At 43.6% G+C, this 288,358-nt stretch overlaps 1 protein-coding gene across 6 annotated transcripts; it reads left to right on the forward strand.

Moving 5' to 3' along the window:
* Positions 1 to 21,204: 21,204 nt before the first annotated feature.
* On the forward strand, positions 21,205 to 135,092 carry AFF4 (ALF transcription elongation factor 4). 6 transcript variants are annotated; one of them, XM_088444123.1, is made up of 22 exons: positions 21,205 to 21,489; positions 55,836 to 55,923; positions 83,594 to 83,720; positions 86,079 to 86,840; positions 88,322 to 88,366; positions 91,589 to 91,675; positions 92,148 to 92,184; positions 95,084 to 95,132; positions 97,622 to 97,676; positions 99,364 to 99,419; positions 103,686 to 103,869; positions 111,211 to 112,122; positions 120,482 to 120,564; positions 121,383 to 121,617; positions 122,794 to 122,879; positions 123,467 to 123,587; positions 124,254 to 124,390; positions 125,688 to 125,759; positions 126,701 to 126,794; positions 127,143 to 127,186; positions 127,445 to 127,665; positions 127,781 to 135,092. In XM_088444123.1, exons 3-22 carry the CDS (start codon positions 83,598 to 83,600, stop codon positions 127,906 to 127,908), a joined length of 3,531 nt encoding a protein of 1,176 aa, XP_088300249.1. In that variant the 5' UTR covers positions 21,205 to 21,489; positions 55,836 to 55,923; positions 83,594 to 83,597; the 3' UTR covers positions 127,909 to 135,092. The 6 variants fall into 6 exon arrangements, with proteins under 6 accessions (XP_088300249.1, XP_088300253.1, XP_088300251.1 ...); XM_088444127.1 differs by having other exon boundaries at positions 123,467 to 123,530; XM_088444125.1 differs by having other exon boundaries at positions 103,686 to 103,848.
* The last annotated feature ends 153,266 nt before the right edge of the window (positions 135,093 to 288,358 follow it).

Raw genomic sequence — 288,358 nt, forward strand, 5'->3', positions numbered from 1 at the left:
TCATCTCCAGTTCTCATTCCAAACTGCTGTTTAATAAAGACATTCCATTCTTGTTCTCATCTTTGGGCCCATGATCCTCTGCAGCTCTTCTACCTCCTCATAGCAAAACATGAGGAAGTCCTGGCTCAAGCGACCCAGGTTTATTCACACCTCGCAAGTGTCCTCTTCAGCCTCCCACTCCTGTTCCAGCCCAAACCAACCCTCAGGCATGACAGTTTGTACTGGCCAATGGATCCAGACGAGACTCAGGGGTCTATTTACTAAGCAGTGTTAGGAGACAGAGGGCCTGATTCAGAGCCGCTCGTAAGCGGCCGCTCGTTCGCTCTGAGTGATGTTCGCACAACTGCGCATGCGTATGGGTCTTAATGCGCATGCGCAAACCAGTCATTGCAGTCGGAAATCGTGCGCTCGCAAAACAGCGAGGGGCTGCTAATTTGATTGACAGAATGTACCATTTGTGGGTGGTAACAGGGGAAGGTGCTTGAAAACGGAGGAGTGGAGATCCGAATGCAGGCGTGCCAAATGGTCAAAAGGGCGCTTAATGGGAGTGCATAATTAGTAAAGGAGCGTCATCGACCACGTCACTGGTTGTCTTTTAGCCTGAACTGCTCGCAGTGATAGCGGTAAGAAAAACCTACCACAAGCACTGCAAGCAGTTCAGATGCCTTTCGATGTACCCGATTAATCTAATAAATACCGGAGATGATGTGTGTTGCGAACGGCAAAGGGGCGTCTTTACAAAATAGCGAGTGCATTTTTCGTTCGCTCGCTCAGACATAGAGGCGTCAACAAACCGCAAAGAGCGAGCGCTCAATTTAAATAGCTGGCCCCTTTTTTGGAACGACCGTCCGCAAATAGCGTCTGGCCCTGAATCAGGCCCTTAGGCCCTGATTCAGAGCCGGATGCTCTTTGTGAGCGCTCGCTCTGAATCTGGGCGGCCTGGTTTTTTTTTTTTGGCTGGCTTCCAGGCCGCTCGCTAATCTGTGGGTGACCACCCACAGCTTTTGAGAGCGGGCAGGTGATGGTCGCGACCATCGGGCTTGCAATGATACCCTTATGGTAGGGTCTCATTCCCGCAAGCCCCAGTGAGCTTCCAGCTCTAATAGAGCAGGAAGCTCACTACTGACACTAGTGCCCTACTGACATCTACTGCTCACTACTGACAGTAGATGTCAGTAGGGCCGCCCTCAAACGGCAGGCATTCCTTCAGGAACGCCTCCATTTGACCAGCCACCCCCCCTCCCCGCCTACAAAATGGGGCGAGCTGTCTATCAACTTCGACAGCCGCCCCATTTGTAGCGAGCCCTGGAGCGAGTGAGTTTCTCACTCGATCCGTGGATTGTGCACGTGCGCAGTGCCCCACCATCGATCCGCTTGCGAGCGGGTCTGAATTAGGCGCAGAGTGAAATGTTATAAGAAAGTGATAAGGTGCCAATCAGCTCCCAACTGCCATCTCACAGGCTGTGTTTGAAAAATGACAGTTGGGAGCTGATTGGCTGGCACCTCATCACTTTCTTATCACCTGTCACTCTCCTCACACTGCTTAGTAAATAGACCCCTCAGGCACAAGCTGCTGGGTTTACACCTGGTGGTAAATTTACTAACATGGGAGTTCTATTTAAGAAGTGATGTTGCCCTTAGCAACCAATCTGATTCTACTTCTCATTTATCTAGCACCTTCTAGAAGATAATACCTGGAATCTGATTGGTTGCTATGGGCAACATCACTTCTTAATAGAACTCCCATCTTAATAAATTTACCCCCTGATCTTGTTACTCGCCTAGAACACCAAGAGGCAACGCAGGGTCAGATGGTACAGTTCTTCCATGAACTGACTTACCTGCAAAATTTGATGGGAACCCCAAAAATTCTAAATCAATGTGAAATACAGTTTGAGCTCCACCCCAGAAATTTTCCTATAGACCATAGCCATGTGGAATATATCATCTCCCTATTATCTGGATCTGTCATAGACTGGGTTTCACACTAATGTGAAAGATTGGATCCCATCCTATCATCTTACAAGGAATTTGTCACGGTATTACGCAGAATCTTCGATGAGCCTGGGAGAGTGTCATCTGCATCTTCATACCTTCTACGCAGTTTCAAATACTGGCATCAGAACTCTCTTGGAATAATGGAGCATTCTTTGCAGCGTTCTGGAACGGCTTATCTGACAAAATTAAAGATGTTCTTGTTACTCGTGATCTCGTGGACAAGTTAGAGGATTTGATCTCCTTGTGCACAAAGGTGGAACGTGCTATTGAGAGAGGGAGATTCATTCATCCTAAACCTCGAGCGACACTCTTACCTCAGTCAGTTTCTCCTCCCAAAGAGAAATCGATGCAAATCAACCATTCTTGCCCATCACAGGAGGAATGCAGAAGGCGACAGCCTGAGAATCTCTGTCTATACTGTGCTGCTTCTTCTCATCAGCTCAACAATTGTCCCAAGTATCCGGGAAACTCCAGATCCTAACTTGGCAAGAAGAGGCTAAGTTAGGAGTAGGTCTGTTAGGATCCACGGGTTGCTGATCATCTTGGTGGCAGGTCCCAGCCATAGTTGCGACTGGGACACTGCATCATGTCCTGTCCTTGTTCCGGCTGTTGCAGGCAGCTGGAATTCCTGTCTTGTCTGTGTAGTGCTCATAGCCTATTATTCCTGCCTATTTGTGTGCAGATCTCAAGTGCTCACTAATTAATCATCTGTCTCTGTGCAGAGCTCAGGTGCACACTAGCCTGTGAATAGAAAAAACTCTCTGCAGGAAATGGCTCTGATTGGACCCTGCATCTTTTAAGTTACAGCTAGCCCTGCACTCAGTTCTGGTTATTCTGTCTGACTACCAGTGTATGTTGCTCTGTTCACAGTTACCTGAGTTCTTACCTATGGTATCCTGATCCTGTCAGTATTCAGCCCTGCTGTATTATTACCACAGTCCTGTCTAGTTAAGTCAGTCTGCATTCAGCTAATGTTACCTGCAGTATTCTCCACTTAGCTGCCTCCAGTTTGTGTTCCTGACGCGTAAGAGTACATCTGTCCTGCAAGGCCGCATCTAGCCAAGTCAGTTTATTCCCAGTTATTCTGCCAGCAGTGTTCTCCACCTTGCTGCCTCCAATTTGTGTCTCTGCCATGTCTGAGTACTCCTGTCTGCCGTCTGGTTCCTGCATTATGGTCTGCTAGGCCTTGAACTGTGTTAGTATGATCACAACCCAGTAGCCGCACCTCAGCTGTTTCAGTCGCATCACGGCGACTAGGCCGCATCCTAGCCAAGTCCACCCCGGCTATCATAGCCGCATCTCGGCTCCCAGGCCGCATCCTTGCCAAGTACATCTCAGCTCACAAAGCTACACCTTGGCCACTGGGCAGCATCTTGCCAAGTACATTTCAGCTCACAAAGCTGCACCTCAGCCACTGGGCCACATCTTATCAAGTACATCTCGGCTCACAAAGCTGCACCTCAGCCACTAGGCCGCATCATGCCAAGTACATCCCTCAGCTCTCAAAGCTGCAACTTGGTCCTCAAAGCCGCATGAGTTGGTTCCAGTCGCACACAGCCCTAAAGGCCGCTCTGTTTGTTCCTGTCTCATCTCGGCCCTTAAGGCCACATCGGTGTGTTCCAGTCACACATTGCCCACAATGCCGAAACCTTGGCCCTCAAGGTCGCATCGATGTATCCCAGTAGCACATTGGTCGTCAATGCCACTCCATTTGTTCAAGTCTCATAGTCTGCTACCATCTCGGCTCATTAGTCGCACCTTGGCCTGCTAGGCCGCACCTTGAACTGTGTCTATACTACTGCCAGTGTTCTTGCCTCATCATTGCATCTTGTCTGTGTCTTGTTTGTCCAGTCCTTCTTCGTATCTTGCCTTTCTTGTCTTTGTCTGTACCTTGCCAGTCCTGTCTTGTCTAGTCCAGTCTGAAATCCTGCAATACCACAGTACCGGGCTCTCCTGCCTAGCCGCTTTTTATTATTGTCCAGCCACTCCTTGTCTGGTGTCCTAGCTGCACCGTAGTCCCTAGACATTTTTGAGACCCATCATCTGTCTCTGCTAGTGTACCCTGTTAGTGTCACTTTCTGCAGCTACACTCCAGGTATATCCCCGTAGTGAAAGGACTGCCACATCATTACCTTGTCTAGTCCTCGGTCAGCAGTCCTGTGGTCTCATCTCCGTGTGAGAATCGTAACAAGTTCATTTCTCTCCAAAGAAAACTGATTACATTCTCACAGTGTCTCTTCAAGTGACACTTCAACCAAGTTTCTGCGCTGTTGGATGCAGGCGCAGCTGGAAACTTTGTCACATATGAATTGGTCCAGCGATGGGCATTACCAACAGAGAGTCTGCTTCATCCTATCTACCTCACAGCGGTTGATGGAAGCCGCATCCAGCTCTGCAGTACTGTCTTATCCAGATACTCCTCCTCCTCCTCCTTATCAAGAATTCACTGATGTTTTTAGTAAAGCTGGTGATGATATTCGTCCTCCTCACCATGAAAGCGATTGTCCAATTGAATTAATCCCTGGAAAATCTCCTCCCAGAGGGCGAACGTATCCGCTATCGCTCCCAGAGGCCATGACGGACTATATCCAAGAAAATTTGGAAAAAGGGTTCATGCACCCTTCCACCTCTGCCGCTGGTGCGGGCTTCTTTTTTGTCAAAATAAATTATGGAGGTCTGCGCCCCTGCATTCACTACAGGGGACTGAATGACATCACCATTAAAAACAGCTTGTCAGGTTTGGATTATTTTTTGAACCCGGGGTGGATGCAGGAGAAGAAACTGGAACGGGTTTGCAATATTGAAATGCAGCAGGTTTAATAGGAGTATTATAATTCATGAAACGGTGATAGATATATAAACTGGCAGAAATAAACAAGTCCAAGTGATGTGTGGCTGAAAACAAATGTCTGGCAGGAAAACAAAGTCCAATTAATGAGGCTGGAAACAAGTGTCAGGCAGAAAAAACTAAGGGCCTGATTCAGAGGCGCTCGCAAAAAGCGAGGGGTCGGTCTGAATCAGGACGGGCGCCGTTTTTTTGTTGTTGCGGCCTCCTGGCTGCTCGCATAGCTGTGGGTGATAGGCTGCTGAGAGTACACACAAGATGCTCCAACCTGATTGGCCCATTCAGGTCACATGCCACAAACCAAGATGGAGGTGCCCAGCAATCCCCAGCGTGCCAACGCAGTCAGTCTCACCTGTCACCACATGGCCTGTACCTTTCAGACATCCACGCGCACCTCGCGCCAACCTCCAGACACCAGCACCCCCACCGGTAGAACCACGCCAAAGCACCCGCACAGGCAGGGACCGCGTCACGCTTGGTACAACAACTCTGGTCGTGACACAGCTATCCTCTCCCTCTGATCACAGAGCTTTTTGACCGAGTCAAAAAAGCCACCATCTTCACCAAATTGGACTTGAGAGGAGCATATAATGTCATATGACTTCGGGAAGGAGATAAGTGGAAGACCGCATTTAACACCCACGACAGTCACTACGAGTACTTTGTTATGCCCTTCGGTCTCAGCATGCTCCCACAGTATTCCAGCACTATGTCAATTAGATCTTTTACGATCTGTTGTACAAACATGTTGTCTATCTTGACGATATTCTCATATTCGCCAATGATCTGGAAGAACTTTGCTGGCGAGTAAAGGAGGTTCTAACACGTCTTCGTTCCAATCGTCTCTACTGCAAATTGGAGAAGTGTGTCTTCGAGGTCAAGTCTATTCCCTTCCTGGGATAGATCATTTCAGGTTCTGATCTCAAAATGGATCCAGAAAAGCTCCATGCAATTCAGGAATGGCTGCTTCCTAATACTCTCAGGACTGTTCAGCGCTTCAGCCTAGGGTTTGCAAACTACTACGCAAATTCCTAAAGAACTTTTCCACCAACATTGCACCTATTACCCTTCTCACCCGGAAATCCTGATGGTCAGAGGAAGCAAAGGAAGCCTTCCGCAAAATCAAATAGAAGTTAATTTAAGATCCTGTTCTTCATCAACCTAATGTCACACAGCCATTCATCTTGTAAGTTGATGCTTCTTCCATAGGAGTTGGAGCTGTGCTCTTTCAACATGCTCCTGTTGGTCTTCTCCACCCCTGTGGATTTTTCTTCAGAAAATTCACTCTATTGGATATCAAGAGCTGATCACTATAAAATTAGCCTTGGAGGAGAGGGGCTATATTTTGGAAGGAGCTGTGCATCCATTTCCATTCTCACAGACCACAAAAACCTCTTATATCTTTAGTCAGCCCATTGTCTGAATCCGATACACACCAGATGGACTCTCTTCTTCTCACGGATTAATGTAAAATTGTCTTTTCATCAAGGGGTCTAGAACTGAAAAGCTGATGCCCTCTCCACTCCATGGAGCAAGAAAATAAGACTACATCTGCTGAGAAGCATCTCATCATTGATCCAGTAGCTTTCTCTGCAGTTGGAGTAGAATCCTCACCACCTTTTGGGAAAACTCTTGTCAAGCCTGCATTACGCAAGAAACTTCTGCATTGGGCTCATGCTTCCCGCTTCTCAGGTCATGCAGGCATACAAAAGATCTTTGAGTTAAGTTCCAGGTTTTATTGGTAGCCCTCTCTCAGAAAAGTAGTCCAAGACTTTATTGCCTCTTGTAGCAAGTGCGCCCAGCATAATGGACCTCATTCAGAGTTAGTTGCTGCGGCCGCACGGTCGTACACCACCGATGTTCGCTAAACTGCACATGCGTAAAGTTCGCAATGCGCGTGCGCAAACTAGCCACTACGATCAGAAATTTCTCTCTCCTTGAACACAGCCAGGTCGGTAGTTTGAGTGACAGAATGAGGCATTTGTGGGTGGTAACAGGGGAAAGAGCTTGAAAACGGGGGAGTGGAGATCCGAACGCAGGCGTGCCTAATTATTCGAACGGCGTTTTATGGGAGTGCATACGGTTTATGGGAGTGCATAATTAACAAAGTAGTGTCATGGCACATGTGACATGGGAGGTTTTTACACTGACATGATCGTATAGCTTAAGAGAGGGTATGGTCAACCTTAAGCTCTACGACCAGTTCCGATGGTTCCCGATGGTCTCGATTAATCCTTATATGCCCAGAGATGACGTGCAATGCGTACGAGAAGGGGGCGTATTTTTTTGAATTCCGACCGCTTCCTCCCCTTGGTCGGCCATCTAGCGATCCGAACTTAGGGACGCAACTTGCGAGGGAATCATTTGAATATCCGGCCCCTTTTCCTGTACGACCGTGCGGCCGCTTTGACTGACTCTGAATGAGGTCCAATGTGCCTCGACAGTCTCCAGCTGGGCAGTTACTTCCTCTCTCTGTTCCACATCAACCGTGGTCACATCTGTCGATGGACTTCATTACCGACCTCCCGGTTTCAAACAAGTTTAACACCATCTGGGTGGTAGTTGGCCAGTTCACCAAGATGGCTCATTTTATACCCCTCACCAGTCTTCCGTCAGCTCTCAAGTTGGCTCCATTATTCATAGAAATAATGGAGCCAATCATCCTCAACGAGGGAGTGCAGTTTGTCATCAAATTTTGCTATTCCTTGTGTTCTTTACTTCAAGTCAAGCTCAATTTCTTCACTGCCTACCACCCCCAGGTCTAATGGCCAGACGGAAAGAGTCAACCAAGATCTGGAGTTTTTTCTTTGTTTATACGTATCCTCCTTTCAGGACAACTGGGCTGAACTGCTTCCTTGGGCGGAATTTTGTTCATCTGGTTCCATACCCTTTTATGTCACTTATGGCCTCCACCCTCGAGTTCCTGAGTTTCCTGCCTCACAGGTTCCAGCTACTGACTGAATATTGCGGCATTTCTCCAAGATTTGGAAAGAGATCTGCTTCTCCCTTAGGAATGTTTTTAAGCGGTACAAGAAGTTTGCTGACAGGAAGAGGAGAGCAGTTCCCAGTCTCAAGGAAGGTGATCGAGTTTGGCAGTATACACAAAATCTGCGGTTAAGAGTTCCATCCATGAAATTTTCACCCCACTACATTGGGCCATTCGCCATTGAGCATGTAATCAACCCAGTTTTATTCATACTCAAGTTACCTCCCTTTCTGAGGATACCAAATTTCTTTATTGAAACCACTCATACTCAACTGGTTTCATTTTGCACTTCCAAAGTCCAGTCTCATCGTGGAGTTGAGTACTAAGTGGCAAAGATTCTGGACTCTCAAATCCAGTATGGATGTCTCCAACACTTAATCGACTGGAAATGCTACTGCCCAGAAGAACATTCCTGGACTTTTGTCTGTGGCATCCATGCTCCTCAGTCGATCCGAGCGTTCCAAACCAAGGGCCTGATTCAGAGGCGGACGCTATTTGCGGACGGTCGTTCCAAAAAAGGGGCCGGCTATTTAAATTGAGCGTTCGCTCTTTGCGGTTTGTTGACGCCTCTATGTCTGAGTGAGCGACCGAAAAATGTGCTTGCTATTTTGTGAAGACGCCCCTTTTCCGTTCGCATCACACGTCATCTCTGGTATTTATTTGATTAATCGGGTACATCGAAAGGCATCTGAACTGCTCGCAGTGCTTGTGGTAGGTTTATCCTATCGCTATCACTGCGAGCAGTTCAGGCTAAAAGACAACCAAGTGACGTGGTCGATGACGCACCTTCCCGTTATCACCCACAAACTGTACATTCTGTCAATCAAATTAGCAGCCCCTCGCTATTTAGCGAGCGCACAATTTCCGACCGCAATGACTGGTTGGCACATGCGCATACGACCCATACGCATGCACAGTTGTGTGAACATCGCTCATAGCGAACGAGCAGCCGCTTACGAGCGGGTCTGAATCAGACCCCAAGTTTCCACAAAACCCTAAGAGGTGTCCTGGGGCCACTCGTCAAGGGGGAGATGCTGTGACACTCTGGACAATTAAAACCACTTTCTTACCACTCCGTTGCCTGTCCAGGATAGCACAGAGGTCCGCTCATGCTGCACATCATTCCCAGCTGGTGCTGAGGTCTGTCTGTGCTGCTCCTGCCCCGTACGCTCAGTATCCTGTTACTGAGCATGGAGATGGCTCTCTGCAGCCTCTTGCTCACAGCGTGTCTTCCCAGCATGATTGCACACAGGCTGCATGCCAGAGCTCCCTCCTAAACAACAGTATGGGCACAGCCATGTTGGACTCTGTCACCTGACGCTCTTCCTCCATTCAGAGTGCTGCTCCCAGACCAGCTGATCGCAGCATCCAATCGCTGGGGATTGTCCCCTATAAATTCCATTTCCAGACTGGCCTCTGTTCCCAGTACAATGTTGTTTCTTGCTGAAGTTACAGCTCAGTGCCGTGCAGCAGTCTTGATGGCTGGTATGCCTTGGCTTGCTGTGGCCTGTGGGCCATAGGACAAGATGCAGCCTTTGGGCTGTGCAGCAGCTTTGAGGGCTGGTATGACTTGGCTAGATGCTGCAGATGAAGGACTAGTGCCACAGAAGAGACACAGGCATTGGTACGCAGGATTGCACCCTCTCTCCCACTACCTGTTCCCAACATGCCCACCTCTTCAACCATACTATCTCACCACATTAGTGGTCACTAAATTGCTCTCTGTATTGTGAAGGCTGTCTCTTGGATGCTCCCTATTGTATATCAGTCTCTTGGATGATCCCTGTATTATATATAGCATTCTCCGGGATGCTCCCTGTATTATATATTAGCCTCTGGGTTGTTCCATGTATTGAATATAGGTCCTTAATACACCTGTTGCTGTTGTCACTCCATATAATATTATAGGAGACCAGCAGTCAGTGACTGACAGTGAGAAATTAGCAGCCGAGTGCTGTCACTGTGACTCTATGGTAGGGGCATTACTATGTGGCTGTTAAGCCAAGAGTGTGACTCTTGAGGGTATTAGTCCCGAAACAGCCTTGAGGGCTGGTATGTCTTGGCTAGATGTGGGCGTGAAGCAGCTTTGAGAGCTGATATGCCTTGGCTTGATGGGCCTGTGGGCCTTAAGACACGATACGGCCTTTGGGCCATGCAGCAGCCTTGAGGGCTGGTATGCCTTGGCTAGTTGTGGCCTGTGGGCCGTAGGACAAGATGCGGCCTTTGGGCCGGGCAGCAGCCTTGAGGGCTGGTATGCCTTGGCTAGCTGTGGTCTGCTGGCCTTAGGACAAGATGCAGCCTTTGGGCCATGCAGCAGCCTTGAGGGCTGGTATGACTTGGCTAGATGCGGCAGATGAAGGAGTAGTGCCATAGAATGGACACAGGTGTTGGTACGCAGGATTGCATAGTTTGGACGCTGTAGTGCGGCCTGTGCCGCCAGGTTGACACAAGCAGCTGACACTGGATTGCGGCCTGTGCCGCCAGGTTGACACAAGCAGCTGACACTGGAGTGCGGCCTGTGCCACCGAGTTGACACAAACAGCTGATGCTGGAGTGTGGCCTATGCCGCCGGTTTGCCACAAGCAGCTGTTGCTGGAGTGCGGCCTGTGCCACTGGGTTGACACAAGCAACGTATGCTAGAGTGCAGCCTGTGCCTCTGGGTTGACACAAGCAGCATACGCAGGACTGTGCACTCTTGGTGACACAGAGTGCTGTCCATGCCACCTGGATGACAAGAACGGCAGAGGACAGGTATGCGGACCGTGCCGCCTAGATGACATAAACGGCAGGTAGATGGTATGCGAACTGTGTCGCCTGGATGACACAAATGGCAGTATAACAATTTTGACAGGAGACCTGGAGCTCGACTGAATAACAGGAGACAATGCCAGAACCGGAAACACGAAAACGCTATCACCGGTATCAGAGCAGCTTTTGCACTAGCAGTAAATAGCCACAGTAGCCAGTCAAGATCAGGCCAAGGATGATGAACAGCTGGTAGGAGTTCAGCGAACGATCGACCCAAGTTTGCCTCGTCCTGCGTTCGCAGCTTGTGACAGTAGCACCCCTTGACGAGGGGTTAAGGAATCCCTAGACCCTGGTTTGCCAGGAAGGTTCTCAAAAAATCTTTTCAGGGTAGGAGCATGCAAAGACCTTTGCGGCACCCAGGAACGCTCATCTGGCCCATATCCCTTCCAGTGGACAAGAAACTGCAGACATCCTCGAGAAATTCTGGAGTCAAGGATCTTCTCCACCACAAACTCCTGGCACCCCTGGACGAGCACTGGTGGAGGCCCGACTGAACACCTAGGAGTTAATCTATAGGAAAAAAACACCAGTTTCAGGAGGGAACAATGAAAAGTATTATTGATCCTAAGGGTACTTAGTAATTTCAGCCGAAAAGGTTACAGGATTGACTTGTGCAATGATTCAAAACGGGCCAATGAATTTAGGGCCCAGCTTTTATGACCTTTGGCGTTGATTTGTGTTCCTGGAGGACAGCAAGACCAAGTCTCCCACTTTGAAAGTACAGGGCCTAAGATGCTTGTCAGCCCACACCTTGGACTGACCAGGTGCTTGAAGGAGAGAATGGTGCACCTTCCTCCAGACTGACCGTAACCTTGAAACGAAAGATGATGGAGTTCTGGTTGTTGAGGATTCAAAGCAATTACTCCTAGGGTACTTCCCAAAATTACAGTAAAAAAGAGAGACGCAGAATGGCAGGACTTGTTATATGCAAATTCTGCAAAGGGCAGAAGTGGAACCCAGTCATCTTGATTCTTCGAAATGAAACAGCGGAAGTACTGTTCTAGGGACTGATTGGCCTGCTCCGTCTGACCGTTGGACTGTGGATAATATCCCGAGGATAACCTCACATTGATACCCAGATCAGCACAGATACATCTCCAAAACCGGGCAACACATTGCACCCACGATCCGAGGTGATGTCTGATGGAAGCCCATGAAGTCTGAAGACATGCTGTAAAAATAGTGCTGACAATTCTTTAGCAGATGGTAACTTGACAAGGGGAACAAATGCACCATTTTGGAGAACCGGTCCATGATGGTCTAGATGACAGAACAACGGGAAGACACAGGGAGGTCAATGACAAAGTCCATCACAATATGGGCCCATGGCTTAGAGGGTGTAGGCAGAGGACACAGCAGACCTGAAGGAGTAGTCTGGAGAGTCTTATTTCTAGAACAGACATCACACGCCAAAACAAACTCACAAGTGTCTCGAGACATGGACTGCCACCAAACAGAATGAGACAGAAGTTCCATAGTTCTAGAAATGCCTGCATGACCCATCGCCTTAGAAGAGTGAAAATCCTTCAACACAGCTTTGCGAAGTCTCTCAGGGACAAAGAGCACACCTGACTGCTTTTCAAAATGGGCTTCGACAAGCCCTGAAAGAATCTGTCTGGGTCCTGGTCACAGCAAAATGGATCCTGGAAGCCGGAATGATGGTCTCTTCTGAGGCCCTTGGAAGATGACTGATGGAGAAGCTTCGAGACAGGGCATTCGCCTTTATATTCTTAGACTCAGGTCGAAATGAAATCACATAATTGAACCGGGTGAAGAATAGGGCCAAGCAAGCCTGCCTCGCATTCAACCTCTTGGCTGTTTCAATTTAGGCCACATTTTTGTGATCCGCGAGAACCGTCACTACATGGTTATACCCCTCTAACCAATGCCTCCAGTCCTCGAAGGCCCATTTAATAGCTAAAAGCTCCCGGTTGCCAACGTCATAGTTCTGAATCGAATTTCCGTGAAAAGAAAGCACACAGATGAAGCTTGCAATCTTTGACGTCCTTCTGCGAAAGGATAGTGCCCACTCCAATCTCATATGCGTCCACCTTGACGATGAATTGGGATGCTAGAGGACAGAAGCAGACATAAAAGCCGCCTTCAGAGTGTTAAAGGCTTGAATGGCCCCAGATGACCAATTAGCGATCTCAGCTCCCTTTTTTGGTAAATCCACGATGGGTGAGACTATGGAGGAGATAGACTTAACAAACCTGCGATAATAATTCACAAAACCCAAAAACCGCTGCATGGCCTTCAGCGTGGTGGGTTGTTCCCAGTCCAAGATGGCCTTTACCTTGCCAGGATCCATGGAGAAACCTTGCGAATAACTAATGTAGCCCAAGAATGAGACTTCCACATCAAATTCACATTTCTCCAGTTTGGCATATAAGTTGTTATCCAGTAATATTTGCAAGATATGCCTCACAAGTCTACGATGTTCTTCCACAGACTTAGAATAGATGAGGATGTCATCTAAATAGACCACTGCAAAGACTCCCAAGAAATCCCTTAACACCTCATTAATTAAATCTTGAAAGACGGCTGTGGCGTTGGAGAGGCCAAATGGCATAACAAGATATTCAAAATGTCCCGAATGGGTGTTAAATGCTGTCTTCCACTCATCCCCCTCTCTTATGTGAATGAGGTAATATGCACCTCTGAGATCAATTTTCGAAAAGATGGAAGCCTCACGCAGTTGGTCCAATACGAAGATGAGTGGCAAGGGATACGCATTCTTGACTGTGATCTTATTCAGTCGATGGAAGTCAATGCAGGGTCAAAGGGATGCATACTTCTTCTGGAAAAAGAAAAAACGCGCTCCTACTGGGGATTTAGAGGGACGAATGAATCTCTTATCCGGAGCCTCTTGAATATATTCCTGCATAGCTTTATCCTCCGGAATGGACAATGCATATACTATACCCTTGGGGAGCCTGGCACCTGGTAACAAATCGATGGCGCAGTCGAAAGCACGGTGAGGCGGCAGAATATCAGCACTTTTCTTGGAGAAAATCTCAGCTAGGTCACGATAAGGAGCAGGAATTGATGAGGACTTGGATGAGATGGCAGCAGCAAGACAATCAGGTCGGGACAGACACTGGGAGAAGCAAGTAAACCCCCACTCCAAAATTTCACCGGTTTGCCACTAGATCACGGGGTTATGTTTTTTCAACCACGGTAACCCTAAAATGACTGGAGACTGAAGAAAGAGGAACAACAATTATTCCCGATGCAGAGCTCCAATGGACAGTTGCAATGGAGGAGTTCAGAAGACAACTGGGAGTTTGGAAAGACTTGTCCCATCCAGACCGATAACCAACACAGGAGTGGATAAAGGCACAGGATTCAAACACAAGGTCTTAGAAAAGGACATGTCCATAAAATTATCTGCAGCTCCACTATCGACAAATGCAGGAATGGAGAATTGAGCAAGTTAATCACTGTGGTAAAAAGGACAGAATTTTCCGGGGAGATGGATGCAAGGCCTAGATGTACCTCCCCTTGTTCATCTAGACCTTGCCTTTTCCAGACTTTACAGGACAAAGCTGGGCTACATGCCCTTTACCACCACAGCAAAGGGCACAGACCCAATGAACGTCTCCTACGTTTCTCTTCAGCTGGAAGATGAAATTCTCCCATTTGCATCGGCTCTTCAGGCTCAGACGAAGCCATCCATAACAGAGATCGTGGAGTTGCTGGTCGATTCGAATAGCCAAATTCATGAGATCGTCCAAAGAACTCGGAGAAGGGTACTGGACTAGAATATCATTTATTTGCTCTGACAATCTCCAACAAAACTGGCTTTGTAAGGCCAGGTCATTCTAGCCAGCATTGACAGAACTCAGTAGAATAGTCCTCGGCCATTCTGTTTTCCTGTTTCAAAGACCTAAGACTCACCTCTGCCATAGCCGCTTTATCTGGGTCATCGTAGAGTAGGCCCAATGTGGCAAAAAATTAGTACAGTCTGAAGTGACATGTTAGTGGAGGGCAGACCGAAGGCCCAGGTCTGTGGGTCTCCCTGTAATAAAGAAATAATTATTCCCACTTGTTGGGCCTCAGAGCCCGAGGACCTGGGTCGGAGCCTAAAGTAGAGCTTGCAGCTCTATTTGAAATTTAAAAAATCTTTACGGTACCCCGAGAACCGATCAGGCAGATTCAACTTTGGTTCTAAAATAGCAGGGGCAGAAGCACTTCGAGTTTCCTCAACCCGAAGGGAAAGTTCTTGTACTTTCTGCGTCAGAACCTGGATCTGTGCGGCCAGAATCTGAACGGGATTCTGAGCATGCTCCATAATTGAGGATCACAAGAATACCCTCAGTAATATATGTCTTTTGGGCTGGTGATAATGTTAAGCCATGGGTGTGACTCTTGAGGGTATTAGTCCTGCAACAGCCTTGATGGCTGGTATGTCTTGGTTAGATGCGGCCATGAAGCAGCTTTGAGAGCTGATATGCCTTGGCTTGATGGGCCTGTGGGCCGTAAGACACGATGCAGCCTTTGGGCCATGCAGCAGCCTTGGGGGCTGGTATGCCTGTGGCCTGTAGGACAAGATGCGGCCTTTGGGCCGTGTAGCAGCCTTGAGGGCTGGTATGCCTTGGCTATCTGTGGCCTGTGGGCCGTAGGACAAGATGCTGTTAGAGACTGTGTTTGTTGTGCACCCGGGGTGGTAACAGGAGTAGACACCAGAACAGGTTTAAACTGAAAGGTGGCTTGTTTAATGTGAATGTTGGTAGACATGAACAATAAGATAAACTAATGTCCAGTAATAAACAAACTAATATAAGTGGCAAGAAGGAAGTGGCAAGAAGGAACTGAAGTGAGTGGGAATAAACAAATGTCCAGATCAATGACAGAGATGAATGATGTGAATCCAGATAGACTGTAAGAGTGAAGTGAATATCCTGGTATGCTGAATAGTGGCTGTGAGGGATATCCAGAAATGCTGTGATGATGGCTGAAAGGGAAATCCGGTAATGCTGTGATGATGGCTGAAAGGAGAATCTGTTAATGCTGTGTTGATGGCTGAAAGGAGAATCCGGTAATGCTGTGATGATGGCTGCGCAGGAATGGGTTAACTGAGGAGCCAGGTTCAGACAGGAGTGGGTCTGGTGGAAGTTGCAGGGCTGATCCCAGTGGAGTGCGAGGCAAGGCAGAGCAGTGCAGGCTATGCAGGGAGCCGGAGGCTGACAAGGAGCTAGGGCAAGCACCGGAGCACAAGTCTAAGGTTCAGGAGCGCAGAGAACTCTCTCTCACAGCTGACGCTGTGAACACGTTGCACTGGCAACTACAGGGCATTCCAAACAACCTTAAGTACCCAGTAATGGAACGTGATAGGCCAGAGAGAGCAGGTGACCCACAGAAGATTGGCCTGCTATGTCACATGGCCAAAGACAACATGCTCAGACACGGAGACGCCACTAGACTTACCCTTGCCAGTACGGCCCAACGCTGGCTGACCTATGCATACATGCAATGCCAGTCTCCACATGCCAGCACCCCCGCCATAAGGACTGTGCCACAGTGCCCTCACTGGTAAGGACCGCAAACCTCCACACCGTGAAACCCTGGTCATGACAGATGCGACCTTTGGGCTGTGCAGAAGCCTTGAGGGCTGGTAAGCCTTGGCTAGCTGTGGCCTGTGGGCCATAGGACAAGATGTGGCCTTCGGGCCATGCAGCAGCCTTGAGTATTGGTATGCCTTGGCTAGCTGTGGCCTGTGGGCCATAGGAAAAGCTGCAACCTTTGGGCCGTGCAGCAGCCTTGAGGGCTGGTATGACTTGGCTAGATGCGGCAGATGAAGGACTAGTGCCACAGAAGAGACACAGGCGTTGGTATGCAGGATTGCGTACTTTGGATGCTGTAGTGCGGCCTGTGCCGCCGGGTTGACACAAGCAGTTGGAGTGCGGCCTATGCCATCAGGTTGACACAAGCAGCGTACGCCAGAGTGCAGCGTGTGCCGCCGGGTTGACACAAGCAGCGTACGCAGGACTGCACTCTTGGTGACACAGAGTGCTGTCCATGCCACCTGGATGACAAGAACGGCAGAGGACAGGTATGTGGACAGTGCCGCCTAGATGACACAAACGGCAGGTAGGTGGTGAGCGAACTGTGCTGCCTAGATGACACGAACGACAGTATAACAATATTGACAGAAGCCTTGGAGCTCGACTGTATAACAGGAGACAATGCCAGAACCGGGAACGAAAACTCTATCACCGGCATCAGAGCAGCCTTCACACTAGCAGGAAATAGCCACAGGAGCCAATCCACATCAGGCCAGGGATGATGAACAGCTAGAAGGAGTTAAGTGAACGATCGCCCCAAGTTCGCCTCATCCTGTGTTCGCAACGAGGTGGCTTGTGACAGTGGCATAATCTGTAAGGGCCATTACTGTGTGTAATAATGTGTAAGGGGCACTACTGTGTGGCATTATGTGTAAGGGGCATTACTGTGTGGCATAATATGTAAGGGGCATTACTGTGTGGCATAGTGTGTGTAAGGGGCTCTACTGTGGATTAATGTATAAGGGGCACTACTGTGTGGCATAATGTGTAAGGGACATTACTATGTGGCATGATGTGTAAGGGGAACTACTGTATGACAGTGTGTATAAAGGGCACTAATGTGTGGCATAATGTGTAAGGGGCACTAATGTGTGGCATAATGTGTAAGGGGAGCTACTGTGTGGCATAGTGTGTATAAGGGGCACTTCTGTATGGCATAATGGATATAAGGGGCTCTACTGCGCAGTATAATGTGAATAAGGGGCACTACTGTGCATTGTAATGTAAATAAAGTTGCACTACAGAATGGCATAATTTAAATATCATGGGGCCACACCCCTTCCCCACAAGAGTATGCTCATTTTTTGGGTGAGCACTGTCCCTACTTAAAATATGGGGGGAGGACAGACCCTGCAACATGAGACGTTCCATTAGGTAGAAAATGCTCTGCTCCTAAACTTCCTTCTTAATTTCTGACACTAGGGAAGAAAAAAATTTTTTTTTTCTTGCCAAGGAATGAAGATCGGTTTGAGAGTACTCACAGGTCCTATTTTTGCTATAGCTAAATTGGCTCCAGTTTTCAAATTAATGAAAAATTATAAAGTTCAGTTATTTTCTCCATTTGAAGTACCTTACTAGTCTAGGCCTGCTTTACTTAACAGAATCGACTTAGTTTTACTTTTTTAACAATCACCCTCTTTCAACAATAACAAGAATTTGTTTTATTTGTGATAACATAGCTGGTAGTCACGTTTGAGACACATAACACAATCAAACTATGCTGGGAGGAGTCGCGGCAGTACAGTGTTGAGCCTGCTGGGACATCCTCAGACCACAGCCATGCTTCCTCCCAGCATACAGAGAGGAGCAATGGAGAGGACTGAGTGACACAGTTAGCACACCTCCTGTTTCTTTGCTCGGCCCTCTCTCTGACCCACCACAACCAATTTCCCACCGTTTGGGCTTGTTTTGTTCAGTACATCCTCGGCTTTTGTTGGCAGTTAGCACTGAATGTGTGAAACAAAATGTTTTCGCCGTAAAAAGTTTTCTCGGAGACGGTGTACTAATATCCCTGATGTTTTTTGTTATATTTGTGGCAAATATAGTGTTGCAAAAGAAAGAAAAAAATATAACTGTATTCATAAAACAAGCGTATCAGGCTTATTTTGGACGTCACATGAGCCAGGAAGACAAGATTTGGGTGCCTCACAAAGTTTGTAAAACCTGCGTGGAATTGCTCCGCAATTGGGCTAAAGGTGATCGAAAAGGACTTCATTTTGGCATACCTATGATGTCGTGCGAGCCAAAAGATCACTTGAGTGCTGTAAATGTGAAGGGTGTGAATCGATTTAAGAAACGCAAATGGGAATACCCAAGTATGAATTCTGCAAAACAACCGATACCACATAGTGAAGATTTACCTGTACCATCATTCAGTTCTTTGTGCGAAGTTGAATGTGATGATGTGGAAATGTTAATTTCATCCAGTGCAAGTGACAACACAGTTGAAAGTGAGTTTGAAGAAAGTTCCTGTACTTCAAACAAATGTTCTCAAAAAGAACTAAACGATTTAATTTGTGACTTGAATTTATCGAAAAAAGAAGCTGAGCTTTTAGCATCCAGACTTCAAGAAAAGCACTGTCTTGAGCCGGATGTTACTATAACGTTGTATCTAAATAGAGAGCAGACCATACTGCCGTTCTTTAGCCAAGATAACAATCTTGTGTATTGCACCAATATTCCGGAACTTCTCCAGATGATGGGCGTACCAGAATATCGAGCAGAAGACTGGCGGCTCTTTTTGGATAGTTCTAAAAGGAGCTTAAAATGCAAATTAAAATGGGAATAAATTTGTGTCGATTCCTATCGGTCATTCAACAAAACTAAAAAAAAACAGTATGAAAATATCAAGTTAGTCTGAGAAAAAATTGCTTGATCTCAGCACCAGTGGTCTGTTTGTGTCGATTTAAAAATGGTAAACTTTCTTCTTGGGCAGCAAAGTGGATATACTAAGTATCCTTGTCACATATGCTTATGTGATAGTCGTGCAAAATAAAAGCACTGGCAGCAAACCGTATGGCCTCCAAGAGAAGTTATAGCTGTAGGAGAAGCCAACATCATTCATGAGCCATTAATTGACAGGAAAAAAATCATACTGCCGCCTCTCCATATCAAACTAGGTTTAATTAAACACTTTGTAAAAGCATTGGACAAGTCAGGCGATTGTTTCACATATATTTGTTGAACATTTCCATTTCTTAGCATTGAAAAATTAAAGGCAGGAATTTTTGATGGCCCACAGATACAGAAACTGCAGAAGGATCCAAATGTTACCACATCTAGCTGGCCACACATCTAACGATTATCTGTCCAACCAGCCAACTAGTTGATTGGTTGGAATGAAAATCTGGTACCGTATGGGAGTAAATGATGATCAGCAATTTGCTCCTAAATGCCAGAAAACAGATGAAAATGGTTGTCAGACAAGTTTGTTAAATGTTTGATCTAAACAATTTGTTCAAACAACAGTTTTTGTCCATTTTCTGGCGTTTGGGAGCAAATTGCTCATTGTCATTTGCTTTCATACCTTACCAGATTGTCATTTGCTTTCATACATTACCAGATTTTCATTCCAACCAATCAACTAGTTGGCTGGTTGGACAGATAATCTTTAGATATGTGGCCAGCTGAAACCGAATCTGAAGCATGGCTGAGTTATGTGTCTGTCATTCAAAATTTTTAAGGCAACCACAAGGCAGACAACTGTCATGAATTAGTCGAGAAAGTAGCTTACCCTCCAACATGTCCCCTTCCATCCAGTACAAAATGCTCTGCTCCTCGGCTTCCCACCTAAGTAATGATTGCAGACACCTGTGTTAAGCTTGTTAATAGATGAGGCAGGTGTATCACCACAGGTGGCTGCATTCATCAATTAAGAGAGAAATCCAGGAGCAGAGCTTTTTGTACCGGATGGAAGGGGTCATGTTGGAGGGTCTGAAGTAGGTGCCAACATGAGTATTAAAGTACATTTTTTGTGCAGCCATTTAGATCACTTCCCATCCAATCTAGGAGATTTAAGCGAAGAACAGGGTAAACGGTTCCACCAGGTTATTCAGGTAATGGAAGATGTCAAGGAAGGTGGGATCATCATATGATGGACGATTACTATTGGAGTCTGCAGAGGGACTGCCCGCAACAAGAATACAAAAGAAAATCCTGCAAAAACACGGTTCTCATAGTTTCCTAACACTTATGTATGTAATTATCCTGTGTCTTTTTATAACATTTAACAAATCAAATTTAATCAGAATTAAAAATATATATTTTTTAATTATATTTAACATTGTTTAATTTCATTTTTCATAAATATTAAAGACATATGCATATCTCAAAAACTATCAGGAGTTTAATCGAAATCGACTGCTAAAGCCCTGGCAACAGATTGACTGTTCCCCAGTTTGATTGCAGTCACCTGTGTTGAAACACGGTTCTCATCAATGAACTAGTTCAACACAGCTGACGGCAATCGTAAATTAGGTGGGAAGTCCAGGAGTAGAGTATTTTGTACCTGATGGAAGGGGTCATGTTGGAGGGTAGGGGGGGAGGGCAACTATGCTCTTTCCAGCACAGAGCAGGCCACCAAAATGTCTAGTTCCAGATCTGATTGAATGGTACAATAGATGAGCACCAACATTTCATAAGCATGTCATACCTCTTCTTTCCGCTAGGTGGAGAAAACCTCAATAGTTATTTTACAAGTAATTCTAAGCAAACAATAGATAAAATATCCGTTTTATCCTCTATACACAAATAACATTAAAGTATGCCAAATTATTGTCTAAAAATCGCTAAGGCAGCAAAGACTGACACCAACAAAATGACCTCCCGGTCTGCTGCAGGCGACGCTTTGTGGGCAGCCCTGCTCTATGGTGTGTGTGTGTGGCGCGTGGCAGGGCGCATGCGTTATTTCTGCACCGCCGAAGCCGCGAGTCGGTCCCCGCCCAGAATTGAGGGAAAGAGGCCCCGCCCGCGGTGCGTCACGTGACTGGAGGGGAGCCCCTCCCAACGGTCTCTGAGAGAGACACCGAAACCGGGAGACGCCGGAGAGGAAGACTGAGACACCGGGCAGATCCGGAGCTGGCGCCGCATCACGTAGCGGGCAGCGAGCATAACACAGCAGCGAGGAGAGACATGGGCATAACGCGAGGGGCACCCGGAGCTCGGTGTAGCCGCTGAGACGATAGACGCTGGGCTAATCCCCCGTACACACGGTGGGGGGAGGAGGTGACGGAGTCTCTGCTGTGGCAGCGCCCGGGCCGGAGGCCTCACAGAAGGTGGAGCTAGAGGTAAGAACACAGGATGGGTCTGTCCCGGTCACTGCGCCATCATCACCCCCCACCCCCACCTTACCAGTGTCTGTGACGGAGTGCAAGCTCCGCGGGCCAGCCATACTCCTCCCCCTTGTCTGCTGGTGACCCGATCACCCCACAGCAAGAGGTCACCCTCTGCCTCCACCTCCCTGTCAGCAGGGACAGGGGGTTTCCTTGTGTAAGAGGAGCTGAGCTATCATAGTGCTCATCAGCGGCTGTAGTCTTATATCTCCTTTATGGTACTGATTCTGTGTCATTGTGCTTTTAGTCATTTCTGGCCTAGGACAATGTCTGCTAGTCAGCACTGCAAGAGGTTGTGCAGCAGCTGCTGGGTGCACTTTTTATGGGGTAAAATCAATTAGGAGCGATGGGGGTGAGTTGCCATTGCAATAGCGTAGAAACACCGGCGATAGCATCGGTACTTGCAGCTAATTCTCGTCCCCTATGGTGTGGCAAACAGAATTCCACAGGGTCAATCCAATTAGATGTGAAGGGGACAAATTGCTGTTGGAATGGCATAGAGACGCTGGCAACAGCACAGCAATCTGCCCCCCCTCATGGCTCGTTCTGATTGTGGACTCGCACGGTTTTGCATGCAGAAATGTGCGAGTATGCATGTAAGTGTGGTTGCGAGGAACTCTCTTCTAATTGGATCCAACCTCACGAATCCGCGAACTGTCTAAATGCTGCTATAGCTTCATTTACTCGCTGGCATGACATAGATGTGGTTAATTGCATTGAGCCCTATGTGGTCAATCCAGTTATCTGTGATTTGCTCAGAGGCACGAGTAAGTACAGCTATATGCCGCACTTAGGGTGCCGCTGGATTTGTGGTTATTTGTTTGCAGGCCTATAAGGTGTGTACAAAAATCTGACTTTGGTGTGAAATAGGGGTGCGAGGGGAGAGTTCCAGTGCTGTTGGCTGGCGTTTACACACCATTGCAATTGAAACTTGCCCCTGCATGAGACGAAAGATAATTGGATTGATCCCCTATGTATTGTTGGCCTATAGTCTATTGTGGAGAATTCAAATAAAAGTGACGTGCATCGTGGCGATTTCCAGCTGTGCACTTATTGGCCATTTACGGTAGTGCCAACATCAAAAGTTTTTCACCAGCGGGTGCCATGTGATGTTCCAGAATGACACGTCATGTCCCTCGTTTTGAATTCCCCCTATTAAGTCTGTAAGCCAGGCCTTCTTATTTTGTCACTCTGGGGGAGGGCAATTCAGTTCAAAGAGATGTGCCATTTCGGAATCTCACTCAGGGCATTGCTAGTTTTCCCCTTGCACAGGAAAACTTGTGATGTTGGCATTATCGTAAATTACTGATATATGCGTAGGTCGCAATTGATACGATGCACAGTTGCACATTGCTTTGAATTGAATCTCCCACTCTGGAGTCAATCTAATTATTTGCAAGTTTCTTGCGCCCGTCAATAATTGCGTCTGTGTGCCGTACTTACGTACCGTAAGTACGTCACACAGACGCAATTATTGACGGGCGCATACATAGCAATCTGGACTCGTACATTGCTGTTCGCAGCAACATAAGGATGCGAGCAAAAATGTGTATGTTCGGGGTCAGATTGGTCCGCAATGGGGGGTGAATTGCTGTGCCGTTGCAGAAGTTTTATGCCGTTCCAACAGCAATTTGCCCCTTTTGCACCTAAGTGGATTGACCCCTTTATGTTTACTAATTAAATCTATTCTTGCTCTTTAAAAGGGTTAATTGAGTTGTGAATACAGTGTTGTTTGGCATGAAAACAGTTAATCTGCAGTTGATGGGATTTCCAGTGAGTGGATTGCCCCATCAGGATATGTAATGTGTACACCTCCCCCAGACCCTATTTATAACAGTCTGGGCATTGGCATGAAATGTGTGTCAGGCCTGAGGGGGAGGTAGAAGACACTCTTGCTTATGACCATGGCTGGCTGTCCCTTAGTAGTTATTTGGCTGTGATTTGATAGTTAAACCTATTTTCCTGATGCCAGTAACATGGTTTGTGGGTGGAAGTCTGTGTGTGGAGACATGTATAAGTATTACATTCTTCCCCCATTTCTACTCCTCTTATAACTGTAAGCTCTGCTGATGTCACTGTATCAATTAAAGCAATGTCTACATGTGTAGATAGATAATATATAGATATGCATTCGTTTGTCGTGCAAATTCTCCTTTTCCTCATCTGGTTTTCAAGCCATTTTCTATTGTGATGAAATGGTAACACAGAGGCTGAAGATATAGATTAGATATCCCTTTCCATTATCAATTCAGTATTTATATCACTCTTGAGCTGGACCACCTTCTGTAACTTGTGTTTGTATGTCTGGATAGTCCGGGAACAACATAGCAGTGTATTTCTGCCCTCCAATGTGTGTTGTGATGATCAGGGCTAAATCTCCAGTAATTGACGTCAGGGCTTTGTTCCTTCACTTCAGGCCAGTGAGCATGTCTGTGGCATCACTGATGGGGGATGCTATAATGGAGACACTGTAGTGTAAGTAGTGCTTTCACACACATTTCCCTTTTCTGAGTGTTACACTGTACATTAGTCTCTCATACAAATGTTTTCTACTTGTCATTTTAAAAGTAGCTAATTCATGTCAGTATACTGTCACCAATAATAGGCACATTTATTAATATATGTTATTATGCCCTAGGAAATAATTTTTAACATGTCATTTTTTGGCATTGGTGACTTTCTGTAACAATGTTTGGTTTCCTAATAGGGACTGTGCAAAGGGTGTTTTATCCAAATTTCTTATAAATGGGATCCTTTAACATTTGAAGGGCTGCTGTTTTGTTAGGCCCTCTAGCAAGTCCCTGTTAATTTCCCACACAGTGTTGGCTTTTTTCATTCACTTAAGGGGAGTTTTTTTTTTTTTTTTTTTATGTCTTCTCCACATTTGCCTGTTTACAGTTGTGTGTTCTGGTCATGTGTTTGTTACATGGTGGTTTTTAATTCAATTACAAGCAATACTAGCGGTGTGGAGCTGGAAACACTAGTAACGGCTGCATTTCGTATCCGCAACATCACTCGTTATTTATAGCTCACATAGGGGTGTGCAGGAAAAGGATCGATGTTGGCCTAGCATAATTTCCGATTAATGTGCGCAGACCTCACATCATTACAATTTGAATTTTTTATTTAATTTTAAGTGCCTGCATTAATGTCAAATATGTACAAAAACTGCAGACATAATGTAGCGCTTTTGTGTTTGTGTAATGAAATTAGTCATTTTTAGCCTTTAAGGTGTCACTACTGTCATTCCACCTTTACCAAAGTCTAGGTTGCATGTCCCATATGAAAAATTTAAGTTAATATAGATAATGTATATACTCCAAAATATGCAGGCCTGTACACTTATATTTGTGCGAAGAAGACTTAATTTTCCTTCTTTGGCGTGATAAATACCATGGCCGCAGCATGCTGGAATTTGATTTTGCCCCTTTAAATAAATAAAAACCTACGCAACCTTTTGCAGATTTATGGATCTTGCTTGAAATTGACACTGTTAAGAGTAAATATGCAGGTTAAGAGCACCCTGTTCATTAATTGCAACATGGTTTTGCTTCATTTATGCATTTTTTTAAGGGGATGTCCTGTCAATCCTTTGTACATGTGTCCTTTTTGTAGTTTAGAATCTTTTTTTTTTTTAATTTAAAATTGAAAAGTACAAACAGGTGTAACATTAATTTTCTGTGACTCCACGCATGCCACTCAGACCTCTCCACGTGTCCCCGCTTACTAGGTAATCTATTTACACAAATTAAATAATTCATTTAAATACATTTTATTGATAGGTGGAAAAAAATCACTTGAGGGAATAGAGCAAGTTACTGTACGTTACCAGGTGAGGATGGACTGCTGTGCAAGATTCTTGCAGTGACACAATTACACTCTGCCCTCAGTGATTCCTAATTGTTGAAACATTAATTTGCCTGTTTGCAAGCGTAGCGGTTGTTTTCCAAGAATATAATCCTATTTAGTCTTTAACATATCAAATTGAATTGGAGTCTAGGGGATTTCCATTGTAAGGGGAGAACCTGTGCAACAGTTGCAAAGGGAAGAGGGTAAATGCATTGAAAAAGCCGGAATTCCATAGTAAGTGTATTAGAAAAGCCGGAAATCATATTACATGTATTAGAAAAGCCGAAAATCACATACCTCCCAACTGTCCCGAATTTAGCGGGACAGTCCCGTTTTTATGGGACTGTCCTGCTGTCCCACCCGTGGGCCGCAGTGTCCAGCAGGGGGGGGAAGTTGGGGGAAGCATACAAAGCTGCATAGCAGAGCAGCGAATATGCAACGTGTATTCACAGTACGGGGGCTAAGCCCGGGGGCACGCCCCTTAGCGATGTAGACGTAGCTAGACCACACCCCTTTATGTATAGGCCACGCCCCCTTTCGGGAGCGCACGCCTTCGGCGCGCAGATGTCCCGACTGATCAAATGTTGGGAGGTATGAAATCATATTACATGTATTGAAAAAGTCGGAAATCCATAGTAAATGTATTAGAAAAGTTGGAAATCCATAGTAAGTGTATTAGAAAAGCCGGATATTCATAGTAAATGTATTAGAAAAGACAGAAATCATAGTAAATTTATTAGAAAAGCTGGAAATCATATTACATGTATTGAAAAAGCCGGAAATCCATAGTAAATATATTAGAACAGTCAGAAATCATGTAAAATGTATTGAAAAAGCTGGAAATCATAGTAAATGTATTAGAAAAGCTGGAAATCATAAAAAAAAGATCATATTGAAAAAGCCGTAAATCCATAGTAAATGCATTGAAAAAGACGGCAATCATGTAAAGTGTAACTTGGTAAATCTAACAGCAAGGGATTACCCATATATACCTATCAGGGCTTTTGCTGCTGTTGGAAATGTGGGGACCCCTCCTTCCTACATTGGGGTGATACTTGGTATTCTCTAACATCCCCCGAAAACAGGTGTTTCAGGGAATGTCGCATATATTTAATTATTAATGGGCTCCTAATTGACACTCACAAAGAACAATAGCAAAATCAGAATCCAAGGAGAATGGTCAGAGGAGCCAGCCAAAGTCACCACCAGGAATCCATCTATTTAGTAAATTATTGGGTCGTGAGTTTGCATTGTAACATGTTTTACCATATATTTGCCTATATTTAAAAAAAAAAAAAAAAAAGATTGTAGGTGTAATAACTCAAAACTTTGGCCTCTGTTTATTAAAAACATAAAAAAAACCAAAGCTGAATAGGCTACATGACCATCACTTTTACTATACATTTACTATGTTTTGGCTTTTTTTTGTGAATCTACTGTACTGTAGATCTGGGTGTTTCGTGTGAATTCAGTGTCTACATGGAAAAGTGTGTGTGAATCTGGCTTTGGTGTGGATTTTTCAATACATTTACTATTTCCTGCCTTTTCAAAATGTATTTATTATGATTTCCAGCTTTTTCAATACACTTAGGGGTGCAGAGAGGGGGCGGGTACTAATTACCTGGGTCTGGGCTTGTTGGATGGGCTCGGCGGGGGCCTGGGTCTAACACGCCACCCTTCCTTCTTACCTGTCAGCAGCTCAGCACACACTGCTGTGTGCTGGGCTGCAGTGGGAGACTGCTGCTGACACTGTGGAGGGGAGTGATCACAACGATCGGGCCCCCACTGGATGTGCACTGGGTTGAGGGGCTCACAACCATACAAATAGTTTATATATTTATTTTATTCCAAGGGAGTTTGGCTATGCCTCCCGCGATTAGGCCAAGCCCCCTCATCAGTAATGGAGCTTGGGCTGGCTCTTAACGGCCCTAAATACACTTTACATGATTTCCGGCTTTTCCAATATACTTAATATGATTTCCGTCTTTTCCAATACACTTAATATGATTTCCGGCTTTTCCAATACATTTACTATGATTTCCGGCTTTTTCAATGCAGTTACTATGTGTCCGGCTTTTACCCACACCCGTTGCAAAGTCTGCTCTATATTTAAAAGCATATAGGGGCCTATGTATCAAGCTGTTTGTTACATAAAATTATTGTAATAATTTTTTGTATTGTGTACTAATGTATTATGTACTAATAGCACAATGCAGGAGATTTCACGGAAATCTCCGGCAAAACATTAACAGATCGTAGTCCCCATTATTATCAATGGGGACTACGATCTGACCCCTATGTACTGAACTCCAAAAATCAAAGCTTTTCGGAGTTTAGCAGCGGTATGGTGTAAACTACTGTTAGCCTATGGAGGCCCCAGGGGCAGGAGTGAGATCTTTTGATCTCTCTCGCAGCCCCCGGTCGGTTCCGGAAGCTGACACTGTGCACACGCACAGTGTCCCCTTCCCCCGAAGAGGTCTTTCACTTCTGTGAAAGACTTCTCTAATTTGCTGGGGATATAGATTGCAGGGACAGCGGTAACCGCAACCGCTGTCCCTGCAATTTTCCCTTTGTATATAGCGGGGAATGAAAATATCCCCTGCAAGTTGGATACATAATCGCGGCACTGCCGCAATTATTAGGCACCTTTTGACAACAAGATTGTGTTGCTTTTTTTTTTTTTTTTTTTAAGGTTTTAGTACATCTGCCAGAATATATACGAGATAGCTTGTGCTCTTCATTGGGATACAATTTTCCTTATGAACCAGAGATCCTATAATAAAGCCTTTGGAAACAGGATGCCAAACTTGACATTTCTATGGGGAAGCAAAGATGACTATTGCTTGTGTGCAGCTAGTTACCAGTTGTGCATCCTACATTCTGTTACCATTTTACAGTGTGTGGTGGGTGACTGGTTCAATGTGTTCTTTTTGGTATGGATCAATTTATATTTTAGCTTTGTTATTCCTCTTATCAAGTCTGTTCAACCCTAATAACAATTCATTGCACTTGTAAACACTTTCTAACGTTTGAGAATTGAAATAATTTCATGACACCATACTGTATATCTAATGTAATGCATATTATCTCTTGGCTGAATTAGTCAAGATCTGCTTTTTCTTGCCCATTCATTTTGAAATGTTCCTAGCTTACTTTATGCAGCTAGTGTAAAGTAAACCCTGTTTATTATGTGTTCTAGTATGTATCTGTCTACAGTATATGTTATGCAACAATGAATTCTCTGCACTCCAGGCATAAATACACCCTGACGGTGTGATTAAACACTTAAAAATGTGGATCTTCCAGTGCTGGGAAATTTCCATTGCTTGGCAGTAGACAGTGTTTTTCTGTAGCATTTGGGCGTACAGGTTTACTTATTTGCGTTTTTTGAATTTATTATGCATTGGTCAGCAACAAATAACATTTTATTTCTTGTGAAAATGTGAATGTTTTCACATATGTCCTGGAATATACACCAATCAGCCATAACATTAAGACCACAGACAGAAGTGAACAACATTGATTAACTAATTACATTGGCACCTGTCACAGGGTGGGATATATTAGGCAGTAAGTGAATAGTCAGTTGATGTGTTGAAAGCAGGAAAAATGGGCAAGCATAAGGATCTGTGTGGCTTGGTAAGGGGCAAATTGTGTTGTCTGTGGGGGCGATTCAATTAAAGCGAATTTAATAGCGCTGGGAGCGAGCTCCCGGAGCTATTCAATTCAGTGTGCTGTTTGGGCAGGCTAAGGATTTTTTCTCGCACCCCCCTGGGGATACGAGGAGAAATCCGACCAAAGTACCGGGCGCGCAGCTGTTTTTCTGCTTAACGCGATGCTAACAGCCGCGCGCTCGGCACTTTGGTCAGAGAATGCCGGTTAACGCGCCGTAACACCCTTGATAAGGCGCGATAACCGGCATTCTCCGACCACACAGCGCACTGAATTGAACAAGCTCCCGGCGTTATTCAATTCGCATTGAATTGAATCGCTCCCTATGTCAGAGCATCTCCATAATGGCAGATCTTGTGGGGTGTTACCGGTATGCAGTAATTAGTAACCTCAAAAGTGGCCCAAGGAGGACAACCGGTGGACTGGCAAGGTGGTCATGGGCATCCAAGGCTCACTGAATGCATGTGGGGAGCAGAGGTTAGTCCGTCTGATCCAATCCCACCGAGTTAGTGGAGTGCAAATTGCTGAGAAAAATGAATGCTGGCTGTGATAGGTGTTGGAGACACAGTGCATTTCAGCTTGTTGCGTATGGGGCTGAAAAGCCGCAGACCAGTCAGCGTGCCTATGCTGACCCCTGTCCACCGCCGAAAGCACCTACAATGGGCACTTTACCTGAGGAAGAGATGGCACCCAGTATTCACTATGGGAATAAGGCATACTAGCGGAGGCAGTGAAATGCTCTGGGCAATGTTCTCGTGAGAACTGGACCATGGAAGAAGGTGGCCTGGTCTGATGAATCACGTGGATGGCATAGTGCATGTGCGTCCTTTACCTGTGGGAAGAGATGCACAAGGATGTATTATGGGCAGAAGGCAAGCCGACAGAGGCAGTTTGATTCTCTCTGCAATGATCTGCTTGGAAACCTTGGGTCCTGGCATTCATGTGGATGATACTATAACATGTACCATCTACCTAAACATTGTTGCAGACCAAGTACACCCCTTTATGGGAAAGGTATTCAATGTTGGCAGTGGCCTCTTTCAGCAGGATAATGCACCCTTCCACACTGTAGAAAATTGTTCAGGGATGGTTTGAGGGACGTGACAAAGGGCACGATTGTATTCAACGCGATGTAAATAGCGCCCGGAGATAGCTCCCGTCGCTATTCAATTCATCGCGATGTTAGGTCGGGGAAGGCTCGTTCTCGCACCTTAAACAGGGTGTTTAGGCGCGATAACGGGCATTCCCCCACCTAACTTCCTTGCGCGAGGCTGTTTTGCAGGCACGAAGGGCAGAAAACAGCCTCGCACCGGGACTTTTGTCAGATTTCTTCTCTCATCCCCCGAGGGGTGAGAGAAGAAATCAATTAGTCGGACTTGGCAGCGCGGTGTATTGAATAGCTCCGGGAGCTCACTCCCGGCGCTCTTTACATCGCATTGAATAGAATCGTGCCCAAAGAGTTTAAGGTGTTGACTTGGCCTTCAAATTCCCCAGATCTCAATCTGTTGGAGCTTCTGTGCTATGTGTTGGAAAAACAAGGCCAAGTCATTGAAGCACCATCTCGCAACTTACAGGACTTAATGTATCTTCTGCTAACATTTTGGTGCCAGATACCGAAAGACACCTTCAGAAGCATTATGGAGTCCATGCTTCGACAGATCAGAGCTGTTTTGGCGGCAAGAGGGGGTCTTACACAATATTAGGCAGGTCGTTTCATGTTATGCTTGAAACGACCTGCGTAGTCCTGAGGTAGTGAGCATAAATGTGCAAAAAGTATGGCCTTTGGGTGCCAAAATTACACTTTTCGCTTCTCGCCCATTAGCTTAAACAGGTTTAGTCTTTTTGTGCGGCTAAACCTGGCACTTTTGTGTGCAACAAGAGTGATAATTAATGGTCCAAAACAATTGAATTGTTACATCAGGCGCCCATTAATTATCGCTGCTAAAATAACAGTTGAACCGCCCCGAAAGTGTTGAACAGAATTAATTTGCCAGTTTTGTGATACCCTATCTAGAATATATTGCTGCATGGGTGGCGCGTAGGTTATTAAAATTGATTGAATAGTGGATAACCCAATATTTTATACACTTGGAAAAACAAAAACATTTCTTCAGGGTAATAGTTTATTCATATTTTGATATTTCTGCTTTATAGCTATTTTTTCTACCAACACCTCACTGAATGCATGCTGCAAGCTCCACTCTAGTGCCATTGTTCTGCTGAAATAGATCTTCACAACATTCCTTTAGAATGAGTTGTTTGCATTTGAATGCTTTTAAATAATGCATGTTGTTTGACACTTGCTCTGTCACGTGAAAATGTTACTCTTATAATATCTTAATTTATCCAAATACTCCTTGGCAGCAATTGTGTAATTGAAAAATGTTGAGCCCTGCAAATGTTTGTAGGGGTTTGGATAAGTACATTGGCAGACACCTCCATCATATCTAACAATGGGGGCAATTTAATTCAGCTCGAGTTTGGGAGCGTGAATTAGTGACTTAAATATCGCACACATCAACTAATTTTCATAAAGCTTGCTTCTGTAATTCAGCTGTAAATGGACATTTCTTGGAACTGAGGCAATATTATACCTTTATTCTACAATGTGCGACCAGAGAAGTGGATGAAAAAGTGGGGAATTCACCCTGAAGCTCCCAAAAGTGCCACATAACAGAACATACCAATACTAGAAGGTGGTTAGGTGCCTTAAGCAAAGTATTGGAGTTGTCAAGTGGTTGATTTTTACTTTTACTAATGGTGGAAAAATAGTAGGCAACAAGTGTTTTTCAGCAAATGAAAGTCTGTACAGGCATTCTACAGGTACAGAAAATTATATTTAATGTCCTTTTTCATGTTTTAAGACAAGTTTGCAAAATGTTGGGAAAACCTTTTAACTCAACTGTTCAAAAGCACTTCCCCATAAATGCAACAACCACAGTTTATTTGATTTATTCCGTTATTTATATAACGCACACATTCTGCAGTGCTTTACAGCGGCTAACACCTGACCCTGCCCCGCTATACTTCCGTTCAGGATGCCGGCTGTCCGTATTCCGGCGTCAGGATTTAGCCGTCTGTTTAGTCCTGGGTCAGGATTTCGACAGTGTACGTCAGCAACGTAACTACATCCCGAAACCCACATACCCATCTCACATCATTTACCTAATTTTTGAGCATTTTAGAGAAATTCACCTGAGACATGTCATGCTAGTAGTGGCCATATTGTGCTACGTATCGTGGTTTCTGCCCTGACAATTTTAGCTTAAGAAAAAAAAAGGAAAGACTTTCCCCACTTTTTCCCCATGCTCAGGGGCCCACTTATCATTGTATATTTCAGGTTTAATCCCAGAAAACCACAAATATTAAGTTTCCCCCGGATGTATGAAGGAGGGACTGCAGCAGTGATCCCGCCATTCCCGCTGGCAGCCGCATCCCCCATAGGTTTCTAGGCCGGATGTGATGCTGCCAAATTTACCAACATCCGGAATGCGATGCATTCCGGATATAGTACCCCGCAGTGGCGTTAGCCACTGTAGCCTATGAGCCACACCGCGTACAATTAGTCGGCGATGGGCTCCGCGCAGTGGCGACCATGCATGTGCAGTCAGCGTGACTGTGCATGCGCAGCAGCCCCGGCAGCTCTCCGCCGGATGATGCATCCGGCTGCTTTGATCGCATATTGCAAATGCGATCATGGGTGGTAATGTCATGCCCAGATCGCATTGTAATAGCGATCATTAATAAATGAGGGCGTAAGTGAGGTGCGAGGGAGAAAAAATGCGATTTTACTGTGAAACTTGCCCAGAATTTGGAACTAAGGGCAGGATTGTGCATATATAACTTTTGCTGGGATGTAGCTCCTAGGTTAAGTCCCCAGGGCTATTCAATTGCCCCGAGCCACGGGCAAAATCTGCCCTAACTATTGCTTTGGGGCTAATCATAGGGTTACGTGTGCGAAAACAGCCTCATGCCCAGCACTTATTCCGGGAAATGCAGTTTACAGCAACAAAGCCCAGGGCATTAGCCGCAATAAAATGCTTCACCTACTTAAGTGCCCGGCGCAGTGCAGTCTGTTGAAATGCTCTGGGCACTTAACCCGTTGGCTACATCCCTGCGAAGAGATTTGAATTTCCTGCTATATAGGAACTACGTTTTCTTCTACTTTACAAAGAGGTCACCTAAAGAGCCAGAGAAAAGTAGCTTGTGGAGTGCTTTCAGCTGTATAAGTGAAATGTCCAATTGTTAGCAGATTCCTGATCCGTGTAATCTATTGTAGAAACTGTTAAACTTTCACAGAGAATGAAGCTCCACTTTGGGCGTTTTGTGTCTTGTTGAAATTAAATTGCTCTAAAGAAAGCTACTTTAAAATTGGCTTCTATATCCAAAATTATCATATTAATTGATGATATGAAGGGGGTGAGTCAACTATATGCAATAGATGTGGGGTGACTTGCACATGCGCTTAAAGATCAGTGGTCCTTGTTATCTTGGAGCAGCTAGGGTTGGAGGTAAGCAACCTCCCAGAGGGATACAAATCTAGTAGTAATGACCCGAGCGCTAACCTTAAAAGTAATGGTAATAGGTGTGTGTGTGTGTGTAAGTGTAAGCTGGATACACACCTAACAGATATACAGTATTTGCAGATATATCTGCAGATGATGGTTATTCATACACACTGCGTCCTCCTCTGCAAGTGGATGGGCGGGTGGCTGACAGCTCCGTACACACAGCACGATGCTCCAATATATCTGCAGATATAATGGGCATCAGCTGTGCAGCACAGCTGACATATGTCTGTGAACGTCCTCATTCAGACATATCACTGGTACACTGGCCGACGCGCACAAAATATATACTGGCCGATCAATTGATCGGCCAATATATCTGCCAATGTGTACCCAGCATAAGACTGTAATTACCAGGTGTCTCAGGTAAAAACAACCAAAAGAACCATAACATTGTTACAAATCACCAATAATTTGTTGAGGTAAAATTAGCCCAATGTATTAAACAGCAGTAGGTAATGGGTTGACAATAAAAAATTAATGAGGAATATTAGATGGGGGCTGGAACCAAATCGGCAGAAAGTGGTAATACAGGTATAGAGGACAGACTAATCTACAACTGCACATGGGATGGCAGTGAGCGAAGGTGCACAGACAAGGACGGAATAGTGTGAATGCTGGTGCTCAAGGGAAAGAGTGCTAGCGGTGTTACTAGACGGAGTAAAGAGGTCATTATAATATTATATGCAGCTCAACTTTGTAATTGCTCTGGTTTCAGTTGGACTTGAGTAAAGTTTATAGCTCGCCTCGTAGAGGGTGTTTACTGCCCCATCCAAATCTCCATGCACAAAGTTGTAGGTCTCTGAACTACTTTTTCAAAAGTAGGCAAGTAAGTGCAATTTAGAGTAACGTGCAGTATGTATTGTTCATCTGTAGAATGTTTTTGGTTTGCAACGCTCATTACGTTTTTATGAAAACCAGATATACATAGTCTAATAGACTACGTTCTTCTGCTGAAACGGGACATAAACATTTTCTGTTTGTGTAGTTTGTGCAGAAGCCCAACCCTTATCTTAAATTTCTCTTCCCATTGTCAGAGCCATATAGGGCTACAGTTGGCAATCTTGTAATCTGCAGTGATAAAAACATAAATGTTCTGTTTTCTTAGTACTAGTACTTTAGTGAATCATCCATTTTGAGAAGATCCTCATCTTGTAATTTTAATGTCTCATATTCACCATAAAGTGACTACTGTATAGCTTCCATATTGATATGTAGGGCGGTATTCAATTGTTGCTCCCCTGTACGCGCCTGACAGGAGCTATTCAATTGTTTCTCCTGTCGGGTGCGATCAGCTGATGGCACACCATTTCAGCTCGCAGCCCCAAGGGGGTGCGAGCTGAAATGGGTGAAAAGAGACTTGTTTGGACACCCAAACATCACTTTTCGTGTTCGCGCCTAGCACTTTGGTCGGGGGTAGCTGTTTTAATCAGCTAAACCCGACCACTTTGGGCGCGATCAGCGCAAAAAACAGCAACAATTGAATAGCGCCCCGCGATCTCCCTTCACTTTAGACGGGGTATCGGGCGCGCTATAACTATTGAATACCGCCCGTACTGTCAGTAAGTTCTGGGTTGCACTGTGTTAATAAAACAAGAAAATTAGAGACCTATCTTTTTCTCTTACCTGTATATTTTGCACCCAGTGACTGCCAGTATATGTGATGTAGCTTGTCCTACTACTATTGGAAATGGTAGTTCACAATACTCTGGGGTTCATATGGGACAGCTGTGAACTTTTTTTTCTGCCTCTTATAATGCAGGCCATAATGTTGTTGGTAAATGTGGTCTGAATATAACTGCAGATTACTGCAATTGGTCTGTGTGTGTACAGTACCTTCATGTTGGAAGTGATCAAATATTCTCCTCCAATGTGGTCACCTATGTGTGTGGCCTCAAGTGGATATTAACACTGTGTTGATGGATTGTATGTGGCCATAATAAGAGCCTGGATTTCTCTGATCTCACAAGCTAAAATGTCATACTCAGACTGTGTCCCCTGTTGTAATTTTTAAACAGACAATTTAGCAACTGTTAACCCGCGTACACACTTGCTGTTATATTGAACGATATATCAGCGAAAGTAACCTTAAGTTACTATTGCTTAATATTGCTTTTGCTGTCTAACTACAGGTACGAGCGGGCCCGTAATGTCCCGCATGCTGGTATTTGTGGTTCATCCAAGTACCAGCATGTGGGGGAGGCTTGCTGGGACCTGCAGTTCCACAGCAAAAGACAATATTTTCAACACTTTCAAATGCACTACACTACATAATCAACCTGGTGGCCGGGCTATCCCCGCCAATCAGCCTAGCCCTGGGGCACCCTGGAGAAGCTGGCCAGCCCTTTATTTGGAGGGGTCCCCAGGGATCCCTGGCCTGGGCTGACTAGCAGTCAGGGTTAATGCTTCGGCTGGGGGACCCGGTGAAAGGGCTCCCCTGGCTGTGGCAATAGCCCCCGCTAGAAAAAGTCCGGTTCCAGATAATACAGGGGGACCCTACTCCTTTTATCCCTCTGTATTTCCAGAACCAGTTTTTGTTTGTTTATTTGCAGTCAAATAAATATATACATTCATGTTTATTTGACTGCAATAAAACCATCTGTTTATTTATCTTATTACTATTAGAACTACACATCTTATCGAGGCATCACAAACAAACATACGTCTTAAAAGATTATAAATTTAAACCCCTATCCCCCCTTCCTTTCCCTGTGTTCGCCCTTCAAGACAAACCCATTTACTTTTGGCTTATTAAGTTGCTCGCATAAAGCTCCGCTTTGTGGGCAGTTCAGTTGTCTGAGCGAATTAGGTCCCATGTAAAGTGGATTGGGAGCTAATTCAATTGTTTGTGGGTGTGAGTAGAAATCCGCAAGTGCTGCCCAAAGCAATTGAATTTGCTTCCGGCCACTTTAGATGGGAGCTAATTGGGGGGAATTTCATTGTTTTTACCATTTTTGATTTTTGTTTTTGTTGCTCCGTTCTGGCACAATAGCTGCCATCGCTGGCATTTCTGCTCACACCCCCCTGAGTGGCTAATCTCGTCTAATGTCCTAGTTAGGGTGCCCAAACAGGACTTTTCACACATTTCTGCTAACTACCTCAGGAGGGTACGAGCGGAAATGCCGGTGCTTCATTGGGCACCCATCACTGACAACAGCCGGCGCAAAAAATTTCATTTCCCCCAAAGAATCCAATTCATAGAGAAGATTTGCTTATCCAAATACTGAAAATGTAACACCTGTAACATAGATTCTTATAGTGTTAAGTGCCCCAGTCCAATTGAGTTCACTTATACAATATCTATACTTTTTGATATAAATAGTAACCTAAATTAGGAAAACTTCCACAAATAAATACCCATTTATACCCCTTTCACACTGCCAGCAATAACCCAGGTTATTTCACATGAACATGCAGCAACCCGGGTCACTGTGCGGTGTGAAAGGACCCAGTTGAAATAACCCCGCTCGAGCATGTCAACCCGGGTGACGAGCAGGGTTGTACACGGGTACAACCTGGCTCCATGGTGCAGTGTGAGGTAACCCCGGTTGATGCAACCCGGTACTCTTACACAGCATTGGAAGAGCTGGCACTTGGATATGATTTCATGACCAAACGCTGGCTCGGCACGTGATGGGGGTGATGTCATCGACTTGGAAACAAGCCGGGACTGGCCGCCAGTCTGAAAGGGGTCTCAGCCGGGTCGCACCCGGGGATGGACCCGTGTACGACCCAGCTTTGCAGTGTGAAAGGGGTATTAATGTATTATATAGCACTACTTCTTAACACCAATCAACATTCACATTTTAATGATTCTCTCCTCATTTTCTTTGTATGGTTTAGCCACATTTTAACTATCTTTTTTTGAAGCAGCGTTTTTTATTTTTCCGGGCATTGACGACTACTTTTGCTTTCTTTTGCTTGAATTTAGCTCTTCTGTATAAGCCTATGCGACCTTCAATGATCTGAACACAAGTGAATCCATAACTATGAAACATGTTCAAAAACTGCAGGGCCTAAATGTAGTATACATCTGGCGGTGATATATGTACTGTATATTTCTAAAAAGGGAAAAGTTGTCATTTTTTGGTAAAATAAGTAATTTAATGTGTGATCTAGTGTGAACTGGCGCCGCTGCGGGAATTCATGCGAGTGTTGACTTATTTTTAAAGCGGCAATCATTTTAATGATTTCCCGTAGCGGCGCCAGCCTGCACCCTATTACATGAGCTTCTTTACTAATTATAGAAAATGCAAAGGTTTTCAGTTCCAGTGCTAAACTTGTTGGCTTTTGGTTATTGGTCCTTAATGTGGTCCCAGATCCCACCGCTTAGGCAGCACTAAGGATTACTATCAAACTGGTGACACACGGGCCCTGAGAGGTTGTGTTCTGACAGCATTTTCCAACAAACCCAGTAATAACTTTTGATTGAATCTTCAACTTTAATCATATTTGTTTTAGGGCTACACATACTGCAGTATTATTGGGTTATTTACCTGAAAATCAGTTAAAATTATAATTGTTTGGAATGAGATGGTTCCCCTGCTGAGAAGAGGCTTGCACCTTTTAAATTAGGAATTTAATAGGAATCCCTCCTCTAGTCCTGTTTCTTTCTCTTTCATCCACTAGGGGACACTGGAGGTTGCTTACGCTGGGTATAGAGGCGTGGATAACTGGAGCTGGCACTTTAAATAATTTAGAATTGTGAAGCTCCTCCTCCTCTATGCCCCATCAGCCCTCCAGTTTAGAAAATGTGCCTCATGGAGCTGGTCACAGTTTGCTGTGCTCCAGCAGTACATTGAATTTTATTTTTATATAGGTTTATTTTTTTCTACATCTTTTACACTGTATTAGGTACCCTTCGCCACCTCTCTAAAGGTGGGGTCCGGGTACCTGGCGCCCTGTTTATTAGAAAAACAGGAAGGAGTGCACAGTGCTTATGCTAAAAGCACTGGCAGCTCCTTATCGCCACAGCACAACTCCAACAAGAAGTGGTGTGCTGCAGCTGTGAGAGCCTCCGGGGAGCGCAGTGAGTATGCTGCGCATTCCCCGCTCCCCCCCCCCCGCGACACCCGGTGTGTACATAGCGCTGCTGGTGCCCCGCTCCCTGCTCCACCCCCCCGCGACGCCCGGCCTCCCAGCGTGTACATAGTGCTGCTGGTGTGCTGCTTCATTCTGTTCCTCAGTCCCTGCTCGCGGCTAATGGAGAGGGACAGAGACATAGTGGGGCTTTCAGTAGGCTCCTCCGTTAGATGGGGGCAGCCATTTTCTATAGCAGGCTTGATGAAGGGGGCGGAGCCAAAACCGCAGGCTCTGTCACTCCACACTAAGCGGCACAGAGCTGTTACAAACAGCGTGTCTGCCATTTGTTGTGCTAACTGCCGGTATTCTCTCCTGAGGCAGAGTGCAGCTGCTAGACTACAAAACCTTTGCAAAGTGCTGTAGTGTGCAGCACATATAAGAAGCATAGCCCAATAGCTCAATGGGCTAATGCTCCATAACACAGTGTACATGTCCTGGGTTCAGATCCCAGTGAAGTATCTTATAACTGATTCTCCTGACTACATCCCTGGTACAGAAATCACTGGGGTGTAAGTGCAGGGAATCAAATCTTTGGGAAGAGAGTGGCGTGTACCTCCTCCTCTGTGTCCCAAACCAGCCTTCTGGTTTCAGTTCTGTCTCAGTTCTGATTCTAATATATGTACAGTATACTGTGACATTGATACACACAGTCACTCAAAAGGGACAAACCGAACAAAGTCTTTAAAGATGTTTGTCTATTTGAAGAGTAATACCAAACAAACCAAGCCGCAGCCACTGGCTCCACGCTATGTAATGCTGGTATAGCAATGAATCCATCTAAGGCTATTACTGACTCACCTGCCCCCCCCATGGGCCGCTGACATGATAGGAATTATGACAGACTTGATGTCAGAGTTAGCCAACCTCCATGGGTGGCTGGGTTAACGAAGTCTCTAGACACCCTGGTACACGTTATGGGTGCAGCGGTATCTGCACCCTCCACTTCCTACTAAAGCGTACGCTAACGACTTCTCCAGCGGAACAGTCGGACTAAGTATTCCTCAAAACAGAGGATACCGTAGAGTTGGACTGTACCCCTCAAGAGTTAGAGTCTGCCTCCCCCGGGGTGGAGTCTCTAATTTTGGTGGTCAGAAATATCCCTAATTACCTGCGGATATTATTCCTGCATCCCAGGAGTGTGAAATATTTTGTGAACATTCAAGGCGCTCGGCTGTTTCTCCATTCTCAAAATCAGCAGCAGCTCTCAGTAGTTTGGAGATGCGTCTGTCTCCCGTTTCTCTTAAGAAAAAGGCACTTCCAGTACCGGGAACTAATGTACTAAACCTACCCTTGTTACTGCCTGTGTTAACAAGGCTCTGCTTTGCTGGGCTGACTAGTTGATTACAGCTGGACTCGGGTATTTCCAGAGCAGCATTACGTCTTCTGGCAGAACACATCCGTGAGTCTGCAAATTACCTGGGAGAAGTTTCTAAGGCTATTAGTCAGATCAGTGCTCGCATATCTGCATCTGCTATTTCGGGTGCCTGGAATTTTTGCCTGGAATTGGACAAGTGGTGCAGGGGAGGGGTAAGTCTTCTTTCCTCCCGTCTACTACTCCAGCTCCCAGAAGATCTTACACTGGAGGATGCCCACACACTGTTGCACGTCGACAGGAGCCTAAGCCAGCTGAGAAACAGGTGACATGATGGTCTTCCGTCCCACCCCCGGGTGTCCTGCGGTGGGAGCCCAATTGCAAAAAAAAAAAAGTATGGAACCAGACCTCTTCAGAACCGTGGAGTCGCAGTCTCATTTGCCTGGGGTCCCGAATAATCTTCGAAGTCCCCCCTCCACTTCGGTTCTTCACTACAAGTCTGCCAATACCTGCAAACAAGGCCAGGGTTCTACAAGAGGCTATCCAGTCTATAATAGTATTATTTGTGATAGTTCTGGTTCCAGAACATCAACAAGGTATGGGATTTTATTCAAACCTGTTTGTAGTACCCAAACCAGATAGTTCGGTCAAGCCCATCTTAAGCCTGAAGTCCTTAAACCTGTATTTGAAGGTGTATCGTTTCAAAATGGAACCTCTGCTGTCTGTCAATGCGAGCTTGGAACCAGGGGAGTTCTTATCCCTGGATATCAATAATAATAATCGCCATGTTCCCATTTGGAAACCGCATCTAGCCTTCCTGTGTTTGCCATATTGCAAGACCACTATCAGTTTCGGGCACTGCCGTTCGGGCGACTCCCCGTTTTTTCACCAAACTCGTGTTAGTCATGATTGCTCGCCTTCGGTCATCTGGAAGTGAACATAATCCCTTATTTAGATGACCTGTTACTCAAGGCTCCATCTGTACCCCTTCTCTCAAGTCATGCCTTACTGTCATATCAAACTCTAATCCAACACGGTTGGAGAATTAACCTCAAGAAACATCCTGTTTCGGAGCATGCTCCTTGACACGGCTTCACAGAAGGTTTTTTCTTTCGATAGACAAAGTCCGGGTTATACGGTTGTTAGTTCAGCTGGTCCTCAGATCAAACAAGGTGTACCTGCTTGGGGAAGATGGTAGCTGCTTGCAAGGCACTACAGTTCGGATCAGCAACCTGCAATCGCAGGGGTCAGGGTCTCATCTGTTTCTACATTGTCAGATCCGTCTGAACCCAGTTTCCAAAGTGGCCCTCCTCTGGTGGACACAATCCAACAAGCGGGTAGCGGGCCAAAGATTCGGAGTGTGGGACTGGATCATTGTAACAACGGATGCCAGCCTTCGAGGATGGGGAGCAGTAGTCCTCGATTATGACTTTCAGAGTCGATGGTCCCCTCTAGAACAGAAGTGGCCCATAAATGTGTTGGAACTCAGAGCGATTTACAATGCTCTGATAGAAGCAACAGAGTTTCTAAAGTCTTGTCCGGTAAGAGTTCAGTCCGACAACGCGACGACCCTTCACTTACATCAACCGCCAAGGCGGGACTCGAAGTTGCATGGCCATGCGAGAAGTAACTCCCTTTCTCTGGTGGGCCGAGAACCAGTCGGTAATCCTGTCGGCAGTATTCATCCCGGGTGTGGACAAATCGGTAGCAGATTACCTAAATCGCCAGGATATCCATCCTGGGGTATAGCAGCTTCATCCAGAAGTGTTAAACGCAATGATACGTCGATGGGGGTGTCCTCAGGTGGACTGCATGGTGTCACGATTGAATCATCATTTCCCAGTACACGTGTCAAGCACTCGGAATCTGCAGACAAAGGCAGTAGACACACTGACGTTTCCGTGGATCTACGACTTCGTTTATCTTTTTCCTCCGATTCCACTTCTTCCTCGTCTTCTAAAAAGGATAAAACACAAGTCGGCCTCTGTCATTCTCGTGGCTCCTAACTGGCCTTAGAGAAGTTGGTTCTAGGACCTTCGGTCCCTATTTGTAGATGACCCGTGACCCCTTCCTCTGCGCCTGGATCTTCAGCAGGGTCCTTGTGTCCACCCCATCTTAGCGCAACTGCGTTAACGAGGTGGTTCTTGAAATAGATATGTTAAGACGCAGGGGCATCCCAGACTTGGTTATTCCCATCATGCAGCGCGCCAGGAAGCCTGTTTCGGCTGCACATTATGATAGCATATGGTTTTCTTATCTCTAGGTGTTCCAGTCTGGGTCTTCCGTCTAGGACTTTTACGTTGTCCCGGTTTTTGTTTTTTCTTCAGACGGGACTGGATTCTGGCCTTCGCCTTAGAACATAAGGGGGCAGGTTTCTGCTCTTCCCAATTTCTTTCAACGGAATTGTCCCTCATTCCTGAGGTGCAGACGTTCCTTCAGGGGGTCTTGCGTGTACAGTCTCCTTTTTTGTACCTCTGATCGCTCCCTGGGACTTAAAAACTTAGTGCTTCTGTTTTTTCAGTCACCCATGTTTGAACCTTTGGAAGAGGTTGATATTAAGTACTTGTCTTGGAAGACTGTCATCCTCCTGGCTCTAGCCTCGGCTCGTAGAGTTTCTGTACTAGGTGCTTTGTCCTAGAAGCCATCTTACTTTGGGTTTTCATGCTGTTTGAGTGGAACTCAGGGCGATAGCAGTCTTCCTTCCCAAGGTCGTGTCTGTTTTCCATATCAATCAGCCTATTGCGGTACCGTCATTGGTGGAGGACTCTGGTGATTCTTCCACCTTGGAAGTGGTTAGGGCTCTCCGCATCTATGTTGCCAGGACAGCGTCCCTCCAGAAGTCGGAGTCGTTTTTTGTCCTCTATGATGTTGGTCGGAGGGGTTGGCCAGCGTCTCAGCAGACTCTGGCACGTTCAATTTAGGTTCTTGTGGTTTTAATCTTCAGGGATCCACCTTTTTCAGTGGATCAAATATTTTACAAAAAGCACATTCTGATCATAGTGGATTTCACAGTTTGGTTTGAGATGCTGTTTATTAATAGAAAGCACAGTTGTGGAATTGAGAGCCAGCTGAATTACTGGGTCCCAGAGGACCCAGTGTTTCTGATCAGTCGAAGAACATTAACGCAAAATTAAAATATACAGCCTATTGATAGTCATTTTACCATTTGATCTTAAGCTAGGTACTCATTTGTACAATCGTACTTTCAGTGCAATTTTACTTTAAATGACACATTCGGAAGTTCCATTCAAAGTGCCGATTTGCCAATAATCGGGTGATCGGCCTCATTTATTGTATAGTGCATATGAACGATCGTTTCATTGATTGTAATTGTTAGAAACCATCCGCAAACCCATTCCTTCGATTATCTAATTTGTCAGTCAAGACTGAAAATCTGTGCCTCAATTTCCCGATATCTAGTGTGCTTTCGCAATAATCTGCCGATATTCCCTATGTTCTTCTGTTGCTGTAATTTTTTTCCCATCCTATGTCGTCCTTGTAGGTGGACATATGCAAAATCAGTGTGGTGTGGCTGAAAATCTGTAGCTTCTAATAAAATGCATAATGTGTAGCACAGATATTGGGGCTTTCGATTTGCAGAAAAATCGCCCTGTTTGTTATCCCAATTAAACGTATCGGACAGTGTGCCTATGTCTAATATATCTTCTGAAAAGCCAAAGGGAGGAATTCAATTGTTTTTTTGGGTGTCTTAAGTAATGGGCGTCTAAGGCTGCTGGAGGAATATTGGCAGAAGCATCGGACACAACTGTCAAAAGTGCGTACACACTTCACTTTTCGTCCAATATTGTACCATTGAATCTGATAAATTAAACATGCACATAAAACCTGATCTTCAGATGCGACCTGTAGTCTTCTGATAAAACATGATCGACGGTGCGTACACTTTCTTAAAATATCGCATGAACAGGTAGGAAATCGAAAGAACGGCCCGATGATTGTATAGGTGTGTTCTAGCTTTACTGTCAGTTCAGGCCATATGGCATCTGGCAACAATTTATTTTCTCTGTATGAATATTTAGTGGTGGTTCTTTCACTGAGGCATCAATTGCCACGGTTTGTAATGGCAGTGTGCTGTGTTTCTTGTTGTGCCAGCTAATCTCTCTTTGGGGAAAAAACACATTCTATACAGTATGTTGCTGACGCTATCTAATAGATTGGTGTATTGTGCAATAATACATGGTGTTTCACTCGCTATTGGTCCCAAAGTTTTGCTTATAACTTTTAAAGTAATTGACGTAATTTTGTGAATTTTGAAACTGGCATACCTTGGTCTATGAGAAACATGAGGAAGTCATAGCAAGTGTTGAACTTGTTTGCCATTCGCATTCAGACCAGCTGTCCATGCATGTGCAAAGTGAAGGCCAGCTGTTCACCCCCTAGTCAACAGCGCAGTTCAAAATTCAAATAGGAGGACCACACGAACTGCCAGTGAGAATGCCAGCTCTGGCGCAGCCACTGCTAGTCAGTAGGTATTCCTGCTTCTGACAGTGGTGTTTTGTACTGTGGCATCCACATTGATCGTGTCTGTGTGTTATTTGCCAATATGAACCAGTACCAGCTCAGTTTTCCAGTACGTCTGGACAATAAATACGTATTGTTCAGCTGTGTACTGGTTCATATTGGTGCGTAACACAGACACGAGGTGGGGCCTGTGCCCGTCACACGCACAGACACGAGGTGGGGCCTGTGCCCGTCACATGCACAGACACGAGGTGGGGCCTGTGCCAAATTTCACAAAATGACGTAAATTGCCTGAAGTTATAAGAAAAACTTTGGGGCCAATAGTGAGTGAATCACCCTGTAGTAGTATTAACTATCCTATATAGCATTGATGTAACAACTAGGTACGTACACACTGGGCAATTAAAGTGGACGACTTAACGATATAGTTATCGTTCAGTCGTCCACATTAGCGTCCATTTATAACACCAAAACGATGAACGGTAACGATGATGTGCGTTCCCGCGGGTCGTTCGTTATTATCGTTCATCGGGTAAACATGCAGGCCAACCTGACGATATTGTCAGGTTGCTGCATGTTCGGGAATGGGGGAGAGAGCCCGGCGCTGAACGATATAGTTAATGATACGTTCAGCGGGTGTGCTCAATGTCATGAACGACATTGAGCACACCCTGCCGGGGACGCACTAGACGATATTGCTCAGGGAGCATATCGTGTAGTGTGTACGCTCCTTAAGTGAGTACAATTGTTATACAGTGATTGTCATAAACAGGTTCCTCCATTTTGAAACTAGTAGAATTTTTCTATTGTATTGCACTGTGTAGAAAATATTTTTCCAAATGATTGCTAAAGGGACTTATATTATATAATATGAGATATTTGTAAATATTAAAGGCTTCTGGCTACAAGGAGCAGTTGAAGAGCTAATTAGAAACACTGCCATTGCGCTTATGGACCGCACGGATGGTGTATTGGGTTAGCATTACTGCCTCACAGCACTAAGGTTGATTCCCACCTAACTATGTAGAGTTTGTATATTCTCCCTGTGTTTACTGGGTGAATGATCAAAAAGATTAGACTATAGAGTTTCTGCGATGGTGCAAGTAAGTCTGCTCACCTTTTGTCTGCACTTCCTCATAATACCTTAATCCTCCCCTGCAGAGTTCTGATGTCAAGTTTAATATGGGGTTAATACTCTTAGTGTATAGGTTGGGGTAGTGGACTCCTTTCATAGGATATGTGACATCATTGGGATGTCAGCATGTCCTCAGGTGCAACCTTGCCCAGAGAGGTCAGAAAATGGCAGAGCAGCCAAAGAGATGGCTAACGAGTTTTTTTCACAGCAATCATAGGCATAACATAAAAACAGTGTATATATTAATTATACATATACATCGCTTTGTGCTACTCACGATTCAAGACTTTTTTTAAATCCATACTTTAATGGAAACTTTTTTTTTTTTCCCTTCTATGTTGTGACCTACACCATTCTTGTGAGTCCTGTTCCAGGCGGCTAGGATTGTTAAAAGGATTTTCTTTGCTCTCTTGCTGTAAAGAATGAGCGTTTGGATACAATGCAAACTTTAAAAAAAAATTATAATAAAGTTTTTCTTTTTTAATCATCCTGTCTGCTGATTTCTAGTTAATAATGTTTAATTAAATGTTCCTTTTGAAAGGAGGGGTTATTCCATAGCGATTGCAGAGTTGAGAAGTCAGTATTGCTGTTAGCTTTGAGACGGTGAGATGCAGCCAGAGCTCCATCCTGTCTGCTGAAGGAAACACAGGAATGTTTGTGGCTTGTTCCAGGCAGACTGCCCAGCACTGGCTGTGGTGGGCTTCCTTCCAACATTAACTGGATTCCTGCACCCTGCTTTATTTTCATAGCTAGCAGCAGTCCTGCTATATGAGTAAATGTCATTGTTAAACTGTCTAACGTGTATACTTTCTGGGCTAAATTTCCTGCAATGTTAGGAATGAACTAATTTTGCCCATATATATATTTTTTATTAAATGGGAGGAGTTATGCTTGTTAGTGAATGCAGTTTTTTTTTTTTTTTTTTGCAGTTGCATGATATCCATTCTAGATATGCACAGCCTGCCAAGATAACTACCGATACCCAACAAATCATGACACTAATGAGTATATTAATGCACCTAGTAACCCCACTACTCATAATGATCATATTGTATGTATTCACAATACAACATTAGTTATGCAAACTTCAGTAACAAATTTGTGTATAGGGTGCAGCAAATTACTGGTATATATTCTTGTGATGGTGATAGCAACCATCTTGCTTACTAAGCTGATGCACAGACTTTTGACAGCCATTTCATAATCTCTGTAATACCTTCTATCTGTGCTGCCATATGGATTCTTCACAGAAACCTTCAGCATAGGCCTCAAATGACCCAGACCATCCTGCTTGAGACGTTACATTGACTTTAATTCTGAATTCATTTTAATGTGAAATACCTGTATTATATCAATTTCATTAAGCCCATGTTAACTGAAGCAAATAGTCAGTGCTAAGTTATGGACTCAATGTCAAATGCAATGTTAGGTAGTGAGGGGCGGTTGCTGAATTTTAGGCAGTAATTGCAGGTTCCTAGCAATTACAGTGTCTTAGTCACTAGGCCACTAATATGTGTTAGATATTATCTTCCACTCGTTCACGAGAAATAAAAATGTTAAAATCAATAAATCATTTCGCGTGCCGGATGCTGAGGCAATCTTCTACATCCCATATCAAATATTCTGTCTTATTTCTAGTAATATGTTCCCCTGAGTTTCAGGGGCATTACTGGATTTTGAGTAAGTCTGTTTTTTTAATTTCATTTAGATACCTACTGAAGGTGTTTTTTAAAGAACTGTAACTACGCTGCACATGGATGAGTTTATTTCTAGAATATTTATGTCGCCTCTTTGGTTACATGCTTGGACGGGCACTACATACTTGTAAGAAAAATTGCCAAATGCACTTAACATAATTTTTTCTTTTAATACCAACAAAAGTCGCAGGATGTTTAGATTAGTTTCATTATTGCTTATGGTATCCAAGATGACTCTACAATGTTATGGGAACAGAACCCCTCACCTTCTGTATGGACAGAGCACAGCGATGCCTTAATTGGGTGCCTAGCTGTGCACTAGCTCTAGAGTTGTAAGATGATTGTGTCCCTGGGCACAGCATCAGAAACGCACTTTGTACAGTGTTTCGCATACTGAAATCTTTACCTAGCAGCTAATCCCTCCTAATCCTGACATTTGTTTCATAAGATCTGTTTAACAGCTTGTCAAACACAGATCTGTTGCTTCACTCACAGCAGATGTAGGTCTTTAAGCCTACTCTTAATGAGTTAAAATGATTTGTTTCAGGGATCTTGTTCATATGTCTCCCAGATAAAAATGTTTGGTATCTTTAAATGTTTGTCGTTTATACAAAATAATTTGCTATCAATTCACTTGTGCAACAATCTCTGCAAAATATAATAATTATTCAGCAGTTCTTTTCAACCACATGTCTTTATTGGTTACACCAGAGGAGTTTTACTGTGTGCAGCTGTTGGCCCAACCACACAGATGTGTTGGAATAGAGTGCAGCTAGCTACACACAAGTCCATGTAATCTTTTAGTCATCCGATTCAAATCTGAAATTAAAATGTTTGTGTATTTATAACAAAGGGAAAGGTGTTATCAACTCCACTCAATTACATCTGTCTGTAGGTGACATATGACAGGTGACCCAATATTGAAGCATCTCTAATGCTGCCCATCCACTAGGCGATTAAACCCATAGATGGAGCGATAACGACGGTCGGTAACATCGCTTGGTAATCGCCCGCAACTCGGGCAGTAAAAGGTTAAAAACGACCAGCGATGCGCCCGCCCGCTGGTAATTTTTAACATTATCCTTGTCCGAACATGAAGGTCAACCTGACAACCGCCGTCAAGTTGCCATGTTCGGGGATGATTGATCTGCCTACACTGAACGTTCAGTGTATGCAGTTCACCCCGCGGGAGACGATGGCGTCGTGATTGCTATATTCTCTCAATATGCTCTTTTTTTTTTTTTTTTGTATGGTAGTTAAACAGGCATGGAAGAGCTCATTGGCTACATCTGAAATCAGTATGTTAATGTGAAGTGAAACTAAATCCCAATAAAATCACCCCACATGCATAATAATTATATTGGAACTTATTATAAAGACAGAAGTTGCTGTACTGATCACATTGCTGTATTCGCCTAATTTCAGGACATGCACAGTAAATCAATCAACACACAAGGTTTCTAGGCTATTCCTTTTTTCTACTTCAGGGTCCATAGGGGGTCCACAGGGTTGACCTTGGGGTATAGGTTGGGAACCAAATCCGGGCACCACGCAGTTAAAGCTTTTAGCTCCCAGGATGCACTTGGGTCCACTCTCCCTATAACCCCACCCCCCAGCCAGAGGCACCTCAGTTTAAGTTGGTGCCCGGCCGGAGTCGGGTCACCGTTACTGCAGGGGGGCTGCTTAGCAGCCCCTAAGCTTAAAAGAGTTTTATTTTATTATTTTTTACTACTCTTCAGAGCGGCAGCATCAGACTGTCCAATGGACGTCTAAGCTGCCGCTCCTACACCCCGCCGGCGCTGCGACGCCAGTACAGATCTGGGGATCGCAGCGGGACCCCAGAGTCTGTACTAGCCGGGCTCTGGAGGAATCCCTGGGCTGCTGCCGGATCGACGGGGACAGGTAAGTCGCGTGGTCACCGCTTGCGGTGATCCACGTGTGAATATGCAGCCTTATGCCTCCGGTCTCTGGGGACAGACCGGAGGCGCTAGCGGTGGCGGCGGGCTCCCCCTCCATGGAGGCATACCCCGCGTGTCCACTAGCCCACCAGGGATTATAGCGGCAGCGGGAGCCGGCATCCCGGGGGGTTAATTGCTAGCCAGGGGAGGAAGCCTTCCCTGTCTAGCGGCTCCTCCCCTCAGCTCAGCGCGCCTTTCAATAATACAGTCTGGCGTCGCTGAGCTGCTTCCTCCGCGAGCCACGCTTCTTCTGAGGTCTCCAGTGGCCATTTTCTCTCTGTGGTGCTGCAGAACTCTTAGGATGTCAGTGAGCCTAGTCCCCCTGCGTACCTGGCCATTTGGGTGAGTGTACACAGCGCTATAGCCTTCCCAGACACTGAATCTGGGCAGTTGAATGTAGCGACATTGTGCAGTATATTATATGTCATGCAAATGTATGTATATATATATATATGTCTGCATTGTATGTGACTTTTGCTAGTGCTGACTGTCTGCTTTTTCTCTCACCTGTCAGTGTATATCTATCCCTTTTCTTTATCTGCCCTAATACAGGTGTACCTGGGGTGGTTCTGAGACCTCACATATATATATTTGTTAATATCTGTGAGGTTTGTCACATACTGTTGCGTGTTGCACGTTGCCATATTTTAGATGGAACTGTGAGTTGCATACGCTGATAATGGGTCCCTGCAGCTAATCTTAGCGTCAGTCAGGACCGGTATGGCGCTGCTTAATATTTCCGTCAAGATAGTCAGATATATCTGACCAGGAGATTGCACACGATACTGCACCCATTATTGCGATCCTGCAAGTCATAGCCTGCAGGAATTAGTGCGGAGGATTTTAACTCAGAAAGGTTTATGTATGCGGCACCATCTGGTGCGGGGCCCCTTGCACGACCCCCTTAAAGGGCGGTTGATTTCTCAGGATCCTCTCCTTTGAGGATCGCCGGGCGGGCCCCATTGTCGTCACTCGCTTGGAGTTACTTCACCATACTGCCCTTTTGAACTCGGGGTATCTCGCAATTTCTTGCAATTTACCCCTGTGCAACAGACTGTCGCTCCCCGCCGGGGTTTTTCACAGTACATGAATTACCTCCGATACCACATCGGTCTGTCATTCCCCTTGCAGGGATTACCACAACGGCCACCCTGGTGGATGTTGTTTTATAGAAATACTAATTGGCGTGATATATGCCCTGTGGTTACTGACCAGTGGCTCTGCCGTGAACTGGATGGTATATTCGGCTCTTTCCCTCTCGCATGGGGGGAGCCGATTTCAAGTATTATTATCCCTGCTTTGGGGCTGGTAGCCAGGTTCATTCTGGATATAGAGAATGTCGATCCTGCACCTGTATTGTACATCTCCCGTTTTCTGCCCAGCGGGTGGATCTCATAGCGGGAGTCTGGCTGTCGCCAGATACGAGGAGTCACAAAGGCCTCCTGTTTCCCATTCCCTGAGGGTCCTCACAAGTAATGGAAATCCCCTTCTGGGATGGATTTGTATGTTAATCATCGGGTTACAGGCATTAATACGCCTCCCATCCCGGCCTGGACGGATTTTACGGATCCGTAGGTGGTAACTTTGCCTGAAATCAATGTACTCGTTTTCAGGGCCTGTTGCCCGTCCTACCATGGCCATCGCATGGTGATGCTTTTGTGACGTTTTTCCCCTCCAACACGTCCTGAGGTTCAAATATCTTTTGCCGCTCACATAAAATATGCAGTGGTCATATGTGGGATTACCTCATGGGATGCCGGTCTTCTAACTTTCAGGGTTTCGGCGGCGTCTGTATCCGCCGCAGTACCCTATGGCTGCGTTATGGGAAAGCAGAGGTGCACACTCCTTCCATGGGGAAGATCTTGTTTGGTCCTGACCTTGACAAGATCGTTGCATCATTGGCAGTATCACTAATGGGGAGATACCGTCTTTAGCTACTCCCACTACATTCGGACTAACTCTGTTAAGTCTTTTTGTCCTCAGGGTCAGCCTAAAGGCCTGTTTTTTCCTAGGCTGTCGGCCTCCATGGGGGCCACCATATCCAGTACCGAGCAGTCCTGGACTTCCGGACGACCCTGTTTCTACACCTGAGGATATACCCTCAGCCTGACGGGACAGGTCTACATCTGGGGAATTTCCAGAGTGAGGTACTGATTCTCAACGGCCTCTCATTGCTCAGGCAGCCTCCTCACAGGCATTGTTACACGGGCCCTTCTTCAGACCTGATCAGGGCCTTACAATCCCAGAAAGCTATACAGTCTTTGTGGTAAGCAGAGCTATTTCGGCCAACCTCACTATCTCAGTGAGGGACTGGTTGTTCTACTTTCTTTCTGGGGCGGTGACCGACTGGTCCTAATTTGCCTATACTCTGTCTCAAATCCCTGAATCAGATTCCAACGGTGCCTGGACTCAGGTGGAATCGTCCATGCTCCATCATCCGACGTTTGGAACCTGGGGATTTTAGGGTATATCTGAGTATTCAGGATACGTACCTACGGGTACGTACAGAGCCATCTCATCAGCAGGGGTTCAGGTTTGCTGTGCCACAGCAACACTTGTAAGTTTCGGGCTCTGCCTTTTGGGACTGTCCTCAACTCCACCGGGGTTTACCAGCCTTATGGATTTTCTGACAGTTCACCTGTTCAGGGTATCCGAATGCTCCTTTCTCTGGACGGTCTCCTGCTTTTAGCAGGATCACCAAGGTACTTTACCGCCAGGTCAGGATAACCGTGGCTTCTTCTCGGCACAGATAATTAGTCAACGGAGAAAAAGTCCTCCCTACATCCCTCACAGGGTTTTCTTCATCTGGGAGCACTGCTGGATTCTCAGACTCTGAGAATTTTTCTGGCGTAAGACAAGATCTCCACTCTTCAACTTGGAGTGTGCGGATATCTACGCATTCGACATATGTCATTACTCTTTGTGATGCGCGGTCTACCAGAGTGTCTACCTTTTGGTAGGGTGGAATGTGCTCAGTTCCATTCCAGACCTTGCCATAATTGACTCCCCTCCAGATGGATCGAGTTTTTCCCATCGGATCGATGTTCGAACGATGATACTTTCTCCAGAGGCGAGTTGGTCTCTGTCCGGGTGGCTATGGCCATCTCGTCCAGGGTGTTCTTTGCTACAGACAGTGTCTGGTCCGCATTCGTTTCGGGGCAGTTGGACGTCTGTCGTTTCTGTCCGGCCACTTAACTTGTTGATACTTTAGGCTGTCTTGGACCTTCACTCTGGCCTAACCCATATGTCACGGTAAACCTGAATAGGTTCAGTCCGACAGTGTCACAACAGTGACTTCCATCTAGGCAACACTGGTAGTTGGGTGGCAATGTCAGGTATGTCATCCATTCTGGCATAGTCCAAGGGTCTTCTCCTGGCCAACTCTGCAGTGTATTCCCGGAGCTCTCCATTGGGAAGCGGGCTTCCTCAGCTGTTGCGACGTGCATCCCGGGGACTAGTCTCTTCTCCAAGAGAGGTTTCAACTCCTGGTGAGCAGAGGGGGCCTCCCTGAGGGGATTGATCCTCATGGCCTTCTGACTTGATCACACATTACCGGTGTTACAGTCCAGCTCCAGGAGTACTGAAGCTACCTTCAGTGACTCTTTGTCAGTGAAGTGGTCCTTCCACTTTGTGTACCTGTATCCTCCGGTCTCCCTTCTTCCTCGAGGTCTTCGGAAGTTTAATTCGAGACGGAGGGGCTTTCCTTCTGGGGGCTCCAGTTTGTCCCAGACATCACTGGTACTGAGATTTTCGGAGTCTCCTCATCGATACTCCGTTCCTACTGCTTCACTATCTGGACCTGTTGTCTCAGGGTCCTTGTTTTTCCCTGGACCTGGATCGTTTGTCTTTGACTGCGCCCCTACTGTGGTCCTAGGGCTTCCCTGGCTCTGTCTTCATTGAGATGTTTAGAGCAGATAGGCCAGACTTTGCTGGGATCTGCCACGGACTGTGGCACACATAATTCTTATGGTATCGTACCTGTCGATACGATCCTCCGGTGTCCAGGATTTTCAGATTTTCTGGCATTCCTTCCGGCTGGCTTGGGTTTCACCCTTGGCCTGGCCTTCCTGACAGTGCGGATCTCTACACTGTCGGTATGGTTAAGATATGGAATTGCTCCGCTCTGGTATCCAGTTCATCCTTTGGAGTGTTTTCTGGATTATGCCTCCACTTGTCCTCCCTAGGGACTCCTGGGGAGTTAGTAGTGGTTCTTTGTTCCGTCCGGGGACAGTCAATGGAACTGCTGGTTGTGATAGCCATTACATGGTCTATTGTTTAAGCTCTCTCTCTCTCAGGGTGTTTAAATCAACCAGGAGAGTGTCTGAATTGGGAGCGTTCTCATGTGGCTCCCTCTTCTGGAGGACATCATGTCAGGGTGTGAGTTGCTCTCGCCCTGTATTTCTTCTTAGAGTGGTTTTTAGGTTCCATATTATTCTGGAACTTATGGTACGGCCATTCAGTCCCCAGTCTTCTCGGCTGTTGTGGCCTCATTGACTGTGGTCCGGCCTCTTTGGATTTATATGATCCGTTCAAGTTCCTTATGGTAATCGGACTCCTTATTGGTGGTCTGCGGTTTCTGGTTTTCACAGGAAACGATGGCCGGCCTATAATGAAATGTTGGCTGGATGGCCTCGTATGTCTTCCTCAGGGGCCTACCCATAGGTAGGCATTTCTGTCGTTGAGGCTTGTTTTTTCTCGGGTCATGTAACCCTCGTGGGCGGCTCGTTGTGGCGCCTCGGCTGTTTTGCCTTACTAGGTGTCCACGTGGTCTTCTGTCCAAACCTTTTTTTAAGGTTCTAGGCATTGGTTTCCTTTGCCTCTCAGGATGCTTCCTTTTTGGCGACGGATTCTCCTCTCAGCACAGGAGCGTCCCCACCCTTGGTTGAACTGCTTTGGGACATCCCCAAGGTCAACCCTGTGGACCCCCTATGGACCCTGAAGTAGAAAACAAGAGATATGGTAAGAACTTACCTTTGTTATCTCTGTTTCTACGAAGTCCATAGGGTCCACAGGGCGCCCGCCCTGACGCACCTGGCTTCATATGGGCTGTGTTACTGGTCACCGGTTTCCCGTCTCCTTTTCTGTGAGTATGGTTCTAGAGTGTTCCAGTTTTCTCTCTCTTTTTCTCTCCTCCTCCGGCCTTTCGCTACTTACAAACTGAGGTGCCTCTGGCTGGGGGGTGGGGTTATAGGGAGAGTGGACCCAAGTGCATCCTGGGAGCTAAAAGCTTTAACTGCGTGGTGCCCGGATTTGGTTCCCAACCTATACCCCAAGGTCAACCCTGTGGACCCTATGGACTTCGTAGAAACAGAGATAACAAAGGTAAGTTCTTACCATATCTCTTGTTTTTGTAAACTTTTTAATAGTACAGAGGTTCCCAAACGCGGTCCTCAAGGCTCCCCAACAGTTTCAGGTTTTAGAGATATCCATGTTTGTGTATAGGCGGTTGAATCTAATTGACTGAGGTATAAATTAAGTCACCTGTGGTCAAGCATGGATATCCTTGAAACCTGGGCTGTTAGGGTGCCTTGAGGACCGAGTTTGGGAACCTCTGTAATAGTCTGACTGGTCATTTATCACCCTCACACACCAGTTCTATCTTTAACAATGCATTTTTTATGTTGTGTTTTATTTTTTTAAAGGATAAGCAATTTGTATTATCCCTCTGTACATAATAGACCCAGGGGCATCTGTTTTGTGAGCATAATGCTTTTCCTATATTTTATTTTTGGTCAGATGCATTCTCTAAGGTAGGGGAGGCACTTTAATATATAACATCGGCCACTTGGATCTTCCTGTTTTAAGGTGGGAAAAAAAAATACATAAAGGTGGGCATTAACATTTCAATAACAAAAAGATCCATGGGTGTTAGTATTTATGCCCATGCTGCACATGCACACACATTTCTAGCATGGATGCCAAGTATACAGTATTACACTGCTTTGCTGAGATCCACAGGCTTATATATTCCTGATACATGTCCGTTTGCTCTTTGTATTTATACAGCGCTTTAGTTTTCATCAAACTTGCTTGTTGTGTACCACAGTTCTGCTCACTTCTATCTTTGATTAGTTGTCCTCTTATGAAATATGAACTTTATTGTTCTAGCTCTAGTTGCAATGAATAGTGGCAGGTCATAGCATAATACCTAACGGTAATTGTCACCATCACTGGTAACCAGTTTCATTGCAAAGGTCTGGAAGGAGGGAAATGGAATCATATTTCCCGGTTCTGTTTGTTTTTTGTCGTTATTTTTTTCATTGTGCTTTATGTACTCCAAGTGACAGCATAATTACTGTTTTGGACCACGAGGTCAGTCTATGGAACAAAGCATATCTGACTCTATGGGACTATGGTGTTGCTACATATGCTATTTGTATTTTGCAGCCATGGCAAAATGGAACTGTCCATTCTAGATATAACCTTATATTATACATATTATTGATGAGTATTCCTGTAGTTAACTCATCAGGTTGTTATATTTACAGTGCAGTTTACCTATGTAAGCTAATATTTAAAATGTTATTTTTCCCTTTCTTCTATTAGGTGCAAGTGCAGGAAGGCCAAACTCTCAGAAGCATGTTTGAAGCGCAGGCATTCATTCTGCACACAATCGGAGTGGTGGTGATAAGTGGTATGATATTTCCTATAATTATATGTAAAGCTTTGTATAAACTATTGTAGAGTAGTAATGTATAACGTCGGGGAACTACCCTGTTTCTTCTAATAGTTCTGGACAATATTTGGATTAAAGCTATGTTTACTAGTCAATGGGCTCAATTCAATTCAACGCGAACTGAATAGCGCCACGGAGCAGCTACCAGAGCTATTCAATTCAGCACGCTGTTATGTCGTTTAGTCGCAAGAGCCAGCATACTCTGACTTAAGTACCTGACGCTCTAAGGGCAGAAAACTGCATTGCGCCAGCAGTTTTGTCAGATTTCTTCTTGCACCACTCCTGGGGTACGAGAAGAAATCCTACAGTCTGATTTAACAGCACGCTGAATTAAATAGCTCCAGGAGCTCCTTCCCGGCGCTTTTCAATTCGCGTTGAATTGAGCCCATTGTCCCCTGGGTGGTGGAAGGTTATTGGCAATGTAAATGTCTGAGGGGGGCACGCCTCTTTGCAAATAAATCACTGCTGAATTTATTCTTTAAACCTATAGATGTGTGAACATGTAGATGTGCTAATAAGGTATTCGTAGGGCTGTATCCAATTAGCAGCACTAAAGTAGCACTGCTAATTGATCGCGGCGGGACTATACTATTAGCCCCAAAGTGCCGTCCGATTCTGGCACTTATCATGGATATTTATCGGGACCTGATGTCCCGAAAGACTACACGATAAGTGCAGTTTTTTCACCCCAAAAAAGGTGAAGCCACATAGGGTCTGCGATAAGCTTGCAGACCTATGTGTTTTCGTGAGAGATATTCAATTTTGTTCGAAATAATAGGACAGGGTGAAAAAAAATCATTGTTGAAAAACGTGGATAACCGGCTAACCAATCACGGGGATCAATTAGCGCCCGAGCAATGTTTGGGGCTAATTGGATACCGCCCTTAGACTTTATTACAACATTTTTAACATTAATTACTGGTTTTCAAACATGCCACATTTAAAAGGAATGTAGTTTTGGTAAAGTTCCTGTGACTTGTCACAAAGGAAATCCCAAACCGGGAGAGGACAGGCAACTACCAAATATATCTTGCTAGCTGATTGCAGTCCTGAAAAAAATGGTGGATCGGGTGATAAAAAAAATAACTGCTGTGTATACATCCAGGGGGGAGGAATTAAATAGTTTTTTGTGTGCCTGTTAGTAATGGGCAACCGACGGAGTAATTCAATTGTTGCTCCGATTGCGCACGAGTACTGCGGGCGCCCAGATTTCTGCTTGCTGTCATCTGATGTGGTGAGCGAACTGCTGTTTGGTCGCTCTGACCAGGACTTTACATGAGTTTAGCCGCTTTATGCGGCTAAATCTGGTACATTTGGGTGCGATAATTAACGACCCTCTCCCCTGATCGGAGCAGTAATTGAATTGCTCCATCAGGTACCAATTACTCATTGGCGTGCAAAAGACCATTCAATACCCCCAAAAGTATGAGACACTGTAGCAATGAATTGGTGGGGAATTCCTTCAAATTAAGCATGAGTACTGAGGGCGCTGACATTTATACTCATTGTCTCCTGAGCTGGCGTGCAGAAATGTATGAGAAGACAGTGTTGTGGGTGCCCATAGGGCGGTTTGGGCACCCTAACTAGAACTTGACATGAGTTTGGCCGCTTTATGTGGCTAAACCCGGTGCTTTTGTGTGTGACCAGCACGATAATTAATGGGCGCCCAAAACAATTGAATTGCTCCATCGTGCGCCTATAAATTACAGCCACCCCCTACGTGACTGTACCAAACATCCTACGTGACTGTACCAAACAAAATTCTAAAAGAGAAACGCTCCTATACATCCACAATTGTCTTTATTTAGAAAGTTGAAGATCATATGTGGCTGTATTTGGTAACTTGGCAAATATGTATGATCAAATTGTGTGATAGGGACAAAACCGTTTTTGTCTATCTCTTTCCCTTAGACACATGCATAAATTTGAATCCATTTGTTTAGTGTCAGTAGTATCTTGTTCATTGTTATCTTTTTTCCTTGTTTGTGTGGCCAGCAGTAATTTGTGTATGCAAAATAATTGATTGACAAGGACTGTCCGAGTCATTTGACCGAAAAAATATATATATATATGTGTGTGTGTGTGTGTTCCAAAGATGGGTAGCACTCCCTCAATATCAGGTATCTGCGCCGGGTGCCCTCCTTAGTAACCCGATGATACGGGTACAATGTGTAATATTATCCTGATGACCAGGGAATAAAGCATCCTCGAAGCGTTGATCATAACAGCAGTGAGTGGAGTCTCTTACTGACCGGAGTGCCGCCTATCTACAGGATATAGATATATTAGATATATATATATCTATCTATCGATCGATCTATATATATCTCTCTATATCACACATATATATATATCTCTCTATATCACACATAGACCTATATCTCTCTATATCACACATATGTATCTATATATCACACATATAATATATATATCTCTATATAACACACATATATGTATATCTATCCATCTATATATCACACATATATCTATCTATATATCACACATATATATGCGCCGGCATCTATTCACAGAGAAGGGAGAGCTTGGGGGCAGCCCGACATGTCCGTAAGTGCTGGGCAAGCCTCCGAGAGTCTTTAAGATGCGCCCCTTTTCTCGTGGCCACTCCCATATATATATGTGTGTGTGTGTGTGTGTGTGTGTGTGTATGTATGAGAGAATCAACAATAGTAACATATTTAAAGGAAGACCTCCAAGTAAGTTTGCTTCTTAACCTTTTCAAAAAATGTTTAGATGTATGCCTATTTATGATCAGCAAACTTTTAGCCATGTTCCATAAACAAAAGGATGATGATATTTCTGTAGACTAGGAGTACTGCATGAAACCGTACAACTGAAGCTTAAGTGGTTCCAAAATATAAAGGCTAAACATCAGAAAGGCCACAATGGGGTCAATTCAATTACATAATAAGGATTTTAACCATCACTCTATTAATAGTTGTAGTCCTTTCTCTTTCCTGCAGCTCATTGTTTTAAAATTGGCATTCACAGTGTAGAAAGGAGACTGTGCTGCTTAACATGTAAGTTTCCAGCAAAGTGTACATGGTTTAATTTACATGACCAACTCTTGTAACTACAATGATTATTATTTATTTATTACCAGTTATTTATATAGCGCACACAAATTCTGCACTCTATATTCCCTACCACATGCACACTATGGTCAATTTTGTGGGGATTCAATTAACCTACTGTACCAGTATATTTTTGGAGTGTGGGAGGAAACCGGAGTACCCGGAGGAAACCCACGCAAGCACAAGGAGAATATACAAACTCCACACAGTTAGGGCCGTAGTGGGAATCTAACCCATGACCTCAGTGCTGTGAGGCAGTAATACTAACCATTACACCGTCTGTGCTGTCCACTATTGTCCTGGAAGGGTAGGGGAGGATGCAGAAGAAAATCACTAGGTTGGTAGGTTGACTGTCAATTTTGGTTGACGATTAGTGTATGGTTTCAAGTGACCAGTAACTGAGACATGTCCCCTTTAAATTAGTTACGTGAATTTGTTTAGTATGTTATGGGTTAATGGGTTTGCATTAGCATATGACCATTGCTTCCTGCTCAGCTAGGATGAGCAAGCAAACATTGTATGGATTAGGGCTTGGTTTAGCATATAACTCTGCTTAGTCATCTACAAATTACAGAAACAAATAAGGAGTTTTTTTCTTTTCCTTTTTCTAACTAAGTCAATATAATATGTCTACAAGATATCATAAATGTAATTTTTCTGAGAACTATTTGCTAACACATTTCTATTTTAATTCAGGAGTATCAAATTGCACTTCCTTTCTGTAAGTGGCAAACTAAATCTTAGACCATCAAAAAAATCTTGACGCAAAGTGTAAACAAGACCACTTTATTTTTTTTTCCTGTAAACCTCAATTATATTAGCAAAACCTAGGTTTTACCAGACCAATTTAGGACGTTATGTAATAGCCAGCAAGATTCAGGCACACTTGTATCTCTTATGTACTTGTATATTTAACAACTCCTTTAAACCATAAATATATAAGCGATGCGTTCTAATGCCATTTAAGTTCAGATGTCTTCATGTTTGTGTTCATTAGGAAAACCTTTATAAGGAACTAGCAGTTGCCCGAAATGAAATCTCTTCTGCCAACATTGTTTTTATTTGAGCTGTTCTAGTTGTCTTGCTTTGCATAGGGGCCCTGTGTCAGGAGTGGCCCATGTGACCAGCAGCGCTATACAGACTGGTGGCAGCAGCGCCTTCACCCACCACTCACACCAAGGTCACTGTGTGCCCTGTGCACAGACTGCTATGTATCCTATCCTAGTCAAGTGACTGCGGGCCTATAGTCCCTCTCCCCCCCCACCCCTTACCGGCCACGTGCATGGTGCCACATCTATCTGTTGCGTTGATGATGTCAATACACTTTGTTTTTGCTATTGCTCAGCTTTAATTTGATGGATTGAGATGAAACAAAGTGCAGGTTTTTCCTAGGAGTTTCCACCACAAAATGATGCAGTTTTCATGAAAATAGGTTCAGCAGCAGTTGTGCTATTTGGAACAGACAGTCACAACGTTCTTATAATAATAGTATAGATACTGTACCCACAGCCATCATTTACTATGGATATTAGAATTTACTTTGGATTTTGATTACTTGTACGAAAGCACACTGCCTCCAGCCATTTGTATTTATTAATCAATGAACGGCTCAATTACATCGAATATCTTAATAAATTATAAGGGAGACTGTACCACCTACTGTATCTACTCACAATGCACTGCTGAAGTGTGGTGATCTCACTGCACAATCGCTTCTGGAGTGTGGCTTGGTGGCAGTGGATGTGTGTGATGATTTTGATGTTTGGCCTAGTCCCAAACAGGCTAAAAGTAGCCAAAGGCAAAGGTTGTAATAACCTGCGCAAAAATATAGGATAAAACTATGTCTATTGTCCTCAAAGGTTCTAGTCCGTTTATGCCTCTTTACCCAAGCAAAGGCGTGACTGGAAGCAGGGACATGGATACAACACAAATCCTAAGTTTTCTTCTCAAATTGGAGGACAGACCAAAGCTATAACGTGATCATTTGTATCCGAACAAAGAAACTAGCTTCCTTAGTCCTATCAGGCAGCTAACCCGGTCACAGCCACTCCTGATTAGATGGAGTGTCTACAACCAAACGTTTATTTATTTTTTCATTTTTTTCTTGCTCTGGCTTCTAATTTGTTTGATTTTGTGTATATGCGAAACTACGACTGATGAGTTCATTTCTAAAATAGTCCTTGTAAGTCTGCTCCCAGAGGATGAGTCCCTGCCTGGCAAACTATTTTCTTTGCCTTTATGTTTAACTTATTGACTTCCACCATAAAGCTAATTTGGTTCACTCTTAAGGCTACAGAGTCATAGAAAGGTAGATAATAAGCATTGTGACTCAAAATAAATTAAATGAGAACAGTAGTGCCCCTGTTCTATGCACTCATGCGACACCTGCTTCTTCCTTTAGCAATTTCAGTGGTGAGCAGTTCCTGAAAATAATTAATATTTTTTAAAGGTATTACACTTTATTTTTGCTGTATCTATGTATATTATAGTAGAACTAAAATTATGGGTATCTGCGGCTGGGCACGTTGTTTCACTGATAGCAATTGTTTGTTTTCTTTCTTGGTTGCACCTCAATAATAGTCGGCCATATTTACAGTGTGCATTACTCCGGCAGACTGGCTCCAGAGAAGTAGGACGTTCCTCACAGCAACCGTGTCTTATTTGTTACTTTAGTTAATTGAAGATAATGTTGTGTTAAATAAAATTGATGCCAGGCTTTGATTAACATCCTGTTTCCATGAACACAGGAAGTTAGTGTGCTGTGGTGGACAATGTAAGGTTAGGTAACCATTACTCTATATTGCAGTATTTCATGACAGACTTTGTCAGGGTGCCTCCAGCTATACAAGCCATTTGTCACAGGGCCTATTTATCTGAGTCTTCCCTGCAAAACGTTTGATTCAATAAAAACATATTTAAGAGACCCTTTTCAAGTAAGTGATATGCTGCTCTGTGCTCATTTAGCTGCAACCAGTAATAAAAGGTCATGTCACGGGCTAGTGCTTCAACATAATGCAGACTTCTCATCTGACTCAAGCAGCACGGAAGTGTTTTACAGGGAACCTATTCCTTTTAGTACCCAATTCAGATTTCACCAGCAGAATCTTACATTTTCGGTTAATTCTAAAGTTGAAAAATAAACACACTGTACACTTTCTTTATCTCTGTTTTGTGTGCATCCAACATTGGATTGCTAGCATTTGTATGTTATGCTGCACTCTTCTAAAACCACACTCGCTAGTTTGATCAGCGATAAACACTTTAGGGAGAAACTGGCTTGGTGACCACAAGTTGCCACTTGCCAAAATCTTTTTACAGATCATCAAGCAGCCAAATTCTGTAGTCATTCGTTTTGTGACTCTGCTTTGGATTTCAGGAGAAGTTTGTTGACCCCTGTCCTTAAAACTTCTGGGAAACTTTGACCATGTCGGGGATGTGGTAGGCTTGCAAGATTGTCACTTACTTTTTACTGTGGATATCTCAAATAAAAGTTGTGTTTTAAATTATGCAAGATTTCTGTGGTGTGCCAATAGGCAGATGTGGCCTTACTTAGCTCTGTTCTCAGCGCAACACATTTTCACTAGAGTGGCGCCAGATCTCGTGCTAAGGTTTCACGAGTGTGCAATACTTTCACACTGCCATCACTACTGTACTATACTTAACATAGCACTTTCAATTGCTCAAAATTTGCACATATATTTGCGTATTAGGGGAAATGTAGCAGGTTAGTAAAAAGGTGGCAAAGACTAATCAACATTGCTGTCTATACAGAAGACTGACAATGCGGCTAGAAGTGGAAGTTTTTGCCATGTATGTGATTGCTGTCTATCCATAAAACTAACAATGCTATGTAATTTAGCTTTTTGCTACTTTCTCATTTTTTGGGCTAATTTTGTGCAATTACAAGTGCTATCTTCTTGCGTATTATATATAGAGGAACAGCCTATAAATAAGATGGAGCATCAGTATCTAATACTGTGGTGAGAAACAGATGGGTCTTTTGCTGCATAGTAAGGACACGTCTGTAATGTAATTTTTCTCCCACTGGCTCTGATGGTAATGGCAAAATATTACATTGTCCCGTGAAGTTTAATTTTCCACTTGCAATTTAGGTTGGAATGGTAGAAATATGGTATGTCTTTCATATTGTCGAATTTCATGCAATAAACTTAAGAAAAAGGATACCAGAATAATTTAGTTAAGGAGCAACTAAAGCCATTATTTAACATTAATACATCCCAGTAATTCTGATATAAATTGAGTTGTCTGATTTGCGTAGCCCAAAATGGGCAGCATATTAAAGTGGCAGACCATCATAAACTAGTAGCTAACAAATTTGGGCATGATTGGGTGGCTCAGGGCTATGGATTACTTATACCCCTTTCAGACATCTCGAGAGTCCCGGGAATTTGGCCTGCCTCAGCCAAATTCCCGGGTAGCCGAGTATGTCTGCCCCTTCAATCGACCAGGGTTTGTCTCGGGAAATTACCCTGCTCATGTCTGAATGGTGCTACCTGGGAATTTACTACTCCCAGGCTGCACCAAGCAGCTTTTACGACGCTCTGTGCTTCTGCTCATTGCAATGAGTTGGCAGCGCAGAGCGTCTTACCACCCCCCGATCCGGTGGCTGTGGCACTGACAACCGAATCAGCGACAATGGCCGGGTCCTCACACCAGCGCTGGAGACCACCGATGGTTGACCACCAGGGCAGATAGGAGTTATTTTATTAACTATTTTAATAGAGTCTGCACTTTGATTGGACGGCTGCCCTCTGCATGACATCATCAGCGGCAGCTGGAGAGGGGATAGGTTAGGAAGAGCAGAGGAGAGGCAGGTAATATTTAAAACTAAAAAAAACCTGCTTATGTCTAAAAGGGGTCTACCTGGGAATTTCCCGGGTAGACACACTAGTGTGAAAGGGGGGTTTCGACCAAATACCCGGGAATTTTCACAGGAGAAATTCTCGGGTCTGAGCAGGAAATTTCCTGGGTCGTATGTCTGAAAGGTATTAGTCACTTTTTATGGCTCATTTATACATACCCACTAGGTGAAAGGGTGAATATGAACTTGCACATTAGACACTTCATTGATGCATTTTTAACGTGGCTTTTCTGGATTGGTAGTTCTAACCAGGCAGTGATTTAGTAGCTAAAATAACTGCTGCCTTAAGCTAAAAGAAATATCTGCAGATGGTTGTTCATACACACTGAGCAACCATAATCTGTCATGTGGCTGGGGGTCACGTCGCACCCCCCCACTCCGCAGCCTCTGCTGCAAAGGTTAGGGTGGTCGTTCAGACATATACGCTTGTACACACTGGCCGAAGGGTACACAATATATTGGCTGATCAATTGATCAGCCAATATATCTGCCAGTGAGTACCCAGCTTTAGCTTTTAGATCATCTGGTTGGGGTCTGAAAAATGTGAGTGGAGCTTCAGCTGTATGGTGTGAACTATGTGTGTTGGGGGAGGTTAATATTTTTACCCCAGAGTTGCATTGTACTGTGAACTTAGCACTGAACAATGATATTATGCTTAATATCTAAACATAATGCGGTCTAATCATTGTTTTTCATTTTCTAAACATAACTAATCTACACTAGTCTCCAGAGCATTTGCTTGTTTTCTTTGTGACACATTATTGTACTGATAAAAGTGAGATTTCCATTTGTGAATCTGTCTTCTGTATCACCATGACATTGGTAAACGTATAGCCTCACATTCTGCTGTACTCATGATAGCATGCAGTAAGATAGGCTAATGGAATTTTTTTTTATTTTTGTTTGGATTGTTTTTTTGTTTTTTTTTATAATGTTGTCAGATAAAAGACCCTACAAAATGGTCAGGAGGAATTGCTGAAAGATGTTGATGCAGTAGTGCTTTTAATTGTCACAAGAGGACTCTACTAGACTGATTTTGTTTACCAGTGTCTTTCAGCAAACACAAACACTTTAGTAGTGTCCTTTTTATAAGCCTGGCAGCATTTGGTCACTTCTCAACTCATCACTCTCAGGAAGGTGGTACAGGATCTTTCTACATACAAAATAAAAACTTGCAATATTTTAAGCTCTGGTCAGGTCCTCCTAAATGCGCCATGAAATTGATGATATTAGATGTCATTTACTTTTAATGCAGAAAATGGAAGAATTTGACCACATGCAAAAACAATCTGCAAATGTCAGGAGTATTGCTTAGCCTGTCTTTTTTTACATAGTAATGCGCCAAGCAGTGTATCATTTGTGTGATTAAGTAGATTGTTTAGTATGGATTACAACAATTTAGTGGGTAAGTAACAATTTGCCCCACTGCAACGAAGGACTGTTCCACCAGATTGTAAAACAGAAGGCAGAGGAAGTTGTGTTGAATTGTAGCAGAACACTCTGTGTTGTGTGTGACTGATACTAAACCGTGCAAGACTGCTTTAGATTTGGGATTCTAAGTAGGATACACTATATTTAATTCTTTCTTTTTTTTTTTAAGTATGTACTGGTCCTCTATATGCCTGAGCTAGCAACCCCAGTCCTAGCTTCCAATGCATGTTTCGTTACCCAATGATAACAGCTATGAGGCAGCACATGGTTTTGCTATCCTTCTGGTGTAGGGAATTTACCATTTGCTTGTGCTCTACTTCTAGGTTCGTGTTTATGGTGTAAAAAATAAATATATATATATATATATATATCTGTGGAACACCAGGGTGCTGCAACAGTTTTCTGATATTGTTTTGCTACTTTGTCCAGTGTCATCTAGTGGCCAAATTATCATTTCAGTTCAAGATGTTCCTCAAACTTTGACAAGATTTAAGATCATTAGCATCTGTTACTTATATAGCGCTAGCATATTCCTAAATGTTTGTTGTATTTTCCCTTTTTATACAGCTTAGTACCATTCCGATCCCAAAAGGCCGCCTCTCGTTTTCTCCAGTAAGCTTGACAACAGGAACAAAGTAAAAATTGCTTCCCTGAAGATAATTATTCTCTCAAATATCTTTACTTTTGGCAAGCTTCTGCAAAGTGTAATGGTGCTCTGAGGGCCATTCCATGTCCCTGGCAGAAATTTTAAACTTTTCTTAGTAAATCTGTGCAGCCCCAACGACTTAAGGGGCCATTCATCTGCAACTAATATTAAAGTTGTTGGACAATCTCGATTCCTCGATCCCAACCTAAAAATGGTAGGAATTGGTGAGTCAGGGATTTTTTACATGCTGCATTTCTAATGCTCCAGTGAATCGCAGATCATCGATGGGTCGGATAGGCAAAACGCTGAATCAGGGCTGTAGATGTATAGACCTGCATATGACAGAATCATGTCAACTCCTACTCCCAGTTTTAAGAATGATCAGTGCTGATGTTGATTTAACCTCATGCAAGAAAGAATAATACCATCATAAATTGTATGAAAATTTATTTTGCTGTCAGAATATCAGATTTCAGAAAATATCCAATAGAGTAATGTAACATGCCACAAAAATCTGTAGCGGAAAGCAAATATATTGTACAGTAAATGGAATGGATATGGAGGGAGATGCTATTAAAAAAATGCTTCATTAACTGAAAATTTGTCACTCAATAAATTAGACCCATTGCCTACAAACTCCAATTTTATTAGCGACTTTTAAAGTGCTATATTTATTAAAGGCTAAACCCATTGTGTTGGGTTGAAATATCTAGAAGAGTCATTCCATGCCAAATCATCACAAGAAAAGTAACTTTTCAATCCGACCATCTCAGAGTTTCATGAAATTTTGTAGGATGATAAACGCCGTAAAGTAACTTTCATATAAAATTTTAGCCCTCAGTGATAGTGTTCATGCAACAGGATTGCAAACATGACAAAAAAATGTAAAATTTATGATTGCAAGATCAACTAAAACGAATCACAACTTTGCTTCTAATTCAGGCTTGCCTACCCTCCCGATTTGCTCGGGAGCCTCCCGAATATCAGGTGCTGCTCCCGACCCCCCCCCCCCCCCCCCGGAAAGGTAGGCCAGCCTTCCCGGAAGGAGGGAGCAGGAGGTCTTGTTTTGAGGCTAAGAGACCATAGTTTTCGTAAAAAAATGTTTTATTTAAATATTACTTTTACATTTCAAGGTCAAATTATGTGGCCTTTTGACCTTGAATATCAAAGTGTTACTTTATGTACAAAAACATAAGTTATATAATCTCTTTGGTATGTTTCATTTTGGGAAGCCTTTGGGATCAGGGGTAAAAAATAAAAAAAGTACGACAGTTGGAACCCTTCTTGCACTAACCATGCAACTGGCAAGTTCAGACTTGCCTTGTAGTGTGTCTTTCTGTGTTCTAGGCATAGTCATCGGTGGTTTGCTATCAGTGATAACCAGCGATGCTGAGCCATCGATGGTTTGCACCACTCGATGGCCACCGCTGCCGGGAGTCTTGCAAGCCACAGGCTAATCAAAAAACAGGACGGGGCTTAGGTGGCGGGGCTAAGCTTTGTGTTATGAGCAGAAAAAAAACATTGAGTTAAAGAATTGTCTCTCTGTCATCGATGGCAAAACCATCAAATATTGGTAATAAACCATCGATATTTGTAAACTATTGATTGTCGATGGTCATCCTTACGGCATTCTTCTCTGTCTGGCTGTAGCTTCTACTTTGAGAACTAGTGATATAAGGGACTAAGGGCCTGATTCAGACCCACTCGCGAGCGGCTGTCCGCTCGCAAGTGGGTCGATGTTCTGCACTGAGCATGCGCACGACGGAGGGAGCTCCGTCGTGCGCATGCGCCAGACGCGACGAGTGAAGGAAAGTCCTTCGCTCGTTGTGTCTGATCAAAGGGGGCGTGCTGTCGATGTTGATTGACAGCACGCCCCCTTTGGTAGGCGTGCCTCCCTGACGGGGGCGCCTCCCGTCAGAAGCCGGCCCACTGACATCACTAGTGATGTCAGTGGGAGTGATTTTGGCTCTGATAGAGCCAAAATCACTCCGGAGCTTGCGGTTGAAAACCTCAACCGCAGGCTCCGGCTCGCAGTTTCGATGGTCGCGATGGTCAAGACCATCGCAGCCATCAAACTGCACGCTCGTATAGCCTGTGGGTGGTCACCCACAGCTATACGAGCGTCCAGGAGGACGCTCCATTTTCATGGAGGGCGGCCCTCATTCAGAGCGTGCGCTCTGCTCAGAGCGTACGGCTCTGAATGAGGGCCTAAGACAGTTTACCTAATACAGTGTCAGTGAATAGTGGTGGTTTTATCAAGAGCGTGACAAATGGATAAAAAGTACATTAATATGAAATAGGTTGCAGCAGAGTCTTAAAGGACACAGCAGCAGTAGAAAACCATTAGCAGGCACAGGTTCCTCAGCTGGAATATTGAATATATCCTTTTTCATAATTTTTTCAATAGTTTTCTTCTTTCATTCTTTTCCTCTTGATAGGTGATGCTCCCACACTGCTTAAACTTTCATTTAATGACTGCAAAGCTGATTCATCGATGGTTTACCATCAATATAAATCCACCGATGGCCATCCCTAGAACACAGAGAGACACTACAAGACAAGTCTGAACTTGCCAGTTGCATGGTTAGTCCGAGAAGGGTGTAACTGCCGTACTTAATACTTTTTTTTTTTTTTTTTTATCCTGTTCCCAAAATTAAACTTATAACAAAGAGAGATTGTATTTAAGTGTATAACATACTTTATGTACAAAATTGGTTTCCAACTGTGCGCCGTGGCAGCCTGGGGTGCTTCGTGGACACATGCAGGGGTGCCTCAGGTTGAGCGCAAACCTGTCCACCACCACATAACTGAACCGAAGGATGACCGGTAAGCACAATTTACTCCACTACATTTTTTTATTTTTTTTTTAATCTTTTAATAACAAACTTTAAATTTGATGTGAAAACAATGCTGTTACTCTCTAGGGCGCCGTGATTCATTAAAGTTTGGCAACCACTGGTAAAGGTGATTTTCAGGAATAGCATATATTTTGATTGTTGAAAGCTATGTAAAGTGTATAAATTCTTTAAATTCTAAAGCAAGCTTTAGTTTTGTTTAATTTTGCTGTTGAGGCTCATTTCACTGCTGTAAAGTGTTCTCTCTGGACACTTTTTGTGTTGATCACATTACAACATCAAGGTCAGTAACGTGTTTATTCAGCATCCACACAAGTTAAAGGTTTTTTTTTTCCCCCAGAAGACTTTGAATTTTGAGAAAACGCTCTGTTTGCGTATACTTCATAGCACAGCAAAGAAAATGTATCTAATACCCCTTTTACACCGACTGAAATATCCCGGGTTGATGCACGTGAACGGGCATAACCCCGGGATTTTAGTCTGTGTAAACGGATCAACCCGGGTCCAGTGACCCGGGGATCCGACCCTGCTTGATTGTAGGGTTGAGCACGGGTTGTTCCCGTGTCACCTTGCAATGTAGACGGCCCAGCTCACGATGACCTGGGTCGCGCCGCGTGATTGACTGGCTTCAGTGGCGCTTGGAGATGACATCATCTCCAAGCGGCCACTGCAGGCAGCGCCAGCACGAAGCAGCGCACCCCACCTGCTCTCCCTGCCTCCGGACCGCTGCAGGATAAGGTAAGTAGGTCGCGGAGGGGGAGGGAGGGGAAAAAGCGCTGGTCACCTTCGCCAGACAGCCGTCAAAGTGCTGACCCGGGTCAGGTGTGAATGGTGCCGACTCGGGCATAGCCCGGGTCAGCGCCGTAGTGAAAAAGGGGTTGTCCCGGGTCTGATCCGGGTTGGAAACGTGTTCCAAATCCCGGGTCCGACCCGGGGACTTTGGTGTAAAAGGGGTATTAAATGGGTAAAAAATTAATTCCTGAGATTGTGACCAGTAAATGTAAAACTACGTAACATTAACAGGTTATGAGGGGTATTCAATATGAAAGGTTAACTTACCTGGCGAAGTTAACGTTTCATATCGGAGTTTTTTTCTGCGTAAAGGTATGGTGCGCGCTCCCGCTTATCCCTGTATTCAATATAAAATTAACGAAAACGGGAAACTCCGAAGTTGGATTTGCGTAAAGTTACGATTTTTTCCTTAAAATAATTGTAAGACCCCCCCTAAAGTTATAAAAACATGGGGGATCACTATGGGTACCCCTGTTTTAGCCTTTAATTGTAAGTCAGGGTTTTAAATAGCCGCAGCAGGTGTTTTTTTTCCGACATTGAAGAAGTGATGCAGAAGAGCACTTAGGTTATTTTTTTCGTTTTTTTAAGTGGTCCCATCAAATTTGGGGTACATGAAAATGGGTACTAGCATATTTTTAAGTCCCTAAAGTAAGTTTTTAAAAAATTCTGCAGTTGTGCACCTGCCGCTATAATTCTATTCTAGAAAACATCTGCCGCATACTTGCAGAATAGCCCTGAACCTATTTCCCTATTGTTAAACAATTTTTTCCCTTCTTTTTTTTTGCACCCCAATTTTTAAATTAATATTTTGGGGTGTCCCTATTTTTTTTTAAAACTTTTTTTGACCCAGTTCTTTTTTAAATGTCATTCCCAGGGGTGCAGGCTATTTTTTTTTTAAGCCTGCACCCCTAAACCCTAATTCTGCACTTTTTTTCGACACCTATTCAATGGTGAAAACTTATCCCCGTTTTTTAGCAAAGACTTTTCAAAACTGCATTAAGTCTTTGAATTTGAATACGGTGTGAAGGGCAATGGACACAAGGCCAGACTATCATTGGTGCTGCTCAAGAACAAAAAGGTGAATGTCCTAGATCTCTGAACTCAATCCAATTAAGAATCTGGGGCACTATTTAAAAATAACGGTGCATAAGTCTCATCCAACTAACCTGAACAACGTGACACAAATCTGCCTGGAAGAATAGGCCAAAATTACCCCTGAACAGTGTATGAAGCTGGTACATGAATACCCCTAATGTAACATTTCAGTAGGAATTTTCAAAGCCCTCTATATTTGCTTAGTGTTAACCTATAAGTAACAACTACCTATTTAGTTTTTTGTGTGACTATAAAATTTTTTTAATACTTCCAAATAAATACACTACATGCTCTATAATAGTATTTGGCAATTTTCACAGTTTGTATTGTGAAAATATAGTAGGTAATATAATTATATTGTTAGATATGGTTTTGATAGAAAAAAGTCTTAATAGTGCCTTAAACAGTTCTGCATTTTATTTAGAGATGGTTAAAAATGAATTTCATGTAACCCTTTCCCACTACTAATTTATTTATGTGTTAAGGAAATAGTATAAGTTAATGGATAGTGCACAGTGAATGATGTATCAATAGCATTGAATGTCAAGTGGATAAACAATTCTTAGTGAATAGCACATTTTAATTCTACTTTAACGGTTTATCTATGTATTCATATGTATGTGTAACAAATTTATATAGACAAAGTAAATTTCTTGGCTAAGGGAATACTTTATCAAATACAAGATACACCGATCAGGCATAACACTAATACCAGTGACAGGTGAAGTGACAACTGTATCTGCAAAGGGGTGGGATATATTGGGCATAAATTGAACAGTCCGTTCTTGAAGTTGATGTGTTGGAAGCAGGAAAAATGGGCAAATGTCAGGTTTAGGCACTACAGTTGGGTTAGGCACCACTGGGGGGAGGTTAGGGTTAGGCACCAAGGGAGGACGGTTAGGTTTAGGCACTAACGGGGAGGGTTAGGGTGTAAGAAAGGAGGGTTAGTATACTTACCCAGCCCCTGGTGGGATACCGAGCTTTTGGGATGCTGCATTTTGACAATAGGCATCCCGATTGCCAGTATTTCATACCCAACTCGTGTAACCTACCCACACCCAGTGTAAGAGGTCCCCATTTTTGCACACTCTCCTCCCCTAGTGACCGATGTCATTATTAAAACTAATTCAAAATCGCTCCATACCCAATATTTCTTTAATTGGTGCATTACACCTCCTTCTCCATTCCCAGTGCCAATAGAGGCCCCATCACGCCTGTCTCCGGATACACACATTCATATAGGGAACTTACTTCTCTCCAACATGCAGCGGGTGTTGGTCAGAGATCAGCCAAATAGTGCTGGGAGAGGGGGGAGACACTCTTCCCCCCCCCCCCCCCCCACCTTCTTGCCATTTGGTCCCCCGATGCATATGCTCCAGTGTACCGCTCGCGTGCCATTTTGGGACGCAATTCCGGTAGTAGCGATGGCAGTCACAGCCGAAACATCACTGCCTAAGGGGTCAGGGGACACAGCAGGATGGCACGGTCGCATGGGATGCGACAGTGTTGGCTAAATTCCAACAGGCTGAGATTGCATTCTATGTGACCATGCCAGTTAAGTGGTTAATGTAAATGTAAAACTGTCTCATTACAGTTGTCTCAGTAATTTTCCATGTAAGTGATTGAGTATCTAAATGTTTCACTGATTCAATTTCCTGTAGTGGTGTTGATCTATCTGGCCTGTCCGTGGCCTGTACAAATAGAATTTACTTTAAACTGTACAAAGAAAGCAAAATAAGAGATTAACAAGTTCATGTTAAATCTTTTGCATAAGTTAATTGCTGAATCCCGCTGGATGATATTGCTGTACACATTCAGCACATCTCACTGATGTTAAGGCTAATTGGTTGCACTGCATACGAGATTCTCCCCTATTAACAAACAACTTGTAAAAGAATTCTCTTGAAGAACAATTACTGTGATATACTTTGCACTTTACGAAATATGTGCTATAGGTTTCCGGATGCACAAAAAGTATAGTTATAAACCCTGGGCCGAATTCAGTGCGATGAATAGCCTCGGGTGGGAGCTCCCGCAGCTGTTCAATACACCACGCTGTTTGGGTGCTAAAGGATTTTTTTCTCGCACCCCCCGAAGATGCGAGGAGAAATCCGACAAAAGTGCCAGGCGCACAGCTGTTTGCTGGCTTAGCGCAGCACTAACAGCCGCGCGCCAGGCACTTTAAGTTGCGAGAACCGGCATTCTCTGACTTAACCAATTCCCGACAAGGCAAACAGCGCGGTGTATTGAGTAACTGCGGGAGCCTCCTCCCGCTGCTATTCATCGCACTAAGTTGAATACGGCCCATAGTGAACATTACATTTTTCTTCAGGGTCCATAGGGATCCACAGGGATACCATGGGGATAATGTGGTTGGAGTGATCCAGGCACTAAACAGTTAAACTTTCAGGTCCCAGGATGCCTCATGGTCCTTCTCCACATATACCCGGCCACAGGCATTCAGTTGTTCATTTGGTGTGGCAGGATCAAGACGCACCTTTGTAATGGGACTGCTCAGGCAGTCCCATGCTTTTATTTTATGTTTTTTATTTTATTTGTTTTTGAGATGGCAGTCTGAATTAAGCCGCATGCACTCTGTGCGACTCAGTCTACCTCCGCCGGGCCACAACACCGGTAACGTCTCTGGTGATTTCGGCGGGTCATGGCAGAGCTTGCTAGCAGCGATGCTGGGGCCAGACTGCAGCCGGGTGCACGAAGATATTAGGTAAGGCGATTCCTCGCATACGGGGAATCGCGTGTGGCAGTACTTCTGGCGCTGGAGACTCACCGGAAGCCGCTGCAGTGAAAGCCTGGGGCCGTCCGCTCCCTCACTAGACCACCGAGGCCTTATTGTCTGATGCCTGGGATCACTGCCATGAGGCCAGCGTACCTGGCCGGTTGATGCAGCTTAGGGGAGGTAGGCTCTCCCTCGGCAGATCCATCAAAGGTTTTCCAGCGTCTTGGTCACTCCTCCTACACTCCTCGTGCATATCACACTCCATTATCAGTGATCTGCTGAATCGGTTTGGTCTCAGGAGGTTTTGGGTCAATCTCCCTGTATACCTCTCCCCAGGGTCAAGTATATAGTGCTCTATATCCTACCAAGCATCGCGTTTGAGTAGTTGATACAGGGTCTGTGGCAACTTAATTATATATGCATTGTATGTGACTGCTAGCTGCTGTGTTGATACTGCCTTTTATTCTCTGTCAGTTATAACTATCACTGTTTATTATCCTCATCCCTCTGTTACAGGTGTGTGGGGGTATTCATTGGTACTTCACATTTACTTGGGTGTCCTCCTTGTCTCAGGTGATGACGCAGCTAGTGGATCGTTTGGCTACTCCCACACTGCCCACTCAAGTCAGAGTATGGCTCAGTCGGCTGATGAGAACAGACTGGTAGTCACTCAGGCGCCTAAGCGGAGGTTTTATTTTTATTAGTCTGCTCAGCATATAGATTCGGACGCATCATCGGAAGAATCCGATGATGCGCCGGATACTTCTCCAGGATCTAGCTCGAGAGAGGAGGACCGTTCTTCTACAGTGGATGTTCCTTCCTTGGTGAGGGCGGTTAGATCAATCCTAAATATACAGGATAATGAACCAGCTCCTAGAAAGAAAGCTCCAGTGTTTAAACACCAGAAGGTAAAAGCTGAGTTTCCTAAATCTGAGCAGCTCACTGAATTTATGGAAGAGGCATGGAGTAACCCTGATAAACGTTCCATGTTACGAAAAGATTAGCATCTTTTGTACAGTGCATCCGGAAAGTATTCAAAACGCATCACTTTTTCCACATTTTGTTATGTTACAGCCTTATTCCAAAATGGAATAAATTCATTTTTGTCCTCAAAATTTTACACACAATACCCCATAATGACAACGTGTAAAAAGTTTTTTTGCAAATTTAATTAAAAAAAGCAAACTAAGAAATCACATGTACATAAGTATTCACAACCTTTGCTCAATACTTTGTTGATGCACCTTTGGCAGCAATTACAGCCTCAAGTCTGTTTGAATATGATGCCACAAGCTTGGCACTTTCACCCATTCCTCTTTGCAGCACCTCTCCAACTCCATCTGGTTGGATGGGAAGTGTCGGTGCACAACCATTTTCAGATCTCTACAGAGATATTCAATTGGATTCAAGTCTGGGCTCTGGCTGGGCCACTCAAGGACATTCAGAGTTGTCCTGAAGCCACTACTTTGATATCTTGGCTGTGTGCTTAGGGTCGTTGTCCTGCTGAAAGATGAACCGTCGCCCCAGTCTGAGGTCAAGAGCGTTCTGGAGCAGGTTTTCATCCAGGATGTTCTGTACATTGCTGCATTCATCTTTCCCTCTATCCTGACTAGTCTCCCAGTTCCTGTTGCTGAAAAAGATCCCCACAGCATTATGCCACCACCATGCTTCACTGTAGGGATGGTATTGGCCTGGTGATGAGCAGTGCCTGGTTTGCTCCAAACATAACACTTGGCATTCACGCCAAAGAGTTCAATCTTTGTCTCATCATGGTCTGAGAGTCTTTCAGGTGCATTTTGGCAAACTCCAGGTGGGCTGCCATGTGCTTTTTACTAAGGAGTGGCTTCCATCTGGCCACTCTACCATACAGGCCTGATTGGTGGATTGCTGCAGAGATGGTTGTCCTTCTGGAAGGTTCTCCTCTCTCCACAGAGGAATGCTGTAGCTGTGACAGAGTGACCATCGGGTACTTGGTCACCTCCCTGACTAGGGCCCTTCTCCCCCGATTGCTCAGTTTAGAAGGCCGGCCAACTCTAGGAAGAGTCCTGGTGTTTCCGAACTTTTACAGATTATGGAGGCCACTGTGCTCATTGGGACCTTCAAAGTTGCAGATATTTTTCTGTACCCTTCCCCAGATTTGTGCACCGAGACAATTCCTTGGACTTCATGCTTGGTTTGTGCTCTGACATGCACTGTCAAGTGTGGGACCTTATATAACAGGTGTATGCCTTTCAAAATCATGTCCAATCAACTGAATTTACCACAGCTTAATTGATCAGTGGAGACAGGATGCACCTGAGCTCAATTTTGAGCTTCATGGCAAAGGTTGTGAATACTTATGTACATGTGCTCTCTTAGTGTTTTTTTTTTTTTTTTTTTTATTAAATTTGCAAAACACTCAACTTTTTACATGTTGTCATTATGGGTGTTTGTGTGTAGAATTTTGAGGACAAAAATGAATTTATTCCATTTTGGAATAAGGCTGTAACATAAAATGTGGAAAAAGTGAAGTGTTGTGAATACTTTACAGATGCACTGTATCCTTTTCCAGCTACTGAATTTACTAAGTGGGAAATCCTTCCTACTGTGGATGCTCATGTGACACATTTAGTCAGGAATGCTACGTTGCCTATTCCATCAGCATATTCTCTTAAAGATCCTACAGATAGGAAAATGTAAAAATGTCTTTTAAAGCAGTATTTTCATCATCTGGAGCTGTTACTCGACCAACTATGGCTGGGGCTTGGGTAGGCAAGGCTGTTGAAGAATGGACGGAGGCATTGGAAGATACTCTACCAAATGCTACCAGAGAACAGCTGACTAATATCTCCCACATATGGCAAGCGGCCTTCTATTTGGAAGAAGCTGCAATAGATTCTGGGCTTCTAAAGCATCGGTAGCTTTGGTTGTTGCTCTTAGGGCCCTTTGGTTAAGGTCCTGGAAAGCAGATACAGGGTCAAAGAAGGCTCTGGAATCCTTACCTTTTTTGGGATTATACTTTTTGGAGCAAAGTTAGATAAGATAACAGCTACTCTGGCAGCTTAAAAATATGCAGGTCTGCCATCAACAGCTACGTTGAAGGCTAGGCAGTTTACTTTTTGGTCCTTTCATCCTCAGGGGACGAGCAATAGGACAGTCTTCCTCTAGGCTGTCTAGTTCTCGCAGGGCAACCAAGTAACAAACTAAAAGGTCCTGGCCGACTAGATGTCCAGCTTCTAAGCTGGGCAACAAACCCTCTGCCTGATGGGGCGGGCCTCCTCCTGGGGGATCCCGGGTGGGAGGCCGACTTCTTCAGTTTTTGGACTACTGGCATCAAACAACAACAGACGCCTGGGTCCGATAAGTGGTTTCTCAGGGATATGCCTTCACTTTCCGGAGGCATCCTTCCCAGAAGTTTTTCTTTGCACAACTCTCTCATCAGATTCTGTCAAGGCCTTCGCCCTCCAGGAGACGATTTATGCCCTGCTGCAGGTCAGGGTGATAAGCCTGGTTCCTGTGGGTCAACAAGGAAGGGGTTATTATTCCAATCTATTTTTGGTTCAGAAATGGAATGGGTCTCATCGCCCTATTCTAAATCTGAAAACCCTTAACTGCATCCGTGTACCAATTTCAGGCACTGCCCTTTGGTCTATCAACGGCTCTTTTGGTCTTAACCAAAACAATGGTGGTTATGACGGCCTACCTCAGGCATCAGGGAATCAAAATACTACCGTATCTGGACGATCTTCTGATATTGGCACAGTCTCCAGCTGTTCTACAACACCATCTCGAACTGACCTTGGCCTGTCTACAGACGCACGGCTGGATCCTCAATTGGAAGAAATTCTCTTTCTCCAACACAGAGGATGGTACATCTGGGGGCATTTCTGGATTCTTAGGCACAAAGGGTGTTCCTGCCAGAGGACAAGATTGCGGCCCTATCATTGCGAATTTGCAAAATGCTACGCAATCGAAGGGTATCCATTCTATCAGCGATGCAGATCCTGGGGTCAATGGTATCCACCTTTGACATGGTGGCATATGCTTGATTCTACTCCAGGTCTCTGCTAAAATTGATTCTCCCCCACTGGAATGGACAGTATCATCTAATCAAGTCCTAGAGGATCCTTCTCACGGAGGTTTGTCTCTTGTGGTGGCTCCAAAAGGATCCTCTAGACAAAGGGCGCCCATTCTGGTTTCCAAATTGGGTGCTTCTCACCACGGATGCCAGTCTTCGCAGATGGGGGGGCAGTAAGAGGTCGTCACACTTTTCAGGGAAGATGGACAAATCGGGAAAGTCATCTGCCCATAAACAGTCTGGATCTTCGAGCAGTATATAAAGCACTCCTCATGGCACAGGACCTGCTTCAGGGCAGGCTGGTCCAGATACAGTCCGACAACGCGACCACAGTAGCCTCAATCATCTCAATTATCAAGGAGGCATGCAAAGTCACGCAGCCATGAGGGAAGTGACAAACATTCTGATCTGGGCAGAACGTTATCTTCCAACTATCTCGGCAATATTCATCCTGGGAGTCTTCAACTGGGAAATGGACTTCCTAAGTCGTCAGGGCATACATGCCGGAGAGTTGGCTCTCCACCTGGGTTTTTTTTCAACTCCTAGTGAACAAATGGGGCCTACCTGACATAGACCTCATGGAATCAGGTCACAACCAAAAGTTCCCCAGGTACGGGTCCAGGACCAAAGACCCCTTAGCCGCCTTAGTTGACCCACTGGCAGTAAGAGAGGACTTCAAACTGGCCTGTCTCTTTCCTCTGATTTCCCTTCTCCCAAGTGTCTTCTGGAAATTCAAGCAGGAAGGCGTAACTGTAATACTAGTGGCTCCTGCGTGGCCCAGATGTCATTGGTTCACCGACATTTGGAATCTATCCATAGACACTCCGTTTCCTCTTCCTCTATGGCCGGATCTGTTAGCGCAGGATCCCTGCCTACATCCGGACTTACCCCGTCTGTCTTTGATGGCGTGACTCTTGAGTCTTCCATCTTTAGAGCCAAAGGTTTCTCCAACTGTGTGATTCAAACGATGCTTAGGGCACGAAAACCTTCCTCTGCTCGCATCTATTACAGAGTTTTGCAGTCTTTTGGCACTCTTTGGCCACAAAGTATGGCCCTAAGGTTTTTAGGATTTCCTGGGTACTTTCTTTTCTCCAGGCTGGCTTAGACCTTGGTCTCCGCCTGGCCACCCTGAGATTCCGGGTTTCTACACTGTCAGTCTGGTTCCAGAGAAAGATTGCTTCTTTGCCGGATGTTAGTTTTCTTTCAGGGGGTTCTCTGAGTTCAGCCACCCATATGTCTTTGTTTCTCAAAGGGCTACAAGCTCCTCCTTTTGAACCTCTGGACTGATTTGAAATGATTGACAGCAAAGACACTTTTTCTCCTCGCTAATTCTTCTGCATGCAGTGTCTCTGATTAAGCAACGCTTTCTTGTCGCTCCCCATTTTTGTTTGTTTTTTTTTCCCCAGGATAGAGCTGTTCTCCGTACAGGGGAGGGTTACCTTCCTAAGGTAGTGTCCCATTTTCATGTGAATGAAAAGATTGTGGTTCCAGCTTTTCAGTCTTCAGACCTTTCTGTAGGTTTGCCTCCCTGGATGTGGTTCATGCTCTCCATATATATGTGGAGCGTACAAACTCTGTTAGAAAATCAGATGCTCTTTTTGTGCTATATGGTTTTCACAAACGAGGATGGCCAGCTAACAAACCGACTCTGGCTCGATGGTTACGCATGACTATCAAGTGTACACGCAAGCTGATCTCCCTGTCTCAAACACGGTGACGGCACATTCTACTCTGTCTGTGGGGCCATCGTGGGTGTTTAGTCGTGGTGCCTTTGCTGAACAATTGTGCAAGGCAGCCATGTAGTCTTCTGTCCACACTTTTCTTAGGTTTTATACCTTTGGTACTTTTGCCTCTCGGGATGCTTCCTTTGGGCGACGAGTTCTCCTTTCTGCTGAGGAGCGTCCCCCACCCTTAGGGGAACTGCTTTAGGACATCCCCTGGGTATCCCTGTGGATCTCTATGGACCCTGAAGAAGAAACGGAGTTATGGTAGACTCTGTTATTGATAACTTTTTCTTCGAGGTCCATAGGGTCCACAGAGCACCCATGCTGACGCACCTGGTTGCACTGGGCAATTTTTCTTTCGGTCACGGATTCCCTCATTTCTGTGAGTATTTTTGGTGTATGATTGTTCTTCCTTCTCCTCTTTCCTTCTCCTGCCTGGGCTTGTTTACAGAACTGAATGCCTTTGGCCGAGGGCGGGGTATATATGGAGGATGACCATGAGGCATCCTGGGAGCTGAAGCTTAACTGTTTGGTGCCTGGTTCACTCCAACCACATTATTCCCATGGTATCCCTGTGGACCCTATGGACCTCGAAGAAAGTGTTATCAATGGTAAGTCTACCATAACTCATATTTTTTAAAGTATTCGTCAGAGGAGTCTGTGCAAAGTTGCATGTGCTCAAACCACTTGGTGATCCAGCTGGACCAGTTCTGGTGGCTCAAAATGAATCCCACACATTTTGTGCTTGATTTGTGGATGCACAATGAAGTCGCAGGGGGCCATGCTCCTGGATGTGGTCATGGGTCAGAAAACCTACCACTTTTGGGTAGGTGCTATGACGTGATGGAGAAAGGCACCACGAGCGCAAATTCTTAGATGACGCCTGGAAATGGCTACCAGCAATGGTTGGTGTACCAGTCCCCAGTGACTATGCGCTGCTGCATGAGTGGTACAATGTCTAAATGACCAATCTTGGCCACAAAAACATCCACCATCTGCTTGGCTCTAGCTGGCTCTTGTCGGAACTTCTGTTGTGGTACACCTCCAGCTGGGGTGCACTGGGCCGACTGTTTGTTTGGTCTTGGGGTCGAAGCTGTAGATACAGGATTCACCGCCACTGATGATCTCCCAGACAGAGTTTGAGCGGCCATAATCGAAAATGGCCAGCATGTTGTGGCTCCAATTAACCCAGGCCTCCTACTCTCGAGTCAGCTGATGGGGCACCCAGCATGCAGAAACCTTGCTCAGGCCAAGCTTTTTGTGGAGTATAGAGCAAATGGTTCCCGATGAGAGGCCTAGCTCCTCTAACTGGGCCACAGTCATTCTGGCGTCCACCTCAACTATGGCCCATGGCAGCAATGTTTTCCTCAGTGATGGTGGAAACAGATCGGCTGTAGTGCTCTTCGTCTTCCAGGGTCCTCCTCCCACACTCAAAATTCTGCAAACCCGTGAAACAGTGGTTCGGGACTGTGCCTCCTCCCCAGAAGCAGCTTGCAGTCGGTCAAAACTCTCCTGCTGTCGCATTTGTGAAGGAAGTGAACAAGCTGACTTCTTTGCTGTGAAGTGCTGCTTAAATCTATACGGTTTTGTACCCTGAAACTTCACAAGCATTTTACAGTTCACAACCAGATAGTCAGTCAGTCAGTCAGTCAGATTTTGTCTACCTATGCACTGCACATCCAGAAACTTATTGCACAACCCTCGTATACTACCAGCTGAACACACATGCACAGTAGATGCTATGTTGTCGTCCCCCACCAACTTACTTTCTTTTCAGAGAAGGGGGTGATTCCAATGTACTGAATAAAGTAAAATATATGCTACGATATAAATGTGATTGCCCAACATAATTTTCTACTGGTAAACAACATATGTAATAAGTATTGTGCAGCAGGTGGGTAATTCCTGTGCAAGTGGAAAGTGAAAATGTAGCTTTCTGATCTGTAGTGATTATATGATGGACAGAAGATTAGGTCTAAAGTTGTGTGTGAAGTTGGATTGATTAATTTTTTAGAACAATTTTGTGGAGTCTGGATTGCTTTTTGTAGATGGTTTTGTGTTTGTGACGAGATTTATACAAATCATTGTATTTAATTTAAACTTAACTGGATTCTACAGAAAGTTGTCACATACCTTTTTGTAATTGTGTATTGTACACATTGGATTAAATCTAGTTTTATGCGTTATGAAAGAACAGGATATTTAAGTAGATCTATTATACTACCTAAGATCTGTTTAAACTGATTACATTTCCATATACATTATTCAGTTCTAATTATACATCAAATGATACTAAAAACAGTTCATTTCTAGAGTGTATTTTTGTAGGGGCTTTATCTCTAAAATGCTTTGATTCATAGTACTGTTAATGTATTCGTGGGTATTGTGGGCATTAAAATTTAAACTGGTTTTAGAGCCAGGGTCTGCAGTGTAACATCACTTTAGTGATGTCATTTGTTTTCAGTGAACTGATGGGCTGCATTTTCATGACAATTAGTGCCTAAATCATTGCATACTTAGGGGGGAATTCAATTAGGTGCGCAAGGCGAATTCATGGAAAATTCACATTGCAAATTATATTTGCAATTCAATTCCAAACTTGCATTTCTTTTTCAGAGTAAATTTGCATGTTTTTGTTCGCACCCCCCTGAGCAGGTGAAAAGGTAGGGAAAATCTTTATTTTAAGATGAAAATGTCAGGACTTGCTTCAGAACCCCTTGGACACCCCTCTAATGTCTAATTAGGCATTTGGAAGTTTTCAATTCGCTTAATTGGACCAATAAGTAATTTTTGGGATGACAAATACCCCAAAATAAGTTTTTTTTTTTTTTTAGCTAAATAATGCACCCCAAATTTAATGTGTTTATTTCAATGAAAAAAATAATTGCTTTTTATAACTTTTTTTTGTTACATTTTTTTAAAGTCTAATTTCAGATTAGTCCAAAAGCATATTTTTTTTCTACTTATTTTTTTTTCATTTTCCGTTTAATTCTTTTGTAATTAAATGAAATTCTACAGCTTTTTACATTATTTTACTTTTTATAAAAAAAAAAAAAAATCACATCAGCCATTTGTCACCTTTTTAAAGCGTACAGTACTTTCCTTATGCCCACTTAGTCTTCTATATGAATCTGTTAACAAAGTTGTAACTTTTTTGGGGTCCAGGAAGGTCTCCCCACTTATGCTATTTTCCCTTTTTTTTAATTTTTGGACAAATTTCACAGTTTCACTGCGAGTAGTGCGAACTGTCATTTCTAATTGAATTGTACATACCTCGGGTGACGCGCATGAAGGTGAAGTATGGGAGTTTGATGCCTATTACAAACTCGCACCTAATTGAATTCCCCGTTAATATCTGCTGGTAACAGCTACACTTAAACTTTAGCTGAAAATGGCAAGACAGAACAACATGCACACAAATCGCTTACTCCATTACACTCTACGGCATATGTAGTAATAATCTGACACTATATTGACCTATATATATATATATATTTTTTTTTTTTTTAATCATTTTCTACTCGTATAATATTATGGCCCCAAAGTACAGATACTTATTTACTATTTTTTGTGCTGGATTTTTCAGTCTGTCATTATTATAGTGTAATCAGGGTATATTTGTCCATTGTACTTTTTAACTGAAAATATAGTTTTGCTGTAAAATTAATGTGAGCTTGCTTGTCACCCCAGTTAGAAGGCTGGCTAAATGTAAGCATCACTGCATAGTCTTACAGCTTACTATTATTTCTGTGACTGTACTTCTTTTCCAACCATAGCAACATTCCTAAACAAGTGCACATTTATCTAGGATACTGTCAATACATAACCTCGTTTCTAGACTTACAACCTTTCTGTGCACGCTCACACCTATACGTTGTTAATGCACTATTCAACCACTAATGCCGGAAAAGCGAGTTGAAATTAGAAACAATGGGTTGTTATGGGCTCATTCTCACCGTTTGCATTCTCAACTTTTTATGTTGCTCTTCTTATTTTGGAGTGAGTCACAACCGATTGTTCAGAAATTGATTGTACTGAGAAGAGCGCATGAAAAGTGGGCTCACTATAATGCATTCTAGGCACACGTTTGTTTATCCATCCTCCCAGAGCATGTGTGAAGGAACCCTCATCATTACATTCTACCTATTTTCTTTGTATATTTAGGCTACAGCATGTGAATGGGGTTCTGCTACACTTTTGGCAAAATGAAACCTTTAAGTTCACATTCTGAAGTAGTTTGTAATTGCAGAGCTAATGGGCTAGCTATCTGGTGACATTAGTTTTTACTTTGAGATTGTTTCTCTCCTTCTGTTTTAGCAATATGAACCGTGAAGAACGGAACGTGCTGCGTATGAAAGAAAGGGAAAGGCGAAATCAAGAAATCCAGCAGGGCGAAGAGGCCTTTCCATCTACCTCTCCTCTCTTTGCTGAACCTTATAAAGTTGTAAGTGTGTTAAATATAAAATATTTTTGGCTCATAGGCGGAAATTTTTCAGCTGGATTACATCAATATTCCTATATCTTTTATACAGTTCTCGATATCCGTTACAAATGGTCACTGTAGACACAAATGGCCCTGTCTCTGTACACAAATGTGCATGTTTTATTGCACTCAAAGTTGTACTTGACAGCTCCTGCTACAATGAAGTTTCATGACTAATAGGGCAGGGTTTCATCAGGGTTGTTTTGTCATTTTAGTATTGAAGCACACGTGTTGTACAGCACGTTTCATGTCCTGACTTGGCGGCAGGTAGTCTGTGTACATAATGCATCAGTGAAATTCCAGTCCCTCCAAATTTAATTGCTTCCGGATTGATGAAGAGGTTCACAAACGTCATATATTTTTTTGGGTTATTTATCTTGATTTGAGGAAGCTTTTTTTTTTTTTTTTGCCAATTATTTTATACCTGTATTTTAGACAGTTTTATTGAATTGTCTTATTTGTTGTGTGTTAAAAATAGACCATTTTGTTGTCTTCATGGCTGCTTCTCTGAATCTTTGATGTGATTGTCCAGGTTTGTTTAGGTTACTAAAATGTTCTTATGATGTGTCTCAATTGTTTTTCATATATAAGCATTATGCTCACTAGAAAAACTGTTGTCTTTAGAATTAAGTAAGCATGGAATTATTTAGAAATATTTCTTTAACATGCATTTAATATAGAAATTATGGGCATTTATGTTAAGAGTGTAGCCTAGAGATCTAAAGGAACAGATGTGGAGGTTTATGTATTAGCTTGCGACTTTCAGCCGCTGAGGGAACTCCTGCGAGTCTTCCTGTAGTTTTAAAGTGGCAATCAATTTAAAGGTAAAACCAGCTTGGTTTTGCCTTTTTAAAATGATAGCCACTTTAAAAATAAGAGATGACTCGCAGGAGTTCCAGCAGCAGCTGGAAGTGGCAAGCTATATTACATAAGCCCGTAGTCTGTCTTGGCTAAGTACAGTTTATTTCTTCCTTTCTGAAGATTCTCTTCTGAACTGTTCTCTCCCTCCTCTTTGATTTGAAAACACCACATGACAAGAAGATAAGTGTTATATACGCCATCTTATGATATTTTATTTTAATGGCCTCCTTGTATGAAGACATTTTTTTTAAATTTATTTATTACTGCATAATATCTGTTTTTGCAGGAAAGAAAAAAAAGTTTATTTTTTTGAAATATGTTAATACTTAAGGACACACAATATATTTTGTAATATACATTAATGTTTCTGGGTATCTTGCTATACATTTTCCATCTTTGTTAATGCAAACAGACTGGGAACAGGGATTAAACTAATCCTTGTCTAAGTAGTAACCTGAAACTACTGTCTGTTAGAGACTCCATCTAACTGCTATCTTTCTGTGGTGTTTGTTTTGTTGTATAACAGCCGTCCTTCAATAAATGGACTGATATAGAATTTAGTGTAGGTTGAATATGTTGCTTTTACATAAGTTTTCAAGTTCCTTGCTTTTAAGTAGTAACAATATCTATTATAGTAATGATTTAAATTCTGTCTCCACAATTGTGCATTAGAGACGGGATTAAGTTTCTTGTCACTGGCTGCTAGAACACAGATGGCCCCTCTCCCCAATACTCGGTCACTAGCAGTGTGTCTCCCCAATCCAAGACCTGTCACCTGCATGCGCAGCCCCCTCTAAAAACCCTCCTTGGCACAGCCCTGTATTGCTGCAGTGGCCAAGCCACCTCCCCCTGTCCTCAATTCCACCTGCCTTGTAATTTTTCCCCTCAACCCCAGCCCGCCTCTTTTCTGATGTCGGTCGGTCATGTAATGCACCACCACCCTCCCACAGATGAGGCACAGCAGGAGTAATGGGTGACATTCCACACCAAGTCAAGCTTGGGCAGAATAAATGGCAGGGCTTGCAGAGTTTAATTCTGTGAAGTAAAGCACAGTCGGCTTTGTTGTCTATATGGGGATAGTAAGGGACAGGAGGACAAAGACAGCAACAGGGGAAAGGGAGAGAACAGATAGAGGAGTGGAGGTGGACAGACCGGATAAGAGAAGACTTGGATGATGGGTGATACAAATGGGAGGGAGGAAAGAGGAAATAAAGACGGTATGAATAGGGGCAGATGGGAAGTATAGGGAGAGACAAGAGGGGGAAGAATAGGGTGAGACAGCAGGATTGGGGGAGAGAGATGGATAGGTGGGGGAAGACTGAGAGAAAACCCTGCATAATTATTAGCAAGCCTGCAAATAATTTAGAATTGTTTCAATATTATTATTTAATTGTGTAAACATTTTTGTAGTGAAGCCAAAAATTCTGATGTATTTGTTTTGTCTTTTGTCTATTTTAGACAAGTAAGGAAGATAAATTATCAAACCGAATCCAGAGCATGCTTGGAAACTACGATGAAATGAAGGATATGATAAGTGACCGCCCTTCGCCAATTGGCATTCCCAAGCACGCTGTTCCTCCACCACCTCCTGATGATAAATCTGGACAGGGTTTCTTTGGTGATCAGAGACATAGTAATTCTCACCAGAGCAGTAAATGGACTCCTGTTGGGCCTGCACCCAGCACTTCTTCTCAGTCCCAGAAACGTTCCTCATCTGGTACACAAGGAGGGCACAGCAGAAGCAGCAGTGGCAACAGCAGCAGTCAAAGGCATGATAGGGAGTCCTACAGTAGTAGCCGTAAAAAGGGTCAACACGGGTCAGAACACTCCAAATCTCGTTCTATTAGCCCAGCAAAGCAGTCTGCGTTAAGTTCTAGCCATTCCCGTTCCCATGGGAATGATCATCACAGCAAGGATCGTCCACGCTCCAAATCTCCAAGGGACCCAGATGCTAACTGGGACTCACCTTCTCGAGCACCTTCATTTTCAAGTGGACAACACTCTTCACAAGCATTTCCCCCGTCTCTGATGTCCAAGTCTAGTTCAATGCTGCAAAAACCTACAGCTTATGTACGACCTATGGATGGGCCAGAGTCAATGGAACCAAAGCTGTCCACTGAACACTACAGCAGTCAGTCTCAAGGCAATAGCATGAGTGAGCTGAAATCAAATAACAAAGCAAATTTAACGAAGTTAAAAATGCCTTCCCAGCCTTTGGATGTAAGTTATTACTGCCTGCCTGTCGTGTCTTCTGAAATAAGTGTTTTTTTAATTTATTTTTTTAGTCTTTTTCTTACGCCTTACTAGGACAACCCCCAATTTACCATATATACTTGTCCCTCCATGAATCTGCATTGCTCATCCTTAAAAGGGTTGTTCCAATCGATTTACGTACATTTTAAACGCTTCTTTCCCAAGTAAACAATGGCATATATAACAAAATTATTGCCTAGTGTATCCGAAAACCATCTTTGTCCTTATTCAAAGGTTACAACATTTCATTCCCTTAAAACCTGTTTTCTTATCACTTTATTTTGATGGTATTGCCCTTATTAGAGTATTTTGAATGTAAGCACTGAGCTGAGTTTTGGGAAGAGCTATATATTTGTAAAGAAATATTGAAATACCTTCCATACAACAGTGTAAGGAAACAGTGGTTTTGTTCACTTAAAGCTTAATCCTAAATGTTGGCTGTATCTTCATTATAACCAAGCTGTAATATTGGCTGGGTCTTTGTAAAAAGCTCTCAATAGTACTGGACGTGACAACGTTAAACCTAATCATAGCAATGTCCAAGTACAACCAAATTTTAGTAGTGGAGTTAAAATGAGACCTAGCTAGCCCTGTATCTTGTGTTGATATGAGACTTGGAGAAGTAGCTTCCGTCAACATGAGGCCTAGCTGGCGCTGTAACTTGCGTCACCATAAGACTTTGTGAAATAGCTTGCATTGTCATGATACCTAGAGAGTTCTGTAGCTTGGGTGGACATGAGACCCATCCAGCACAGAGTGTTTGTGTTAGCTTGAGACCTAGACAGCGCTGTAGCTTTCAGCAACATGAGACTTGGGAAAGTAGCTCGCATTGACATGAGACCCTGCCAGTTCTGTAGCTTGGGTGGACATGAGACCCATCCAGCACAGTGTTTGTATTAGCTTGTGACCTAGACAGCGCCGTAGCTTTCAGCAACATGGGACCTGGTGACGTAGCGTGTGTCGACATGAGACCTTGTCAGTTATGTTGTTTGGGCCAACATGAGACATAGCCAGCTCTGTATCTTGCAACAACATTAGACTTATTGAAGTAGCTTGCATTGACATGAGACCAGTGTTGTAGCTTGGGTTGACATGAGGACTAGTCAGTTCTGTAGCTTGCTTCAAACGCGCTCTACCTTGGGTTGGCATGAGAAGTAGCTTGCGATTACATTGTTTTAGTAGTCATTATATTTTGCCATGCCTTCTATGCAATGGAAAAGCTTTGCAATATAGGCTTAATCACCTCTAAAGGCAATTTACTTTTTCATTGTCCATAGATTGCCGTACACTGATTCTAGTTTGAAAATAAATCCATTGATTAGTAGAAACCTTTGAAACGTAAACAGCACCATAAAGTCAAAATATTGAGTATAATGTCTTTACAATCCGCAAAGGCATGCAATTCTGTAATGTTTATATCACAAGTTGTTGTCCATTTATTATTTCAGGCTTCTGCATCTGGTGATGTGAGCTGCGTGGATGAAATTCTTAAAGTAAGTAATCATTACAAAGCAAGATGATGATGATGATGCAATATTTCCAATGCATAAACGTTTTACCCATTACTTAAAGATTTGGTGAAAGGTGAATTGACATTACATAAAGAATGTCTTCTTGCTTGCAGGCTAAAGATAGTATTTCGAAATGTGTATATTTGTAGCACTATCTCCTTAGGCTCCCTATCGATCATAGGCCCTGATTCAGACCCACTCGCGAGCGGCTGTCCGCTCGCAAGTGGGTCGATGTTCTGCACTGAGCATGCGCACGACGGAGGGAGCTCCGTCGTGCGCATGCGCCAGACGCGGCGAGCGAAGGAAAGTCCTTCGCTCGTTGTGTCTGATCAAAGGGGGCGTGCTGTCGATGTTGATTGACAGCACGCCCCCTTTGGTGGGCGTGCCGGGCGCGTGCCTCCCTGACGGGGGCGTTCCCAAGGAAACGCCTCCCGTCAGAAGCCGGCCCACTGACATCACTAGTGATGTCAGTGGGAGTGATTTTGGCTCTGATAGAGCCAAAATCACTCCGACTGACATCACTAGTGATATCAGTGGGAGTGATTTTGGCTCTGATAGAGCCAAAATCACTCCGGGCCTTGCGGTTGAAAACCTCAACCGCAGGCTCCGGCTCGCAGTTTCGATGGTCACGACCATCGCGGCCATCAAACTGCACGCTCGTATAGGCTGTGGGTGGTGACCCACAGCTATAAGAGTGTCCAGGAGGACGCTCCATTTTTAGGGAGGGCGGCCCTCATTCAGAGCGTGCGCTCTGCTCAGAGCGTACGGCTCTGAATGAGGGCCATAGTTTCTTACATGTCCATGAAACTTTACTAAACCTATGGTTTATGTAAGGGAGCTTCAAATGACATTTAGAAAAATTGCATAAGTCGCACCGGCTCCCTGACTGATGGCATGGGGTTTATGATTTAGTATGATCAGTTGCCAGCATTTTCACAGCGAGGAGTCAGTGGGGTCTGGCAATATGCTGTTTTAAAAGGAAGAAAAATCAGTTGAGTTCCTACCTCCCGAGCAGTTAGAAGAATTGCTCTGCAAGGCATTGACCACAACCCCTATGTCATTTTCATTTTACTTGCAGGTTACAGACCCTTTTTTTCTTATTGTAGGGGAACACAAATATATGGGATATTTCATCTAGAGTGGATTCCTCTATAGCGCAATTATCTAAGGCCACAGTTATACCTTTTCTGAATGTCACAGCTTTTAAGAATACTGTGGAATGAAGACATTACAGACCATTCTTAAATCTAATTGTGTAGCAGTTGTTGCTTCATTGATACAGAATTTAACCTCGGCTTGGATTAACAAGGTAGTGGAAAAGTATTTAGAGAAACTTTTGGAAGCATTACAGTCAGAAGTCTAGGTTGAATTAATGACCGTGGCGGAACACATCCAGGAGATGTATAAATGTTTGGTTGACAAATCTCTGGATACTAGTCCATTTGGGGCTAGGATTTAATCTTCATTGTTCTCCGCTCGCCAAGCTCAAGGCTTAAGGGATGGATGCAGCCTGAAAAAATATGGATTCTTTTGCCTTTTTAAGCCAACTTCTGATTCGTTCCTGATTTGGATCAGGTTGTTAGCCAGTCAAAGCCTAGTAAATTTGCTAAAGCACAGAAGACTCTGCTTCAGTCCTTTTGCATTATTTCTATTGAAAGATTTTTGGTTGATCTCAAAGGCCACGCACTCAGGCAAGCAGTCTGCATGATGGGCATTCTGTCTACCCCACAGGTTCTCAAATTCGGTCCTCAGGACCCCAAACAGTGCATGTTTTCCAGGTCTCCTCACATATCACAAGTGAAATAATTAGCTCCATCTGTGGATCTTTTAAAATGTGTCAGTGAGTAATGAATACACCTGTGCACCTGCTGGGTGACTTGCAAAACATGAACTGTGTGGGGTCCTGAGGACCGAGTTTGAGAGAACCACTGGCCTACCCTATAATGTCTGCTGACTGAGCCTGTCTGCTTCTATATAGGTATAAGTTAATTTCCACTTCAATTTCCTGTTTGAGGGGCATTATGGATTTAGGGATACATCCATGATCTCCACAGAGCACCGCCTCAGTGTTTTTGCACTATCCGGTTTCCTGTGAAACGGGTAACGTTCCAGGCAATGCGACTAGCAGTTCACAGTTGGTGTGATTTATCTCTGTACCAGTAGAACACAGGTTTCTGAACTTGTTTTGGTTCAAATACCAAAAAAGTTCTTTAAGCGCTTTTTGAGACGCTCAACACACCTATTCGTGTGCACAGGCTCATAGAAAAGTCTTTAAGATCCATCGTCAGTGACCTGTAATGGGAAAATTACATGGTGTCCATGGATGGCAAGAATGATTACCTGCATGCTTCATTCCAAGTTCACCAATGCCTTCTCAGATTTGCGAGTCAGTGCCCACCATTGTCAATTACATGTTCTGTTTTTTTGTGGTGACTGCTCAATGAGTGTTCACAAAAATGATACCAGTCGTGGCTGCTCTTTTGAAGTCCAGAGGAGTGATGACCATCTTTCCCACTGGATGTTCTCTTGATCAAAGCAGAGTCTCAGACTTTGCATTGGCACACCGCCAGGAGATGGTCACAGGCACTAGTCACACAGTTTAACTATTATTATTTTTACGTTCCAGAAATCCAATCTGTTACCTATTCCGAGGCTAGTCTTTCAGTGTCTGCTGTTTGTCATTTGACAGCAGAGGGTGAATCTTCCACAGGATGGAATAGCCTCTTTACGCAGAATTAGGTGTCTGGTGACAATTAGACAGATGTCCACTCATTTCTGTGTGAGTGTCCTTGGAAAGATGGTCTCCACATTGAAAGCTCTGCATTTTGCACCCTTCCAGTCAAGAGTTTTTAAAAACAAATCTCAAAATGGGAAAAGTGGAGCAATAACTTGACCAGACAAACACATTGGTCTGCATCCAAGAACAAAATGTTCTAGCAATACTGCCTGTGTTCATACCAGGGATCGACAACTGGAAGGCCAATTACCGTAGCCCACTTGTTCTAAGGAATTGCATTTAAATGCATTCACACATGGAGATAATTCATTTCTTTGAGTAAACACACAACACATGGGCTTCTTGACAATAATTCACATGAGCAGTGCATGTCCAACTTTCTCCTGTCCATGTATTCATGCGTGCTGTATTAAGACGACAGTGTATGGAATCTAACTTTCATTATAGTGTATGATTTTCATTTACAGGAAATGACCCACTCATGGCCTCCCCCTCTGACTGCTATTCACACCCCTTGCAAAACTGAGCCCTCAAAATTTCCATTCCCAACAAAGGTTGGTTTCACTTTATTCCTTTTGCTTCAATGTTTTATAAATGTTTTATTTAACTTAGTATTGTCAGTCTAAAAAGTGTAAAGTAAGTTTCTCCCCCCCCCCCCCCATTATTTACACAGTATAATTTTTTCCCCCAAAATTACTGGAGAGGTGACAGATGTACTGTGAAATTATATGCACGATAATGGGAAATACCTCTGTTCCTCTAGTCTTGAGGGGGGTGATTGATGGATTTGATATAAAAAATGGTGAATAGTGATATTGTCCATTGCATTTGTGCTTTGTGGTCTTAGTGGATAAATTGGACAGTTTTGTTTAGATTTATATGCTATGGTGCAGACACTTTTTTTTTTTTTATAATTATTTAACTGATTTAAAACGCAAACATTTCTTTTGTATTTTATTTCACAAACTTTTGTATTGTAAATTACTAGTGCTATTGTGTAATTCCTTTTAAATTTTTTGTTTTAAGGAATCGCAACAGTCAAACTTTTCCACTGCTGATCAAAGTGAGTATTTTCATTCCTCTAAAGCTTCAAACGTTTCTGTGTTTCCTTATTTTAATTTGTAGTATAGCCGTGTGACTATAAGAGAGAAACTTTATCCCTTAGTGTCCATAAAGTCCGCAGTAACCTCAAAACTCATGCTTTTGGCCAATGTGTTTTAAATACAGTGTAGCAGTTGCACTTGGCTAGCACTGATGTGGCATGATGGTCATGTATGCAGTGGAGGGTGAAACTTCTAGTGTCGTTACGATCCATTGAATATAAAGTCTGGTGAGCTGCATAGTGCAACAGACATTTCTCTTAGATACAGAAACAGCAGCTGTACACAGTGAGCTGTATTTCACTTTTTGGAAATAGAAATTTTAAGTTGGGTACACATTAGACGATGGATTAATTTAAAGATTCGCGCTATTGACTAGTTCCTCTTGCTGCTGAGCACCGGGAAGGTATCCCAACCATCCTAAACTTAGTATAAAAATTGTGATATGGTGTCCACGCTCTGAGGTCCTATTTTGTCGTTGTAAAGTGGTAATCTGTGGTCTATATTATAGGTATATCTGATATGGTGTCTAATTCTATGTCAATTTACTGTGAATTGTTTCTTAATTTTTTGTGCCAAAGTTCTGGTGCGAACATTCTGTAGGGTGGGTGTTCTTATAACCTCGGTCCTGGTGACAGATGCTGGTTTGCAAAAACTTTAGGTGGTTATATTCATCTGAATCTTGTATTGGAATTATATTGGGTAATACTTAATTAGGTCCCTGGTGGGCATAAACTTGGTGATGATGTATCTTCCCCTCTCCAACTGGTATCTGCATCGGAAAACTGTCACTCCACCTCAAGGATTCACATAAACAAACCACAGTATCAGGTGCTGATGGACACTATTGTGCAGAAGGTGGGTAAACATGTGCGACTTACCCAGGTCTCGACGCCATCCTGCTGGTTCGCCAGGTGCACTTTCTCTGTGTGGTTGCTGTGTGTGGGTGTGAGGGGCAGGGGACACAAGGTCCAATGATGAGCTAACAGAACACTATGTACGTGTAAGGGTACAAATACTTTTAAAGCTCTGCCCACATGCCTTGCTGCGGCAATTTGTGGTGCTAGAGAAGGCTAAAAATAAGCAATGCAATTACAGAGCATACATACAATATAGTCTGGAGATAAAGATTAAAAGTCAGTCATACAAGTGATGGTGCTGACCCTACGCGTTTCATCCCATGTGGGGACTTTTTCAAGGGTAGGTGAAGTGGTGACCCAGGACTGGGGTTTGAATACCTTGTGTAATGGGTCCATAAAGTCGCCGGTCCGTTACTTCCGGTTTTCCGGTGTGTCTGAGCGCCCCGCGTCATCCGCTAGAGCACGCTCTGCCCTACTATATTTCAGATATCTCGCTGTGTTTGAGATGTCACGCGCATGCTCTGATATCAGTATATCAATATAATTCCAATACAAGATTCAGATGAATATAACTGCCTAAAGTTTTTGCAAACCAGCATCCGTCACCAGGACCGAGGTTATAAGAACACAAACCCTTCAGCTGGTTCGCACCAGGACTTTGGCACAAAATTAAGAAACAATTCACAGTAAATTGACATAGAATTAGACACCATATCAGATACACCTATAATATAGACCACAGATTACCACTTTACAACGATAAATAGGACCTCAGAGCGCGGACACCATATCACAATTTTCACACATTAGCCGATATATAGGCAATATGTCGTCTGATCCGCCGTATCGGGCCGACACATAATCAGCCAGTGTGTATGCACTACACTACTAATGACCAAGCGCGCTTCCGTTTAGTCGTAAGTCGCATTGTCAGGTCTGCCCTACATGCAGCTCAATCTGATAATGCGATTGACGACCTCATGCAGCGGGATGCGGCTGGTGCCAACATATCCGACAGTTGGGCACCGGATCGTTTAATGTGTACTGGCTGCCTAATATGATGGCCCGTCGGTGATGCCGTCGTAATGCTGGGGTACACACATTGTTAAAACATTGTGTTTTAAAGGGGATATACTGATAAATGTATACTCTTCAACGGTTGACATTAATTGAGAGTCGTGACTCTCAGGGGCTATTGTGCCATAAGGACTTTAGTGCCGAATCCTGGTACCATCCTGAGGTGGGTCCAATGCAACACACTGAATGGTTACACTTGTGCGCATTCAGCTTGGCAGTGTTTTTACAGAAGAGCTGATGGGAACAGATTAGTGCTTCTGAAGTGCTACACACGCCTCCATGGGACATGACATGACTGTGTTGCGAGCATGCTCCAAAACTGTCCAGAATAATACCAATGTTGGATGTTTCATATACACCCACATTATGTCAAAAATAACATTTATATGGAGATGACAAAGAAATAAGTGGAAACTATTCTTCTCCACTGTATTCTAAGATTGCCTATCTTTTTATTTATAGCCTACATTTTTTCTTCAATACTATTTTACAAGATCTGATTGTCTGTCTGTTGTTTGGGATACAGTAAGGTCATTCTGTGTGTGCCACCCATAGCCTAGCTAATTTATCTTGTCAATATAAGTTGTTCTTATTTTAAATCCATTACTCTATTAAACCACACTGGGAATAATGTTTTGCTTAGACCAAAACTGGAACAGAAATCCATTAAAGTGTCCCTTAATTCACAGAAAAATATTACCACTGCTTTTTTGTTAATCCAATTGTTTTAGAGTGTATACAGATCTAGCCTTTGCTTTTCAACATCTTCTGTCAGTGTAGGGGGCACTTACCATCTCGCTTACATTTCTTAACTATTTGGGAAATATATCTGCCTAGCATACAGATCTGCTGTTCTAACACTTATGTTTATATCTTTTTTTGTTTTTTGGATATGGTTAATGTGTACTTTATTTAAAATTCACAGAAAGATACAGTACATCAACAAAAGCTTCCAATGGTCATCCAGCTAAAGCGTAAGTATAGTCTTCTTTTGAAAGACTAAAACCCACTATATATGCTTATACAGACTTACTGTTCTATTGAGCACGGATACAGATGTGTCCTCATACATCTAGCCTTAATACGTCCTGTTGCGCCAGACGCCTGCCACAAGTTAGCTGCAACGAGTGATGTAGCATCTTTCACGTCTTTTGTTCGAATTTGCATTATGCCGCATACACACTACACTGCGAGGATGACTGCATCGGCAAGTGTATATACAAACACACCGCCGATGGCGGCGAATTACGGCAGTGGGGGGGTTGGGGGGGGGGGCAGAGAGAACGGGGCCATGCTGCATGGCGTTGCTCATGATATCCCCAGATTGGGACTGGGGTTACTGTTAACGACCCACGCATCGTTCGTCGTTCAGTTCATACACACCGGACAATTTGAACTGTATATTGTTGAATTATATCGTAATGTTTCCTCAAAATTGTCTAGTGTGTATGCTTCAGACGCAATGCGATGTAACAAAACCGCTTCAGAAGATGGCACTGATTAATTTGATAGGCAACACTTGTATACCTGTGTGCGACTGAGCCTGAATCTGTACAATGGTACTTGGTGCGGTGCTGCATTGTAGCACTTCATATACAGATTCAGGCTTGGTTGCAGACAGATATACACGTGTCCCAAATCAAATTAATCAGTGCAGTCTTATGAAGCAGTTTTGATGCGTTGCAACTAAGACGCACATTCAGGCGAAAGACACTGCACAAGCCGTGTCACACGAGACTTGATGCACCAAGAAGGGTTGTTTGGTGACTGCGTCAATATGTATGACACCACATCTGTAAGCCAGCCGCCATTTTATATTTGCACTATTGGTAAATGTGCCATTACTGTGGGAGTAATATCCTTAAAAGTTGTGCGAATGGGGAGAATGTCTTGTGTAGGACAAGTTCTAAATTGTAAACTATTGGCGTGTGTGTTAAATTCTCATGGATTATATTAAGGAGTATAAATAGATCACAGGGAGTTTTACTAATGCCATAAGTTGGCAACAACCTTTTATCCTGAACGAACACTTGTCATCCTGTACATTCGTAGTGGATATCTTTTGTGTTTAACTATTTTGAAGCAGTCATTTTGCCAAATAATAAAATGTAACTTGCCAGCTCTGTTAACTGTCAAAGCCCGCACTGTACTAGCACAAATTAAGGAAACTCCAACTTTTGGACTGCTTTTTCAACCCTCAGAATATCAAAATAACATATTTTACTTATGCTGGGCGTACACAGTAACAGGCCTGGTCAACCTATGACTCTCCAGCTGTTGTGAAACTACTAGTCCCAGCATGCCCTGTCACAGTTTTGCTATTAGGGAATGTTAAAACTGTGGCTGGGCATGCTGGGGCTTATAGTTTCACAATAGCTGGAGAGCCACAGGTTGGCCAGGCCTGCATTATACTATTATCTGTCCGATTAGCCTAATATTGGCTGATCACCCAGATAATTGTGCATGACCCATCTGAAAAGATCAGTCGGATTGTCCAGCATATCCGCCCAATGCGAGATATTGACGCTACAAGTCGGCCACATTGGGCAGTGTATGCGCTGCCGCTACTGACCAATGGACATTTCCCTTGTTCCATTACAGGGGAAAAAAGGGGAAATGTCTCCTCCCCAGGGACGTGGAAGCCAGGGATATCGTGGCCAAACGCTGTGACATATTTCACAGTATATAGCCACAGTATCTGTAGGATGTCAGGCTGCCAGATAGTCTGTCACACATTTTATCTGTCAATGTTTGTCCAGCATTAGTGGTGTTGCTAATTACAATATAAAAAAGTAATTTTTGTTCTTCAGGGTCCATAGGGATATTATGGTTGGAGAGATCCAGGCACCAAACAGTTAAAGCTTCAGTTCCCAGGATGCCTTGGTCCTCCTCCATATATACCCCGCCCCTAGCCATAGGCCTTCAGTTGTTCGTTTGGTGCGGCAGGGTCAAAACGCACCTTTATAACGGGACTGCTCAGGCAGTCCTAAGCTTTTATTTTATTATGTTTTTGGGTTGGCAGTACTAAGCGTCTGAATTAAGATGCATGTACTGCGATGCCATCTACCTCCGCCAGGTCGCAACACCAGTAACTGAACTGGTTATTTCAGCGACTGAGCTTACTAGTAGCAATGCTTCGACCCGGACTGCAATTGGATGCACAGAGATGTCTGGTAAGGCGGTTCCTCGCTTACGGGGAATCGCGCATGGCAGTCCTTGCTTAGGAGTTTGAGATTTTGATCAATGCCTAATTTCTATGCAGTGTAGGACTGGTCAGAACGGTAATTTATTGGACTTTAGTCACATTAACATTTATTGCAATATATGGAACTAACATCCCCTGTTTTTAATATATATATATATATGTGAGTGTGTGTGTATTTGTGTAGACAAAGAGCATTAAAGGGCTGTTGCTGATTTAAGTCTTTGCCAGTGACATTATTAACTTAGTTCTGTTTTGCAGTAATTTAAAGGAAGACTTGATGATAACCACCAGTGAAGAAAGTGATCTAGATCAGGTACATTTAACAAGAGTGATAGATTTATTTAAATTTGTTTCCTACAATTTATTGTGCTGGATTTAAAACCTTACAAGCCTAATATCAGCAAAAATGTGCTTTGTGGGTGTACATTTAGGGGTCAGTGTAATAGCCTGCAAGTTGCAGGCGATTAAACCACTAGAAAGTTGCAATAATCTTGAAGGCAGATTTGGTTTTACCTTTTTAAATGATTGCCGCTTTAAATATAGCAGCTATATCACCGAAAACACATGGGTGCCTGTGAGTTGCAGGCCATTTACCCCATACTGTAAATAGCAGTAGACTGACAAAGTACCTGGGCCTTGTAGTAACAGAAATAGACAGCTGCAGTTCCCATCTTACCATGCATAGCTTTCATTGATTAATCTATGCCCATTAATGTGCTTGATGCACTTTCACTGATTCAAAGCACTTAATGATATGCTACAGTTTGTGTGTAATTATCGCTCCTGCTATTAAACTGTTCTATGTGACTGTTGGAACATTATGTCAATAACTAGCAACCTTTGACTTCCCACCCCTCCACAAATAATGCTTCTACATACTGCTTTGAGAAGCCCTGCTGGGCAGTCTATTTCTGTATGGGAAGTGAGAACCCATGGTCAGATGTCCTACCTCACCTACACTGTACTTTCCCTAGCTATGGTCTACTGCAGTGGTTCTCAAACTCTGTCCTCAGGACCCCACACAGTTCACGTTTTCCAGGTCACCCAGCAGGTGCACAGGTGTACTCATTACTCACTGACACATTTTGAAAGATCCACAGGTGCAGCTAATTATTTCACTTGCGATTCTGGGAGGAGACCTGGAAAACATGCACTGTTTGGGGTTTTGAGGACAGAGTGTGAGAATCTGTGGTCTACCGTGATCAACTTCCTGCCATTTCCTCATGGATGTCCCAGTGTTACCTAAAGTTCGATATGTCTGAAATAGCGCTTAGAATATTTCTTCAATCCAGACTGACCAGCTCCCCGGAAATCTCCCTTGGTCAACAACACCACAATCTCCTCAGTCGCACAGCACTTCACTATTAAAATATGTCTAGACTATATCTTCAACTCTTTATTCACCCATCATCTCCTGCCTGAACCCCCGCATCATGCTTTTTGGCATTTCCCTCAATCATCTGTCCCCAATTTAATATGTTCTAAGTACTGTGGCAGGACTATTCATCTTCTCTTGCTGTTCATTATCCACCACACCCCTCTACAAATCCCTTCACTGGCTTCCCATATACATCAAAATCCAATTCAGATTGCTCACCCTTTAACCACAAAGCCACCAATAACATCACTCCTCAAACATCGTGTCAAATTGTAAATAATTTTCCTTCAAGCCTTAACCTCTATTTAATTTCTGGTACTTTTGTAATTGTAGTGCTGGAGGTGGTCTGTTTTGTTTAACACTACTTTTACCTTTACTGGTAAAAATTATTTTTTAACCACACTACTGACTGTGTGAACCAGGTAGTTGTGCACGCACCATCTAGCCAATTTACCGACTGAACACTGAACTATTGGCGAAGAGAGCTCTTCAAGCCTCTTCTAAATTATTCTCAGCATTATTTTATTTCTAAAAGTCAGAAATAATGATTGTTTGCTACAGTAATTTCTATATTGACCTGATTCAATTGTTTGAGATATTTGCATATCACCTAAAAATGTAGCGTCTTGTTTTCCTACAGGACTGTGATAAAACCGTACCAACCAACACACCAGGAAGGTAGGTTTATATAACATTTATAATAACGAGTGTTTTTTTTATCATGCATAATTGCTTTGATATATCTACAGTATGTGTGTTCTTGACTGGTTTTAAGTCTACTGCTAGCTTGTGGTTGAAATTAAGTACTTACGAATGTTATCTTTGATAAATCTGCAGGCAACCTCATACAATGTTTTTGCAAAGAACCTAGTCAGAGCTTTAACCTTTGATATTGGTTAGCTTTTCTTAGAAGAATATTGTTAACCATGCTGTATGTTAGTCATAGGACACTAAAAAATGTGCATGTTGTCATCTGGGGATAAGAAATTCTGATTCTGGGCGCCCCTCACAAGAGGGTGTAGTATCGAAGAAACCAGGTATTGAGGATTGCTTTGAAGAGGACTGTACTAGATGGAATGTGATGATTTAGTGTGGGCAGTGTGGCATGCATTACACATCCAGGACAGCAAGGAATCAGCTGATCATTTGCTCTGTGAAATTCCACGCAGATCACTAAACTTTTACTTTTCTCAAAGGTAACATTGATAAGGGGTATATTTACTAAAATGGGAGCTTTTAGAAATGGAGATGTTGCCCATAGCATCCAATCAGATTCTACTTAACATTTAAATAGCACCTTCTAGGAGATAATAGCTAGAATCTGGTTGCTATGGGCAACTTCTCCACTACTAAAAACTCACTTTAGTAAATATACCCCAAAATGCTAAAATCCATCCAAGGTGGACGCCCCTATAGTGCGACTGTCTAGGCAACTACTATTCTGATCCCAAATGCTGCTGCTCTTCAGTAAAGTAAGGACAGGAAAATTGAGACCATTCTTAAATCTATTTATATAGCAGCAGGTGCCACTCTTTCTCCTGCTTCACCTTGGGTCACCAAGCCTGCGGAAAAGTGATCCGGAGCAAGTCTTGGAAGCTTTACATTCAGGGTGCTAGGTCTGAATAAGTGGATGAACATATTTTTGGAATGTGGCTCTGGATGCTGGTCCTACTGGGGTTAGAATTTAGCTAGAAAACTTGGGAGATGGATTCAGAATCTACAACAACCAATGGAGTCATTGCAGTTTTCATGTGGTTATTTTTTCGGCACGGAGCTGACTTAGATCATTAGTCAAACATAGGATGGGAAAACGGCTGGTAATTTTTTTTTTTTTTGCTGGAGTAGGTTCTTTATATACAAATGTGTCCTCAATACGCCACGTGATGCAAGATGCCTGGCACGAGAGAGCCAGGTCCTGTGCGACTCTACTTGTGCCAAGCCTCTTTTTCGCCCGATTGTGTTTCTTAGTTGCAACGCAATGCGACAAAATTACTGTACGGAGACAGCACTGACACTTGTATATTGTGTGCGACTATCTGTACGATGCAAAGCATCATAGTACTTCATATACAAATTCAGACTCGCACAGAGATATACAAGTGTTGTTTATGAAATTAATCAGTGCAGGCAAAACAAGCTGGTTTTGTTGCGTTGTGACTTTAGCCGCACAATCGGACAAAATATCAGCAAGTTGAGTCATATGGGACCTGGCGCGCCAAGAAGGGCTGTTTGCGCAAATGCAGCAATAGTGTATGAGGACACATCTGTAGGTCCCTTTCCCTTTTTTATATCTATAAGGTTGGCCTATGCCTCTCACGGAGGGCAGCACAGAGATGAATAGGCCAGGACTCCAAAGAAACCTGCTGCTAAGCCCTAAGAAAATGTATCATGTAGACAGGCTACCAGGCAGCGGCTTCTCTACTAGTGGTTCATTTGCACTTGAGAGGAGTGTTATCGATAGAGCATATATCATTGGTCTGCTCAGAGTCCCACTCAGTCATTGATGTCTGCATTAATTTGGTATTCATGGACGTCAAGACATCCATGTATAACATTTTGTATTGTGCAAATCTAGAAAGTCACATAACAGCAGAGTGTGTCCCTTTCACAAACCAGATAAACTCCTTTAGTCTATAGTAATGTACTCTTCTGTATGAAAGTACTGGGGAAGTCTGAGCTTGCCATTCAGAGTGGTGCAGTTTGCACAGTTCTTTTTGTTGGTGCTTCAAATTAAACTTATTTTCAATTAGGAAAATCACACTTTGATCTGTCCAGACCGCTAATCTCCAAACATGTGTAGGCTTCTCCTCTTGTGGACAGCAACAAGGCTATCTGTTTGCCATGTGGATTGGACGATTGTGATTATGGATGTCAGTCTTCTGAGCTCAGCGACTGCTGCTCTTCATTGATGGTTGCAAGTTCTTTGGTGCACATTGGAAACCAAGGCCCGTGTTCAATTTGAGTGGACCCGCAATACTTTTCCGCCTCCCAGACTTTTCACCTACATCGCGTGTTTTACAGGCAGAAAAGTATCGCACGTGTGCCCGCATATCTCCGCATTCAATTTGAAAGTACGCGAAAACGGGACCCGGCGAAACTTAAACAAGCGGAAAGTCATGTCATACCCGTGAACTTTGTTCCCCAATGATTTTTTTTTTTGCCCCATAATGAAAGTGATTTTTTTGGGGTGTTAAGTGGTTTAAAAAAATAAAAATAAAATTTGAAGCAGTTTACCTTTGGGGGACTGTCTGAAGGCTGCACGGGGGTTCCCGCAACGTTGCACCCCAAAGCCCCCATTCTGCATTTTTTTTCGCCAGCTATTCATAGTCGAAACTTTTCCGCCCATTACATTGCATTGACTTTCCGCCTAGGCGGAAAGTCTTTCAAATTGAATACGGCGGTACTTTTCCGCCTGGCAAAATGACGTCAACGGCTAAACTTTTATGCAGATTCCGGCTTTTCGCCTCAAATTGAATACGGGCCCAAGCTTGAGATCAGTGTCATAGAATTGAGGGTATTGCTAAAAGCTCCCTTGAAATGGAAGATAACAGCAGGCTCATGTGCTGGGCATAACGAAATGTTCTCATGATCCTGTCCGATTTCATGCTAGTTGCGGAAAACTGGCTGAATATCTCAGCAATTATGTTCTACACCTTAGTCTTTCATCTGTACATTGCAAGCAAATTGTGGAATATGGGTTCAGCTAAACATCAACATGATGGTCTTTCTGTTACCCAAGGACCAGGGACCCAAAGGTGTGCCTTGTTTGTCCCATGGGATTTCTACTTAATTTATCTGTTTCCTTTAGTGGCAATGCTCCCACAAATTCTCAAACGTAAAAAAAAACAAAAATGGTTAGAGCACTTTATATAGTAATAAACTGACAAAGGCGGACGTCGTACACAGACATTCTGAAGATGTGGTGGGATCCGTTTTGGTGTCTTCCTCTGAGCAAGACTGTATTAACACAGCTTTTAACAGTGTGGCAGTTGAATAAATGCTTCTCAGGCAGAGTGATCAGAACGATGCTCTGAGCTAGAAGCCTGCAAGGAATTGTTATAGGGACTAAAAGGCTAAAAGATGTTTCTTTGTAGAAGAGGATGTTTCCTTCTATTTTTTTTCCAGTTATGGGGCAAATGCAGGATATCCAGGGAGGTGTTTTCGATTACTTGTACTACCTGTCCTGTTGTCTTCATCTCAGAATGGTAGCAATAGATGAATCTACATTCCTTGTAGCTGAATGGAAATGCCTGCTCCTCACTGTTCCATTGTAACAATCTGTGTTCTCGATTGAGCAGCAGGTGCTTAATACACTCTGCACTTTTTCCACTGCTACCCACAGCAGGCGGGGCAGGAATCGGTGTACAACAGCGCATCTCAACCGGATGCTGCTGGGGAACCTGATCTGCACGCCTTTCAGGAGCGGTTTTCTTCATTTTGAAGTTAAAACCTCAGCTATCATGAAACCAGTGTTGAGCTGCTAATTATGCATTAGGAAATCAAAAATAGGTTTCCATACTCTGCCCAGGCACAATCATTTTCTTGGCATCTATTCTGCAGTGTACCTATTTTTGACATAGTTAGAGGGGAACTTTGCATTATGTATATGTGGCAGCCATAGACATTTCATGAACCATTCTTGAGACCACTTTTTAATATGGGAAATAGTTTAATGGTAATAATTTTATAAGCTATTCTCATTAGCATGACTACATTAGCATTACAATGATTATCCAAGACTAAATGGTTTAAAACTTTTGGTAACCTTATTTGAGATACTGTATACTTTTCTTTTGTTTTTTTGTGTTTAAATGTACACTGTAAAATAGTGCAGTTTTATTATTGCAATAAGCAGAAATGTTTCCCTTATCTTTGTACTGGCTTATTTTCAAAAACATCCCGGTTATAAGGATCTTACCATTATATATCTTCTCACTCCATCAGTAATTCTGAGCCATCACAACCTAACAGTGAAGGAGCTGAGAATTCCAGGGATGATTCCAGCAGCCACAGTGGGTCAGAGAGCAGCTCTGGATCGGATTCTGAAAGTGAGAGCAGCTCCAGTGACAGTGAGGCAAACGAGCCATCACGCTGTGCCTCTCCTGAGGTAATATTGCAGTCTGAAAAGGTGTGCTAAATGTCTGTGCTTTTAATATTAGCAATTGTTTAATATAATACACTTCTAGTACAGTGTATGACTTAAATGGTCAGGGTCCCATTGCAGTGGTTTTAACCCATTCAGTGCTAAGGACAATTCATTAGCCTTGGCATAAACCTCAAAAGTGCAGAGGACGAGTCATCAGCACTGCAAGGGTAGGAGGCGAGGACGAGAAGAAACATACTTCTCCCCCACCACTAGTTACTGTCGCTGATCGCCAAGGAAGGGGACCTGCAGACCTGTTATCTTCTGACTGGGACTCCTCCTCCTCCTCCTGTGTAGGCTAATCAGTCTCAGCCTTCTCCCTATCCACTCACTGCCTCCACCTGTCTCCCTCCATTTAAAACACTTAGGGGGTAATTAATTGACCACGATAATTTCTCTTTCATCCACTAGGAGACACTGGAGGTGCTTACGCTGGGGTATAGAGGCGTGGATAGCTGGAGCCGGCACTTTTACATTTAGAATTGTGGAGCTCCTCCCCCTCTATGCCCCACCAGCCCTCAGTTTAGAAAATGTGCCTACGGAGCTGGTCACAACCTGCTGTGCTCCAGCAAGTCACTTATTTTATTTATTTTATTTAACATATTTATTTTTGTTTTATTATTTATAACATCTTTTACATTGTTATTGAGGTACCCTTCGCCACTTCTCTAAAGGTGATGTCCAGGTACCTGGCGACCTGTTAACCTCCTGGGTTAATATGGAAGGAGTGTGCAGTGTTTAAACTAAAAGCTACTGACCGCTCCTTAACGCCAGCACACACAGCACAGACTGCCTCCAGGAAGAAGCTGTGAGGAGAGTGCTGTTAATACAGAGGAGCCGTCCAAAGGGGAGCGCAGTGAGTATGATCACATGCACTTTCCCCGACTCCTGCCCCGCTGCCAGCGCTGACTTCAGAGAGCGCGATAAGCGCTGCTAAATGATTAATGCTTCTCCTCGCTGATGAGCGTGACTAGCGGCTCCTTCTCAGCGGGGCTAGCGCAGGGGGGAGGTGATAACAGCGTGGTGGCCATTTTACAGTCCCTCGGACTTGAGAAGAAAGGGGGCGAAGCTTAATAGCGCGGGCTCCCTGGTCTAATTATCTCAGCAGTGGCTGTTAGAGCAGCTTGGAGCCGCGTTTTTACCTGTTGTTTACCAGCATCTCTCCACCACAGGTAGTGTGCAGGCACATGTTGAAGGCTGATTCTCCTGTCTACATCCCTGGCAAGAGGCTGTAAGTAACACTGTCAGTGCAGGGAATCTAATCTGTGGGAGGGGGTACCTCTACCTCTGTGTCCCTACCAGCCTTCTGTTTTATTTCTCATCACTGCTGTGTGTCTGGGTTACTGTTGTTTATCCATGTCAAACAAAACAAAAAGCGTCTCAAAAGATGTTTGTCTGTTCTAAGTGTAACAACAAACTATCTAAGCTGCATGCCACTGGGTCAACGTTATGTGAAGCTTGTATAACAATTGATCCACCGATGGCTATTCCTGACTCAGTTGCTCCGCCGTGGGCCGCTGACATTGTAGGAGTTATGTCAGACTTAACGTCAGAGTTAGCTGAGGCACGCAAGTCTCAACCTCCCTGGGTGGCGGGGCTAACTAAGTCTCTAGACACTTTGGTACAGGTTATGGGCACAGCGGCATCCGCACCCTCCACTTCCTACCAGAGACCGAAGCGTATTCTGACGGCTGTTCTCCAGTCAGAGGAGTCGGAGGAAGAATTCCTTACTATGGATACCGAAGAAGGGGAATTGGAGGTTGCGTTACAGAACGACCACCCTCAGGAGTTAGAGTCCACCTCTCCCGGGGTGGAATCTTTAATTTTGGCGGTCAGAAAGACTCTGAATGTACCTGAGGATATAATTCCTCCATCACAGGAGTTTGAATTATTTAACGAACAACCGAAGAGCTCTGCAGTTTTTCCGTTCTCGCAGCAACAGCTCTCGGTAGCTTGGAAACAGCCGGATAAGAGGTTCCAGATTCCGCGCCGGTTTTCATCTAGTTACCCTTTTCCTTCATCCATGATGGAGAAGTGGGAAAACCCTCCTCCAGTAGATGCATCTGTCTCTCAAAGAAAACAGCACTCCCAGTACTGGGAGCTACAGTACTAAAAGATCCGTCGGATCGTAAGTTGGAGACAACGTTAAGATCTATTTATACAGCAGCGGGTGCTCAACTCAGGCCCACACTTGTTACCGCTTAGGTCAACAAGGCGGTGGTTTCCTGGGCCGATCAATTGATTACAGGATTGGACTCAGGTAATTCCAAAGCAGAGTTACGTCTACTAGCAGACCACATCCGTGAATCTGCAGTTTACATGGGAGAAGCTTCAAAGGATATCAGTCAGATTAGTGCTCGCATATCTGCTTCGGCGATTTCGTCCCGCAGAGCCCTCTGGCTACGCGCTTGGCAAGCTGACGCAGAATCCAAGCGTGCGGTGGAAAGTCTACCATTCACTGGCGACATGCTGTTCGGGCCGGAATTAGACAAATGGATATCCCAAGCCACAGGGGGTAAATCTTCTTTCCTCCCGTCAGCTGCATCGGCTCCCAGAACAAATTACATGGGAACTTTGTTTAATTCCTTTCGGGCGACACATTCCTTTCATGGTAGGACCAGAGGTGCGCCCACGCAACCAAGATGTGGCAGAGGTAGGGGTCGTCCACACATGGTTGCTCGTAGACCAGAGCCTAAACCAGCTGAGAAACAAGTGGCATGACGGTCTTCCGTCCCACCTGGGACCATCTGCAGTGGGAGGCCGCCTGCAAAGATTTCAACGAGTTTGGAACCAGACTTCCATAGAACCATGGATCCGAAGACTAATTACCCTGGGGTACCGAAACCTCCCCCCCACCTCGCTTCTTCACTACAAGTCTGCCAATACAGGCAGAAAGAGCCAAGGTTCTACAGGAGGCTATCCAGTCTCTAGTAGTATCTTCTGTGATAGTTCCAGTTCCGGAACTTCAACGAGGTATGGGGCTTTACTCAAACCTGTTTGTAGTACCCAAGCCGGATGGCTCGGTCAGGCCCATCTTAAACCTAAAGTCCTTGAACCGGTATTTGAAGATGTATCGTTTCAAGATGGAGTCTCTAAAGTCAGTAATAGCGAGCTTGGAACCAGGGGAGTTCCTATTATCCCTGGATATCAAGGACGCATATCTCCATGTTCCCATTTGGAAACCACACCAGGCCTTTATGCGTTTCGCCATTTTGAGGGATCATTATCAATTTCGGGCATTGCCGTTTGCGTTATCCTCGGCTCCCCGCATCTTCACCAAACTCATGTCAGTCATGATCGCTCTCCTTCGGTCATCAGGAGTGAACATAATACCTTATTTGGACGATCTGTTACTCAAGGCTCCATCGGTGCCTCTTCTATCAGATCATGCCTTACTGACATATCACATTCTAATCCAACATGGTTGGATAATCAACTTCAAGAAGTCGAATTTCAGTCCGTCCTAGAAACTTATTTCTTGGCATGATATTGGATACGAAATCTCAGAGGATTTTTCTTCCAACAGACAAGGCCAAGGATATCCGACTGTTAGTTCAGCTGGTCCTCAAAACAAAGACTGTGTCAATGCTTCTTTGTCTTCGTCTCTTGGGGAAAATGGTAGCTGCTTTCGAGGCACTACAGTTCGGCCGGTTCCACTCCAGGGTGTTTCAGCTGGACCTGTTAGCACAGGGGTCAGGGTCTCATCTGTTCCTACATCGACAGATTTGTCTGAGCCCGGTTAGCAGAGTAGCCCTTCTTTGGTGGACACAATCCAGCAATCTGTTAGAGGGAAAACGGTTCGGCATGTGGGACTGGATTATCATAACCACGGATGCCAGCCTTCGAGGATGGGGCGCAGTAGTCCTCGATTATCACTTTTAGGGTCGATGGCCCCCTCCAGAACAGAAGTGGCCCATAAATGTGTTTGAACTCAGAGCGATTTACAATGCTCTGTTAGAGGCAACAGAGTTGCTAAAGGCTCGTCCGGTAAGAGTTCAGTCCGACAATGCGACGGCTGTCGCTTACATCAACCGCCAAGGAGGGACTCTGAGTCGCATGGCTATGCGAGAGGTAACTCGGATCCTCCAGTGGGCCGAGAATCAGTCGATAATCCTGTCAGCGGTATTCATTCCGGGTGTGGACAACTGGGAAGCAGATTACCTAAGTCGACAGGATGTCCATCTCAGGGAATGGAAGCTTCATCCAGACGTGTTCAACGCGCTGATACGTCGATGGGGATGTCCTCAGATGGATCTCATGGCGTCACGATTGAATTGTCAGCTTCCAGTATACGTGTCAAGAACCCGATATCCGCAGGCGGAAGCAGTAGACGCTCTGACAAGTCCGTGGACCTACGACTTTGTTTACCTTTTCCCTCCGATTCCACTTCTTCCTCGTCTTCTAAAAAGAATAAAACAGGAGTCGGCCTCGGTAATTCTCGTGGCCCCGAACTGGCCTCGGAGAAGTTGGTTCTCGGACCTTCGGTCCCTACTATCAGACGATCCGTGGCCCCTTCCTCTGCGCCCGGATCTTCTACAGCAAGGCCCTTTCATACACCCCAACTTAGCGCAGCTACGTTTAACGGGGTGGCTCTTGAAACCGATATCCTAAGACGTAAGGGTATCCCAGACGCGGTTATTCCCACCATGCGCCAGTTTCGGCTGCGCATTATCATCGCATCTGGCGTGCTTATATCTCATGGTGTTCCAGTCGGGATCTTCCGTCTAGGACCTTTCGCTTATCCCGGTTTCTGCTTTTCCTTCAGACGGGTCTGGATTCTGGACTTCGTCTGGGAACCTTAAAGGTGCAGGTTTCTGCCCTTACCATTTTCTTTCAAAGGAAATTGGCCCTCATTCCTGAGGTGCAGACGTTTCTTCAAGGGGTCTTGCGCGTGCAACCTCCTTTTGTACATCCAATTGATCCTTGGGATCTTAATCTAGTTCTTCTGTTCCTTCAGTCGGCCATGTTTGAACCTTTGGAGGAGGTTGATCTTAAGTACCTATCTTGGAAGACGGTCATCCTCCTGGCTCTCGCTTCGGCTCGTAGGGTTTTGGAATTGCGGGCTCTTTCCTATTACTCTGTTTTTATAGCACAAAGAATTCCACTGTTTTGGGTGAAAACACAGAGGATCCGCGATAAATTCCCGGATCCATGTGTTCTCGCGATTGCGGCCGTGAAAAAACGGCACTTATCAGGGGGTTTTGCTTCACCTGCCTACGGGATGGTGCCGGCATCCTGTCAGCAGCCCAGCACATGCTGCTGTGTGCTGGGCTGCAGTGGGACGTGGGAGACTGCTGCAGAGCAGCAGTCTCTTCTCCTCTGGGGGGGTGTGATCACACTGATCGCAGCCCCCCTGGATCTGCCCCTGGCTGAGGGACTAATTGAGTTAGGCTTGGGAATCAATTAGCATTCTGTAACCTACTGCGCCTAATTGAATTCCCTCCTTAGTACACTTACCAAAGACAAACAGAAACTACACTATCACTACACTACCACTACTTACTCTACACACACACAGACACAAACACTGACAAGACCTTAAATTAAACAGACTTTAAAGCCAAAAAAAGACTCCAAACTCACAGAATAGGACAATTAGACCAGACAACTTTCACCATTCAATACGACTGTCACCTACCCAAATAATCTGCTTTCTCCTGCCAACATCTTGCTTCCCTCACCAACACCCTCTCTCCATCTTACAGTGCATGTGACATGTTTTAGCCAATAGGGATGCATTTGTATAATGTAGTCGATTTTGAAAAAATTTTTTTTTAGCATCTATTGAAGTGTGAATTCACCAGATTTAGAACTTTAAATAGAAATCACATCACCAGTGATTTCATAATAGCACCACAAACGATTCTTAGTAAATATATTATTTTGAATAGAGACACAGGTGTCGATTTTGATTTTAGTCTATTTTAAACGAATTCCAAAATCAACTTTTAGTAAATTTACCCCTTAAGGCTCATACACTCTTAACGATATGCTCCATGGGTGATATCCTTAACTGTTTCCCCTGCACTGCCAGGATCAATGTCGTTAACGATATCGTTCAGTGACGGCACTCTCCCTCATCCTTGAGCTTGCAGAACCTGACGATATCGTCAGGTTGCCCTGCAAGTACGGGCAATGGAAGACATTGTTAACGATCCGCGGGAGCGCGCATCGTTAATATCTTGCATACACACTGGACGATATTGAACGAGATGAACGATATTGTTATTGTTCATATAGTCCAATCTATCACCTAGTGTGTATGCGGCTTTAGTGTCTAATAAATATATAATCAAATGACAATTAATAGTCCTGATAGCAGTACTGCCTGTTTTTCACTTAATACAGATGTGTCCACATACATCTAGCTTCCTTGTGCGTTAAACAGCCCTTCTAGTTGCGCCATGCAGTGCAGAAACTTGATAACATTGAGCGTCTATTCGTCCGACTTTTCCCATAAAATGCATCTTATTCGCAAAGTGATGCAAATAGAACACACAAGTAGCTTCAGCTGATTAAAATATGTGGTATGCCTATATTCTGTGTGCTACTGACGGTGTATCTGCATGCAAAATGCTACGTTACAGTGTCACAGCTGCTGCATTTTAAGGGAAAAAGTCACACGAAAAGACGCTCGGCACTACCGAGTGGCACGGCATTCTTGCATTATGTGTAACCCGACTTGTAGCGCACAGGATATAGATGAATGTGGACACATCCGTAAGTCACTAAAACTAGTGTAAGGGTTCACCAGAATAAAAAGCATCTGTAATAGTTAAGATTTCCTTGGCAGAGTGTAACATAGTTATTTATTTTTTCTTTAGACTTCCTGTAATGTCCTTTAATAATGTCTAAACTGGAAAGGCTGGTTGCACAACATTTGTTTTTAACACATTGTATTTTTCTTTTCAAGTGAAATTTTTTTTTGTCATGAATTAATTCAAATAAGGGGATACCTCTTGTTGTTTTGTGCTTCCTGACTGATTTGCATCTGCCCATGAAACCTTTTTGAATGGATTAGGCTGAGCAGCGATTTACACAATGCAATTTGACTAAGACCTTCTGTCAGCTACTACAGTACTTAGTTATAATTTAGCATTTTTTTATTTTTTTTTTACATTTGGTAAATGGCAAAAAGTCTTGTGAAGCTAACTTATAACAAACTTTTTGTATAGTAAATTCCTTTGCAGATTGGTATATTGAGGATACTTTGTGTGTAATTTTCTTAGTTATAATGTTGTCTGTTGGTGTTACTTTGCCGTTTCTTTCCCAGAGTGCTTTATCTCTATCTGTTAAACTTTTGCTTTATTTTCTATTTCTTTTAAGCCTGATCCTCCACCATCAAATAAGTGGCAATTGGATAATTGGTTGAATAAAGTGAATCCACACAAAGTATCTCCTGCGTCTTCAGTAGAGAGCAATATTCCGTCATCACAAGGTTACAAAAAGGAAGTTCAAGAGCAAGGAACAGGATCTAGCTATACGGAACCAAGTGGGCCAAAGGAGTCCAATAATTCTACCCCAGTCAGAGACTCCAAAGCGGCACAAAAAGGCTCTGAGGGGAGCCGTGGGAGGCAGAAGTCTCCAGCTCAGAGTGAGAGTACAGCTCAGAGAAGAAATGTTGGAAAAAAACAACCAAAAAAACCTGAGAAGGCAGCTGTAGAGGCACCAAGGAGAGAATTAAAAATCGAAAGTGTAACAACAGCAGAAACCACAACCAATCTGCCTGTTAATAGACATAAGGCGGCTACAAAAGGCTCCAGGAAGCCCAGTATAAAAAAAGAGCCTAAGTCGTCTCCTCGGCCAGCAGCAGAAAGGAAAAAGTTCAAGCCTTCAAATAAACCATCTCAGAAATCCAAGGAGTTTATTGAAACTGATACCTCATCCTCTGACTCTGATGAAATTGAGAGCCTCCCTCCTTCATCCCAAACCCCTAAGTATTCTGAGAGCAATAGGACTCCTCCAGCCAAACCCTCTGTTGAGGAGGATGATAGCTTTTTTCGGCAACGATTGTTCTCTCCTATGGAAGAGAAAGAGCTGCTTTCACCCCTAAGTGAGCCTGAGGACAGATACCCCCTTATTGTAAAAATCGACTTGAGCCTGTTATCACGGATACCTGGGAGGCCTTTTAAGGAGACTGAACCACTGAAGGTTGAAAAGAGCGCACCAGAGAAACATCCAAAAGAAACACAGAAACAGACTGAAAAGTCTTCCAACAAGGGAAAGAGGAAGCACAAGGTTAGTGGTGGTTAGACTGGACTGTACAATTTATATACAAAGTGTTGTGGATTATATTCCAAGCAAGGCCATATTGTGTGGAGGTAATGTTCTTAGTGGGTTTCATTCCACATTCCTGTCACACACTGATAGAGAGCTTAAGTGGCTTCTAACGAAGTGACCCCTAGTGTGTGTTGTAGGGAATGTAGATTATAAGGACCACTGATGTAAATAAATAAATAGCCTCTGTAAAGTGTATTATAATATGTTGGTGCAAATAGCTAGTAATAAGTATAATAACTATTGTAATAGTTAACTAGTTACTAAAATTCACACATCTGAGCAGCATGATTGGTCTAGTGGTTAGCATTACTGCCTCACAGCATAGAGGTCTCAATTCCCACCAAGGCTCAATCTGTGTGGAGTTTGTAAGCACTCTGCGTGTTTGCATGAGTCTTCTCTGGGTACTTTGGTTTCCTCTCACAATCCAAAAACAGACTGGTAGATTAGGTTCTGACAAAAAAAGTGACCATAGTGTGTGTGTGCCCTTGTGATGGGAGAATATAGATTGTAAGCAGGGACTGATATTATCTGTAAAGTGCTGCGTAATAGATGTACATTCTATAAATAACTGGGAATCAAAAATATATAACTGTAATCGCAGTGAGTAAAAAAAAAAAAGTGTGGTTCCCAGGGCCCCATCACTTGTAAGGTTTGGAGTTGGAAGCTATGCCAATATTCACGCAAATGTTTTTCAGCAGCTCATGCCAGTAGCTAAATAGCTGCACTGCAGCTGCTGATTTGACCGCCAAATATTGGAGAGGGAGACGTGGCAGCTCATATCAGCATGCTAGTATAAAATGCAAAGTAGGCATAGAAAATATGGTTCGAAGGCGCTCTAATTTTGTATCTATAAATAAAACGTACGAGTACATAAGCAATGATCCTTAATTTGGGGGAAACCACCACATTGACCTGTCTTCTTATAATGATGTTAGGAAAGTTCCTTTTTTTACTTGTCTTATTTAGACTGCTTTTCTCTCCATGATATACAGCCATACAAAGGAAACAAAAAAAGCAACAATATGTAGTATTTCCTACACATAAAGTTTCATGAACTCCCCAAAACAGTGACACTATCTAGGTCGTCAATGTACCCTTAAGGGGCCTAGACACTAGACGATATTATGCACGACAGATCATGCATAATATGTGTAAATCGTGAGTGTCCACTTACGATTAGGATGCCGAAGCGCCTACCCGCTGGTCGTCGGTCGTATCTTCAGATCTTACCTACAGCAGGTAAGATCTGGCAATCTCGTACACGATCCACGGCATATCGTTCAGTGTTTATGCCTGAACAATATATTGTTCCGATCCGTACGATGCCGACGTCACCAGATGCATGCACGGATCAGTGAGATCTGTCGATGCATCGTGTTAATTTTTAATTTTTTATTAAAAAGTGTCAAAATAAACCAATATATGCACTTAAAGCACAACCAGCCCCAGGGTTTTTAACCACTTAACTGACTAATTCTTTTTCCCAAAACCGCTCCAAAATTGTCGGTTTCTTTTATGATTGAATTAGGTCACGAACATAATTTTAAACTTATCCATCACTATTTTATTTGAAAAAAATATTTTTTAAAACACAGTAAAACATAAAAATAGCAATTTTTATGTTATACAGTAGTGATGGCCATGGATGGCTGTAGCATCGATGGTTCAACCATCGTTAGAAGCCATCAATTGTTTTGCGATTGGTCGAGGAGATCTGTGTAGACCACAACTGTCGATGTTCCCTAAACATCGATTGAGGGTTACCATCGATGGCACAACATTGATGGCCACCAGCAATGGCAAACCACTTGTTTTCGGCCAGACCATCGATGGTTTGTAAACCATCGATGGTCGGTTGCCTTCCCTAATCAGAGGCTCTGCGATATCCATCGATCGATATATCTATGTTCGATATAGATAGATATATATCTATCTATGTTGAACATATATATCTATCTATCTATATTGAACATATATATATCGATATCGAACATATATATATATATATATATATATATATATATATATATATCTGCTGCTTACACACACACGTGTGTGTGTGTGTATATGTGTATATGTATGTATATATATATATATGTATATAAAAAATGTGTATATACACACACATTATATAACATATATGTATGTATTATATATACACACACACATTATATAACATGTATGTAAAGCCCACTCTGGTATGGTCGTATCTGATACGACCGTGCCAGGCAAGTGGTTAACAGCCAGTACTGATTGTGAAAATACAGGGGACAAAAGACCTAGGGGCCCCCTATATTTAGCACAACCAGTACTGGGCTCAGCTGAGAGCCGGTCCTGGTTTTGGAAATACGGGGTACAGAAAGACCAGGGATCCCCTGTATTTTCCATAACCAGAACCGGCCTCTTTCTAGCAGGGGGATGGGTGCGGGTGTAACGCCACTGTCATGGGGAACCCTTTCACCAGGTCCCCTGGCCAAAGCATTATGCCTGACCACTAGTCAGCCCAGGCTCCCCAATAAAGGGGTCTGAATCTCCACGCTACCGTAGGCCTAGGCTAATAGACCGGGGCTATCCCCGGCACCAACCGCCCAGGTTGATTGTGAATAGTGTAGTGCAAATGAAAGAAGTAAAAATATTGTCTTTTGCAGGTGAATTACAGGTCCCAGCAAGCCTCCCCCGCATGCTGGTACCTGAAGAGCGACAAGTACCAGCAGGCGGGGCATTACGGGCCTGCTGGTACCTGTAATTCACCTGCAAAATAAATATTACAATAAACACAAGAGACACACCATGATAGTGTGTGTGTATATATGTTTTAATAAAATTGTGCTATCACACATACTCGCCTAGTATCCCTGAAGACAATCGCGTCCACTTGTCCAAGTGGAAATCCACGGATACCTGTAAAAAAAAAAAAAAAAAAATCTATACTCTCCCATTCCTTGTGTGGATCACGTCCTCTTTTATCCATGTAGGCATCCAGGGTCTTAGGAAAACAAAATAAACTAATTGACTTGGACACACGAATACAGTAATGTCCTCCAAAGACATTACTACCCAAATGACCGCTCAGCCGCTAGATTTCATTATAGAAATCCTGGTGCTGAGCTTTCATTGGCTGAGAGACGAGCCTTCTGCCTCTCAGTCAATGAGTGGTTCTCACCAAAACATTTGATGCAATTCTTATGTGTGTAAGTAAAGGTTTCTTTATACGTACGGCATTACTCGTAACATATCACATAAATCAGTCGATGTGGTGGTTTATTGCATCATTTGCTCAGTTCCTTGCACGTTTTATTTGGAGATAGAGCGCCTTCGAATCACAGTGCATCTATTTTTGTATGTCTATTTTCCTGCATTTGGGGCAGGTGGCGGTTTGGATTGGGCTGCTTTTTGTATCTTGTTTGTGTCTAGACACACTTTACTGTATAGTCATAGATTATAAAATGCACAATTGCGCAAACAGTGCTTGGCTATGGTTGCAGGCAGGCAGTGCTTGACTGCAGAGCACATCCCTGGAGACCCACTCCGGTTGTACAAGTGAGCCCACAATCCTAATTTTGGGGTAAAATTTGTGCTATAGTGCGTAAATGTGTTCACTCTTCGTTCCCTTTTTAATGGATTATGCCCTTTTTAATGGATTATGCAAGTGGTTCCCTAACTGTGCGTCACAGCACCCTGGGGTGCTGCAGCGATGTCACTGGGGTGCCGCGGCGGCCGGTTGCCTAAAGAGGCCAGCCAGTGTGTGTTTCTTTTTGCACATGTGGAAGGGGGAAGCCGGCGCCTGGAGGCGCAAGAGGCTGCTGCTACCCCGCTGTGAAGAAGGGAGACCGGAGCACGGTCAGATCAATGAGGGACCCACCGCCGGAAAGCAGGGTCCTGTGATGGACCCTGAGTGCCGTTACCTGCTGCCTGATAGACGAAGATATGTGACTGCTGCAAGGTGAAGACCCCCCTAGGACTTGCTGCTGCTGAGTAGTCCAGACCCACTGCCGCTTAACACGTGGCCACTGGACAGGGGACTGGAGAGCTGCCTTCCGAAGAGGAGGACCCCGGAGAAGACCCAGGAAGAGGAATTGACCCAGAGTGGGGAAACCCAGAGACCTGCTGCTGACCACCGGACCCTGTCTTGTGGAGAAGCCCGCCTACCGCCACACATCCCCGGCAGTGTATTTGACAGTCCCAACCAGCACCTGCCCAGTGAGGACCCCTGGAGACAAACAGGGCACTAGGAGAGAAATGCCTCCAGAGCAGAGGATTTCCCCTGTTGCGCCCAATGGAGGCAGCACTAAAGGGGAGGGAGAGAAGTAGTAGTGGACCAGTAGCTGAATTGCAATTGCTTTGAGTGCAACCCAGTGCGGTGCTTTGCATCCTGGGCTGTGCCTGGACATCGGAGGAGGCAGAAGCGCCAAAGCTTCGGGGGTAAGACATCTGCTGCCCTTCCTGTATCCTGTCCTAGTGTCCTTCTCACTATCCCTTGTCACTCCATTTCTTTAACCCTTCAGTGTGGCCTCTGCTTAATGTCAGTTGGGATCTGGTGCCCAAGATTCAGTGTAGGGGACCCTCCTTTTGTTCAAGTCCTTTAAGTGTCTTCCCATGGGAGACATGGAGGGGGCAATGTGAGAGACATGGGGCAATGGAATAGAGACGGAGGGGGCAATGGGTAAGAATAGCAAAGTTTTTCTCTTTTTCTATTTCTTTTTAAAATATTTACATTATTTTGGCCCAACTACTTAAAATGGGACTGTTCTGTAATTCTTTTGGCTTAGGGGTGCCTTGCAAAAATTATGGAGACCCTAAGGGTGCCTCGAACGCAAAGTTTGGGAACCACTGGATTATGCATAATGCTTGTTTCTCTGTAGACGTCCATAAGCAGTAATTTAAATAATGAATTTGTGTAGATGTCAAGGTGAATGTGGCGCAGTCCTGATTGTTTTTGTTGAATGTGGCATATGCTTTAAATACTGACTGCAATGAGCAGACCAAGGTGACCTGTGATTGACTGTCACTTGTTCTTGCCTCTGTTTGGCCTGTAATTATTGTAGCATTTTCGGGGGATGTGTACAAGATACTGCGACTCTGCTGGAATTTATGCTGCCGCTGCAGAATTATGAGGTGAAGGAAACATTTGTTTTATCTCACTTTCTCAGTTGCAAAGGTTTTATCAGATGCTATTAGTTACATTTTGTAGACCTAAGTGTCCCAGACGCACCCAGCAACTTGTACACTTTGGGTTTTTATTACATGTTGAAGTGATAATTTCAGTGGTCGTTTTTTTTTTTTTTTTTTTTAATGCTTTAGTGTTTTAGTAACACTTATGTGTAGCTCATATATAAAGCAGCACTTTACAGTGAATATTTCAGTCATATGTAAGTCCCCTGGAACTTACAAACTATACAGATCAACCATGACATTAAAACCACTGACCGATAAAGTGAATAACATTAATTATCTTGTTACAATGGCACCTGTCAAGGGATGGGATATCTTAGCACTCAGTTCTTGAGGTTGATGTATTGGAAGCAGGAAAAATGGGCAAGCTTAAGGATCTGAGCGACTTTGACAGGCCCCAAATTGTGATCACTAGACTACTCGGTCAGCATCTCCAAAACTACAGGTCTTGATGGGTGCTCCAGGTAAGCAGTGGTTATCTATGTAAAGTGGTCCAAGAAAGGATCACCAGTGAACCGGCGCCAGGTCATGGCACCCAAGGCTCATTGATGCGCATGGAGAGTGAAGGCCAGCCTGTCTCGTCCACTTCCACAGAAGAGCTACTGTCACCCAAATTGCAGAAAAAGTTCATACTGGCTATGATAGAAAAGTGTCAGAACACACAGTGGATCGCAGATTGCTACGCAAGGGGCTGTGTAGCCGCAAACCAGTCAGTGTACATGCTGACCCCTGTCCACCACCGAAAGTGCCTACAATGGGCACGTTGGAATAAGAGCATGGAGCAATGGAAGAAGGTAGTCTGGTCTGATGAATCTTTTAAATCCTGTAATCGGCCGGGTGCGTTGTTCGTTTACTATGGGCAGAGATTGCACCAGGATGCATTATGGGAAGAAGGCAAACCAGCAGAGACTGTCTAATGCTCAGGTCAATGATCTGCTTGGAAACCCTGGGTCCTGGCATTCATGTGTTTTTTACTTTGACACATACTACCTACTCAAATATTGTTGCAAAACTAGTACACCCCTTCATGTCAATGGTATTCCCTGATTTTTGCCACACTGCAAAAAGTATTCAGGAATGTTTTGAGGAACATGATAGAGGTCAAGGTGTTGATCTCAAACTGAACGAGCGTCTGTGGGATGTGCTGGATGCTGGAAAATCAAGACTGGGTCATGGAGGCTCCACCTCGCAACTTGCTGATTCTAATGTCTTGGTGCCAGATACCACAGGGCGCCTTCAGAGGTCTTGTGGAGTCCATGCCTCAACAGGTCAGAGCTGTTTGGCGTTACCAGGGTGATCCACACAATATTAGGCAGTTATAGCTGATCAGTGTATATCCACCATCACATGGACACACATACACACTAGGGCAGAGGTTCCCAAACACTGTCGTCAAGGCTCCCCAACGGTTCAGGTTTTAGAGAGATCCATGGTTGAGCATAGGTGACTTAAGCTGCATACACACGTAACGATGTTAGTAACCAATGATATTTGTTAACGATTTTCATTCAGATTGTCTCTTGAAAAATCGTTGGTTACTAAATTAATGAACGATTTTGTCAACGCTTTTCATGAACGATTTTTTAATCATGCATACAGTGAATGGACATCGTTCATCGTTTATACTGGACAACATAACGATTTTTGTTCAGAAAATAGTTTATGTTGTACAGTCAGAATGGACGATAAACTACAAACTGGAGCGCGCATGAACGATTACCGTTCATCGTTCACTCAAAAAAATTAATGCTTTTTTAAACGATTTAACGATAACGACGTAGTTATAGTTAATTTGTTAAAAAAATCGTTGTGTGTATGCACCTTTAATTACCTCAGTCAATTTGATTTAACCACCTGTGCTCAACCATGGATATCTCCGAAAACTTGAACTGTTGTGGGAGCCTTGAGGACTGCATTTGGGAACCTCTGGCTTTGGACAAAAAATTAACCCTAGTGCAATCAACCTACCAGTATGTTTTTTGTTTTTTTTTATGTGGGAGAACATCGGAGCATCTGAGGAAGCCTGCACAAACATGGGGAACATGCTGTACAAACTCCACAGAGGAGTGCCTTTATCAGGAGTTTTAACTCCTGACCTCTCGGCTGTGAGCCAGCAATGCTGCCCACTACACCAACGGTGCTGCTTTTGAAGACTTTGCCAATCATTTTAGATGAAATGTCTGTCTCTACAAGTTGTAGATAATAAAAAGGTTGAACCCTTTCACTAGAAGGTCACAATAGTGGAGTTGAGCAATTACTGATACTACAGATACATTGGTACTCCATGTCACCCAGGCGGCTCCAGTTACAGCAATGCCTGCTGGCTGCATTTACAAATATTTCACTGTCCTTGTGATTTTGTTTTTAAAATATTTTTTTTTGTTTACTTTTTTTTTTGTATTCCATACAAGTTATTTCACTTCAGCACATTATAGAATTAAAAAAAAAAAAAAAAAAAAATAATACTAAAAATGTGTTTTTATTGTGCGGTTTGACATCTGCTCGAGCAGCATTGCTCTGCCTCACACTTCATAATAGAGACATGTTCAGCTGTCATACATGCAGAGATTGTGTAGGCCATTTTGGTAATTGTCAGACAATGTAACCATAAAGCACTATATACAGTCCAAAATGACTGACTGGCTCAACACCTGCTCCATATTGATCAGATGCAGAAAATGCAGTTGTATCATGAGCACAATATGGATGTGTGCTAAGTGAGCCAAATGAGACAGCAATGCTTACCACTGTGTCACACTAAGGGGACCCAGTGTGATCTGTGTGACTGGATCCATTACTGACCTGTGCTTTTTGGGTCACCCATGTTTATGATCTGCCAGCGGTGTCTGCTTTTACTATTTAGCTGATCTCACAAATTAGCTCAATGCAAACTACTGTTCTCAGGTACCAGCAATTGATGACTCTCTGTAGTGTTCTTCACTTCATCATTTGTTTGTATTTTACAGCATTACTGATAATCACTGTCAGTATCACGGATGGCATTTTGGTTAATGTTCAATGTTTAAATGGGGGTTGCACCTGTTATGTGCTAATTAATGCTTCCATATAAAAGTGTCAATGCATTTGTTGGGCTCCAGACCAAGCAGCATTTACAGTGTATGCTTGCTATGTTTTCTTTATACAGAATGACGAGGAGGTCAGGGGTAATGAGAGCAAAAAACCAAAAGTGGAGGAAAAGACATCAAGCCACAAAGTTTCCAATAGAGAGTAAGTAAGACTGTGATTCTTTAGGGCATTCTATTAGCAACGATGTGTGGCTGCTCACATCACCACTAATTACCTCTATGTAGTGCGAGGATGAACCTGCGATGTTACTGATGGTGATGTGTGGCTGCTCACATCACCACTAATTACCTCTATGTAGTGCGAGGATGAACCTGCGATGTTACTGTTGGTGATGTGTGGCTGCTCTCATCACCACTAATTACCTCTATGTAGTGCGAGGATGAACCTGCGATGTTACTGATGGTGATGTGTGGCTGCTCACATCACCACTAATTACCTCTATGTAGTGCGAGGATGAACCTGCGATGTTACTGATGGTGATGTGTGGCTGCTCACATCACCACTAATTACCTCTATGTAGTGCGAGGATGAACCTACGATGTTACTGATGGTGATGTGTGGCTGCTCACATCACCACTAATTACCTCTATGTAGTGCGAGGATGAACCTGCGATGTTACTGATGGTGATGTGTGGCTGCTCACATCACCACTAATTACCTCTATGTAGTGCGAGGATGAACCTGCGATGTTACTGATGGTGATGTGTGGCTGCTCACATCACCACTAATTACCTCTATGTAGTGCGAGGATGAACCTGCGATGTTACTGATGGTGATGTGCCGGAGGTACTGTTGGATCATTGGCACTTTGCTGCAAATTGAATATCCCCTTGTCATTATGTTGCTAATATGATTGTGTGCCACTATTTTGCTCCCGCACTGTCTGCATTAAATTATAAGTGCTTTTTTTTCTAATTAGAATGAAATGTATTTAATTGTAAAACTTGAAATGCATATAGGTTATCCAAACAGAATCCAGTTAAAGAAAAAGATCCCCTGCCCTCTCCTGCTCCACCTGCACTACAGAAAGATCCCAAGACGGAGAATGGACCACGTAAGAGAACAGTTAGCCAATCGTCCTCCCTGAAATCTGGCAGCAGTGGCAGCACTAAGGAGAGCAGCACCAAAGGCAACTCTTCTGCCAAGCAGAGAAAGACCGAAGGGAAGTCCTCTAGCACTACCAAGGAAGCCAAGGTAAAGTCAGAGAGCCTTCCTTCATATGCCGAGTTCTAATAAGTCTGTATATTTAAGGTTTAGTGTCATGGTATGTTTTTTATGTGTGTATTTGTTTGATAATGCCATACTAAATAGTACTTTAAAAGCTTGCATCCTTCCATGGAAATGCCCCCAGTCTCACAAGTGAATAGAAATGCTCTGTATAGATTTGCACATAAAACGTTGGCACTACAGCACCCTGAACCTGATTCTGAGTTGCATGCAATTCCAAATGTGGATGGATTTTAGCAAACTGAGCATTCATTGCTGGCTACAAATGCATCTTAAAGTACTTCCGGTTAATCTGAATCATGCGCCATCTCGGAGGCTTCTCACTTGCAGCTGGATGGGCGTTACTGGGTGGCAGTGGGAACGTAATACACGTGTAATAAATTTGCCTTCGGCATGTACACAGAGTTTCGTACTATTCTGAGCTGTTCGTATGCAAGTAACCATTTGGTCCAGTCAGTCTACTGCACCAAGACTAGGGCTGGTGCAAATGCTGCTAATAGTGATGATGGCTGGACTCGCAAGCATAGGCCTCGGGGCGGTGTTGTCGAATAGATGTGACCCACTGAATACTGGCGGATGTTCACACGGGATTTCCCATCACTGGTAGCCGCCGGAATTGTGACCTTAATATGTGCAACTAAGAATCGGGTACACTGTCCTGTGTGTCAGCACCACGTTCACACTGTCTGGTTATTTTTTGTGTTTGTGTGGTTTCAGATATCTTTAACAAGGCTACAGTAGAATTCAGTAACCTTTAAATACATTAATATTCTAAATATTTTTGTCCATGGTTGTCTTTTGTTGGATTAAAGAAGTGTTGCAATATTCTAGCAATGTACAGTATCTGCTAATTCTATAATGCTATACCTGTAATAAGTTTTCACAATGTTTTATAGCAAAAGCTTTTGGTATTAAACCAAATGGTATAAAAGAATAATTCAGTGAAATAGATTTGACCTTTGTGTAAGAATTCCAGAGAGGAAAAGTGCTTAATATGCCCCACAAAGTGGCTAGGATGTAGTCACTTTATTGTGACCTTGATCTGACCGTTTGTGTAGTCCTCTGCATCTGAGGGCCAATTTGTACCAATTTAATTGTATGGCAATTATTTTTTATCTAATCATATAAAACATTAATTTGCAGGAAAAAAACTCAAATAATCCTACTGCTGTAGCTTTCATACCACCAATTGATAAGTCCCGAAGGGCTAAGCTGATTTTTGAAGACCGGTAAGGCACCATTTATATTGCCCATCTTGCAATACATTCTGTATTAAATACAATACTTAGGAATCCCTGAGAAGATGTTGACATACTTTGAGGCTTACTGTAGTAGGCTATGTTTTGGTAATGTAATATGCATCAAAATGGATTTATCCAGAATGTTGTACCATTAATCTTCACCAAACTATAAAGAGTTTCCTTAGTTACTAATTAGAAGGCAACGGATTACACTTAATATGGCATGACCTCTCCTATCTTCATGCTCACCCATCAGCCACAGTGCTCACTAATTACAGGAGAGAAGTGTGAAACCAAGCAGCAGACCTTTCTACTGCAGACATTGTAACCTCCTGGTTTCACACTGGCAATACCTGTACTGGTAATGCAATTACTGCAGCAGGAAAAGCATGCCATCTGTGCTCTCTTCAGCTAATGTTTCAGAAGAGGGGGCAAGTGCAGGCCAGGAGGCTTGGTGGGAATCATGTGCTTAGAGTGGTTCCTCCTAAGCTTACAGCGGACTAATTCACTTTCTCACATATAGTTTATTTTGTAGTTGGAATACCGAACATTTAGAATTGCTGTTTTTATCACAGGAACCACTCGGCAGATCATTACCTGCAAGAAGCAAAGAAACTCAAGCATAATGCAGATGCTTTGGTAAGAGTCTTTAAAAATACTGAAGCAAAGAAACTCAAGCATAATGCAGATGCTTTGGTAAGAGTCTTTAAAAATACTGTTGCGTAAACCTTTTATTTTTATTATTATTATTACCTTTTATAAAGTGACAACATATTCCACAACGCTGTACATTGAGGTGATATGATCATGATGCAAATAACACACAAGCACAGAAGATAGCCTAGTCCAAGAGAAGTTACAGTCTAAGATGTGGGGAACTCTTGATACATACGAAAGTGGAATGACAATTGTAGCTGTTAGGTGGGATAGTGCATGGCTACACTAAGGAAGTCTTATCGGCCACTAGTATTAAAACAGGCAACTGATACAGTTGGAGTGAGGAAGGATGGGTACATGAAAGTCATTGTTGAAATGTTAAGACCGCTTCTGGCAACCCTGGCCCATGACTGTCCTCCACCATGTATGTAAACTGAAGTATACAAGCTGTTAGGGCATGGTGTGGCAATCCTTTTTAGTGTTAATCTGCTGCGTCCATAATTCTATAGCTGGCCATATGCAGGTTCATTTTTATTCCCACACTTTAATATCTGCCCAATATTGCAGCATGTCTGCCCAGTGTAAGTCACCAGCTGAGGGCCATAGTGCACAGCATGCCAAAGATTACCCAGACATGAATCAGTGCTTAAAGAATGTTCATGGTTTGTAATTTGTTTTTTGTTTGTTTGCTTGTTTTATTTATAGTCGGACAGATTTGAAAAAGCAGTATATTACCTTGATGCTGTGGTTTCTTTCATCGAGTGCGGCAATGCATTAGAGAAGAGTGTCCAAGAGTCAAAATCACCATTTCCTATGTACTCTGAAACAGTTGAGCTAATTAAGTATGTATTGCGCTTTGGTTATTTAGCTTTTAGTGGTTGTCACCTGTGCTTTTTATATAAGTACCAATGGGGAACTGTGTGTATGTATGTGTAATATGTCTGTGTGTGTCTCTCTCTCTCTCTCTCTCTCTCTCTCTCTCTCTCTCTCATATATATGGGAATAACAGCGATCAATAAAAAAGCTAATCATATTTGTGTATTACATTTTGTAATGTGCTGAAACCCTATGTGACTGAAATGTACCACTATCTGTACTAGGAATGCTATTGTGAAACTTATGTATCTGCTCTCAACAAAGCAATATTTTATATGTATTTCACTTCACTGCATGAGGAGTTTAATGAAGCTGATTCCACGTATGCAGCACCCCTTACAAAACAAACACACATGCTAACAAACCTTTTAAAAATATATAGTATTACATATATGCATACTAGTCAATTCATTTCCTCATGTTGCTTTATTTACAAGATCAATTAATTCCCATAGTCTTTATGATCTGCACCCCAACTGCCCCCCCAACACGCGCACACACACACACACACACACACACACACACACACACACACACACACACACACACCTTTGCTAGTTACTGTTTTGTTAATGTCTGTCCTTGTTCCTTACCGTGTTGTATTTGGCTCTCCCTGCTATATCAGGGCAGCCTTTGGGCATATTCCACCAGCTCAGTTACTGCATCCTGGGCGGTGCGGCACAGGGCCTTGGCTGAGCTCCTATGCCAAGTAGCCACTTGGTCTTTGGTTTATATATTCTAGTTTTTTACAGATGTTTAGTCCAGAGATGGTTATCTTGGATGGAAGATGCTGTGCATCACAACTGAGTGTACCCTTGAGCAGGAGCAGCTTTGGATAGTCCCTAGTGTTCCAGTGTCCCCCATAGAATTAAAGAAAACGGGATCTTTATAAAAAATATTTTCTTTGAATATTGGGGGGATACTGGATGCCCACCTTTTTTATGCTCTTGTTGAAGGATGACCTTTTTCATTTTTTTCCTCCGAGCAAACCCAGCAAGTTTTGGGGATATAGAGGGAGAGAGGTTAATACCTTTAGTTCTAAATTTAATGTACTCAAAATCTATGTGAGCCTCCCTATACCACCGTATTCCAGTGTCTCCCAAATGGATTCAGAGAAATAAAATGAGGACACTTCTGTATATAAATCCTGTTATTTTGAGAATCATCTAATCTATCTGTAAGAAATATTTTACATACCAAATGTAGTCTTATTACATTAAGAAATTGAAGATTTTTATACTAATAAATGTGGTGTGACTCTAGGTACACTATGAAACTGAAGAGCTCTTCGGCTCCAGATGCTACAGCAGCTGATAAACGACTTGGCGTTCTTTGGTATGTACAAATGAGCTTTGGGTCAAGGGTGTACACAATTGTATTGAGAACATTCCACATTGAGGTGTTAAACTGTTTGTGCCTCCAAAACTCTGTCATTACAGTCCACGTTTTAAGGATTTCCATACTTGAACACAGGTGACTTAATTAGTACCTCAGTCAGTTTGATTTAACCATTTGGACTCAAGCATGGTTATCCTTTAAAACCTGGAGGACTGTAATGCAGAATTTTGGGAACCTCTGCATTGTGATTGATTTGGCCTCTTTTGTGGGGTTTTTTTTTCCCCTTAGGTTTTGCTGGGATTTTTTTTTTCTTATTCAAACTTGGCATCTACAGCTATATTTGGCTATACTTTACTATTTCATCTCATCACACATGATCAAGCATATGGAGGCATTAAATGTAACTAATATTTCAGTGACTTAAACATCAAAGGAAGTATGTACTAAGCCAGTGTTGGCTAACCTTGACACTCCAGCTGTTATGGAACTACATAACCCAGCATGCACTGCTACAGTTTTGCTATTAGGGCATGCTAAAACTGTGGCAGTGCATGCTGGGATATATAGTTCCACAACAGCTGGAGTGTCAAGGTTAGCCAACACTGTACTAAGCCTTGAAACGTGATAAAGTGCAGAGAGACAAAGTACCAATGAATCGGCTTCTAACTCACTTTACAGGCTGTATTTGAAAAATGGCAGTTAGGAGCTGATTGGCTGGTACTTTCTCTCTCAACTTCATCACTTTTCAAGGCTTAGTACATCTCCCTGCAGATAGTTATTTATATTTTTCAGTGTTTGTTGGGGGAAAAAAAGGAACATACCATAATTTCTTCTGACGCTTCTGCCAAAAGCGTCATAGCAAAGTGTTGGTACATAAATTATGCTTTTTTTTGTCTTTCAAAAGACGCAAGTTTACTTCTTTCTCTGTCATTTTTCAGTCTCCGATGTCAGTCTCTTCTGTACTTAAGATTGTTTAAACTGAAGAAAGAGAGTGCGCTAAAATATTCCAAAACATTAACTGAGCACCTAAAAGTAAGTTAATGGTTTATCTGTTATCATTGGACTTTGTTGTATTTCCCACCTCGTAAATACTATGCATGTTGTCTATTCATCTATTAATAATACTTATTGAAATTGACCATGTGAAAAAAAAGTGATCTTCTAGGTAGCCGAATAATCAAGTAGTTCATACAAAATGTAATTGTGGGGGCATCTTTCTGCCTTGTTGACCAATACCTGTGAGAAAAATGTGACTTTCCATTCCTTAATATCCCTGGGGGTGAAAGCAGAACATGCTTCCTCTATGTGAACAAGTGTGTGTATAAAACTAGACACATACAGCACAGTGCTTTCATTTCTTTTTTTCCTTCTGTTTTATAGAATTCATATAGTAATTCACAAGCTCCATCACCTGGAATTGGAAGGTAAGAAAACAATTGGCCTCTTTGCTGGCATGATAAACTAATGTACGTAAAATAATATAGAATTCAGAGGCGAGTTAGGAACATCTATTAAGAAGCCAGGGAAGATGCGGTTCTATTGCCTTCAATATAAATAACTGATCAAAGTTAGATGCCGGCAGCAGTTTTGTCAGGTGAATTGGCTAGCTGCCCCCTGCAATTTGTACCGACTAGCATCTAACGCTCTAATATTATACTTTGTGTTTTGCTCTTTTTTAACAGTAAGTCGGTGAGCATGCCCTCGCCAGTGTCCCCAAAGTTGTCCCCTGGCATTTCAAACAGCTATACCTCTAGTGTGTCCAGTTCCGCAAGCGGAACAACTTCAGTCACTATTCCACAGAGGATCCATCAGATGGCTGCCAGCTACGTCCAAGTCACATCCAACTTTCTTTATGCCACTGAGATTTGGGACCAAGCTGAACAGCTCTGTAAAGAGCAAAGTGGTAGGTTTTAGTCACCCTTGTTAATTGATGATGTATAGTGTAGATGATGGTTTCCTCTTTTTAATCAGCAGTAACATTTCTGATACTACTACTTTTTTTTTTTTTCCCCCCTCAGAGTTTTTTACAGAACTGGACAAGGTAATGGGTCCCTTGATCTTTAACTCAAGCACCATGACAGAACTGGTACGCTACACCCGTCAAGGCCTACATTGGTTACGCCTAGATGCCAAGTTGAAACATTAAGGACCCAAGTGACTCTGAATATTTTCTTGCTGCCTCTAACTTTTTCCACAACACTGTGTCCTATTGAGAAGGAAGACTGCCATAACATAATGTCTGGCTGGCACTGAGGACAAGTAGCTCTGCACATCTTGGTTTCAGCCATATCCATAAAAACACTTTCCTGATCATCATGCTAAAAGACATGTTCAAATTTATCTTTTTATTTAAGGAAAAAAAAAAAAGAAAAACTTATTTAAAAATATTTTTCAAAGTAGCATTATAAATGTTTTTTTTCCATCATCCTACAGTGGAATTTATATTCCTAATATCATGCACGTTAAATTGTTAAAACTATTTATTTTATTAAGCTTATTGCAAATGTAGAATCTACCATGGGAGGCTGCATCCTTCCCTTGTCTATTGTCATACCTCCAGCCCTGTGCAGGGAGGGGCAATATGCGTGCGTCAGGGCCTGTAGTCCGTAGCACACACCTATGTGTTATAATTGCGGTGGCTCGTCACAGGACTGAGCAGAGAATATGAAAGGTAACTCTGAGAATCTGACTTTCAGTAGTTGAAACGGGATAACATTGTTTTTATATATCTCCTATTTAGCCTTCCAAGTACTTTTTATGATACAACTTATGCATTTCTTGTTTTTCTATGGTTTGTGGGCCTTGTTGCTTTGTCTTTTTGTGTTTAGAACAGATAATAGAAAGCAGTACATTTTAATGTAGCCATAGGTACTTTTTATACATTACATCCAACAACCATTAGAGAATAAACCACATTATAATGAGATCAGTAACCAGGAAGGCACCTAAAATTATATAAAGATCAAATAAGCAAAAGAGAACTGTGTAGGATGTGTGTGTATATGTAATGTTCATTCTAGCACCCTGCAAGTAATCAGTGGCGAGGGCATATTTAATTTTGAAGGGCAACATTTTAGACCTGATCTATTGTGTGTGTGTATATATATTTATATATATATATTATACACATAACTTCTAAAATGTTGCCCTTCAAATTTAAAATATGTCCTCAGTGAGGGTGCTAGAATGAACACTATATGTATACACACACAAACGAGAGGTCACTACTTTACAATCATTAGAATACATAGTTTGAAAGGCAATCTTTAGATTGGTTGAACAGGGTAAGATGATTTTGCATAAAACCTAGCATTGATTGCATATGATGGACTCAAATCATTTGTATGAAATTATATTCGCACAACCTAGGGCTATTACTTGCATATTTCCAAGTACAGGTTGACACATAACATAAGTGTAGCTGGTTTTCAGCTAAAAGTATGTGGATATTGCTTGACTAGGAAAATGCATTATTCTTTAACATGAAGCAAAGCTTTTCGGTATTAGCCCATGAAATGGGATTATGTGGCTTTGGACAAGTTGCGTATATTTTAAAGCAGACCGCATTTCAGAGATGCCCCCCTCCGTTAAAGTATAACCGCTATATTTGTTGAACCCAAGGAATGTTAAGTATTTATTGGCTTCAGCGTTTTCACGGTCCAGATGAAGTTTTTATATGAAAGCATGCTGTGACGTTTACAACTTTGTATATAAATCCTGCATCTAAAAGTGCTCCGTGTCTGAGAACTGAACCCTGTGTGTTCATCTCCACCAGTGATCGTGTTGTAGTGCAAAGCACATTCCTGATCAGAGATCCCCTGACATGGCACCTGAAAAGGATGCTTCTGAATGTCACAAAATGATTACTGTGTATTTTTTATACACATATATTATATAATTTTCATTCTTTAATGTCAAAGTATGATACTGCTCCAATACCCTGTTCTACTATTGAATCAAAGTGTCCTTCATCCCACCAAGTTTTATGGAAATTGCATTTTTAATCTTATATTTTAGATGGAGATCTTGAAACTAAACCTCTGTTTCCAGAGTACTTTTAATAAAATAGCCAAGCTTTTCCCCTTACATGACTGTTTGCACTAATATGATAGGATAGCGTCTTAAAACAGTGACTAGTTATATGTAAATAATGGTCAGCCTATTTTATTGCATTACTTTTATCTGTAATGATACAGTATTTTAAACATCCTTATCTTTGTCAGTCAGGAGCTCTCTCTGCCATGTCTGACATCAGTATATCCTGAAATCTTTCCGACAGACTCCACCCAGACTGTTGGCTTGTAACACCAACAAAGCATACTCTAAAGTATTGGTGTGTTTGTTTTTTTTTCCTCAAATGATAGTAAGGAAAAAGGCAGTAACATTTTATTTAGTCAGCTCTGTTGCAATGTAGTGTTCACGCCTGCTGCAATGTCTGCCCACATCCCTAACAGCAGTATAGTTGGTGGCTTGGAAGGGAGTGCAAAGAAGGTAGGCTGGGAAGGGAGTGAGTGCAAAGACTGCATTTCACATCTGATACTAGAAATTGTCTGTGTTTCCTGCTCTCTGTTTACCACATGTTTAATATTTGGGAGTGTTTTTTTCAACTTGCTTTCATCCAAAGTACCATGAGACGGTGGATCTTAGATAGGAGGGAGATGATGGCTGTGTTCTGCTTTGTGCCACTCTTTTCTGGTGTGCCTTACGTCAGTATCTCTCCTATACCTGGTCTTTGGCATGTTCTCCAGAGACTGATTTCATAGGATTTGGTATTCTGTATTATTAGGCTATTACTTTACTATGTGGACTAATTGAGCACATTTAAAGGGGATATTACCATAAAACTATTAAAACAATGTTATATGTAGTTTATTTGGAATGGTAGCTTTGACCTGTTTTTAGATGTTTGTTAGTGATCTAGAAAGGTAAGGACATAGAAATGACATTTAGCTATTCTTCCACTTTATTTTTTACGCCTCCTGTACTGAGCACCAACCAGAGTTATAGATGCACTGGTGTTGAAGGTTGCTAAAAGTGACTTTTACACACCATAAATGCAAGTAATATGTCTATCTTTATATGAGAAATAATATAACGTCCAGTAATTTTTATATGGGAATATGAGAAGACTCTAATTAGTAGTTTTAGGTGTATTTCCCCTATAATATAAAGTGTAGCCAGGGAATCCATGGCTTCCTGTCCTCTGCATCACTCACTGTCCGCACACTTCTTGCTGTCGCAGACCCGTGGGAGATCTTTATGTATTGCAGTGATTGGTGTTCATTTACTTATTTTATTCCAAACCTAAAAGTATTGGGAGTTTAAAAATCATACTATTGTAATATCAAGTGTTTGGGTGATCTATTCATTACATTACATGGCTCTGTGGCTTTCAGGTTATCTGCTAATGATCCAAATAGAACTCTCTCAGTATATAACCAGGAATTACCATGTGTTGGAATACACATAAGACATAGTGTATGTCCTATTGTACATTTGTACACGTCTTTCTTATGCTGCTTTCTACCCCAGCAACACCCCCTCTACCAGCATCAGGGTTGGTCATTGCACATCTGGATCATACGAGGTGGTGGTTTGTGCCAAAATAATAGATTAGCTGCTTAAGTGCACAGTGTGTGAATTAAGACTGAACGCTATGAGATAACACTATATAGAATAAGCTTGTTTTATCATATGTACATTGTTTGGAGGAATACATTATCAATTGAATAAACCTCAGATTATTTTTTTCACAAGTAAATGACATTGTTATCAGATCATGACATATTTGATTATACAGATTTATTTTACTATCATGAAAGATTCATATATAATCATATGTACAGGTTAATAGTATTCAGATAACTTAAGCATATGTATGGAATTATCTCCAGGATAATTACACTGTAAACCTGTAATATTAGTCTTTGCAAGTGAAAATGTATTATAAAATTCTTAGCGACCAAGGACTGATAACTGACCAGACTGAACGCCAAGCACATTTCCCACCGGTCAGACATGTATAGTAGTGCATCTCACCCCGTTTTATCAATGTTGGTGTCATTTATACATGGTGTTTAAGATCGGTCAGTAAATCAAATGTATTGGGCTACACGCCACGAGAAGTTCTTCAAAGTGCGTGAACGGGCCTGAAAGAAATGATAGCATGTTGGGTAACAAATCTCTAAATATATAGCCTAAGTAAGTCAAATGTTTAAGTCTCCTCTTTAGTGAGATCTCAGCGTTACGTTTATGCTCTTACTGTAGTATGCAGTGTGTATAGTACTTGTTTAATATGGTTGTATAATCTTGGTCTATAATAATCCTTTCTTTAGGTAGAGAGAGTGCAACCAACCATATTATTATTTATTCAATTTGCGGGAATAAGGCTGTTTCCTTCACTGCTGTTCTTGCAGGTTAAAATTCAAGTGCAATGTTCTCCTTGTAGATTGAGGCTTGATTGCTGTTATTTTTTATTACTTTCTTTTTAAAGGAAAAATATATTTATGATTGTCCATACATGTGAAAGAATACAGATGTGATTTTAGACAATATTCTTTGGACAAAGGGATTTGAATTTGCTTTGCTTTGTTCCCTGTCAATGGATGCTACCTGCAATTATTTGTTCTTTGCTCTGGAATAGAGATTTGACTTTAAGAGTCTGATTTATTGAAGTCAGAAATGGCTTTTCCTGCAACGGCATCATTTTGGATTAAAATAACAAGATGTGGTCTGAGCAGCATTCTGATAGTTAGAGCAGAGCTCCGCACACTGTGCTGCTTATATGCTGGGACCTGTAGTTGTATAACATCCGCAATGTTATAGGTTACCGCACCTTGTTGTGGAGGAACATTTTATACAAGGGCCTGTCTAGTTTTTCCATATGTTAAAATACCCAGTCTTTAATAAGGAGCCACCTCGGCCTATGAAGTGTTTACTGCTTTTACCTGTTGAATAAATAAAGCAAACAGTATTCATACTTTTATGTTATCTATGTCAGAATGGCACGTTTGGAAAGTTTTATTCTATGCTCTGTAATCTTTTCATTTTCTGATGGTGCTGCCCGAAGCTTTGTCTTATTCAGCAGGAGAAGCCATATGCAGTATGTTATTGGCCACTGTTCCTTAACGTCTCCCCAGTCACCTTATACTGCTGGGTAATAGGTTCATGTAAAAGCAAAGACCCAGAACTATAATGTACGTCATGCATTTCATGTTGGGAGATGGAGTTCTTTTTGAGGTGCATGTCTGTGAAATAGACTCATATCTCCAGGAAGGTATGAAGTACTGTTGAGTATTTTGGCTGGAGAATATGTGACCGCACAGTCTTTATCCTATGGTGTTCACGTGTCATCCATAGATGTGTGTGTACTACTTTATTATCACTTTCATATTGTCCTACTTCACCCACATTGATTATCCTTTAAATGACTTTAACTCTATAAAGCAACACTATTCTTTATATGTAACACTTGTTTTTGTTTCACCTTTGCTTCTTGTCATATCGGTTACACAACAGTAGGGAGCGTATAAAGATTTGTGCTGCTGCAGTAAGAACCATCCTGTCTACATACAACAGATTAATGCACACAGTGTTACGTTTTGTGTTCTGCTGAAGCCATTGATACCTGTGTCGTCCTTACACAGTCAGTGTTTTGATCGTTGTAAAAATGAGAAATGTTCATATTACTGTGTCTACACCAATGTACGCTTCCTAACAGATCAGTCAAATGCTTCTCTTATTGTGGGTTTTTTTTAAATACATTTACTGTCAGCAATAGTTATTTCTTCCAGATGTGTTCAGATATATAGTGTGTATATTGTTTTCCGGCGTTGCTGACTTTGTAATCACAATTATGCAGCTGTCATCTATACACAGTGAAACTAGTTTTGTGAGCTGAACATGGATATTTATAAGGATGTAGCCTATCAATTGGGAACCAGGCCCAGTGAATGAAGCATTTTGTTGGCTCCATTACACTTAAGAGAATAGTCTGTTGGCCACCTGGTTCCCAGTAGACTTGCTAGGTTGCATTTTCATGCTGTATGGAGAGCTCGCAGGATGGCTACATTGTGAATAGGTGACAGATGCGCTCTAAAGGAACCTATGCGGGAACAAGTTGTTTTGCTGTACCATCTCTCTATGCCCTCTACATTGTATCTATCAGAAAAGGTTAAAACTCCAAAACTATGGAACTTGTGAGTTCACTGTTGAGTGGGTATGTGAGAGGGTAACATCTTTGTTTATTCCCTTAAAGCATATGTGGAAACTGCATGTCTTTGTAAATGTTCTAAAATACCAATATTATCTTGTCATCTGTGTATTATATACTCTAAAGTGCATAGAGGTATGCTTGTCATACAGGCCTGCAAATCATTGTATGCTAGTATTATTTCTGGTAGCAATATTATAACAGGGGTTAATTTGGTGATTAGTCCCTAGTTTATTTGGATGTATTGCAGCATATTTTAATTTAGGTATTTGCAGGGATCCTCGTTTTGATGGTATTTGTCGTTTTAAAGCACTTTCCACCATTTTAACTTGATGCACAGCAGCACAGGCACCCTCGCCCCTTCACTTGACACCAACATAATGGATTGCAGTTATGCAACTGGGCGTAAACAGTGTGTGTATAATGTATGACCGCCATTGGTTAAAGTCAGACATTTAATCCACATCTATTTCTCTGAAATTATCCAACACACACATTTTAGAAGTCAAATCAGAGCTTGGAATCTTGTCTGTATTTATTAAAATAAATCATTTTTATTGTTGAAATGTAGTATACATATTTTTTATTTAGTAATTAATTTTTACCACTGAAAATTGCATTTATTAAGGTACTCCAGATCAAAAAAAAAAAGCTTTTATTATTAATCAAAAGTTTTGTACTGTGCGTCAATCCAAAATGTGTCCATTTTTTTTAACAAATCTTTAATTATTAAAAATGATTTATTTGTTGCAATACATTTTTAAATTGCAAAATGTACTTTATGTGCTCAAATTTTCAATTTCTATGCAAATTTGAGCTTTTCACATCACAAAGCTGTAATGTTAAGCAAAGTATACTTAACTAGAGTTTTCTCTCCCACACCTGTATAGTATATGTATTTTGTGGTTTTTGAGAATATAGGAAGTTTAGAATGTCCGAAGCATAAGTTTTAATGTGTATTTTTAAACAAATGTATGGCAATTCAGATACTTGGAGAAAAGGGTATTGCATTTCAATTTGTAAAAACAAAATCTTTTTAACTGTCATTACAATGCTTTGTAAAATGCAAAACTGTAACTGGAGAAACTATGTTTAATAAATATCATAGATTTTCTGTATTATTAAACAATTTGTAATTTTTCATGGCTGGATTGGGGGAGCTTTTGAAAAATGTAAAGTTTGAGCGACTGCCAACAAAGTCAATTGTGACAGTATGGTCTTTAGGCTACATGGCCCCCACACCATTCCTCTATGGAGGGCAGCTCTGTAGATCATTAATATTGCACCCCTCTGGCCTTGCTAATATAACACCAGTGCCCCTCACTTTATGGTACCAATTTATTTTTTCTAATCATAATTTAGAAATAAGATGTTGGCTGTACTTTTGCATAACACAGACAAATGCTAACCCTAATGTATAAAGCACTAAATATTTCTCATCATTTTTTTTTTTTTTTTTTAGGTTAATAAATTGGTAAATCTGTTCCATTTGGGTATTTTCTAGCATACAATTCATACAATATATAAATATACTTCTAATCGAGTTTGAAGGTCTACCACATGCTGAGCGCCCAGGAGGTCACCATTGTACAGTGTGCCTATAGGGCAATTTACATCAGCATGCATAATTAGTATGCCATTCTGAATATGGTATAGTATGGGTAGACTTGGGAAATATTTGTAAATGAAACCTAATACTTCCTTCTTAAATACATTTGTTTTGGTACCTGTCAGAAATAGAAGTACTGGTCTGTGTCACCTACTGACGGATTATGTTCGCTATATAATGGGACCAAATGGTAACATATGACAATAGAAGTGAAGATATCTACTGAGCATTTAAGACTCTAACCTGCTGTAGGCACTTCCATTCCTGATAAGAACGTTAAATTGATGAAGAAACACACAATTATAGTTTTAATATATATAGTTCTGAGGAGTTCCTCTAACAGTCACACACATTTCAGAAAAATAAAAAAATATTTCATAAAACATTGTTTTATATAAACATGAACTAAAAGTACATCCAGTATTCTAAATCAATATATAAAACAGGCTGTGTATAACTGGTCTAAATAATATGCATGAAATACCTGGAGTGGTCCCTACTCCACTGAAGGGGGATGTAGTCAGCATCCCGGCGTGCGGATGCCGACTGTCTAAATACCGGCGCCGAAATCCCGACAGCGTCGGGATCCCACCACCAGTATCCAGACTGTAAGTATTGGCAGTTAGAGGAGTGTTAGGTTGTGGGGTTAGGTTTAGGTACTAGGGGTGGAGGTTAGGTTTAGGCACTGGGGAGGGAGGGTTGGGGTTAAGGTTAGTGCTAGCATACTTACCTATGGGTGTCTGGATGCGTCTGTGTTCTGACCAGCGGCATCCCGAACGCCGGCAATCCATACCCAACCCCACTGAAGGTGTTCACCCTGCTCTTTCATTTCTGTTCAGCAGGTTGCAGTGTTAGCAAGAAGTTGACCTGACAACGCACACCGTGACTGACAGGCAGTCTTTTTTTTTTATTTCCTCGAAATACTCCCGACTTAAGCTGGGTACACACCTTAATGACGATGTGTCATATCAACACATGACATCATAGTACACACTGCACGATCAGCCATACAATGATCCGATGTATCGGTACATGTAATGCAACGACACTGTGATACTGTGCGTCGTATCACGCAGAACATCAGAACGATGCAACCGCAAAATTCATCAAAGATGAATTGTGTGTACACAATGGTTATGTAGAGTGGTCACAGGTACAGTTATTGCTCAACCAATTGTGCAGTGTGTACCCAGCTTTAGTCCTAACTGCTTCGTAAGCAGAATATGGACTGGAAAAGGAAAGCTCTGGAATATGTATCATGTGGCTCCACTTTCCCTTCATGACACTGAGACACTTCCCTAGGTGTCTTAAAAAAAAAATGAAAACTTGAGATGTGAAAGCTCTTGGTATAAGGAGATGCCAGCTGAATTATGTCAGGATACATCCGGTATGGTGGCAGCAATATAGGATGTCTCTTGGATGGCCCTGTGTACTTTATCTGGTGTGCTGCCTTGTGTGCATTGTTTATATGGAACTCTGAGGGGAGGCACTAAGTAACCAGCAGGTATCTAAAATATATCTTGTGATGCCTCATGCAAGCCATTAGGCGGCATAGTCTATGGTAAACACACAAATATTATTACAACTTCTACCATTTTCAATGTCATCCTATTGCTTTTGTAAATGTCTGCTCATATTTTCGGTCCAATACAGTGTTGTGACCGGCTCTTTGCCATTTGATCAGGGATATGGGGTTAGTTTTACAGATTTTTTGGGGGGTTCATCTCCTAGTTCAGGGGTTCCCAACCACGGTCCTCAAGGCACACTAACAGTCCAGGTTTTAGGGATAGCCATACTTGAGCACAAGTGACTTAATTAGTGCCTCAGTTATTTTGATTTAACCATCTGTTTACAATCATGGATATCACTAAAACAGGACTGTTACTGTGCCTTGAGGACTGAGGTTGGGAATCACTGTCCTAGTTCTTATCCACTTACTACTAAATACTCCTACTGGTGCTACTCTACTACAAGCTCCTTTTAGGTGGGGCGTGTAGCTATTGCAGCACCAATTTGCTGTTCGGGCTGGATCCTTCTGAACACATATTTTACATCCGTACGGCTGGGTTGCAGGCCGAACATGGATTCTGGGGTCTCTCACACAGCGGGGGCTGGATGAGATGGTTTGTTCTTATTGATGGGGGACACGAAATCCGCAACATGCATCTTTCAGGAATAAAGCTGAATATTTAAGACTAGTAATGATCATCAATAATTCTTAAAAGAGCAGAAGCCATTTTGCTTCCCTTTATCTATAGTTACTTCATACAATGTGCACAATTTGGCAAGTGCTAATTTTTTAATACAGTCAGCTGAAAGGTATGTACCCACAGGGTGTTATCCTCACCCAAAAAGATATACAAAAATGTGTTTTAGGTACCTTGCCTTCTGCGCCACATATAAATGCAAAATAAGAGAAGTTATATTTGAGTTCTGTGAATTCCCTGTCGGGTAGAACTCTTCGCAATTACTTGCAATAATAAAGAATGTGTTTCCGGCTAGTAGTACATGTGAAAACATAAATAAACACAATCTATTGCAGCATATTCACAAACAGCGTCATTTGTAAAATGTCAGGTAAGCATTAGAATTCTTTACAATGAATCACAAAGATTATAGTCAAAGAATAAGATAAATTTGAATCCAAAACTTCAGATAAAAAAAAAAAAATCTGTATAAGGACATAATCAGATGTTCACAAGTGGTAAATCCCAAATTGATGATGGTGGCTTCCTACCAGATTATGGAGTAAAAAGGTGTACATAGAAACTAGATGGGTGTTTCAGCTCACCGGGGAAACATCCGCTTCTAATGGGCACCCCGTCTTCTCCTGGTCTGGTCGGTACGCCAATCTTCCTCCTCTCTAGCCAACGCGTTTCAATCAGTACTCTGATCTTTGTCAACGCATGGGATCAAGTTTCTCCCTCCTGGATCTTTATACCTACTGGGCTGCTAGTCCTAATTACTGGTAGGAGCCACCTTCATTTACAAAACAATATATTATATACACATATATACATTGATCTAGCCAAAAACATCCTAATACATAGTGCACGTAGCGAATAAAATCTCAAAAAGGTGAAGTCGTCATAAAAAAAGTACATAAATATAAAATAAGCTGAAAAAGATCAAAATATAGGAAACCGGAAGTCCCCTATGTTCCCAGTGTACCTCATTTCATGTTCCCGCCAGTACTCAGTATCTTAGTTCCACCTCTATACATATGGTAGAGGTGGTGTTATTTTAAGTCCTAGTCATGTGACTGGCATTTAATACCAGATGTCCTCCTACCACAAACAGAGTGTGTGAGTCACGTGATCGGTACTCCGCGAAACTGGAAGTGCCTGTCTCTGCCATCTTTAAAAAAAAAGTCTATAGCTGAATGCCTCTCGTGGGCAGCTGTAGACAGGTCCAATCATAAATACACAACATTAAAACACGGACATCCACCCCAATCTAATAGAATATACAGCCAGGTGCATAAATATTGGGACATTGACAGAATTTTCATATTTTGGCCTCTATTCACCACCACAATGGCTTTGAAATGAAACAAACAAGATGTGCTTTAACTGCAGACTTTCAGATTTAATTTGAGGGTAATGACATCCAAATCATGTGAACGGTGTAGGAATTACAACGGTTTCTATATGTGCCTCCCACTTTTTAAGGGGCCAAAAGTAATTGGACGATCAACTCAAAAGTTATTTCATGGACAGGTGTGGGCTATTCCCTCGTTATTTCATTATCAATTAAGCAGGTAAAAGGTCTGGAGTTGATCCTAGGTGTGACATTTGCATTTGGAATCCGTTGCTGTCGACTCTCAATATGAGATCCAAAGAGCTGTCACTATCAGTGAAGCAAGTCATCATTAGGCTGAAAAATTAAAACAAACCCATCAGATAGCAAAAACATTAGGTGTGGCCAAATCAACTGTTTGGAACATTCTTAAAAAGAAAGAACGCATCGGAGAGCCCAGCAACACCAAAAGACCCGGAAGACCACGCAAAACAACTGTGGTGGATGACAGAAGAATCATTTCCCTGGTGAAGAAAAACCCCTTCAGAACAGTTGGCCAAATCAAGAACACCCTCCAGGCGTTGTGTATATGTGTCAAAGTCAACAATCAAGAGAAGACTTCACAAGAGTGGATATAGAGGGTTCACCACAAGATGTAAACCATTGGTGAGCCACAAAAACAGGAAGACCAGATTAGAGTTTGCCAAACATCTAAAAAAGCCATTACAGTTCTGTAACAGCATCCTATGGACAGATGAGACAAAGATCAACTTGTACCAGAGTGATGGGAAGAGAAGAGCATGGAGAAGGAAAGGAACTGCTCATGATCCAAAACATACCACCTCATCAGTGAAGCGTGGTGGTAGTGTCATGGCGTGGGCATGTATGGCTTCCAATGGAACTGGTTCCCTTGTATTTATTGATGATGTGACTGCTGACAAAAGCAGTAGAATGAATTCTGAAGTGTTTCGGGCAATATTATATGCTCATATTCAGTCAAATGCTTCAGAACTCATTGGACGGCGCTTCACAGTGCAGATGGACAATGACCCGAAGCATGCTGCAAAAGCTACCAAAACGTTTTTTAAGGCTAAAAAGTGGAATGTTATGCAATGGCCAAGTCAATCCCCTGACCTGAATCCAATTGAGCATGCATTTCACTTGATGAAGACAAAACTGAAGGGAAAATGCCCCAGGAACAAGCAGGAACTGAAGACATTTGCAGTAGAGACCTGGCAGAGCATCACCAGGGATGAAACCCAGCGTCTGGGCATGTCTATGCGTTCCAGACTTCAGGCTGTAATTGCCTGCAAAGGATTGAAAAGTGAGTTAGATTTAGGATTGTTTAGTTTGTCCCATTACTTTTGGCCCCTTGGGAGGCACATAAAAAAAACCGTTGTAATTCCTACACCGTTCACCAGATTTGGATGTAATTACCCTCAAATTAAATCTGAAAGTCTGCAGTTAAAGCACATCTTGTTTGTTTCATTTCAAAGCCATTGTGGTGGTGAATAGAGGCCAAAATATGAAAATTCTGTCCATGTCCCAATATTTATGCACCTGACTGTATGTGGGGCCACGTAATCGGAATTTAGAGACACCGGAAGAACCCTGGCTGCCATTTTTAATGGGAAGAGATAAAGTGGACGGAGATAAAAGTAGCAACCAATCAGCTCCTGTTATTTTTCAAACACAGCCTGTAAAGTGACAATTAGGAGTTTATTAGTTGGTACTTTATCGCCGTACACTTTATCTCTTCCCTTTATCTATAGTTGGTACAATCCCAAAATATGGAGTCTATGTACTATTATCCGACCTTTTTGGGAAAAGGTTTTTTTGCCCTCATTTGGACTGCTCTCAAGATACTGTTCTTGCCAACCTCAGCGTTGGTCCTGGTCCAGTGGTACCCTATTCCTGTCCCTAAAGCTGGGCATCCACTATACAATTTTCTGCCGGATATCTGTCCAATCTGGCTGGTTGGAATGAAAACCTGGTAATGTATGGGGAGCAAATAACAATAGTCCATTTGCTTACAAACACTGGAAAATAGGCAAAAATGGTTGTTCAGACAAATTGGTTAAAACACACAAATTTAACCAATTTGAACAATTTTTTTTGTCGTTTTTTTCGGTGTTTAAAACCATATGATTGACTGTCATTTGCCCCCATACATTACCAGGTTTTCATTTCAACAGCCAGATTGGACAGATATCTGACAGAAAATTGTATAGTGGATGGCCAGCTTTAGTCTGATCGGCATATCTTTGGTGACCTACTCATAGCGGCCCTTGTCGCCATAGCACAAAACTGGAAGTTTCTCTTCTCATTTAGCGGCAGATATGTTAATGCTCTGGGAAGTGATAAAGTGGAGAGTGATAAACGACCAGCCAATCGGCTCCTAGACAAAGTAATAACTATGACCCAATTTCATTTTGATATGGAAACCACAAAGGCACAATATCCCTTGTTGGCTTCCTCTTTCCCTCATTATGAAATGGTAACCTTGGCACCTTGATGTTACAGAAGGAGGAGGGCTCCTCCCCCTAGCTCTTCTATTGTCCAAGACCCCACTCCTTTCAATTTGAATGAGTTTTCCATTAGTGGTGACAATTCTTAAACATTTGATCCATTCTATGTTGCTTGTTGATATTGCCTTGCCATAACGCCTCTGTCAATGTGATTTTTGTTATTGTGGAAATGCTGTATTTTTCTTTTCTATATCCCTTTTTTTTTTAAATGTTCAATAAAAATGTAAGAAGAGGGAATTGTCCCCCTACATCACCACCTACTTTGGAAGAGGAGCTGTCTCTTTCACTTGTTCTGATGTAAATGGAGCCATATGAGTTTTAATCCATTGAACTCAACTTTCTATATTGCATCTGTTAAAGCAATGTATAGTTTTCTATTCCCTTTAAGTATCAATATTCTTGAGGGGTTTGGCCTGGATACGGAGGAGAGCGGCAGCACCCTTCCAGAGCTCCGTGCCTGGGGGGATTTTACCAACAATTGGCAGCCCTTCCTCCCTGCTCGTGCCCAGATTCAGCACCCAAGTGCCCCATTTGATGCTGCTTACCTTGGCGAGCAGCACACACCCCTCCCGAAGACACCCAGGCCATCGTGCCCGGGTCCGCTGCCGCACTGCAGTGACTGTTGGAAACAAGGCCGCCGGCGAAGAGCGCTGGTTCACTACCTCGCTGTACCCATTGGTCCTCCCAAATAACTTTGCAATGGGTACAACATTTAAAGAAACAAAAGAAAAGTAGTGTATTTTGTATGGTGCACTTAGTGTTAGTTCACACAGCGCACTCAAATAACTGTTAAAACTTCGATACTCTTTATTAATTTGTCATTAAAATTGTCATTAGGGGTTACCAATTAGGCGTAATATTAAAATTCAGTCAAAGGTTATATATAGAGTAAATAATGTGTATGAAAAATAGTTAGATATCGTGTATTTAAAACTTAGATTTAATACCATTGATTAAATATATGAATTCCTCCTTGGGAATTGGTTTACATGAGTTTTCAATATATTTATAATGCGATCTCTTTATTATATAATAGTCATGTAATGAATAATGTTACAAGTAGGTCACAATGTATCCACTTTCATATGACAGCCTGAATTTGTTACAAGTGTAGCCATTCACCTTTCTCCTGCTCCAGGGCAGATACATTTCACTCTGTTTAATTATGAGCCGCAGAGCTCTGCATTATATCTATTATAAAGGTGAATGTTTCTCCTTATGCTTATAGTAACGTTCCCGTATAGTTCTCAGAAGTCTGAACGGGTATGCAGTCAGGAAGTCGACGGTCGAAATGCCGACTGTGCAATCCCAACACCTATGATCCCGACGCCTGGCATACTGAACGAAGTGTATAGGTTAGGGGCTCCTGGGGGGGGATATTGGGTTAGTCATGCCCGGGAGGGTTAGGTTTAGGCTGCGGGGATGGGGGTGTTAGGGTTAGGCATCCCTAAGGGAGGGTTAGGGGGGAGAGGGTTAGGTTAGTTACCTGTCAGGATCTTCACTGCTGCCGGTCTTCCAGTGTTGGGATTTGGACCGCCGGATATAGGTCCGTCGGTCATTCATACCAATCCCATCTGAATGCTGTCCTGACTGTCAGTAATCTCTCTTACTACTGCAGTCCATAACATACATCATAGCATACATAAAACCATCCCTATATCAATTTAATATGATCAACGGTATTAGGATGAAAACGCCCATGCGTGTTTTGCCTGGCTGATTTATCAAGACGGTATTGCAGTGGGTACAATGAAACAAAAATCAAGTACTCCCATTCCTGAGCACAGCTATTCTAAATATGATTAAATCCAGACACAGATCAAAGGGTAAAAATTCTAACATACTGTATATTGAAAATGTCGAAGTCACTTATTTTCAATTAACTCCAAATAGTGTCTCTGATTAATAGGGAACTTCTGTCCTGTTGGTAGTCTTTATCCCAATCTTCAAATAGCGATATCCATCTCAAATATTCCTCGGGAGAAGGAAAAAGAAGAGAAAAGACCAATGGTATAGTATATCTCAAATAGACGTACCTGCCTGTGTATTCGTGCATTGTATTTGTTGATCTTGTTACATTATTTTATTTACATTTGGTTTCTCACATGTTTAACATGATACCATATTTTATGCCATGTTCACCACTCCGGCAGCATAGCTTATGGAGTGTGTGCATATTATGAGTCACATTCCGTGTGGCTGCTTCACAGAGCCGGGTTGCCATGGCAGCTAAGTGTGGCGACGACGCTCTCAGCAGTCGCGTCATGACATGTGCGCCGGTCCTGCACTTGTGACGTCATTAACTCGGCCAGCGGAGCTGAACAGTTTGCACGCTGACACTATGGGATGTCACTGGGTACATAGGTATGTACTGTATCACTTTGTTGTTGTTCTTGATAAGTCGCTTTGACTGAAAAGTTGAACGCAGACCCCCTGGAGTCGTGAGTCTCTTTTTCTTCAAGTCCTGTGAGTGCTGCTGTTTTTTTCCATTTGCATATTTGGTTCTTTAACCATTAGAGTGCACCCAGGCGAGTGTTATTTTTATTGTGGAGTGACGGCATTACTGCATTGTATTTCCTCTTATCTGGCATGGTCATCCATCCCTGTGGATTGCAAGGCACCCCATACTTTGGATTGTTTTTCTCTTTACCCATCAGAACATCTTTTGCCTTTTTTTTGTTTTATATTATCATTGTTCATCTGTGTGGACTATCCATTGACTTTAATGCACATTTTCTCTACAACTGCTCAGATCCAAGCGACTTTTTCTTTTATAGTTCACTATTGGACTATTTTTTATCATCTTATGGCATCATTTGTAACAGGGTGATACATTATCTCCAATTGTTTATTTTCTCCTGTGAGTGTGGAACATCCCTGAGTGTGCTCAGGCATTATTGTGATTCTCAAAACATAAAATTCCTTTTTATTCTGAAACAATTGGTTATGTCTCAGAGCAACAAAGTCATCACTACCACTCCGTCAGATGGCAGTGGTTTTCTCCACATACCGTAGTTACCCATAGGTGAAACATTAAGCTTTAGTGAATCTGAGGCTGAAAGCCTCTATTTCAAGGAGACTTTTCTAGATACTGCTGGGGCATCCTCCACTGATGAATTATTTGTCCAATTGCTCAGACTTAAGAAAAAGGAAACTGATTACAATTTCCACGGGGTGACCCTATCATATTATCACAAAGAAAGAAAGATTCCCAGAGGTTTCAGGATTAGGAACGTCCCCACCATTGGCAGAAACACTGTTGATTTCTGTAGAAGGTGGGTTGCTGTTCTTAATAAATGTTCTGTTGACATTTTGTTGTTAATAGAGGAGTCGGGGAGGGAACTTAACAGTATCCATGACAAAATTAAAGCCTTTGAAATGGCACATGAGCAGTTTCTCCAAGGACAGTTCCAACAATTGGTTAGAAAAACTCAATACTCAGATTGTGGATTACAATAAGGCCCTTATCACATATAAAAAAGAGAAATTGGCCAAAGTAAAAACTGACTATCAAGAACAGAGGGTCTACTCCTGGGCCACAGGGAGAACCCTCAATCCTAGATTCCAGAGAACCCGCTTTAGAACATCTAGGCATCCACTTGACACTGAAGGTTTGAGTGGTGCTATCTCCTCACAAAGCGACCAGGATTTTCCATCCACTTCACATCTTGTTACACAACGTCCCCCTTTAGGGGTAGCCACACGAGCCCAAAAAGAAAGCTGCCCCATGCTAGGCGTGGGAAACAGGGGACGCGGCAGAAGGGTGTACAAAAAGGAGACGTAGTTGTCAACTTATCCTCCAGAACTCTCAGCATGGCTGAATCCAAATTACTACAAAGGGGTCTTTCATTCATTCCCACCTGTCCCTTTAATAGTTTTCACTGGAAGAGGGACCTGTGGAGACTCAATAGGAGTCTTAAATTGAAAGAATATTTTGGTAGTTCAGTGGTCACCTTACCAGTAACACCTCCTGCCACATTCAAAAAAGTTTCCTCATTTGAACCATCTTCAAACAATGCTTCTATCAAAAGCTTCATAAAGATATTAGATCAGGACGTTACCTCACACTTCAAAGGTCCCACTCCAATACAACACAATATATCCAAAGATGAATTTAACACCTTGACTGCCCTTAGCAAAGACACCTCCATCATCATCCGCTCTGCGGATAAAGGAGGAGCAATTGTCATTCAGGACAGAGACCAGTACATTAATGAAATCTATCACCAGCTCGATGATGCCAGCACGTATTCTCTGTTAAGTCATGATCCTGTCCCCAAATTTAAGAAAGAATTGGATGACATTTTGCTATATGGCCTTGAAAATGGTGTCATCACCAGTGACACTATGCAATGTCTTACAGTTGACAAACCTATGGCCCCATTATTATATACATTACCCAAAATACATAAATCCTTATCTGCACCCCCTGGTCGCCCCATCCTCTCCGCCAGAGAGGGGTTATACAGTAGGACATCAAAATACCTTGATTTCTACATACAACCACTTATCTCACAAGAACCCACCTTTTTGCTGGACTCCAATTCTTTACTTGAGAAATTACATAGTCTGAGTAACTTGCCATCAAATTTAATCATGTGCACGATAGAGGTGAACTCGTTATACACGAGCATACCCCACAAAGAAGGTTGCGAATGTATGGAATCTTTTTTGAGATCTTGTTCAGACTATCAGGGACCCGATATAGACTTCTATATACGTCTCTTGAAACAGACTTTAAGTAGCAGCTACTTTTTATTTGATACATTTTTTCTCCAAAAAAAAAAAAAAAAAAAAGGCTGTGCTATGGGGTCTCATGTAGCCCCATCTTTCGCCAACATATACATGTTTGCTGTGGAAAAGTAAATTATTCTTAACAATCCTGATTTCAACAAGTTTCTTATTTTCTTCATTCGATTTATTGACGATATCTTAGTGCTGTGGTCGGGGACTGTAGATGAATTCATCAATGTCATGTTGAAAATCAGCTCCATGCACAATTACATCACATTCACCCATGAACAAAGTTCCAGTAATGTACACTATTTGGACATCAATATCCACTGGTCGGGTACAGAGTTTAGTACCACCATTTACCACAAGCCTACGGATAGTAATACTTTATTACATGCACAGAGCCATCATCCCACCTCTTTGAAAAGGAGCCTGCCTTACTCTCAGTTTCTACGAGCCATCATAATTACCAGTGACCCCCAGTTGGCAATGATAGAAATCGATAGTATGATCACCAAATTCCTACAACGTGGCTATAGACGTAAGGATCTTCTTTTGGCCAAACATAGAGCCATATCACTCAACAAACAGCCCATCAGATCGACTGATCCCAGTTCCAAGAACACCAACACTATGTTATTTGTGAACCAGCATAATGTGACAAGTAAATTTATCAACACCACTTCCAAACTTCTATGGCCGATCGTCAATACAGACAGCACCATCAAACCTCTAAAGAATTCAAAAATCATACTTATAAACATGGAAAAAATTTGAAAGACTGGTTAGTACACAACGATGTAAGCTGTTGCCCTTCTAACATTGAACATTTCCTGTCTAAAAAACCCGGGTGCTATCGTTGCACCACATGTGGCTATTTGGAAACGGGTCCTGATGTTGTATATCCGCATTCCGGCAAGCGGGTACCCATCAAACATGTTTTGACCTGCACTTCAAAATACATAGTATACATGATTCGCTGCCCTTGTATACTTGTTTACATAGGGAAAACCACCTGCATGGCCCGGATGCGTATGGCAATTAGACCAACCGGTGGCACGCCACTTAAAAAATCTACGGCACTCTCTATCCACCTTGGTATACAAGGTCATTGATCACATCCCTCCGAACAAGAGGGGAGACGACAGAGAGAAAAGACTTCTCCAACTTGAGACGTTTTGGATTTATAAAATGAACAATTATCTTTTTCGTGTTTCTACTAATGAGAGGTTCCTCTCTGATTTGGGCACATATTCTCTACAGTCACCCGCTGGGTATTGATTACCCTTAATGAGTCTCACCGGTACCTTGGCAACATTACCGTTGCCTCGCTGCTTCATCCTTTTCTTTTTCCTGTACCATTCCTCTGTTATCCCTTCCCTATTCCTCAGTTGGGTGTTTTTGTCACAGCAAGCTGAGGGGCTAGACCCATACACTGGATTATATATGCCTTTGCTACAGCCATTCTACACTGGATACACCTTATACCGTCCAATATTTGAAGCTAAGCAGTGTAGGACAGGCTAGTACTTGGATGGGAGACCTCCTCGGAATACCTGGTGCCTGTAAGATGGCAATATCCATGGTTGTGTCTGAGTTGACACTTTTATCTTCCCCATTTCCAGTCCCCTTATCTTCGGTCATCCATTCCTGTATGTCCTCTTTCCGTATCTATCTTCTTTCCTTTTACCTCAGCCATCTGTTCTTGGAGTGACACTGTACCATCGTTGGTCCATGTCCACATTAAGGTTTTACATGTCTACCCACTGTATTACTACTTATTACACAGCTTCTGCTGATACATATACATATATAGACACCTCAATTGGTTATTTGGTTGGTGGACCTTCAGTACATTATGATCACAATATTAATATCTTTTTAGCATAACCACCTGCGATTTATTCGATACTGGCCTCTGTGTATTCATTCAGCCATGTTTAATTTAATCATGCCATTTTTTCAGTCATAGCCTGTCTGCAGCACATCCTCACTTTTCTTTGTTTCCCTTCCACATATGCATCATTTGTTGCATATCTGTCCTTTTCTTCACTGCTTCTTATTCTTTTTCATCACCTGTCATTTGGGTCTCAGATGTTTATCACTCTGCTGTTTTTATTTTCACATTGCCAAACCTGTCTGTGTATTCATGCATTGTATTTGTTGATCTTGTTACATCATTTTGTTTACATTTGGTTTCTCACATGTTTAACATGATACCATATTTTATGCCATGTTCACCACTCCGGCAGCATAGCTTATGGAGTGTGTGCATATTATGAGTCACATTCCGTGTGGCTGCTTCACAGAGCCGGGTTGCCATGGCAGCTCAGTGTGGCAAAGACACTCTCAGCAGCCGCGTCGACATGTGCGCCGGTCCTGCACTTGTGACGTCATTAACTCGGCCGGCGGCGCTGGGCAGTTTGCACGCTGACACTATGGGATGTCACTGGGTATATAGGTATGTACTGTATCACTTTGTTGTTCTTGATAAAAGTCGCTTTGACTGAAACATTGAACGCAGACCCCCTGGAGTCGTGAGTCTTTTTTTCTTCAAGTCCTGTGAGTGCTGCTGTTTTTTCCCATATATATACCGTATCCAAAGAAGAACTGGCATTCAGAGGTATTATGCAATAACAGCGTTTATTGGTCGACCAATACACGCTGTTATTGCATAATACCTCTGAGTGCCAGTTCTTCTTTGGATACGGTATATATTATTCTCTGTGCATCGGAGGACTGTTGATCTATTATTGAGTGCCGGCAGTTTGTGGAGATATATATATATAAAAATATAAATTTTGTGCTCCTACTACTACCATCGTCACTGAGCTTCTGCTGCCTATCATGAACTATGTGAAAATGTAGAGAGGCATGATGGGATCTCCCCTGCTCATGATTTGAAATCCTAGTCAGAAGAAACTTTCCCTATCTATTTATTACACAGATTTTGCCGGAATTGCTGCTGTTGGGCTTTTTATATATCATCTGTTACTGGTGGTGCCTGCAGTCATATAGTACATTACTACTTATCACTTACTTTGGGGTATGAAGAAGTTCCTAATGGCCCCTACTCCAGGAAAAACCAACAGAAAATATGAGAGATGGTCAGAACTTACCTTTGTTATCTCTATTTCTACGAAGTCCATAGGGTTCCACAGGATACCTTGGGGGTATAGGTGATGATGTCAGGCATTGGGCACCATAGAGTTAAGTTTTCAGCCTCCCAGGATGCACTAGGGTCCCCCTCCTATATCCCGCCCCCGAGCCAAGGCATCTCAGTTACGTACCAAGCCATAGGCCGGAGGAGGAGAAGGAAGAGAGAGAAAAAAGATCTGGGCACACACAAGAATCACATTCTCACCAGAGGGAGACGGAAAAACCGGTGACCAGAGTAAAGCCCATCTGCAGCACAGGTGCGACAGGGCGGGAGTCCTGTGGAACCCTATGGACTTCGTAGAAATAGAGATAACAAAGGTAAGTTCTTATCATATCTCAGGGTCCATAGGGTATCCATAGGATACCTTGGGGATGTCCCAAAGCAGTATCCTTTAAGGGTGGGGACGCTCCTGTGCTGAAAGGAGAATCCGCCGCCTGAAGGAAGCATCCTGAGAGGCAAAGGTGTCAAACGCGTAATACCTCACAAAGGTGTGGACCGAGGACCATGTGGCAGCCTTGCAGATCTGGACTGCAGAGGCACCACATCAAGCAGCCCACGAAGGACCCACAGACCTAGTGGAATGAGCCCTCACAGAGGAAGGAACCGGAAGGCCTTCATGAAGATAAGCTTCTGAAATGGCCATACGAATCCAGCCTGCCAAAGTCTGCTTTGAAGCAGGCCAACCCTTTTTACGGAAGCCGTAGAGGACAAACAAGGCTTCCGACTTCCTAAACGAAGAAGTGCAGTCAACATAAATCCTTAAGGCCCGCACAACGTCCAAAGTGGCCTCACCCACTGAAAGATCAGGTGAGTTAAAAGCCGGCACAACGATTTCCTCGTTGATGTGAAAACTGGAAACAACTTTCGGAATGAAACCAGGAGTGTGCAGCACCGCCCTGTTCCTATGAAAAATCAGAAAAAGGGGTCTACAGGAGAGAACCCCTAAGTCAGAAACACGTCTGACCGAAGCAATGGCCAGAAGGAAAATTGTTTTAGCTGTCAGCCATTTGAGGTCCACTGAGCCCAGTGGTTCAAACGGCGGTCCCTGGAGAGCCTAATCCCAAGGCGCCACCGGTGGAACAAAAGGTGGCTGAATTCTGAGAACACCTTGCATAAAGGTGCGCACATCAGGGATTGCAGCAATCCTACGATGGAACCAGACGGACAGGGCAGACACCTGCACCTTCACAGACGCAAGGCGAAGCCCATGGTCCAGTCCCGCCTGTAGGAAAGCTAACACTCTAGACAGACGGAACTCCTGAGGAGCATAACCTCTCGGCCGACACCACTGGAAGAACGTATGCCACACACAATGGTATATCCTTGCAGAGGATGGTTTCCGAGCCCTTAGCATTGTTTGCACTACAGAGCTGGAAAACCCCCTGGACCTTAACATGGCCATCTCAACAGCCACGCCATCAAAGACAGCCGTGTCAGGTCCGGGTGAAGACAAGGACCCTGTGACAGGAGGTCTGGGCATAATGGCAACTGCAGAGGAATGTCCATGGACAGTCCCTGGAGGTCTGAGAACCAGTGCCTCCGGGGGCCACGCGGGAGCTATCAACAGGAGCGTCCCTCCTTCCTGTTTGATTTTCCGGATTACCCGTGGAAGAAGGGAAAACAGAGGAAACTGATAAGCAAACCGGAACGTCCACCGGACGGACAGAGCATCCACCAGAGATGCCTTTTCATCTCTTGTGCGAGACCCTTACACCGGCAACTTGTTGTTGTGCCGTGACGCCATGAGGTCGATCTCTGGAAGACCCCACCTGTCCACCAGAAGTTGAAAGACGTCCTGGTGCAGAGACCATTCCCCCGGATGAACATCCTGGCGACTGAGAAAGTCCGCCTCCCAGTTTAGGACTCCCGGGATGAAGACTGCTGATATGGCCGGGAGATTGCAATCCGCCCAAACCAGGATTCGGGACACCTCTACGAGAGCCTCCCAACTTCGGGTTCCTCCTTTGTCGATTTATGTAGGCCACGGTGGTAGCGTTGTCCGACTGGACCTGCACTGAGTGACCTTGGAGAACCCGATGTACCTGCTGGAGAGCATTGAAAACTGTGCGGAGCTCCAAGATGTTTATTGGAAGCTCTGCTTCCGCCCGAGTCCACCTGCCCTGGAACAAGTGTGGACCCGTGACTGCTCCCCAGCCCCAAAGACTGGCGTCCATTGTCAACAGGACCCAATTCGCCACCCAGAACGGACGACCCTTGTTGAGATGGGTCGTCTGCAACCACCAGGCTAGAGACAGGTGAACCTCCGGAGTGAGCACCATCATCTGGGATTTTAGACTCTGAGGTAGTCCATTCCATTTGGACAGGATCAATTGCTACAGAGGTCTGGAGTGAAACTGGGCATATTCTACCAAGTCGAATACTGACACCATGGAGGCCAGTAACCTCATCGCCGAGTGCAGAGACACACGGCGATTCTGCAGACAACGGCGCACCCTCAACTGCAAGGCAGAGATCTTTTCCCCCGTCACAAAGATCCTTTGCTGTCCGGAGTCCAATAAGGCTCCGAGGTGCAGAATCCTCTGAGACGGGATCAGGGTGGACTTCTGCCAGTTTATCAACCAGCCATGTCATTGCAGTACCGCAATGGTCAGGTCCAAGTGGCGTAGAAGGAGCTCTGGAGATCCTGCCACCAACAGAAGGTCGTCCAAGTACGGTAACATGCGGACTCCCTGCAGCCGCAGGGAAGCCGCCATGACCGCCATCACCTTGGTGAATACACGTGGTGCTGTCGCTAGCCCAAAAGGTAACGCCCGGAACTGAAAGTGGTCATTGCGGATTACAAGCCTGAGGAATTGTTGATGGCGTAAAAGAATAGGGACATGCAGGAAAGTGTCCTGTATGTCCAATGACACCATGTAATCCCCAGGTTCCAGCGTCAGAATGATGGACCGTAGGGTCTCCATCCGAAACCTCGGCACCCGCAAGGACTTGTTGAGTGCTTTGAGGTTGAGGATCAGACGATACAACCCATTGGGTTTCTGCACCAAAAACAGATTGGAATAGAAACCCTGGCCCCTCTGGGAGAATGGAACAGGCACTATAACTCCAGCCTGGAGCATAGTGTGCAAAACCTTCCGTAGTTCCATGGCTTTGTTCTGGTCTGATGGAAGACCCGTGGTGAAGAATCGAGACAGGGGCCTGTGCCGAAAGGAGAGGGCGTACCCGTGAGAAACCACCTCGAGAACCCAAGTGTCTGTCGTGGTAACCGACCAACACTGGGCGAACTGCAGTAGGCGGCCTCCCACTCTGGGATCCCCCAAAGGGAGGCCCGGACCATCAGGCCGCAGGCTTGTCATCGGGCTTAGGGGCCGGACATCTGGTACTCCAGGCCTGTTTCCAGGGCTTGACCGATTTTTTGGGGGCCAGCCTGTCTGGGAAAAGACTGCGTCTTAGGACTACCCTGGGCCCTGTAAGGCCGAAAGGACGACGTACCTGAACCGGAAAGAACCGCAGCAGACGGAAGACATGCCGATTTGGCTGCCGCCAGCGTGGCTACAATTTTGTCCAGATCCGGACCAAAGAGGACTTCTCCATTAAAAGGCAAAGCTTCCAAGCCCTTCTTGGAATTAGTGTCCACCTTCCAAGATCGCAACCATAAGGTGCGACAAGCAGCTACAGCTGCCGAAGAAATCCAAGACTCCAGGGTACTGATATCCAAGGCTGCTTCATTGATATAAGTGGCTGAGTCCTGGAGATTGCCTATCAACTCGGTCTGTTCAGCCGAACAGTCGGAATCGAGAGACGCCTCCAAACTATCAGCCCAGCGCTCCATAGCTCTGGCTACCCAACAAATGGCCATAGCCGGCCTAGCTGCCCCACCCCCTCGCAAGGGAATAAACAGACTTTAGGCAGATCTCTACCTTAGTGGTCCATAGCATTCTTCAAGGAAGACATGGGGGGCATGGGCTATGTGGCACTTCGAACTAGGTGTGTCACATGAGAATCCACCTGTGGAGGGGATTCTCACTTAGAAAAATAATTATCCGCAAACGGATAAGCCACCGCCGAGCGTCTCTGAGGCTGATACCGTTTGCCCGGATGTTTCCACGCCTCCTCTAAATGGTCCACTAACTGACCCGAAAGTGGAAACAGTGTGGCGTCACCCTTAATATCCTTAAAAAAGGCATATTTAGATTTGGACACCGGAGGATTATCATCCTCAATCACTAAAGCTGTGCAGACTTCCCGAATAAGTCCAGGAATATAAACCTTGGACCTAGCGTACGACTCTTTAGTACGGAGAGATTCCTGGTCCGAAAGATCCAGAATTTCCCCATCATCAGACGTCCCGTCGTCATCCTCATAAGGAGCGGACAGAGACGCCACCGGCCGCTTATGTGGCCTCAACACAGACTCCCCTTGTAACACATCCGACAAGTGCTGTACAGAACTTGTCAGAGAATTAACCCACGCAGGCTCCTGAGAGACTTGGGGAGGGGAAATAGGGAGGCTGTGTGGTACCATCAATTGTCTCTTGAAACCCTGCATGGGTGACGACACCACTGACTGCTGGGACAATCCCATCTGTGAGAACGCAGGCTGCGGAGCTAACTGGCCCACGAGGGTTGTAAGCACTTTGGCGAAACAAGCCCAGGGCGGATCCTGTACCGGGGCCGTGACAGTAATTGGCTGCGCCAATAAATAACACTGCCGACATAGCCCCTCCGCGCTACCCTCCCCCTCTGCTATTGGTACCTTACACGTAGTACACATAAGCTGGAAAGTCACTCTCAGACATGATGGTAAGTATGTGACCCCTCTCACTGATACTTGTTAGTATAGTGTGAGACCACCCTGCAATCACCGCACCGCAAGGGCTTTAGCAGAAAAAGATCAGGGAGAGTGAAATGGCTGACAGTAGAAAATAAAAGTACAGGCAGCAGCGCTAGCAGAAGTCACATACAATGCAAAGAAAATCAATTCCTGCACTATCAGCGCTGATACTCAACTACGCAGACACGGAGCCTGGTAGGACACAGCGCTGCATACACAGACCTGAACCCAACGGAGGAGAGGTATGCCGGGGGACCCAGACCACGATGCCACCACTCCAAAGCTTCCAGCAGCGTTCACCATGCATCTTGTAAAGATGGCCACCGAGGAGCATAGAGGAGGCCGGCCTGGAGGAGGAGCGCTGCCACAGGGCCAGTGAGCACAGTGCAGAGAGGGCTGTGTGCTGCGGGGGAGGCATCGGCTGTGTACAGGGAAGGCGCACTCCCCTGGCATGCAATTAACCCCTGGGACGCCACAGTGCTACCACTCAGCCGCGGTCCACTGTCCCAGGGGGGGTAGTGGAAGCGCAGGTTAGGTACCTGGCTCCACACTGCAGCCAGTCCCCAGGGAGCCCCCTGCCTGGGGACTCTGGACCATGTTTCAGCAGGGTCCCACCGTGGGACCCTGCTGCTTATCTGCTGCCCCCTTGGATCTGGCCATGGTTCCAAACATCTGCGGTCACCACTAGCTGTGACCCCAGATGCTTACCAGCATCCCTGAATCGGTACCGGCGTTCTGGTACCGGCGAGGGTGTAGGGAAGACAGCATGGACGTCAGCACTGACTGTCCATGCTGTACTTCCAGATGTGCAGCTACAGCTGCATTGAAGAAAACTTCAGGGGCTACTCTTAGCCCCCCTCTAATAGATGCATCCGACTCCAGTCGGGCACCAAACGAAACTGAGATGCCTTGGGGCGGGGTATAGGAGGGGGACCCTAGTGCATCCTGGGAGGCTGAAAACTTAACTCTATGGTGCCCGATGCCTGACGTCATCACCTATGCCCCCAAGGTATCCTGTGGAAACCCTATGGACCCTGATGTAGAAATATATCTGGTAAACGTGTAGACACCGCTCCCCCTGCAGAGCCTTCCTCGTTAGAAGAGATGTCTTCCCAGCCTCTAGAGACATCCTCCATGGGTATCACCTCCTCACAACAATCTATCCTGCCCCAAGCAGATTCTCTTCCTACTTTTCCTTTAGTATATGAAGACATAGTGAGGGCAATTAAAGATACGATGGCACCAATCATGCAACAGCAGGCTGCCACATTTGCGGCGGCTCTCGAAGAGGTAAAGCCCCAATTAGAATCCAATGATTTACAAGTGGTGTCTAATGAACGGAAGATTGGAGAGCATGAGCAAGATATCTTTGAACTGAAATAACAGGTAGTGTCCCTGCAGAAATCTAACTACCAGCTGATCAACAAAGTAGATGACTTAGAAAATCAATCCCGCCGGAACAATTTGCATATAGTAGGGCTTCCTGAAAGTCTGAGGGGTCCTGACCTTGTCAAATTTCTACACTCTGATTTACCACAGATATTGGGAGTTGCTGATGTTCTGCCTGATTTTGCTGTCAAACAGGCACAACGTTTGGGATCTCCCTCTGATTCCTCCATCTCACGCACCGTGATATTTCGTTGCTTGAACTTTTGCCATAAAATTACTTTGTGGTCTGCTGCTCGTAAACTGGACAGAATCATGTGGAATAACCATCGCCTGCTCATTTTTCAAGATTATTCAGCAGAGGTCACTAGGGCCTGCATGGAGATGAGTCCTATCTGCTCTAAGCTTGTCCAGACACAGAAGAAATTCACTATTCTTTATCCCACTAAACTCAGAATTTTTCAAGGTAAAGACTTTAGGACTTTACTGTACCTGCCGATGCCCGAGCTTACATGGAAGAGGAAAACTCCTGACTAATAGTCCTTGATATATAACTGTTTATTATATTATTGGATGCTCTGCTCTAAAATGGTCAAAGCTATGTTCCTGCTATACTTATTTTTTCGATGGTGGTTTTCGTCTTCAGGGTCCATATGGAGTCAACAGGGATACCGTGGGAAAATGTGGTTGGAGTGATCCAGGCACCAAACAGTTAAGCTTTCAGCTCCCATGATGCCTCAGGTCCTCCTCCACATATACCTCGCCCAGGCCACAGGCATTCAGTTTTTCGTTTGGTGCGGCAGGATTCAGACGCACCTTTATAACAAGTGGACTGCTCAGGCAGTCCCAAGCTTTTATTTTGTTTTATTTCATTTATTTTTCCGCCACCTACCCCCACCAGCGTCGCAACACCAGTAATTGGACTGGTGATTTCGGAGCTAGCGGATATGCAAGGACCTGGGACTGCAGTCGAAAGCACGGGGACACGGCAGTCCGTACCTCCAGTGGTTGGAGACCTGCCTGGAGGTTGCTGTAGCTGGGCAACTGCTGTTTCCGGGCATCGGGGACAGTGCCGGCAGCCATGTTATAAGGCCAGTGCACCCGGGGGTTAATACAGCATAGGGGAGGTAGGTCTCCCCCAGCCCAGACACCGATCCAGCTGAGGTTTTCCCACATCTGAGCTGCTCTTCCTACCCTCCTCTGTATATGAGACACCCAGTGACCACTATCAGTGCTCTGCAGAAGCGGCTGGTCTCAGGAAGTTTTGGGTCTAGTCTCCCTGTAAACCGCTCCCCAGAGGCCAGGTTCTACAGGCCTCAAAATCCTACCATGCCTTGTGTTTTGAGTAGTTGATTCAGGGCCCATTGCAAGTATATTGTATTTGCATTGTATGTGAATTTTGCTAGCTCTGCTGTGTTGTTACTGCCTTTATTTTCTCTACTGTCAGGTATAACTATCACTACTATTTCTCCGCAACCCTTTGCTACAGGTGTGTGGGGAATATTTTTATTTATTTTTTGGTTTCTCAAATTGTACTTAACATTTATTGTTGCTTGTGAAGGCAGTCACATTTGCACTTATTTATTATGTCGAAGAATAAGGATAAACAGAAAACTGAGGTCCTGGTGCGGGTTTCAATGTAAAAGCTGTTTGACTGGCTTTTTCCCTTACGGACATTATACAGGATGGTTTGTGTACTATTTGTTTTAAAGAACGACCTCACCAGTCCAGTCTACCAGCCCCTGTACAGGAGCCATCTTGGGTGTCCTCCTTGTCTCAGGTTATGACGCAGCTAGTGGACCGTTTGGCTACTCCCACGCTGCCTCTCATAATGGGATACCCACAGCAGTTCCAGCCTACTATGTTTGCCCACCCTATACATCCTTCCTGGATGGATGTTTATGCCCACTGAAGTCGGCTCAATCAGCTGCTGCATTTCAACAAATGTTGCAGGCGAACAGACCGGTAGCCATTAAAGCACCTAAGCGGATTATATAATTTTGTCAGTCTGCCCAGCATGTAGATTCAGATGCATCATTGTAGGAGTCAAATGATGCGCCGGGTTCTTCTCCAGGGTCTATCTCAGGAGAGGAGGACCGTCCTTCTACAGTGGATGTCCCTTCTTTGGTGAGGGCGGTCAAATCAATCCTAAATATAGAGGATGATGAGCCAGCTCCGAGACCTAAGACTCCAGTGTTTAAACACCAGAAGGTGGTAAAAGCTGAGTTTCCTAAGTCTGAGCAGCTCACTGAACTTATGGGAGTAGCATGGAGTACCCTGGATAAACGGTTCCATGTTACAAAAAGATTAGCATCTTTGTAACCTTTCCCACCTACTGAATGTACCAAGTGGGAAGTCCCTCCTACTGTGGATGCCCATGTGACATATTTAGTCAGGAGTGCTACGTTGCCTATACCGTCCGCATCTTCTCTTAATGATCCTACATATAGAATACTTGAAACATGTCTTAAATCAGTGTTTTCATTGTCTGGAGCTGTTACTCAGCCGGCTATGGCTGCGGCCTGGGTATCCAAAGCTGTTGAAGAATGGACGGGGACATTGGAAGATACTCTACCAAATGCTACCAGAGAAAAGCTGACATATATCTCCCACATACGGGTTATGACGGCCTACCTCAGGCATCAGAAAGTCAGAATACTGCCACACTAAGACAACCACACTGATATTGGCACAGTCTCCAGCTGTTTTGCAACACCATCTCCAACTGAACATTGCCTGCGTACAGACGCACAAATGGATCTCTCCCTTTCTCCAATACAGCAGATGGTACATCTGGGGGCATTTCTGGATTCTCAGACACAATGGGTGTTTCTGCCAGGGGACAAGATTTCGGCCCTATTACTGTAAGTGTGCAAATTGCAGTGCAAGCAAAGAGTATCCATTCTATCAGTGATGCCAGTCCTGGGGTCAATTGTATCCACCTTCGACATGGCTGTATATGCTCAGTTCCACTCCAGGCCTCTGCAACAATTGATTCTCTCCCTGGAACGGGCAGTATCATCTAATATGGTCCCAGAGAATCCTTCTCACTCCAGAGGTTTGGCTCTCTCCCGTGGAGGCTACAAAAGGCTCATCTGGACAAGGGTTGCCCATTCTGGACTCCAAATTCAGTGCTCCTCACCACGGACGCCAGTCTTCGCGGATGATGGGTGGTGACAGGTCATCATACCTTTCAGGGAAGATGGACAAATCAGAAAAGTCACCTGCCCATAAACATCCTGAAGCTTTTTGCAGTATACAAAGCGCTCATCCTTTCACAGGACCTACTCCAAGACAGGCCGGTCCAGATCCAGTCCGACAATGCGACCACAGTAGCCTATCTCAATCATCAGGGAGGCACGCAATGTCAGGCAGCCATGAGGGAAGTGGCAAACATTATGATCTGGGCAGAACGTCATCTTCCGGATATCTCGGCAATATTCATCCTGGGAGTCCTCAACTGGGAAGCGGATTTCCTAAGTCATCAGGACATACACGCCGGAGAGTGGGCTCTCCACACGAGGAGGTTTTCAATCCTGGTGAACAAATGGGGCCTACCAGACCTAGACCTCATGGCCTCACATCACAACCACAAGGTCCCCTAGGTACGGGTCCAGGACCAGAGATCCCTCAGCCACCTTCATGGATGCACTGGCAGTGAAGTGGGTCTTAAGGCTGGTGTACCTCTTTCCTCCAATTTCCTTCCTCCCAAGGGTCCTCAGGAAATTCAAGCTGGAAGGCGGCACAATAATACTAGTAGCCCCTGACTGGCCTAGGCACCATTGGTTCACCGACATTCAGAATCTATCCGTTTCCTCTTCCTCTATGGCCGGATCTGTTGAAGCAGGGTCCCTGCCTGCATCCGGATTTACCTCGTCTGTCTTTGATGGTGTGGCTCTTGAGTCTTCCATCATAAGAGCCAAAGGTTTCTCCAGCTCTGTGATTCAGATGATGCTTAGGGCACAAAAGCCTTCCTGTGCCCGCATCTATTACAGAGTTTAGCACGCCTTTGGTCAATGGTCTTCCCAAAGAAAGTATGACCCTAAGGTTTTTAGGGTTTCCCGGGTACTTGCTTTTCACCAGGCTGGGTTAGACCTTGGTCTGTGCCTGGCCACCCTTAGAGTACAGGTTTCTGGGCTGTCAGTTTGGTTCCAGCGAAGGATCATTTCTCTGCTGGATATTAGAATTTTTTACGAATGTACTTATGATGTGGTTTATTGTTCTGTCTTCTTTGTATTTTCTCATTCTTTCTCTGGATCCTTTCTATCTTCCCTTCTCTTGTTTTTCTCTTCTTTATTGAGATTGGGGATGTCGAAGCCGAATGATTGCATGCGACCGCAATTCAACTGTTATCGGACGATTTGGTCGTCCGCTGCCCGATTTATGTTGGTACAATCCATGATGTAACATTGCGTGCGCACGCACCCAGTGTGCGCACGTATACACACATTCGCACAGCACTAAATAGTGAATAATATACAACACTCTCACTGACAAACACAATATTCATGCAGGGTTTAGTTAGTAACAAGAAAGAGCTTCTGTATACATGTCTGAGAAAAGTAATTAAAAAAACAATACACCAGGATACTGTGAGTGTTTTACATATAAATTGGAAAGCCCTGTATATAGACAAGTATGGCTGTGGCAATTGAAATATAACCCAGACATTGATATGCACAATTGAATTTGTCTGAGTTAACAATGGTCAGACAATCAGCTGGGGGTCCCCACCCTGCTTGAAAGTGAACCTAGCTGTTTGTAACAGCTTGCATTATAGATTTTAAAATATGTTAGTAAGGGATAGAATATATATATATATATATATATATATATGCATAAATAAACTGCGGCACTCCCAATAATGATGAAAAGAAGTTATTGTTGTATTTGGCATCAAGTCACCGACGTTTCAGAGCCAATGCTCTTTTTTCAAGGCAGCCAAATACATTAGTTACAATATTCAGAAAGAACACATTAAACCTTTAATGTGTTCTTTCTGAATATTGTAACTAATGGAAGGGAAGGGAAGTAGCAATGCATTGTCCTTGGACAAGAGCAGAGCTAAATTCCATAATGGATGATTTCCCCGATCCCAAAAAGGAATTAGCCAAATGTCAAAGATTTTTGAAAAATTTGGGTAGTTCTCATGAGCCAACCAACAAAGATTGGAGAGTGGTGTTAAGGGCTGGTCTTCCACGCAATACCGACGTGACAAAATTTATCACGGATTGTGTATTGGATGGAGATGTTCCCTTAACAGACTAAATTAACCAAGGTAACATTTCCCACATTGTAACTCAATTGGGTGTATATTTTCCAGTAGTATTTAACTGGAGCTAAATTTTCACCATAAAACAGAAAGAGAGTGAATCTGCAGAAGATTATTGTAACGGGGCTCTGCAGGCTATCACCCAGTACACTGGGTTAGAAGATATTAAAGATAGCACTCACCACAGGGGAATGATTGTCACTGTACTCATGGATGGTCTTAAAGAGAACCTAAAGACTTGAAACAGAACATTCACAGTTTAACAAACCAATCACTTCAGCGACAGGGACTGCCACTTGTGGCTGAAATGATTGGTTTGTGCCTTGAGGGCCGGTATACCTTGGCTTGATGCGGCTGTGTAGCAGCCTTCAGGGCTGAAGATAACTGATAGGCTGTGGCCTGTGGGCCAGTAGGATGAGAAGCAGCCTTTGGGCCGGAAGCAGCCTTGAGGGCTGGAGGTGCCTGGTTTGCTGTGGCTTGTGGGCCAGTAAGATGAGAAGCGGCCTTTGGACCGGTAACAGCCCAGGCTGGTTGTGGCCTGAGGGCCAATAGGTTGAGGTTCGGCCTTCGGGCCGGTAACAGCCTCTGGGTGATTGTGGCCTGAGGGCCAGTAGGTGCCTTTGGGCCGATAGCAGCCTCTGGGCTGGTTGTGACCTGAGGTCCAGTAGGATGAGGTGCGGCCTTTGGGCCAGTAGCAGCCTCTGGGCTGGTTGTGACCTGAGGACCCGTAACAACAGTCACTGAAAGGAGTCACAGCCTATGGGCTGTGAGGCGGCCTCCAGGCTGTGCAGCAGCCTTGAGGGCTGGATGAACTTAGCAAGGAGACACTGGGGTGCTCTGAGTGCCGTCAGGATGACACCAGCAGTGGTACACTGTGGGTACTGTGCTCTGGCCGCTGTAGTGCACTTAGTGCCGCCGGGATGACACCAGCAATCGTACACATGATTGCGTATTTCAGGGCACTGAAGTGCGCTTAGCAGGGCCGGCTCTAAGGGTGTTCAACCAGTGCGGTCGCACAAGGGCGCCACCCATAGAGGATGCACACTTCCGCAACATCCCAATTTCAGTGGGACGGTACTGTCCCGCTGTTCCACCCATGGGCCGAAGTGACCTGCAGGTGGTCAAATTGGGAGGTTGGGGACCCCCACCACTGCAGCCTCCAAACAACATCACGCAAAGGGCGTGGCCTATGGAAATGAGGCCACACCCCAAATTTCAGTCATGTGCTCTGCACCACGCGCGATTACAGGGCGCTATGTACTGGGCCGGCACAGGATGCTCAGACCCCACTTAGTGCTGCCAGGATGACACCAGCGATTGTGGACAGGACAACAGCTAGCCAGCCCCTATATATGGACAACAGACAACCAGCCCGTATGGATGGACAGGACAACCTCCGTCACAACAACAGCCAGCCAGCCCATTATATGGACAACAACCAGCCCTTAAGAAACACAACTGTAGCCAGCCCCTGTGCACAGCAGCACAGCACAGCACAGCTCCCAGCTCCCTCCCTCTTCACTCTCCACAACCAGAATAAAAAATGGCGGCGATCGCTGGACCTTTATAGAATCCAAAACCCACGAGTATCTGACAGTGGGATGATGACATTTTGCCTTGTTTTCAAATCTGAGTAAGGCTGAAAAACCTGAGCTAACTCAGATCCCCTAAGTTCAGGTGGGTTCGGTTCTCAGGCAACCGAACCCGCTCATCCCTAGTTCATATAATATGTACTTGTCCTGCAATGTCTTGTACTGTAAGTCACTGTTCTCTTGTTCTGCTCAACTGTTTATGTACTTTGTTAGGAGCTGCTGAACCCTTGTGGAACCATATAAATAAAGGATAATAATAACAATGATAATAATACCCAATGTGTAATCAGTTGCTGACTATTGTGTATGAAGTGGTAGTGTGGGATCGGTTAGCTCGGCTTGATGCAGACCTTTTTAATAAATATTTTTATTGAGACATTGTGCATATAAAACAAGAAACATTTTTGTTTCAAACATCACTTGATATACAGTCATACATAATAAAATGTAATACAGAAACAAATTCTATTCATATATAATGGTAAATCATACAATTCAACATATATCCCACAAACTTGAGAACAAATATATAATTTTGTTTTCTGCATATATCTATTTAAAAAAACAAATCAGTACAAAATTATTGTTTGATTAGTGGTTATTCAAATATATTTATTTATTTATTTTTATTTTACCCTGGGGAGAAAAACGGCCCAACCCACCTTTCTAGGTTATATTTATTGGAGGATCACCTACCGCCAGTCTTGTGAGATACCATGTGGTATTCCTCAAACTATAATGTATTTGTTTTCTTGTGGTGAGTGGAAGTGTGTCTATGTATGTTTCCCATAGGGAAAAGAAACGTTTTAACGTTTTTTCTTTTTGTATGATAGTTTCTACCCAATCCATTTTGAAAATAAAATATAATTTTGTCATAAACAGAGACCATTGAGGAGGTGAGCTATCCAACCAACCCTGCAGTATGGTTTTCTTGCCTGCCGCACTCATGATCAACAGTAATCTCTTACTATCTGAGGTCATACGCTGTTCTGGGTCAAAAACCCCCAATATTGCCCACTCAGGAGTAAAAGGGACGTAGTTTACAAATTTTGTCTCTGCATATCTACGAATCTGATACCAAAAATGTTTAACTATTGGGCATGCCCATAGACAATGAAAGTTATCTGCTTCTTCCTGTTGACATCGTGGACATAAATGGTTATTAGATGAACCCATTTTGAAACGTCTCATTGGAGATAGATAAACATTGTGATAGATATTTATAAAGAGTTCAGTATACATACTGGCTGGCAAAGTTCTTCTAGAGAACTCCAATGCCTTCTCTAACCTAGGAATTGTCAAATTTGGTTATATATAGATATCCGGAAAATTTATGCCTCCATTATTTCGGGGTTGACAGAGTTTTCGTAGGGCTATTCTAGCTCTGCCTCCCCTCCAAATAAATTGACGTATCATCATATTAATTTTAATTTGATCAGCTTTAGGCAGAAGAACAGGGAGCGATTGTAGAGGATATATTAAATGGGGGATAGCCACCATCTTTAACAAATTAGCCCTTCCCAAAAATGACAAAGGAAGACGCTCCCATCCCCTAATATCCGCATTCAATATATTAATTGCTTTTTTAATATTCAATCTATAGAGATTGAAAATATTTTGTGGTAAAAGAATTCCTAAGTATGGTTTGTACTGTTTAGCCCATTGTAAGGGGTATTGAAAAGCCCATCTAGGAGATCTAGCAGAGCCTGTAAGTGACATAGCTACTGACTTGGTCATATTAATATGTAGACCAGACACTAGGCCGAAATGTTCCAATTTACGTAACAGGAGGGGTAGAAATTGTTCAGGATTACCGACATAGAGAAGAATATCGTCCGCAAATGCGAACTCCTGTCTACCTACAGAGATGCCCTTAAATTCCTGCCAATTCTGAAGGGTTCTAAGTAGAGGATCCAATACCAGATTAAATAATAGCGGCGAAAGAGGACAACCCTGACGGGTGCCTCTTTCTAGATAAAAACGGGGACCCACTACTCCATTAACCATTAATGATGAGGAAGGATTAAAATAAAAATAACGTATGAGCTCAACAAAGCTGGTTTCAAAGGCTCTTCTCTCCAGAACTTCAAACAAGTATGGCCATAAAACCATATCAAAAGCTCTCTGAATATCCAAGCTCAATAATATATTTTCACCACCCGATGCCACCACTGCTGCTATTGCCGTTCTTGTAGCCTTTACTTAAAGTCAACATTTAGCAGACTAATAGGTCTATAAGATGACATCAAAGTTGGGTCCCTGTCAGGTTTTGGCAGCAGAATTGTATGTGCCTCATTGAAGGTCTCATATGGTGTTTTATTATTGTATATTGTCTTATATAATTCTAGTAATGTTGGAGTTATGTAAGTTTGTAATATTCGATAATATTTGCCAGAAAATCCATCTGGCCCAGGGGATTTACCTGTAGGGAGCAATGTTATGGCTCTATTAATTTCATCCATGGTAATATTGCCTGCTAATGTCTCCCTTTGATCCACTGTTAACTTAGGTAAGACGTCATCTGTGAGCAAAGTAGTTTGAAGTGTGTTATCAATAGGCGAGGAACTAAATAGTTCTTCAAAATGAGTTTGAAACTGGTTAACAATTTCTTTAGAATCAGATATTATTCTCCCTGTAATAGGGTTTCTTAGTGTAGTAATTGTGCGTTGTTGTTTATAAGGTTTGGACAAGGTTGCTAAAAGCTTGCCTGCCTTATTTCCCCAACGATAATATTTGTTTTTAGTGTATTCCATAGACTGTTTTGCTTGTGTTAGTAGATATGTTTCTAATAACTGCCTGGCTTGTTTATACGTAGCCATATTATTTGATGAGGGATCAACAGTGTATTGTTGAAAGGTATCCTGTACTACATCTTTTAAGGCCTTGTATTCTGCCTTAGCCTCTCGACGTTTGCGAGACATATAGCTAATAACATGGCCCCTCATCACAGCCTTAGAGGCTTTCCAAAAGAGGACAGGATTATCCCAAGAGGACAGGTTATCGTCTACGTAGTTCGTCCAGTGGTGAATAAGGTATGATTTAAAATCATCAGACTGAGCAAGATAATGTGGAAAGCGCAAAATATAATCTATTTGTTTCATATGCGGGTGAGTAAGAGCCAGAGAGACAGGAGCATGGTCTGAAATAATTATGTCATGGATTTCCACCCCCTGAACCTTTGACATCAATTCATCAGATATCAAAATGTTATCAATTCTTGAAAGAGATCCATGTACCATGGAGAGAAAGGTATGTGTTCTATCAGTGGGGTTCAATAATCGCCACGGATCTGACACATTTAAATTGTGTCTAAATGTAGTGAGTGATGCAGACCTTTTTAAACAATGTGGCGGCTGCTTCTTAGCAGATTGGAGCTGAACATTTAAAGCGGCACTTACATTCAATGTAAAAAGCCCAGCGTGCTTTACACTGAATGCGAGTGCCACTTTAAATTTTCTGTTAAAAGCCGTCGCTTTGAATATATAGGCCAATGTCTCCTTAGGCCTGTTTTAGAGTTAGGAATCTAGTAAGAAAGAGCAAGTAAATGTGCACCTTGGTAAAACCATGTTGCACTGCAAGTGGGGCAGTTTTAAAATGTGCAGAGAGAGTTAGATTTGGGAGGGGTACGTCCAATCTAACATCTAAATTGCAGTATAAAAATAAAGCTATCCAGCATTTGAGAGCTACATGCAAAAACAGCCAGGATTTACCATGCAAAAATAATTTATATATATGCAACTCTTGTATTGCAACATGGTTTGTCCAGGTACACAGTTATTTGTTATTTCTTACTCTATTCCCAGACCTAATCAGGCCGTATGTGACCAATTCCACTTGCGGTGGACAGATGTCTTTAAAAACCTACACATCAGGCACTGGCTACTGACTGTGAACAAAGTACCCCATGTTCTGTGTGTGCCACCTTCTCATCTGTGGTCCAAGCTTATTATGAGAGCATCCAGAATCACCATCTCCTTTCTTTACAGATATCTCACTGTTAGGATCCGCAGGTAGCGGATCATCTTGGTGGCAGTTCCCAGTCTTGGTCACTACTGGAGACTGCATCTAATCCAGTTTTGTCTGTGTTCAGTTCATAGCCTGTTATTCCTGTCTGTGTTTTTATCTTAGGTGTTACTAATCACCTGCCTCTCTGCAGATCTCAAGTGCACATCAGCTTGTGATTAGGAATTACTCTCTGCTGGAGACGGCTCTGTTTGGGTCCTGCTTCTCTCAAGTTACTGCCAGCCCTGCACTGTGTGCCAGTTATACTGTCTAAACATCAGTACACAGACTGTTTCCCAGCTTCCAATCCACACCATTGTACAGCCTGTTTCCTAGCTTCCAAGCCGCACCAGTGCACAAACTGTTTCCCAACTTCCATGCCGCACTATTGCACAGCATGCCTCCTGGCTTCCAAGCCGCACCAGTGCACAGACTGTCTCCTGGCTTCCAAGCCGCACCAGCGCACAGATTGTTTCCCAGCTTCCAAGCTGCTCCAACGGCTCCTAAGCCACATCATCGGCTCCCAAGCCACAACATTGGCCTCCGACCACTCTACTTGCTCTCCAGCCACATCATTGGTACCTTGCCGCACCAATGGCTCTTAAGCCACATCATCGGGTCCCAAGCCACAACATCGGCCTCCGTCCACTCTACTAGCTCTCCAGCCGCATCATTGGCACCTTGCCGCACCAACGGGTCTTAAGCCGCATCATCGGCTCCCAAGCCCCAACATCGGCCTCTGGACTACTTTACTTGCTATCCAGCCACATCATTGGCACCTTAGCCACACCATCGGCTCTTGAGCCACACCATTGGCTCCCTAGCTGAACCATTAGTGTTCAGCCGTACCATCGCCGTTCAGCCGCACCGTTCCTACTTTGGACTATTCTTTTATACGTTCTTGCCTGTTTTTTGTGATAATAAAGTCACTTACTTTGATTTCACCCTACGTCTCCTGGTGTCTCTCTCCTTAAGGTATGTTGGTCTTCTGGACCCCCAGACAACCATTACACTGTCACCTTTCACCGCAGTTGAAGAGAAGTTGGAGTCAGCTCTCCAAAGAACACTCTTAATGCCCAGAGGGAGGGTATCTATCAGACTGCTTATACTACTGTATGTTGCAATATCTGTACCACTCAGAGATGCAGTTGAAATTGTTTCATAGGTTGTATCTTACACCTAATAAGCTGCATTCTATCTGGTCCCACAGCTCCAAATTATGACGGCATAAGTGTGGCACTATTTGCACATTATACCACATTTTTGTGTACAGGAAGTATTTAAATTGAAATCTTCAGTTCTCAGCAGAACTGTGCACCCAGACTCGGGGTTGGTGCTCCTCTTTATTTTTACCCCTTCTGTCCCCATTTTGGTTCATATTTTGGTGGTGACCAGAATGGCCATGACTCAACATTGGAAGTCTAATTCTTTCCCCTCCATTGCTAGGATTGTATCTAAGGTTCACTATCATTTTGAAATCAAGGTCACCCTTGATGATGTGGTGTTCCTGGCACAAGTTCTACTCTGACAAAGAGGGTGCAACATTTTTATGTCCAACCTCCTTTCAATGTCTTACCTTTTGTCTTAAATAAATCCTTTAATGTTGAACTGCCTTGACTTGTATGCTTAGTGAAATATTTAGTTATCATTATGATTCTAACCATGATTGATTTTGTTACCCTATTCTCTTATTGGGAATGTTTTATACCCCCTCCAACAATATCCTCTGAATCCAACATCACTTATCTAATGTTCTTTTATTTAAATTAAATTCAATATTAATGATGGATTAAAAATATAGATAATAAAAATATAATTTGATATTCAGAAAAAAAGAAATTGTACTAATCCTTAGGTCAGTATTTAAATATAAGGAATTTCCATTTACAAATCCTTAAATATTTACTGTGCAATCCTCAGATCATTTGACTCTTTGCAACCCATGTGCAATTCTCAGTTCCTGTTACTTTTTGTAAACAGTGTGCAATCCCATTTTTCTTTTCCAGCCTGTATGGCTCCCAATCATATTATATTCCTTCATATCCCCAGTTTAATAAATACTGCAAAACTTTCAGCAAGCTGTAAATAGTAACATAATTCTATACACATTGGAGTTGGAGAGTGGGGGCATTCCAAAAGTTGACAGCAGACACAATTGGTGATCTGGTACATCATCATCTGTTAGTTCTGTCTGTCTGCCCACTTAGTGGTTACACTCTAATGGCTCATGCTGTTTGCTCCCTACTCACCCCTGTGGGATCCATCGTTATGAGCCGTAGGGATTCTCTCTATCTTATCCTGTATTCATACTACCCTTTCTCTGTCTTTGGTTTTATCATTGTGCTTATGGACCTAGCCAGCCCCAGAAAAAACACACACATTGTCCCTGACAGGGAAAAAAAAGACACACATTGTCCCAACAGGAAAAAAATAAAAACATATTGATTCAATGATTTAGTGATTGCTCCAACATAATTCATCGCCACCAAAACCAAAATAATAAAACAAACATTAATTTTTATTGTCCCCCCTTCCTCCCTTTCCACCCCTGTCCTCAGCACCTTACAGAAGACTGAAGGGCCAATGGCACATGAAAAAGTGAAGTGTCATTGATTTGACAGCCACCTACCTTCCAACATGTATTCTGTTTGATCTGCTTTGCCTCTGTTGCTTCTCCAGAGCATTGTATGAAGCAGAAGCTATCTACTTAAGAAGCTTGTATCTACTATAATATACATATGCTATGTAATTGTCTAATATTTTAAAGTTTTTACTATACTAATAAAAAATGAGTGCCCCAAATTTTACATTTAAAAAAAAAAAATTATTGATTTACAAAAAAATCTATCACTTATACTGGCATGAAACTTACTAGATTTGTGCTTTTATTTCCATAAAGTTGGGAAAAAGTGATGGGGCAGAAGCTCAGTGGGGGGAAGAACAGGGAACAGTTGGGGGAAGGAGCAGAGTCAGTGAGGGGACAGAGTAAATATAATCTGGGTACATCAGGGCTGTCTTAACAGCATCTTAGGCCCTTGGCAGATCAATGCACTGGGGCCCCTACAATTGGAAACCCACTGCCTCCACTGTCCAATACTTACCCCTCCTTTGTTTTCATGCCATCTCTCCACATACTTCCATACAGTGACTGGCTGTCAGCACTCTGATTGGTGGATAGCTACAGCCATCCACCAATCGGCAAGCTGACAGCCATTCACTGTCTGCTGCAGTCTGTACAGCTGTTAAGAAATGGGTTCATAACACATATACCAACAATAATGCAATGCAAAAGCAAAGCAGCGAACTTGTGTCCCTCCTAACTTTCACATTACACCTGAGCATTATCACTACATGCAAGTGATTGTTTATTGTTAAATAATGTTTGCAAACGAGTGGCCGGGATGACGTTTGAAGATGCTTTTCCTAAACTGTTGGTTTTACTACGCAGTGAATGGAGCTGTCCATCTCTGAGAGGCAAATGTAATTTCTACTGCTTGTAATAGTTTGTTAACGAGCTCAATTAAACAGCTATTAACGTTGATAAACATCTGACTCCTGCAATAACACTGAAGACTTTCCTTTCTGGTCTCTGCACTTGTACTTAGTTCTACCTGTCTGTTTAATTCCCTCTCTGCGATTGTAACTGAGAAAGATTATACTGTATATTGTTTTCCTGTTGTTCTCTAACCTGGATATTTATTGTATTACTTCTTATGAGGCTGCGTGTATCCTTGCTGAGGGGTAATTAGCCGGTCCCCTATCTGACCCTGGGAGCTGTGCCTAAATGGTGAGTATGTTAGAGGAGGCTGTCTTTACTACTCACTGCGCCACCCTGGTCTTCCTCCAGCTCAACCCCCGACTGAGAGAGCCAGGCCTCCATACACTGCTATACCCGGCTGGTCACCGAAGGGAGAAGGCCGAGCTCTGATGCATCTCCACCTGGATCTGCTTCCCACTCTCTGCCTCTCAGTCAGCACTGTTCTGTGTGGGGATGCAGCTAGACAGCACTTCACTCCGGTATTGTCCTGTCACTCCAGAGCTCCGGTCCCCGCAGACTATCCAGTCATGCCGCCAACAAGTCTCCTCTGACACTGAGGTAAGAGACACAGCGCAGGTCTCAGACACACCTCCTCCAATGATCCGTTGCCAGACCTTATATAACCTTCCCCCAGTCCTCATATCAGCAGGGATTCCCTCCTTTTTCTGTTTAAATAGGAGAGACCCTGGCTCAAGCTCCTCCCACAGCACCACATAGTCCAGGCTGTCGGAAGAGTACACTAGTTCTTTATTAGAGGGGGGAAATATAGTACTGAGCAATATAATGGCATAAAGATGTGGTGCCATAAGTTCACATAAACAGGTCCATAATATATGAATTTATACTTAAATAAATAAAATTCTATTTACCATAGATATATTATTCCTATATAAATACATGAAATTTATATACTGTATATAGCAGGGGGATTATTCAGTCTTGAAATAACATTTTCCAGTCACCTATTTCAGCTATACTGGGGTCCCACATGCCCATATGTTAAGATAATACTGGGGTAGAGCAAACATCATTGGTGGGTGGGAGCATAGGTAAAGTGGGGGGAAGCAGAGTTCAATGAGGAGGTAGGAGTAGAGGTTAAAAGAACCACAGCAAGTGTAGACAAAAAAAGTTCTAATGCGCACTGGACAGTGCCCACAGCCACAGCCAGCGCCCAGAGCATGAACTCCGTTTTCTCTGCCCATGCTACATCACATGCAGAGAGCCCAATAACGTACTAAATTTTTTTTTCCATGTAAAATGCATTTAACATTTTGGGTCTGGTATTTCGGAGGGTCATAAGGATGCGCCAAGTGTTTTAAACATCACACGTGGCTGGTGCAGGTGGTTTTTTAAAACCGCTAAAAAAAATGCCTGCGCCAGCCACGTGCAATGTTTAAAACACTTGCCGCATTTTATCGCCCTCCGAAATAACAGCCCCAATACATTAAACGCATTTAAAAAAATAAATGAATAAATTTGACCGAAATCTCAGCGTTCTTTTTTCGCCAAAGTATGCAATTTAAATTTTTTTTTTACTAAAGTATCTTTAGCGGGGCTGTCCAAAGGGTTATGTAAGAAATCCCCACATTTTTACCCAAAATTTGGGATTTTGCATATGTTCCCCTTTTTTAAAATGGAGAAAAGTTTTCTTCATTTTCACATGAAAAATTTGTGATAAATTATCGCCGATGTGATAATATCGCTGAAAAATTGGTGATATTATCGCAGGTGCGATAATATCGCCGCTAATTGAATACAGCCCATAATATTAAATGTTAGTCATAATTTCTGATTGGCCTATACTCCCAGTAGCCAATTACACCCCAATTTGAGGTGTAAAAATGTGGCTTATTACTTAACTTTACTGGCTAAACAATTTTTTTTCATAGTTGAGAACATATTTTGTTTAAAAAAAGATGTAAATATTTTATTTAAAAAATATGAATTGTGAGGTGTTTTGTTAAACTTTTTTCTGTCTTTATCCACAGGTAGACCACTTCTTGCTTGTTTAATGCTTTAATTTTTAGGCCTATAGTAATTTAGCAGTGATATACTGTACATTCTCTTTAACATAGTAAACACTTGCATAAATTATGCAAATTTTGTTTAACATGTATGAGATCATAAATGGCAGTCATTGTGATGTCATGCATTCCATGTTATGCTGTTTATGTTGTGCAGTTCATCCTGTGCATTTTATGTTGTACATGTGATGTGTATACAGCCATGTACAGCTTATGCTCTAAATTCTCTTTTCGCAAAAGAGGTAAGTTTCTAAAAATTTGTTTGTACCCATCTTATACTGCTTGCTTGTGCTAGCACTTGGGTTTCACCAGTGCTGGCAATCCCAAATTTCTCCTTTTAAATTTTTTTTTATATTTGAGTGGTAAAATCTATTTTTGCACCTTAGGATTTAACCAAAGAAATAATGAAGAGGAAGAAAGGGAAGAAAAGTCATCAAGTGTAATGTCCAAGAGCAAGGTAAGCCTTTTCCTACCCACTTCTGCTAGGTGACCTTACTAGTCACTTAGGGTAGCTTAGACAGTTATCTGGTACAAGGACAATCTATATAAGGAAAATATTGAAAAAACAAAAACAAAATCCATTTTCTATTAAACAAGATTCAAAGGTATATTGTAGAACCAGGTAGATTGTCAGATAGTGTATTGTAGAACCAGGTAGATTGTCAGATAGTGTATTGTAGAACCAGGTAGAATGTCAGATAGTGTATTGTAGAACCAGCTAGATTATCAGATAGTGTATTGTAGAACCAGCTAGATTGTCAGATAGTGTATTGTAGAACCAGGTAGATTGTCAGATAGTGTATTGTAGAACCAGCTAGATTGTCAGATAGTGTATTGTAGAACCAGCTAGATTGTCAGATAGTGTATTGTAGAACCAGGTAGATTGTCAGATAGTGTATTGTAGAACCAGGTAGATTGTCAGATAGTGTATTGTAGAACCAGGTAGATTGTCAGATAGTGTATTGTAGAACCAGGTAGATTGTCAGATAGTGTATTGTAGAACCAGCTAGATTGTCAGATAGTGTATTGTAGAACCAGCTAGATTGTCAGATAGTATATTGTAGAACCAGGTAGATTGTCAGATAGTGTATTGTAGAACCAGGTAGATTGTCAGATAGTGTATTGTAGAACCAGCTAGATTGTCAGATAGTGTATTGTAGAACCAGGTAGATTGTCAGATAGTGTATTGTAGAACCAGCTAGATTGTCAGATAGTATATTGTAGAACCAGGTAGATTGTCAGATAGTGTATTGTAGAACCAGGTAGATTGTCAGATAGTGTATTGTAGAACCAGGTAGATTGTCAGATAGTATATTGTAGAACCAGATAGAATGTCAAACGGTGTCACGTGCAGGACAGAGAGATCTAGACAAGTGATAATAAAGTGTATGCAGACAAATTCTGTATTTTAGTCTAGGTAAATGCAGTTATACAATTTTAATGCTGCTGGTTATAGTTTAAAATGAAGTACATGCTTTACTATATATATTAAATATTTTATTTTGTTTCAAATACAAATTTTAATAAATCTTTTATCTCTTTTCTCCAATGTTTGTTTTCTTGTGCCCCCTATCTATATTATTATTTGTAGTTGGAGTCTGAATTATGCCCCAGCTCTACACAGGACATTACTGCTGCCACCACCAGCAACCTGCCAAAAAAGGCGTCTCTTAAGGTAAACTCTTAGTTACCTCAAATTGCAGTGGTCTGTAACCTGCCTGATTTGTCAGTGCAATCTGTGTATCTTGCTGGCAGTAAAATATCATCATAATTGGGGAGATTTATAGACAAAGTAACAGCCAACCAGCTTCTGTCATGTTTCTAGCACAGCCCCTGTACAATGACAGTTAGAAGACGATCAGTTGGTACTTTCTCTCTCCACTTTATCTCTCTCTGGGGTCTATTTACTGAGCCTTGGATGGAGATAAAGTGAACTAAGATAAAGTACCAGCCAATCAGCTCCTAACTGCTTTGTCACAGGCTGTGTTTGAAAAATGACAGTTAGGAGCTGGTTGGCTGATACTTTGGGGCGGATTCAATTAATCGCGAAAATCCGAGATCAGCTAAAAGTTTTTGCCGATCTGCAATTTTCGACTGTTTTCAAAGTATCGTCATATTCAATTCTAGGTCATTTTGCGCCTAGAAAGCTCCATAGGCAAAAACAGGCAAAAAAGCTTCTCCAGCAAAAGGCAGGAGAAAATAAGGGCAAAATCCATATTTTGGGGTACAAATGTGGGGACTTGGTTCAGAACCCTTTGGACACCCCCCTAATGACTAATTAGGCAAAAAAATTATCTTAATTCACCCCAAAAAACACGTAAGTTTTGGGACAAAAATGTAAAAAGTGTTGGAAAATGGGTAAAAAGTAGTGGGCCTGGTATTTTGGGGGGCTAAAAGGTAGAGACAGGTGTTTTATGATTGCAAGAGGCTGCAGCAGGTGTATTTTTTATTTTTATTTTAAATCTTCACTTAAGAGACACCAAAATATACTAATACCCATTTACATGTACCCCAAATGTAACTACATGACTTATTTTTCTCAAAAAAACATTGCATTATATAATTGTTACACACTTATGCAAATATGCATATAACAGCTCTTTGACTCAATATAAGATCACTAAGTACTTTTATTAGGGCTATTTATACTCTTCTATATTGATTCCCAGGGTCAGTTGGGCTTTTTATGGGGTACAGACTGATTTCCCCAATATATGCTGTACTTTTCGCTAGTTTTGCTAATAACTACATTCACCTATCTGCACTTTAGACTGTTTTGGAATTGAATAGGGCAAAAAGTGGGGACGCGCATGGAGAAAACATCACGTTCAAACAGGCGAATGAGGTGAAAACATTGCGATTTTCACTGACCTTGACTCTTCTCAGCTAATTGAATCCACCCCTTTATCTCAGTTCACTTTATCTGAATCCAAGGCTTAGTAAATAGACCCCTCTAAGATTTAATAAATCTCCCCCATAGTGAGGACCTCAATACAATATATTGGTAGGACAGTTGTAAGCACTGAACCATTCTGATAATAATTAAATCACCTTTCTATTTAAGCCATGAACTAGTAATAACAATTTTTCTTATACTTATATGCTTTTTATTAATACTATTTAGTATTTGTTTGTTTTCTATATTGATTTTTTTTTGTAACTTAATTTAACAATTAGATAGCTTGCCCACGAGTGTATGTATTTCTGTATGTATTTGACAGCATAGTTACTAGCATGTGGAACTCACAGTATGCTTCCACAATACATTTATGTGGTCACATGGTAGACTTGCTGTATGTCATCAGTGTCCTAGATACATAACTTAAACCTACTAATATAATGTTCCTAGGAAAGTTTTCATGGTTGTGAATTATTTGTGATGGCTACTATTTTGTTTCTGTTCTCTATTACTTTATCATATACAAGATATGACATATCTACTGATCCTAGATCAATATTTTATAATCCATTAATAATTGTTGTATAGGAACACTTCCTTAATATCTGAGACTGAGTTAGAGACTTATTGATAATCTCCTTTAAAATAACTTCTAAATTGAAATTTTAATTATGAAAGTGAATTTCTTGCTCTGACTTCCCACTGTAGCCTTTTGTAATGATAATGTATATGCTAAAGTCAGACATAGGGGTAAAGTTACTAAGCAATGGCTTTCTTATCATGTTCAAACAGGAAATTTAGGAAGTTATTACTATTCAAAGAAACTCAGGGCATTTTGCCTTGAATAGTCTTGCTGTTTATAATTTCCCTGCTTAAATACGATGAGAAGCGGTGACTCTTGTAAGCCACCACTTAGTAAATTTATCCCTAAGTGGTTGATGAGATATTTGCTGCTGAGTAAAATTCTCCAATCTGAAGTGAGGATAGAAACCTGAAAACTACCCTCTCAGATGTGATTTCTAGTTCTGTAAACCAACTCTCCTTGTCAGTATGGGTGTGACTAATGACTGAGCACCATTCTGTAGTAAGTCTTCAATGTCTAAAATAAGATAATCAACAGTGCTGTGTAACACCTGAGACCTAAATTGATAATTTTAGGTCAAATTAGGTAAATATCACAAATATATAACAGCTATGCAAAGTATAAAATAAAAAATCTATTGATAAAATATACGAATTTCATAATATAAAAAACAGACATTATTGGCCAATGAAACACACATGAATATAGATACACATATACAATGTGTCTAGAAAACATATAACATCAAAAAGTGTTTACAAAACAGCCAGTATCTTTTTGTGTTTTCTTTTGGCTTGCAACCACAACAGCTGCGTAGAAACACTTGCATCAATTAATTCAATTAGTACTTATACAACATTCCATTTTGCAGCGCCAGTGGCTATAGATTCATATTAGTCTTCAATGTCTGCTTGTCTGGAATGTCCCAGCTATTAAGTGAATGTGGATAGAACAATCTGTAGCTATTCATATCATCACATGCACAGATTATTCATGTGCTGATTTTTTGGGAGATCATAACCTGTCATGGAGGTGTGTGAGGTCAGGGTTGCATGTGACAGGCTGTACCAGGCTGTACAGGATGGCAATAGAGATAAGAAATTGCAAAATGAGAGTTTAATGATGGAAGCAGCAGAGTCCAAGCAGCAGAATCTGACAGCTTTGCAGCCCCCATAGAAACCAATGGAGGCTGTGGGCGCAGTAGGAAAAGCAAGGACTGCGGCAGATATGGAGAGAAGTGCTACAGCCCCTGCTTCATAATTCCAGGTGATAATTAGTATTTGCAGGTGTCCCTTGAAAACGGGTGTTTTTGAGGTATATGCCGCAAACATTGAATGATAAATAGTGGTCTATTTATTAAGCAGTGATAACCCCTTTATCTGCTTATTAGCAAGTGAAATAGGTTATCACAGCTTTATCTTAAGTGAAAAACTGTGATGTGTTATGGACATGGATTAGTTGCCAGTGAGGAGAAACAACATAGAAGACTCAGCTCTCCCAGCTGCTGCTGATCAAGCTCCTCCCCATTGCCCCAGTGATTACAGCTGCCATTTGCTGGCCTCTGAACCATGCTAGTGAGAATGCAGGTCCTCTACAGTCAGCACATGTGCAATAAAGAATTACCGTATGATTGCCGCGGAGCCTTTTGATGGAGCATTATGCTACTGACGAAAGCAAAGCAATTACTTTGCATAGACCCCCCTCCCATGATACATTTTCTTGGTACAATATTATGTACCGCTACATTCAGAGGGTCAGTGATCTATAGGCCCACTAAGTACATGCTGCCATTCTTCAGGTATGAGCAAGGGTACAGATTAGATAGTATACTGGAGAGGTTACAGCTATACACAGGCTATTATACATTGTGCATTTTCAGGCACCAGCTATGTATTGTAGTATAATACAAAGTGTCTCCATACTTGTGTTACTACCAATTCCCTCACTATGATATGGATTACATTTCAGAAAGGATTGAGGCCCTAGTGATGTGAGAGAAATAATCATTTTGTTTTTATTTCACTTATTTATTGATATATGGACACTTAGGGCAGGGGCGTATTTATAATGGGTGTAGGGTGTGCGGTGCACATGGGCCCCTGGGTACAGGGGGCCCCCACACCGCACACCCTGCACCCATATGTTTTAATTACTCACCCCTCTGAAGTCCCGCGCCGAGCTGTCTCACTGGAGAAAACACCTGTAAAATGGCAGCTGCTGCCATTTTTCCAGTGTTCTGCTTATGCGCACTAGGGAAATAACCCTAGTGTGACCTGCGCATGGGCTGTAGACTCCGGGCACACTCTAGTGCCCAGAGATTACAGGTGCTGCTGCGCTGAGCACATCCGCCGGACAGAGAGTGCACACGGGCCCCCTCCTCTTTAGAAACACTCCTGACTTAGTGGGTGATTCAGTAATAGACGGAGTTACAAAGCAGCATGCAAGCAGCTTTGCAAATCCTTCCTTGCAAATGCAGCAAGAGGTGTCTGACAGCCCCTGCTGCATTAACGATCTCAGCACTGTGGCCATGGTCGCATACTGGGATAACCATTGCTACTCAGCTCAACCTTAGCTTACGTGGGCTGGCTGGCTTGTGAGGCCAGGAAACTGCATCTGTGAATGCAGATCCTGGCCTTGCCATTCCCAGAAAATGAGGGACAACACACCCCCATTTCCAGAAATGCCGGCTGTCCCTGCTACTGCACCACCCCGTAAATGACTCTGTCTGTCAATCAGGCAGAGGCATACGGGGACCTGCGTGCGATGACACAGAACCTGTTCTGCACATGTACAGAATGGGTCCTGTGCATTTGTAGATTCCTGATGATCAGGAATCTGCGTTCAGCAGTGCATATATGTATAATGCTGAAGGGCCTTTAGTTCTGTAGCATATTTTATGAGATTTCCTCTAATATTATATAAGATGTTCCCTTCAGTAGTTGATAATTCTTACTGGTTTCCCAAACAATGACATTGATAAAGGCAATTACCCAAGGTCACATTACCTAAATGTTTTTTGTTTTTACATGAAAACCCTTGTTCTCTGCACCTGCTTAATGTGCTTCTTTGTGCTATAATTTCAGGTCCAAAACAAAACTGGCAAAGAGAAGAAAGTGGTGACTACAAAATGCATCAACATCCAGACTGACCCATCATTCAATGTTAAGTCTGATTGGCTGAAGGTGAAGCAAACCATAACTAATAACTAGAATGATGATCCTGTAACCACTTACCTGGAATGGTCACATAGGGTGTAACCACAGGCAGGTGGTCTTTCCCAGACACTGTGCCATCCCATACAACTGCAGGCTCTCGTCCTCATTGGACATTTCTGGCAGACTCAGATTGGAGGAAATCATTTCCCCTTCCTGGAAAGTTTGTGACATCAGCGTTCTGCGATAGCCAATATTACGTGTCCTTTGTGCACCTTAGAATGCCTTCAGGTCTCCATTCTGAAACTTAAAAAATGCTTGGAGGGGCCGCAAATAAGGAGATCTAGGATCATTGGGTGGGTGGGGATTTGAAATGTCAAATAGAGATCTATGGTCACTGAGGTGGTGTGTGTGTATGGGGGGGGCACAGGTAATGCTACAGGGGTGTACAAAGTTTACAGATGTGATGGGAATAGAAAACGGGTGGTGGGTTAATGCTACAGGGGGCACCAACAGCAGGGGAATGCTACTGGGGATTCTACAAGGGTGATTGAAAAATGCTACAGGGGTGGGGAGGATAATGTTACTGATGTCTTAGGATAATTATTCAGGGGTCTGCTAGACACACCCCCAGGATGGTGCTAGTTTTTATATACAAAAATTGTTTTATTACTGATTTTCTTAACCTAATTTGTTAATAAAACAAACATGACAATTCTGGTGGCAAGGAACAATGGTTTATATTGTATTTACCAGAAGCACAATGCTATCTTGTATAAAGTATATGCTAGGTCCAAAATAATGGGAGCTTCAATTGCTTAATGTGACTGTACAGTTCTTGTGTCTTGATGACCACACACTGTTTGGGGAAATCTGGGTAGCACTGAGTGATTCATCTCAGACTGGGGAACATGTATAGATAGAGCATGGGTTGATCTAAACTGCACTTTTCTGGCAAGCAGCATTGTGAAACCCTCCCGGTATCATCTACTCACTATCCCAGAGAGAATAGGTGTTTGGTGCCATCAGCTTGTGCACAGATACCCAAACTGATATGAGCAAACCGCATTAAACAAACCTGTTCTAGTGACATAAATTGCATAGACATCCATCTGCATCGGTGTGTTTGCAGCTATGGTGCAGATGGATGTAGGTTTAGTGTAGTTTGGGGAATGTTGTACGTACAGTACTGGTAGGTTAATTGGCTTCTGATAATAGATGAAGCCCTGTGCATCTTTCTATGTGGTAGGGAATATAGATTGTAAGCTCTGCTGGGGCACGGACTGATGTGAATGACTGAAATAGTCTCTGTAAAATAACTGCAAAATATGTGTATTAGATAATAAATAATATGACTGCAGTACAGTTACTTTTGTCTAGAATTATACTATCCTATAGAAACATTGGCTGCTTTGAGCTTAGTCTAGATGAAGTTTTATTTTTCCACACAGAGTAAAGACAATCCAATTACACCCATTTTTGGCTTGGTGACTTGGATTTGGATTTACTTATCTTCACATTAATTAAAGATTGTGTGTTTTCATCTAGATTCGAGGAACATTCAAAGGCTGGATGAAGCTATGGTGCATCCTAAAACCAGGAGTGATGCTTCTATATAAGTCCCCCAATTTACAGCAGTGGGTTGGCACCATCCACCTGACACTGTGTGACATTAGTGAGTACCCATCACAGAAAAATGGATTCAGTTTCAAACTCCGTCATCCTAATAAACGATCTATATGGGGTGTTACGGTAAGCAGAGCTTTGTACACTATTACATTTGTAAGACATTACAACTACTGATAGAAATATTATGTAAAGGATCATGTATTTTATTGCATGCTGGCTTAGCAAATATACATTTTACAAGATCTATTGTATAAATCATAGGATTCACAGTAATATGAATATTGTATGTGTGGTTGACTTAATATATTGACTATCCCCTACAAATAATTATATCTGATTTTTAGGGGCCTAATGGTGAAACTATTCCATCCTTCACACTACCTTTCCCAGTCCACTACATGATCATTCGTGCACCAACAGAATGGAATGGTAAGCTGTTATGTTCCTATGGGGATGGGGGATAGTTTTGCTATATGGAAAGTGCCTTCCTCTTTGTATTGCTCTGTGATGGTTTTGTTACATTTATTGCTGCCAATTACAATCTGAGCCAACAGCTCCCACCTAGAATTTATGGATTAAACATGCAGCTCTCCATATCCGCACAATGGAACCATGGGGGTCATTCAGACCCACTCGCGAGCGGCAGTATGCTCGCAAGTTGGTCGATGTTCCCCACTGCGCATGTGCACGATGGAGGGAGCTCCGTCGTGCACATGCGCGAGACCCGGCGAGCGACAGGCTTTCCATCACTCTGGGTCTCGCACCAAAGGGGGCGTGCTGTCGATGTTGATTGACAGCACCCCCCTTTTGGTGGACGTGCCGGGGGCGTGCCTGCCAGACGGAGGCGTTCCCATGGGAACGCCTACCGTCTGAAGCCAGCCCCACTGACATCACTAGTGATGTCAGTGGGAGTGATTTTGGCTCTGATAGAGCCAAAATCACTCCAGGGCTTGTGGCTGGCAAACCCGACCGCAGGGTTTCCCTCACAAGTCCGATGGTCGCGATGGTCAAGACCATCGCGACCATCTTTTTGCACACTCGTATATGCTGTGGGTGGTGACCCACAGCTATACGAGCATCCTGGAGAACGCTCCATTTCAATGGAGGAGGGCCCTGATTCAGAGCGAGCGCTCTGGTCAGAGCGTCCGGCTCTGAATCAGGCCCCATGTACCATAGGCCTAATACAGACTTGTACCCTATCATACAGCCACTGTGCTAATGCTGCAGGAGGCGTCCTGTATAATATGTACATCCTGCCGGCTTCTGTGATCTGCTGCTGCCTCCGCGCTCACTTGTGTGAACATCGGCCATTTATGTGACCCTCAGGTTACTCAGGATGGCCGTGTATTTCATGCTGCCAGGGCCAGTGAAGCTGTGTCAGAAGATGCAGGCACTGGCCTTGGCACACCAAGAAAACATGGCTGATGATGCCATTTTTTGGGACATTGGCTGTCACTACCCCTTCCCTGTCCCCAAACGATGGCAGCATGTCAATTGTGCTGTGGCTTAGGGGGCACTGTGAGGGATCTCACAGTATAAGATCTGCACATGCATCACAACCATCGGAGTTGTATGGGAACCATCGGGTGTGCGCACAACTCTGTATCCGGCTCACACTACAGATAGGATGGTGCCCAATTCTAGCAGCTTCTATTCTTTTTTTTTTAAAGGCTTTAAAGCATCTGATGTAATAAAAACTGGCTTACAGGAGCATTAAGGTCACATTACTCTGTAAGATGGGCAGTAAACACACATTGGGCGTGATTCTGAGTTGGACATAATGTTGATGTTGGACGTAGAGGAGTGATTTATTTTCTTCTGCGCATGTATCCAGAGTCCGTGCGCAAAGAATCGTGACTGAGATGCGCGGCCTAGAAAATGTCTTGAAAATGTATTGGGAATTTCTGTGTGGTGACTGGGAGGTGGCTGTGTGGACACAGAGATGGTCCAGAAGTAAAGTCACAGAAGTAATACCGGGAAAGATGCACTCATGGGGGTGAAGTGTCCTACTCAGAATCAGGCCCTTTGTGGCTGCTATGTATAGTGCAGAAGTAATAAACTGGGGAGTAGCAACCATATGTTCCTAAGTTTCATGGAAATAGAGGACATGGACTTGAATATCAAGTGACTACATATCTGAAACTACACAAGACATACTTTACGAGGGCTGATTGAAAAGTAATGAGACTGATTTTTTTTTTATTCAGAATCAGATGACTCCTCAGGATCTGAAAAGTTTATCTTTCAAAGTAGCGTCCGTCACATTCAGCAGTAGACTGTTTGGTGACATCACTTTTAGTGTTGCAGCTGTGGCATATTTCACTTCATCCTCTGTTGAGAACTTCTTTCTGCACAGTTGTTTTTTCAGGTTTGGGAATGCCCAGAAATCATAGGGCGCTATTTCTGGGCTATATGGATGGTGTTCCAGTGCTGTCCCATTAATTTCAGTCAGTGTTGCCAAAGCAACAGCAGCAACATGTGGTTAGGCATTGTCTTGGAGCAAAACCACTGTTTCTTCAGCAAATGTGGTCTTTTCTTCCTCATGGCTCCATGCAAATGGGTTTTCAGGACATTTCATAGTAATCACCATAATTGTCCATGGTGAACCCAGTGCTGTAGGATCATACCGTGCGCCATAAAGAACAGCAGAACCATGACTTTACACGACGAAAGAATCACACAAAATATTTTGGGCAGAAGCAAATTTGCGTGTTTCCATACACTGGACTGTTTTTTGGATTTCAGATCATAGTGACGAATCCACAATTCGTCACACGTCACAATCAATGTCAGGAAATCGGGTATCCTCTTGCCAACATTCAAATGGTGTTCTTGCATGGTTCAACTCATCGTTACATCTACTCTTCTGTGAGATTTCTGGGTATCCACCTAGCACACACGCGATGCATTTTCAGTTCCTTTGTCACAATATGCTGAACCCGTTTGAATGTGATGTAATGTGAAGCTGAAATGTTGCATACAGTAACCTTCTGTCATTTTGCAACATCTTGTTGACATCTGTAACCGCGGTGGTTGGTCTCCATAAACACACTTCATCAGTCACTGATGTATTACCCTCTTTGAAGTGCTTCCACTACCAAAATACTGCAGCACGTCTAATTGTTTCTCCACCGTATGCTTGCCGTAACATTTCATGAGTTTCATTTTCGCTTTTTCCAAGTTTATCGCAAAATTCAATCACACATCTCTGATGTAATCTCACAGCCATGTCTTCCTCATCCGCCATGACGAAATGTACAAAGATCTTCCACTTGCTGTGACCAAACAAAGCAGACTACGGCAGTCCAACCATAGGTTCAGACACAGCGATGTATGACCTTCACAATAACCAGCATAGCGTTGCCACGTCTACCTATGGGACAGAAAAATAGGCAGTCTCATTACTTTTCAATCAGCCCTCGTATAATAATTGTGACTTAATAAATAGAAGGTTTTTACTGATAAATAACATGGGGGGTGCGATGCATGACATATCACATTTTGAATGCAATGCATCCTGACACTCATCGCAAGCATAATGGCATTTACTAACATAGTATGCTTTGAAAAAAATCACAAATGACAGCTCTCAAGGTAAAAGCTGTCCTTTGTGACAGAAGGACTACTGTGTTTAGGACCCAGGAGACCTTCTGCACACACTTCAAGTGACTCATGCGTTACCTGGGGTTCTGGGAGGGATCTGTTTTGGATCCTTCGCAGGGGGAAGTGTGATTAGAAGCCCATAGGATTCTATATGGTAAAGCCTTCTAAAGATGAAGTTACGCACCGCATCAAAGTGGCTTGGTGCATATGCAGTAATCGGCCAAACCTCCAAAAACATCAGTTTTCAACACAGCCTGTGATATGGCAGTTAGGAGCTGATTGGCTGGTACTTTATTTCCTTTCCCTTTATCTCCATCCAAGGCTTAGTAAATAGGCCCCAAAGTACCAATCAATCTGCTCCTGTCATTTTTCAAACACCCTATAAAGGGACAGTTAGAAGCTGATTGGTACTTTGGGCCTGATTCACTACGGATTGCTATTGCGATCGTAGCTGTGATTATGCACGCATTACTGATGCAAAAATATGCTAATATTTGCAACCTCAAAGCCAGTATAGAGACGCCCACTACCGCTTTCGCATATCTGTAAGGCCTCGCAGACCTGCGTATACACCGGTACCATCGAGTAACATCGTCACCTCATGCACAATTACAACAGGTCTGACCTTACTCAGAAATTGTAACTGTTGTCGCACGCAGTGAATACTCAAGCTGCGTATGCCATCACAGTGGCTAACTTATGCACGCCCAGGAAACGGCGTTCAAACGGACAGGCACACCTGCATTTCTCCAACCACTCCCCCATCACCACCCCCAAATGCTGACGTCCCATCACTCTGCAATGGCTTTATAGCTGCGTAAGTGATTGCAGTGTGATCACAATGCTAACTCACACACGCGCACTGTGATGCATGCGCAGTACGCACAATCGACCAATCTGCATACGCTGTTGCACAGTTGAGATCCATAATGAATCAGGTCCTTTAGCTCTATCCAATTTATCTCTCTCCAAGGCTTGATACATAGATCCCATAGTGAAATTCTTTTGACAAATATAGAAATATTATTCCTGTAACATGAATATAATGTTGGTGTATACTGGAGGCGTACTTTGACTAGATTGGCAGGGGCAAATGCAGGATTTTTAGGGGGGGTTTCCGTTTCATATATATATTATATATATATATATATATATATGTATATATATATAGTGAGACATATGCAGCACACACAAAACATACACACACGCACAACATACACAATATACACACACGCACACAAAACATATACACAACATACACACAAAACATACACACACAGCAAACACACACACAACAAACACACACACACAACATACATACACATAGCATACTTACACACAACCTTGTTGCCAGGCTGCTGCTGCTTGGGTGGCCGTGATGATCCTCCCCTTTCCCTGGGACTCCTATATCTCACACACATACATCCCAAACACCATCCCCAGAGCGCACAGAAGGGTTGTGGATAGATCCCCTTCCGTAGATGCACCTACGGAAAGGGGATCTATAAACAACCTTCCCAGCAGTCAGGACTAAGCTGGGTTCGCCGCTGATATACATCACAGCGGGCGCCCGGCAAATACACCTTGCAGCAGCTGCCGGGTCTGTCTCCGTCTGTAAAAAATACAATTTGTTTGGGCCGGGGGGGTTTCTGGGTACTCAGAAACCCCCCCTGCGTGCGCTTGTGATTGTTATAGTAATATACAACTAGAGATAAGTACAACAATCATCAGCCTTGTGTATGCTCAGGGGGTGAGTGTACGTTTGTGGTTCCTGGGCACCTCCAGCACTTGATCACTTGTATGCATTTTTACAGTATAATGTCCTCATTCTTTTTATATTAGGAAGCTGCTGGTTCGATGCAGTAGAGTTTGCTATTAAATGCCCCAGTATTTTAAAAACATCTATGACACAACAACATGAAGAACTGGGAGAGGTGAGTTAAAATTCCATAGCATGCTATTGATCCATGCTACACGGACATATGTTGTGCTCAATGAGTGATCCAAGACTGGGGCCTGCCTTTATTCTCTAATATACATTGCTTCAAGTGACATAAGTCACCCATTGTTTGAATCTTACATTATGCTAATTCACTCACTTAACTACTAACTAGAAATAACCACACGGACACCTATGTGGAATTGAAAGAGGACACAGATGAAATTTATTGATCAAAATGTAATTAGAAAGATGGTGGCAGTAAAAAAGCAGTGCTCCAAGGCCACAGCCCGGCAAATATATTTGACTAAATAATAAGAGGCGGATCCCTGCCCAGCACAAACTGGCCTGAGGCATAACCATTCTCCCTTAATTGGCACAGCCTTGACCCCTCCCTAAGATGATGGCCCGGTCCCCCCCTAAGGAGAATGACCAACTTGCTGCTACCAAAAAGCAAATGCTACCCAGGCACTCACGCTATAATAGGCCGCCTAGGAGCACTGCTTCCCGCCAGGCTGCACCTCTACCTGTTGGAAGGAAAACATGAAAATTGCACAGTCCAACAACATTAAACAAGAATTGCATATAAAACAGCTTAGACGGGTGGGTGGGGTTCCAGGACTGGTAAAGAGGAAGATGGCTCCTCTTCCAGACTATTTATAATGAATAGTAGGGAACCTGCCCCTTATTACTGCCATAGGCTATTATTTTGATGGACACAATCCTGACTACCCTCCTCTCCTTTAACCCTTGGTGAACTAGCAATATTCCATCACTAATCAGGGTGCTTATCTTTCCTCAAACTTATTCAAGTATTCGGATCTATTTTTATTGCTAAGTGGTAGTGACAGATACTTATGTCTAGCACTTGTCTGTCTGCTCCAGTCTACAGTAAATCAAATTAAAGGATCTGCAATACATATACTGTATACTTGTACCATACTTGCCTAAACTCCTGGAATGGCCGGGAGGCTCACAAAAATTGGGTGGCGCTCCCAGCCACCTGGAGAGAGAGGTAAATCTCCCACAGGCTGGGGCCATCTAGCCGAGGACACCCCCTTCACGAATGTAGTGGGCGGCACAGGTGGCCAATGATTCAATTTGCGTTGAATCACGTCATCGTGCCTCCACCTACCACTTCACAATGCTGGTAAATGCTGTATGGCATAGTTGGGAGCGATGCTGTGATGACACGTCATCACGCCCCCAGACACACCCACCACCACTGTGCCCAGCCCGCCCAGCAGTGCCAACTTGACTGATAATTTTCTAGTTTTTCACACATAAGAGCAAGATCCAGTCTTTCTGCTCTCTCTGAGCAGTAGGATCACTACCGGTGTCATTGCAGACCGTCAGGGGCAGAACTACAGCCTTTGCAGGGGATGCGGCAGCTACAGGCCTGGCTGTCTAAAGTTTCATGCATTGTGACTTTCTAGTTAAAATGAATAATTATTTGAATACAGAGCTCATGGTCGTGTTGTAGTATTTATGCATGTTATATTCTTTGTGATATGAAAAGTATAATCTTTTAGTGTTGCAGTAGAAAACTTGCACTTTTAAATGAGGGTGAATAGTGTTGGGTCAGTGTTGGGGTATAGGGGAAAATGCATGGCAGCATTTTTAAAGCTGTGCCGCCATCTAAGATGATACTTTCCTAAAGGATTCCTCTGCCTAGGTGGGGCCCCTTGGATTCCTAGTGCCGCCATTTTTCCTAGTATGACCATGTTCCTCTCACAGCCTTGAATGAAACCCCACAAAAGGGGCTATTTAGTAAACCTAAAACTGGCTTTTATCAGCATTTTAGCTGTAGAAAACAATATATTGGACTTCGTTGTCTGTAGTAAAGAGAAAAGTGCAGTCAGTTCACAGATTTATCCTCATCTCTTGTTCAATACTTGCTGCCATCTCTAGATGGAGTTATGAGCGCTTGCACTGGTAGAGAGAAAAGATATTTCTCCGCTTTCTCCCACATTACAACGCTCTCATGGGTCACTCCCTGATTGGTGCTTGTACTGGGATACAGGTATATGTTGCAGGGTTTTACATTTGCGTAAGACAGCAAAAAGAGCCCACAGCCTGTGAGGTATCTCCGAGCTGGAACAGGTCTTTTTGGCTAGTCTTGTCCTGGCAGGTATACTTTTATAAATTCTGTGCAATCTCTGTTAAGAAAAGCCAAATATATGTTGGTGATTTTGTGCTTCTTACTAAATAGACTCCAAAATCCTTTCAAAGTCATGAAGCCTATTGCATTTGTGTTTATATTTATTACTGTATGTGCTTTAAGTGTACTGCAATTTGACCTAAAAAATTATATTACTGACAGATGCGTGGCCAGCAGAACATGGGAGAGAGTGAGTGCACTGACCCCGGGCTGCAGGAACCTTCTGGGAGTGAAGGTAAGATTTCATACACACAAAGAAACCATGGGTGTATCTAGAATGGGTGCAGGTTGTGCGGGGCACACGGGCCCCTGGGTCCAGGGAGGCCCAACCGCACACCCTGCACCCATACCTCCAAGGACTTACCTCTCTCATGTCCCATGTCGGCTGAAGAGGTGCTACACAGAACTCCTGGAAAGTGGCCCCCTCCTCTCTAAATATGCCCCTGAACAAACATATATACAGAAATCCACTTGCTTAATGTTATTCTCCTGACTGAAACACTTTTAAATAGAGGACTGATTCTGCCACAGAATTAGTATGGGTGGAATATTTGAAGTTATAACTCATTCCATTATTTCCCCGAGGTCTGGTATTCACAAGGTTTGGCAAATCCTCTGAAGTCTTGCACATGCTGGCACCCATAGACAACACACTGCCTGGCCACATGGGCATAAGCATGGAGTGTGTGGCAGATATCATGGGACGCCCCAGGCTCATGCTGATTCATACAGTTCAGAGAGTCAGCGGGGTAAATTTACTGAAGTTCATAGCCCATAGCAACCAATCAGATTCTACTTAACATTTAACAAGCACCCTCTAGGAGATAATAGCTAGAATCTGATTGGTTGCTATGGGCAACATCACTTTTAAAACTCACTTCTAAAAACTCTCACTTTAGTAAATTTACCCCAGCATGTGGTTTTGGAAACACACTGCTGGGAGCAGGTTGGACTGGCCCACAAGGGTACACGGGAAATCCCCAGTGGATCCCACTGCCTTTGTTCCACCCCTCCTTTAGGTTTTATGTTCCAGACTATGCATTAAATTCTACATTGTTACTCTATTAGATGGTCAGTTTTTGGTTAAAAATAGACAAGACAATATAATGCCAGACTGCAGAACACCATGTGCTTCGTGACCCATTATCCTCCTTTCTGCATCTGATACATATTCCCATATTAGGGTTAGCCTAGGGAAGGCGGGGTGGAGGTTAGGGTTATGCACCCCTGGGGGGGAGATTAGGGTTATTCACCACCCCAGGAGTTTTAGGGGGTTAGGCACCACCAAGGGAGGGTTAGCATACTTACGAGCTGCTGTTGGGATGTTCTCCCTTCGGGCTTTTGGCATCGGTATGAGAACCAGTGACTTTTCAGTCATCAGTATTTCATACCGATTCAGGCTGCAGAATATGATGGTGCATTTTATAAACGGATTACCAGACATCCACTGTGAGTAGTGATGTGATCTGTGTATATTACACAGTCACTATTACAAATTGTAATAAGTGTTCCATGTATGAGCATTGACAATAAGCACTTACAGTTGTGTACTCAGGATTGCATACATACAGCAGAACAACTTCATCATCTTGGTCTTTCTGGTCTGAACATAACACACAATGTGTCCCAGTATAATACGTGTATTCTTGCTGCTGTTTCAGAACAACTAACCACCCACAGCACCAGACATGTACAGAAGGTGACAGCAAAACTACCCACCCACAGCACCACATGTGGACAGGTGGCAGAACAACTACCCACCCACAGCACCACATGTGGACAGGTGGCAGAACAACTACCCACCCGCAGCACCACATGTGGACAGAAGGTGAAAGATCTGGGAACCAACAAGGAAATCATGAGGTGAATTTTTGCTAATGTTACATGTAATACAGTGTACATTATGGTCATAGCCATTTCTACCTCATGACCATTACATACATTTTGCATTTACATACCTTAGGTTGTCCATTTATTTCTATAGATTAGAAATTATTAACTTTATGTCCGGGTCTCACAAATGACACACACTGGGGCAGATGCAGTGCTGATTGCAGGTTGCTCATAATTGCTCCCGCATTGCATGCACAGAACTAAATGCCTAGAGTCACCAATTGCAGCATTGTACTCATCTCTGTGGCTGGACCACCCATTTCATAGCCATCCTCATAATCTGTGCACACTTGCTCCAGCCCCAGCCTTGGTACAATTCTGCATAACCTGCAATGCCGTCAGTACATCCTCTTTGAACTTACCCCACATAACATCACCAAAGTTATGATTACTCAGTTGCAACTGGAGATGCAAGAGATGCGTACGGCTCAGCATTACCTGTAGTTGCGTACACAGAGGACCCCAATTACTAACGATCCTTATTACCAGCAGCATATTTAGTTTAGTATTACAGTGATAATGAATATGCCTTTGGTATTTAGCATTACTTACTCCTCCAGCGAGGTCCAGCAACATCCCTCTCCTTGGCGGCATCCTCCACATTGTTACTGGCAGCCTATAACTGCCAGCGATGAGCTGTTCTGTTATGCGCGATGTCCAGTCTACACCTAAATCCAACGTGGACTCGCCAGTGCCTGGAAGGCTGTTCCTGTTTCCCCATTGCCAGCAATAGGGTCCATATCGCTATCGCAATCTATAGATGGCGGAAGTGGTACGGTAACAGCTTACTGCTGTTTGTTAAATACTGAAAGGAGGACTTAACCTCTTTAGTCTCGTTAAATTGAGCCCTTAGTTCCAGAACATGTGTGCTGAGAAAACAAGATACACCGGAAATGGTCTTGTGTTCAACTCTGCATCACTCCCAGTGAGTGTAACAATGGGCTTTTCAAAGGAATTCTAACATACCTTATATACAAAAATGTTTTATATTTTGGTAGGATAATTATTCTATTCTTGAGATTTATTATATATTATTGGTGTATTTGGTGTCTATTTCATTTTGTGTGTTCACGTGTTCTGTACAGTGCTATGAAATACACAGATCTATTTAACAATTCTCCTTTCTTTTCTAGAAACACCATTTCCCTCCGTCATGATATAATGAAATATGCCAATTTCATCCGGCAAAGGGCCTCTTACTTCATCATCCTTATGCTCTTAGTTTATATCAGCACAGCCATCCTGTGCAAATGGCAAATGGAGTCTAACTTGGAAATGGACCATATGGAGATATGGGAAATGGAGTCTGACTTGGAAATGTACAATGTGGAGGGGCCTGGCCTGGACAGTCATGGAGTAGGGCTTCTTGTTGCTATCCAGCCTGCATATCCAGCATATACCTCCTGTCACCTTCAGAGGACTGCCTTTACCTCTTACCAGCATCCGATCTCCTGCTGCCCTGAGTGTGATTTTGTCAGGCTCCTATTGCAGTATGACTCTCCCCGCCGCTCTGTTTCATTCTGGAGCCTCTGCCAGCTGCGGACACCAGACGCCACATTGATGGTCTTCTGCCAGCTTTCCTACTGACTGTGTGTCACAACCCTGGCTAGTTTTTACCTTTGCTTTGAGACTTACCTCTGCCAGTTGCTCCATGGATCTGTGTTTGTAATTCACCTGGGAGATCTGCTCTGAATCATGCTGGTTGTAACATTTCTGTGTGTGCAGACTGCTCTCCTTCCCACAGTGATAAGCCACTTGGACTCTCCTCTGTCTGTGAGCTTTGCTAGTCTTAATTAGAATTGCAGGTGTGGTCCTGATTCTCAAGGGCTGCAGAGATGATTACTCCCTCTGCATGTTGTGCCTTCCACCACTCAGAATACTACTGCCAGACCACCTGTCCATATCCTCCAATTGCTGCCAGACACAGGGTATATATATCCTCCCCTGATAACATTCTGAGCCTGAACATCTCCTTACGTTCCGTGATGTACAGCTTATGCTAAAGCTGTACCTCTGAGTACAAGTGTATCCCAGGCTCCTGCTGGTTCCTAGACCAGTTCTATCTGAAAACCTGTCCAGCAATCCTGCTACCGCCATCTCCATTCGGCTTCCCAAGCCACAACAAGTAGCTTCCATGCTACCATCTATCATCTATGGCTCCCAAGCCGCAACCAGTAGCTTCCACGCTACCATCTATCAACTACGGCTCCAAAGCCACAACAAGTAGCTTCCATGCTACCATCTATCATCTACGGCTCCCAAGTTGCAACCAGTAGCTTCCACACTATCTTCTAACAACTATGGTTCCCAAGCCGCAACCATTAGCTTCCATGCTACCACCAACCACCTGCAGCTCCCTAGCCATGACAAGTAGCTCCCGTGCTACTATCACTCACCTCACAGCACCCTAGCCACTCCAAGTAGCTTCCGAGCTATCATCAGTCCCCTTACGGCTACCCAGCCGCAACGAGTAGCTCCCGAGCTACCACCACTCACCTTACAACTCCCTAGCCACTCCACGTAGCTCCTGTGCTACCATCAGTCCCCTTATGGCTACCCAGCCGTGCCTAGTAGCTGCCGTACTACCACCGTTAACCTCACGGCTCACTAGCCACATAGAGTAGCTCCTGAGCTACCACTGCTCACCTTACAACTCCCTAGCCACTCCACGTAGCTCCCGTGCTACCATCAGTCTATACACGGCTTCCCAGCCGCACCAAGTAGCTTCCACGCTACCATCTATCAACTACGGCTCCCAAGCTGCAACAAGTAGCTTCCATGCTACCATCTATCATCTATGGCTCCCAAGCCGCAACAAGTAGCTTCCACGCTACCATCTATCATCTACAGCTCCCAAGTTGCAACCAGTAGCTTCCACACTATCATCTAACAACTACGGTTCCCAAGCCACAACCAGTAGCTTCCACGCTTCATCTATCAACTACAGCTCCCAAGCCGCAACCAGTAGCTTCCTCGCTACTATCAACCATCTACAACTCCCTAGCCACACCAAGTAGCTCCTGTGTTACTATCACTCACCTCATGACTCCCTAGCCGCTCCAAGTAGCTTCCGAGCTACCATCAGTCCCCTTATGGCTAACCAGCTGCACAGAGTAGCTCCTGTGCTACCACCGTTCACCTCACAGCTCACTAGCCACTCCACGTAGCTCCTGTGCTACCATCAGTCCCCTTACGGCTACCCAGCCGCACCTAGTAGCTCCCGTGCTACCACCATTCACCTCATGGCTCACTAGCTGCACCGAGTAGCTCCTAAGCTACCACGGCTCACCTTACGACTCCCTAGCCACTCCACGCAGCTCCTGTCCTACCATCAGTCTATACACGGCTTCCCAGCCGCACCAAGTAGCTTCCACGCTACCATCTATCAACTACGGCTCCCAAGCTGCAACAAGTAGCTTCCATGCTACCATCTATCATCTATGGCTCCCAAGCCGCAACAAGTAGCTTCCACGCTACCATCTATCATCTACAGCTCCCAAGTTGCAACCAGTAGCTTCCACACTATCATCTAACAACTACGGTTCCCAAGCCACAACCAGTAGCTTCCACGCTTCATCTATCAACTACAGCTCCCAAGCCGCAACCAGTAGCTTCCTCGCTACTATCAACCATCTACAACTCCCTAGCCACACCAAGTAGCTCCTGTGTTACTATCACTCACCTCATGACTCCCTAGCCGCTCCAAGTAGCTTCCGAGCTACCATCAGTCCCCTTATGGCTAACCAGCTGCACATAGTAGCTCCTGTGCTACCACCGTTCACCTCACGGCTCACTAGCCACTCCACGTAGCTCCTGTGCTACCATCAGTCCCCTTACGGCTACCCAGCCACACCTAGTAGCTCCCGTGCTACCACCATTCACCTCATGGCTCACTAGCTGCACCGAGTAGCTCCTAAGCTACCACGGCTCACCTTACGACTCCCTAGCCACTCCACGCAGCTCCTGTCCTACCATCAGTCTCTACAAGGCTTTCCAGCTGCACCAAGTAGCTTCCGTGCTGCCATTCATCTGCAAGCCCATCTACTGGTACCCCGTCCAGCTCAGTAAACCTTCCTGTCGGTCCCAGTCCGGTTCCTCCAAGTTCCTTCTGGTCCCAGTCCAACGTTCCAGGTTTCCAGTTCCAGTCATTCATCATCAAAGGCAGTGAATCCGGTTCATTACCAGTGTCAGGTAAATCACAAACACCAATTATGGCACTGTGGAGGTCTCCCCCAGCAAATGGCTTCTCTGGGTGGTGTGATGACATCAGGGTTCAGCTGTTGACCGGCGGCTGTTTCCCTCCTGTTCCCTGTGATGCTGCCTTGCTGTCTAGACCTCCTGTATGCTGTGGCCATCTTCTCTGTTGCTCCCTGTTTAAGAGATCCTGGCAGCTGTCCCTTCGATCTGTGGTTGACCTGCGGCTATTTCCCTCCAGTTCCCTGTGATGATGCCTTGCTGTCCAGACCTCCTGTGTCCTGCTGGTCTTCATGTAAGGGATCCTTGACAAAGGCCTCTGAGAAGGCTGAAATGCATTGGACATCTGAATACTATCATCATTCACACATCTTCTCTCACCAACCCAGCACCATTCTCCATTAGTCTCCTCAGTATCCCGACCGAGTTCAGCCACTGCCGAGGACACTGAGCCTGGAGCCCGCGAGATCGCAGGACCCGTAAGATTTGCGCCTCAGCAGTGTGGAGTGACTTTCCCAGCAGCGCATGGACGGCATGCTGCACTATTCAGTGACACAGGACATCGGGTTTCCAAGGCTTTGTTCCGGCATCCGGAGTCCACCAGGTGGTGGACACAAAGGACGCTGAGGGTGAGTCTAGTGCATCTGGGGGATATGGGACTCCACCCTACCAGACACAGCCCACACACCTCGTGTATCACCAGACTATATTGACTGTGTTACATTCACGTGCCCATTTCTACTCTCATCCCTCATTCAGTGACTTTATCCTGTTCTGATACATTACCCATTTGGTCATTTTTAGGTATACCACCAGTTTATATACAACCTCCATGTGCATTGTGCACAGGATACCAGAGCACTGCGACTCCATCTCTTAGCAATATAATAAAACGTGCAATACTTTTACAAATATCTATCCACGTTCATTATTGCTACTCAAGCTTATTTACATTGATTACTCTATATAGTTAGAGTGTAGAGTTACCTTTTCCTCATTAATTCACACGTATATGAGGGTTCTTACATGTGTACACATATATTATCTACAGTAGTACTACGTGAGTTATAGGACCTCTCATGCCACCAGGCTGCCCCTTTTCTCCAATTCCCTCTTCCCCATACCTCATTTTTTCATCCAATACTGCTACAGAGCACTTGTCCCTCTATAATTATTATGTAAGGGATCCTGGCTGCTATTCCTGGGATCTGCAGTTGACCTGCGTCTGTTTCCCTCCAGTTCCCTGTGATGCTGTCCGGACCCCTGTGTACCGCTGGTCTCCGTATAAGGGATCCTGGCTGCTGTTCCGTGGGCTGCTGCTGTGTGTGACTGCTTCTGCAGTGCAGGTCCTGGTAATTCTCCTGGAACTGTTGAGAGTCCCCAGTGGCTCCTTAATATTAATAAACAACTATTGACCTGCATTGTTAGATACCTTTGTGGGGGCACTCTTTATTCATTTGAAAATGTGAATATATGAAACATAATTTTGAATGATATTAGTTTAAAATACTGTAGGTATAGTAGCAACATTGGTCAAAGTTATCACCTTTTAACAGAAAAATATATTGAACTATAATTTGTTCAAGATTACATCAAAGAATGATAGGAATAATAATGCAAATAAATGAATAAATAATTATTATTCATATCAATGTTTAAGTTTCTGCCATAAGTGTTTCTAAATTCCAGGCAGATTGTGTCTTGGGTGAAAATATAAATAGCAGATAATTTGCCCTATGATGTGATATCGTGGAATAAATAATAATAGGATAACATTATATTCAATAATTGTACAACATCCATAGGAGACTGAAGCTATTTGTTTCATCTATCCATAGTATTTAGCATTAATCAGGTATTCTCAGTACTGGTTTGTACACAAAAGGAGTAGATGAAGGAATGCTGCAAAAGCTTTTTTCCTTCTGACCAGACTTGCAGCACAGAGGCTGTATGGAGCTAGCGTGTCATGTGACACATAAGTATTCAATTGTAGTGCAACAATGTCGGACTGGGACATGAAAGGCCCACCAGGGAGATGCAGTGGTAGGGGCCCACTGACAGGATGTGACAATCTACTGTGTATGGTGTACTAGTTTCTATGTTCTCATGACACACTGCACCATACAATACACAAAAATGAAGATACGTACAAATGTGTTCTCATCTATTCTTAAATCTTGTATAATACTGAAGCCCCGGTTAGCGTCTCATGGACAATGCAACTTAGCTGCCCAAAACACTAATACCAAGTACCTAGTACACTATAAGCAAAGTAAGGAAAAAGTAGCACAATGGAGGTAAAAGTATGCAGTTTGTGTAAGGGGGTAAATACAGGTGCAATACAAGTGTTCTGCGCAAAGCATCGTTATGCTTAATCTGTACCAATTACTTTGCTTCAATAATACTACCTCTTACCCACTTCTAAACAGAGACACCATCCCTTACCCACTGAAATAGCTTCCAAACATTACTACCCCTGATGCTATACCTCCCACACGTACTTGCTAAAGAGGTTATGACATCTGCTCAGATTTTAGCAAGCAGCGGTACAGCTGTTTATGACTCTAAAGATGCCGGCAGGGTTACACTGCCAGCTACTCAGCAGCGGATGTATTGGGGAAAGACACTGCTGGATCTCGCTGTACAGGTGGCATATTTGTAAGTATCACAGTGATGCTAAATGAAATATGCCACTGGTAGCTGGTATTGTTGTTAAAGGGAGCCCTAAGACATGGAGAGTGGAGAAGAGGAAGAGACATTAGAGAGTTCCAGATAAGACAAAGAGTGACAGGAGGGGGATGGGAAAAATAGCAAGATAGGATAAGAAGATAGAGATGGGTATACAGGAGCCCATTTATCATTGCATATTTGTGGTTTAATCACCGAAAACACCCGTTTTTTGGGGTTAACCGCAAATATAAAGTTTTCCCCGGATGTATGACAGAGGGACCGCAGCAGGTATCAGAGATATCCCTCCATTCCCGTTGGCAGTGGCATCCCCCATTGTAGGGATGGGCTTCTTTTGGAGCCCCTGTCTCTGTGTGTGCCAGATGATACATTCCCGTGCTATGATCACATCTTGCAGCGCGATCATGGCCGTAATGTCATGTCCAGATTGCATTGCAAATGTGATCATTAATAAATAGGCCTGATAGAGACAGAGTAGGGGGACAGAAAGAAAGAAGCTAGTAATAATAATGGGAGAGAAAAATGGGAAACAGTGTCAGAGGGAAAAAGAGGAATAGACAGATGGGGAAGGAGAGAGAGAGATGAAATAACAAAGGGAAAGAGAGAAGGAGAAGTAAATGGTGGGATGGGAGAGCTTAAAAGACAGTGGTAAGTATAGAGCAAAAAACAACTTCTAGTATAAATATACAATCTACCAGGGAGAATCGCACATACAAACATAAGAAAAGCTAAATGTGTGTGCACTGCACAGTGATAGCATTTATTATACGGAATGCCTGGAAAACCAATACTCCAAGTAACATCTAGAAAACAAGCAAAAGAGTGCAGGAACTGTGCATGGTGATATCTTAGTGCTTATCTCCAGGGGTGTATCTAGGGATCCGAGCACCCCTGGCAATGTAATGGACTGGCGCCCCCCTCCCCCCATAATTTCTGAATAATTACACTATACATTAAATAAGTACTTAATATGTTTCCCCAGCTACCCCCCTTCTGTCTCCCCAGCCAGCCCACATGTGTCATCAGCCAGCACCTCGGTCTGTCTCCCCAGCCACCCCCCTATACAGTGCCCCCAGTAGTGGTCCCCCCTATGCATTGCCCCCACTAGTAATCCCCCCTATGCTGTATTGCCCCCAGTAGTAGCCCCCCTATACAGTGTCCCCAGTAGTAATTCCCCCCTATGCTGCATTGCCCCCAGTAGTAGTCCCCTCCCCAATAAAGTGCTCCCAGTAGTGGCACCCCTATACAGTGCTCCCAGTAGTGCCCCCCCCTCCATAAAGTGCCCCCAGTAGCGGCCACCCCCTATACAGTGCCCCCTAGTAGCCACACATCCCCCTGTGCCATTCTTACACACACAGAAAAAAACCCCCCACAACTTACCTGATCCCCGCTCCTGCCCACGACCGCCGCTGTCCGCTCCTCCCGACCCGCTCTGCACTATGGGAGAGACGTCTCTTCCATCACCCGCTACGGGGGAAGCCAGAAGGCGGAGCTCATGAGTGAGCTGCAGCCGGCTCCCTTCGTGGACGCAGCAGCCAAAGAGAGTCTGTCTGACTCTCATTGTCTGGCTGCTATAACAAACACACAGCTGACGCTGGCGGCTGTGTGTTTGTTACTGTGTAGGGCAGACCGCTCTCACTGCGGTCTGCCCTACACTTGTGGGGCCCGGGGGATTAGCGGTGGCTGCACCGCCGCTAGTTCCGGTCCTGGTAGTCCCGGCCTGATTCCATCCCTTGACTGCTGGTGGCACTGCAGGATGGCACCCCCCTTTGGCCGGCGACCCTGGCGAGTGCCATCCTGGTCAATGGGTAGATGCACCCCTGCTTATCTCCTAGCCCAACAGATCAGTGGAGGAGGCGACTTCCCTATTCCTTAGTGCACACAGATGGAGGACCAAAAACATTGCCTCGCACATACATGTCATCAGCGCACATGTGTGCATTATAGCCTCACACATACATGTCATCCGGGCACATGTGTGCATTATAGCCTCGCACATACATGTCATCAGGGCACGTGCGCATTATAGCCTCGCACATACATGTCATCAGGGCACTTGTGTGCATTATAGCCTTACACATACATGTCATCAGGGCATGTGCGCATTATAGCCTCGCACATACATGTCATCAGGGCACATGTGTGCATTATAGCCTCGCCCATAAATGTCATCAGGACACGTGTGCATTATAGCCTCGCACGTACATGTCATCAGGACACGTGTGCATTATAGCCTCGCACATACATGGCATCAGGGCACGTGCGCATGCTCAGCACACACTGGGCACTGGCAACATTTTCATGGCTGTGATCATATCCAGATGTTTTTAATAAGTAGGAATATGGGGCAGGTGGGTGGAAGTTCCTGCCAGCAGAAGATGTCCCTAATGCCAGTACCAGTGAGTGACAATAGCCCATCACTCCCTGACCCATGTCTCTGCTATACTTGCCCATTCCCATTGTCATCATGGCCATATATGTGTGTGTTTGTGTAAATGGAACTGTGTGCAAATATTGTATGAAAAACATAAACACATTATCACATCAGCTCCAACAATGTATTACTATACCCCCAAATTAATTTTAATGCATCCCTCTGATAACAATAAAATACCCCTATACAATGACTACAACCCCTATCCCCTTTAATATTAATATATTCCCCCCCAGACAACAATACCATTAATCCTCCCCACCTTGACATTACATTAATACACCCCTCCCCATATACTTACCTCAGTGTGAAGAGTGAGGTAAGCCAGCACACTGACTGCGGAGCTGCAGAGGAGGATATGCTCATAGACACAGACAGGCTGGCCGGCCAGGGAGAGGAGACTGGAGAGGAAGCAGGATGGAACAGGAGGTGACTAGGGGAGGAGAAGTGCAGGGATAAGGTATAGTGGAGAAAGGGGCGGGGTTTCACTGAGAAAAGAGGGTGGAGTTTCACAAAGAAAAAAGGGATGGGCCCTCGGAGACAGAAGCGTGATGTAACATAAATGGACAGCAGTAGTGTGGCCAGCCCTGATGATTATCACCAACAGCCACATAACTTGCTCAGGTACAATATGCGCTGCTGGAGATATGCTGAACTGCAAGCCCCGCCCACTCATGGAAGGGGGCAGGTCTCTTGGCCGCGGGGCCCACCGGGGAAAACCCTGAATATGCGGTGGCCTAGTCCGAGCCTGAGTGGCAATATACATACACTTAATACCAGTGTGTTTAAATTACTTTATTTTTAAAGGTCTGGTACTTGGCTACTTTCCGAACACTTAAATGAGGTAGATTGATGTCTGTGTGGTCTAGTCTAGTGTTGGGTTTGAGGCATCTCCTAGCAAGGCTAATTCTCATATCTATAAAAAATACTTTGATCCTCTTTACAGGTTGGAACTTTTTTCATTCTACTGGTGTGTACCTCTACTGATCTTTTGGACTTCATCTGAAACTTAGATTTGGAATGAAGAAAATCTGAGAGCACACTATTGTGTATTGTGCTCTGTGAGTAACTGACTGCTGCTGCTGCATGGCCGAAGGCTGCGCTTTGACTGCCTCTCTGAGACGGTGAGAGCCAATCAGAGATAGCAATGTGCCCAATTGCTTAGCAGCAGCCTAGAGAGGGGAGGAAGTCAGGGACTAAATAGGGTCAGGTCTGAGGCAGACAAAGATTGAGAGACAGCCTCCAACAAACCCATGAAGATGCCTGATACAGACACAGTAGCCAGGAAGGAGCCAAGAGAGGTATAGCTATCAGGAATTAAAAAGAAAAAAACAACCATCGAAACACCATCAAATGATTTCCGTTCGATGATGGCAAACTTTGGACTGCCACCATCAAATGGTAAAAACACTACCATTGGAACAAAAATATCGATGGTTAGTAACCATCAGATTCCAATGTCCATTCCTATGCTGAACCTGCAGGCAGACTCCGTACACCACTCCTCCACCATGAAATGCTCTCTCTGAGAAAGCTCAACAGGAAGCCCAGGAAATACAGGGTACATTGTGCAAAGATGACATTGCTCACAACCATGTTCGGTAGCTGGGGAGAGGTGTGCATGGAGGCTGTAGAAATATGCACAGGTGCCCCAGCCCTGGGGACATGCTGCTGATAATGATTATGGTAGCTGCAATACAAATCTCTCATCCATGATGCTCCTCCCCTTCCCAGCACATCCCAGTGACTAGGCTACAGCTGCAGGGCAACAACAATGGGGGTTGTGACACTGGTGAGATGCAGGGGGCAGGAGTGAGAAGCAGGGGGTTATGAGATGCAAGGGGCTGTGTCAAGATGAAATTGCTCCCATGTGAAGCTGGGGCGGGTCGCTAGTTGGCAATATACAATGATATACATAGCCAGCCATGGAAGCTCTCCTTAGGGCTCATACAGAGTGATGTGTAGGGAAGTGCATATATACAGTATACAGTAGAACATAACTAAGTGCAAGATATGTGACTCCCATCTCCAAGACCCTGTGCTGCCTGTGCTAACAAGATCTAAACGTCTTGCAGATGTATGAGTGCTGTTGGTGTCTTAAAACTGTAGACTGAAACAATGAGACGTAAAAAACAACAAAATAAATATTGTACCTGTGTTGACTTTATGCATGTACAGTGTGAATTCATGCAAGATACGCTCTGCAGTCAGGCATACGTTCAGCTGTGCATCAGCCTCTCAGTGTGTACCATACTCGCCAACTCTCTCAGAACGGGCGGGAGGCTACTGAAAATATCCTGGAAGAGTAGGCAAGTCTCCCAGAGCTAGCAGCCAACTGCCCGCCCCACCATTCATAGCTACCCACACCCCCACCTACAGCCGCCCACTTACTGAGATATAGGATGTGATTCGTAGCCACACCCCGCTTTACAATAACTGTAATATCGGCACTGTATAATGGAGATGGAGCCACAATTACATGATTGTACGGCACCGCCCACCTATACCAATATCGCATCCCCTGCTGTGATGAGTCGGCCAACCTGGCTGTCCCCTCCTGGAGGGGGGAGCCAAAAAGTCGGCAAGTGTGGTGTGTACTGCCTCATAGAAGAGAAACAGTCCTATATAACTGAGCTGCAAATATACTGTATGTGTAATACCCCAATAATCCAAGACTAATGTTACTGAGCTATTCTGTCAGAAGTAACAGGAGTAAATGCCTTAACAGTAATCATTTGCATAGATTATAGAATTTTGAATATCTTTTAGCAAAATCAATGTCAGTTACCTTGGTTTGATGTGGCTACATTCATCTGGAAGTATATTATTGACTCATACCAAAAAGAGAAAAACATTTGTCAAATATTTAATCACCTGAGATTCTTGCTTGTTAGGGCATCCAAGCTGTAAGTGACTTGATCTTGTTCTGTATTTTCTCGCCAATACTAGAGAACCCCCGGATTGTGACACAGTAATAATGCTCCACAAATAGACAATGGCGCAAGAGATATACTTCTACAAGAAGTACCTTTGCACTGAGAACTGGTACTCGTATGGATATAAAGGCAAGTGCTTGAGGCACTGTTGTGCCAAGGAGTGGCACTCATAGCTGTACACTAAAAGGGGTATTTAACGCAAAGTTGTGTCAGAAGATGGTACTTGTATTTGCACACAGGCAAGATGTTCAGAAGCACTGTTACACAAGGAGTTGGCACTTATATCGCACACAGGCAAGATGTTCAGACACAGTGTTGCACAAGGAGTTGGTACTAGAGACTCGAGGAGATCACGTAGGGAACCTGGAACAGGATAACAGCAAGTATACACAAGGTAGCGACAACGTTGCACAGGCAACTTTCTTCTGTCTGGAGACTGGCTTTATACCCTATGGTAGCAGATCATTGGTGGACAGCGTCATCTTAAAATTAACATGTAGAAAGGTGAGTCCTAAGCATTAAAATCACATATATGTAATACTTCAATAAATACAATATATAAAAATATATGATCAAGATGAAATAAATAATTATAAATACTAATAAAAACCATTTTAATTCGAAATCTAGGTTTAACCCATTGGGGGACAAGGTTTTTAATTTAAAAATCCACTTCATTTCTTTCTTAGCTAACATTGCTTCCTCATTTCTATCCCTCCATGTGCTTCTAATATTATCAATAGCCTTAAACTGTATAATTTCATTGGTGGAGCAGTTATGTTTCTCTTTGAAGTGGTTGGATGAGGAGTGTGTAGTAACACCTTTTTTAATATTCTGAAGATGTTCACCCAACCTCGTTTTCAAAGCTCTACTTGTTCTTCCCACATAAAATAGATGACAACTACATTCGATAAAATAAATAATATTGGTAGCATTATGGCATGTCATAAAATGATTCAGCCTAAATGTCTGATCTCCCACGGTAAACTCTGTGTATTTATTCTTCGTTGTTTTTATTTCCTTACATGCCACACAACTACCACATCTAAAAAAACCTTTACTTCTTATGGGGTGAAATATTTCAGTCGTTATAGCACTTCTCGTTAGTTTGTTTTTAAGATTAGGTGCTTTTCTATATATAAATTTAGGTTTTCTTGGGATTTCTTTCTTTAAAACAGGATCATTCTGTAACAGGTGCCAGTGCTTTTTAAAAATTGCCTCTATCTTTTTATGATTTCCTGTATACTCAGTAATAAAAGCATACTTAAAATCTTCATTCCTTGATTTCACTTTTCCATTGTCGTTTATTAATGAATCACGCTCCTTCTCTAAAACCTCTTGATCAAATTTGTCTAGAATCTTACAGTCATAGCTTTTATTCCGGAATCTTTTCTTCATTCTTGATGTTTGGTCGATATATTCCTCTTTTTTGCTACAATTTTGCCTCAGCCTCAAAAACTGGCTCTTTGGAATACTTTTGAGCCAGTTTTGATGATGTTCACTTTGATTTGAAATGTCATTATTGGCGTCCGTGGGTATACTATAGCATTTGGTTTCTATCCGATCCTTTTCCACGTATATTGTAAGGTCTAAAAAATGAATAGCTGTTTGACTAAAATTAAAGCTAAAATGTATGTTAAAATCATTCACATTTAAATTGTCACTGTACACTGTAAGATCCTCCTGTTTACCATCCCAAAATAGCAAAACATCATCTATGTAGCGGTACAACAATATTAGATTTTTATTCCTTTCTTTTTCAATATAGTTCTCCTCCCAGTATGCCATAAATAAATTGGCGTAACTGGGAGCAAATTTCGTGCCCATCGCCGTTCCAACAGACTGAATGTAGTACTCACCATTAAAGTAAAAGTAATTATTTTTAAGAATAAAATTAATACTTTTAATTAAAAATTCTTTCTTAATTTCATCCATCTCAGTTTTATCTAAATGCCATCTAACAGCCTCTAAACTTTTTTCATGAGGTATGTTGGTATACAGGGCTGTTACATCTGCTGTCCCTAAAATCATATTCTCTTTCAAATTCATTTCTTTTTTCCTTAAAGTATTAGTGGTGTCCTTTAGATATGATTTGGTATTTTTAACTAATGGTTGTAGATGTGTATCTACAAATTCAGAGAGGTTAGTTGTTAAACTATTAACACCCGATATGATTGGTCTCCCTGGCGGATTTTCAATGTCCTTATGTACTTTCGGAAGAACGTAAATGGTTGGGATGGTGGGACTATCTATCAGTAGAAAATCATATTCTTTCTATGTAATAATATTCTTCAATGATTCTTCGAGGAATTTCTGTAGACTGTTCTTAATTTTGGTTGTCGGATCTCCCCGCAATTTTTGATAGGTTACTCCGTCTGTAAGATGTCTATTGATTTCATTTATATATTTCTCCTTGTCCATAATTACAACCCCTCCTCCTTTATCACAGGGTTTAATTATTATTAAATCATCTTTCTGTAATGCTTTTAATGCATTTTAGTCTTTTCTAGTTAGATTAGTTTTCTTAGGACCTAATTTTTCGGATTTCTCCAATTTTTCCATGTCTTCTAACACCAACTTTTGAAAACAGTCCACAAAACTTCCTTTAATATACTTGGGATAAAAGGTTGATCTTTTTTTGAAGGCAGTTTCTTCTTTCTCCTCCATTGATTCTTTATTAGAATTTTTGTCCATAAAGAAGAATTTTTTAAAGTCAATTTCCTTATGAATTTTTCAATATCTATATATGTATTGAAATGATCGATCTCCTTGCTGGAGCTCATGGATGTCCACATGGCTCTAAGTATAATTCTCAGCGTGACTCGCACCGCCGCACCTGATGTCTGACCACCCGAGGGATCAGGGGAAGCCGGTGCTGTGGTGAGTAACAGCCGATCCTAGGCTGCAACCTTTCACCCTCATCACCTCAGCACCATTTTCAGCCTCTCATCACCTCAGCACAGTCCTCAGCCCCAAATCACCTCAGCACAATTTTTAGCCTCTCATCACTAGCACAGTCCTCAGCCCCTCATCACCTCAGCACCATTTTCAGCCTCTCATCACCTCAGCACAGTCCTCAGCACCTCATCATCTCAGCACAGTCCCTCAGCACATCACCTCACCTCAACAGAGTTCTTCACTGTTCATGCATTGGGCTCTACAAATCTTCAGAATGCAAAGTGGGAACTTTGTGATGATGATCTGGCATTCTGATTCTTCTCAAAAAGTCTTGCTAGGGGAACCAGTGCTGGAATGTTACACCCCTGTCAGAGACTGCACACGGGCCCCCTCCTCTCTAGAAATTCCCCTGCACCTTTCTTATACTAAGTGCAAAAATCTGTCTCCAAAAATTATATTTACACTTAAATCCAGGTGTGCTTAGGATGCACAGGATGCCCTGACTCAATGTTGCCCACGTGAGAATGCCCTGTCACACCCCAGTTATGTCTCTTCTGACGCAAATATACACAAAATCAAAATGCATATACAGTATCTCTGTATAGCGGTACTTGTAGCTTATTTTGATGCATGTAGAGTGTGAATTCATGCAAGATATGCTCTGCAGTCAGGCATACTGTGCATCAGCCTCTCAGTGTGTACCATACTCGCCAACTCCGTCGGAATGGGCGGGAGGTTATTGAAAATCTCCTGGAAGAGTAGGCAAGTCTCCCGGAGCTAGAAGCCAACTGCCCGCACCACCCTCCATAGCTGCCCCCCCACCTAGAGCCGCCCACTTACTAAACAAAAAGATGCAATTCGTAAGCCACACCCCGCATTGCAATGACTGTAATATTGGCACTGTATAACAGAGGTGGAGCCACAATGGCATGATTGCATGGCACCGCCCACCTATACCAATGTCACATCCCCTAATGTGATGAGTCGGCCAACCTGGCTGTCCCCTCCTGGAGGGGGCAGCCAAAAAGTCCGCAAGTGTGGTGTGTACTCCCTCATAGAAGAGAAACAGTCCTATATAACTGAGCTGCACATATACTGTATGGGTAATGCCCCAATAATCCAAGACCAGTGTTACTGAGCTATTCTGTCATAAGTAACAGAAGTAAATGCCTTAACAGTAATCATTTGCATAGATTATAGAATATTACATATCTTTTAGCAAAATCAATGTCAGTTACCTTGGTTTGATGTGGCTACATTCAGCTGGAAGTATATTGTTGACTGATACCAAAAAGAGAAAAACATTTGTCAAATATTTAATCACCTGAGATTCTTGCTTGTTAGGGCATCTAAGCTGTAAGTGACTTGATCTTGTTCTGTATTTCCTCTCAAATACTAGAGAACCCCCGGATTGTGACACAGTAATAATGCTCCACATTCCAGCCATAAAAAAACCTAAAAACCTAGCTTCTAGAAGACTAGGATCCTGTTTATAAAAGAATATTTGTGGAGGTACCCGGAAATAGTTAGGATCCCCTCCCCTTAATGTATCTACGAGTGACCACAGCAGATATCAGTGATATTTGTTGTGATACACTGCAAACTCTGGAATGCCAAGCAGATGGTGCATGTACAATAGCAAGAGCATCACGGAAAACTGAAAGTAAAGTGATTAGAGATAACTGCTCGTTCCCATAGCAGAGAAACCCAGTCCAAAGCTGTTCCTGACAATAAAGAAATAATGTATGCCACCTTCGATCTAGGTGTGGGGAAATTCTGTGGTAGACATTCGAACTGGATCTCACACTGGTTGATAAATCCCCGGCAGCATCAAGGGTTCCCATCAAAACGTTCTGGTGACGCCAGCTGAAGACGGGACCTAGAACAACTAGGAACCGAAGATTAGATTGGTGGAGTAGGAGGTGCTACCACCATGGGAGGAGGAAGGAGCGTGGCTAGAGTCCCTAGAATTGACACCATCTGTCCAGAAAGCTCATGTAGGTATTGACCCACCTGATGTTGTGCTGCCTCTAGGTTGTCCATGTGGGTGGCAAGCTCTTGTAATGCCCCTGTAGCCTGGGACTCCTTAGCTTCCATTTGGCCTGTTCAAACTGTCGTATTTGGCTTAAAGGAATCCCCTACTGAGGGGATGGAAGCTGAGGTCCCTGGAGGAGAGAGAAGGTGGAGGCATGGGGCCTGTATATATGATCTCATCCACAAATATCAAACGTTGACAAGATCTGTCCAAAGGCGCAGAGTCTAACCAGCTGAGAGCTGTTCACCAGTGACCCCTCCAAGTGGGATATGGGTCTAAGCTGCACCCAGCAAGCAGGTCGCGGCCCTTTGGACAGGTGTCTGATACCGTGGGAATAGAGACAAATAGACAATGGCCCAAGAGATTATGGATACCTAATTTAAACCTCTATGCAATCCTACCTATACCTTCTAAATCCTGCCTATACCTTCTAAAATTGTCGCAATTCAGTGTAATGAGTTGCACAGTAAATAAAAGCCTTCAGACTTTGAATGTGGTTCCAAAGCACAAAAAGTTATTATTCAGTATAAAAACAGATGGTTACATGCTGTGATCTAAAGACAATTAGTGCAAATAAATCATACAGACCCAAGGTACAGTTGTTACATACGCACGCGCTCTGGGCCCAGATACCGGCATCAGCATTAGAAACCTCCATCAACAGCACAGCAAGAAGGCTCAAGACTGGGGTCAGAGAGCGCACATATATACTCTTTCAGGGATTGGCAATACAATAGGCAAGTTTGGCATGATTCCATTTTTTCTTCTTAAAGGTGTTTCTGTTACAGGATAGTTTATAGGACAATTTCAAATAGACACAAACAGCTTCCAACCGCCCTTTGTGTCCTTTTTCCCGGTGCATGCTAATCTAAGCTGCTAACATTATAGAGTACATTATAATGTTTTAACTCTCTATAATCCATAGTTTGCAGATGCATGTTTCGATCTTCTCACCGATGATACCGGAAATCTGTGGGAACACAGTGGATCAGTACAACACCAGACACAGTCTGCTTACCATGTATTAAACTTTAGATATCAAATAACCTTTATTACACAACATTAATAATCATCGAATTAACCTTGAATGTTACACTTTAATACTTGGGAACCTTTCATGTAAGTGTGCAGTGTGTAAGTATTGGGGAATTAGTGTTGTGCAACTATGTGATTTGTGGAGCACACTATGGTGCATGTCTTGCAGGGATAATTAGTTTATATGTTTTAGCGACTGTCTGTATTTATATGGTGAGGACTTTTAACTTCTTTCTATTGTGTGGGAATCGCACAACGCTAAATAATAGCATCGCCGTATGTACTTATAGTGGCGAGTTTCACTAAAATGGCGCGCAGATCTAATTATGTTTCAGATCTGTTAGGCTTACATTATGACATATTATTTAATGTTATATTATGGGATGGCACAAAATGGTTCTTAATCCATCAATAATGTGTCTCTATGAGGGGACATAAAACTACCTCTATACACACACCGCGGATCTTGGGAGATCATGGGAAAGATGTGGGGATACACCAATCCTATAAAGGAAGTCTTGAGGGGGAATAACATTTTAATAATGAATTTCATGTATGTCTAAATATAATAAATTATACGAAGGTACCTTCTAGTTCAGGGTTGTAATGCAGTTCTACATTTACCTCAGTATTCATATTGTCACTACTGACCACCATCATGATTACGTTCTTCCGGTTTACCTTATCTTTACATTTTCCACACTTCAACACAGTAGGAACACACCTGACACATATGCCAATTACTATGATGACAACCAGTATGAGGATCAGGAGTTTACCTATGCATGCAATCATTTCCTGGACCCATTCTCCTAGACTTGAGAACCATTTCCCTGGGTTCAACCATGAAACTCATACCTCTACTTTCTCCTCTACTTCAGCCACTGAAGCATTATGGTTCTCTTGAAATTCCCATTTTAGCTGCAGAATTTCATCCATCTTCCGGTCTATCACCTCCTTGGGGTCGCTGGTATCATTTGTGACATAAGTGCAACACTTTACTCGAAATTGGGTGGCCAAAGTTGCGCAATACCCTCCAGTGACAGCTGTTAAATAATTTAACACTAGTCTGTGTTGCACCAATTCTTTATTGTACGCTTGCAACTCCCTACCTGTATACCTGAATGTGTCATCATACATCTCGGTGGTATTATCTATTAATTTAGCAAGATCTTGGATATATCTAAAATTTAGTGTACCCCGAGCGATCCTGGTGGGATCCAATGCTACCAAAACATGAAAAGCCAGTTGTCTCACTAATTAACTGTGTGGCTTTATGCACATCACCAGGGTTCATATTTCTTTTGTCTCTGTGTTCATACTGGGTATGAAGATATAGTGATGGGGTGTTTTTATGAATACCAAGCATTTCATCATGTGTGAGGGTCATAACCTCTGGGACTACTCTTCCCAAGTAATACAAAACCTTCGGAACTCGGAGAGAGCCACTTATACTGTTTCCTTCCACATATAAAATATACATCATCAGGGAGAACATAAGGAATAGTATGCATCATTATCGTCACACACATTTCCCTAGCAAGTGATCCTACTTCAGGGTCTCCCATTTGACACATGCAAGTTTCTGGTTGTAATATCTTGGCACAGTATCCATCTGGTACCCTACTAATCATTTCTTTGATGGAACTTAGTGTATATTTATACCGGAAGTGTCTTCCACCTGACCTAATTTTGCGTAACAGTTCATAATTCATAAGCTCTTGGTCAGCTCTTTGTGAGAAGGTCATCGTCTGATTATTCCCAGTCACCTCCCAACTTCCTGGTTCATTGGAGTTGGTGATGTTTAAACATAAAAGTGATTTATCTGCTTGGTACTGGTGGAGTTTAAAATGGGGTGGTTTGGTACTAAGAAATTTTCCATGTAGTGCATACCCTCTTTGTGATTTTATAATTTCAGAGACATTTAATGGGAATGGCACTAATCCTAAATTATGCTGTCCTTGGGGCACGTGAGAGCACACCCAACAGTCAGTTTGGTTCAAATTTTTGCACACCATGGTGTGATAATCCTCTAAAGGATACCCACCCCAATACTGATTATATTTGGGTTGACACTGTTGGATGTATCTCTCATCAATTACGGACCCACAGAACTCACACATACAATAATCTTCAGATGACAGACCTTCACACTGTCCCCGAGTATCCAAAATAGCAGATCTCTTAACGATTACAGTACTAAGATTGGTCAAACACTCCCCTGATTGGCATAGCACTCCTCCTTTCGACTCTACTCCATCAATTCTGCCATCAGCTCCCATCTTCTCTATCAGTCCCCCGTCACAGAAACCAGAAATCCCCAAACAAATCAGGATGATGGAAACTGGAAGAGAATATAAAAATTAACACAGCAGACCAGTCCATTGCCGCAGCAAGGACTGCAAATTTCTTTAGCTCAGATATCTCACTGCAACCTTTTAACCCTCCCGGAACAAGCTTGCGATCGACAGGTCCACGTTATCAGCCTCGTCTCTGCCTTGTTTCTCCACCGGTTGGTTGACCTTCTTACAGTGAGTGGAATTGACCCAGGTATCTCTCTTGGGCACCTTCAAAGATGTGGTACTCGTCAGCAACTCCTGATATGGATCAGTCAAACAACCTGAATGCAAGAAATTTCTGATCATAACATATTCTCCAGGTTCAACATCATGACAGTTTGTTTTAGGCATATCATGGGACAACAATTTCAGTTTCTGCTGTTGCTGTTTTAACTGTTTACTCATTGTTATAAGATAACTTACAGTTACCTCATTGTTACCTTTCAAATCTTCCTGTGGACTTATAATCAAATGAGGTTGTCTACCAAACAGTATTTCAAAGGGGGACAGATGTAGAGGGGGTCTAGGAGTGGTCCTTATGCTATGTAGGACCAACGGTAATGCTTCTGGCCATCCTAGTCCAGTCTCTGCCATGATTTTACTTAATTTGTTTTTAATAGTACCTTTCATCCTCTCCACCTTGGCACTGGCTTGCGGTCAGTAGGGGGTATGAAGTCGACTATTAATACCCATCCGCTTATACATATTTTGAAAAACATCACCTGTGAAATGAGTACCCCTATCACTCTCAATGATTTTAGGGATACCGTATCTGCACACAAACTCCTGAACAATTTTCTTGGCAGTAAACACAGCAGTATTAGTGGCAGCTGGGTATGCCTCAACCCATTTGGAAAACACATCAGTGCACACTAATACATACTTGAGATTCCTGCAGGGTGGTAATTGGATGAAATCATTTGTATTGATTGTGGGATGGTTCGGTAGGGATCGTTTTCCCAATGTTTTTCCTCAAGCAGGTCAGACAGGACATTGCTCTCTTTTCAGCTTGAGAAGAAAAACCCGGTGCGCACCAGTATGCTCTCACCAATTTACACATACCTTGCTTTCCCAGATGAGTCAGACTATGCGCTGCCTCAGCCAAGCTTGGGTAATATGCCTTGGGAGCTACTGGCTTACCTTGTCCATCTTTCCAGAGTCCAGAGGACTATTGCCCACAACCCTTGGACCTCCAGACTGACTTTTCCTGGATAAAACACAAATTTTGCTTCTCAATTAATTTCAGCATATCAATTGTTTGGAAAGTCATGATTTGTTCAGTTGGTACATTCATTTTTAACCCTGCTGCCCATTTTGCAGCTTCATCTGCCCTGTTGTTGCCCAGTGACACCAGATCATCTTCACATGTATGGGCTTTACACTTAATTACTGCCACTGCCTTTGGCAATTGGATTGCTGTTAGTAGTCCTTTTATATGTTTGGAATGTGCAATTGGTATGCCTGCTGCTGTCAAAAATTTTCTCAGACGCCATAAGGCTTCTTAAACACGTTGGGAGTGATCTTGCCACAGTGTCCAATTGTGCACTGTAGTATGCTATGGGCCTACTGGCATCACCATGTTTTTGTGTGAGGACATCTGCTGCGCAACCATCGGCTTCCATACAATACAACTCAAAAGGTTTTTCATAATCAGGTATTCCCAATTCAGGTGCTTTTGTCAGACTATCTTTAAGATTAAGGAAAGCCTGCTCTGATTCCTCTGTGTGTATGACACAAATGGGCTTTGAGGAAGAGACTAAGGGCCTGATTCAGACCCAGTCACAAGCGCTGAGCGCTCGCAACCGGGTTGATGGTGGTCTACAGCGCATGCGCATGACAGAGCCATGAGCGAGACCCGGCTAGCATCGGGCACTCCATCACTCTGGGTCTCGCACCAAAGGGGGCGAGCTGTCGATGTTGAGTGACAGCTCGCCCCCTTTGGTGGGCAGGTCAGGGGGTGGCTGCCCAAATGGAGGCATTCCTATGAGAATGCCTGCCATTTGGGGGCGGCCCCACTGACATCACAAGTGATGTCAGTGGAGAGCTTCCGGCTCTTTTAGAGCCGAAAGCTCTCTGGGGCTTCAGATGAACTAGACCCTACCACAAGGGTCTTGTCGCAAGCTTGATGGTGCAATGGTCTTGACCATTGCGAACATCATCCTGGACGCTCGCATTAGCTGTGGATGGTCACCCACAGCTATGTGAGCGGCCAAGAGGCCGCTCCAAAATAAAAAAGCCCAGCCCTGATTCAGAGCGAGTGGCTCTGAATCAGGCCCAAAGTCCTGTAATGGCAAGGCCAAAATAGAATAACCTGGGATCAACATTCTGCAGTATCCACACACTCCCAAGAAGGTACGAAGTTGGTGTTGATTCTGCAGCAGTGTCATGTTCTGTATGGCCTTGATTCTGTAATTTGTGAGATGTCGTAACCCCTGAGTTAGGCAGTGTCCCAAATATTTAACCCTGGACTGGCATGGCTGTAGTTTGTCCTTAGCAACCTTGTGTCCTGTTTGCAAGAGATGAAGCAACTAAAGTTTAGTATCATTTAAACATGACATAAATGAATCAGAACATAACAATAAATTGTCCACATATTGTATTAGAACAGATCCATTGGCAGGTTGAAAAGATTGTAAACAGTTGTGTAGGGCCTGGGAAAAGATACTGGGGCTGTCTATGAAACCCTGGGGAAATCGTGTACAAGTGTATTGTACACCTCTGTATGTAAAGGCGAATAGGGACTGACAGTCAGGATGAAGAGGCACAGATAAGAAAACAGAACAGAGGTCAATGACAGTGAAATGGGTTGCATTGGGTGGGATCTGCATAAGAATGACAGCTGGATTTGGCACTACGGGAAATTGTCTCTCTACCACCTTATTAACCCCTCTAAGGTCTTGTACCAGCCTATAATCCCTCCCACCACTCTTCTTTACAGGAAAGATGGGACTGTTGGCTACACAAGCTGTACGAACTAAAATTCCCTGCTGTAACAATCGCTCAATTATGGGATAAACCCCTAATTCTACCTTCTGTTTTAATGGGTACAGGGGAATTTTTGGAGCTTGCCTACCGCTTTTTAGATTTACCATTACGGGACTTACATTTGCCATTAATCCAGTGTCCTGTCCTTCCTTGTTCCAAAGTGAATCTGGAATTTGGGATAACATTTGATCTACCTGAGATGGATTTTTACTTAATCCAGTAGAGTGATGCATTATCCTTTGGGGAGTGTCCAACATATCCCTCACCTCATGCGCAACTCTCTCTGGGATATCTAGAAATACACCATCAGGGGTAGAATATATGACACATCCCATCTTACATAACAAATTCCTTCCCAATAGGTTAGTAGGAGCCGCTGCTGCCAGGAGAAAAGAATGCCTGGTATGCAATGGCCCGATAGTGACCTCTGTGGATTTTATTAAAGGATAATGTTGCACTTTACCCGTTACACCCATTGCTGGTACTGTTTTGCTGGTTACCTGTAAATTAACAGGAGATTTTATCACTGACCTGGTCGCCCCTGTGTCTACAAAAAAAGGATATTTAGTACCAGCTACATCAACCATCATTACCGGTTCTACCCTAGTACTTCCCGTTAACCTATCTGTAGACTACAGGTATGACCTGACCCCTAGCGTTGACTCCCACTCTCCAATACAGCATTTACAGCCACAATTGGAGCTGGTGTCTGTTGGATATTTACTGTTCTCTGTGTGTATCCCTTATGGGGATATCCAGGTACTCCCTGGTTAGGGGGCCCTACCTTCTTCACAGTGCAGTTCCTGTTTACATGTCCCATTGGTTGCAGTTGAAGCACTTTCGTGAGTGGGGTGGATGAAAGGATTGCTGTATGGGTTGAGCGGGAGGGAAAGGTGGTGGGTATGGGTAAGGATATTGAGGGAAATACGGTGGTTGTGGATAGTATGGGTGTTGTGGTTGTGTGTGATATGTGTGGTAGGGCTGTGTTTGTGGTGGTACAGGATTGGTGAGGTCGTGTAGCGGTGCAGGTGTAGGTGTGTCTGCTGGCTGTGATGTTACCGTCATTTCTTCTAGAGCTTGAATACTAACAGCCATTAGTTTCTCGCTCTGGGTCTCTCTCTTCTTAGAGATGTTCTTATCATGTTCAATAGCGGATTCTATGAGGGTGTCTACAGTAACTTCCCTCCAGCCAGGTTGCGTGTTCTGAGCTCGGGTCTTTAGGTTCTCTTTTAGACCGTCCATAAGTACAGTGACAATCATTCCCCTGTGATGAGTGCTTTCTTTAATGGCTTCTAACCCAGTGTACTGGGTGATAGCCTGCAGAGCTCAATTACAATAATCCTCTGCAGATTCACTCTCTTTTTGTTTTATGGTGAAAATTTTGCTCCAGTTAAATACTACTGGAAAATATACACCCAATTGAGTTACAATGCGGGAAATGTTACCTTGGTTAACTTTGTCTGTTAAGGGAACATCTCCATCCAATACACAATCCGTGATAAATTTTGTCACGTCGGTATTGCGTGGAAGACCAGCCCTTAACACCTCTCGCCAATCTTTATTGGTTGGCTCGTGAGAACTACCCAAATTTTTAAAAAATCTTTGGCATTTGGCTAATTGCTTTTTAGGATCGGGGAAATCATTCATTATGGAATTTAGCTCTGCTCTTGTCCAAGGACAATGCATTGCTACCTCCCTTGTGGGCACTACACCATTCGCATCCGCATTCCCATTCGGAACAGTTATTGTCTGGATGGGATGCAGACCGGCCGCACTGCTACTTTTGACATTATTACCTGGCTGGGGGTTTAGTCTATTACTGCTACGTTTAGGGTTAACCACTTCCTCTACGGGTGAAGTGGATGTTAACACTTCCTGTGCTATCACTGATGAAGATGGCGGCACCACTTGTGCTTGTCGTGGTGGAGCATCTAACATGTGTACAGCATGGGAAATGGCAGACATAACAATAGGCTCATCATCTGCATTATAAACATTTTCCTTATGATTACTTAAGAGAGGGTACAAATTACTTGTTACGTTTTTATGGGTTTTTTCAACAACTGTACCTGCACCCCATCCGCATAGGGCGGTGGTGGTGCGCGTGAACCACTGACAATACCTTCCACAACGCTACCTTGCTGCACATGCGTGCTAGCTCGCGGCGCGCATGCACTGCAGTGTAGCACTGCGGGTGTACTCTCCGTTAATTTGCTCGTGATGCTAGTTTGCATCACTTGAACACCTTTAAGCCATGCATCCCCTTCACCATACTGATGCTATATCGGACATTGTTCAATACATCCTTATCAAAGCTACCAATTCTGGGAAACGGTCTAACACTCTTCATCGTCATCTTAAACCATACATCACAGTACCTAATTGCATAAACACCATACTTAGTATGCATAATATGGCGTGCCGACCCAAGCGGCGCTTCCAACAGCAGCACATCATCATCTAACATCTCTACTGTTTGCGTGGCTCCCATCTTGGGAAAACCCCTACATTTTTCAATAAAGATTTAAACCGGTGAAAGACACTCAAGACACTTTCACTTACCTGTGGACGTCTTGGAAACGTGTCCACAAACCCTATGGAAGAAATGTAGATGCTTCCACGCACCTATAGAAGAAGTTGCCTCCACACAAAGGGCCTAATTCAGACCCGCTCGCGAGCGAAGGATGCTCGCAAGCGGGTCGATGGTGCCTGAATGCGCATGCGCACGACGGAGGGAGCTCCATCATGCGCATGCGCGAGACCCGGCGAGCAACGAGGAATCCGTCACTTGGGATCTCGCACCAAAGGGGGCGTGCTGTTGATGGCGAGTGACAGCACACCCCCTTTGGTGGGCGTGCCGGGGTCGTGGCTACCAGACGTAGGCGTTCCCATGGGAATGCCTACCGTCTGGGGCTGGCCCCACTGACATCAGTAGTGATGTCAGTGGGAGTGATTTTGGCTCTGATAGAGCCAAAATCACTCCAGGGCTTGCGGCAGCGAGACCGTACCGCAGGGTCTCGTCGCAAGCCCGATGGCCCCGTTGGTCTTGACCATCGCGACCATCATCATGGACGCTTGCTATAGCTGTGGGTGGTAACCCACAGCTATGCGAGCATCCAAGAGGCCGCTCCATTTTTAGGTAGGAGGGCCCTGATTCAGAGCGAGCGCTCTGGTCAGATCGTTCGGCTCTGAATTAGGCCCAAAATCCCTTTTTGACTACCTTTCAACTGTTAAGGGGTAATACTTACCTTTTTTTTTCCAGTGATTTCATCCACCCTCTCTTCAGTTCACAATCACAGTTTAGCCAAAACTATGCGGTTCAATTACAATGCTCAAATAATCCTAAATGATTACTGAATACTGTAATCACACTGAGAGCCGAACCCTAACAAAAATAACAACCCATACACCTGCTATGTGTATATTAAACGGTAAGCTACTACTAGGCCAACTCCTGCACCTAGCACTTAAGGGTCCCATGATACCCTTAACCTTTTAGGAACCGTGTTACACCCTAAACCAACAAATTCTCACTGTTACACACCTTTTTTCCTGCGCAGAAAAATACATGTTTTCCCAGACTATGGTAACACTGATCAAGATGTTTACAACAATGCTCTCTATCAATATCACAGTGCACTCTCAATGGCTTAGTTTAAAACACGTGGCAGCAATACCGTTAATACATATATGCTAGTGTGCGGCTAGTCGCATACACTATAATGCAACTACTACACAACACGTATTATGACTTTTACGCTATATTGCGACTTGGTCGCATACACAATAATGCGACTTCCCCTTTCGAACACAAAAAGAAACTATCGATGAAGGAAAACAAACTTTTTCCTCCCTCTTCCCTGGATTCTCAATCAGCGCTCCTAAGGCCACAATAACAGGTAGTGGACTCTCAGAAACAACAGTGGTAGCAGATTTCGAAGGCACAATACGTTCTCCTGTTAGGCGCCTCCACCCTTTTGCTCAGAGATCACTACCAAATGTTACCAAGTGACCGGTAGCGTGATTAACACTGCGAGCCCCCAACTATGGATACCTAATTTAAACCTCTATGCAATCCTACCTATACCTTCTGAATCCTGCCTATACCTTCCAAAATTGTCGCAGTTCAGCGTAATGAGTTGCACAGTAAATAAAGGCCTTCAGACTTTGAATGTGGTTCCAAAGCACAAAAAGTTATTATTCAGTATAAAAACAGATGGTTACTCGCTGTGATCTAAAGACAATTAGCGCAAATAAATCATACAGACCCAAGGTACAGTTGTTACACACGCATGCGCTCTGGGCCCAGATACCGGCATCAGCATTAGAAACCTCCGTCAACAACACAGCACGAAGACTCAAGACTGGGGTCAGGGATCGCACATATATACTCTTTCAGGGATTGGCAATACAATAGGCAAGTTTGGCATGATTCCATTTTTTCTTCTTAAAGGTGTTTCTGTTACAGGATAGTTTATAGGACAATTTCAAATAGACACAAACAGCCTCCAACCGCCCTTTGTGTCCTTTTTCCCGCTGCATGCTAATCTAAGTTGCTAACATTACAGAGTACATTTTAATGTTTTAACTCTCTATAGTCCATAGTTTGCAGATGCATGTTCTGACCTTCTCACCGATGATACCGGAAATCTGTGGAGACACAGTGGATCAGTACAACACCAGACACGGTCTGCTTACCCTGTATTAAACCTTAGATATCAAATAACCTTTATTACACAACATTAATAATCACTGAATAAACCTTGAATATTACACTTTAATACTTGGGAACCTTTCATGTAAGTGCGCAGTGTGTAAGTATTGGGGAATTGGGAAAAGACGCTAGTTAGCGTTGTGCGACTATGTGTTTTGTGGAGCACACTATGGTGTATGTCTTGCAGGGATAATTAGTTTATATGTTTTAGCGACTGTCTGTATTTATATGGTGAGGACTTTTAACTTCTTTCTATTGCTTGGGAATTGCACGACACTAAATAATAGCATTGCCTTATGTACAAAATGGCGTCTCATTGCCATTTGCAAAATTGCGTCACGCAGATCTAATTTTAAACCGATCCTGTCTCAGCCAATTATCCAGCTTCAACAAGATATACTTCTACAAGAAGTACCTTTGCACTGAGAACTGATACTCGTATGGATATAAAGGCAAGTGCTTGAGGCACTGTTGTGCCAAGGAGTGGCACTCATAGCTGTACACTAAAAAGGGGTATTTAATGAGAAGTTGCGTCAGAAGATGGTACTTGTATTTGCACACAGGCAAGATGTTCGGACGCACTGTTGCACAAGGAGTTGGCACTTGTATCGCACACAGGCAAGATGTTCAGATGCACTGTTGCACAAGGAGTTGGCACTTGTATTGCACACAGGCAGGATGTTCAGATGCACTGTTGCACAAGGAGTTGGTACTTGTATCGCACACAGACAAGATGTTCGGACACACTGTTGCACAAGGAGTTGGCACTTGTATCGCACACAGGCAAGATGTTCAGATGCACTGTTGCACAAGGAGTTTGCACTTGTATCGCACACAGACAAGATGTTCGGACACACTGTTGCACAAGGAGTTGGCACTTGTATCGCACACAGGCCAGATGTTCGGACACACTGTTGCACAAGGAGTTGGTACTAGAGACTCGAGGACATCACGTAGGGAACCTGGAACAGGATAACAGCAAGTATACACAAGGTAGCGACAACGTTGCACAGGCAACTTCCTTCTGTCCGGAGACTGGCTTTATACCCTAAGGTAGCAGATCATTGGTGACCACCACCATGCTACCATTGGGTAAAGGGTAGTCAGGTGATGTGAACTGTCATGGCTGCATCCATGATGGCAACTGCAGCAACCAAGGCACAGCGCAGCTCATGGATGTCCACATGGCTCTAAGTATAATGCTCAGCATGTCACGCACCACCCACCGCACCTGATGTCTGACCACCCGAGGGATCAGGGGAAGCCGGTGCTGTGGTGAGTAATGGTCGATACTAGGCCGTAACCTTTCACCCTCATCACCTCAGCACCATTTTCAGCCTCTCATCACCTCAGCACAGACCTCAGCCCCTCATCACCTCAGCACAATTTTCAGCCTCTCATCACCTCAGCACAGTCCTCAGCCCCTCAGCACCATTCTCATCATCTCTTATTTGCTCAGCACAGTCATCAGCCCCTCATCATCTCAGCACAGTCCCTCAGCGCCTCATCACCTCAGCACAGTCCTCAGCCCTCAACACCTCAGCACCATTTTCAACCTCTTATCTCCTCAGCACAGTCATCAGCCCCTCAGCACCATTTTCAGCCCCTAATCACCTCAACACAGTCCTCAGCCCCTCATCATCTCAGCACAGTCCCTCAGCGCCTCATCACCTCTGCACAGTCCTCAGTCCTCAGCCCTCATCACCTCAGCACTGTCCTCAGCCCGGTTCTTCACTGTTCATGCATCGGGCTCTACAAATCTTCAGAAATGCAAAGTGGGAGCTTTGTGATTCTGATCTGGCATTCTGATTCTTCTCAAAAAGTCTTGCTAGGGGAACCAGTGCTGCAATGTTGCACCCCTGTCAGAGACTGCACACGGGCCCCCTCCTCTCTAGAAACGCCCCTGTACCTTTCTTATACTAAGTGCAAAAATCTGTCTCCAAAAATTATATTTTCACTTAAATCCAGGTGTGCTTAGGATGCACAGGATGCCCTGATTCAATGTTGCATACGTGAGAATGCCCTGTCACACCCCAGTTATGTCTCTTCTGTTGCAAATATACACAAAATCAAAATGCATATATCTCTGTATAGCGGTACTTGTAGTTTATTTTTAGAGATGTGCGCTGACCCCTGTGTTTTGGTTTTGGTTGTGGATCTGGATCTCGTCTGGCTTTTGATCTGGATTGGTTTTGCAAAACCTCACCTCCGTGTTTTGTTTTTCAGTTTTTGTTTTGGATCTGGATTTTTTCTTAAAAATCATAAAAACAGATAAAAATCACATAAAATTGGCTTTTTTGTACCTACAGTATTATTAACCTCAATAACATTTATTTCCACTTGTTTCCAGTCAATTTTGACCACCTCCCACCTCACGATATTGATTTTTTTCATCTAGTTAAGGGCCAAAAGGTTGCATCCAGCTAGCTGGCTCAAAACTGAGTGATAAATAGAGTTGAGGACTCAGTTGATAGTTGATAATTGGTGCAGCCACTGGCTGAAGTAAGAAGATTTGATATTGATATATTGGTGCAGCTCCTGGCTGAAGAATTGATAATTGGTGCAGCCCCTGGCTGAAGTATTGATAATTGGTGCAGCCCCTGGCTGAAGAATTGATAATTGGTGCAGCCCCTGGCTGAAGAATAGATAATTGGTGCAGCCCCTGGCTGAAGAATTGATAATTGGTGCAGCCCCTGGCTGAAGTAAGAAGAGTTGATATTGCTAAATTGGTGCAGCCACTGGCTGAAGTAAGAAGAGTTGATATTGCTAAATTGGTGCAGCCCTAGCTGAAGAATTGATAGTTAATTGTTGATGCAGCCTCCAGCATGAGTAGTAGTGGAATACAGAGCTATGATTAGGAAGGAACCAGTCCTGCAACAGCCTTGAGGCCTGGAACTCTTGGCAAGTTGCAGCCGTTACAGCCTTGGGGGCTAGTGAGGAGTGACGACAGGTGGCCTTTGGGCCGTGAAGCAGGGTGCGGCCTTTGGGCCATGTAGCAGCCTTAAGGGCCTCTTGACACAACAAGCAGCAATTGGTTCAGAATTTTCTTTAAAAAAAAAAATGAAAGGGGCATGCAGGAGATGCTGTCTGTGGCCATTACAATTTCTGGACATTCATAAACCATAACATTAAAAATGTCAGGCAGCAATGACCCAACCTGCACATAATGGAAAGTAAAAAGGTGCAAGATGGAATTGTCCTTTAACGATACTGCCTTTGAACCTCTATACACCCCTGCTTATAAACCTCTAAGGATGATGCTATTTTGCGTACGCAGTCATACAGTAAATAAAGACTCCAGACCTAGAACAAAGTATTATTCAAGTGAAAGTACAATCAGTTACACGCTATGATCTTAAATACAATTCTAGCGCAAAGGAATTATACAGACCCAAGTACAGTTATACATACGCAGCGCTTTCTGGACCAGATGTAGGCATCAGCAAGAAACCCCCGTCAATCAGCATTCAGCACGAAGACTAGAAACCCAGGGTCAGAGCACACATATTTATACCCCCCAGAAAAAGACAACACAATAGAGAAGTTTGTTGCTAATACCATTGGTCCTAAAGGAGAGGGCATATGTTACAAGGCATCTAACAGGTTGGTTCAAATAGACACAGTCCAGCCTCTAACAACTGGTGGTCTCTGGTTTCCCGCCTCATGCAAATCCTAACAGTTGGTCATATAATGTACATTTTGTTGCTTGAAGTCTCTGCGGTCCATAAGTTGAGAATGCTGTTGCGATCTCTACATCGATGTTACCGGAATACTGTTGAGAGTTTACACATCAGTACAATACCAAACATGGCTTAGTATCACATATAAAACCTTAGTTACAAAATAATCTTTATTTCATAGCAATTATAGTAAATGTGCATACTTGAATCTTATACATTAAAGCTTATGTAACCTTGTATGTGAATATGTAATGTGTGAGTATGTGGGGTTTGAAGTAAAGACGCTAGTTAACTTGGGGCAGATGTGCATGCATGAAGCTAATATTCAGCGTTTTCATACAAGATCTTATGCATTTGCTAATATGCGACTAGTTAACAGCACAATTGTGCGTATTAATGTGTGTATGAGAAATGGTATAAAATGCAATCGCATGATGCTAATAGTAATATCGCCACATGTACTAAAGTGTGAATTTATCTAAAATGGAACTTGGGCGACCATTCGAAAAATGGCGTCTTGCAATCTCATTTCCAAGATGGCGTCTTGCGCCAGTCACAAGATGGCGTCACTGCGATCCAATTTTAAACTGATCTTGTCTCAGCCAATTATCCAGCTTCGACACCTTGGACCCTCCAACCCACCCTTATGTTGTGTATATGAAACAGGACATTCACAGTTTAACAAACCAATCACTTCAGCGACAGGGACTGCCACTTGTGGCTGAAATGATTGGTTTGTGCCAAGGCTCAAGTCTAACAATTGGGTATTAGTCCCGCTACGGCCTTGAGGGCCGGTATACCTTGGCTTGATGCGGCTGTGTAGCAGCCTTGAGGGCTGAAGATAACTGATAGGCTGTGGCCTGTGGGCCAGTAGGATGAGATGCGGCCTTTGGGCCAGAAGCAGCCTTGAGGGCTGGAGGTGCCTGGTTTGCTGTGGCTTGTGGGCCAGTAAGATGAGATGCGGCCTTTGGACCAGTAACAGCCCAGGCTGGTTGTGGCCTGAGGGCCAATAGGTTGAGGTGTGGCCTTTGGGCCGGTAACAGCCTCTGGGGTGATTGTGGCCTGAGGGCCAGTAGGTGCCTTTGGGCCGATAGCAGCCTCTGGGCTGGTTGTGACCTGAGGTCCATTAGGATGAGGTGCGGCCTTTGGGCCGGTAGCAGCCTCTGGGCTGGTTGTGGCCTGAGGACCTGTAACAACATTCACTGAATGGAGTCACAGCCTATGGGCTGTGAGGCGGCCTCCAGGCTGTGCAGCAGCCTTGAGGGCTGGATGAACTTGGCAAGGAGACACTGGGGTGCTCTGAGTGCAGCCAGGATGACGCCAGCAGTGGTACACTGGGTAGTGTGCTCTGGCCCCTGAAGTGCACTTAGTGCCGCCAGGATGACACCAGCGATTGTACACATGATTGCGTACTTCAGGGCACTGAAGTGGGCTTAGCAGGGCCGGCTCTAAGTGTGTTCAACCAGTGCGGTCGCACAAGGGCACCACCCATAGAGGACACACACCTCCCCAACATCACGATTTCAGTGGGACGGTACTGTCCCACTGTTGCTGTTCCACCCATGGGCCGAAGTGATCTGCGGGTGGTCAAATCAGGAGGTTGGGGACCCCCACCACCGCAGCCTCCAAACAACATCATGCAAAGGGCGTGGCCTATGGAAATGAGGCCACACCCCCAATTTCAGTCATGTGCGGCAGCACCACGCGCGATTACAGGGCACTATGTACTGGGCCGGCACAGGGTGCTCAGACCTCGCTTAGTGCTGCCGGGATAACATCAGCAATTGTGGACAGGACAACAGCTAGCCAGCCCCTATATATGGACAACAGACAACCAGCCCCTATGGATGGACAGGACAACCTCCGTCACAACAACAGCCAGCCAGCCCATTATATGGACAACAACCAGCCCTTAAGCAACACAACTGTAGCCAGCCCCTGTGCACAGCAGCACAGCACAGCACAGCTCCCAGCTCCCTCCCTCTTCACTCTCCACAACCAGAATAAAAAATGGTGGCGATCGCTGGACCTTTATAGAATCCAAAACCCACGAGTATCTGACAGCGGCATGATGACATTTTGCCTTGTTTTCAAATCCGAGTCAGGATGGAAAACCCAAGCTGACTCAGATCCTGTAAGTTCAGGTGGGTTCGGTTCTCAGGCAACCGAACCCGCTCATCCCTAGTTCATATAATATGTACTTGTCCTGCAATGTCTTGTACTGTAAGTCACTGTTCTCTTGTTCTGCTCAACTGTTTATGTACTTTGTTAGGAGCTGCTGAACCCTTGTGGAACCATATAAATAAAGGATAATAATAACAATGATAATAATACCCAATGTGTAATCAGTTGCTGACTATTGTGTATGAAGTGGTAGTGTGGGATCGGTTAGCTCGGCTTGATGCAGACCTTTTTAAACAATGTTGCGGTTGCTTCTTAGCAGGTTGGAGCTGAACATTTAAAGCGGCACTTACATTCAATGTAAAAAGCCCAGCGTGCTTTACACTGAATGCGAGTGCCACTTTAAATTTTCTGTTTAAAGCCGTCGCTTTGAATATATAGGCCAATGTCTCCTTAGGCCTGTTTTAGAGTTAGGAATCTAGTAAGAAAGAGCAAGTAAATGTGCACCTTGGTAAAACCATGTTGCACTGCAAGTGGGGCAGTTTTAAAATGTGCAGAGAGAGTTAGATTTGGGAGGGGTACGTCCAATCTAACATCTAAATTGCAGTATAAAAATAAAGCTATCCAGCATTTGAGAGCTACATGCAAAAACAGCCAGGATTTACCATGCAAAAATAATGTATGTATATGCAACCCTTGTATAGCAACATGGTTTGTCCAGGTACACAGTTATTTGTTATTTCTTACTCTATTTCCAGACCTAATCAGGCCATATGTGACCAATTCCACTTGCGGTGGACAGATGTCTTTAAAAACCTACACATCAGGCACTGGCTACTGTGAGCAAAGTACCCCATGTTCTCTGTGTGCCACCTTCTCATCTGTGGTCCAAGCTTATTATGAGAGCATCCAGAATCTCCATCTCCTTTCTTTACAGATATCTCACTGTTAGGAGCCGCAGATAGCGATCATCTTGGTGGCAGTTCCCAGTCTTGGTCACTACTGGAGACTGCATCTAATCCTGTTTTGTCTGTGTTCAGTTCATAGCCTGTTATTCCTGTCTGTGTTTTTATCTTAGGTGTTACTAATCACCTGCCTCTCTGCAGATCTCATCCCAGCTTCCAAGCCACACCATTGTACAGCTTGTCTCCTGTCTTCCAAGCTGCACCAGCACACAGACTGTTTCCTAGCTTCCAAGCCGCACCAGTGAACAAACTGTTTCCCAACTTCCAAGCCACACTATTGCACAGCCTGCCTCCTGGCTTCCAAGCCACACCAGTGCCCAGACTGTCTCCCAGCTTCCAAGCTGCTCCAACAGCTCCTAAGCCGCATCATCGGCTCCCAAACCGCAACATTGGCCTCCGACTACTCTACTTGCTCTCCAGCCACATCATCGGTACCTTGCCGCACCAATGGCTCTTAAGCCACATTATTGGCTCCCAAGCCACAACATCGGCCTCCGTCCACTCTACTAGCTCTCCAGCCGCATCATTGGCACCTTGCCACACCAACTGGTCTTAAGCCACATCATCAGCTCCCAAGCCCCAACATCGGCCTCCGGACCACTTTACTTGCTATCCAGCCACATCATTGGCACTTTAGCCACACCATCGGCTCTTTAGCCACACCATTGGCTCCCTAGCTGAACCATTAGTGTTCAGCCATACCATCACCGTTCAGCCACACCGTTCCTACTTTGGACTATTCTTTTATACGTTCTTGCCTGTTTTTTGTGACAATAAAGTCACTTACTTTGATTTCACCCTACGTCTCCTGGTGTCTCTCTCCTTAAGGTATGTTGGTCTTCTGGACCCCCAGGCAACCATTACACTGTCACCTTTTACCGCAGTTGAAGAGAAGTTGGAGTCAGCTCTCCACAGAACACTCTTAATGCCCAGAGGGAGGGTATCTATCAGACTGCTTATACTACTGTATGTTGCAATGTCTGTGCCACTCAGAGATGCAGTTGAAATTGCTTCATAGGTTGTATCTTACACCTAATAAGCTGCATACTATCTGGTCCCACAGCTCCAAATTTTGACGGCATAAGTGTGGCACTATTTGCACATTATACCACATTATTGTGTACAGGAAGTATTTAAATTGAAATCTTGAAATCTTCAGTTCTCAGCAGAACTGTGCACCCAGAGTCGGGGTTGGTGTTTCTCTTTATTTTTACCCCTTCTGTCCCCATTTTGGTTCATATTTTGGTGGTGACCAGAAAGGCCATGACTCAATGGCCCTCATTCAGACCCGGACGCAAGTTGGCGTACGTACGTTCGGCGTACGTACAGAAATATGTTAATTCAAGCACTCGCTCGTAATTTCGAACGCATCTAAACATCCTCCCCAAACTCTACCAACCCCTCCTCTAACTAACGAGCGTGCCAAATAGCGAGCGTACATCCCCAATGTGACTTGCAGGGAACGCACGCACAAGTTCAACCCGGAAGTGGGCCTGTCAGATTCCGATTATCTGCTCCTTTATTCTGCCTACCTCCCTCAATTGTATCATGCCAATCAATATATCAATTATCTTAATTGCTCGTTATTTTTATTTTTATTTTTTGGGGCAATGCAATAAACTTTACTCTTGTCCGTGTTAGTGTTTACCCGCAGAATACGTACGGCTTAAACATTCGCTTTTATTTGTCAAAATACATGTTTGAGCCAATTATCCATTTGTTTTCTTTGTTTTGAACCACGCATATTTTACTGGATTCATTTCTTTATTTAAATTAGCTTACGCATGTCACTGCATCAAGCCTATCATAACTCGCAATAGATTTGTGGCCCTGTCGAACACATGACTCATACACTAACAAATAGAATTGGTCCTGTTAATTACCCAAATACATTAGCCAATCATATTTGTTTTTGGGGCTTTATTAAAATTGTTTTAATAAAATACACCATTGCCATCATGAGAGCCTCGGCATTCACCAGGCGCGAGCTGATGGTGTTAACCGGGGTGATGGACAGGCGGATCACCAGCCAGCATCCCCCCATCACCAATAGGGAAAAGCGTTCCGCATATGCTGAGGTACGTGGCCGCCTGCGTTCCTTCGGCTCATGCCGCCAGATCGGCCAGCTGGAGCGCAGGTGGTCCGACCTGCAACGGCGGACGCCCCGCTTGCTGGCATGCTTTCGCATGCAGATCACGGAAAGTAAGTTTTTTTGACTGTGGTTTTCAGGCAAGGCATCCTCTGGCTGCATTGGGACACCACTCCTTATGGCAATGATGTGAAATATCCCACACAGGACCACAATTTTCGAAACCATATCCGGCAAATACATGAGCTCGCCACCAGAGCGGTGGAGGCATCTGAATCGGCCTTTTAAAAGGCCAATACAGTGCTCCACCACTTCCCTTAAAATTACTTTGTGGCCCTGGTGGGGGAGCCAAATAAGGAGTGAGCAGCCAGGGCATGCAAGGGTAGCCACTGTCTCCTGTGAAAAAGAAGTGACAACATCAGGATCACTGTGTATCAAGCTTAACATTGTTATGTACTAAAGGTCTCCACTTACCCAGAAGCCACGCATCACCAGCTTGTAGGTTGTTTAATTTGTGCCATATCCCTGATTGCCGGATGACGAATGAGTCATGTGCACTTCCGGGTAATTTTGCATTCAGGGACAGGATCTGGAGGGAGGCATCACATACCACCATTATATTCAGGGAGTGATAGTGTTTCCGGTTGTGAAATATGGCCTCCAGCTGTGCTGGAGGCTGAAGTGGTATGTGAGTACCATCCACAACCCCTATGATGTGTGGGAAGCCAGCTATTTGGTAAAAATTGGCCTTGGCCACACTAAGGGCACCCATATCCAATGGCATTTGAATAAAATGATGGAGGTGCTTGAAAAGGGCCTCCATCACTGCCCTCAGGATCCGGGAAAAGGAGGATTGTGAGATTCCCGCCACTATTCCCACCGTTGTTTGAAACGATCCTGAGGCACAGAAATGTAACACCGCCATAAATTGCGTAAGTGGTGATATTGCTGTAGGACTGTCAATTTGCCGCTCAAGATCACTCTCTATTAATGAGAGAGTGTCTATGATGATTTTGGGTGGAAGATGGTAGCGTCTTAACACCTCATCATAGGGCATTCCAAAAAGGGTGACACGTGTTTGATATATCTGGGGCCTTGCACGCCTACGATTCCTATGCCTGGGACGAGATTGAGGTTGGTCGGCTTCCGGGAGCATGGCCAGAACAATCCGACCAAGATCAACCTGAAATGGCAAGATTTGAATGTAAGGCTTTTTTGGGCAAAAATATTTGAAAAATTACTTAGCTTGATGATACAATCCAATGATGCTTACATGCCGGGGTATTGTCATGATTGTCCAAACCTATAAATAATAACAAATAAACAATGCAACAATTTAGGGAGGGCATTTAGGAATCTAAATTGGGTGCAAGACAAAACAGAAAAGGGGAGAAACACACATTTGGGCAAAGAACAAAACGACAGTGCGCAGACTACCTCAATTTGGGCCCAAATGTATTAAACAAATGCTAAAGGGAAAACACAACCAATTTCACGGAACAAAATAAGCAGATAAAAATGCGCTAATTAGATCGCAAATACAAGTAAAAAAAGAAACAGATAAAAATGCGCTAATTAGTTTGCAAATACAAGTAAAAAAAGAAACAGATAAAAATGCGCTAATTAGTTCGCAAATACAAGTCAAAAAATACGCAGATAAAAAAGCACGAATTAGTTAATACATTTCGGACTCACAAAACCAAAGGTTAAAAGTGTAAGGTCAAACAAAGTTGCGTTAAAAAAAAACTTGAACATTTAATAAACAAGTGAAAAAATAAACTTACCAATAGAGGATATATAAGTCACCGGATAAAAAGGTCGTTGGGGCAGAGCCAAAAGAAACCTAACAAAGGAGATTTTTGAATAAATTAACGAGCCAAAATTCACAAAAAGAAGGAGACACAAAGTGAACAAAAGTAAGACGGCCAAAAACTTACCAAACAAAAACACGACAAAGAAAACAACCACACCAAAAAAAAGCGAACGGAAAAAAAAAATCCAAAAAGACAAACCAAAAACAACTCCAAACAACGCCAAATCCAAATCCCGCCAACAATCCACTCCGACCAACGTAAACTCCAACAACCAACAACCTCCACCGACTCGAGACGCCCCAAGCCACAAATAGTGTTTATTTTCCCGCACAAATTAAGGAGGGATCATAGGAACGCACAATCAATGATGCGGTCGAAAAATAAGGACGCATGTATAAATACGTCACGAGCCAAAAAAAACGGTCTGGTGTATTTCTTGTTTGGCGATAAGAAATGGCTACAGACCAGGGAAACAATGGCCAAGAGTCTGCCGGTAAGTATTTCATGCATTTCCAAACAATGATTATTTTGAAACATAATATAGTGCAAGTTTGCAAGCTTAAATTTCTCAACATTTAAACAAATAGGTGTTGAGGATGACATGGAAGAGGCTGCTGGGCCCAGTATTCCGGCCAAAGCAGGGAAAAAGAAAAGGCAGCCACAATTCACAAGAAAGGAGATGGAGGTTTTGGTTCAGAAGTGTGTGGACATCCTGCCACAGACAGACAGGAATATGAGTGCAAGCCAGAAGTGGAGAATGTGGGAGGAGGTAGCCAGTGCTGTCAATAGGGTGGGTGATTATGTCCGTCTAGCCCGGGATGTCAAACGGCGGTAAGTAAAAACTTGACCCCCCTAAAACCAAAACCCCCCCCAAAAAAACAGAATAATGGTTCCTTTTCATCCACAGATGGGGCGACTTCAAATATCGCCTGAAGCAAAAACTGGCGGACAGGGCTAGGCATGCAAGGGGGACAGGTGGGGGTCCCACCCCTGTGTCATTGGAGTTGAATGATTTAGAAGAGCTGGCACAGGGGTGTGTGCAGGCTGTGGAGGTGTTTGGCATGTCCAACATGGATACGGACATGCCAGACTTTGCGGCTCCTCATGTTGTCCCAGGTAAATATTGTGATGTCACCAACTCTGAAATGTTATTGTGCCAATATGTAGATTCTAATGTGACTCTTTTCTCATTTTTCCAACAGAGACACAGGCGGATGAGTCTGCTCCAGAGGGGAGCCAAGGCCGCAGAATTTCTGCTGGCTCTGCAGGGGAGGAACCAGTACATCCGGCTGAGGACCCTGCAGAAGCCAGTCCAGGGCAATCCCCCTCGCAGGCAGTGTCCCTCCTCACAGAACTCAATTTTAAATCGGATTTCCATACGGAGATTCTGCAGAGGATGAACGCCAGTCTGGTACGGGTGGCTGAGGCCCTGGAGCAAAATTCTGTGGCCAACGAGACCATTGGTCAGGCCCTGGCGGAAAATACCAGGGCCAACATCTGCATCGCCAATGCCCTGGAGCAGCTTGTTCGCCAGCACATGGTGGAGCCGACCTCCCTTCCTGCCGAAACATCAGGATCCTCCACCTCTGGCACAACATCAGCCAATCCTCCAAATGTGCCTAGCCCTGTGCCTAGTCCAGAGGCCACAACATCTGCCTCTGGACAGGCCAGCCGATGACATCACGGACCCGGTCTGGCGCCCACCCTCCCCCAGCCAAACGGGGGAAAAAATGTTGACAGCACTGGCTACTTTTCCCACACTCCTTCTGTGCTTGCCCCATATTCCTTTCTGGCCAAAACTTCCCTCTCCTTTCTTGTGAATTGTTTTTAATTTTTAGATTTAAGTTTCCATACCTTTTATGTTTGCACAAATTAAAAAATTATTGGGAATAACACTGCCAAAAATGTTTGGGGCAAAAATGTGCCAGAAAATGTTTTTAGTTTCCAATAAATTTTGAAAAAATGTTCAACATTGTATTCTGACATTATTTTAGAAATGGTTTACATTTAATCCTGGCCCACAAGGCAAAAACGAGCTCCCAAAAAATTTAAACGAAAACAAAAAAAAGACCTCTTTAAGGAACACTTTAAAATTTACATAAGGATGCAAATTCTCCAGACAAAAGCAAAATGGAAAAATACACACAAACATGATGACATTATTGTTACAATAGCACAAAAACCAAATATCAACCAAAAAAAACAGACCAACAAATGTACGCTAATTGATTGTGTAATCCTGACATTAGCAGTTATGATTTCCACCTGCGTACGGTTTTGTGCTAACCCAAAAAACTGATTTCAAAACACATTACAAGCTGGTTTTCAATACAAAACTAATTGTTTTTCTGACAAGCCGTGATTAATCGATGAAACATCGTGGAGGGCCGGGACGGAGGAGAAGGCCATCGCCAATGTGGTTGAGTAACCCAGACCCTAAGCTGTGCGAGCAGTTTGAACGGAAAGAGGATCAGCCAGTGACGTATGAGTTGGTACGAACACATTTGACGTTCGCATCAGATAATGTATGTACGCCCAAAAAACGCCTCGCCACGCCTGCGTTTTTCCATCTCCACCCCCGTCAACGCCCAAAAACACCCTGTTCTGTCAATCACATTTGACATGTCACTTCCTGTATGCAATTTGACGAACGAGTCAAAAAAAGCTCGCAATATGCCGTACGCACATGCGCAGTGTTGCACCGACGTATGCGCGGTTTCTCAACATCGGAACGCAACGAGCGTACTGCTGTTAACGAGCTGCTCTGAATGAGGGCCAATGTTGGAAGTCTAATTCTTTCCCCTCCATTGTTAGGATTGTATCTAAGGTTCACTATAATTTTGAAATCAAGGTCACCCTTGATGATGTGGTATTCCTGGCACAAGTTCTACTCTGACAAAGAGGGTGCGACATTTTCATGTCCAACCTCCTTTCAATGTCTTACCTTTTGACTTAAATAAATCCTTAAATGTTGAACTGCCTTGACTTGTATGCTTAGTGAAATATTTAGTTATAATTATGATTCTAACCATGACTGATTTTGTTACCCTATTCTCTTATTGGGAATGTTTTATACCCCCTCCAAGGATATCCCATGAATCCAAAATCACTTACCTAATGTTCTTTTATTTAAATTAAATTCAATATTAATGATGGATTAAAAATATAGATAATAAAAATATAATTTGATATTCAGAAAAAAAGAAATTGTACTAATCCTTAGGTCAGTATTTAAATATAAGGAATTTCCATTTACAAATCCTTAAATATTTACTGTGCAATCCTCAGCTCATTTGACTCTTTGCAACCCATGTGCAATTCTCAGTTCCTGTTACTTTTTGTAAACAGTGTGCAATCCCATTTTTCTTTTCCAGCCTGTATGGCTACCAATCATATTATATTCCTTCATATCCCCAGTTTAATAAATACTGTTAAACTTTCAGCAAGCTGTGAATAGTAACATAATTCTATACACATTGGAGTTGGAGAGTGGGGGCATTCCAAAAGTTGACAGCAGACACAATTGGTGATTTGGTACATCATCATCTGTCATTTCTGTCTGTCTGCCCACTTAGTGGTTACACTCTAATGGCTCATGCTGTTTGCTCCCTACTCACCCCTGTGGGATCCATCGTTATGAGCCATAGGGATTCTCTCTATCTTATCCTGTATTCATACTACCCTTTCTCTGTCTTTGGTTTTATCATTGTGCTTCTGGACCTGGCCAGTCCCAGAAAAAACACACACATTGTCCCTGGCAGGGAAAAAAAAGACACACATTGTCCCAACAGGAAAAAAATAAAAACATATTGATTCAATGATTTAGTAATTGCTCCAACATAATTCGTCGCCACCAAAACCAAAATAATAAAACAAACATTAATTTTTATTGTCCCCCCTTCCTCCCTTTCCACCCCTGTCCTCAGCACCTTACAGAAGACTGAAGGGCCAATGGCACATGAAAAAGTGAAGTGTCATTGATTTGACAGCCACCTACCTTCCAACATGTATTCTGTTCGATCTGCTTTGCCTCTGTTGCTTCTCCAGAGCATTGTATGAAGCAGAAGCTATCTACTTAAGAAGCTTGTATCTACTATAATATACATATGCTATGTAATTGTCTAATATTTTAAAGTTTTTACTATACTAATAAAAAATGAGTGCCCCAAATATTACATTTTTAAAAAAAAATTATTGATTTACAAAACAATCTATCACTTATACTGGCATGAAGCTTACTAGATTTGTGCTTTTATTTCTATAAAGTTGGGAAAAAGTGAAAAAGTGGTGGGGCAGAAGCTCAGTGGGGGGAAGAAGCAGTGGGCAGTGTGGGAAAAGAACAAGGAACAGTTGGGGGAACGAGCAGAGTTCAGTGAGGGGACAGAGTAAATATAATCTGGGTACATCAGGGCCGTCTTAACAGCATCTTAGGCCCTGGGCAGAGCAATGCACTGGGGCCCCTACAATTGGAAGCCCACTGCCTCCACCGTCCAATACTTACCCCTCCTTCGTTTTCATGCCATCTCTCCACATACTTCCATACAGTGACTGGCTGTCAGCACTCTGATTGGTGGATAGCTACAGCCATCCACCAATCGACAAGCTAACAGCCATTCACTGTCTGCTGCAGTCTGTACAGCTGTTAAGAAATGGGTTCATAACACATATACCAACAATAATGCAATGCAAAATATCCACCAATAATAGAGAATAAGGGCACACTGTCACCAATGTGAACAAGAAGGTCAGTGACGACACATTGAGTGTATTTACTAAGCAGTGTTAGGAGTAGGGGTGTGCATCGGCCACTTTTTGTGTTTTGGATCTGGATCTTTCTTCGTGTTTTGGATCTGGATTGGTTTTGCTAAAACCACCATTCCGTGTTTTGGGTTCTGGGTTTTGTGTTTTGGATCTGTATTTTTTTTAAAAAAAAGCATAAAAACAGCTAAAATCACAGAATTTGTGTGTTTTTCTGCTCCTATGCTATTATTAACCTCAATAACCTTAATATCCACTCATTTCCAGTCTATTCTGAACACCTCACACCTCACAATAGTGTTTTTATATCCAAAAGGTTGCACCGAGGTAGCTGGATGAATATGCTAAGAGATACGAGTGGGCGGCACAAACACGTGGTCCATCTAGGAGTGACACTGCAGTGGCATACAGGATGGCAGTTTGAAAAACTAGGCCCCAAACAGTACATAATTCAAAGAAAAAAAAGAGGTGCAAGATGGAATTGTCCTTGGGCCCTCCCACCCACCCTTATGTTGTATAAACAGGACATGCACACTTTAACAAACCAATCATTTCAGCGCCAGGGTCTGCCACACGACTGTGGCTGAAATGATTGGTTTGTTTGGGCCCCCACAAAACAAGCTGGCAATTAATCTGTCACTGCACAAACTGGCTCTACAGAGGCAAGATGTCGTCCTCATCCACCGATTCCTCACCCTCTTCAGTGTTGTGTACATCCTCATCCTCACAGAGTATTAATTCATCCCTGCTGGAATCCACAACCACAGGTCCCTCTGTACGTTCTGGAGGCTGGTCTTCCTGGAAGAGTTGATAATTCATTTTATGAACATCATCTTCTCCACATTTTGTGGAAGCAACCTCCTACGCCTTTCGCTGACAAGGTTCCCGGCTGCACTAAACACTCTTTCGGAGTACACACTGGAGGGGGGGCAACTCAGATAAAATAGAGCCAGTTTGTACAGGGGCCTCCAAATTGCCTCTTTTTCCTGCCAGTACAGGTACGGACTGTCTGACATGCCTTCTTGGATGCTGTCACCGATGTAATCCTTTAACAGACAGACGCACGCTTGTCGCTGCTGCTTTAAGGATGCAGGTGCGGCTACAGCCCACACATTTCACAAAGACAGAAAAAAAAAGAAGAATTTTTTTATTGTTTGTGGAGCGCACTTTGAGGGTTACACCACCCTTTGTCAGACAGATGCACGCTTGTCGTTGCTGCTTTGAGGACAGTATCATATGCAGTGACAGTAGACTTGTCAGAAATTGTTGGCACGTCCTTCAGTCCGGACCAGATGTCCAAACCGGCCCTTTACTTATGACACAGGCGCACGCTTGGCACTACTTTGTTGATGCACGTGCGGCTACTGCGCACACAATTCACAAACACAGAAAATATTTTTTTATTTGGTTTGGACTGGAGTGTACTTTGGGGGTTACAGCACCCTTTAATGGTCAAGCCAGCCGGCCCTTTACTTATGACACAGGCGCACGCTTGGCACTACTTTGTTGATTCACATGCGGCTACTGCGCACACAATTCACAAACACAGAAAATATTTTGTTATTTGGTTTGGAGTGTACTTTGGGGGTTACAGCACCCTTTAATGGTCAAGCCAGCTGGCCCTTTACTTATGACACAGGCACACGCTTGGCACTACTTTGTTGATGCACGTGCGGCTACTGCGCACACAATTCACAAACACAGAAAAAATATATTTTTTTTAGCACTTAGGGGGAGCACCCCTGACGGACAGAGCACCCCCTGGACAACACTACAACACCCCTTTAGGACTGGGACACTGCACAGGACTTTGGAGTGGACACAGCCCCTATGGACAACTGACTGCACAACACAGTCCAGCCAGCCCCTATGGACTTTGAAGTAGTGGACACAGCCCCTATTAACAACAGCAGCACAGCACAACACAGCCAGCCCCTATGGACTTTGAAGTAGTGGACACAGCCCCTATGGACAACAGTAGCACAGCGCAGCACAGCACAGCAAAACACTACTCTGCACTACACTACACTACACTACACAGGCCAGCCAGCCCTAACTCCCACCCTCCCTCTTCACTGTCCACAGCCGAGTGAGAAAATGTCGCCGACGCGGGTACCTTATATAGGATCCAAAACCCGCGAGACTCGGAAGGCGGGATGATGACGTTTTGCCTCGATTTCAGAATCCGAGTCAGGCGGGAAAAGTCGAGCCTGACTCGAATCTGCCTCGGATCGGGGGGGCTCGGGGGGGTTTGGATTTCAGAAATCCGAACCCGCTCACTCCTAGTTAGGAGACAGAGTGATAGGTGATAAGGTACCAGCCAATCAGCTCCTAACTGCCATTTCACAGGCTGTGTTTGAAAAATGACAGTTGGGAGCTGATTGGCTGGCACCTTATCACTTATCACTTTGTCTCCTAACACTGCTTAGTAAATAGACCCCTAAGTTATATTTTTAGTTTTAAATAAAGCAGCGAACATGTGTCCCTCCTAACTTTCACATTACACCTGAGCATTATCACTACATGCAAGTGATTGTTTATTGTTAAATAGTGTTTGCAAACGAGTGGCCGGGATGACGTTTGAAGATGCTTTTCCTAAACTGTTGGTTTTACTACGCAGTGAATGGAGCTGTCCATCTCTGAGAGGCAAATGTTATTTCTACTGCTTGTAATAGTTTATTAACGAGCTCAATTAAACAGCTATTAACGTTGATAAACATCTGACTCCTGCAATAACACTGAAGACTTTCCTTTCTGGTCTCTGCACTTGTACTTAGTTCTACCTGTCTGTTTAATTCCCTCTCTGCGATTGTAACTGAGAAAGATTATACTGTATATTGTTTTCCTGTTGTTCTCTAACCTGGATATTTATTTTATTACTTCTTATGAGGCTGCGTGTATCCTTGCTGAGGGGTAATTAGCCGGTCCCCTATCTGACCCTGGGAGCTGTGCCTAAATGGTGAGTATGTTAGAGGAGGCTGTCTTTACTACTCACTGCGCCACCCTGGTCTTCCTCCAGCTCAACCCCCGACTGAGAGAGCCAGGCCTCCATACACTGCTATACCCGGCTGGTCACCGAAGGGAGAAGGCCGAGCTCTGATGCATCTCCACCTGGATCTGCTTCCCACTCTCTGCCTCTCAGTCAGCACTGTTCCGTGTGGGGATACAGCTAGACAGCACTTCACTCCGGTACTGTCCTGTCACTCCGGAGCTCCGGTCCCCGCAGACTATCCAGTCATGCCGCCAACAAGTCTCCTCTGACACTGAGGTAAGAGACACAGCGCAGGTCTCAGACGCACCTCCTCCAATGATCCGTTGCCAGACCTTATATAACCTTCCCCCAGTCCTCATATCAGCAGGGATTCCCTCCTTTTTCTGTTTAAATAGGAGAGCCCCTGGCTCAAGCTCCTCCCACAGCACCACATAGTCCAGGCTGTTGGAAGAGTACACTAGTTCTTTATTAGAGGGGGGAAATATAGTACTGAGCAATATAATGGCATAGAGATGTGGTGCTATACGTTCACATAATGTTCACAATATATGAATTTATACTTAAATAAATCAAATACAATTTTGTAACTATTTAACATTGTGTAAATATATGAATTAACATATGATTTACCATACATATATTATTCCTATATAAATACATGAAATTTATATACTGTATATAGCAGGGGGATTATTCAGTCTTGAAATAACATTTTCCAGTCACCTATTTCAGCTATACTGGGGTCCCACATGCCCATATGTTAAGATAATACTGGGGTAGAGCAAACATCATTGGTGGGTGGGAGCATAGGTAAAGTGGGGGGAAGCAGAGTTCAATGAGGAGGTAGGAGTAGAGGTTAAAAGAACCACAGCAAGTGACTGGGGACATAAAGTTACAACCCCATTGTAACAGAGAGAGGCTGCATGTGGCCAATTATATATTATAGATGTGATGTTCCCACAGGAACCCCAGTCATCTCTATTATGTCAGGGGTTGGGAAAGTGTCCCCAGCAATCCATTACAAATGTAGACAAAAAAAGTTCTAATGCGCACTGGACAATGCCCACAGCCAGCGCCCAGAGCATGAACTCCGTTTTCTCTGCCCATGCTACATCACATGAAGACTGCCCAATAACGTACTAAAAAATTTTTTTCATGTAAAATGCATTTAACATTTTTGGTCTGGTATTTCGGAGGGCCATAAGGGAGCGCCAAGTGTTTTAAACATCGCACGTGGCTGGTGCAGGTGGTTTTTTAAAACCGCTAAAAAAATGCCTGCACCAGCCAAGTGAAATGTTTAAAACACTTGCCGCATTTTATGGCCCTCCGAAATAACAGCCCCAATACATTAAACGCATTTAAAAAAAATAAATGAATAAATTTGACCGAAATCTCAGCGTGCGTTTTTCGCCAAAGTACGCAATTTTCAATTTTTTTTTACTAAAGTATCTTTAGCTGGGCTGTCCAAAGGGTTCTGTAGAAATCCCCACATTTTTACCCAAAATTAAGGATTTTGCATATGTTCCCCTTTTTTTCACATGAAAAATCTGCGATAAATTATCGCCGATGTGATATCGCTGAAAAATCAGTGATATTATCGCACTAATTGAATACAGCCCATAATATTAAATGTTAGCCATAATTTCTGATTGGCCTATACTCCCAGTAGCCAATTTGGGGTGTAAAAATGTGGCTTATTAATTAACTTTACTGGCTAAACAATTTTTTTTCATAGTTGAGAATATATTTTATTTAAAAAAAGATGTAAATATTTTATTTAACAAATATGAATTGTGAGGTGTTTTGTTAAACTTTTTTCTGTCTTTATCCACAGGTAGACCACTTCTTGCCTGTTTAATGCTTTAATTTTTAGGCCTATAGTAATTTAGCAGTGATATACTGTACATTCTCTTTAACATAGTAAACACTTGCATAAATTATGCAAATTTTGCTTAACATGTATGAGATCATAAATGGCAGTCATTGTGATGTCATGCATTCCATGTTATGCTGTTTATGTTGTGCAGTTCATGCTGTGCATTTTATGTTGTACATGTGATGTGTATACAGCCATGTACAGCTTATGCTCTAAATTCTCTTTTTGCAAAAGAGGTAAGTTTCTTAAAATGTGTTTGTACCCGTCTTATACTGCTTGTTTGTGCTGGCACTTGGGTTTCACCAGTGCTGGCAATCCCAAATTTCTGCTTTTTAATTTTTTTTTATATTTGAGTGGTAAAATCTATTTTTGCACCTTAGGATTTAACCAAAGAAATAATGAAGAGGAAGAAAGGGAAGAAAAGTCATCAAGTGTAATGTCCAAGAGCAAGGTAAGCCTTTTCCTACCCACTTCTGCTAGGTGACCTTACTAGTCACTTAGGGTAGCTTAGACAGTTATCTGGTACAAGGACAATCTATATAAGGAAAATATTGAAAAAACAAAATCCATTTTCTATTAAACAAGATTCAAAGGTGTATTGTAGAACCAGGTAGATTGTCCGATAGTGTATTGTAGAACCAGGTAGATTGTCAGATAGTGTATTGTAGAACCAGGTAGATTGTCAGATAGTGTATTGTAGAACCAGGTAGATTGTCAGATAGTGTATTGTAGAACCAGGTCGATTGTCAGATAGTGTATTGTAGAACCAGGTAGATTGTCAGATAGTGTATTGTAGAACCAGGTAGATTGTCAGATAGTATATTGTAGAACCAGGTAGATTGTCAGATAGTGTATTGTAGAACCAGGTAGATTGTCAGATAGTGTATTGTAGAACCAGGTAGATTGTCAGATAGTATATTGTAGAACCAGGTAGAATATCAAACGGTGTCACGTGCAGGACAGAGATCTAGACATGTGATAATAAAGTGTATGCAGACAAATTCTGTATTTTAGTCTAGGTAAATGCAGTTATACAATTTTAATGCTGCTGGTTATAGTTTAAAATGAAGTGCATGCTTTACTATATATATTAAATATTTTATTTTGTTTCAAATACAAATTATAATAAATCTTTTATCTCTTTTCTCCAATGTTTGTTTTCTTGTGCCCCCTATCTATATTATTATTTGTAGTTGGAGTCTGAATTATGCCCCAGCTCTACACAGGACATTACTGCTGCCACCACCAGCAACCTGCCAAAAAAGGCGTCTCTTAAGGTAAACTCTTAGTTACCTCAAATTGCAGTGGTCTGTAACCTGCCTGATTTGTCAGTGCAATCTGTGTATCTTGCTGGCAGTAAAATATCATCATAATTGGGGAGATTTATAGATAAAGTAACAGCCAACCAGCTTCTGTCATGTTTCTAGCACAGCCCCTGTACAATGACAGTTAGAAGACGATCAGTTGGTACTTTCTCTCTCCACTTTATCTCTCTCTGGGGTCTATTTACTGAGTCTTGGATGGAGATAAAGTGAACTAAGATAAAGTACCAGCCAATCAGCTCCTAACTGCTTTGTCACAGGCTGTGTTTGAAAAATGACAGTTAGGAGCTGGTTGGCTGATACTTTGGGGTGGATTCAATTAATCGCGAAAATCCGAGATCAGCTAAAAGTTTTTGCCGATCTGCAGTTTTCGCAGTTTTCAAAGTATCGTCATATTCAATTCTAGGTCATTTTGCGCCTAGAAAACTCCATAGGCAAAAACAGGCAAAAAAGCTTCTCCAGCAAAAGGCAGGAGAAAATAAGGGCAAAATCCATATTTTGGGGTACAAATGTGGGGACTTGGTTCAGAACCCTTTGGACACCCCCCTAATGACTAATTAGGCAAAAAAAATTATCTTAATTCACCCCAAAAAACACGTAAGTTTTGGGACAAAAATGTAAAAAGTGTTGGAAAATGGGTAAAAAGTAGTGGGCCTGGTATTTTGGGGGGCTAAAAGGTAGAGACAGGTGTTTTATGATTGCAAGAGGCTGCAGCAGGTGTATTTTTTATTTTTATTTTAAATCTTCACTTAAGAGACACCAAATTATACTAATACCCATTTACATGTACCCCAAATGTAACTACATGACTTATTTTTCTCAAAAAAACATTGCATTATATAATTGTTACACACTTATGCAAATATGCATATAACAGCTCTTTGACTCAATATAAGATCACTAAGTACTTTTATTAGGGCTATTTATACTCTTCTATATTGATTCCCAGGGTCAGTTGGGCTTTTTATGGGGTACAGACTGATTTCCCCAATATATGCTGTACTTTTCGCTAGTTTTGCTAATAACTACATTCGCCTATCTGCACTTTAGACTGTTTTGGAATTGAATAGGGCAAAAAGTGGGGACGCGCATGGAGAAAACATCACGTTCAAACAGGCGAATGAGGTGAAAACATTGCGATTTTCACTGACCTTGACTCTTCTCAGCTAATTGAATCCACCCCTTTATCTCAGTTCACTTTATCTGAATCCAAGGCTTAGTAAATAGACCCCTCTAAGATTTAATAAATCTCCCCCATAGTGAGGACCTCAATACAATATATTGGTAGGACAGTTGTAAGCACTGAACCATTCTGATAATAATTAAATCACCTTTCTATGTAAGCCACGAACTAGTAATACAATTTTTTCTCATACTTATATGCTTTTTATTAATACTATTTAGTATTTGTTTGTTTTCTATATGATTTTTTTTATAACTTCATTAACAATTTTATAGCTTGCCCACGAGTGTATGTATTTCTGTATGTAAGTTTTCATGGTTGTGAATTATTTGTGATGGCTACTATTTTGTTTCTGTTCTCTATTAATTTATCATATATAAGATATGACATATCTATCTACTGATCCTAGATCAATATTTTATAATCCATTAATAATTGATTTATAGGAACACTTCCTTAATATCTGAGACAGAGTTAGAGTCTTATTTATAGAGGGGTATTCAATATGAAAGGTTAACTTCCCTGGCAAAGTTAACGTTTCATATCGGAGTTTTTTTCCGCATAAAGGTATGGTGCGCGCTCCCGCTTATCCCCGTATTCAAAATAAAATTAACGAAAACGGGAAACTCTGAAGTTGGATTTGCGTAAAGTTACGAATTTTTCCTTAAAATAATTGTTAGACCCCCTAAAGTTGTAAAAACATGGGGGAACACTATGGATACCCCCGTTTTAGCCTTTAATTGAGTCGGGGATTTAAATAGCCGCAGCAGGTGCTTTTTTCCCGACATTGAAGAAGTGATGCAGAAGAGCCCTTAGGTTATCTTTTTTGTTTTTTTAAGTGGTCCCATCAAATTTGGGGTACATGAAAATGGGTACTAGCATATTTTTAAGTCGCTAAAGTCAGTTTTTAAAAATTCTGCATTTGCGTACCTGCCGCTATAATTCTATTCTAGAAAACATCTGCCGCATACTTGCAGAATAGCCCTGAACCTATTTCCCTATTGTTTAACAATTTTTTCCCATTTTTTTTTTTGCACCCCAATTTTTAAATAAATTTTTTCGGGTGTCCCTATTTTAAAAAAAACTTTTTTTGACACAGTTCTTTTTTAAATGTCAATCTCAGGGGTGCAGGCTATTTTTTTTAAGCCTGCACCCCTAAACCCCAATTCTGCACTTTTTTTCGACACCTGTTCAATGGTGAAAAGTTATCCCCGTTTTTTATCAAAGACTTTTCAAAACTGCGATAAGTCTATGAAATTGAATACGGTGTAAAACTAAAACCAGTGATATTAACGCAAAAAAGTTAAAATGTGCGATATTAACGCAAAAAATGATGTTATCGCACCCATATTGAATACCCCTAATAATCTCCTTTAAAATAACTTCTAAACTGAAATTTTAATTATGAAAGTGAATTTCTTGCTCTGACTTCCCACTGTAGCCTTTTGTAATGATAATGTATATGCTAAAGTCAGACATAGGGGTAAAGTTACTAATACCCCTTTTACACCAGAGCAAATACCTGGGTTTTTGCTGGGTCTACCCGGGTCGCAGCTCAGTGTAAAAGGGTCTCTGAAAAATAACCTGGGTCAAGTGACCCTGCAATCCAACCCAGGTAGCTACCAGGGTTGGACCCAGGATGGACCCAGGTAATGGTGCAGTGTAAACGGTGCAACCCAGGTTATCTGACCTGGATCATGCCTAAAATGAGAGGATTGGTGGTTGTGGAGCATTCACCTCCCACTTTTTATGACCTCACAGGTTTAGCAGGGCAGACCTGAGTTCAGTGTGAACAGGGCTGACCTGGGAGTAACCCAGATCAAAGGTGCAGTGTAAATGGGTCTGACCTGGGTCTGACCAGGGTTGGAACCATGTCCAAAAACCCAGGTCGGACCTGGGTTTTTGGTGGAAAATAGGTACTAGCAATGGCTTTCTTATCATGTTCAAACAGGAAATTTAGGAAGTTATTACTATTCAAAGAAACTCAGTGCATTTTGCCTTGAATAGTCTTGCTGTTTATAATTTCCCTGCTTAAATACGACGAGAAGCGGTGACTCTTGTAAGCCACCACTTAGTAAATTTATCCCTAAGTGGTTGATGAGATATTTGCTGCTGAGTAAAATTCTCCAATCTGAAGTGAGGATAGAAACCTGAAAACTACCCTCTCAAATGTGATTTCTAGTTCTGTAAACCAACTCTCCTTGTCAGTATGGGTGTGACTAATGACTGAGCACCATTCTGTAGTAAGTCTTCAATGTCTAAAATAAGATAATCAACAGTGCTGTGTAACACCTGAGACCTAAATTGATAATTTTAGGTAAATTAGGTAAATATCACAAATATATAACAGCTATGCAAAGTATACAATAGAAAATCTATTGATAAAATATACGAATTTTATAATATAAAAAAACAGACATTATTGGCCAATGAAACACACATGAATATAGATACACATATACGATGTGTCTAGAAAACATATAACATCAAAAGTGTTTACAAAACAGCCAGTATCTTTTTGTGCTTTCTTTTGGCTTGCAACCACAACAGCTGCGTAGAAACACTTGCATCAATTAATTCAATTAGTACTTATACAACATTCCATTTTGCAGCGCCAGTGGCTATAGATTCATATTAGTCTTCAATGTCTGCTTGTCTGGAATGTCCCAGCTTTTAAGTGAATGTGGATAGAACAATCTGTAGCTATTCATATCATCACATGCACAGATTATTTGTGTGCTGATTTTTTGGGAGATCATAACCTGTCATGGAGGTGTGTGAGGTCAGGGTTGCATGTGACAGGCTGTACCAGGCTGTACAGGATGGCAATAGAGATAAGAAATTGCAAAATGAGAGTTTAATGATGGAAGCAGCAGAGTCCAAGCAGCAGAATCTGACAGCTTTGCAGCCCCCATAGAAACCAATGGAGGCTCCGGGTGCAGTAGGAAAAGCAAGGACTGCGGCAGATATGGAGAGATGTGCTACAGCCCCTGCTTCATAATTCCAGGTGATAATTAGTATTTGCAGGTGTCCCTTGAAAACAGGTGTTTTTGAGGTATATGCCACAAACATTGAATGATAAATAGTGGTCTATTTATTAAGCAGTGATAACCCCTTTATCTGCTTATTAGCAAGTGAAATAGGTTATCACAGCTTTATCTTAAGAGAAAAACTGTGATGTGTTATGGACATGGATTAGTTGCCAGTGAGGAGAAACAACATAGAAGACTCAGCTCTCCCAGCTGCTGCTGATCAAGCTCCTCCCCATTGCCCCAGTGATTACAGCTGCCATTTGCTGGCCTCTGAACCATGCTAGTGAGAATGCAGGTCCTCTACAGTCAGCACATGTGCAATAAAGAATTACCGTATGATTGCCACAGAGCCTTTTGATGGAGCATTATGCTACTGACGAAGGCAAAGCAATTACTTTGCATAGACCCCCCCTCTCTTGTGCCTATTATGATACATTTTCTTGGTACAATATTATGTACCGCTACATTCAGAGGGTCAGTGATCTATAGGCCCACTAAATACATGCTGCCATACTTCAGGTATGAGCAAGGGTACAGATTAGATAGTATACTGGAGAGATTACAGCTATACACAGGCTATTATACATTGTGCATTTTCAGGCACCAGCTATGTATTGTAGTATAATACAAAGTGTCTCCATACTTGTGTTACTACCAATCCCCTCACTATGATATGGATACATTTCAGAAAGGATTGAGGCCCTAGTGACGTGAGAGAAATAATCATTTTGTTTTTATTTTACTTATTTATTGATATATGGACACTTAGGGCAGGGGCGTATTTATAATGGGTGCAGTGTATGCGGTGCACATGGGCCCATGGGTACAGGGGGCCCCCACACCACACCCTACACCCATATGTTTTAATTACTCACCCCTCTGAAGTCCCACACCGAGCTGTTTTGCTGGAGAAAACACCTGTAAAATGGCAGCTGCTGCCATTTTTCCAGTGTTCTGCGTATGCGCACTAGGGAAATAACCCTAGTGTGACCTGCGCATGGGCTGTAGACTCCGGGCACACTCTAGTGCCCAGAGATTACCAGTGCTGCTGCGCTGAGCACATCCGCCGGACAGAGAGTGCACACGGGGCCCCCTCCTCTTTAGAAACACTCCTGACTTAGTGGGTGATTCAGTAATAGACAGAGTTACAAAGCGGCATGCAAGCAGCTTTGCAAATCCTTCCTTGCAAATGCAGCAACAGGTGTCTGACAGCCCCTGCTGCATTAACGATCTCAGCACTGTGGCCATGGTCGCATACTGGGATAACCATTGCTAAACCTTAGCTTACGCAGGCTGGTTGGCTTGTGAGGCCAGGAAACTGCATCTGTGAATGCAGATCCTGGCCTTGCCATTCCCAGAAAACGAGGGACAACACACCCCCATTTCCAGAAATGCCGGCTGTCCCTGCTACTGCGCCACCCCGTAAATGACTCTGTCTGTCAATCAGGCAGAGGCATACGGGGACCTGCGTGCAATGACACAGGACCTGTTCTGCACATGTACAGAATGGGTCCTGTGCATTTGTAGATTCCTGATGATCAGGAATCTGCGTTCAGCATTGCATATATGTATAATGCTGAAGGGCCTTTAGTTCTGTAGCATATTTTATGAGATTTCCTCTAATATTATATAAGATATTCCCTTCAGTAGTTGATAATTCTTACTGGTTTCCCAAACAATGACATTGATAAAGGCAATTACCCAAGGTCACATTACCTAAATGTTTTTTGTTTTTACATGAAAACCCTTGTTCTCTGCACCTGCTTAATGTGCTTCTTTGTGCTATAATTTCAGGTCCAAAACAAAACTGGCAAAGAGAAGAAAGTGGTGACTACAAAATGCATCAACATCCAGACTGACCAATCATTCAATGTGAAGTCTGATTGGCTGAAGGTGAAGCAAACCATAACTAATAACTAGAATGATGATCCTGTAACCACTTACCTGGAATGGTCACATACGGTGTAACCACTGGCAGGTGGTCTTTCCCAGACACTGTGCCATCCTATACAACTGCAGGCTCTCATCCTCATTGGACATTTCTGGCAGACTCAGATTGTAGGAAATCATTTCCCCTTCCTAGAAAGTCTGTGACATCAGCGTTCTGCGATAGCCAATGTTACGTGTCCTTTGTGCACCTTAGAATGCCTTCAGGTCTCCATTCTGAAACTTCAAAAATGCTTGGAGGGGCTGCAAATAAGGAGATCTAGGATCATTGGGTGGCGGGGGGTTGAAATGTCAAATAGAGATCTATGGTCACTGAGGTGGTGTGTGTGTATGGGGGGGGGCACTGGTAATCCTACAGGGGGTCTACAAAGTTTACAGAAGTAATGTATATAGAAAACGGGTGGTGGGTTAATGCTACAGGGGGCACCAACAGCAGGGGAATGCTACTGGGGATTCTACAAGGGTGATTGAAAAATGCTACAGGGGTGGGGAGGATAATGTTACTGATGTCTTAGGATAATTATTCAGGGGTCTGCCAGACACACCCCCAGGATGGTGCTAGTTTTTATATACAAAAATTGTTTTATTACTTATTTTCTTAACCTAATTTGTTAATAAAACAAACATGACAATTCTGGTGGCAAGGAACAATGGTTTATATTGTATTTACCAGAAGCACAATGCTATCTTGTATAAAATATATGCTAGGTCCAAAATAATGGGAGCTTTAATTGCTTAATGTGACTGTACAGTTCTTGTGTCTTGATGACCACACACTGTTTGGGGAAATCTGGGTAGCACTGAGTGATTCATCTCAGACTGGGGAACATGTATAGATAGAGCATGGGTTGATCTAAACTGCACTTTTCTAGCAAGCAGCATTGTGAAACCCTCCCGGTATCATCTACAACCTATCCCAGAGAGAATAGGTGTTTGGTGCCATCAGCTTGTGCACAGATACCTAAAATGATATGAGGAAACCGCATTAAACAAACCTGTTCTAGTGACATAAATTGCATAGACCATCCATCTGCATCCGTGTGTGTGCAGCTATGGTGCAGATGGATGTAGGTTTAGTGTAGTTTGGGGAATGTTGTACGTACAGTACTGGTAGGTTAATTGGCTTCAGATAATAGATGAAGCCCTGTGCATGTTTCTATGTGGTAGGGAATATAGATTGTAAGCTCTGCTGGGGCACGGACTGATGTGAATGACTGAAATAGTGTCTGTAAAATAACTGCAAAATATGTGTTAATTAATAAATAATATGACTGCAGTACAGTTACTTTTGTCTAGAATTATACTATCCTACAGAAACATTGGCTGCTTTGAGCTTAGTCTAGATGAAGTTTTATTTTTCCACACAGAGTAAAGACAATCCAATTACACCCATTTTGGCTTGGTGACTTGGATTTGAATTTACTTATCTTCACATTAGTTAAAGATTGTGTGTTTTCATCTAGATTCGAGGAACATTCAAAGGCTGGATGAAGCTATGGTGCATCCTAAAACCAGGAGTGATGCTTCTATATAAGTCCCCCAATTTACAGCAGTGGGTTGGCACCATCCACCTGACACTGTGTGACATTAGTGAGTACCCATCACAGAAAAATGGATTCAGTTTCAAACTCCGTCATCCTAATAAACGATCTATATGGGGTGTTACGGTAAGCAGAGCTTTGTACACTATTACATTTGTAAGACATTACAACTACTGATAGAAATATCAATGTATTTTAGTGCATGCTGGCTTAGCAATTATACATTTTACAAGATCTATTGTATAAATCATAGGATTCACAGTAATATGAATATTGTATGTGTGGTTGACTTAATATATTGACTATCCCCTACATAATAATTATATCTGAATTTTAGGGGCCTAATGGTGAAACTATTCCATCCTTCACACTACCTCTCCCAGTCCACTACATGATCATTCGTGCACCAACAGAATGGAATGGTAAGCTGTTATGTTCCTATGGGGATGGGGGATAGTTTTGCTATAAGGAAAGTGCCTTCCTCTTTGTATTGCTCTGTGATGGTTTTGTTACATTTATTGCTGCCAATTACAATCTGAGCCAACAGCTCCCACCTAGAATTTATGGATTAAACATGCAGCTCTCCATATCCGCACAATGGAACCATGTACCATAGGCCTGATACAGACTTGTACCCTATCATACAGCCACTGTGATAATGCTGCAGGAGGCATCCTGTGTAATATGTACATCCTGCTGGCTTCTGTGATCTGCTGCTGACTCCGCGCTCACTTGTGTGAACATCGGCCATTTATGTGACCCTCAGGTTACTCAGGATGGCCGTGTATTTCATGCTGCCAGGGCCAGTGAAGCTGTGTCAGAAGATGCAGGCACTGGCCTTGGCACACCAAGAAAACATGGCTGACGACACCATTTTTTGGGACATTGGCTGTCACTACCCCTTCCCTGTCCCCAAACGATGACAGCATGTCAATCGTGCTGTGGCTTAGGGGGCACTATGAGGGATCTCACAGTATAAGATCTGCACATGCATCACAACAATCGGAGTTGTATGGGAACCATCGTGTGTGCACACAACTCTGTATCAGGCTCACACTACAGATAGGATGGTGCCCAATTCTAGCAGCTTCTCTTCTTTTTTTTTAAAGGCTTTAAAGCATCTGTTGTAATAAAAACCGGCTTACAGGAGCATTAAGGTCACATTACTCTGTAAGATGGGCAGTAAGCACACATTGGGCGTGATTCTGAGTCAGACATAATGTTGATGTTGGACGTAGAGGAGTGATTTATTTTCTTCTGCGCATGTGTCCATAGTCCGTGCACAAAGAATCGCGACTGAGATACACGGCCTAGAAAATGTCTTGAAAATGTATTGGGAATTTCTGTGTGGTGACTGGGAGGTGGCTGTGTGGACACAGAGATGGTCCAGAAATAAAGTCACAGAAGTAATACCGGGAAAGATGCACTCATGGGGGTGAAGTGTCCTACTCAGAATCAGGTCCTTTGTGGCTGCTATGTATAGTGCAGAAGTAATAAACTGGGGAGTAGCAACCATATGTTCCTAAGTTTCATGGAAAGAGAGGACATGGACTTGAATATCAAGTGACTACATATCTGAAACTACACAAGACATACTTTACGAGGGCTGATTGAAAAGTAATGAGACTGATTTTTTTTTATTCAGAATCAGATGACTCCTCAGGATCTGAAAAGTTTATCTTTCAAAGTAGCGTCCGTCACATTCAGCAGTAGACTGTTTGGTGACATCACTTTTAGTGTTGCAGCTGTGGCATTTTTCACTTCATCCTCTGTTGAGAACTTCTTTCTGCACAGTTGTTTTTTCAGGGTTGGGAATGCCCAGAAATCATAGGGCGCTAAGTCCGGGCTATATGGAGGGTGTTCCAGTGCTGTCCCATTAATTTCAGTCAGTGCTGCCAAAGCAACAGCAGCAACATGTGGTCAGGCATTGTCTTGGAACAAAACCACTGTTTCTTCAGCAAATGTGATCTTTTCTTCCTCATGGCTCCATGCAAATGGGTTTTCAGGACATTTCATAGTAATCACCATGAATTATCCATGGTGAACCCAGTGCTGTAGGATCATACCGTGCGCCATAAAGAACAGCAGAACCATGACTTTACACGATGAAAGAATCACACAAAATATTTTGGGCAGAAGCAAATTTGCGCGTTTCCATACACTGGACTGTTTTTTGGATTCCGGATCATAGTGATGAATCCACGATTCGTCACACGTCACAATCAATGTCAGGAAATCGGGTATCCTCTCGCCGACATTCAGATGGTGTTCTTGCATGATTCAACTCGTCGTTACATCTACTCTTCTGTGAGATTTCTGGGTACCCACCTAGCACACACACGATGCATTTTCAGTTCCTTTGTCACAATATGCTGAACCCGTTCGAATGTGATGTAATGTGAAGTTGAAATTTTGCATACAGTTACCTTCTGTCATTTTGCAACATCTTGTTGATATCTGTAACCGTGGTGGTTGGTCTCCATAAACACACTTCATCAGTCACCGATGTATTACCCTCTTTGAAGTGCTTCCACTACAGAAATACTGCAGCACGTCTAATTGTTTCTCCACCGTATGCTTGCTGTAACATTTCATGAGTTTCATTTTCGCTTTTTCCAAGTTTATCGCAAAATTCAATCACACATCTCTGATGTAATCTCACAGCCATGTCTTCCTCATCCGCCATGACGAAATGTACAAAGATCTTCCACTTGCTGTGACCAAACAAAGCAGACTACGGCCGTCCAACCATAGGTTCAGACACATGGATGTATGAGCTTCACAATAACCAGCATAGCGTTGCCACGTCTACCTATGGTACAGAAAAATAGGCAGTCTCATTACTTTTCAATCAGCCCTCGTATAATAATTGTGACTTAATAAATAGAAGGTTTTTACTGATAAATAACATGGGGGGTGGGATGCATGACATATCACATTTTGAATGCAATGCATCCTGACACTCCGCAAGCATAATGGCATTTACTAACATAGTATGCTTTGAAAAAAATCACAAAGGACAGCTCTCAAGGTAAAAGCTGTCCTTTGTGACAGAAGGACTACTGTGTTTAGGACCCAGGAGTCCTTCTGCACACACTTCAAGTGACGCATGCGTTACCCGGGGTTCTGGGAGGGATCTGTTTTGGATCCTTCGCAGGGGGAAGTGTGATTAGAAGCCCATAGGATTCTATATGGTAATGCCTTCTAAAGATGGAGTTACGCACCGCATCAAAGTGACTTGGTGCATATGCAGTAAGTGACCAAACCTCCAAAAACATCAGTTTTCAACACAGCCTGTGATATGGTAGTTAGGAGCTGATTGGCTGGTACTTTATTCCCTTTCCCTTTATCTCCATCCAAGGCTTAGTAAATAGGCCCCAAAGTACCAATCAATCTGCTCCTGTCATTTTTCAAACACCCTATAAAGGGACAGTTAGAAGCTGATTGGTACTTTGGGCCTGATTCACTACGGATTGCTATTGCGATCGTAGCTGTGATTATGCACGCATTACTGATGCAAAAATATGCTAATATTTGCAAATGCAAAGCCAGTATAGAGACGCCCACTTCCGCTTTCGCATATCTGTAAGGCCTCGCAGACCTGCGTATACATCGGTACCATCGCGTAACATCATTACCTCATGCACAATTACAACAGGTCTGACCTTTTAACTTTTAAATTGTAACTGGTGTCGCACGCAGTGAGTACTCAAGCTGCGTATGCCATCACAGTGGCTAACTTATGCACGCCCAGGAAACGGCGTTCAAATGGACAGGCACACCTGCATTTCTCCAACCACTTACCCATCACCACCCCCAAACGCTGACGTCCCATCACTCTGCAATGGCTTTATAGCTGCGTAAGTGATTGCAGTGTGATCACAATGCTAACTCACACACGTGCACTGTGATGCATGCGCAGTACGCACCATCAGCCAATCTGCATACGCTGTTGCACAGTTGAGATCCATAATGAATCAGGTCCTTTAGCTCTATCCAATTTATCTCTCTCCAAGGCTTGATACATAGATCCCATAGTGAAATTCTTTTGACAAATATAGTAAAATTATTCCTGTAACATGAATATAATGTTGGTGTATACTGGAGGCGTACTTTGACTAGATTGTTATAGTAATATACAAATAGAGGTAAGTACAACAATCACCAGCCTTGTGTGTGCTCAGGGGGTGAGTGTACGTTTGTGGTTCCTGGGCACTTCCAGCACTTGATCACTTGTATGCCTACTTACAGTATAATGTCCTCATTCTCTTTATACTAGGAAGCTGCTGGTTCGATGCAGTAGAGTTTGCTATTAAATGCCCCAGTATTTTAAAAACATCTATGACACAACAACATGACAAACATGAAGAACCGGGAGAGGTGAGTTAAAATTCCATAGCATGCTATTGATCCATGCTACACGGACATATGTTGTGCTCAATGAGTGATCCAAGACTGGGGCCTGCCTTTATTCTGTAATATACATTGCTTCAAGTGACGTAAGTCACCCATTGTTTGAATCTTACATTATGCTAATTCACTAACTTAACTACTAACTAGAAATAACCACACGGACACCTATGTGGAATTGAAAGAGGACACAGATGAAATTTATTGATCAAACTGTAATTAGAAAGATGGTGGCAGTAAAAAAGCAGTGCTCCAAGGCCACAGGCCGGCAAATATATTTGACTAAATAATAAGAGGCAGATCCCTGCCTGGCGCAAACTGGCCTGAGGCATAACCATTCTCCCTTAATTGGCACAGCCTTGACCCCTCCCTAAGATGATGGCTCAGTCTCCCCCTAAGGAGAATGACCAACTTGCTGCTACCAAAAAGCAAATGCTACCCAGGCACTCTTACGCTATAATAGGCTGCCTAGGAGCACTGCTTCCCGCCAGGCTGCACCTCCACCTGTTGGAAGGAAAACATGAAAATTGCACAGTCCAACAACATTAAACAAGAATTGCATATAAAACAGCTTAGACGGGTGGGTGGGATTCCAGGACTGGAAAAGAGGAAGATGGCTCCTCTTCCAGACTATTTATAATGAATAGTAGGGAACCTGCCCCTTATTACTGCCATAGGCTATTATTTTGATAGACACAAACCTGACTACCCTCCTCTCCTTTAACCCCTGGTGAACTAGCAATATTCCATCACTAATCAGGGTGCTTATCTTTCCTCAAACTTATTCAAGTATACAGATCTATTTTTATTGCTAAGTGGTAGTGACAGATACTTATGTCTAGTACTTGTCTGTCTGCTCCAGTCTACAGTAAATCAAATTAAAGTATCAGCAATACATATACTGTATACTTGTACCATACTTGCCTAAACTCCTGGAATGGCCGGGAGGCTCACAAAAATTGGGTGATGCTCCCAGCCACCTGGAGAGAGAGATAACTCTCCCAAGGCTGGGGCCATACAGCCAAGCACACCCCCTTCACCAATGTAGTGGGCGGCACAGGTGGCCGATGATTCAATTTGCATTGAATCACGTCATCATGCCTCCACCTACCACTTCACAATGCTGGTAAATGCTGCATTGCATAGTTGGGAGCGATGCTGTGATGACACGTTATCACGCCCCAGACACACCCACCACCACTGTGCCCAGCCCGCCCAGCAGTGCCAACTTGACTGATAATTTTTTAGTTTTTCACACATAAGAGCACGATCCAGTCTTTCTGCTTTCTCTGAGCAGTAGGATCACTACCGGTGTCATTGCAGACCCTCAGGGGCAGAACTACAGCCTTTGCAGGGGATGCGGCAGCTACAGGCCTGGCAGTCTAAAGTTTCATGCATTGTGACTTTCTAGTTAAAATGAATAATTATTTGAATACAGAGCTCATGTTCGTGTTGTAGTATTTATGCATGTTATATTCTTTGTGATATGAAAAGTATAATCTTTTTAGTGTTGCAGTAGAAAACTTTTAAATGAGGGTGAAAAGTGTTGGGTCAGTGTTGGGGTATAGGGTAAAATGCATGGCAGCATTTTTAAAGCTGTGCCGCCATCTAAGATGATACTTTCCTAAAGGATTCCTCCACCTAGGTGGGGCCCCTTGGATTCTTAGTGCCGCCATTTTTCCTAGTATGACCATGTTCCTCTCACAGCCTTGAATGAAAACCCACAAAAGGGGCTATTTAGTAAACCTAAAACTGGCTTTTATCAGCATTTTAGCTGTAGAAAACAATATATTGGACTTCGTTGTCTGTAGTAAAGAGAAAAGTGCAGTCAGTTCACAGATTTATTCTCATCTCTTGTTCAATACTTGCTGCCATCTCTAGATGGAGTTATGAGCGCTCGCACTGGTAGAGAGAAAAGATATTTCTCCGCTTTCTCCCACATTGCAATGCTCTCATGGGTCACTCCCTGATTGGTGCTTGTACTGGGATACAGGTATATGTTGCATGATTTTACATTTGCGTAAGACAGCAAAAAGAGCCCACAGCCTGTGAGGTTTCTCCGAGCTGGGACAGGTCTTTTTTGCTAGTCTTGTCCTGGCAGGTATACTTTTATAAATTCTGTGCAATCTCTGTTAAGAAAAGCCAAATATATGTTGCTGATTTTGTGCTTCTTACTAAATAGACTCCAAAATCCTTTCAAAGTCATAAAGCCTATTGCATTTGTGTTTACATTTATTACTGTATGTGCTTTAAGTGTACTGCAATTTGACATAAAAAATTATATTACTGACAGATGCGTGGCCAGCAGAACATGGGAGAGAGTGAGGGCACTGACCCCGGGCTGCAGGAACCTTCTGGGAGTGAAGGTAAGATTTCATACACACAAAGAAACCATGGTTGTATCTAGAATGGGTGCAGGGTGTGCGGGGCACACGGGCCCCTAGGTCTAGGGAGGCCCAACCGCACACCCTGCACCCATACCTCCAAGGACTTACCTCTCTCATGTCCCATGTCGGCTGGAGAGGTGCTACACAGAACTTCTGGAAAGTGGCCCCCTCCTCTCTAAATATGCCCCTGAACAAACATATATACAGAAATCCACTTGCTTAATGTTATTCTCCTGACAGAAACACTTTTAAATAGAGGACTGATTCTGCCACAGAATTAGTATGGGTGGAATATTTGAAGTTATAACTCATTCCATTATTTCCCTGAGGTCTGGTATTCACAAGGTTTGGCAAAGCCTCTGAAGTCTTGCACATGCTGGCACCCATAGACAACACACTGCCTGGCCACATGGGCATAAGCATGGAGTGTGTGGCAGATATCATGGGATGCCCCAGGCTCATGCTGATTCATACAGTTCAGAGAGTCAGCGGGGTAAATTTACTAAAGTTCATAGCCCATAGCAACCAATCAGATTCTACTTAACATTTAACAAGCACTCTCTAGGAGATAATAGCTAGAATCTGATTGGTTGCTATGGGCAACATCACTTTTAAAACTCACTTCTAAAATCTCTCACTTTAGTAAATTTACCCAGCGTGTGGTTTTGGAAACACACTGCCGGGAGCAGGTTGGACTGGCCCACAGGGGTACAGGGGAAATCCCCTGTGGATCCCACTGCCTTTGGTCCACCCCTCCTTTAGGTTTTATGTTCCAGACTATGCACTAAATTCTACATTGTTACTCTATTAGATGGTCAGTTTTTGGTTAAAAAAAGACAAGACAATATAATGCCAGACTGCAGAACACCATGTGCTTCTTGACCCATTATCCTCCTTTCTGCATCTGATACATATTCCCATATTAGGGTTAGCCTAGGGGAAGGCGGGGTGGAGGTTAGGGTTATGCACCCCCGGGGGGGGGGGGGGGATTAGGGTTATGCACCACCCCAGGAGTTTTAGGGTTAGGCACCACAAAGGGAGGGTTAGAATACTTACAAGCTGCTGTTGGGATGTTCTCCCTTCGGGCTTTTGGCATCGGTATGAGAACCAGTGACTTTTCAGTCATCAGTATTTCATACCGATTCAGGCTGCAGAATATGATGGTGCATTTTATAAACAGATTACTAGACATCCACTGTGAGTAGTGATGTGATCTGTGTATATTACACAGTCACTATTACAAATTGTAATAAGTGTTCCATGTATGAGCATTGACAATAAGCACTTACAGTTGTGTACTCAGGATCGCATACATACAGCAGAACAACTTCATCATCTTGGTCTTTCTGGTCTGAACATAACACACAATGTGTCCCAGTTTAATAAGTGTATTCTTGCTGCTGTTTCAGAACAACTAACCACCCACAGCACCAGACATGTACAGAAGGTGACAGCAAAACTACCCAGCCACAGCACCACATGTGGACAGGTGGCAGAACAACTACCCACCCGCAGCACCACATGTGGACAGGTGGCAGAACAACTACCCACCCGCAGCACCACATGTGGACAGGTGGTAGAACAACTACCCACCCGCAGCACCACATGTGGACAGAAGGTGAAAGATCTGGGAACCAACAAGGAAATCATGAGGTGAATTTTTGCTAATGTTACATGTAATACAGTGTACATTATGTTCATAGCCATTTCTACCTCATGACCATTACATACATTTTGCATTTCCATACCTTAGGTTGTCCATTTATTTCTATAGATTCGAAATTATTAAATTTATGTCCCGGTCTCACAAATGACACACACTGGGGCAGATGCAGCGCTGATTGCAGGTTGCCCATAATTGCTCCCGCATTGCATGCACAGAACTAAATGCCTATAGTCACCAATTGCAGCATTGTACTCATCTCTGTGGCTGGACCACCCATTTCATAGCCATCCTCATAATCTGTGCACACTTGCTCCAGCCCCAGCCTTGGTACAATTCTGCGTAACCTGCAATGCCATCAGTACATCCTCTTTGAACTTACCCCACATAACATCACCCCAGTTATGATTACTCAGTTGCAACTGGAGATGCAAGAGATGCGTACGGCTCAGCATTACCTGTAGTTGCGTACACAGAGGACCCCAATTACTAACGATCCTTATTACCAGCAGCATATTTAGTTTAGTATTACAGTGATAATGAATATGCCTTTGGTATTTAGCATTACTTACTCCTCCAGCGAGGTCCAGCAACATCCCTCTCCTTGGCGGCATCCTCCACATTGTTGCCGGCAGCCTATAACTGCCAGCGATGAGCTGTTCTGTCATGCGTGATGTCCAGTCTACACCTACACCCAATGTGGACTCGCCAATGCCTGGAAGGCTGTTCCTGTTTCCCCATTGCCGGCAATAGGGTCCATATCGCTATCGCAATCTATAGATGGTGGAAGTGGTACGGTAACAGCTTACTGCTGTTTGTTAAATACTGAAAGGAGGACTTAACCTCTTTAGTCTCGTTAAATGGAGCCCTTAGTTCCAGAACATGCGTGCTGAGAAATCAAGATACACCGGAAATGGACTTGTGTTCAACTCTGCATCACTCCCAGTGAGTGCAACAATGGGCTTTTCAAAGGAATTCTAACATACTATATACACAAATGTTTTATATTTTGGTAGGATAATTATTCTATTCTTGACATTTATTATATATTATTGGTGTATTTGGTGTCTATTTCATTTTGTCTGTTCACGTGTTCTGTACATTGCTATGAAATACACAGATCTATTTAACAATTCTCCTTTCTTTTCTAGAAACACCATTTCCCTCCGTCATGATATAATGAAATATGCCAATTTCATCCGGCAAAGGGCCTCTTACTTCATCATCCTTATGCTCTTAGTTTATATCAGCACAGCCATCCTGTGCAAATGGCAAATGGAGTCTAACTTGGAAATGGACCATATGGAGATATGGGAAATGGAGTCTGACTTGGAAATGTACGATGTGAAGGGTCCTGGCCTGGACAGTCATGGAGTAGGGCTTCTTGTTGCTATCCAGCCTGCATATTCAGCATATACCTCCTGTCACCTTCAGAGGACTGCCTTTACCTCTTACCAGCATCCGATCTCCTGCTGCCCTGAGTGTGATTTTGTCAGGCTCCTATTGCGGTATGACTCTCCCCGCCGCTCTGTTTCATTCTGGAGCCTCTGCCAGCTGCGGACACCAGACGCCACATTGATGGTCTTCTGCCAGCTTTCCTACTGACTGTGTGTCACAACCCTGGCTAGTTTTTACCTTTGCTTTGAGACTTACCTCTGCCAGCTGCTCCATGGATCTGTGTTTGTAATTCACCTGGGAGATCTGCTCTGAATCATGCTGGTTGTAACATTTCTGTGTGTGCAGACTGCTCTCCTTCCCACAGTGATAAGCCACTTGGACTCTCCTCTGTCTGTGAGCTTTGCTAGTCTTAATTGGAATTGCAGGTGTGGTCCTGATTCTCAAGGGCTGCAGAGATGATTACTCCCTCTGCATGTTGTGCCTTCCACCACTCAGAATAATACTGCCAGACCACCTGTCCGTATCCTCCAATTGCTGCCAGACACAGGGTATATATATCCTCCCCTGATAACATTCTGAGCCTGAACATCTCCATACGTTCCGTGGTGTACAGCTTATGCTAAAGCTGTACCTCTGAGTACAAGTGTATCCCAGGCTCCTGCTGGTTCCTAGACCAGTTCTATCTGAAAACCTGCTGAGTCCAGAAATCCTGCTACCGCCATCTCCATTCGGCTTCCCAAGCTGCAACAAGTAGCTTCCATGCTACCATCTATCATCTACGGCTCCCAAGCCGCAACCAGTAGCTTCCACGCTACCATCTATCATCTACAGCTCCCAAGCCGCCACCAGTAGCTTCCACGCTACCATCTATCAACTATGGCTCCAATGCCACAACAAATAGCTTCCACGCTACCATCTATCATCTGCGGCTCCCAAGCCGCAACCAGTAGCTTCCACGCTACCATCTATCAACTACGGCTCCCAAGCCACAACAAGTAGCTTCCACGCTACCATCTATCATCTATAGCTCCCAAGCCACAACCAGTAGCTTCCACACTATCATCTATCAACTACGGCTCCCAAGCCGCAACCATTAGCTTCCATGCTACCACCAACCACCTGCAGCTCCCTAGCCATGACAAGTAGCTCCCGTGCTACTATCACTCACCTCACGGCTCCCTAGCCGCTCCAAGTAGCTTCCGAGCTATCATCAGTCCCCTTATGGCTACCCAGCCACAACGAGTAGCTCCTGAGCTACCACCACTCACCTTACAACTCCCTAGCCACTCCACATAGCTCCCGTGCCATCATCAGTCCCCTTATGGCTACCCAGCCATGCCTAGTAGCTGCCGTACTACCACCGTTAACCTCACTGCTCACTAGCCACACAGAGTAGCTCCTGAGCTACCACTGCTCACCTTACGACTCCCTAGCCACTCCACGTAGCTCCCGTGCTACCATCAGTCTCTACACGGCTTCCCAGCCGCACCAAGTAGCTTCCACACTACCATCTATCAACTATGGCTCCCAAGCTGCAACAAGTAGCTTCCACGCTACCATCTATCATCTATGGCTCCCAAGCCACAACTAGTAGCTTCCACGCTACCATCTATCAACTATGGCTCCCAATCTGCAACAAGGAGCTTCCACGCTACCATCTATCAACTATGGCTCCCAAGCCGCAACAAATAGCTTCCACTCTACCATCTATCATCTATGGCTCCCAAGCCACAACCAGTAGCTTCCATGCTTCATCTATCAACTATGGCTCCCAAGCCACAACCAGTAACTTCCATGCTTCATCTATCAACTATGGCTCCCAAGCCACAACCAGTAGCTTCCTTGCTACTATCAACCATCTACGACTCCCTAGCCACACCAAGTAGCTCCTGTGTTACTATCACTCACCTCATGGCTCCCTAGCTGCTCCATGTAGCTTCTGAGCTACCATCAGTCCCCTTATGGCTAACCAGCCGCACATAGTAGCTCCTGTGCTACCACCGTTCACCTCACGGCTCACTAGCCGCACTGAGTAGCTCCCGAGCTACCACTGCTCACCTTACGACTCCCTAGCCACTCCATGTAGCTCCCGTGCTACCATCAGTCCCCTTACGGCTACCCAGCCACACCTAGTAGCTCCCTTGCTACCACCATTCACCTCATGGCTCACTAGCCACACCGAGTAGCTCCTAAGCTACCACGGCTCACCTTATGACTCCCCAGCCACTCCACGTAGCTCCTGTGCTACCATCAGTCTCTACACGGCTTCCCCGCTGCACCAAGTAGCTTCTGTGCTGCCATTCATCTGCAAGCCCATCTACTGGTACCCTGTCCAGCTCAGTAAACCTTCCTGTCGGTCCCAGTCCGGTTCCTCCAAGTTCCTTCTGGTCCCAGTCCAACGTTCCAAGTTTCCAGTTCCAGTCATTCATCATCAAAGGCAGTAAATCCGGTTAATCACCAGTGTCAGGTAAATCACAAACACCAATTGTGGCACTGTGGAGGTCTCCCCAAGCAAATGGCTTCTCTGGGCGGTGTGATGACATCAGGGTTCCGCTGTTGACCGGCGGCTGTTTCCCTCCAGTTCCCTGTGATACTGCCTTGCTGTCTAGACCTCCTGTATGCTGTGGCCATCTTCTCTGTTGCTCCCTGTTTAAGAGATCCTGGCAGCTGTCCCTTCGATCTGCGGTTGACCTGCGGCTATTTCCCTCCAGTTCCCTGTGATGATGCCTTGCTGTCCGGACCTCCTGTGTCCTGCTGGTCTTCATGTAAGGGATCCTTGACAAAGGCCTCTGAGAAGGCTGAAATGCATTGGACATCTGAATACTACCATCATTCACACATCTCCTCTCACCAACCCAGCATCATTCTCCATTAGTCTCCTCAGTATCCCGACCGAGTTCAGCCGCTGCCGAGGACACTGAGCCTGGAGCCCGTGAGATCGCTTGACCCGTAAGATTCACGCCTCAGCAGTGTGGACTGACTTGCCCAGCAGCACATGGACGGCATGCTGCACTATTCGGGGACACAGGACATCGGGTTTCCTAGGCTTTGTTCCGGCATCCGGAGTCCACCAGGTGGTGGACACAAAGGACGCTGAGGGTGAGTCTAGTGCACCTGGGGGATATGGGACTCCACCCTACCAGACACAGCCCACACACCTCGTGTATCACCAGACTATATTGACTGTGTTACATTCACGTACCTATTTCTACTCTCATCCCTCATTCAGTAACTTTATCCTGTTCTGATACATTACCCATTTGGTCATTTTTAGGTATACCACCAGTTTATATACTACCTCCATGTGCATCTGTGCACAGGATACTGGAGCACTGTGACTCCATTTCTTAGCAATATAATAAAACATGCAATACTTTTACAAATATCTATCCACGTTCATTATTGCTACTCAAGCTTATTTACATTGATTACTCTATATAGTTAGAGTGTAGAGTTACATTTTCCTCATTAATTCACACGTATATGAGGGTTCTTACATGTGTACACATATATTATCTACAGTAGCACTACGTGAGTTATAGGACCACTCATGCCACCAGGCTGCCCCTTTGCTCCAATTCCCTCTTCCCCATACCTCATTTTTTCATCCAATACTGCTACAGAGCACTTGTCCCTCTATAATTATTATGTAAGGGATCCTGGCTGCTATTCCTGGGATCTGCAGTTGACCTGCGTCTGTTTCCCTCCAGTTCCCTGTGATGCTGTCCGGACCCCCTGTGTCCCGCTGGTCTCCATATAAGGGATCCTGGCTGCTGTTCCGTGGGCTGCTGCTGTGTGTGACTGCTTCTGCAGCGCAGGTCCTGGTGATTTCTCCTGGAACTGTTGAGAGTCCCCAGTGGCTCCTTAATATTAATAAACAACTATTGACCTGCATTGATAGATACCTTTGTGGGGGCTCTCTTTATTCATTTGAAAATGTGAATATATGAAACATAACTTTGAATGATTTTAGTTTAAAATACTGTAGGTACAGTAGCAACATTGGTCAAAGTTATCACCTTTTAACAGAGAAAAATATATTGAACTATAATTTGTTCAAGATTACATCAAAGAATGATAGGAATAATAATGCAAATAAATGAATAAATAATTATTATTCATATCAATGTTTAAGTTTCTGCCATAAGTGTTTCTAAATTCCAGGCAGATTGTGTCTTGGGTGAAAATATAAATAGCAGATAATTTGCCCTATGATGTGATATATCGTGGAATAAATCATAATAGGATAAAATTATATTCAATAATTGTACAACATCCATAGGAGACTGAAGCTATTTGTTTCATCTATCCATAGTATTTAGCATTAATCAGGTATTCTCAGTACTGGTTTGTATACAAAAGGAGTAGATGAAGGAATGCTGCAGAAGCTTTTTTCCTTCTGACCAGACTTGCAGCACAGAGGCTGTATGGAGCTAGCGTGTCATGTGACACATAAGTATGCAATTGTAGTGCAACAGTGTCGGACTGGGACATGAAAGGCCCACCAGGGAGATGCAGTGGTAGGGGCCCACTGAGAGGACGTGACAATCTACTGTGTATGGTGTACTAGTCTCTATGGCCCTCATTCAGACCCACTCGCGAGCGGCTGTCCACTCGCAAGTGGGTCGATGGGCCGCACTGCGCATGCGCACGACGGAGGGAGCTCCATCGTGCGCATGCACGAGACCTGACGAGCGAAGGACTTTCCTTCGCTCGGAGTGTCTCATCAAAGGGGGCGTGCTGTCGATGTTGACTGACAGCATGCCCCCTTTGGTGGGCATGCCAGGGGCGTGCCTGCCAGACGGACGCGTTCCCAAGGGAATGCCTACCGTCTGAAGCCGGCCCCACTGACATCACTAGTGATGTGAGTGGGAGTGATTTGGCTCTGATAGAGCCAAAATCACTCCTGGCCTTACGGTTGAAAAACTCAACCGCAGGCTTTTGCTCGCAGTTTCGATGGTGAAGACCATCGCGACCATCATCCTGCATGCTCGTATATGCTGTGGGTGGTGACCCACAGCTATATGAGCGTCCAGGAGGATGCTCCATATTAATGGAGGTGGGCCCTGATTCAGAGTGAGCGCTCTGGTCAGAGCGTCCGGCTCTGAATCAGGGCCTATGTTCTCAAGACACACTGCACCATACATTACACAAAAATGAAGATACGTACAAATATGTTCTCATCTATTCTTAAATCTTGTATAATACTGTAGCCCCGGTTAGCATGTCTTGGACAATGCATCTTAGCTGCCCAAAACACTAATACCAAGTACCTAGTACACTATAAGCAAAGTAAGGAAAAAGTAGCACAATGGAGGTAAAAGTATGCAGTTTGTGTAAGGGGGTAAATACAGGTGCAATACAAGTGTTCTGCACAAAGCATCGTTATGCTTAATCTGTACCAATTACTTTGCTACAATAATACTACCTCTTACCCACTTCTACACAGAGACACCATCCCTTACCCACTGAAATAGCTTTCAACATTACTACCCCCTGATGCTATACCTCCCGTTCGTACTTGGTAAAGAGGTTATGACATCCGCTCAGATTTTAGCAAGCAGCGGTACAGCTGTTTATGACTCTCTAAAGATGCCGGCAGGGTTACACTGCCAGCTACTCAGCAGCGGATGTATTGGGGAAAGACACTGCTGGACCTCGCTGTACAGGTGGCATATTTGTAAGTATCACAGTGATGCTAAATTAAATATGCCACTGGTAGTTGGTATTGTTATTAAAGGGAGCCCTAAGACACAGAGCGGGGGAGGAGAGGAAGAGACAGGAGAGAGTTCCAGATAAGACAAAGAGTGACAGGAGGGGGATGGGAAAAACAGCAAGACAGGATAAGAAGATAGAGATGGGTATACAGGGGCCCATTTATCATTGCATATTTGTGGTTTCATCACCAAAAACACCTGTTTTTGGGGGTTAACCGCAAATATGAAGTTTTCCCCAGATGTATGACAGAGGGACCGCAGCAGGTATCAGAGATATCCCTCCATTCCCATTGGCAGTGGCATCCCCCATTGTAGGGATGGGCTTCTTTTGGAGCCCCTGTCCCTGTGTGTGCCAGATGATACATTCCCGTGCTATGATCACATCTTACAGTGCGATCATGGCCGTAATGTCATGTCCAGATTGCATTGCAAATGTGATCATTAATAAATAGGCCTGATAGAGACAGAGTAGGGGGAGAAAGAAAGAATGAAACTAGTAATAATAATGGGAGAGAAAAATGGGAAACAGTGTCAGAGGGAAAAAGAGGAATAGACAGATGGGGAAGGAGAGAGAAAGAGAGATAAAATAACAAAGGGAAAGAGAGAAGGAGAAATAAATGGTGGGATTGGAGAGCTTAAAAGACAGTGGTAAGTATAGAGCAAAAAACAACTTCTAGTATAAATATACAATCTACCAGGGAGAATCGCACATACAAACATAAGAAAAGCTAAATGTGTGTGCACTGCACAGTGATAGCAGTTATTATACGGAATGCCTGGAAAACCAATACTCCAAGTAACATCTAGAAAACAAGCAAAAGAGTGCAGGAACTGTGCATGGTGATATCTTAGTGCTTATCTCCTAGCCCGACAGATCAGTGGAGGAGGTGACTTCCCTATTCCTTAGTGCACACAGATGGAGGACCAAAAACATAGCCTTGCACATACATGTCATCAGCGCACATGTGTGCATTATAGCCTCGCACATACATGTCATCAGGGCACATGTGTGCATTATAACTTCGCACATACATGTCATCAGGGCACATGCGCATTATAGCCTCACACATACATGTCATCAGGGCACATGTGTGCATTATAGCCTCACACATACATGTCATCAGCGTACATGTCTGCATTATAGCCTTGCACATACATGGCATCAGGGCACATGTGTGCATTATAGCCTTGCACATACATTGCATCAGGGGACGTGCGCATGCTCAGCACACACTGGGCACTGGCAACATGTTCATGGCTGTGATCGTATCCGGATGTTTTTAATAAGTAGGAATATGGGGCAGGCGGGTGGAAGGAGGAGATTGGAGAGGAAGCAGGATGGAACAGGAGGTGACTAGGGTATGAGAAGTGCAGGGATAAGGTATAGCGGAGAAAGGGGCGGGGTTTCACTGAGAAAAGAGGGTGGAGTTTCACAAAGAAAAAAGGGACAGGCCCTCGGAGACAGAAGCGTGATGTAACATAAATGGACAGCAGTAGTGTGGCCAGCCCTGATGATTATCACCAACAGCCACATAACTTGCTCAGGTACAATATGCGCTGCTGGAGATCCGCTGAACTGCAAGCCCCGCCCACTCATGGAAGGGGGCAGGTCTCTCAGCCACGGGGCCCATCGGGGAAAACCCCAAATTTGCGGTGGCCCAGTCTGAGCCTGAGTGTCAATATACATACACTTAATACCAGTGTGTTTAAATTACTTTATTTTTAAAGGTCTGGTACTTGGCTACTTTCCGAACACTTAAATGAGGTAGATTGATGTCTGTGTGGTCTAGTCTAGTGTTGGGTTCTGAGGCATCTCCTAGTGTTGAATCATAAATAAACCTTTAGTACATTCCTGCCTATAAATCTCTAAGATTCATCTACCTAAAACCTCTAAGACAAAACCTGCCTATACCTTCTAAAACCACAAGATGTCACTAATTAGCATTGTGTTTAATTATACCCTTAATAAAACTCTAAGACAGTTGAATAGCGGTCCAACGCGCTAAAGATTATTATTCAGGTAAAAGTACAGATGTTACCACGCTATGATCTAACAATGAGCGCAAAATAAATTGTACAAATATTAGGTCATAAGGTACAGTCAATACATACGCGTGCACTCTCGGACCAGATACCGGCATCAATAATGAGACCTTTGTCGAAACAGCATAACAGGAACACCGCAGACTGGCATCCTGTTTCAGAGCACTCACATATATACCCGTACTGGGATAAGCAATACAATAGAATACGTTGGCAGGTTCTCATTGGTTCCTCTTCTTGCTTCTTCCATTACGGTACAATTCATAGGTCAGTGCAAAGACTCAACCCAGCCTCTAACAGCCAGATTGTGTTCACCTTCCCGCTGCATAATAAATCTAATCTAACTATGGCATACAACATTCAAGAAGTTATTCTCTCTAACATTCATATTTCATAGCCACATGTTCTGATCTCCTCACCGATGCCACCAGAACGCTGTGGGAACAGAGTAGATCAGTATGACTCCAAACACGGTCCAATTGTCATTTACTAAGCCATAGTTACAGAAAACATTCATTTCTTTATATGCTGACATTGCGATTAAACCAAATAATAATCATTCCTTTCGCGCTGCGGGACCATTGCTTTTAAATGTGTATGCAGGGAGAAATGACACTAAATTGTGTTGTGTGTTTGAGGGTCTGTGGGGCACTTAGCGACCAGCACTAAGTTGGAAAGGCTTCTGTGTATGTGTGTGAGCATGCCAGTATGGTTTTGGGAAAGGTCACTAAAAAGCTGACTGTGCGTCTAAATAGCTATTTTGTGTTGTCCTATGTTTAACATGAAGTGCAGGGAAAACACCACTAATTTGCTACTTTTTGCTACATCGCGTATGTGTTAATGTGAATGCAGGGGAAAACACCACTACTTTGCTATTGCTCAAATATAAGTTTGTGGTGATTTTAATGTGTTGCAAAGTTATTTTATGTCTGCTAAACACCATCGGTAGGTGTTAGGGGAAGATTGTTAAAAAGCTGTTCATGCTACTTTTTAGCAACTTTGCGTTGTGAGTAGCAAAATTGCTACTTTTATCAATTTTGCACTGTGGATTGCGTACTATGTATTTTTGACAAAATGGCGCTTGTGTAAGCTTTCCTTTCTAAAATGGAGTCTTGCTGCCATTCACAAGATGGCGTCGTGCAGGTTTTCCTGATTGGCAAACAGATTCTGTCCTACCCAATTATTCGGTTTCGACACTAGTAAGGCTAATTCTCATTTATATAAAAAAATAATTTGATCCTCTTTACAGGTTGGAACTTTTTTCATTCTACTGGTGTGTACCTCTACTGATCTTTTGGACTTCATCTGAAACTGAGACTTGGAATGAAGAAAATCACAGAACACACTATTGTGCTCTGTGAGTAACTAACTGCTGCTTCATGGCCGAAAGCTGCACTTTGACTGCCTCTCTGAAATGGTGAGAGCCAATCAGAGATAGCAATGTGCCCAATTGCTTAGCAGCAGCCTAGAGAGGGGAGGAAGTCGGGGACTAAATAGGGTCAGGTCTGAGGCAGACAGAGATTGAGAGAGAGTCTCCAACGAACCCATGAAGATGCTCTGATACAGACACAGGGCCTGATTCAGAGCCAGACGCTATTTGCGGATGCTCGTTCAGAAAAAGGGGCTGGCTATTTAAATTGAGCGCTTGCTCTTTGCGGTCTGTTGACGCCTCTACGTCTGAGCGAGCATCTGAAACATGAGCTCGCTATTTTGTAAAGATGCCCCTTGGCCGTTCGCATCATACGTCATCTCCTCTATTTATTAGATTAATCGAGTACATCGAAAGGTGTATGAACTGCTCGCTATTGTTGTGGTAGCATTATCCTACCGCAATCATGCGAGCAGTTCAGGCTAAAAGACAACCAACTGACGTGGTCGATGACGCTACTTTGTTAATTATGCACACCCTTAAAACACCCATTTTGACCGTTTGTCACGCTTGCGTTCGGATCTCCACAGCCTGTTTTCAAGCACCTTCCCCTGTTACCACCCACAAACGCCTCATCCTGTCACTCAAATTAGCAGGCATTCGCTATTTTGTGAGCACATGATTTTCGACCGCACTGACTGGTTGGCGCATGCGCATTACAACCCATACGCATGCGCAGATGTGCAAACATCGCTCGGAGCGAACGAGCGGCCGCTTACGAGCGGCTCTGAATCAGGCCCACAGTAGCCAGGAGGAGCCAAGAGAGACATAGCTATCAGGAATTAAAAAAACCCAACAACCATCGAAACACTATCAAATGATTTCCATTGAATGATGGCAAACTTTGGACTGCCACCATCAAATGGTAAAAACACTACCATCGGAACAAAAATATTGATGATTAGTAACCATCAGATTCCGATGTCCATTCCTATGCTGAACCTGCAGGCAGACTCCATACACCACTCCTTCACCATGAAATGCTCTCTCTCTTAAGCATGATGTTCCCTCTCAGCTACATGCCCTTGGTGAACAGGAGGCACCTCCCATGGAAGTCAGCACTGTTCTTGCATGGGGGTACCATGGTGAGAAAGCTCAACAAGAAGCCCAGGAAATACAGGGTACATTGTGCTCACCACCATGTTCGGTAGCTGGGGAGAGGTGTGCATGGAGGCTGTAGAAATATGCACAGGTGCCCCAGCCCTGGGAACATGCTGCTAATAATGATTATGGTAGCTACATTATAAATCTCTCATCCATGATCCTCCTGCCCTTCCCAGCACATCCCAGTGACAAGGCTACAGCTGCAGGGCAACAGCAATGGGGGTTGTGACACTGGTGAGATGCAGGGGGCAGGAGTGAGAAGCAGGGGGTTGTTATGAGATGCAAGGGGCTGTGGCAAGATGAAATTGCTCCCATGTGATGCTGGGGCGGGTCGCTATTTGGCAATATACAATGATATACATAGCCAGCCATGGAAGCTCTCTTTAGGGTTCATACAGAGTGATGTGTAGGGAAGTGCATATATACAGTTTACAGTAGAACATAACTAAGTGCAAGATCTGTGACTCCCATATCCAAGACCCTGTGCTAACAAGATCTAAACGTCTTGCAGATGTATTAGTGGTCTTGGTGTCTTAAAGCTGTAGACTGAAACAATGTGACGTAAAAAACAACAAAATAAATATTGTACCTGTGTTGACTTTATGCATGTACAGTTTGAATTCATGCAAGATAAGCTCTGCAGTCAGGCATACGTTCAGTTGTGCATCAGCCTCTCAGTGTGTACCATACTCGCCAACTCTCTTGGGAACGGACTGGAGGCTACTAAAAATCTGGAAGAGTAGGCAAGTCTCATGGAGCTAGCAGCCACCTGCCCGCCCCATCCACCATAGCTGCCCCCCCCACCTACAGCGCCCACTTACTGAGATAAAGGATGCGATTTGTAGCCATACCCTGCATTTCAATTACTGTAATATCGGCACTGTATAATGGGGGTGGAGCCACAATGATGTGATTGCCCCACACCGCCCACCTATACCAATGTCACATACCCTGCTGTGATGAGTCTGCCAACCTGGCTGTCCCCTCCTGGAGGGGGCAGCCAAAAAGTCGGCAAGTGTGGTGTGTACTCCCTCATAGAAGAGAAACAGTCCTATATAACTGAGCTGCACATATACTGTATGTGTAATGCCCCAATAATCCAAGACCAGTGTTACTGAGCTATTCTGTCAGAAGTAACAGAAGTAAATGCCTTATCAGTAATCATTTGCATAGGTTATAGAATTTTGCATATATTTTAGCAAAATCATTGTCAGTTACCTTGGTTTGATGTGGCTACATTCAGCTGGAAGTATATTGTTGACTGATACCAAAAAGAGAAAAACATTTGTCAAATATTTAATCACCTGAGATTCTTACTTGTTACGGCATCTAAGCTGTAAGTGACTTGATCTTGTTCTGTATTTCCTCTCAAATACTAGAGAACCCCCGGATTGTGACACAGTAATAATGCTCCACATTCCAGCCATAAAAAACTCCTTAAAACCTAGCTACTAGAAGACTAGGATCCTGTTTATAAAAGAATATTTGTGGAGGTACCCGGAAATAGTTAGGATCCCCTCCCCTTAATGTATCTACGAGTGACCACAGCAGATATCAGTGATATTTGTTGTGATACACTGCAAACTCTGGAATGCCAAGCAGATGGTGCATGTACAATAGCAAGAGCATCACGGAAAACTGAAAGTAAAGTGATTAGAGATAACTGCTCGTTCCCATAGCAGAGAAACCCAGTCCAAAGCTGTTCCTGACAATAAAGAAATAATGTATGCCACCTTCGATCTAGGTGTGGGGAAATTCTGTGGTAGACATTCAAACTGGATCTCACACTGGTTGATAAATCCCTGGCAGCATCAAAATGTTCCGGTGACGCCAGCTGAAGACGGGACCTAGAGCCACTAGGAACCGAAGATTAGATTGGTGGAGTAGGAGGTGCTACCACCATGGAAGAAGGAAGGAGCGTGGCTAGAGTCCCTTGAATTGACACCAGCTGTCCAGAAAGCTCATGTAGGTATTGACCCTCCTGATGTTGTGCTGCCTCTTGGTTGTCCATGTGGGTGGCAAGCTCTTGTAATGCCCCCGTAGCCTGGGACTCCTTAGCTTCCATTGGGCCTGTGCAAACTGTCGTGTTTGGATTAAAGGAATCCCCTACTGAGGGGATTGAAGCTGAGGTCGCTGGCGGAGAGAGAAGGTGGAGGCATCGGGCCTGTATATATGATCTCATCCACGAATATCAAACGTTGACAAGATCTGTCCAAAGGCGCAGAGTCTAACCAGCTGGGAGCTGTTCACCAGTGACCCCTCCAAGTGGGATATGGGTTTAAGCTGCACCCAGCAAGCAGGTCGCGGTCCTTTGGACAGGTATCTGATACCATGGGAATGGAGACAAATAGACAATGGCCCAAGAGATTATGGATACCTAATTTAAACCTCTATGCAATCCTACCTATACCTTCTAAATCCTGCCTATTAAAACCTTCTAAAATTGTCGCAATTCAGCGTAATGAGTTGCACAGTAAATAAAGGCCTTCAGACTTTGAATGTGGTTCCAAAGCACAAAAAGTTATTATTCAGTATAAAAACAGATGGTTACATGCTGTGATCTAAAGACAATTAGTGCAAATAAATCATACAGACCCAAGGTACAGTTGTTACATACGCATGCGCTCTGGGTCCAGATACCGGCATCAGCATTAGAAACCTCCGTCAACAGCACAGCATATATACTCTTTCAGGGATTGGCAATACAATAGGCAAATTTGGCATGATTCCATTTTTTCTTCTTAAAGGTGTTTCTGTTACAGGATAGTGTATAGGACAATTTCAAATAGACACAAACAGCCTCCAACCGCCCTTTGTGTCCTTTTTCCCGCTGCATGCTAATCTAAGCTGCTAACATTACAGAGTACATTTTAATGTTTTAACTCTCTATAGTCCATAGTTTGCAGATGCATGTTCTGACCTTCTCACTGATGATACCGGAAATCTGTGGAAACACAGTGGATCAGTACAACACCAGACACGGTCTGCTTACCATGTATTAAACCGTAGATATCAAATAACCTTTATTACACAACATTAATAATCACTGAATAAACCTTGAATATTACACTTTAATACTAGGGAACCTTTCATGTAAGTGTGCAGTGTGTAAGTATTGGGGAATTGGGAAAAGACGCTAGTTAGCATTGTGCGACTATGTGTTTTGTGGAGCACACTATGGTGCATGTCTTGCAGGGATAATTAGTTTATATGTTTTAGCAACTGTCTGTATTTATATGGTGAGGACTTGTAACTTCTTTCTATTGCGTGGGAATTGCACGATGCTAAATAATAGCATCGCCTTATGTACTTATAGTTGCGAGTTTCACTAAAATGGCACTGGGCGGCCAATCGCAAAATGGCGTCTCATTGCCATTCGCAAAATGGCGTCACGCAGATCTAATTTTAAACCGATCCTGTCTCAGCCAATTATCCAGCTTCAACAAGATATACTTCTACAAGAACTACCTTTGCACTGAGAACTGATACTCGTATGGATATAAAGGCAAGTGCTTAAGGCACTGTTGTGCCAAGGAGTGGCACTCATAGCTGTACACTAAAAAGGGGTATTTAATGAGAAGTTGCGTCAGAAGATGGTACTTGTAATTGCACACATGCAAGATGTTCGGACGCACTGTTGCACAAGGAGTTGGCACTTGTATCGCACACAGGCAAGATGTTCAGATGCACTGTTGCACAAGGAGTTGGCACTTGTATTGCACATAGGCAGGATGTTTAGACGCACTGTTGCAAAGGAGTTGGCACTTGTATCGCACACAGACAAGATGTTCGGACACACTGTTGCACAAGGAGTTGGCACTTGTATCGCACACAGGCCAGATGTTCGGACGCACTGTTGCACAAGGAGTTGGTACTAGAGACTCGAGGACATCACGTAGGGAACCTGGAACAGGATAACAGCAAGTATACACAAGGTAGCGACAACATTGCACAGGCAACTTCCTTCTGTCCGGAGACTGGCTTTATACCCTAAGGTAGCAGATCATTGGTGGACAGCATCAGCTGACCACCACCATGCTACCATTGGGTAAAGCGTAGTCAGGTGATGTGAACTGTCATGGCTGCATCCATGATGGCAACTGCAGCAACCAAGGCTCAGCACAGCTCATGGATGTCCACATGGATCTAAGCATAATGCTCAGCATGTCACGCACCGCCGCACCTGATGTCTGACCACCCGAGGGATCAGGGGAAGCCGGTGCTGTGGTGAGTAATGTCCGATCCTAGGCTGCAACCTTTCACCCTCATCACCTCAGCACCATTTTCAGCCTCTCATCACCTCAGCACAGTCCTCAGCCCCTCAGCTCCATTTTCAGCCTCTTATCACCTCAGCACAGTCATCAGTCCCTCAGCACCATTTTCAGCCCCTAATCACCTCAACACAGTCCCTCAGTGCCTCATCACCTCAGCACAGTCCTCAGCCCTCATCACCTCATCACAGTCCTCAGCCCGGTTCTTCACTGTTCATGCAACGGGCTCTACAAATCTTCAGAAATGCAAAGTGGGAGCTTTGTGATGCTGATCTGGCATTCTGATTCTTCTCAAAAAGTCTTGCTAGGGGAACCAGTGCTGGAATGTTACACCCCTGTCAGAGACTGCCCACGGGCCCCCTCCTCTCTAGAAATGCCCCTGCACCTTTCTTATATTAAGTGCAAAAATCTGTCTCCAAAAATTATATTTTCACTTAAATCCAGGTGTGCTTAGGATGCACAGGATGCCCTGACTCAATGTTGCCTACGTGAGAATGCCCTGTCACACCCCAGTTATATCTCTTCTGTTGCAAATATAAACAAAATCAAAATGCATATATCTCTGTATAGCGGTACTTATAGCTTATTTTTAGAGATGTGCGCTGACCCCTGTGTTTTGGTTTTGGTTGTGGATCTGGATCTCCGCTGGCTTTTGATCTGGATTGGTTTTGCCAAAACCTCACCTCCGTGTTTTGTTTTTCAGTTTTGGTTTTGGATCTGGATTTTTTCTTAAAAATCATAAAAACAGATAAAAATCACATAAAATTGGCTTTTTTTGTACCTACAGTATTATTAACCTCAATAACATTTATTTCCACTCATTTCCAGTCAATTTTGACCACCTCCCAGCTCACGATATTGATTTTTTTCATCTAGTTAAGGGCCAAAAGGTTGCATCCAGCTAGCTGGCTCAAAACTGAGTGACAAATAAAGTTGAGGACTGTGCAAAGATGATGGTTGGGGTACCCCTTGAGGATTGAAGAATTGATAGTTGATAGTTGGCGCAGCCACTGATGTAAGTAAGAAGAGTTGATACTTGATAATTGGTGCAGCCAGTGGCTGAAGAATTGATAATTGGTGCAGCCACTGGCTGAAGTAAGAAGAGTTGATATTGATAATTGGTGCAGCCACTGGCTGAATTAAGAAGATTTGATATTGATATATTGGTGCAGCTCCTGGCTGAAGAATTGATAATTGGTGCAGCCCCTGGCTGAAGTATTGATAACTGGTGCAGCCCCTGGCTGAAGAATTGATAATTGGTGCAGCCCCTGGCTGAAGAATTGATAATTGGTGCAGCCCCTGGCTGAAGAATAGATAATTGGTGCAGCCCCTGGCTGGAGAATTGATAATTGGTGCAGCCCCTGGCTGAAGTAAAAAGAGTTGATATTGATAATTGGTGCAGCCACTGGCTGAAGTAAGAAGAGTTGATATTGATAAATTGGTGCAGCCCTAGCTGAAGAATTGATAGTTCATAGTTAATTGTTGATGCAGCCTCCTAGTAGTGGAATACAGAGCTATGATTAGGAAGGAACCAGTCCTACAACAGCCTTGAGGCCTGGAACTCTTGGCAAGTTGCAGCCATTACAGCCTTGAGGGTTAGTGAGGAGTGACGACAGGTGGCCTTTGGGCCGTGAAGCAGGATGCGGCCTTTGGGCCATGTTGCAGCCTTAAGGGCCTCTTGACACAACAAGCAGCAATTGGTTCAGAATTTTCTTTAAAAAAAAAAATGAAAGGGGCATGCAGGACATGCTGTCTGTGGCCATTACAATTTCTGGACATTCATAAACCATAACATTAAAAATGTCAGGCTGCAATGACCCAACCAGCACATAATGGAAAGTAAAAAGGTGCAAGATGGAAATGTCCTTTAACGATACTGCCTTTGAACCTCTATACACCCCTGCCTATATCTTCTGATATCCTGCCTATAAACCTCTAAGGATGATGCTATTTTGCGTACGCAGTCATACAGTAAATAAAGACTCCAGACCTAGAACCTGTGGTTCCAAAGCACAAAGTATTATTCAAGTAAAAGTACAGTCAGTTACACGCTATGATCTTAAATACAATTCTAGCGCAAAGGAATTATACAGACCCAAGTACAGTTATACATATGCAGCGCTTTCTGGACCAGATGTAGGCATCAGCAAGAAACCCCCATCAATCAGCATTCAGCACGAAGACTAGAAACCCAGGGTCAGAGCACACATATTTATACCCCCCAGAAATATACAACACAATAGAGAAGTTAGTTGTTAATACAATTGGTCCTAAAGGAGAGGGCATATGTTACAAGGCATCTAACAGGTTGGTTCAAATAGACACAGTCCAGCCTCTAACAACTGGTGGTCTCTGGTTTCCCGCCTCATGCAAATCCTAACAGTTGGTCATATAATGTACATTTTGTTGCTTGAAGTCTCTGCGGTCCATAAGTTGAGAATGCCTGTTGCGATCTCTACATCGATGTTACCGGAATACTGTTGAGAGAGTACGCATCAGTACAATATCAAACATGGCTTACTTATCACATATAAAACCTTAGTTACAAAATAATCTTTATTTCATAGCAATTATAGTAAATGTGTATACTTGAATCTTATACCTTAAAGCTTATTGAACCTTGTATGTGAATATGTAATGTGTGAGTATGTGGGGTTTGACGTAAAGCTGCTAGTTAACTTGGGGCAGATGCGCGTGCATGAAGCTAATACTATGCGTTTTCATACAAGATCTTATGCATTCGCTAATATGCGACTAGTTAACAGCACAATTGTGCGTATTAATGTGTGTATGAGAAATGGTGTAAGATGCAATCGCATGATGCTAATAGTAATATCACCACAAGTACTAAAGTGTGAGTTTATCTAAAATGGCGCTAAGGCGGCCATTCGAAAAATGGCGTCTTGCGATCTCATTTCCAAGATGGCGTCTTGCGACTAGTCGCAAGATGGCGTCGCTGCGATCCAATTTTAAACTGATCTTGTCTCAGCCAATTATCCAACTTCAACAGTCCACCCTTTGATAGCGAACAACATGCTATCACAATCTGATTTTAAAATATAACCTTTAGGCTTACATTTATATACTATTTAGTGTTATTATGGGATGGCACATGGTGGTTCTTAATCCATCAATAATGTGCCTCTGAGTGGGGACATAAAACTACTATTAAACGCACACCGTGGATCTTGGAAGATCATGTGAAAGGTGTGGAGATACACCAGTCCTATAAAGGCAGTCTTGAAGGGGAAATTTGGCACTTTACATTATCTGAGGTGTTTAAAAAATAAAATTTCAATAATACATTCTATGCAGGTCTAAATATAATACATTAAATGATGGTATTTCCTAGTTCAGGGTTGTAATGCAGTTCTATATTTACCTCAGTATTCATACTGACCACCATCATAATTTCGTTCTTTCATTTTACTCTTTTTCTACATTTTCCACACTTCAACACAATAGGAACACACCGGACACATATGCCAATTATTATGATGACAATCAGTATAAGGATTAAGAATTTGCCTATGCTGGCGATCACTTCCTGGACCCATTCCCCTAGACCTGAGAACCATTTCACTGGGTTCAGCCATGAAACCCATCCTTCTATCTTCTCCCCTACTTCAGCCACTGAAGCATTATGGTTCTTAAGAAATTCCCATTTTAGCTGCAGAATTTCATCCATCTTTCGGTCTATCACCTCCTTGGGGTCGCTGGTATCATTGGTGACATAGGTGCAACATTTTACTCCAAATTGGGTGGCCAAAGTTACGCAGTACCCTCCAGTAACAGCAGTTAAATAATTTAACACTAGCTTGTGTTGCACCAGTTCTTTCTTGTATGCTTGCAATTCTCTCCCTGTATACCTGAATGTGTCATCGTACATCTCGGTGATATTACCTATTAATTTAGCAAGTTCCTGAATATATCTAAAATTTAATGTACCCCGAGCGATCCTGGTGGGATCCAATGTGACTAAAACTGGAAAGCCAGTTGTCTCACTAATTAACTGAGTGGCTTTATGCACGTCACCAGGTAACATATTTCGTTTGCCTCTGTGTTCATATTGCGTGTGAAGATATGTTGACGCTGTGTTTTTATGTACACCAAGCATTTCAACATGTGTGAGGGTCTTAACTTCTGGGACTACTCTTCCCAGGTAACACAAACCTTCGGAACTCAGGGAGAGCCACTTATACGCTTTTCTTCCACGTATAAAATATACTTTATCAGGGAGAACATAAGGAATGGTATGCATCATTATCATTAAGAACATTTCCCTTGCAAACAATCCTATATCTGGGTCTTCCATCTGGTACATGCAAGTCTCTGGCTGTATTATTTTAGCACAATAACCATCTGGCACCTTACCAATAATTTCTTTGGTGGAACTCAATGCATACCGGTACCTAAAATGTCTCCCACTAGATTTAATTGAGTGTAACAGATCATGGTTTATGGACTCATTATCAGCTCTTTGTGAGAAGGTCATCATCTTGATTATTCCCTGTCACTTCCCAACTCCCGGGTTTATTGGGGTTGATTATGTTTAAACACAAAAGTGATCTATCTACTTGGAATTGATAGAGTTTGAAATGAGGTGTTTTGGATGAGAGTAATTTTCCATCCAATGTTTTCCCTTTGTGTAATTCTATAATTTCCGTGATATTCAGCGGAAATGGCACCAGACCCTATATTATGCTGTCCCTGTAATACACCCAGCAATCACTTTGATTTAACACTTTGCCTACCATGCTATGATAATCCTCTAAAGGATACCCGCCCCAGTATGGGTTATATTTAGGCTGGCAATGTTGGATACAATTCTCATCAACTAGGGATCCACAAAGCTCACAAATACAGGAATCTTAAGACGATAAACCTCCACACCGTCCCCGAGTATCCAGAATAACAGCTCTCTTAACAATAACAGTACTAAGATTGGTCAGACACTCCCCTGATTGGCATTGCACTCCTTCTGACTCCACTCCATCAGCACTGCCATCCACTCCCCTCTCCACAAACGGTCCCCCTTCACAGAAACCGGACATTCCCGAACCGACCAGGATGGTGAACACTCTAAAAGAGAACATGAAAATTAACACAGCAGGCCTATCCATTGCCACAACAAGACCTGCAGATTTCTTTTAGTTCAGGTATCTCACTACGACCTTTTCAATCCTCCCGGAACAAGCTCGTGAGCGACAGGTCCACGCTATCAGCCTGGTCTCCGACTTGTTTCTCCACCAGTTGATTGACCTTTTTGCAGTGAGTGGAATGTACCCAGGTATCTCTCTCAGCCACCTTCAAAGATGTAGTACTTGTCAGCAGCACCTGGTATGGACCTTCCCACCGATCAGTCAAACAACCTGAATGCATGAAATTTCTGATCATAACATATTCTCCTGGTTCAACATCATGACAGTTAGTTTCAGGCATATCATTGGACTACAATTTCAGTTTCTGCTGCTATTGTTTTAACTGCTTACTCATTGATATAAGATACTTTACAGTTACCTCGTTGTTACCCTTCAAGTCTTCCTGTTGACTTATAATCAAATGAGGTTGTCTACCGAACAGTATTTCAAATGGGGACAGATTTAGAGGGGGTCTAGGAGTGGTCCTTATACTATGTGGGATCTAAGGTAACGCTTCTGGCCATCCTAGTCCAGTCTCTGCCATGATTTTACTCAACTTATTTTAATAGTCCCATTCATCCTCTTTACCTTGGCACTGGCTTGCGGTTGGTAGGGGGTGTGAAGTCGACTATTTATACCCATCAGCTTACACATATTTTGAAAAACATCACCTGTGAAATGAGTACCCCTGTCACACTCAATGATTTTAGGGATACCGTACCTGCATACAAATTCCTGAACTATTTTCTTGGCAGTAAACGCAGCAGTATTAGTGGCCACTGGGTAGGCCTCAACCCAATTAGAAAATATGTCAGTGCACACTAATACATACTTAAGATTCCTGCAGGGTGGTAATTGGATGAAATCAATTTGTATCATCTGGAAAGGTCCATCAGTCGGTGGAATGTGGGACGGTTCTGTAGGGATCGGTTTCACTATGTTCTTCCTCAAGCAGGTCAGACAGGACATTGCTATCTTTTCTGCTTGTGAAGAAAAACCTGGTGCGCACCAGTATGCTCTCACCAACTTGCACATACCTTGCTTTCCCAGATGAGTCAGACCGTGTGCTGCCTCAGCCAGGCTGGGGTAATATGCCTTGGGGGCTACTGGCTTACCTTGTCTGTCCCTCCAGAGCCCAGAGGACTCTTGTCCACATCCCTTGGACTTCCAAATGGACTTTTCCTGTTTCCTAAATTGAACACAAATTTTGCATCTCAATTAATTTCAGCATATCAGTTGTTTGGAAAGACATAATTTTTTCATTGGGAGAAAACATTTTTAACCCTGCTGCCCATTTTGCCACTTCATCGGCTCTGTTGTTGCCCAGTGACACCGGATCATCCTCACATGTATGGGTTTTACACTTGATTACTGCCACCGCTTTGGGCAGTTGGATTGCTTCTAAAAGATGTTTTATGTGTCGGGAATGTGCAAATGGTGTGCCTGCTGCTGTCATAAAATTTCTCAGATGCCATAGAGCCCCGAAATCGTGCACCACCCCGAATGCGTACCTCGAGTCAGTGTAAATGTTAGCAGATTTGCCTGCTGCCAGTTCACATGCTCTTTTTAGTGCTACTAACTCTGCCACCTGGGCTGAGTGAGGAGGGCCAAGAGGTTTAGCTTCTGTCTGTGTCATTTACAACAGCATAACCTGTACATAATTCACCTGTGTCTGTTTGTCTATGACAACTCCCATCCATGTAAAAAGTCACATCTACCTTCTCTAAAGGTGTGTCGTGTATGTCAGGTCTAGCAGTAAAGGTCTGATTCAGATATTCCATACAATCGTGTGTATCATTATGTCCGCTGAACTCACCCACCGCCAGCAACTCGTCTCCTTCCACCCTTTGTACATCATGTTGTACATATGGTAAATACGTTGCTGGATTCAGCGTGCTGCAACATTTAAAAGTGATGTTTGCAGGTGCGATTAGAGCTAGTTCCCATTTGGTAAACCTAGCCGAAGAGACGTGTCTGGTTTGAGCAGAATTCAGCAGAGCAGATACAGCATGGGGAGTGTATACAATCATATCATAACCCAATACTATGTCCTCACTTTTACTCACCAATAGAGCGGTAGCTGCTACACTTCTCAAACAGGTGAGGAGTGATCTCGCCACAGTGTCCAATTTGGCACTGTAGTATGCTACGAGCCTACTGGCATCACCATGTTTTTGTGTAAGGACACTTGCAGCACAACCATCGGCTTCCGTACAATACAAATCAACAGGTTTTTCATAATCAGGTATTCCCAATGCAGGTGCTTTTGTCAGACTATACTTAAGATTAAGGAAAGCTTGCTCTGATTCCTCTGTGTGTATGACATGATCGGGCTTTGGGGAAGAGATTAAGTCCTGTAAAGGCAAGGCCAAAATAGAAAAAGCTGGGATCCACATTGTACAGTATCCACACATTCCCAAGAAGGTATGAATTTACTGTTGATTCTGCGGCAGTGCCATGCTCTGTATGGCTTGGATTCTATCATTTGTGAGATGTCTTAACCCCTGGGTTAAGCAGTGTCCCAAATATTTTACTCTGGATTGGCACGGCTGTAGTTTGTCCTTAGACACCTTGTGTCCTGTATGTGAGAGATGAAACAACAAAAGTTTAGTATAATTCAAACATGACATAAACAAATCAGAACACAGCAATAAATCGTCCACATATTGAATTAGAACAGATCCATTGGCAGGTTGAAAAGATTGTAAACAGTCATGCAATGCCTGGGAAAAGATACTGGGCTGTCTATGAAACCTTGGGGCAACCGTGTCCATGTATATTGCACACCTCTGTATGTAAATGCGAATAGATACTGACAGTCAGGGTGGAGAGGCACAGAGAAGAAAGCAGAACAGAGGTCAATGACAGTGAAATGGGTTGCATTTGGTGGGATCTGCATCAGGATGACAGCTGGATTTGGCACTACGGGGAATTGGCTCTCTACAACCTTATTAACACCTCTAAGGTCTTGTACCAGCCTATAACTCCTCCCACCACTCTTTTTCACAGGAAAGATGGGACTGTTGGCTACACTAGCTGTATGGACTAAAATTCCCTGTTGCAATAATCGTTCAATTATTGGAAAAACCCCTAATTCTACCTCCTGTTTTAATGGATACTGGGGAATTTTTGGAGCTTGCCTACTGCTTTTCAAATTTACCATTACGGGGCTTACGTTTGCCATTAATCCAGTGTCCTGTCCATCCTTAGTCCAAAGGGAATCTGGAATTTGGAACAACATTTGATCTACCTGGGATGGATTTTCATTTGAACTCGTGCGCAACTCTCTCAGGGATATCTAAAAATACACCATCAGGGGTGCAATATATAACACATCCCATCTTACATAACAAGTCTCTACCCAGCAGGTTAGTAGGAGCCACAGCAGCCAAAAGAAAAGAATGCTTGGTATGCAAAAGCCCAATAGTAACCTCTGTGGACTTTGTTAAAGGATAATGTTCCACTTTACCTGTTACACCCATTGTTGGTACTGTCTCGTTGGTCACCTGTAAATTAACAGGAGATTTTATCACTGACCTGGTCGCCCCTGTGTCTACAAGAAAAGGATATTCAGTACCAGCTACATCAACCATCATGACCGGTTCTTCCCTAGTACTTCCCGTTAACCTGACTATCTGTAGACTACAGGTATGACCTGACTCCTAGCATTCGCTATCATTCTCCAATAAAGCATTAATGGCCACAATTGGAGCTGGTGCCTGCTGGACATTTGCTGTTCTCTGTGCATATCCCTTATGGGGATATCCAGGTACTCTCTGGTTTGGGGGTCCTACCCTTTTTACTCTGCAGTTTTTAATTAAATGTCCTGGCTGGTTACAAGTAAAACATATTCGTGGATTGGATGAAGACACGGGTTGTTGTGAGGTTTGAGCAGGGGGAAAAGGTGGTGGATATGGGTAGGGATATGGAGGATAAGGGTATTGTGGGGGATATGAAGTTTGTGAGTAGTGTGGGAGCTGTGGTTGTGTAGGGTTAGTAGAATAGAGCTGTGTTTGCTGTTGCGTGGGATTAGTGAGGACATATAACTGTTCAGGTGTAGGTGTGTGTGTAGATGCAAGTGTGTCTGTTGGCTGTGATGTTACAGTCATTCCTTCCAGAGCTTGAATACTGACAGCCATTCGTTTTTCGCTCTGGGTCTCTCTCTTCTTTGAGATGTTCTTATCATGTTCTATGGCAGATTCTATGAGTGTATCTATTGTGACTCTCCTCCAGCCAGGTTGTAAGGTCTGAACCCGAGTCTTTAAGTTTTCCTTAAGACCGTCCATGAGTACCGTGACTATCATTCCCCTGTGGTGAGTGCTATCTTTAATATCTTCTATCTCAGTGTACTGGGTGATAGCCTGCAGAGCCCAGTCGCAATACTCTTCTGCATGTCACAGTTGGTGCTAGTGAGTTACCTGTCTCAGGTGATGAACTATAATCACTGGAGGCCGGCTGCACTGGAACCATGAATAGCTCTTTTAATATAAGAAGTGGGTAGCAGTGAGATCTGCCTTTGGTGATGAGTGACTGGAACTGGAAACTTGAAACGTTGGAGTGAGACCAGAAGGAACTTGGAGGGACCGGACTGGGACCGGCAGGTAGACTGACTGAGCTGCTCAGGGTAACAGTAGATGAGCTTGCAGATGGATGGTAGCACGGAAGCTACTTGGTGCAGCTAATGAGCCATGAGGTGAGTGGACTTGGAGGAACCGGACTGGGACTGGCAGGAAGGCTGACTGAGCTGGTCGGGTTACTAGTAGATGGTCTTGCAGATGGATGGTAGCATGGAAGCTACTTGTTGTGGCTTGGGAAGCTGTGGGTCGACATTGGTAGCTGGGTGGCTACGTGGAGCGGCTGGATAGCTGTGGGTAGATGCTGGTAGCTGGGAGGCTACGTGGAGCGGCCGGATAGCCATGGGTAGACGCTGGTAGCTGGGTGGCTACATGGAGTGGCCAGATAGCCGTGGGTAGACGCTGGTAGCTGGGTGGCTACATGGAGCGTCTGGATAGTTTTGGGTAGACGCTGGTAGCGGGGTGGCTACGTGGAGCGGCCGGATAGCCGTGGGTAGATGCTGGTAGCTGGGTGGCTACGTGGAGCGGCCAGATAGCCGTGGGTAGATGCTGGTAGCTGGGTGGCTACGTGGAGTGGCCAGATAGCCGTGGGTAGACCCTGGTAGCTGGGTGGCTACGTGGAGTGGCCGGATAGCCGTGGGTAGACGCTGGTAGCTGGGTGGCTACGTGGAGCGGCCAGATAGCCGTGGGTAGACGCTGGTAGCTGGGTGGCTACATGGAGAGCCCGGTTAGCCATGGGTAGATGCTGGTAGCTGGGTGGCTACGTGGAGCAGCCGGATAGCCGTGGGTAGACGCTGGTAGCTGGGTGGCTACGTGGAGCGGCCAGATAGCTGTGGGTAGACGCTGGTAGCTGGGTGGCTGGGACATACTGGTACTCAGAGGTACAGCTATAGCACAAGTTGTATACCATGGGACATAACGAGATGTTCAAGCACTGAGTGCTATTAGAGGAGGATCTATATACCTAGAGTCTGGCAGCGATTGGTGGATACAGACAGGTGGTGTGGCAGTGGCATTCTGAGTTGAGCAAGGCACAACATGCAGAGGGAGTAATCATCTCTGCAGCCCTTGAGAATCAGGACCACACCTGTGATTCCAATTAAGACTAGCAATGCTCACAGACAGAGCAGGGTCCAGGTGATTAATCAGTGTGGGGAGGAGAGCAGTCTGCACACACAGGGTTGTCACAGCCAGCATGATTCAGCCAGAGCAGATGTCCCACAGGAGAATTACAAACACAGATCCATGGAGCAGCTGGCAGAGGTAAGTCACAAAAGGTAAAAACTAGCCAGGATTGTGACACTGCAGATTCACTCTCCTTTTGCTTTATGGTGAAAATTTTGTTCCAGTTAACTACTACCGGAAAATATATACCCAATTGAGTTACAATGCGGGAAATGTTACCTTGGTTTACTTGGTCTGTTAAGGGAACGTCACTTTCCAATACACAATCCTTGATAAATTTTGTCACGTCGGTATTGCGTGGTAGACAGGCCCTTAACACCACCCGCCAATCTTTATTAGTTGGCTCATGAGAACTACCCAAATTCCTCAAAAATCTTTGACATTTGGCTAGTTCTTTTTGGGATCGGGGAAATCATTTATGATGGAATTTAGTTCTACTCTTGTCCAAGGAAAATGCATTACCACTTCCCTCGTGGGCACTACACCGTTCGCATCTAAATTTCCATTCGGAACAGTTATTGTCCGAATGGGATGCAGACCGGGAGCACTGCTACCTTTGACCTTATTACCTGGCTGGTGGTTTAATCTGTTGCTGCTATGTATGGTATTAACAACTTCCTTTATGGGTGCAGAGGGTGTTAGCACTTCCCTTGCTGTTACCAATGGAGATGGCGGCACCATTCATGATTGTTGTGGTGTAGCATCTATCATTTGTACAGCATGGGAAATGGCAGACATTACAATAGGCTCATCATCCATATCATGAACATTTTCTTTATAGTTGATTAAGAGAGGGTACAAATTGCTTGTTACATTTTTATGGGTATTTTTGATAACTGTACTTGCACCTCCATCCACATAAGGTGGGGGTGGTGTGCGTGAACTGCTGGCAATACCTTCCGCAACACTACCTTGTTGCACGTGCGCGCCATTTTGCGGCTCACCCGCATTGCAATTCAGTGTCATGGATGTATTCTCTGGCAAGGCGCTCGCAACGCTAGTTTGCGTCGCTTGCGCATTTTTAAGCCATGCATCCCCTTCATGCTGCCACAACTTTAAACATTCATAATACCATATTTGACCTTTTTCTCTTGGGAGCGCATCAGACTGATGTGATCCCAGACATTATCTTATACATCTTTATCAAAACTACCAATTCTGGGAAACGGTTTAACACTCTTCATCGTCATTTTAAACCATACATCACAATACCTTATTGCATAAGTACCATATTTAGTATGCATAATACAACGGGCCGATCCAAGTGGCACTTCCATTAGCAGCACATCATTGTCTAACATCTCTATTGTTTGCGTGGCTCCCATTCTGAGACAACTCCTACGTTTTTCAATAAAGATTTAAACTGGTGAAAGACAGTCAAGATACTTTCACTTACCTGCGAACGTCTTGGAAAAAAGGTGTATTCGCAAACCTTATGGAGGACCTCTAGACGCTTCCACTCACCTATGGAAGTAAAGGCCGCTTCCGCTCAGCAATCCCTTTTTGACTACTTCTCAACTGCAAGGGGGCAGCAAAGTACCCTTTGTATTCCAGTTGATTTCGTCCACTCTCCCACCAGCTCACAATCACAATCTAGCCAAGATTATGCGGTTCAATTATAGTGTTCAAATAAGCCTAACAGATCACACACATTGATTACTGAACACTATAATCACGCTGGGGGCCGAACCCTAACTAAAATAACAAACCATACACCTGCTTTGTGTAAAGTAAACGGTAAGTTGCTACCGAGTCACTAGGCCAACTCCTGCGCCTAGCACTTAAGGGTCCTACGATACCCTTAACATTTAGGTCCCTTGTTACACCCTAAACAAACACACACAGTTACACACTTTTTTCCTGCGCAGAAAAATACACGTTAACCCAGATATTTAGCAACAATTGATAATGTAAACTCAGTGGCTTTGTTTAAACATGTGGCAGCACAACCGGAAGTACATATACGCTATTGTGCGACCAGTCGTATACAAAATAATGCGACTACCACACAACCGTATGACAACCTTTAGCTGCGTACACAAAAGTGCGTCTTTACTGTGCGCAAAACTGCAACTCAGCCGCGTGTTCAATACTGCGGCACCCCTTTAAATGTTAGGTTCTATCAACAAAGGAAAACAAACTTTTTCCTCTCTTGTCCCTGGATTCTAGTCAGCGTCCCTGGCTCACACGAAAATTGGTAGTGATCTCTCAGCACCGAGCGGTTGCAGGTAAACCCTGCATGTGGCCACTCCACCCTTTGGTGAGATATCGATAACCGTATGTGCCGTGTGAGTGGGTAAGTGACTTCACTATGAGCCCCCAACTAACGATACTGCCTTTGAACCTCTATACACCCCTGCCTACACCTTCTGATATCCTGATAAAAGTATATATCTGATAAAAGTACAGTCAGTTACATGCTATGATCTTAAATACAATTCTAGCGCAAAGGAATTATACAGACCCAAGTACAGTTATACATACGCAGCGCTTTCTGGACCAGATGTAGGCATCAGCAAGAAACCACCGTCAATCAGCATTCAGCACGAAGACTAGAAACCCAGGGTCAGAGCACACATATTTATACCCCCCAGACATAGACAGCACAATAGAGAAGTTTGTTGCTAATACCATTGGTCCTAAAGGGGAGGGCATATGTTACAAGGCATCTAACAGAAAAATGGCATCTTGCGATCTCATTTCCAAGATGGCGTCTTGCGGCCAGTCGCAAGATGGCATCGCTGCGATCCAATTTTAAACTGATCTTGTCTCAGCCAATTATCCAGCTTTGACACCTTTCAACCCTCCAACCCACCCTTATGTTGTGTATATGAAACAGGACATTCACAGTTTAACAATCCAATCCCTTCAGCGACAGGGACTGCCACTTGTGGCTGAAATGATTGGTTTGTGCCAAGGCTCAAGTCTAAGAATTGGGTATTAGTCCGGCTACGGCCTTGAGGGCCAGTATACCTTGGCTTGATGCGGCTGTGTAGCAGCCTTGAGGGCTGAAGATAACTGATAGTCTGTGGCCTGTGGGTCAGTAGGATGAGATGCGGCCTTTGGGCCGGAAGCAGCCTTGAGGGTTGGAGGTGCCTGGTTTGCTGTGGCTTGTGGGCCAGTAACATGAGATGCGGCCTTTGGACCGGTAACAGCCCAGGCTGGTTGTGGCCTGAGGGCCAATAGGTTGAGGTGCAGCCTTTGGGCCGGTAACAGCCTCTGGTGTGATTGTGGCCTGAGGGCCAGTAGGTGCCTTTGGGCCGATAGCAGCCTCTGGGCTGGTTGTGACCTGAGGTCCAGTAGGATGAGGTGCGGCCTTTGGGCCGGTAGCAGCCTCTGGGCTGGTTGTGGCCTGAGGACCCATAACAACAGTCACTGAAAGTAGTCACAGCCTATGGGCTGTGAGGCATCCTCCAGGCTGTGCAGCAGCCTGGAGGGTGGATGAACTTGGCAAGGAGACACTGGGGTGCTCTGAGTGCCGCCAGGATGACACCAGCAGTGGTACACTGGGTAGTGTGCTCTGGCCGCTGAAGTGCACTTAGTGCCGCCGGGATGACACCAGCGATCGTACACATGATTGCGTACTTCAGAGCACTGAAGTGTGCTTAGCAGGGCCGGCTCCAAGGGTGTTCGACCAGTGCGGTCGAACAAGGGCGCCACCCATAGAGGACGCACACCTCCCCAACATCCCGATTTCAGTGGGATGGTACTTTTCCGCTGTTCCACCCATGGGCCGAAGTGACCTGCGGGTGGTCAAATCGGGAGGTTGGGGACCCCCACCACTGCAGCCTCCAAACAACATCACGCAAAAGGTGTGGCCTATGGAAATGAGGCTACACCCTAAATTTCAGTCATGTGCGGCTCTTAAGCCGCATCATCAGCTCCCAAGCCCCAACATCGGCCTCCGGACCACTTTATTTGCTATCCAGCCACATCATTGGCACCTTAGCCACACCATCAGCTCTTTAGCCACACCATTGGCTCCCTAGCTGAACCATTAGTGTTCAGCCATACCATCACCGTTCAGCCGCACCGTTCCTACTTTGGACTATTCTTTTATATGTTCTTGCCTCTTTTTTGTGACAATAAAGTCACTTACTTTGATTTTACCCTACGTCTCCTGGTGTCTCTCACCTTAAGGTATGTTGGTCTTCTGGACTGATAAATAACTGATAATAAATAAATAAAATAAATAAATAAATAAGAAATTGCAAAATGAGAGTTTAATGATGGAAGCAGCAGAGTCCAAGCAGCAGAATCTGACAGCTTTGCAGCCCCCATAGAAACCAATGGAGGCTGCGGGTGCATTAGGAAAAGCAAGGACTGCGGCAGATATGGAGAGATGTGCTACAGCCCCTGCTTCATAATTCCAGGTGATAATTAGTATTTGCAGGTGTCCCTTGAAAACGGGTGTTTTTGAGGTATATGCCACAAACATTGAATGATAAATAGTGGTCTATTTATTAAGCAGTGATAACCCCTTTATCTGCTTATTAGCAAGTGAAATAGGTTATTACAGCTTTATCTTAAGAGAAAAACTGTGATGTTGTTATGGACATGGATTAGTTGCCAGTGAGGAGAAACAACATAGAAGACTCAGCTCTCCCAGCTGCTGCTGATCAAGCTCCTCCCCATTGCCCCAGTGATTACAGCTGCCATTTGCTGGCCTCTGAACCATGCTAGTGAGAATGCAGGTCCTCTACAGTCAGCACATGTGCAATAAAGAATTACCGTATGATTGCCGCGGAGCCTTTTGATGGAGCATTATGCTACTGATGAAAGCAAAGCAATTACTTTGCATAGACCCCCCCTCCCTTGTGCCTATTATGATACATTTTCTTGGTACTATATTATGTACTGCTACATTCAGAGGGTCAGTGATCTATAGGCCCACTAAGTACATGCTGCCATTCTTCAGGTATGAGCAAGGGTACAGATTAGATAGTATACTGGAGAGGTTACAGCTATACACAGGCTATTATACATTGTGCATTTTCAGGCACCAGCTATGTATTGCAGTATAATACAAAGTGTCTCCATACTTGTGTTACTACCAATTCCCTCACTATGATATGGATTACATTTCAGAAAGGATTGAGGCCCTAGTGATGTGAGAGAAATAATCATTTTGTTTTTATTTTACTTTTTATTGATATATGGACACTTAGGGCAGGGGCGTATTTATAATGGGTGCAGTGTATGCGGTGCACATGGGCCCCTGGGTACAGGGGGCCCCCCACACTGCACACCCTGCACCCATATGTTTTAATTACTCACCCCTCTGAAGTCCCGCGCCGAGCTGTCTCGCTGGAGAAAACACCTGTAAAATGGCAGCTGCTGCCATTTTCCCAGTGTTCTGCATATGCGCACTAGGGAAATAACCCTAGTGTGACCTGCGCATGGGCTGTAGACTCCGGGCACACTCTAGTGCCCAGAGATTACAGGTGCTGCTGCGCTGAGCACATCC

The sequence above is a fragment of the Taudactylus pleione genome, unplaced genomic scaffold (genome assembly GCF_031769625.1).
Source record: "Taudactylus pleione unplaced genomic scaffold, aTauple2 ptg000349l, whole genome shotgun sequence".
Classification (NCBI taxonomy): Eukaryota; Metazoa; Chordata; class Amphibia; order Anura; family Myobatrachidae; genus Taudactylus; species Taudactylus pleione.

Excerpts from the sequence above, each read along its gene's own strand:
- AFF4 (XM_088444123.1), top strand. The coding sequence starts at position 83,598 with ATGAACCGTGAAGAACGGAACGTGCTGCGTATGAAAGAAAGGGAAAGG. Across the intron at positions 121,618-122,793 it reads GCACTACCAAGGAAGCCAAG|GAAAAAAACTCAAATAATCC; the intron begins GTAAAGTCAGAG and ends ATTAATTTGCAG. Across the intron at positions 125,760-126,700 it reads AAACGACTTGGCGTTCTTTG|TCTCCGATGTCAGTCTCTTC; the intron begins GTATGTACAAAT and ends GTCATTTTTCAG.